The sequence below is a fragment of the Tachypleus tridentatus genome, chromosome 6, assembly GCF_004210375.1.
Source record: "Tachypleus tridentatus isolate NWPU-2018 chromosome 6, ASM421037v1, whole genome shotgun sequence".
Taxonomy (NCBI): Eukaryota; Metazoa; Arthropoda; class Merostomata; order Xiphosura; family Limulidae; genus Tachypleus; species Tachypleus tridentatus.
The window spans coordinates 67,653,727-67,942,084 of record NC_134830.1 but is presented as its reverse complement, the minus strand read 5'-3'; the positions used below and the strand labels follow the sequence as shown (position 1 = coordinate 67,942,084).

At 33.1% G+C, this 288,358-nt stretch overlaps 3 protein-coding genes and 1 long non-coding RNA gene across 9 annotated transcripts; 3 read left to right on the top strand and 1 right to left on the bottom strand.

The window, feature by feature from the left end:
* The first annotated feature begins 32,438 nt into the window (after window positions 1–32,438).
* LOC143252738 (putative polypeptide N-acetylgalactosaminyltransferase 9) lies at window positions 32,439–101,880 on the top strand. Its single transcript, XM_076505329.1, has 10 exons — window positions 32,439–33,031; window positions 50,868–51,034; window positions 73,430–73,594; window positions 76,720–76,933; window positions 82,139–82,256; window positions 83,223–83,408; window positions 84,004–84,132; window positions 92,560–92,670; window positions 98,285–98,413; window positions 101,176–101,880. Exons 1-10 carry the CDS (start codon window positions 32,571–32,573, stop codon window positions 101,332–101,334), a joined length of 1,839 nt encoding a protein of 612 aa, XP_076361444.1. The 5' UTR covers window positions 32,439–32,570; the 3' UTR covers window positions 101,335–101,880.
* A 9,381-nt stretch (window positions 101,881–111,261) lies between these two features.
* Window positions 111,262–267,513, bottom strand: LOC143252734 (integrin alpha-PS1-like). 6 transcript variants are annotated; one of them, XM_076505326.1, is made up of 27 exons: window positions 267,282–267,320; window positions 220,550–220,646; window positions 192,721–192,848; window positions 184,634–184,713; window positions 182,125–182,307; window positions 181,630–181,780; window positions 176,246–176,447; window positions 171,631–171,715; window positions 169,764–169,866; window positions 168,868–168,962; window positions 165,866–166,020; window positions 165,007–165,111; window positions 160,689–160,908; window positions 159,800–159,949; window positions 147,673–147,761; window positions 146,451–146,592; window positions 145,808–145,894; window positions 143,848–143,927; window positions 141,312–141,392; window positions 139,832–139,934; window positions 137,740–137,859; window positions 136,825–136,884; window positions 125,772–125,906; window positions 124,137–124,256; window positions 123,175–123,276; window positions 119,390–119,518; window positions 111,262–114,117 (listed from the first exon to the last, which is right to left on the bottom strand). In XM_076505326.1, exons 4-27 carry the CDS (start codon window positions 184,634–184,636, stop codon window positions 114,034–114,036), a joined length of 2,784 nt encoding a protein of 927 aa, XP_076361441.1. In that variant the 5' UTR covers window positions 184,637–184,713; window positions 192,721–192,848; window positions 220,550–220,646; window positions 267,282–267,320; the 3' UTR covers window positions 111,262–114,033. The 6 variants fall into 6 exon arrangements, with proteins under 6 accessions (XP_076361441.1, XP_076361440.1, XP_076361437.1 ...); XM_076505325.1 differs by lacking the exon at window positions 220,550–220,646 and having other exon boundaries at window positions 192,381–192,848; window positions 267,282–267,513; XM_076505322.1 differs by lacking the exon at window positions 220,550–220,646 and having other exon boundaries at window positions 267,282–267,487.
* Window positions 220,971–225,390, top strand: LOC143252737 (uncharacterized). The gene is made up of 2 exons (XR_013029120.1): window positions 220,971–221,994; window positions 225,013–225,390. It is a non-coding gene; the product is annotated as an uncharacterized LOC143252737 (long non-coding RNA).
* Window positions 267,514–267,923: 410 nt separating the features above from the next.
* Window positions 267,924–286,894, top strand: Blos1 (biogenesis of lysosome-related organelles complex 1 subunit 1). The gene is made up of 5 exons (XM_076505328.1): window positions 267,924–268,110; window positions 281,432–281,504; window positions 283,057–283,189; window positions 284,070–284,154; window positions 286,547–286,894. Exons 1-5 carry the CDS (start codon window positions 268,050–268,052, stop codon window positions 286,564–286,566), a joined length of 372 nt encoding a protein of 123 aa, XP_076361443.1. The 5' UTR covers window positions 267,924–268,049; the 3' UTR covers window positions 286,567–286,894.
* Window positions 286,895–288,358: the final 1,464 nt, after the last annotated feature.

Here is a 288,358-nt window from a genome sequence, read left to right as displayed (position 1 = left end):
TATAGAGATACATCCACGTATACAAAACATGCGTACGCGCGCGCGCACGCACATATATGATTGTATGCGTACTATAGTTCTAAAAATGAAATGTGGGTTGGCATGGCCAAGTGGTTAGGGAGCTCGACTCACAGTCTGAGGGGAGCGGGTTCAAATCCTTATTACACCAGATGTGGTCACCCTTTCAACCGTGGAGACGTTATTATGTGATGGTCAAGCCTACTTTTCATTGATAAAAGAGTAGTTCAAGCGTTGACGGTGGGTGGTGCTGACGGGCTGCCTTTACTCTATTCTTACACTCCTAAATTAGGGTAGAAAATTCACAGGTTAAAAATTATTTTGTTTTATTATAATTTGCGGTTATGTTTGTTTGTAGGGGCCTTATCGAAAACAAGTATTTTGAGATGATCAAGGGTATGATCGTTAAACTTGAAGTGTCAGGTCACTGGTTTATTTGTGTTATAATTTATTATGTCACTAATATGTTTTGAGGTTGTTCTACTAATAATCTACTGGTTTCTCCTATATAATTTTACAACACATGAGAAAACAATGGATTATATGACACATTTAATGTGCATTTATATTGATGCTTAATATAAAAACAATGATTTAGGACCCTGTATGGGTGTCTTTGAGTCAATGTAAACACACGTATTACAACGCTTTTTAGTTCAAGGATAGCTACTTATAATTAAATTTGTGTCTGTGGAGGTGTGTGTTTTAAGGCTAGTATGCATTACGCAGTTTCCAATATTGTTATTGTGACGGTAGGAAATTATGGGAGGACATAGAAAAATATGTTTAGTGGTGTTAGATACCTTTAAACTGTGAAAATTATTTAGAATAATGTCTTAAACTTATTTGTTGAAAGTACGGTACCTGAGGATAAGGGTCGGCCTGGTACAAAAGGGCTTAGAATTTGCGAGATAATTTTCGGAATGTTTTTGAGGTAGTTATAACCAAGGAAAAATGATTCGAATTCCGTTGAACGAACATTAAAATCATCAGTTTTACGACACAGGTTATGAAGCCTAATGAACTGGGAATATGAGATGTTCATTTGTTGTTTTTTCGTTAATTACAATAGACATATAATCATATATATTTGTGCGTGCGTGCGCGCGCGCATATTGTTGCATGCGTGTGTATACGTAGATGTATCTTAGTATATATATATACACACTAAGTGTTTGTAAGCATTGTCATACACGCTCATTTGTTACACTGACACACGACCTTCGATTTACAATGGTTTCGTTTACGAACTTACTGTTCAGTCAGTATAACTTGAAGAAGGCGATTGCCCGAAACGTTGTTCCGACAGTAGTATACATATTAATATCTATATCTCTGTGGTTAACTTATCGGTGGTTTGACCTATAACATTTTTCTTTTATCTCTTTCAATAACCACCACTTGTAATTTCTTATACAGTCTTTCCTTTATAGTGTATTAGTTCAAAATGTGAGACGACTGTGCACAGATAACTCTTGTTTAACTTTGCACGAAACAAACAATAGTTTTCGTTAAAAGTAAATTATTATTTTTTCTCCCAAATAATTTTTTTTAGTTTAAGCTTTTTCGTGCCGTTGTGAGCTATACAGGTTATGCCCTTCTTTTAAAAATAAAAAAAAATAAGCAGATATAGGTTATCCCCTTGTTCCTCCTATTAAAACTAAGCCAGTACAACGATTCTTACATATGTAGAGGTTTTGGTTTAGTCTCTTATTGGTTTTACAAGTTAAATTGGAAACCATTTACGTTTTTCAGATTTCTGGTTTCGGCTTGCTCTTACCATTATTTTATTGTCCATATATATATTAAATTCTTTAGTTTTATTTTCTCCTTGCTGATACTCTTACGCATATTATTTTCTTATGGCTTAGAGCCTTCTTCCTACTACAATTTGTTTGTTTGTTTTATAATTTCGTGCAAAGCTCCTCGAGAGTTATCTGTTCTAGCCGTCTCTAATTTAGCAGTGTAAGATTAGAGGAAAAGCAGATAGTTGTCACTATCCAGTTCCAACTCCTGGACTACTCCTTTATCAACATCTAGTGTGACTGACCATCACATTTTAACACCTCCCCGGGTGAAATGGGGAGCATGTTTGGTGTAAAGGGGAGGCGAATCCGTAACCATCAGATTGAGAGTCGAGTGCCCTAATCACCTGGCCATGCCGGGCCGTCTTCTGCTATAAGTCTAACCAGGACTATTTAATTAGTAGTTTTAGTTTTTGTTTTGTTTTTAATTTATAGAGATACTTTTTATGGTTGAGGTTGTTATATCTTTTTAGTTTTGTCATCCAACTAGTATCTACCTTTGAAAACGTCTTCTAGCATATGTTTTTGGAGGAGTAATTTTTTAAAATTCTTTTAGAATAACTTATTTTATGAAGATATGTAAATATTATGTTTATTATCTGAGTAAAATCTATTTTAAGCTTCTGATGAAATGATAAACGTAAACCTTATGGGTATATTACCTTCATTATAAAAAAAATCGAAAAAAACAAAACACTTTCCTTCTCGAGAAAGGTTAAAAGTAAAATACATTTAAAAAGCATCAGGCCATTAAAGCGTATTTTTGTCATCCTCTCATATTCTTCTGGGTTTGGTGTGGATTATTGGTTAAGGTGTCATTATTGTAAACCCAAGTGTCCAGGTTCACGTCCCTTTGCTGCAGAAATGTTTGGAGCCGTCAGTACACTATAAAGAATAACAATGAAATTCTACTCTTTGATCAGACACTAGTGGCCCAAGACTTGTTAGTGGTGTTGCTGAGTATTCCTTTTTCATTTTGCTAATTAGCTCTTTGTATGACTTGCACAAAAATATTTAAACAAATAAACCATTTAAAACATCTATAAAATGCTAAGATTTATTTCATTCTTAGTTTTGGTTTCTACTTTGATTTTTTTCGCTGGTATTTAACATCATCAATAATATCGACAATGGTTTGTTTGCTAATATCAGTAAGAGCATAATAAATATTTGCTATACCAACAGTTAGTGCATTATTAAATATTGATTAACTTATCTAGTAAAAAGGAGGGAGCCACTGACGACTCGAGTTAAGATAAACGCAGAATAATAAATATAGAGAGAAAAGAATTAAAATAAAACTGGAAAAGGACGCAACTCAAGTTTATCTTATTCGGGATAATACGGGGATAAGCTGAATATCGTTGCAGACTTATGAAAATGGAGAATGTTAAGATAATTTTGTCTTTATGATCAGTCTACTAAATCTATCTGTCGCTGACCCTAATTTTGAACTATTGACCAATCAGAAACCACCCTACTGTCTAACATCCACACTAATATACATGATGTTCTTCTTGTAACGCACCCACAATGAAGGAAATAGTTTATTGTATCTCACGAATTCGAAACAGGTTCACCAGCTCAGAAATCCGATAGAACCAAGTCTCGCCAGCTCAGAAATCCAATAGAACCAAGTCTCGTCAGCTCAGAAATTCGATAGAACCAAGTTTTGCCAGCTCAGAAATCCGATAAAACCAAGTCTCGCCAGCTCAGAAATCCGATATAACTAAGTCTCGCCAGCTCAGAAATCCGATAGAACTAAGTCTTGGCGAAACGAATCTCAGTTCTGAAGATTGTAGTGTTGTCTGAATAATAACAACGGCATAGATAAGATATGAAATTTGAAATCTCCTTTCAAAGGAGAGTGCAATAGCGTAACAGTACAGAGTAAATATTACGTAGTCAGTGGAAAACGTAAGAAGATGCAGAATAAACTATAAGACTCATCTTAGTGCATGCATAAAAAAACAGAAAATGTGCTGCCTGGTTTACTGTCAAGCGTAAAAAGCGTACAATAGATCACCTAATTCAATAAAGTGAAGAAACGCTTTAAATTGGATTGCATACTTCGCTGGAGGTTAAAAGAAGATATGGATCATAGGGTAAAGAACATAAAAGGCATAAAATAGATCATGGCCCAGCATGACCAAGTGGTTAGGTGTAATGAAGGGTAATTTTAAATCGTTTGCCTGTCAAGATGTATCTACTCACAAATATTGTCCAATAACGTGCGGGAGCTTCTGTAGCATTGAAACTTTTTCGTGTTTTATAAATTCTAACAGTTAATACACCTATTTAATATGTTGGTATTCGTCATAAAGAAACACGAAAACACATGAATACCTCAACGATTTTTAAGATAACTTTTATGGTTGTGTGTCATTACAATGTGAAAACATTTTTCATCACCTCTTCTGTTCATTAATATTGGTTTGTTTTTTCTAGAATTTATGTGCTTATGATGTTATTAAAAGAGTTGTTAGATATATCATTCATAAAAAAACAGAGCATTAAGGTTGCATATTACAATTTACTTTGTATTAATTTTCAGACTTCTCCTTAATTCAGGTTAATTTTTCACATCCCATTTTCAGGATCATTCAGTTTCTTTGTAAGAGTTATCAGGAACATAAAACATTTATTTTGTATTTATTTTTATAATATACAAATTAGCCACAGTGGTAATATTACACAACATGTGTTAGAATATGTTTTTGTACTACATATTTCAATATATTTTCATACAAAAACATAGAACGAAGATTTTTTTTCTGATTAAAAAGGCCGAAACATATACAACACTATGTATAGGGTATATGTTACTTTTAATAGGGCCCGGCATAGCCAAGTGTATTAAGGCGTTCGACTCGTAATCCGAGGTGCGCGGGTTCGAATCCCGCTCGCACCAAACATGCTTGCCCTGTCAGCCATGGGGGCGTTATAATGTTACGGTCAATCCCACTATTCGTTGGTAAAAGAGTAGCCCAAGAGTTGGCGGTGGGTGGTGATGACTAGCTGCCTTCCCTCTAGTATTACACTGCTAATTTAGGGAAGGCTAGCGCAGATAGTCCACGAGTAGCTTTGCGCGAAATTCAAAAAACAAACAATACTTTAAATATTCACACTTGTAATTTTTAGCCTTACACAGATGTAAAATTTTTGTTTATACCTACTGGTGGCGACGTAATCTTATGAGAAATATTTTCCTATTTAAATATGAGTTAACTAGAAAGTATTAAAAGTTAATTGTCAGTTAGTGTTTAAATTTAGATTATTAATGGAATAATTTCACTTAGACCCGTAAATTATAGGGAATAGGAAATTCTTTGCAGTATTAACAAAGGGGTATGGATATCTAGGAATTTAAGTGCTATTGTTATATTATTGTAATATACCATAAATATAGAGTAAACCTCTATCTCAAAACTGATTACTGTTCTTCTGTCTCGGGTATTTATCACTGAAATGGGACCGTGATGTCGAGATGTATAATAAATACGAATGAGTGCTCTATGAAAACCACCGGGAAATCCAAGATATTAAGAGTTAGCTCCTGTAATTACGAGAGAAAATGTGTTACATGAAACGCCAGCAGATTTAAGCGGTTTCCAGAAATATAAACCAAGCTATTAAATGCCATTTGATAGGTGTTTTTTTTTAAACTATATTTTTGCTTATGATAAAGTGTACTGGGTTGATTAACTTTGATATTTTAGAACACTGAATTACTGAAATAAAAATTAAATAAATATTTTCCTCACGTTAAAATCTTTAATAAAATTATTATTAACTTTTGATCATACTAAACTACCGACATAAATCAGAACTGAAATTTACTTAAAGCCACTAATAAAACAAATTGCGATTAATTTGAGAAAAATAATTTGATTAATTTATATTAAGAATTAACCATCATTAACTTTGGATCACATATAATACGAAAGATTTATTTTCTTACTTTTTTTTACCTAACTGATGCAAAAAAACAAGGGGGAGTACATCATGTTACAAAGATTTTGAAATTACAAATCAGTGTGTTGTTTCAACATGGGCCTGGCATGGTCTAGCGCGTTAAGGCGTGCGCTTCGTAATCTGAGGGTCGCGGGTTCGCGCCCAAGTCACGCCAAACATGCTCGCTCTCCCAGCCGTGGGGGCGTTGTAAGGTGACGGTCAATCCCACTATTGACTTCGGTGAAACTATATGCATTAGAACTACATTCACATTCATTCATTGTTTGACTTAGAGGAAACTGGGTGTTGTGGGTCACAGACGAAGTTGATATAATATCGATACCATTCAAATACCGAAATTGGTGACCGTGTTGTCATGACAATTACTTTATTTAAACAGAAGTCTCTTGTTTTAATTTCATCGAAAGCCTCTTTTTGTGTGCATGAATAAAAACTGATATTTTCACATACATAATTTTTTTTCTTACAGGAAATATTTTGTTATGTTGTTAGACATTTTGTTAAGAGAATTGAGGTCATATAGTATTTAAGAGTAGGTTATTTTGGCTATATAATAGTAAGTAACTTTGTTTGGTGACTGTGGCTGAGGCGGCACACACACAAATAATTTTCAATTAGACGGCGGTTTGGGGGCGTTGTTTTGTTTGTTTTTTATTAATTTTGCGCACAGCTACAGGAGAGCTATCTGCGCTAGCCGTCCCTAATTTTGCAGTGTAAGAATAGAGGGAAGGCAGCTAGTCGTCAACACCCACCGCCAACTCTTGGGCTAATCTTTTACCAACGAATAGTGGTATTCACATGTCACATTACAATGCCCCCACATCTGAAAGGGCAAGCAAATTCGATGTGACGGTGATTTGAGCTTGCGACCCTCAGATTACGAGTCGAGTGCCTTAACCATCTGTCCATGCCGGGCCTTTGGGGACATTGGCACATTTTACTTTGGATAGGTTGGTTTAGTTTTGTTTGAATTTGGCGTAAACCTACACGATTTTTATTTGCGTTATCAGTCTTTGTAGCAATGACAGGCTAAAGAAAAGACAGCTGATCAACATTACTCACCGCCAACTCCTACGATCCTTAGATTGAAAGTGGAGCCCACTAAACACCAGACTGTAAAGTATATTAACATGCATGCGCACTAAACATCAGACTGTAAGGTATATTAATATGCATTTCATAAAGTTCAGGTTGGTAATTTAGAATTTCCAAGAGATGGATATCCATTGCACTCAACAGCATTGGGAAAGAAAACAATATGGATAAACCTAGGATACCAGGGTCATTCAAAAAGAGACCTGAAACAAGTTTTTCTTCAATTTGCAAAATAGGCACATGCAAACTATGAAGAATTATCGAACTCTGACGTGACTGAGCAAAACATCTGGCAAGAAAATTCAGTTATGTATACTGATCACTGTAAGTAATGACAAACAGGCTTTTCGGTTGTATAATATTCCAACAGAATTTAACTCGTAATAACTAGCATGATAATGACGCACTGGCTTTCTATTTGTATAACACTGCAATAGAGTATAGTTCTGGAAAATGTATTAGTACAGCCCAAAAAGCATTTTGAACAAATTTTTCAGTGTCTGGTCATGAGAACGGAATAATGATCTGCTGTCAAAGCTTGTGATATTTTATAATTTGTATTATTTTTCTAACCTTTAAGGTTTAAGAACCAAAACTGAAGTACAGATATCTCAATATCATTGTTCTATTGGCTCCTAAAAAACCGTCAGTCACAATTATACAAAATATTATATTCGCTATTCGTGTCTTTCGAACTCATGTTATTAAAAGGACAGTGCGTGTTTTATAGAACATTGTCAATATTTTTTTTAATAAAACAATATACTAATTAAATGCTAACATGTATGTGTATCGTTATACGATTGTTTACTACCATACAACGTACTTTGCCCCTCTCCTCAGTGGTACGGCATTATGCGTGCGGACTTACAACATTAGAAACCATGGTTCGATACCCGTGGTGGGCAGAGCACAAACAGACAATTGTGTAGCTTTGTGCTTAACTTGAAACAAACAAACCTTGTACTTTATATAAAAAAAAAATTTCAAAATTTGTGGAAACCGAATGTAATTTTCGAAATGTTGCAAAAATCACTGTGATAAATATGTGATTTGAAAAAATATATATTTGTTTTTTCTTTTAAGAAAAATAGAAACTGAAAATGGTCTTAGAGAAATCATACTTTTGCGCATTGATATACTTTTTAAAAATAAAAAAACTAAGGTGACTGAGTGAGATACCAGCAAGTCTTCTGATTTACAACGCAAAAATCAAGTTTTGATTACCCTTGGTGATTTTGATATAACAAAATACACACAAAATAAAATAGTAATTTTAGCCGGAATTTTTTCATTGTCAGCGTTCTGTAAAATATAGTTTCCAGTAATACTCAGTTTACCGAATGTTATACTTTACACTGCAATTGATGCCTGGCATGACCAGGTGGTTAAGGCGCTTGACTTATAATCTGAGGGACGCGGGTTCGAATTCCCGTCGCGCCAAACATGCTCGCCCTTTCAGCCGTGGGGGCGTTATAATGTGACGGTCAATCCCACTCTTCGTTGGTGAAAGAGTAGCCCAAGAGTTGGCAGTGGGTGGTGATGACTAGCTGCCTTCCCTGTAGTCTTACACTGCTAAATTAGGGACAGTTAGCGCAAATAGTCCCTGTGTAGTTTTGCGCAAAATAAAAAAAAACTAAACATTACAACTGATAAAGTGCCCACGGTAATATTATTATTCTATAGATTGTATTGTTGTTTTCGCACATCAACACATTCGTATAAGAAGATATTTGTTATAATATTTTTGTTTTTCGTCTTCTTTTTTCTGAACTCATACATGCACTTTTTAGGCAGGTTAAATGCCCTCGTCATGAATACAAATTAACGTTGTTTGATATATTTAGAATTTTCAAGAAATGCTAACGAGTGTTATTTGTGTATAGCCGTCTCTAATTTTGAGCTGATATGGACTAGAGGAAAAGCAATTAATTAATCGCATTTATAACCAGTTCTTTGGCCGAAATGTGGTATCTAACATTTACAGTTGTAGCACTACAAGAGTATTGTTTGTAATTCAATACAAACAATACTCTTGTAGTGCACATAAGGCCTCAAAATATGAAGCTTGGGATTTTTTTGCAGCAACGAGACGCGAGCCGTAAACTCTTTGATTCACGATCGGGACTTGCTAACAACTAGACAATGCTTGATCCAACCAAACAACACAGTTTATCTAAAATCTTTCTCTTACGTCTTAAACGTGTTTATGACGAAGGTATGACGTAGACGTCTGCTTGTATTATTCCTACGTGAATGTTTTAATGTAAAGTGTTTGTTTATATCGTGATACGTAGGTGGCAGACAGTGTGTGTGAGTATTTGTGTGCTTGCTCCCACGTTTATTGATTAGTAACTGGGAGGTAATCCTTGGCCAAATAGCATCAATGAATAAACTAAAAGATCCAGAGAAAGGTACTGTAAGAAATAGAAATTTGCATAAACTGATTAATTATTCTTAATAGCAGGCATTCTCATAGGAGAAAAGTAGGTTCGAGACTTTTGTTCGAGTGTAAGATAGACCGAAATTTAATGTAAGGGAAAGAACTCCTACTTAACGGACCTGTTCTGTTCGCTTTAATAAAGCCAATAGAAATTTGTATGACAAGTCTGGCAAAACATTTAACGTTGTTATAATTTCACTTATCCCGTCTTCTTCACCTACGACCTTTTGACCACACTCTTTCTCCAAATTTAATTGTGTCAACGACAAGTTAAAGATTTCTCACGATTCTAAAGCAGTATCTTATAGAGAAATTCACTGTCCTACAGCCATTAAAAAAGTAAAAACAAACAGTTACTACAAAATGCATTAGAACAACAACTTGTGTATCATAAAAAAATCAGAAAACAGTTTATTTACCAATGTATATTTTTCGTTTCTTTGTTTGTACGTCTTTTTTATCACATCACTATGAGCTGCAGAATTAATTGTTGTGACACATTGTTTTAATAGTTTCAAGTGTCCCTTTATGTGGCTGGCCTGGCATGGCCAGGTGGTTAAGGCACTTGACTCGTAATCCGAGCGTCGCTGGTTTGAATCTCCTTCACATCAAACATGCTCGCAATTTCAGCCGTGAGAGCGTTATAATGTTACGGTCAATGCCACTATTCGTTGGTAAAAGAGTAGCCCAAGAGTTGGCGGTGGGTGGTGATGACTAGCTGCCTTCCCTCTAGTCTTACACTACTAAATTAGGGATGGCTAGCACAGATAGCCCTCGAGTAGCTTTATGCGAAATTAAAAAAACAAACAAAAACAAACAATGTGAAAGTTTTGAAAACACTGTTTAAATACTAATTTTCTACCGTTAGGCTTTTGCCACTTTTTGTTTGGTTATTTCAAACGCCAAGGTGCACAATGGGTTATCCGCTATTTGTTCGACGGGTGGATCAAATGCACAATTTGAGCGTTATAAGCTAACAAGCTTACTAGTGAACACTTGTGTTTTCTTGGGAGTCTGACGTCTTTTGTTAATTTGGATCATATATATATATGTGCTAAGACCAAGTTATATGAACTATTTTATACGTGTCGAGATTTGAATCCCACTCCTCCTTCTGTTTCTCAGCGGTAAACTTGAGGAATTATAACGTTAAAACCTGGAGTTCGATCCTTTCAACGAATATAGCTCTAATAACCCACTGGCCAGATCTACGCTAAAAAACGTTAATTTTTAATCAATAAACGCTGTAATTCATGATCAATATTATGATGATATTTCGAATACATTAAATGGTTTTACACTTATCTCCGTCATTGAGGAGAAATATAGAAGCAAAATTTTTTTTTTACAAATTTCTCCTTAAAAATAATTGCAAGTGTAAAACATGTTTTTCAAATATTTGGATTTTCAGGAAACTTCTATTTTTAAAAGAACAAGTCATTTGTTCTAAGAAAAAACGAAAATCAGCTACTACGTCAGATGCTCAATTTTGCTCAAAAGTATATAATCGTTAAGTGTTTTCTTCTTAAGCACAAAACTACTCAGTGGGCTATCATCTGCCCTTTACTAGTATCGAACCCTAACTGTTAGTTCTATACATCCTGCAGATTTACCCCTGATCATTGGTAAGGAGGGAAGTTTTAAATAATACATTTACGATTATCAGACGAAGCGATAACAGTTTCTTTTCAGAGATTGACTACTATAGACTTCTTTTAAATGGGATATTTACGTATGTCTATATCGCAGTTATATAATGAAACGTAAAAAAACAAAAAATACATGATAAGGGCATGAGATGGAGCTGCACGATCTTAGTACCACTAATTACCACAAGCTTTCAGAGGATGAACTCCAAGTTACACAATAGGAGTTAACAACAGCAGTGAAAACCAAAAGAACCAAAAAACAACTGGTAAGCTGTTCAACTTAACTAAAACCATGCATTTTTAATGTATATACGTAATAACGAATCAATAATGTTTATAAAGAAACGAGACAATTTAAATAAAGCACTTAACAAACCTTCAACACATCCTATAAGATTACGAGGTAATGATAGTTTCTCGTAGCGAGCTGTTTAACTACAATTATCTTTACTGGAACTATGCTGTTGAATTGATCATTTCAGATAGACGATTATTTATCTTGAGTCAGCTCCATTTCATAGTCATCTGTAATAAGATTACAGGATTTGTATTCTAACAACGATAGTGTACAAGACAGGCTGAGATGTAAGACGACGAATGGCTGGTGTCAGATAATATGGACGGACACAAAATAGAAAGTTTTGCTTTTGGTAAGATTTGGCAGAAAGAAGACCTACGTGTGCATTTCTTCTTCCGCTGAGATCTTGTTCGTGGAACGATTTAACATAAAGCTCTACACTTTGACATTATGTACTCTATTTCGGCTAATTTGACACTAAATTATACATTCTTATCAAAATAACAATCTTATTTCACACAGAATTATATTTTGTTTTATAAATATTATGGCAAACTTGTTCACTATATTGTTGTTACCTCATTCGTTTTTTGTTTTATTGTTATTTTGTTACCGAATTTTGATACTTAGTTTGATAAATTACCGATATGGTTTTATGACGTAATACCATATAAATGCATATATATATATTTGTGTGCATGTGTAATTTCTTAGATCATCCCTCTGTCACTACAGTTTTAATTTGTTGTTCCTATGATATAAAATCATTGCATCTTAAAATATTAGAAATACATCAAAATAAATAAATTACTGACTTCGTCACTTTATATATTACTTCAATATTCTATACATTTTAAGGGAAAATCAGCATAATAGTTTTAAAAAATTGTTTAACATTTCTCACCTAAATAAAAACGGGTGCAGTATTATCAGAAACACGATTGCCTGAAAAAAATGTAAAGTTTTCATATTCTGAGGTGGCTTGGCATAGCTTGGTGGTTAGGGCGCTGGACTCGCAACTTGTAGGACGCGAATTGAATCCTATTAGCCCAAATGCTCACCTTTTCAGTCATGGGAGCTTTGTAATGTAACGATCAAACCAATATTTCGTCAGTAAAAGATTAGTCTAATATTGGCGGTGGTTGTTGTTAACTAGCTTCCTTTCCTCTAGTCTATCATTTCTAAAGTAAAGACAAATAGCGACGATAGCCCTCGAGTAAGTTTGCGTGAAATTTTAAAACAAAAAATCAAAACTAAGTAAAAAGCATTCTGAGGTATTATGAGAGTACACGTAGGTACGAAATTGATACTTTTTGTATAAAAGAAATTGTCTAACTCTATTAATATCGTGTGGTGTTACAATTAAAGCAGAAAAAATTAATACTTTGACATAGTCGGGGTCGAATGTTTACAAATACTAGATGGAGATTCGATCGGTTTCCCTCGGTGGACACAGAAAATAGCCAGATGTGGCTTTGCTATAAGAACACACACATAAAATTTTAAAAGCATTTTAAGACTTTGGCTGCTCACCAAGTATTTTGTAGAACACATTAAAAAGGCACAAATGATTCCAAACTTCTAACGCAAGACCACAGACAAAGAAAAAGGCACACGAAATAAGATGCTAGCCATATAAAAATAAATTCTTTAAAAATCTGAAGGAAAAATAAAAAAAAACCTTCAAGTTTCAAGTTGCACAGTCTCAGAACGTTTCCAAATGTGACTTTTCGAGTAAAGCAGCAATTAAGAAGCTTTTACTGAGAACATATGGAGAAAATACAGTTATTGAACCCATGCCCTAGGCTTTGGATCAACGATACGAATTGCATTGGAAAAATGAGTCTAAATCTAATCTTCTGAGTTCCAACTGGCGTGTATATATTAGATTCAATGAGAGATGCAGAAACAGTGTCAACGGTCTATCATGAAGAAGAATCTCTGTTGGTTTGGGGCGTAAGACCTTCAAATTGGTGGACCACCTTCACAAAATTGATAAAATTCAAAACAAATCAAACTATGTATTTGTGTGTTGGTAGTTGAAAAACACAAGCTCATCACAGTTTAAATAACATCAACATATGAAAGTGATTAGAATGACACCTTCTTAGTGAATACCAAAAAACTTGTTTGAAACTACAGTTTTTTCATTTTTATGCTTTAATTGTTCTCACTTTAAAATGTTACGTCATATTAGGGTTATATGATGTCATTCTATATTTGTATATCCATACGTTAAAAGTGATTAAAAGGTGTAAAGAAAAAACTTGGGAGAATTTAACAAATGTGACAAATCTAACCCTATTTTCAGTGCTTGCACGCAAAGAATAACAGTTGTTTTCGTTTCTTAATTAGTGCATAACACATGTTGGTTCACACTAGTAAAGTCTTGAGTAAAGGTTACATGGGCACCGTCTGCTTAAAGTTATGCGCAGTCTTCCCCAGTTGTTAAGTGCACTTGATTCTCAGACAGTCGAATAATTTGTTATTTCAATGACCTCTTAATCAGATTGTCAGTGTTATTGTAACACATGTAAGTCATTTTACACATTATTTATTGTAAAGCAACGTGGCAAATAAGTGTCAGTCTTACAAAGAAGATATATTGCAGGGGTTCGATTAACAATTGCTTTAGTGATCCAAATTGAACAACTTCTTGTCTCTGTAGGAGGAACAGTATCACATGCTATTACAGGATGCTATTTATTCTATAACACCATAAGGTAAAGGTAAAATGTGTTTAGAAGACCGTCGTGGGTACACGAGACTACCATACTTTGTATGAAACTGTACCCTACCGAAACGGAACTTAATTCTTCAGAATACTCTTCAGAAACTCTTACAGCCAAAGGAGGAACCACACGTTAACAAGTTTCATCAGTTAATGATGCGTACTGTTAAGTAGCTGCCATCTTTCTAGCCTGCAACAATTTAAGATTCGATTCCCGTGGTAGCTAAAGTGCAGAAAATTTATTGTACAGCTTTGCATTAAGAGTACAATAAACCTCTAGTCTCCTACTTGAAAATTAAGTACGGTTATCCGCAGTTATCGGAAAGAATATTGATGATGCCCATATAAAGTACTTTCAATAAATATATCATACATAAATTTCAGGGTCTGTTTCGACTAGACAGATCTGTAAGGATAATCCAAATTTTTTTTTGGAGAAAGGAAAATATTGATGGATCGTGTAAATTCTGTCTGCTATGTCATACCACTGCAGTGCTAAACATATAAAATAGATTAGCTCTTTCACTGCTACATGCGCATATATTAGATAGGCTACATATCTTCTTTTATTTTATCCTTGAAAATCGTGATATTAAGCACATTGAAGTTTGGAATCTCTTTTACCACTATACGTTTACCTGTTTCAAGGTTCAGTTAGAAATAAAATATCGTAACACGTGTCTTTGTGATTGGTTTTGTGTATTTAAAAATAAAACTAACATTAAGACAGTTATTTATCTGTAGACGCGCTACTGAAGTAAGTAAACGGTTAATTTTCGAGTTTTGAAGTAAAATAAAGATATACTTGCATCAACTTTACGTGTGGCTGTGTTGTAATAAAAACACTATTTTACAGCATGGTTTTATTATATTAGAGTGAAACATGTCTTACCCGTGGCCTGTGTTAACTTATTTTAAAGAAGTGTAAGTTGCCATAAATTTTGTTATTAGAACCACATATTTTAAAGTTTATTGATATTGCATGAAATAATGTATTTATAACGATACTGTAAATAACTCCCATATATAGCTGGATATTTAACAGTTAATTATTTATTTACTCATGAAAAATCAGTCTCTTCATATGAGCTGTTTAAACTTAAGTTCTTAACATTTTAATGTGTTTTCATAGAACATTACACAATTATTTTACACCATCTTGATTGAGGTGCACGAGACAAAGAAACTGGTTATAAAAGCATAAATGCACGTCATTAGATCGCTGAACAATGCACAGCAACAGCTCTCCGCTGACCCTTCTCTTTCGTTTAAAAAGCAACTTATCCATTATTACCTCGTATCTTACGATTTCTAATACGTTCGTGCCAGTTATGGTGTTTTTGCTCTCAAAAGCGACTTGCATTTGAGAAGTGAAAATCAAATAATTTGAGTCTTACAGCAAAATGTATTAATGATCCACGTGCATGATGTTTCACTATTATTAAGTATAATCCATAAACCTCCATGAAATAAAACTAACCGGGACTGTATTAAACCATAATGATGGTAAATAAAGGAACCAGTAAAAACACGTTGTGGAATTAACTTACACGTCACGTGTAATCTCTTTCCCTTTCAAACCATGTTGAATCCGGTTTTGCGTACGCATGCAAAAAGACAGTATAAAAAAAAAACGCCTCGTTTTATAGGAAGAGGTAGCTACGGTAGTAGGGATACCCCTTCTATATTTGTATGTGGAATAAAGTTATATTCCTTCCGCTGAGGAAAAAGAAAAAATGGAATGAGGGTCATGTTCTTCAGTCCGCAACTTAACTATCATATATCCACTCTCTATTGACAGTGGCTCTTAGTAAAACAGGTTGGGTTTGTTTTGGAATTTCGCGTAAAGCTGCGAGAAGGCTATCTATGCTAACCGTCCATAATTTAACACTGTAAAACTAAAAGGAAGGTAGCTAGTCATCACCACCCACCGGTAACTCTGTGGGTACTCTTTTACCAACGACTAGTGGAATTAATCGTCATATTATAACGCTCTCATGGCTAAAAAGGCAAACATGTTGTAGTGGGAAGGGGATTCGAACCCGCGACGCTCAGATTGCGAATCGAGCATCCTCAGCACCTGGCCCGATTGTGCGGCCTACTTGAGCACTTACACACAGTCTTCGTCATTAAAACAGCTTTTTGTGATTGTATTGCTTTGATGGAGCACAGAAGTTTAGCGCTATACGCCTTGAAGCTTAATACATGCTGACACACTGGGAGCTATTATTAGTTCAGATAAGTATCGCAGTAGGAATTTATGTACTACATAAGAATTGTAAATATGATAAGTTATCGCCTTACGATCGTAGCAACATATGAAACTGTGGAACTGATATCGCTCAATAATTAAAGGATAAACACTTGTAGACATAAATGCATATGACTCGTCATCTTCATATAATTAACATGAGATAAACTTGTATTATCTCGTATTTTCATTAGTGGTTTTGAAATATGAGTGAATTTTATTTATCTCACTACCTGTATCAGTAATTGTTATTTTCAACCACGATATTATGTTGGCGCAAATTTATTGTTTCTATGTTGTCTTTAATGTCTTAAACAAATGTTGTTCCATTGCTGTATTTTACTACTTTAACATGAAACATTTACTCTAATGGTGCTACCTACTTGATGATGGCGCTGTTCATTCATTTAATATTCTATTGGTTTGTTTGTTTTGGAATTTCGCACAAAGCTACTCGAGGGCTATCTGTGCTAGCCGTCCCTAATTTAGCAGTGTAAGACTAGAGGGAAGGCAGCTAGTCATCACCACCCACCGCCAACTCTTGGGCTACTTTTTACCAACGAATAGTGGGATTGACCGTCACATTATAACGTCCCCACGGCTGAAAGGGCGAGCATGTTTGGCGCGACGGGGATGCGAACCCGCGACCCTCGAATTATGAGTCGCACGCCTTAACACGCTTGGCCATGCCAGGCCTATTCTATTGGTGCTAGTTATTTGATAGCTAGAGTTATCAATAGTTTGATAGTAATTTTCTTTAACTGTGTTTATAAAGAGATTTATCATCCAGGATGTCGTTTACTTGTTAATAAAGCTGATCAGACATACAACAATGAAGCCTTCTAACTGTGTCAATTTTGTTCTCTTCATGATGAAACTGATTAGACATGCAATAGAAAAGTCTTTTAATTGTGTCGACGTTCTTCACTTCATGATGAAACTCATTAACCATGTAACAATGAAGTCTCTGATTAGGTCGACGTGTTTTACTTCGTGATAAAACTGATTAGACATGCAACAATGAAGTCTTCTAATTATGTCAATGTTCTTTACTTCATGATGAATCTGATTTGTCATGCAACAAAGAGCTTCGTAATTGGGTCGAGATATTTTATTTATTTAAAAAATAAACTGATCTATACTGTGGCAAAAGTCTTCTAATTGTGTTAATATTTTTCATCCGATCTTGTGCTTGACTATCCACAAAAGCATATCTTATTTGAACACTTGCTGTAGAGATAATTGAATATCTTCTGTTAAACAATTTTAAACCCTCCCCCTTGCGGTCATGTTCTGTTTGATTACTGTAAATCTTAACGTTAATCCTGTTGCGCAATCTCCACTGCAAAAGGTTCTGTCGTCAGACTTTGATATCAAAAGCACACCATGCGCCCTTGTGTTTTTATATAATTCTCTGGTGTACTAAAACGATTGGTTCAACACTCTTACACAGAGAAATCAATATCTGCTGTACCCAGCGACTTGACTGGTATGTTTTCGTAAGGAGTAGTTTGAGTTCCTCTTTGAGATGTGTTACAATTGAACTGAAATGTCACGGTGGCACTTTATACACACATGATTTATGTGCTTTTCCAGATGGAGATCTTTTGCCTGTGACACATGAACAGCTTTTGCCACTGAAGTTTGTGTTCAAGAGCTCTCACCTTTTACAAGAACACGACACTTTTCCCACCATAAATGAGTGCGACTTGTTGCTAGTCTTTTTCTTAATGTTACTGGTGTCCCAAGTTAATGCATTTTCTTTTGATTTCCAATAATATTAACTATAAGAGATATATTCGTTAGAACTGTATAATGAAGAATGTAATGAAACATAAAGTTCCTACTAGATGGTTCACATTTGGGAGTATGAGTATTATTATTCTCATGTGGGCTCACACTCTGGTTCTTTTAAAGATGGAGGAAGCTCTAAACAAAAATATACCTGATCATTCACCACAAACAGCAAAAAAAAAAAAGAGTCCTGCCAGCTTGGTGTTTCTAGAAGAAAAGCGCTTAACTGTGGAAATACAAATGAAGATGGGTGGTGCTATGTTATACAGAATGTACCACACTACAGAAGTCATATTTTCATTTGCTTGGGACATACATAACACAGATGGCCCTGCATGGCCAAGTGGTTAAGGTACTCAACTCGTAATCTTATGGTGTTGTTGATATTGAACTAGTCTACATACCTGCAGGTTTCAAGGAATTGGATTGATCCATGATTTGAAAGGTTAAAACATCATCGTTAGTATACATATCTCTGTAGAGATGGTAAATATTATAATCTCATCAGCATATTTTGTAATCTTGTTAATTATTAACAAGTACAATACTACATGGCCCAGCTTGGCCAGGTGGTTAAGGCACTGGACTTGTAATCCAAGGGTCGCGGGTTCCAATCCCCGTCACACCAAACATGCTCGCCCTTTCAACTGTGGGAGCGTTATATTGGAACAATCAATCCCACTATTGGTAAAAGAGTAACCCAAGAGTTGGCGGTGGGTGGTGATGACTAGCTGCTTTTCCTATAGTCTTACACTACTAAATTATTAGCTGTTAGCGCAGATAGCCCTCGTGTACATTTGCGCAAAATTCAAAAACAAACATAACACAGAGGTTATACCAACAGGAAAGTAATTTCATAATTGGAGTATTATGTCAACATATTAAGTCCCCCGCTGGTACAGCAGTAAGTCTACGGATTTACAACATTAAAATCAGGGGTTTGATTTCCTTCGGTGGACTCAGCAGATAGCCCGATGTGGCTTTGGAAATCACAAAACAACATTAAAAAAGTTGTAGAAAGAAATAATGAAAAAATAATAGCGTAAATGAGATAGTTATTAGAGTTGTGTATATTACACTTGTGATAGTGAGCACATCACGTGTTTTCTACTTACTCCTCAGTTAACAATTATTTTGTCTTTTTAAAATTTTAGTGCACTTCAGGTTTAAACATAAAATTTTGGTCAAGAGAACCAGTAAATTTATTTTATCTTACTTATTCGTGCGACTGGGTCGTTTACCATGATCATCACTTGTACTTTCTATTAGAGAAAATTGATATTGTATTGAATGTGTTGTATAAATATATTGTGACAGTGACCTTTTGTAGTGATGAATCAGGTGATAACCTAAGAGCATAAATCTCTTGTTGACATTAAAAAGGTCCTCGGGCACGTGGATAGCACGTGCACCAGAAAAGAAATGTATGTATATATTGTCGTGTTCTCTATGCCTCGGATACATTTCATATACATGTTCACAAACTTTGAAGCAGATCTAGACTTACAGATTGATATAGATTGTTTCATATAAAAATGTCTGAATATATATATTTATATAGCTTTTAACTTCACTCCATCAACTTAGAGAAGGCTGTTGAAAGAAAAGAATCTTTATTTGCACTGCTCAATTTAAAATACAGCAAGAAAGTACACCTTATCTCGTATAGGAGTTGTCTGCAAATTTGTTTCCGGTTTCTTCATTATAAAATAGGTTCCGTCACAGGCAGAAAATTTGGAGCACTAGTTCGAAGTGCAGTATTTCTCGAACTCTTCTATTAGCCTATATATTTTCCTCGCTACTCTGCACGATATTGGTGCAATCTCAACATGCCACACATACACTAGACTGTAGTAAAGTTTGCATTAGTTTTTTTTACGTGTTTATTTTGATCCTCTAATGTCATCGTGTTATTATTTTGTAATACGACGTTAGTATAGGTTGTAAAGTGTTTGGAAATTTCCACAGTTCATTTTAATGTCACGATCCAGACTAAACAAAATCGACGCGACTTCAATGCTAAGCTCATATCATTTGTTTATCCTTTTGGTGGTTCAATAAAACTCTTTAAAAACTGCGTATGGATTGAATATGGAAATAAATATCGTGAAGTCTTCCTAAAGGTGCCTCTTGGAGTGATAAGAACGCTGAGCTTGAAATATTTGTTTTGAATTTTGCTCAAAGCTACACGAGCTGCATTAGCCGTTCCCAGTCATCACCATCCACCACCAACCCTTGGACTTCTTTTTTACCAACGAATAATGGGATTGCCCGTTACATTATAATGTCTCCACAGCTGAAAGGTGGAGCATGTTTGGTTTGACATGGATTCGAATCCGTCACCCTCGGATTACAAGTCGAGTTCTTTAACCATCTGGCCATGCCAGGCCGCTTAATATCTGAAATGGCCCAAGAACGTACATAATGTTTAGTTTGAAGTGTATTAGTATTGATGTTTATGAATTATCCATAAAAGGCTACAGAAGCAGGACTAATAAAATGGAGACCACTTGAATTACTTCAATAGTTATAAAAACCGGGTTTCAATACCCGTGGTGGGCAGAGCACAGATAGCTCATTGTGTAGCTTTAGCTTAATTCAAAACAACAACCACTTCAATAATTTTTTGATAATAAAATCGTTCATATAAATATCACAAAAAACAACAAGCACGTTAAACGGGAATAAATATGCTTTCATATTTACTCTCTTGGCTTGTAAATCTTAACAGCTTATGCAAACCCTTATAGTTAAGTAATTTGGTTTGATGAGTAGAGATAACGTAAATTCCATAGAAAGCTTGATATTAAATGTATATTTTTTTCTAATTTTAATCGCATTATTGAGTTGGCCAATAATCTGTAAATATTCATAATGTAAAATAAAACTGTTTTCAATATTCATAATGTTAAAAATAACTATATATATTAATTTCCATAGCACGTCATTTAGAACGCCAAAAACTGAAATACATGACTCATACTGGTTCTTGAAATCGTTTGATATCTTTGCTCCTGTTCATTTGAGATTATTATACAACGTACTTGTGTGCTATACGTGTGTGCATCTGCGTTTAGTTACTGTCATTTATACGTGTAAGAATTACAGAAATTTTAATTGAAATATAACTTTAACTAGAAATAAACGCGAGTCTACAAAGCACTTGCCTTTCAGTTTTATGTTGGTCTCACCGTACAGTATCATTTCTTATAGAATTAAATTTATTCGCTTTAATTTCTGCGTACAAAACGAGATATGTAGCTCACCAGCAATAAGTAATACCATTTCATATAGAAATCTATAAAAGATAAGTTATAACGATCCCTGAAATTGTCTCCTTTGAATAATCATGTCCAAAACTGTGCAGTATGAGTAAAAGTGGATGTTGGAGTATCCTTAGCTTATATAAGTAGAGGTTTTGAACAGCGTATACCTGGAGACTTTGAAAGGTATCTTCATTAACCTTTCGCCATTCATTACATTTCACACATTATTTATACCAGGTATTACAAAACACACCAGCAAGTGTAGCTTTACACCTTTAAAATGCTTCCCTTTAGGATAACATAAAATATGCTAAGCTAGAACAATTAAGTAGCTTAAATGATTTTTTCTACAACTAAATTAAATTGGTTTACTAACAATATTAATATGTTTGGTAATAATTTCAATGAAAACACGTAATCATTGTAAGTTTTCAGTATTCTTATCTGATTTATGTTACACGTTACGATTGTACTTACTGATTTACATTAAAAATTCACTTACTGTCCAACCCCCCTTCCAAATCCACCGGTGGCTCAGTAATAATATTTATAGCCTATACGGTCAAAATTTTGGTTTTATATCTATGCAAGGCACAGCATAGATTACCCATTCTGCAACTTCGCTTAATCTTTGTTTTGGAATTTCGCGCAAAGCTACACGAAAACTATCTGTGTTAGCTGTCCTTAATTTAGCAGCGTAAGACTAGAGGGAAGGCAGTTAGTCACCACCACCCACCGCCAACCCTTGAACTTCTCTTTTACCAATGAATAGTGGGATTGACCATCACATTATAACGCTCCCACGGCTTAAAGGGCGTGTATATTTTATATAATGGCGATTCAAATCTGCGACCTTCAAATTACAAGTCGAGCACCTTAACCACCTGGCCATGCAGGGCCTACAACTTCGTTTAAAGTAAATATATTTTTACTTCGACATGTAGTACAATGTTGATGGTGAAGTTTTATTTATACAATAGACGTTTATATTTTTTCGTTGCAAAATAATATTTTACTCTTCTCTAACTTTTCGAGACGAGCGTTGCCAAAATGTTAACATGTTAAAACTGTGAATCTGAAGATGTTTAGTTCTTTACCCGATACAAAACTCTTCGAATTTTAGGCTGTAGGTACAATACAAGAATAGTGATTACCTGGGACCATGGATATAATATAAGAATAGTGGTTACATCATTCTGTGGGTACAATATAAAAATGGTAGTTATATTATTATTTTTGTCTGAGCTCTAACTTTTGTTTGTTTCAGTATTCTACCCACTTGATAAAAAATGTACGTTTTCATAAAAATTATCCCAAAACACATAGCTTGGTAACGGATGGACGTTTAGAAATTGTAGTAGTGAGACATTTCCCGGTCAGATACACGTGCGGTGCACGTACGCTGGTTGGTCGCTAGGTGCAATAGACACACAATGTGCATGATTTTAGAAAGATACGAGCGCAGCCATGTCAATGTTTGAATAGAAATGACTTTTTAACAAGTGTATTAGTATATGCTGTGTTTTTATAGTTTAGGCTCATGGAAATAAAATTTCAAGGGCGTATGGGTGGAGTAACAAAAATATTCTGGTTTACGGTTCCCAATGGGCTGACATATCCCCTGAAATTAAAGTTTATTTACTGTACATCACTGCGAGCTTAGAAGTAATGTTTGTTTCAAAAAAGTTGTAAAATGACTTCCTTTCATGACCAAAGCTGTGCAATAATACCTTACTAGAGGATGTTCGATCATGCTCAGCATAAGTATTGACTATGAATAGCATATGTAGTAAGTAGCAAAAAGCCAGATGAATTTATTTTATTTCAAAATGAAAGACAATAAAAAAGGCAGCTGGTCAACATCACCAATTGCCAACTCTTGGACTACTATTATCGAATAATGGAATTTGACCGTTAACCTTCTAACGCACCTAAGAGCCCAAAAGTATTGATGTATTTTTGCTGCGAATCCACACCCTCAAATTAACAATTCAGGACGTTGTAGGTCATACCCGAATGAAAGCCAATGACGTAAGAGTACATATTAATTTAGACTATTGCGAGAGAGATGTATGGTTGTGCATTACTTTTCAGTATCAAACAGCGTTTATAAACTATCTCAAGCATTTTATCCTTTTATTTCTAAAGATTTATACTCGGCCATCAAGCCTTTTTTTTATAAATAAAGTGGAGTATATGACTTTCGATGAATTATTTGGTGTCTTTTTATTTTCTCTAAGCAACATGGTTCCCTAATGCTATAGTTATAAAACATACATCAATTAAACATATAAGGTTATTATATAAACACCATACTTTTAACACAACTAATTACTAATAATACAAAAGTTAGACAGTTTAGAAGATTTCATTGTGAAAGTGAATCCCTTTTGATGTTATCTTGTAAGCTATTTAATCCTAAAATTGCAGTAGAACTTTATATATTGTTGCATTTCACATATGAAGCTTCTCTTTGTAGTTTACAGATTTTAAAAAGAAGACCGTATACAGTTTTCATCTGCATAAATTTTTATACAAGAAAAGTCAACATTTTGCTAAATCTGAGGGACATTTGACAATACATCACAGATGTACACACATACACTGCTCTAGTATGCATACATTGCATACTAATATGTTCTGCAAAGTATATACATTATGCTAGACTGTGTTTAGCCGAGGACTTCTATACGGAAGCCTTATTTCTTGCCTGCTTTGTTCCTCACGGTTTGTTAGGTTCTCTCTGTGAGTTGCCAGCTTCACTTTCACCATTATTATATATTTGTTCCAGACTTTAGAAGCATAATTCTACCAAGCTATACAACTCATCAAAAGAAGTGAACACTAGTTGACTCCGTGTATATCGGTTTGTGCTATCGATTTGCAGCAATAAATTGCATTTCTTGAGTTTGTATAATGACATAACTCTAAAGCTGCAGTGAATAGAGCGGTACGTAAAACATAATAAAACTGAAAGAAATCTCGGTGCTTTGAAAATAAAGGCGAATAGTAGCGATAAGGAATAGCTGTTATAAAACCGTCTCTGTCTGAATGGTGCTGTAAGTAACATTAATATTTTTATATTCATAAAACTTACGAATTTTATCAAATATTGTATTGGACTTTATGAAATTCTGGACTTAACTATTTGACAAGATAAAAGAACAAGTAGTTATTGCTTAACTTGAGCATTTCTTCTTTGTAAAGGAAAGTCATCATTTATACATTTATACGTTCAGGCAATTGAAACTTGTCTTGATATTCAGTAGCGTGTAACTTACCAACACGTAGTAACATTTGTGTCGATTTTAAATCCTTTTACTTACAGAAATGTTAATAAGCTACGACGTAAACAACATTTCAACAGAAATATAACTATTACACTCATTTACATCAGAGAACCTCGTGCGACTTGAATATGGACCTTAATTTCAGATAACTGATTATTTATACAGTTTATTCTTAACACGAGGAAAGAAGTATCGATGTATGAAATCAATCGACAGAACTTTTGTGATTGTTGTTAACAACTATTTGGATAAAGTACATCAAGACAACAGAATTTGTACGAAAACTGATTTTACACTTTTAAATATTCACCCCAGGAACTGCGAAGAAACCAAAGAAAGTAATTTTTTCGTAAAATTATCACGCAATGGGAGCTTCTTGTCGTGTTTTGTGATTTCTTCTTTATCTATTATACTCTGACAAAAAAAAAGAGTGGTTGAAATCATTTATTTTATTGTAATATACATATGGAACTCTACCAGTAATTAGCGGAAGTAAATTCAAATTGTTTATGACCAATTTGTTTGAATATTTTGTGACACATACATTATTAGAAATCCTATAACCAAGCAAGCCTTAAATGTTGTACAAAACAGGCGGGGCTTTATAGTTCTTCTGATGTGAAAGTATCGTTGTTGTACTTCAGTTTGTTGGTGAAGACGTTTGAAGTTCATAACGTTACAAAATGATTGGTCTTCTGATCTGTAACCTTATTTTGTCCTTCACACTTGAGTAGAGATTATCGCAGAGCTGAATTTTGGTATTTTCCCTCTTAGAACCAAAAGATATTTTAAACATTTTAAATATTAATATGGATTCCAAGATTTTCAAGTTTTAACAACAAGTCTGATTGTTTATCGAATTAAGCATAAACCTGCACACCACGGCTATTGAAACCCAGTTTGTAGCGGTGTGAATCTGCAGACATGCAGCTGTACCACTAGGGGGCTTTAAATTTTAACACAAGCTAAATACAGATAAATAATTTAAATCAGATGTTTATTGAATTATTCCGCTATTGGTTAATGCTGTATTCTTTAGTTACACTCTTTTTTATTACCGTTAATTTAAAAACTGTTTGGTAAATAACGGAGAAAAAAAGATAGTTTCGAAAGTATATGTTTTAAGTTCAAAGTTGAAGATGTGGCTTATGTTTAGGCGTAACTTGAAATAGTTAAAATTTACTTATTATATAGGTAAATGATAATAAATTATATACGTAGAATTTGCGAGACATAGTATGTTTGAATTAAGTATTTTAATATAATGTACTTCTTCCTAATTTTAACTCTTGTAGTCCCCCGCCGACACAGCGGTAAGTCTTCGGATTTACAATGCTAAAATCAAGGGCTCGGTTCCCCTCGTTAGACACAGCAAATAGCCAGATATATCTTTGCTGTAAGAAAAACACACATACACACTATTTGTAACCCCAGCGTTATTTCTTTTCCAAGAAATATTAACATATTGATCACTTACACGTTCCTTGCTAGCTTATTGTATAGACTAGACTAAGCAGTGGTCAGTTATGTTTTATTCGTGCTGACTCAGGCTCAGCATGGCAAGGTGGTTAAGGCACTCGACTCGTAATCCGAGGGTCGCAGATTCAAATCCCTGTCACACCAAACATGCTTACCCTTTCAGCCGTGGGGGCGCTATATAATGTGACTGTCAATCCCACTATTCGTTGGTAAAAGAGAAGTCCGAGGGTTAGCGGTAGGTGGTGATGACTAGCTGCTTTCCCTCTAGTCTTACACTGCGAAATTAGGGACGGCTAGCGCAGATAGCCCTCGTGTAGCTTTGCGCCAAATTAAAAAAACCAACAAACAATCGTTCGACTCCCAGGATATATGTTGTCATATCTTGAGAAAATGACAAGTAATATGTCTGAGTGTTTGGTTAAATTCCAGTGTTTTCAGTTTGGGATTTTGCTGGTATTTTAGTGAAAATGAGTGTATAATGTTCATGTTCGTGCAGAGTTTTGTGTTGTGTTACTTAAAGCTGTAACAGCAAATAAGTATTAAAAAGACTCGGTTTTCAGTCTGTATCGTCTAACAACTGTTTTCAGTATGTACATTCACGCACAAAGGTTGTATGTAGCACTAGCTTTATTCGCCGAAACCTATGAAATGGTATTAATACTTTATGTGTGTGTAGTTCATACTGTCTCCTTTCTTCTTTTCATTTTATAATAGTTTGGTTGCCATGGTGAATATCTGCTTAGACGTTATTTTAATTTACTTTCAAGCTACTACCTTTTACTTTATAAAAACATTTATACAAAATATATGATAGGTACTTGGAGCCTTGAATAGCTTTGGAAGTTCACTAATTATCTGTACAATGTGTGTTATAATACTAATTTAAAGGCCCGGCATGAAGATTGCGGCTTTGAATGCCCCTCACACCAAACATGCTCACCCTTTCAGTCATGGAGGCGTTTATTATGTAACGGTCAATCCCACTATTCGTTAATATAAGAGTAACCCAAGCGTTGGCGGTGGGTGGTGATGACTATTTATGTATTTAATAACATAGAAGCTCTATCTTATATTAAGGTCGTCGTAGAAAGATGTTTTAATACGTTCTCTAACTTTACGGTGGATTAGCGGTAAAGATAGTCAGGTTTGGAGTTTTATCCCTGTCGTAAGCACAGTGCAAATTCTTCACCTTTGCGCTTCACAAAGCGATTATATTTTTCGAAATTAATCCTTCAATTAAAGAGAGATTGTCGAGATATATGACATGGTTCACTGGTGTACTGGCTTACTCAACTCACATAACTATAGATAGATAAACATACAGATAAATAGAAGGTTGGTAGATATGAATAGTTGAAAACTTAAAGGTGATTTCACCATCTGATAAAGTTATATTTCTACCACTACGTAACGATGCCCTTAAGGCTTGTCGGCTTTAATACTGTACTCTGAGTATGTGATTTATCTTTACATGTTCGTGTTTTAACGTATATTAATGTATCTATGTATTTGAAAGATGCGTCTTCAGAGAACAGCTAATATTTTTATACCTAGTCACTGGTTTGTACAATAGTCATTCTAAACCTTTTAACTGGCGGATTTGAACTTTTCAACATAAACAGCATCTTATATATATGTATACAGGAACTAAATAACCAGTTTAAGTGACCTCTAGAATTGAGGTTCAGCCTCCTTAATTTCGAACTACTAATCAGCCAGCTACTAGCACCAGCAGTCACAAGAGGTTTTTCTCGTTCTTTGAACGAAATAACGGAACTGATTGTTACTTTATAACCCTTTTATGATTAAAAGTGTGTAACATGTTTAACGTCTCAAACCCAGAACCCTTAATTTACAGACTTACCTTCAAACCATTAAGTCATTTCCGACCAATTTAAGAGTGGAGAAGTTAGTATGTTTCTTACATGTGGATAATCAATTTTACCCTTCGTAAAGGCCTACATACTATAAAAATGTCGTTACGTAAATCTCTTTAGAGATATAATTGGCTGGACAACGAGGATAGTTTATGTAAACTATTCTACATTGCAGCCTCGTGGAAGGTAATAAAGTTTTGAAGAAATTACTACACGGGTTTGAGTGCACCGTTTACAGTTATGTAATTTGAAATTCATAATTGGTCTGTCGTGCTTTTTAAAGTGAACAAGCGCATGATAAAGTCACCTGAGTTTCTTCTCAGTCACGTGTTTATTAGATCAAGTAACTATTTTAAGGTATTCCATTTCTGACGAGGCCCACCAACAGTTATTGAACATAATGGCAACACGATGCCTATCGTAAGTACTAATGACCAAAACCGTTGTGAAAATAAGGAACTCCGAAATGAGAAGTCGAAAACTGTTGCATGCATCGATTTTCATCTGCAAGATATAAAGAGACTTTCATCAATTTGGTATGTTAATAACAGCAACCATCACATGGACCAGAGAAACTTCTACTCGGAGTATGATTCGATCTCCGAAGGATAGTTGACGAAACAAATGGAATTATTAAGTCAACCAGCGAGTTCAAGTCAATGGGCCAAAGCTGAATATATATATATATATATATATACACACAGTAAAGAACGCCAGTAGCGTCAACGTTTGCACTCGAAGCTTGTAGCTATCATCTAATATGGCGTGAACGACAACAGTCAAATCGTCGCCATAGCGACATTATTTGAACCCTTTGTAAGTTATCACAACACAATACAAATGCTGTTATACACGTCTTAACAGTACCGGTACAATGGAAAGCTTATTTTTATTTTAAATACAAATAAATGACATAAAGTAGTTAAAAAATAGCTATTTATAATTTTATGTGTAAATTATTTTATCTCTTTTATTTTAAGTCAACATCAAGGTTTAGAAACAGTAAATACTGGTGCATAGCTTAAGTCCACAGCATTAAACTCACCCGATGCTGTATTTTTAATATTTATGAAAGTGGAAGTTTTTCAAATTTGAATGTATTTTCTGTTTTGAATAAATATAGTTCCTGAAGCGAGCTACGACGAAGCTGTCTTCGCTAGTTAAAGAACTTCGATGAATTTTAGTGAACTATTAAAGAGAGAACATTTTAACATTCGCTCTGTGTTTTGATATGAATAAATTTTGTCACAAATAACTACAGGACAAGAGTTGTCCTAGTATGCAGTTCGTCACAAATTATGCGCCACTAAAAATGTTTGTGAAATGGTAAATTTGTTTATATAAGTGAACAAATAATAATAAAACAAACATATATAAGATTTTAAAATTCTATTCCAAAGTTCATAAATAAATGAATTTACTAGTAAATATGTATCTTATTGTTATAGCCACATTATGTTATATATATATGTCGTGTTTTTATTGTTAAGAGCGGAGTTATCTTATTATATATATTGTTGCGTTCATCGGTTAACAAAAACAACAACCCTGCCTCCAGTTTCTGTCTCTATCTATCCTTCATAGTGCTTGCCATTATCCTCGAAAAGGAGATGGATTGCACATTGCCAATTGTAGCCAATTAGTTGTTGTATTTAATCATATAAAGCTGACACTTTGATAGTGTAAGATGATCGATGGATTTTACAAACAAGAAGCTACTTGTACTAACTTTCACATTAATCAGCTTTCCAAGATAACAGTAACTAGACTTTTTCTAACTCGTGAGCACAAAAGTTTGACACTTAAAGTAGAGCACTAGAGAATTTAGTTGAGGTATTCTTATAAACACACACTCATTATATATATATACACTGATAAAGTGTGAACGGCTAGTCTGAACTATAGCTCGTTTCATTTTTAATTTTACACAAAGCTACACGAGAGCTATCTGCGCTAGCTGTAGCTAATTTAGCAGTGTAAGACTAGAGGGAAGACAGTTACTTCTCACCACCCACCACCAACATTTGGGCTACTCTTTTACCAACGAATAGTTGGATTGACCGTCACATTATAACGCCCCCACGGCGGAAAGGGTAAACGTGTTTGGTGTGACGGGGATTTGAACTCGTGACCCTCAGAATACGAGTCGAGCGACCTAACTACCTGGCCATGCGGGGCCATCTGAAATATAAGATGGTATGTAAACTTCAATATGTACATAAAAGTATTAGCCATATTTTGTTGAAAGAACGTTATAAAAGAACTAAAATTACGGACATGAGAAACAATCGAAGAAAGAATATAAAGAAAATATAATGATGAGAGATCTAATAGAGAAAGTTCATGTTAAAATTACAGATTTTTAAAGCTTGAATAATCATTAAAATTCTGACTCATAATGGTTTGGGCGTGGCCTACATGATTAGCTGGTTTGTATTATGAAACCGAAGATTTAAGGTTCGCGACCATTTGCCAATATCCTCCTATTTCCTTAGAGTGACATGTGAGGATGTAATTGAGTGTCTTCGCTCCAATTTGTCCTGTTAAAAAAGCAGGAACGTTATGTGAAGATTGTCGTTAAGTGGAACTTGTTATATATAAAGTAAATAAACATTTTTTTATTATCTTTATATTGAGTTTTCCATTTTAAAGTGTTTTTGAGTTTTCAAATGGTGGAATATAAACACGTGAAAAGAATTGTATTAGGATTTGAATGATTTATATATATCTAAACTAAGATTTTTTTCCATTTCAACACATGTTATTGCTTATATATTTTTTTAGTTTCTAACTTAGGTGCTTTTCTAAACGAAAAAGAAATCCGTGATAGGGAGATGCTGTTAGGTTAGGCTTCGTTTCTTTAGATATTAATGGACAGGCGGTATTGTTTAAATTAAGTTGTGTACCACATGTACCGAAACCAATTTTTCAGCGTTGTAAATCAGCAGATATAACGCTGTGCCAGTGAGGGTGGGGTTAGAAAGAGATTAGTTACTACTTTGTATTTTTCATTTTTTTCTGTAATTCTCTGAAATTTAAACTTCTTGATCACTAGTGTGTTCTTTATAAGAACGTTTTTGTGAATAATTAATTTTTAAGCTTGCAGAACCGTTTATTTGAAAGAAATGACCAATAATTAGTTGGGACTTATAGTGTTAATGTACGATATTTCATTTTAGCCTGAAGAAACGTGTATTTTCTGTTGACTTATTAGCCTTGATACTATAGGTATGTGTAACATAAACGTAATCGTTCATGATATTCTTAGTTTGCATATTAAAGATCAAATTACTGTTATAGATAAGAAGTGCAGTGAGTAATAGACTTGGCACTTGAAAATATAAAGTTTGATGGAATTTACAGTGTAATATATTCCATAGTAATAAAGTATCAATAATTATTGACATCAAAATTGCATTATGAAGACGAAACGTTGTCGTCAAGACTCTAATGCTCGTATTAGTCACGTGGCTTTTGGTGTACAACGGTGAAAAACATTTTACAGGGATAAAATATTTCATGAGTAATCACTGTCAAATGACGTAATCGTGACTTTCTAAGTGTAATACCTTTAATCATCTCTAAGTGCTTCGGCAACCAAATAATGCCTTTCTCAGAAAGAAATAGGCATATCTTACATACCCACTTTGAAACTCACCCAGATAAGAAAACGTCTTGTACTTTCTTTGTTTGGAAAGTGGATATTTCCTGTTAACTAATTGATATTTTATAACAAAATTCGTGTACGTTTTTTTAAGGATTATTTGTTTATTTGTTTGTTTCTACTTTATGCACAAAGTTAAACAATGAGCTCTTTGTGCTTTGCCCGCAACGGCTATCAAAGCCGAGTTTCTAGCGTTGTACGGCCTGGCATGGCCGAACGCGATAAGGCATGCGCTCGTAATCTGTGAATCGCGGGTTCGCATCCGAGTCGCGCTGAACATGCTCGCCCTCCCAGCCGTGGGGGCGTTATAATGTGACGGTCAATCCCACTTTTCGTTGGTAAAAGAGTGGCCCAAGAGTTGGCGGTGGGTGGTGATGACTAGCTGCCTTCCCTCTAGCCTTACACTACTAAATTAGGGACGGCTAGCACAGATAGCCCTCGAGTAGCTTTGTGCGAATTTCAAAAACAATCAAACAAACATTCTAGCGTTGTAAGTCCGCCAACATACCGCTGTGCCACTGGGAAACTGCGTTACAGGGGGATAATAAAATAAATTTGACAGTTCAAAGCAAAAACACAAATAGTTGAGCAGAAATGTCAAAAACGTATACAAAGCCCGTTACTTAAACCGTTTCTTATTGTGAGTTTAAATATTTATATTTAATGTGAACCATTACTTTACATAATGAGGGCGTGGCATTTTTATTTATTTTATGAATTAAAATTTAGAAACAAATTATTTTTTGTCACTGACGATATTTTAAAAATTTATATATATATTTTTTATTAACCAACAGGTCGTCGACACGCCTTACTTCGTCCTTATTAGAAACCCCAAACTAATTCTTTGGGCATATATGTGATGTCCTAACCAATATTTTATCATTCCAATTACCATAACTATACTAATAACCAGTGGCAACAAACTTACCACCATGAATATACTCCCAAGAAGACGAAGTGTCGTCATCAAAATTCTGGTACTTGTATTAGTCACGTGGTTTTTGTTCACAATACTTCTAACTTCTAACGATAAGACGAATACTGATAAGGCCATCGAGATAAGAAACATTCCTAACAAGCACGTTGTTTTGGAAAATAAGAAACTTCCAGAAGTGAAAAAACTAGCTTTCAAAAATTATAAACCAAAAGTTCATCACAAGTATGATAATAAAAGTGTGGTAACCGACGTCTCTGGAAGCCAAGGTCATGGAGTACTTACCCCACCTACAGATCCTGACGGTCCAGGGGAGATGGGAAAACCAGTGAAACTGAACAATTTGACACAGTCTCAGCAAGCGATGGTACAGCAGGGATGGGATAAAAATGCTTTTAACCAATATGTTAGTGATCTTCTGTCTCTTCATAGAAGTCTTCCTGACGTCAGAGACAAAGAGTAAGTCCAACATTATATCACTTAAAACGTATAAGAACAGTCATATAAATAATGATGAAGCACATTCAGCTTAACAGTTTAGCTGTATAACATCCTTCTTCTCGAAAATTTTATCTAAGGTAATAAAGGTTCTATTGTAGTTCTTCTTACAGAATCTTTGTAAAATTTAACTTCTAACCTGCATCTGGCAACTTACACAATATATAATGTTTTCCTTCTAACAATCTTTTTAGTAATAAGCTCAACTTTTTACCTATTTTATGCAACAAATATGAAAAATAAAACTTTATGAAATTATTTTGTCTGAGTTTTTAGTTGGCGTGAGTTATATGTTTGTGTTAGCAGTTTTTCTTCATAGAAATTATATATGAATTCATACTTTTTATTATAAATAACTTTCAGAGTGTATATCTATAATATTATTTTAATTAGATATTACGTGTGGAATTTGTTTTTTAAATAATATTATGAAGCTAAATCTTTTTATTTATAGGTTTTTTAAATTATATTTTACGATTAAAAGTTTGGACTAGGCCTGGGAAAGATTAGTGTGTTAGGTGTTTTATATTTTTACAGAAAATTAAATATTTCAATTTACATTTACTAACCTTAGAATAATTAGTTTTACATAACGAATATTTCTAAAATACAAACTTGGTGTACTGTATAATTTAAATATAGGCATTTTAGGCTTATGTTCTGCTGAATGCAGTCTAAGCCTAAAACTCAGAAGAGAACTTGACCCTTTTCAATGGTAATTCATAAACCGTTGTTACTATTATAAGATTTTGGAGATTGAAAACATAGAAAATATGTTTGCTTTGTTGAATTTTGTGTGAAGCTGTCTGCACGAAATAATTATGTATTCTGATATTACTTAATCTTACTTTATATATATATATATACGTTATAACCCAAAAAATAACAGTTTTTGGATTTTCTTTGCTTATAAGTCAGATTTTTCTCTTTAACTAACCGACATTTTATTGTTTGTTTGTTTTCACTTTCGCGCAAAGCTACACAACATGGTATCTGCGCTAGCCGTCCCTAACTTAGCAGTGTAAGATTAGAGGAAAGGCAGCTAGTCATCACCACCCATCGTTAACTCTTGAGTCACTTTTTACCAACGAATAGTGTGATTGACCGTCAAGTATAACAATCCCAAGGCTGAAAGGGCGAACATGCTTGATGACGGGGATTTCAACCCGCCACTCTCATATTCCGAGTCGAGCGAACTCAGCATCTGGCTATGACAACATTTTATAACAAAATCCTTACATGTTTTTATAAAAAGAAAGTAAAGTGAAAGACAAAAACGCGGGCTTTCCTTCCTCCAATTGTGGGTTCCTGTTGTATCATATTTCTCAATGCGCAATCCATTTAGCGTCATGCCGTTTCTTCTTCCGAACCTCGGACCACATGGAAACAACCGGTCAAAATTAAAACATTTCACTTTATACTTTGGTATTATCAGTTATAACATATCTCTTTATTAGTATTATTTTATCTTGAAAATCAGATACCAGACGCAAATAAGATGTATTTTAATATATTACTTTCACTAAGTTTATACTTGAGAATTTAACACAGGTTTTTCATCCTCTAGTAATTTCCTCTACGTTCTGCTAATGACATTATTAAACGTTATAATTTAAACCTAGAAATATTAATAGTGTAACACTCATATGTATGGGTTTGTATGCTGTTAAACATTTGTTTATTTGCAAGCTTCTATCATCTAACAAGCTGAAAATGCTAAAGAACATGAAAATAGTCAAAAACCAATGATTTCTATATTGCTTTATTTTATAACTTGGACTTTATGTACTTATACCATCTGTAAAAGAACAGAGCCTTCAAATACGTTTTGACAAAAGATCCAGTACCTAAACCTGGATAGAAAGATGTTATTTTTAGGGTAAAATGTAACTGAAGGAAGTCAGTCGTACGCTTGGAAAAGTAGTCGATACTTTCTGGTTTACGGTAAAAATACAGACGACTGCATATTTTCCCTTTTATTATGAACCAAAATCAGATAAGGCTGAATATCATTTTAGCAGCCAAGAAGTCCAGTGAAATAAGGTAGAGATCATTAGCAATAAAAAATATCATAAGAAAGAATATGTTCATATACAACAATACAAGATACGACATCTTCATTACTACAAAACAAGACATGTTTGTTATACAAAAAAACAAGATTTGTTCATATACAACAAAACAAAATGTATTAGTTATACAACAAAACAAGATACATTAGTTATACAACAAAACAAGACATGTTCGTCATAAAACAAAACAAGATATTTCGTGTACAACAAAAAAAAATCTTTCAAAACATAAACTGAATTGTGACTACGTTAAAATACATTTCAGAGAATTGTAAAATAAAATTATTTTGTGTTAGATGTTATCTCAATTATATTCGCCTTGTCCCAGAAGTTACGTAAGTTTGTTTAATCAGAATAATTTGTTCCCTTGATGTTTTTTTTTAAAAGTTACATTAAAGTTTCTTAAAAAGTTGTTTTAATTGTTCAGTATTATAATATGCAAATGTAAATGTTGTGAGACTTTGTGTTTAGTTGTTGTTGCAGCTCTCAGTACGTAAAGATATTATTATTTAATGTAATGAAATAATGCACTATACCCTATATATTTTCTGTTTATGATATAGCTAACTCTTGCACGCTATATAATGTCCTAGAGTATTAGGATGTAACGCAATTTAATGATCTGCAGTGTTAGGATATAACGTAATGTTCGAACTGTATCTAAGAAAAAGCTTAAAAACGAACTTGAAATTTGTATTTAATAACACTTTGTGGGGGATAATCCCCAAAATATCATTTTGTTGATGCTACTCTGTTAGAAGTTATATTTTATATTATTTGTATGAAAAGTGCAGCTTAGATTCTGAGTTTAATTTCATGTTGATAAATTACGTGAACGGCTTTTCTTATACACCTGTGTATCGTTGTCATAAATTACATGAAAGATTTAGATTTTGATCCTAGTTATTGATAGGCATTACGAGTGTAGTCTAGATACTATAGATATTTTTAATGATGTTTCCTTCAGAAATTAAACTTCAACTGCGTGATTTATATTTTAACGACGTCCTTGTAAGAAATTACGTTAACGTGTATATATTTCAAGGTTTTGCTTCGTACAAATTACATTCGAGATTTGAAAAAATGAGATTACGAATACAGGATTTCGGTGTTTTTGCTCTAGAAATTATGTTTGGGAGCTTGAAAGCAAATTTCATGTGTAGTAATTGCATTTTAATGGTTTTCGTAATCAGGAAAATTATTTTGAGATCCCAAATTTCGTGATATTTTTCGTAACGAGAAGAGTAACGATATGAAAGATGAAATATATCATGTTATATCAGTTACCAGAATTATCCAGGTTTGTGCTATTGGTTTTTTATGAAAAACATATTCAGGATACATGTTCTTTAATGCTTACAAAACAAGCTCTAAGTATTTAAAATAAGCCAATCAAAGAAATCACTTATACGATTTAGACTTTACTTGCTACTTTTGTTAGAATTTACATGAAGATTCCAACAGTATTTTGTAGATTTATTCCATAGAAATTACATAAAGAAATTAAGTTTTAATAATTTTCTACTAGAAGATAAAGATTAATATTTTGGTGTTTTTCCTGTTTAAAATTACAATTTCACTGGCAAAAATTTTAATTAAAAAACTTCATTATTGTTTCTTAGAAACTTGTGTCGTTTATATTGTTGTTTTTTTTAAGTTAAGGCAAATATGAACTTGTAATTTTTTCTTGTAAAAATATATATGTAAAACACATGCTTTACTGCAATTGTTTTTAAACATTAAATGCAGAATGTACAAGGTTTAGTCTTCTTTGTTACAAACTTATTTTCATTGTTGATGTTCACAGTTATAAACCAAATTAAGGTTTTTGAAGTAGGTTCTAACCTTCGCTTCACTGATTTATTTCGAGGCTACAAACCAAATTAAGGTTAATAGGTTTATATGTATATATATATATAAAGATTTTAACCTCCTTTTTGTTGCTTCTGTTACAAGTTACAAACCAAATTAAGGTTGGTAGGTTTATATATATATAAAGATTTTAACCTCCTTTTCGTTGCTTCTGTTACAAGTTACAAACCAAATTAAGGTTGTTAGGTTTATATATATATATAAAGATTTTAACCTCCTTTTTGTTGCTTCTGTTCCAAGTTTCAAACCAAATTAAGATTTTCGATGTAGGTTCTAACCTCTTCTTTGTTGTCCCTGTTCGAAGTTACAAATCAGATTAAGATTTTTAACCTTTTCATCGTTGTTTCCTCAAAGTTCCAAATCAAATTAAGTTACTTGCTACAGGGTCTAGCCTTGTCATCATTGTTTTCATTCCAAGTTGCATACCAGATTAAGGTATATATCATTTTATCTTTAATTCCTTGCGATGTTGTCACAACTATGACATATGTCGTTACAATAAAGAATGTTCATATCGAATTGGGCCCGGCATGGCCAAGCGTGTTAAGGCGTGCGACTCATAATATGAGGGTCGCGGGTTCGCATCCCCGTTGCGCTAACCATGCTCGCCCTTTCAGCCGTGGGGGCGTTATAATGTGACAGTCAATCCCACTATTCGTTGGTAAAAGAGTAGCCCAAGAGTTAGTGATGGGTGGTAATGACTAGCTGCCTTCCCTCTAGTCTTACACTACTAAATTAGGAACGGCTAGCGCAGATAGCCCTCGAGTAGCTTTGTGCGAAACAAACAAACATCGTATCGAATTGAGATTTTTTATGTCCCTCTTGGAAGACTCGTGAGGTAAACAATCATGTGCATACCATAAACATAATAATTTTGCAACTTCTAAAATACTTAATGAAATAGGGACCATTTATTTCGAAAAACAACAATTAATGTACTCACCAAATTTTGATAGAGTATGGGAATAAAAGAAACAGACTAGCTGATTTTAGCTGTGTAAATCTGAATCGTAGTTTTTAAGTATATACGATATTTTACTCTGTAAAAGAAAAATAATTCGTAGGTATATTTGATAAACTTTTATTGAATTTTCCAGAACACTCGTCCTATGGTAACTGATGATTATTATTTGTCAGTAGCCTAAAGGAAATCAAACGAACGATTCGCTATTTCAATAGGTTAAATGTACTGTATATATATAAGTATAACACCACGTGTGTGGCGGGACACGAAATGCATAGTGACTGATACAGCTATATCTGGAATTATGAGTGACTCAAAGTATCTTATGAAACTGTAATATACACACTCAGTTTATTTGATTCGGCTACGTGATAAAATAAGTTCTTTTAGGATACAAGTAAAGTATATTTCACTAACAATCATGCTACTATATATTATTAAGTTGATATAAGTAATATAAATTATATGAAAAACAAAGCCGTAACTTTCTTACAGGCTCTATACCTGAATATTATTTTCAAGATACTTGTGTACGATATTAAAGTAATAACTAATCAACACACAATGTTAAAATTGACAAACAGTTAAAAACATTTCTAAAGTGTGGAGTCTACATGTTTCGACCTTTATCGCGACATCTTCAGGAATGAATTGGCAAGACATTGGTGTCATATTTATTTGTGGTAAACGTCGAAATATGTAGATCCCATATTTTAGAAAAAATTTTAACTATGTATCGACTTTAACGTTTGTTGTATGCTGTCTATTTATTGTTTTAAGCCCTAAACATTCACAATAGTAATCTAAACCATAATTTGGCAAAGGTCTGTGTGTGTGCATGCTTGCAATTATAATTGGCAAACCACTTGACCAATTGCCACGAAACTTGCATGTAACCTTATAACTCATGAGAAGGAATGTAGGTAAAAGATCGAATTTGATTCTTCTATGTCATCCTGGCTATCCCAGTGTCTGTGTTTGAAGGATATGTCAGACAGTAAATTCTATGATAACAAAAACAGTAAATTTCTGACAAGAACTCTAGATTCAGATTAAAATTATAGGTTAAAACACGTACATCGTATTTTTCAACATTCTTTGAATGAAAACTTTAACATGGCCATTGGGCACTTAATTTATCTTTCAGCGTTAATGAAGGCATATAGCATATCAACACGCGTATTTACTCCTTCATGATATGACACAGGTAGTATTTCTAGCCATCCTAATTTTGAACTGACAGATTAGGGAAAAGAAATACGGTAATTGGGATCCATAGCTAACGTTTTGGTTATTCTAATCGATTGTGGGTATTTGATTGTCACTCTTATAACCCTAAAGTGCGGGTTACATTTTGGAATCAACGGAACACGAATCATGGATTCTGATATTCACAGTCCGGCATATCTGGCCGCAATTTCAAATACATACACAACGTATTTTAAAATATGGATGTGTATAATATAATTACGAAGTCACTGTGACTTTGATGCACGGATCCGACAAAAAAGGTTACTTAGATTGAGATAAAATATCCACCTTACATAATAAAAAACTGTTAAAAACTTGAAGAACAACAGCAACTCATCAAAAAATACGTTTTGTGTTTTTACTTATCATTATTTGTATTGATTATTATCGAATCTTGAAACCTTTGCAAGCTATAGACTTCTTCTGGACATATGACGTTTTGTTAGGATTCCAAAGAAGCTACATTAACAAGATGACATGCAACAGTAAAACATTCAGGGGAAATATAACAAAGGTAACACTGGTCTTATTTTACGACAGTATACCGGGGGTTCATTATTATATAAATAACACAAGTACAAGAACATTTTGAAGTGTTTGTTACATATTATATATAGACAGAGATGCAGGCTACCTGAAAAGATGTAGTTTTTTTTTCTTGTATGTGTGTGTTTTAAAATAGAGATAAGGCACGCCATTTCGGCTATATAGAAAAATGCTGAGACAGCAGTATAATAGCTGTATTTCGTTATTCAATATTTTCTAAGTTAAAGGCACGAAGTTTAAAAGAAAAGTATGGACATACTAAGATTTTCGTACGTTATTTCATACCTTCATATTTTGTTTCAAGCATCCAGGCGTCCAGAATAATCAAATTGATTCCTTATTTTTTAAAATCTAAAGGTATGCTTCTTGAAAGGAAAAACAATGAAAAAATAGTGAATGTAAGTGCGTAACTACAAGACGAAGAAAAGAGAAAAGAAACATTTGAAATATCACTTTTGTAAATGCAATATTTCTGAATGTTGTGTTTAAAAGCAATGATGCCAGTTTAATGTATCTTTCTTATATACAAAGCAGGAGTTTTGTTTTCAAAATTATTTTATATAAGACTTTTAACAGGAAAACTAATTGCAGAAATGTACTTTTGCCTACGTATTTCTTGTATCTTAATGTAACAAACTACCTTTGGCCACTGATCTACGAAATGAATGATGTAAAAGCCGAACATACATTTTGCTAAACATAAAAAAGCTCGAGTCAGGTTTTTTACAGGATAGATTTCATGCAAATATATCTATCCTGAACGAACCTAAAAAAATACTATGCAAATGTTCAATCTATTTAGCTTGAAAATGTAGAAATATTTTATAAACTTTAATGGCTTAACTTAAACTATTCAAAAATATAAATGATAACTATGTATACGGATAGATATTTTTAACTCACTCGGGCAGAACAGAAACTGTTAGGAAGAGCATATCTCGTCCAAAGTCTCCATCAGTTCTGTGTATATATTGTATATGATATGAATAACTGTGAAAAACATATAAGTAGCTAAACAGATAGATACATCCATGACTCATATAATTAAGTAGATGTATATATCCAAGATTCATACAACTAAATAGTTTCACGTGAACGATTAATCTTTCAAAACCGACACATCATACACATTTTCATGATGTCATGTGGATTTCCTCGTCCACTTACATGAAAATTTAGAATTCGTGGCTCATCTCAAGTAACTTACCTGATGTAACAATAACGTCTCGAACCTTTTATTCACTTTCATAGGATTATGTACTTGTCGTTAGCGAGAATAATCTTAATCAAATGATCATTTGCTCAAAAGTACTATTCGTTATAGCCTTACAAAGTTTAAAAGTACTCTTCGCTATAGGGTTACAAAGTTTAAAAGTACTATTCGCTATAGCGTTACAAGGTTTGTGTTTATTAAATTTTAAACCCGTATTCAGGTGTTCACTAACTACTAAACCGGTGTTCAGATATTTTTGAAATATCAAACTTGTGTTCAGCTATTTACTAAGTGTTTAATCCGTATTCAGATGTTTAGTAAATGTGATACCCATGTTTAGGAATTTAGTAAATATCAAAACCCGTGTTCAAGGAATTTTATAAATGTCCAGGCAAATTGTACAATGACAAATAGACGACTGTGATTTAATATTTGTCAATACACTTATTTTTTTACTCAGGCAGTTAATTGTTAGCCTAAAATTACTATTGGAATAACTATTTGAAGTGACCCATTGCAAAGATTTTCATATGATCGCTCACTACGAACTATTTTTATGAGAAAGTGGTATACTTGGTGAAGCGTGCACTCCTTTTGGTATGATTTTCAACAATTAGTAATTACAGGAAACACTTTCCCTTTGTACAACGTAGTGTTTATGACTTATTTTAAGAAATGCATAGAGTTTCAGTACCTGAATATCAGCATCATGTGGTTAAAATTTCGGGCGTACACGTTGTTAAGTTTACAAGTTGCCAAGCCCGTTTCATTTTATTTTAATATTGTGAAATTCAATTTGTTTCTTTTTTTTTGGAACTTACGTGTGTTTGAATAATATTAATTTCTTTATTCACTTGTTGCTATAAGTGTACAGTTTGTATGTAACATGTACTCTTTAGATGTCTTTGTTGTTGTTTTGTTGGGGGGGGTGCTTGTGAGCGTATTATTTATCTATGCATTTCGCTTTAGTTTTACTTTCTCTGTTTTTTAAATGTTTTGTCAGGATCGTTTAGTTTGTATTTTTTATTGAAATCTAACTTTTTAAATTGACCTACGCCATAACCCAATTGGTAAGAATTTCATCGTCTCGAAAGATAGCTGGCATCCAGGCTCGAACCTAAACAACTGCACTGAGCAGCAGCAGGGAATTTCCATAGGAAGTTAATGACGTCACAGTATCACAAAAAGAAAGTGTCTGACAGTCATTTTTCAGAAGTGAATTGTCAGTAGTATTGAAGAAGGAAGAGCAAGCGACTTTTTATTGTAGCACTTAGGTCGACGTTCAGATAAATCGAAACATTTTCGTTAATTTTTGTGTATTTACGATATTTTTACATATACTTTTTTCAAACACAAACGTATAATAAGTTATTTTAGATCTCAAAAACAAGTATTTTTCTTTACTATTTGAATTACTGTGCTCGTGTAAAGACAGAGCTGACTTGGACAACATCTGACATTTGTGAGATCTGCTGAAATGTTTCTGTTTGTAAGTTATTTTAGAACTATGCTACATATTATGAAATATCTATATGCATATTACATTGTACGTCGCATAATTCTAAAATAAAATATATAAAATAAAATATATACAACAAAGAAAAATGTTTGGAAAATTCAAAGAATATTTCCTTACATTTTAGATAAAATTGTATTCTATCCACTTATTAAATCTTTCAATAGATTCACTAGTTGTACATTCAAGTCTTTTATTATATACAGTTTTGTTTACAAACAAAAAGCTACAGAGACTTACTAGTCTAAAAATACATTTGTGAGACGTGAATTTATTGGTTTTGGTTTTAGAAGTTTTAAGAGGTAACTTAGGGAAAAAAATAAGTTCTGATTATGCATAACCGATAATCATTCAAATCAAATAGAATGCTTTGCTGTGTTTGTTTATAAAAGCAGTTTGAAACTGAGAGATGAGTTCGAGATTCGTTCGTATATAAAAAACTTGTTTAGAAATGAAAACATTTCCCTATGAATATAGAGTTTGAGTTCTCTCCAGTAAAGCGACACCCTTACATTCTAAAGCGAAAGAAAGAAACGGCAGCAATTGTAATACTCAACTCCAATAACATTACGTCATTCTCAAGTACATTAACATCGAAAAATATATAACAAAGACAAAACATGCCTTATCTCTGCCACGTCTATTAATAAATAATTCTTCGATATCCTTGTTTATCTGTAGGTTTACAGTAAAAACAAGAAGATACTTGTTTTAGTATTTCAATCTTATCTAAAACTTGAAACTTGTAAAGTTTGAAAAGTGTGTAAGGAAATATCCTTTCTTAATTCCACACGTGCTTATGTAACCAGTGCATTTAGAGACTGGAACAAAGATTATATGGTGTGTCTTATACATGTGCCTGCTGCAGCTAAATATTAAACATTTACAAATTTTCAACATTTTTATTAATACTTTATTTAAAAAAAACGTTTTTTATATTTTTTATGATTAAAGATGTTTTATTTTTTACGTAAGACTATTTTTAGCAGTCCAACCTCCCCAGATGGCCCAGCGGCTTATAACTAAAAAAAAAATGGGTTTGTATACCTCAGTGGCTAAAGCACAGATATTTCAACAAACAAACAAAAATAAAGAGTGTCATTTATTGAAATATATTTACAAGCACAGATAAGAAAAAAATACGTCACTAAGGATAGAGATACGGCTACGACATACTTGTTTTATAAATGGAGGCTAAGGTTTTCATAATACTTTTCTACTTGGGGAAACCTACATTTCTACCACTGTACAAAATTGTCATTAAAATGTAATTCTCATTCTAATAAACTTTCACCCAATTTTAAAGTTTTATTCTAGAAGTGTTTAGATAAACTACGCCATATATTAAGTTTTACAATATTACCTTGATGTTAGAAATCTTCGTTGCAGTATTCGCTGATTGTGTTAAACCTATTAATAACAAAACTCATATCTGTTCATTCAGAGCATGCTCTTCTGAACAAAATGCATTTTCAAAATTTTCTCTTTAATGCGGGCCCTCCTATGGCTCAAGGGTAAGTCTGTGGACTAATACTGCTAAAACCGTGTTTGGACACCATGATGGGCACAGCACACAGAAATAACATTGTGTAGCTTTATGTTTAACACCAACCAAACAAACTCTTTATGATTGTGAGAAACTACTTTTTAGTAGTATGTATAGTAATGTAAGTAATGTTGTGTTATGGATTCTGGTGTCTGTACTTGTTGACGATAAATTCGACGAAAAACGAATAGCATGTACTCCACTTGTTTTTAACATTTTATATATATTTCAAACAAGTTAAACGTATGTATAAAACTCTTTACACTATAAAGAGCAGGCACCTTCTTGTGAAAGGTTCACTTAGGCTAATTCATTTGCTTTAGAATTCAGTTGACAAGCTGAACTATTTTTCTCTCTCCTTATTGCAATAGTATCCGTGTATAATTCATGCTGTCGTGAGAGTAACCAAAGTTGTACACTGAACTTTTAATAATCGTCACCTTTTTCGTCAAACTACACACAGTCTTGTTCTCTTACTTTAGAAAAACCTTTAACGAGACAAATTATTCTCCTGATCTCTTCCAAACTGTTAATTTATATCAACTGTTAGACCTTTCACTCCTAGAATGGTTAACTTTACGTTTTCTAATTTTCTTTAACCGAACGTCTTTCTCTCGCGATTTTAGTCTTACACTTTTTTCTGTTCGTCTTATAGTAGCTATTTATACATCTATCACTTAGGCCTTAGAAATCTCCATAGTCTCGGCATCAATATATTGCAAACACAATGTTTGATAGCCTCGACATAAATGTGTTCAAACATAAAGTAAATAAATTAATAACACTATCTATGCTAAACAGTCTTTTGTATCTGACAATGATGAACTGCTTTTCCATCTTACTCCTAATGCTGTTGCTGGTTCCTTCATCAGTTCGAATGATGTGTTTGTTAATAGTTTGTTAAACAGACATATATCTCCATTGCGATGAATTACTGTAATGTCTATATGCTGTCGTTTCCTAATTGTTTGGACTGAGCGTAGTCGAGAGCTTAACTTACCTGGACTATGAATCCGAGGATTCGTGGTTTACACTCCTTCACCGCAAAAACCTCCCTTTTTTGGGGTAGGAAGGGAGGGAACGTTGGTACGCTGTACGATTAGCAGTCAAATCCCATCATTTGGTCAGATAAGAACATAAGAGAAGAATTGATGGTTGGTGCTATAGATTAGCTGCCTTCCAGTTCAAAATTAGGGACGACTATACACAAATAGCTTATTTGTGTATCAGGATCTAACAGAACAATCCAAATTATTCTGTTAGGCCCTGTCGTTCACTTAACACCTTACATTTGTAGAAGCTAAGTTAATTGGGCAGAAAGCTTGTGTATTACAAAACTTAACAAAAAATGAAGTAATGTGGTAATAAGCCTAATAAATTACGTAATATAAATTATTTACACTATTTTGACCATTTTAATAATAGAAATAAACGGAAATAGAAAACTACACATGCGCAGAAAGGCTTAACTAATAAATATCAGCTTATAAATACATTAAATGATTTTCTAAACGTTTCTGGTAAATTCGAATTTAAAACATGTGACTTCCTATTAATAATTTTTTTCTTGCAGCTTATTATTGTTATTATTATTATTTACACCTGTACGCTTGTATTTAATTTGACATTTTTTAAATTTGTGTTAATGGTTACAAAAACATCGTGTTAAAACCAAAAAAACTCGCATAAAGTTTCAAATGAATAACTTCATTAAATGTGTTGTCCTAGTAAACTGAAACCCATTTTGTTGGATCATTTACAGACATATGTATAATAATTATATATTGACTTTCAAAGTGTGAAAATTATAAATTGAAATTTTGTGCGAGTTTTTTTTGTTTGTTTGTTTTTCAATAGTTACTGAAAGGCTCATTATGCCTAGCAGGATTGAAAGTTCTAAAAATCGGTTTCGTGGTTACTTTGCCTCCTATGAACATTACACACATATACACGCACGTATTAGATAAATAAGGAAGGAATAAAACAGTTTGGAATGGTAAATAAACCGAACTGGCATGATATTTATATGTGCGTGTATTATAAAAGGTTTAATTTATTATATTCAATTAATAGAATATTTGATAAACGCATACCTGTAAAGATACTAAAATATGCAATATAAGAAATTGGCAACTTGTGTGAATGGTAAGAAAATACAATTTTTTCCATTATTTTTATTATATTGAATATTTGCATATCATACGAATGACTCGTTTTTCTCTTCCCTTACATTTTAATATGCATACGAAAGTTTGAGCTGTTACAATAATTTCTTATAAAAATTAAGGTTAAGTCTATAGATCAGTGAGTAGGATGCTCACTTTTCATGCAAGGAATCCTAGGTTTAATTCTCACCCGAAAACTGTCACTGTAGTCTAGTAGAAAACCGTTTTTTACGTATGTTTTTGGTCGAATCTATAAACAAATACTAAGAAAATTTAAGCTTCAGGGGCCCCTTAAATGTCATAGTATATGAATCTAAAATAATTTACATTGTTATCGCAAAGTTGAAGTCATTTTTTGCGTAAACTCTAAAAAGAATTAGATGGATGAGATAGAAATGCCATTAAAAGCTTGATATACTGAAGCATTACTTACACTAGTAAAGAGTAACCATGATATACCTATAACCTATGTGAACCTCAATCTACGCTACTAGATAAAAAATATTTTACATAACTTGTAAAGAAAAACCATCACATATTTTCGTGAACCCTAACCCACGTTAGTAAATAAAAACTGCTTTAAGGACTTGAAACATCTCCACTAGCAGTTGACATTTTCTATAACAGTTATAGTTTTACTTTTGTTGTCTGACAAGATTACTTACGGTTATCAGGTTTTTCTATTGAATTTATTGCGATACAATGTTATAATAAGGTTGATTTTTTTGGTGCCTATCCTTAGTTAAATGTAACTTAAAAACGAACAATAACTCTCCAGTAACAGACTTTTTAAAGTTTTGATTTGCCATTGATACTAGATGCTCAGTGAATGAATAAACATCCCATTCTTGTTCTGTCATGCGCAGTAGCATTTTAAGCATGCGCAGAAATGGATGGTTTAGTGTAAAAAAAAAAAAAAAGTGAAGCCAATCTTGTATCATAAATGAAAACTTTACAGCAATATTCATTAATTATTTAGCTAAGCAACGTTTTTGTTCAAACTTGGGTCATAATGGTGGATAAAACAAGATACACGGCCTAGCTAATTAATGAACGAATATTCGCTGTAAAGTTTCTAACTATGCTATAATTATAGCTACCAGTTAGACCGCCAGTTGTGATTTCATTCCTTGAGATCATTTTTTTGGCCACACCTTTTTTCTCAAAAATAAGATGTTTCTAATTAGATATCATGACGTTTTATCAAAATACATCAACAAACAACAGCAAGTAAGAAAGTGACACTCGATGTTAACCCACATTAGTTTTAGAGACAGACACTTACTTCACTGAAACACCTGATTTTTTCAGATAAATGGTGGTAGTTTTCCTCTCTAAAACAGTGTCAATAGCTTCTTTTATAGTAACGGGATGGAATTTAGATTCACAGCTTCTTGTCATCATCCGCATGTATTCAGTACAGCCGTATCAATCATTATTATTTATGCTAATTTCTTAAAGTAATATCACGTGACGCTTAACGCTCTTTAATCATGATAATTTTATAAAATTTAATAAATTTGTGCGGAAAAGTTAGCAATGAATAACTGATAAAACCGTCTATTCGTATGATTATTTTGTTTGTTCGTTTGTTAAGCCAGTGCGTTATGGTAACACTACGTTCCAATAATGGTTGTTATGTCACGCTACTTAGCAACAACTGAGATCCGTGATTTCTCAGATTCGTAATCTGTGCATGCTAGTAATCTGTCAAACAGATTGGAGTATAAGGCTGATTTAGATATTACACCAAAGCTACCCGGAATCTATTGGCACTAGACACCCCTAATTATGAATTAACAGACTAGAAAGAGATAATGCAGCTAGTGGTTAGCATTCACTGTCAACGTTTGGGTTATTTTAGTCGAATGGTGGGATTTGACCATTCACGCTGAAATGCTTTGTAGCCAGGATATTTAAGATCGATTACAAGTAAAAACGTTTATTCTGCAACTGTTATTACTAATAATCAGAAATATTGCAAAACATTCTGTTGTAACTGAATGATTTGCCAATTTTTTGTCGTATTTCTTATCTGGGTGAAAGTAAACATGTAAAAACATTGCACGAAAGTTAATTTTACCGCAAGAACAGTATTTAGCAGGTATTCTTATGAGTGTTAGATTTTAAAAATGTAGGGAAGTTACTATGTCTTTCATGTTTGAATAACATACCTATGAGATAAGTGGTCATATATACGGTGGAAAGGAATAAAGAAAGCCGGTTCTTCAGAGCTGCGGTGCAGTAAGAGCGTGCAAAGAACCGTGTAGCCGCGAGGGACAATGTTTCCACTCTATTTCACAGTATCATTTATTTGCAAAAATGTTGTAAAGCTAATGTTGTTTATGTACGTATAAACGTATAGTTTCTTCAGTACCACCTACATATCGATTCATTTTTCGTGGACAAACATACATATGCTGGTCTAACATACAGTATAAAAGACGTAATGAAACTTGACAAAATTCATAACATTGAATCTAAACCATACTCTCCACTGGTTCTCAAATACTTTTGAATACTTATACCAATAAATTTCGGATTCCAATACTCGTTGTAGACACAGCATAGATAGTTATTTCTGTTAAACAATAAAGAAACGAACCTGACATAACAAAACCTAATCCTAATGAGAGTATAGTAAAGTCTAACGCAATAAGAAAATATCAAACAAGACACAAGCAAACCAAGCCAGATTAACAAATTATAGCCCAATCAAACCTAGCAGGTTAAGTTGTCATAGGTGGTGTAATGATGTGGTTAAACGTTCTTGTAACAATGGTTGTTGTTTGTTTCATTTAGAAAAGCGAATAACGTCACAGATGCACTTGTACATCGTCATTGATCTTATCCTTTCTACAATGTTATACTTCCAATCTGAATGGTATAGGTTCTTCCAAAACAATAATGCAGTAATCTATCTTACATTCATTGTCCGAAATCGGTTTGAAGAACATGAAATATAATTTATTCGTGTTTCTTGACAAATCACAAGCATCGCATCTCAATAAAACTGGGCATTTATAATCTTCTGCCTAGATCTATGAAGAAATTGCAAACAATAAATGTCATAAAATGGACTTTATTGAACAAGCCATCTGGCAGCAAAACATGCCCCAGCTATTGACCTACTGAACTGGCTAATTACTGTAGGTTGTCGCGTTTGAAATATTTGCTTTCTGAAGATATAGTCAACACTTAAATAAATATATTGCAATATCTAACTGGAATTGTATTGTGTGTTTTTTAATAGAAGCTAGGCTTATACAAACTAGAAACTAGAAAGAAGAAAAAAAACAGCTAAACCATTATAATAATTTTGTCCTGGTAATTTAGTTAAAACAATAACATATATGTTCCTGCTATTTATCATGTTAGTTTTAAAATAAAGATGTGAGCCTTTTACTTCGTTCTATAGAGAGTAGTTTCAAACATGTCTTCTTTTTTTTTCACTTGCGTTTGACAGATAACAGACGAGACGGGATATCTCCAGCGTTCTTTGGAGGCTACCGTCTCAGTTATCTTTCTGAAATCATATTTTTGTCGTGTTCTGTGAAGAGTATGCTTTCACTTATTTATTTGTGGTGCAATGCATGGATTTCAGTTTGCTGTTCTTCTGTTTTACGGTGCTGAATTTTACGCTCATTAGTGGATGATTACCATCTATGTATCTGATTGTTCTGTATTTGTATATACATACATACAGGCTTACATAACTATTGTTAACGTAGTCAGTTCTTCCCTTGTTGTAAATGCATCAAATATGTAAATACCTATCTGTACAAAAAAGTTGGTAAGTTTTAAATGTATGCCTTTTGTGCATTTTAGTCTCAACTGTTATACTCGAAATCAAGAATGTATATTTTGAGCTTTGTTTCTTTGAAATGTAAGTTGATCAAGTTCATATTATGTGGAACTAAGCGCTCGCAAAATATATGATTTGGTTCAAATCTAAACGCATTAGTTTGTGATGGATAAAACTGCATTAATTTCATAATTTTTACGTTATATATGTATTTCAGTGTTTATTGCCAGAAGTTAATCTATCTTACATTTTTCTATACTTTGACGACTTCTAGAAAATCTTTCGAATGTTGGTACATACAATTTCACGTTTCTAACCCTTTCTCTAATAAGTACAATGGGAAAAATAGTAGCATAATTTTTCACTTTATAAATATCTGTGAATATTAAAATACCATACTTTAATTTTAAGGTTTTACAAGGCTAATTTTTATGAAGACAGATCTAAATGTTTCCGGTAAGCCTGAAAGTTAATAATTCTGAAAACCGGATTTCAATACCCTCGGTGAGCACAGAAAAGTAAGTCCATTGTATAGTTTTCTGATTAACTACAAACAAACAAAATTCATTACTTCGCCATGCCCTCTGGTGGCACGAGATCATTATGTAGCAACAAATCTATTCATGTGAGTTCAAGTGTAAGAAGTGCAAGTAAATGGAAAATTTCAGTTTATTTAAACTATATATAAATGTCTTTGTTCTCTTTATACAAGAGAAACAAAGCTTCTTATGTACTACCTACTACAGACGTAATAAACCAATTTTCGTTAAGTAATAATGAAAGACAATATGATTAATTTTACAGCAACGAGACTGTAAACTATTTGACGACTCTCGTGTTTTCACAGATGTCGAGGCATCAAACATTTGGACACCTTGCCCCAGACTAGTGTTATCGTTTGCTTTCACAACGAAGCTTGGAGCGTCCTCTTACGGACAGTTCACAGTATCCTCGACAGATCACCTCACCACCTAATCAAAGAAGTTATTCTGGTAGACGATTTTTCTGACCAACGTAAGTTGCATAAAAACTTATAAGTATTATATATTTCTAAAAAATATTGACTCGAGATACAAAAAAATGGTGATTTATTTAAGTTTTAAATTAGGTAAGCCTTTTTCAGAGTTACTGTAACTTGTAGAAAAACGTTAATAAATAAACTATTATAGAATTTATAGTAGTCGTTTTATGAACTATGAGTGAAGTTTCACACTCATTTTTATCACGTTAGTCCAGAACTTGTGTTTTATTTCTTTTTCAGAATGTCAAAATAATGGTTATCAGTTGATTTACATCTCAAAATGTTATATATATATTTTTCCTGCACCTATGAAGCGTGAAAGAAGTAATTATTGCCATACAATCCACGGAAAATAACCGGAATTCAAACGTGAAAAAGGTTGGGTGGTCTACTAGTTATCTTTCTGGGCTGCGAATCAGGAAATCAAAAGTTGTCTTTGTACTCGCGATACGCCGCCGAACACGCTCTGCACTCGCTTTCGGTATCAAGTAGGCTTATGTGCGACTGTATTACTAAGTGGTTGCTCTCCTTCTAGTTACCACTTTATTATCAAGAAAGGAAATGTCTTAACTGTGTTGTTGTTTTTTTATAATCTGACCTTCAACCCATGTGTCTTACGTTCCGTTCATGTTTAAAATACCAAATACCTCAAGAACGTATTTCTGTAGAGGATGAATTTGTTTATTATTCATCTTAGGTGTACCAATAGGAGAGGGTACTTAATCAATATCAAATGTACCAAATAAGTGATATTGACCCAATGCATAATGAACTTAAGGTTTAAGTGAGTCGCATTTAACAAATAATAAAAGCGTATTTCAAAATAAGCAGTAGCTCTAATATTAATTATAAAAACATAAAATTACAAAATATTAATAATTCTAATTTGTTTGTTTGTTTAGAATTAAGCACAAAGCTACTCAGTGGGCTATCTGTGCTCTGACCACCACGGGTATCGAAACCCGGTTTTTAGTGTGTAAGTCCGTGAACATACCACTGTGCCACTGGGGAAATAATTCTGATTTTCGCCATCTTGACATATGGATCTCATGGTGTTGTTAATATTGAACTAGTCTACATACCTGCAGGTTTCAAGGAATTGGATTGATCCATGATTTGAAAGGTTAAAACATCATCGTTAGTATACATATCTCTGTAGAGATGGTAAATATTATAATCTCATCAGCATATTTTGTAATCTTGTTAATTATTAACAAGTACAATACTACATGGCCCAGCTTGGCCAGGTGGTTAAGGCACTTGGCTCGTAATCTGAGGGTCGCGGGTTTGAATCCCCGTCACACCAAACATGCTCGCCCTTTCAACTGTTGGAATGTTATATTGGGACGGTCAATTCTACTATTCGTTAGTAAAAGAGTAGCCCAAGAGTTGGCGGTGGGTGGCGATGACTAGCTCCCTTCCCTCTAGTCTTACACTGCTAAATTAGGGACGGCTAGCACAGATAGCCCTCGAGTAGCTTTGTGCGAAATTCAAAAACAAAACAAACTATTTTTTCGCTTCAAGAAATCAAAATCGTAAGTTTACACGTCTTTCTAGTTTTTGTGCTTTAAGAAATGGAAATCGTACGCAAATCATGCGCCTTTAGTCCTTGTTTTTCTGTATTTTAACACACCAGATTTGTCGTTAAATGGTATGTGTACAACTAGCAAAGTTCCCCCTGTAAGTGAGCGATAAAAATTCCGTATAGTTGTTTCAAAGAATAATACACTTAAGCAGGCCATATGAAAGAACACAACTATCTTGCTCTTTTTAAAACAAGGCATTAAGTTCAGTTCGGATATGCTCTGATCTCTATTACTGTTTTTGGAAAATTATTGTAAAACCATCATCAAAATATATAAACGTACATGTATTTGTAGTGGTTGTTTTGTATGTATATATTATAAGTATAAAATTTTTAAGCCATAAACATGCATTTTTTAAAATACGTTGCACATTAAAAAAAAAGGATTCTAGGGTACAAGCTACAATGTGGGATTATAAAATGTATCCTAGGTTCTGAGGGTGACTGCAGAAGTGGGATCTACATTGCAGTGGGGATACACCGTCTATCAGTCTTAACCTCCAATTCGTTAATCTCACATAAGAAAATTAGAAATTAGGAGAGCGATATGTGGGTGCTGAAGCCCACAACGCCCCACGTCTATATTACTATTCACTGCCTACAGACAGTTGTGGGAAGGTGACTGCTCTTCCAAGCTAGAATAAGAAAAAGATGAAAATAAAAAGTAAATAACACACGACATCAGCAAAGGGATAGTTTACTATGACTGTCTTGCGTTTATATGCGGCTTAAAGTGCACATCCGCATAAATTAGTGCCAAGTTCTTAGATGACTTTATTTATAACTACATTTTAGTAATTTTTAATAGAATTTCTCTGATTTTACTTTCTTTGTATTTATTTAATACATTTTTGTATTTATTACAGAATAATTTAATAATTGTATCTTAAAGTTCTTTATTAAATCAATTAACTATTCATTTACGTAGATCTCAAGTTAAAAACAGTTTAACGAAATTTGTAATAAATTACAATATTTTATTAATAATGTTGATATACTGATACGAATATTAATAGTTAATATTTCCTTTTTAATTTACTGAAGAAACTGACTGTGAATAATTTGTTAAATAATTAACACTGTGGTTTAATAACTAGAAATTTTTCATATGGTATGATATATCTATATAACATGAAATAACCTTAAAACTATCATTCGGACATGTAAATAGCGTGAAAATCGACATTATAAATTTATTTGAAATAGGTTTAACGCACAATCTACGAGTTAGAGAGAAATATTTGTTGGGTTGATTTAAAAATACAGCCGTCCGGTACTTTTTAAAATTCTGTATATAAATTTGAACTTGCGATGATTGGATTCTGATATGCTCACAAGCGTGGCTACATTCGCACTATTTTCTAGGCGATCAGAGAACAAAGCCTATACAACGTTCAAAATTCTATACACATCATATGGAAGTGGAAGTGTCCATACTTGTTGCTAAGCTCATACTCTAGTTCCTCAGCTCAGTAAAACCGTTTTATCCATGTATTTCGCGAGTTCTGTCAATGGAAACAGCCGAAGAAAACTCAATAAAGCTTATTAACCACAGTAAGTTGGCTAAGTACGATTCTTGTCTGAAAATTAACGCTTCCGCTATATTGAGTAAGAAGAACACAATCCGTCCAACTTTAAACTCCACATATTCGTGGCAGCTCTACTGATAGCTGAATTATTTTGTCAGTCTTCAGGTACTTAATATGTTGGTTAAAGATCAAATATTTTGTTCAAGGAGTATGTACGTAGGTAAACAATACAGTTGGCAGGTGAGCAATCTACTCGACAGAGGGTATGTGTTTTTATGGTAGCCCTAATGAATCCCTACAACACCGCAAACGTATTGAATATTAAATATAATCTAATGAAGTCATTGCGGACTAATATCGAATACTGGGAATACGTTTAACGTATCTAAATTCCGGTAATCATTTAATGATTCATATGTACACTTGTAAATTAAATTAAACTTGAAATCTGTTTGCTTTGGTGTTTTTAAAGTATGTTACAGGCAGACACTTCAAACCTCTAAAATCTCGATATAAAACATTGGAATCTCGCGAGTCGCTATCTATCAGCACTAGCTTAATCTTAGATGGTGCTAAGGTGAATCGTACAAAGAAACTAAAATGAAGTTAAGTAGTAGTATTAAACTTTATTTGTTTTTTCACTCAATAAAGAAACATAGACGGGCCCGGCATAGCCAAGCGTGTTAAGGCGTGCGACTCGTAATCCGAGGGTCGCGGGTTCGCATCCCCCTCGCGCCAAACATGCTCGCCCTTTCAGCCGTGGGGGCGTTATAATGTGACGGTCAATCCTACTATTCGTTGGTAAAAGAGTAGCCCAAGAGTTGGTGGTGGGTGGTGATGACTAGCTGCCTTCCCTCTAGTCTTACACTGCAAAATTAGGAACGGCTAGCACAGATAGACCTCGAGTAGCTTTGTGCGAAATTCAAAAACAAAACAAACAAAACAGGACTTGTGGTATAACTGATTGCAAATTATGCATTAATTTTCCAATGTATGGAATTGTCATTTGTTTCACATGCACTGTGGATCTAAGATTCTGCGTTTCGCGCACCTTGACGCCAAAATCGCATGGGACCAAAAGTGACCATAAAATTCAACTATTCAATAGAGTAACTCACAACTTAGCAGTAGGTGGTGTTAACTAGCTGTCCCCTTATAGTCTATCACTTCACAATTAGTGAGCACTAACTTAGATAGTTCTCAAGTAGCTTTGCAAGAAAGTCGTAAAACAACAAAATCACACATGCACTTCTCCATATCAACGTTTTGTTAAATAAGCGATAAGATTGTTTGTATTTAAGCATAAAGTTACACATTGGGCTATATGGGCCCTGCTCACTACAGGTATCAAAATCCGGTTGCGAACGTTGAAAGTCCGTAGACATAACGCTGCACCACTGGGAGGCTAAGTGTTAAGATTTAACATCAACTTTCGATAATTTTCTTCCCCAGTAGCTCAGTGACAAGCTTAAGCGATTATAACTCTATCGGGGTTCGAATTCAAGAGCGGCTACAGCTCTGATGTTCCATTATGTAGCTTTGCTCTTAAGCAGAAACAAATAATCAACTGAGCTATTTATTTTAAGAATATAACTTTAGCCGCAGTACCAACCACACTAGCAACTGTCAGCAAATTGATACGATCTTCCTCACGTGCAGGAGGAGATACGTTGTGTTCTTGTGACAATACAGTGAGATGCTAGTTTTTCTATACCAGCTCTCGTACATGATGTAAACTAAAACACTAAATATCTTCTCTTTTCACTTGGTCATCATCTGTTAGTTACAATAATAATAAACTATAAATCTCTGTAAGAGGTAACAAGTAAGTTAGGTAGGCGTTTTAATTTTTTTTTTCATGCTAGCGTTTTGATATATAATAGGTGGGGTCGAAGAATTCTCGCCGATTAAACGTTTATAACATTTCAAACATTTCCGGTCAACTTTTAACACCACTTCAAACATGACAAAACTATTGTAATGTACAAGTCTTACTTATATTTTCCGAATATCAGTTCCCCCGTCAGTGTACCTCAGAACGGCTGATATGAGTATTAACACTTTTATTGATAAACAGATGACAATGTTAACAAAGGTTAACAAAGAAGATGATAATCAAGACTTTTGACATTCTAAAGGTAAAACAAGTCACATAACTTGCAGCATTATCTCTTGCGACAGTTTTTGTATTATATAAACATGTTAAATGTATTCAGTTGAATTTATCCAGAAATTAAAGGTTTTATTTTTTAAGTAGTGCAGAAGCCTTGCATATTACAATTGTTAAAACCATAAAAATAGTATGGAAGTGTAGCCTCACTTAATATCCAAAGGCAATAAACAATTTCCGTCCTTGCTGTCCATTTGAATCGCATTTAACACAGAGCGTTAAAAGTGCGTGCAGATTCTGTTACGTAGCGAGAATTAATAATTCTCGTATATGTTATATCGCAACCTGATTTAATTAATCTTGTAGAGACCTGCTTCCTTAACAGGTTCATGAGAGTACAATAAAACGCAACTACCATGGTTACACCTGTTCTTTTTAGATTAAGCACTAACATAATTGCAAAACATTAAATTAATAAAGAATTTAATTATTGTTATCGTCTACGCAAATGCAACAATTATTTTAGATAAATCATATATAATACAAGTTTTCGCTTAGTTAAAGTAAGTTTAATACCTAACATTACATCAAGGGAAACGAACAGTATCACCAGTAAAACTAAGATGTTTTATATAAGATGTTTTCATAGTGTTAACCTGCTTCATACGTTAAAATGTTACGGTATTTTCATATTGTTAACTTGTTTCATACGTTAAGACGTTACGGTGTTTTCATAGTGTTAACCTATATGCAAAAACGGCTCGTTTGGGCTGAGAAAACACTTTACATAGAAGAGCGAACAACGTTTCGACCTTCTTCGGTCATCGTCAGGTTCACAAAGAAAGAGGTAACTGACCGGAAGCTGACCACATGTTTGAAAGGGGTTGTGTAACTGTGTGTCGAAATGTAGAGGGCGGTATTAGATGTTTGAATATATAATATTATTTATTATATTAATATAGGTATAAAGGCGTTCCTTTATATTGGTTTATTTTGGGTTTAAGTTGTTGTATAAGTAAGGCTTCTTTAATTTTACGTTTGTTTATGTTTGTTTCTTTATTTAGTATTTGAGTGTTTTCTATGGTTATGTTGTGTTTATTTGACTTGCAGTGTTCGAAAACGTGTGAAGGTGACTTTTATGTTCTTTGAATCTGGTTTCCATTTTCTACTTGTTTCTCAATATAGAAGTCGTGGCAGTTATCACATTGTATTTTATAAATAATGTTGGTGTGGTGTTTGTCAGTGTAGTTTTTACATAGTATAGACCTCAGTTTTGTGCCGGGTTTTTGAATAAATTTGGTATTAATTGGAATGTCATATTTTGTTACTAATTTTTGCCAAATGTTGGTTATTTGTTTGCTGATGTCGGGAATATATGGTATACAGCAGTATATGGTTTCGTGGTTTTTTGATTCTTGAGCTGTATTTACTTTAGTTGGTTGATTTTGCTTTCTGTCTAGGTGTGTGCGTATAATGTTTTCTACGGTTTGTGGAGGAAACTTATTGATGTTGGTGAAGTATTGTTTTATTTTGTCTAATTCATCGTTAATTTTATCTGGTGAGCATAGTTTTATGGCTGTGTTTATTTGGTTTCTTAGTATGTTGAGTTTTTGTTTTATTTCATGTGCTGAGTCCCAAGGAATGTATAGTCCAGTATGGGTGATTTTTCGGTGGATTTCTGTTTGGAATTGTGTATCAGTTCTTGTAATTTTGAGGTTAAGAAATGATATTTGATTGTTTTCTTCCTGTTCACATGTGAAGTTGATGTTGGGATGTATAGAGTTAATGTGATTGAAAAAATTAAGTATGTGTTCTGTAGATTTGAATCCCGCAACCGTGTCATCTACATATCTATACCAGTATAGTGGTGGATGTAATGCTGTGTTAATTGCTTGTGTTTCAACTTGTGTCATAAAAATATTGGCAGTTAGCAACCCTCATAGAATTCACCACGATAAAGACAAACTTCATGTTCAACAACCAAAACTATATACAAACAAACGGCCTAAGCATGGGCAACCCAGTATCACCAGTTCTAGCCAATATTTTTTATGACACAAGTTGAAACACAAGCAATTAACACAGCATTACATCCACCACTATACTGGTATAGATATGTAGATGACACGGTTGCGGGATTCAAATCTACAGAACACATACTTAATTTTTTCAATCACATTAACTCTATACATCCCAACATCAACTTCACATGTGAACAGGAAGAAAACAATCAAATATCATTTCTTAACCTCAAAATTACAAGAACTGATACACAATTCCAAACAGAAATCCACCGAAAAATCACCCATACTGGACTATACATTCCTTGGGACTCAGCACATGAAATAAAACAAAAACTCAACATACTAAGAAACCAAATAAACACAGCCATAAAACTATGCTCACCAGATAAAATTAACGATGAATTAGACAAAATAAAACAATACTTCACCAACATCAATAAGTTTCCTCCACAAACCGTAGAAAACATTATACGCACACACCTAGACAGAAAGCAAAATCAACCAACTAAAGTAAATACAGCTCAAGAATCAAAACCACGAAACCATATACTGCTGTATACCATATATTCCCGACATCAGCAAACAAATAACCAACATTTGGCAAAATTAGTAACAAAATATGACATTCCAATTAATACCAAATTTATTCAAAACCCGGCACAAAACTGAGGGTCTATACTATGTAAAACTACACTGACAAACACCACACCAACATTATTTATAAAATACAATGTGATAACTGCCACGACTTCTATATTGAGAAACAAGTAGAAAATGGAAACCAGATTCAAAGAACATAAAGTCACCTTCACACGTTTTCGAACACTGCAAGTCAAATAAACACAACATAACCATAGAAAACACTCAAATACTAAGTAAAGAAACAAACATAAACAAACGTAAAATTAAAGAAGCCTTACTTATACAACAACTTAAACCCAAAATAAACCAATATAAAGGAACGCCTTTATACCTATATTAATATAATAAATAATATTATATATTCAAACATCTAATACCGCCCTCTACATTTCGACACACAGTTACACAACCCCTTTCAAACATGTGGTCAGCTTCCGGTCAGTTACCTCTTTCTTTGTGAACCTGACGATGACCAAAGAAGGTCGAAACGTTGTTCGCTCTTCTATGTAAAGTGTTTTCTCAGCCCAAACGAGCCGTTTTTGCATATAAATTTCTCAACAAGTGGGTTTCTCGTCATCACTGATTAGTGTTAACCTGCTTCATACGTTAAGATGTTACGGTGTTTTCATATTGTTAACTTGTTGCATACGTTAAGACGTTACGGTGTTTTCATATTGTTAACTTGTTGCATACGTTAAGACGTTACGGTGTTTTCATATTGTTAACTTGTTGCATACGTTAAGACGTTACGGTGTTTTCATATTGTTAACTTGTTGCATACGTTAAGACGTTACGGTGTTTTCATATTCTTAACTTGTTGCATACGTTAAGACGTTACGGTGTTTTTATAGTGTTAACCTGTTTCATACGTTAAGACGTTACGGTGTTTTCATAGTGTTAACCTGTTTCATACGTTAAGACGTTACGGTGTTTTCATAGTGTTAACCTGTTTCATACGTTAAGACGTTACGGTGTTTTCATAGTGTTAACCTGTTTCATATGTTAAGACGTTACGGTGTTTTCATAGTGTAACCTGTTTCTCACGTTTGCTAAAAATCCGTGATTCACAACAACTATAGAACGTATACGTCAGGTGACAGTCTTCAATCATAACCTGTTTGCCCCTAGTACAGCTGTAAGTCTACAGGTTTATAACGCTAACATCAGCGGTTCGATTCCCCTCAGCAGATAGCCGGATGTGGCTTTGCTAAATGAAAACACACACATAATTTAACATATACAAATATTCCAACCGCAAAATTTTCTACAGAACGATATGTAATTTTTATAGACTATTCATATACAAATTTCTTCTAGGTCCATGATTTTGTTGGTTACAAAATATTTAGTAGTATATGTTTCTTTGCTGTAGAACAAAGCCATGTAGTGCTATCGACTGTGCTCACCGAAGGGAATCGCACCCATTGTCTTTAGCTCTAGAATTCCACTAGGTCGCAATAACATAAGAGTCACACAATAAAAATATAAATAGATCCTAACATAACTGTAACTAATCCCGTTAATTAACACATGACTTTCCATGAATTATACTCCCTAGTGGCACAGCGGTATGTATTCGAACTCACATGGCTAGAAACCGGGTTTCGATACCCGTGGTGGGTAAATCACAGATAGGCCATTGTGTAGCTTTGTGCTTAATTTCAAACAACAAAAAACATGACTTCGGTATAGAGAATGAGTGGGAAATTGTTTGTTTTTTCTCAGATCTTTATAGTAGTGTGGTGACAGATAAGAGCATAAAGTTACACAATATGATGTAATATGTAAGCCTTGTCAATTGTGAATGAACCATACTTAAACAAATCGTTCACTTAAGATTTAAGTTGCTCTTTGTGAAAACACAATAGTGGCAATCTGTTAAAGACAGAACAAAAATTATAAGTCAGCTATCACTTGTAAAAGAAGATATTTTTTATTTAATTTTTGTCCTTTGTTTTTCATTTTCGAATTATTCTCTGTGTAACATTTTTAAAATCTTAAACTTATCTGTTGGGTATCAACGTATCTGCTTTGTTATGAATTTCGCGCAGAACTACACGAGGTACATCTGCACTAATCGTCCCTAATTTAACAGGGAAGGCAGTTGATTACCACCACTTACTGCAAAAATGAATATTTTAATTGATCGTTACATTATAATGCCCTCACTGCTAAAAGGACACGTGTGTTTGGAGAGATGGGGATTCGAACACGCGATCCTAACCACGTGGTCATGCAAGGCCCAGTGTACCTCCCTACTAGAACAGTTAAAAGTTGTGAATATCAGTTTTGTGTTTTAATAATGATGTATTAAATGACTGATGTATTTTAAAACTTGCTAATGGTTTTTGTATTTATCAGCTGGAGTGACGATCTCTCTATAATACTTTTATTGTTGGACATTAGCATGACTCTTGCAAGCAGTATTTCTATTAAGTATATTTTTTATACAAAAACAACTATTTCTCAATTTATTCTTGCCAAAATATTTCACAATCAACACGTATAGATTAAATAAAAAATCATTTATATAAATACACCTTTTATGCTATAGCACACTCTGGTGTAGCAAAATAAAATGATCTTCCTTTGATAATTTAACCTTTTAATAGCCCTCCAGTGGCACAGTAATATGTTTGCGGACTTACAATGATAGAAACTGGATTTCGATACCCGTGGTGTGCAGAACAAGATAGTCCATTGTGTAGCTTTGTGCTTAGCTTCGAACAAACAAAGCCTTTTAATCATGTCGATGTTACAAAACTCGTGTGCGGTGATTTCTAGTTAAGAACTTTGACTTTGCTATTCGTTTACTTTTAGACACCTCTTGGTATTCAAAGCTGGTTTTACATCGCAAATCTCTTTCATTTTGTTAAAAGTACATATATTACAACGTCATGAAAGGATGCTTAGTTTCTCAAGTGTTTTTTAAGCAACTTCCTCTTGTAGTTAAGCCATTCCGGTGAAATTAGTCCGAATACACTTGGCATATCTAAATTACACAATATATATCACCTCTACTTGGTTGTTTCTTCCGTAATACATGCAAGATCACACACAAATATTTTTAAGTCTACTACTGTTACTATACTGGTTAATGACTTAGTAAATCTGTTCAACAATTCTGAGTTCACGGAAGAAGAAAAGTACGTCATTTTATTTCACCACCAGTCTTTCGAGCTGTGAATTAGCTTAAATTAGGATTAATTAACAGACACTTTTAAAGTAAGCGAGCTAACTGATGCTTGTTATGAAGGCTTCGTTAATACCCAGTTTATTGGTTTGCTATCTAATGATCATCTGGTTATGAAAGCAGTTTCTTTTGTTGCGTTGATTACATAAAATTAACGACGCTTTAACGTCTAGTGGCCGAAACTAGGTTGGAAACAAAAGAGGGTCATCCATGGCAGTTCAAAGTTCGGTTAAGTTTACTGTGATATAAGACATTAACATCACTGAAAGTTTATTATGTCTAATTTGATGTAAGGCATTTACAAAACGTACAGTTGGAGCAAGTTTGATGTTATATAAGAAATCAAAACTGCTGAAAGTTCTTATTTTAATGTAAGACATTGAAATCGTTGAAAGTTTGAGAACGTTTTTTGAGTGATGCAAGACAATAACGTCCTTCAAAGGTTGACTAAGTCTGTCATGATTATGAACTTAACCATAGGCGCCGATCACCCGGGGAAGGGGTTATCAACTCCTATCCACCCTTTGCAGAAGGAGTATACATACATGTATTTGTCCCCCTTACCTCCAATTTGAGAACTGCATTGTTTTTAAAATGTAGATTTATAGCACAAATTAAACGCGGAGGACGCTGGGATTCTAATAGGCTGTTCATGTTACAAACCCAACCCTAAGAACACACAGACAATGTCTTTTCCGAATCCCCCACCATAGCACAGAGGTACATCTGCAGACTTACACTGTTAGAAACCGAGTTTCGATATCCATGTTGGGCAGAACACAGATAGTCCTTTCTAAACCTTTGTGCTTAATAACAAACAACAGAAAATTTTCCAAATTTCTTCTTATTTTAGATAATGGACTTGTCCAAACAGGTGAATTGTTATTTTAGTTTTGTAAATTCGATTTAAAAACTCCTTTTAAAGAACTGCCAAGTTGTTGACGCACCAGAAATTATTGTTGACGTCACTGAATCATGAAAGAACGCTCCAATAAATAATTTATATAATTAATATAAATGTGGTAATCCTCGCATAAAGACCTATTATTCCATAATTTCAAGTTTTTAAGTTTTACTACTCGAGTTAAAATCTACACGTTAAACGTATTGCATTATGTGTTGCTCTTTGTTTATTTACAAATTCAGTTATAACAATCGTATCACTTTTTGTCAGAAATCAATGTGTATCATAAAAAATTCATTCTCACCCTTGAAAAAAACTGAAATGTAATTTGTCCCCTTTCATACATCACAGTACAGATCAACCTTCGTGAACTGAAGATTTGAGTAAATGTGTTATGATGTTACGATACTATTGTTGAATGTTTCGGTACTCCTGATTTAATATAAGACGTTGACATTGTTAAAGATTCGAAGTAGATTTAACACAGGAAGTTAACATTGTTGAAGATTCCGGGTATTCATGTTTTTTAAACACTAAACCATATGATGAGCCGACTGCAAGTATCGAAATCTGAATTTTAGACGTACCACTGAGACACCGGTGTCACTTACGGTGTAAGACAAGACGTTAACACTGTTTAACCTTCTTCATCGAAATAGATGTTTACAAGAAGTAACTCGACTTTCATCTACTTAGTAATTACTACAAAAGTAATGGGGAAAAAAGAAAGCAGGAAAAGGCTTATTCCCCTACTTGAATTTCTTATTTGATAATTGTTTTCCTTCCATTACCAAAGTTGAATATTAAGCCATGAATAAATCCATTAAAAATTATTGTTATTACGGCTCTTTTAGCGCAAATCTACACAATTAGCTCTTTGAGTTCTGTCCGTTGTGGGGAATCTAATCACGAATTTTAGCGTTGTAAATCGAACCGGACAATCCAATACACGAAAGACAGTCTAGGATGATTAATTTATTATGAAGGGGTAATGGTCATATTTCATTAGTAGAGCATCTGATGGACATATTTCATTAGTAGAGCATCTGATTAATTCATTTCCAGCGATAAATTATAATTTGATTCCCCTATCATATTAACCATCTTCAATTATTTAACTATTCAATATCCACACCCAAACTCCTCAAGTCAAAATTAGACTCAGTCTCATAGTAATACGAAACTATCACCGTTTTCTCTCGAATGAATTAAGAATCTTATTCAAAATGACAGAAGAAGCGAATATTTAGTAAGATTCCTATTGATCAAGTAAACTACAAGCCCGCCTTTATTTCCTGAACTGTGTTTTTCAGTTCATGTTATTCTCAAGACATCAGTGTATTGTGATCAAGACTGACAGCTATTCGCGCTTATTCGAAGGAAGAGATTCAAGGCGATTGGTTGGGTTAAAGAACTTTTCAAGGTAGACGAAACACGACAAAGTGATGGGTAAAGGTTGAATCTGCACTTCTTCGTTTTATGATAATATTTAATAATATTTTACTGCTGTATAAGTCACGCTTCATAACTGGGACCGAGATTATAAACAATTTTCTCTTTGAACTTACTTTTCGCATATTACTATCCTACAGCCCACATGATTTCTGGTATGTGCATATTTCTTTTCTACAGTAATACATCTTGGAACTTTAGAAATATCTGGGAATAAATTTAGTTTACAAAGCAGAGTATAGTCTTATTGACTAAAGCTATAACACAAAACATCTGTAATAAATGTTATGTCAATAGAGCGTTTTAAGTTTGAAATCTATTTAGTAAAATCTACTGTATGGATAAAATATATTCCAAAGCAAGAAATTCTAAAACCTCAATGCAAGTTTTAAAAATTGACAGTTTTATAAGCACAAATTAAGTGATGAAGAACAAACACAAATTTACAAAATATGGAGATAATTACCCGACTGGTTTGGACGTACTACGTGTGTCATCTTCAAGAGTAAACTGTCTGTACGTCGAAACAAGATGGGGTAATAATTCTCATATTTTGTAAATTTGTGTTTGTCCATTTTCTTTTACTGTACATATCACAAGCCTGTTTGTTTTATAGGTTTATCTGTTTGTATTATGAATATCATCAACTTCAAGTCTGTGTGTTCACGTGGTTTGTTTTTGTGCATTGCCGCCAAGATGGTCTTTTTGTGTTCTGTATTGTGAATCGTATAAAGTTGTATGTGTATGTTTTGAACATCGTCAATTCGTGTTCATGTTAGCCCACGTTGAAAACTGACTACTTGACATGTTGTAAGATGTTGATGTGGCTGGATTCTTGGAAATAGCAAAGAAACTAAAGATCTTATTTATTTTAAAGGGGAAGATTTACAACCCTCTTTTGGTTATATTGTTGTAGGATTAATCGTTGAGGAAACTCTCTTGACATCTTGGTGCAGGAGGATTAGAATGGATTCATAGACCATAAATCTAATGAAATACCAATCAGGTTTAAACCTGGGATCCATTTCAGTATCCAATCAGAAGACACATCGTTGCTCATACTGAGTCAGCCGGGTGTAAACAGTACAGAGACAAAATTAAAATTATATTTTAACTGCATGCTTTCAATCACAATCATCAGCCTATAAGCATATGGCACTAAATAACTGGAGGTTACAACGTTCTGACTCTGAGTGAAATCGATTACCTCTTCAAAAGGTGTCAATATGGTCATCAAACCTGCAAGCACAATTTGATCATGAAAAGTAAGTTTTGATGTACCAATATCTAGATTATCCAACTTCTTTTAGAAAATATTCATAAAGACTTAATCATCTTAATTTCTGAGTTCCATAATATTGGTGTTATCAACTGAACTCTGGTCTCTCCCTCAAGTATATCAGTAGTTTGTGTTAATTTTCGAATGACAATTGGTGTGACGTTAGGAAGTATAAAGTATTCATATATCACTGAAGGCAGTTTATTAGCCATAATAAAAATATTACATGGTTGGAAAGTTTTGATCTGATTTAACCTTCTCGTCACTGGCATCTTTTACTGCGCATGTTACAATGTTTTTAATGTGTTACGTTCAAAATGTTATTGAACTACGTTTTTGTTCATGTTATACCAATTAGTGTAGCAAAAAATCGTAGATAATAATCCATATTTTAATAGTATATAAGTTTTAAATTCTTTATTTTATAAGGCAATATTTTAAAAAATCCTAAATTTTTCATGACATTTTCTATAGATATTCACTCTTCTCTAATTTAGTTAACACCTCTCCGATAAGTACAAAATTTAAGTAAATTACTGATTATAATGTAATAACTAAGGCAAAGCATATTTATTGTAGCTTTCAATTTTGTTTGGTTGTCCCCAAGTGGAACATTGGTATGTCTGTGGACTCAAATGCTAGAAACCAAATCTCGATACCCGTTGTGGACAAAGCACAGATAGCCCATGATGTAGCTTTCAACTTAATTCCAATCAATTTGCTTGGTTAAATAGCCATTGAGTAGGAAATCAGACCCTCTCTTCAGACATCCATCTGCTACATCCTTTCAGGATTTCTCAAAAGTTATTTCTTATGTTTTTTATTATTTCTGTATTATTAATAACAAACAGAAAGCAAATACTTATCAAATGACGTCCCATAGTACGTTGTTTTCTGTAGAGTAATGTGTTAATTGTTTTTTGAACTTTTTTCCATGGGAAATTCGTTGTGCTCTAGATCAATCATTTACCAGCACGATAAAGAGTTTGTCGTATCTTATTTTCGATGTAATGGTTTGATGATGATTATCAGATAGTTTTATCTCTTTCAAAGGTTTATCTACATGTAAGTGAAAACCAACAAAATGCACCTCCTACAATTAAAATAAAATCCATGGTCTGTGTTCTTCTTTGGGTAGCTTTGGTTCATAAGTCTTTCTATGAGAAATAAAGATGGCATATCTGACCAGATCATCTTTGGTGATTTGTACTGTTACATGCGACAAAATTAGTTTCTTGAGTTAGTGGTAGAATTTCGTAGAGAAAGTGACCCACGTAATTTTAGCTTATCTGAGTTTTGTCTTGCATTGGTTCCTGGTGGCCACATTGAACTTTGACCTTATTGTGATTGCAGTTTCATACCTATTTGTTTCACAATGATACCACATTTGCTGCCAATTGATCATACAAAATTCGTTTGCGACTCTTTATACTTGGGATTTCATCAGTTATCGTCCATGTTGACATTTACCTGTTGCTTTTGATACATCAACAGATTTGGTCAGACAATTTGATAATTTATAGAGATAACCTTTGACGTTTTGTATTTTAAGGAAAAGATCGCTTGTTATTTCAAAAGTATATGTATTCAAGTGCTTTACTAAATTTGAATAATTTTATGTTTTGGGGTTGTGCTATAGACTTGCGCATCACTTTAATTTCAAGTTAAGTGTAGTCCTCATTAATGAGAGCTACATGAGTATGTTCAAATTCAATTGCGACGACTTTTTAAAAACTTTACGAACATGTAATGCACAAACAAGTCGAGGAACTATCTGAAAGTTCATCTTTTATTAATTTGAAGTGCTAGTTTCTATGCTGCATAACGTCAGCTTCTCTCTGGGATTTTTCAGCAGCAAATGTATAAAATAATATTGGATTTCAGTGCTTCATGTAAACGCAAAACTAAATATTGAAAATGTAGCAATCAGTAGATACTTAAGAATCCGTTGTCCACATAAGGAGCCGATTACCTGTAACTGTGGAAGATGTATTACTTCATGCAGCTATTCAAACTATCATTGTAACAAATAACGTAACTCGATCTACATAACTTTATTTTTTATATCAACTTAGAGTTGTATAGTTTCTTTATGTGTTTATTGCGGACAATTTCCGAGATAACAAAAATAAGGAAGACTTGAAAGAGGCTAATCATGGAATTGATCATTTTCACAGAACTATACAATATATATATTTTTCGAATTTTGTAAATTTCAAAATCCTATTATATCTTTAAGCTAGGTTACAAATGTTTAAGATTGAAAATTATCCTTAACAAAAAAGAGCATGTCTATACATTTTTATTTAGACGTTTTATTTATCATTGACCCTAGCTAAGGTATTAAAACAATTGAAATAAGCAATAGCGTCATATGCTATAAGGGCATGTTTATGTTCACTTAACCAAACAGAGGATCTTAGAACTTAACATGTTCTTTCGCGCGAGTTGATTTTTATTTTAGGAAAAATATATTTGAAGGCAAAGACAAGTAAAGTTACAAATAAAAATGATGAGTGTAAACTAGGAAGTCGGTCCTTAACAGCCCCCTGTGGCTCAGCGGTATTTCTGCGGACTTACAAAGCTAAAAACCGGGTTTTGATACCCCTGGTGGGCAGAGCACAGAGAGCCCATTGAGTAGCTTTGTGCTTAATTCAAAACAACAACATCGGTCCTTAATGCTCTTCAAAAAAAAGGAAAAAATAATAACAAAAAAAAAAAAAACCGAAGCAACAATTAGGTTTAAACACGCATCTCATCTATGTCTACGGATAAACCCTCGAAATAATATTTTTAAACTGATTTTATAATAATTAATGAATATTTACCCCTATATGTTAGGCTGATGATAACTGAATAATTAGAAGTGTCAAACACAGATTTCAATCTATTTAAATAATTATGATTTTTTTTTTAATTTTGCGCAAAGCTATTCGAGGGCTATCTGCGCTAGCCGTCCCTAATTTAATAGCGTAAGACTAGAGGGAAGGCAGCTAGTCATCACCACCCACCGCCAACTCTTGGGCTACTCTTTTACCAACGAATAGTAGGATTCACCATCACATTATAACGTCCCCAGGGCTGAAAGGGCGAGCATGTTTGGTGCGACGGGGATGCGACCCACGACCCTCTGATTACGAGTCGAACGCCTTAACCCACCTGGCCATGCCGGGCCAATAATTATGAAATATTCCTTCAATGACAGAAACAGGAAATTATTGTTATATAAATCTTTGATATTATTTCTTTATACACACTCATACGGTCGCGCGGTGGGATGGTCTAAGGACATATCACCGCTCAAATCCGTGGTTCAATTTCCCCATGGTAGTCAAAGATAACCACATGTGGCTAAAACAAACAAATTTATACGTAATAAACATTTTATAAGCACGATAAAGTAATATTCTTATTCAATACTCCTTGAATATGTTCGGAATAAAAGTTTCATTGCATTTACAAGGTAGAAATTGAAAGTTTTAGAAAACATTGAATATATAACAGCATTTTAATTATTTTATAGTATACAAAAACATACAACGACAAGCATGCAGAATAAGTAACAAAGTTGCAATGGCAGTTCTAAACTGTGTTTTCTTTTTTTATTTCTATCCAATTATTTAATTTAAAGGTGAATGAATTACTGGAAAACAAACAGTTCTATAATAGGATACCCCTTCCTCTTCTCTCAATTTGTTGTTTCAGTAGAGATTCAGTTTCAAGAGTTTCTGGTTTAATTGTGTTTCCTTTCACTCAGCTACCTACGTAACTGAACATTGATGCTAGTAATTTGTAACTAAATCACAGCAAAATAATGCAGTTGCGCTCCTACATATTGGTAACCTAGCGTAAGAATTTTATTGCAAGATGTTACGTAGTGCGTGGGCTTTATCCAGCGGACACCAAAATCCAAAACACGAAAATGTTCTTTTGGAACAGGAGAGTCAAGTCCACTCTGTGTTTGAATTATTATAAGATGAGAATTGTCATTTCTCATTAATTAATAGTCTCAGACTGTTATTGGTGGAAACCTGCCTTCTGAACACAGATAATATTATCTTATCAGTGTAGGTTTGTTTGTTTGAACTACAAAGATACAATGGACTATTTGCACTGATTCTACCACGAGTATCGACCACAATTTTAGGTTATACATTTTTTAATTTTGCAGTTGAGCCATAGGAGGAAGAAATAAACAAATATTGTTGTTTTTTTCTTTCAATTATATATTAAAACTAGGGTTTAGGGCTAAGTCGTTAACGAAACGCATTGAACAGTTTATCGATTTGTTAGCATTTTCTAATATTTTAAATAGTGCGCTTCAATATATAGTAAAACTATCTACGCCGGAAACCTGTACAAGCCGTAAATATCAAAATTTTGCAGCATTATTTTAAGATTTCAAGAAATTAATAAATTCTTGTTTAATTATTCATTTGTTTAAATATTAATAAATTCTAGGACATTTTGTTACAGTAAGTATAGGTTAAATATATTCTGTTCTTTTTTCTGCCGTCATTATTCAGGAGGTTGCTATTCGAAAGAACGATTGATTGTACTTTTGGTCACATTTACTGATGGAAAACTAGAGAAACAATAGGTAATAGGTAAAAGTGAAAATCCGAGCTGTTTCAAAAATTTAAGGAAGAATCAACTTTTGTGGAATGGAAAGCGAATAACAAAGCGTGGGTGACAAGTGCTATATTCGAGAAATTTTTGAACAAATTAAATAAAAGAATGGAACAAGGAAATAGGAATATTCTACTTTTCCTAGATAATGCAACTTGTCACCCAAAAGTTCAACTTTCAAGTGTTTGTTTAGTCTTTCTACCTCCATGTACAACATCAGTTCTACAGCCACTAGACAATGGAATTATACAGTGTATAAAATTGAACTACAGAAAACTGATGTTTTAGTATATTGTTGCAAACATGGACGACTGTAAGAGAGCATCTGAGATGATCATGAAAATTAACAAGCTAGATACAATTTCATTTTTAAGCCATTTAATGAAATACTTAAAAGATTAATGCGTAATAAAGTGCTTTCGATTCTGTAGATTTATTCTTGATAATGGTGGAGATTATGGAGAAGTTGTTTGTAATGACGATTCTAGTGAAATTCAAACTCTGATTGAGAAGATTTATGCAGATAATTCTGTGAATGTGGAAAGTTTTGTGAACGTTGAAAAGAATGTTTTAACATAAACAGATGAAATTGACTTAAAATCTATAATAAAATCACAAGATGGTAACAATGTGAGAGATTCAGAAGATGAACAAAATGGAACAGACAGTAAGAAAATAGAAATTCCTACTTCATCGCTTGTTTTAAGTTATATTAACGCTATAGAACTGTATGCAAAAATTAAGGGAGAAAATGAACTTCACGAAAAGGCCGTCGAATTGGCGTTCTCTTTCAACCGCATGAGAAAGCCCGTTTAAAAAAACGAAACAGTTAAAACTGGACACTTTCTTACACCCTCCGCTAGTACAGCGGTATGTCTCCGGATTTACAACGCTAAAATGAGGGGTTCGATTCCTCTCGGTGAGCTAAGCAGATTGCCCTTTGTGGCTTTGCAATACGAAAAACACAAACACACACTTTCTTAAAATAAATTTGATTAAGATTTTGTGTACTTATGTTTTGAATGTCTATTTTCTTCTTATTCTAATAAATATAGCATAAACAGTATAATAACTTTATTCACAAACGTCTTACTTCCCTTGAGCCAAGCAAGTATAATGTTCCGCTCAAAAATTATATATAATTAAGGAAATGCGTGTTCACTGGTTTAGCCGGAAATCTTACTCGGTCCAGTGCGATTCCGCCTAAAACAGGTTTTACTGTGCTTAACAGCTTTGAAATAATATATTGGAGAAGTTATAATCAGATAATGTTTTGCTTTGTATTACTTTCAACAAACAAAGAAAATAAAACTTAACAATGTCCGAATCGGTTACTTTTCACCTTTATGTGTATTTTACAATTTGGTCTTGTTTTTCTTACTGTCTTGCCTAATTCATAAAGAGGAAATAAGTCGTATTACCAAATTACCATTATAAATATGCGTACGAAAAATAAAAAACTCACAGCTATTAAGAAGTTCGTCGACCTTTCTTCATAACAACACCACATTTTAACTTTGCCACTTATTTCAGTTTGTTGAATGACTGAATTATTTTGGTTTTATCCATATAAGACTCGAGTGTGGCCGACTGGTGAGCATGCCCGACTGTGAATTCTAAAGTTCATTATTCTTATCATGTTACAACGCTAGAATTCGGGACTCGATTCCTCGCGGTGGACACAACAGGTAGCTTTACTCTAAGACAAACACCCCTTATATTTTGTTGCAGAAACAGACGTGCTCTGCACTTTGGGTCGTAGATACATTGACAGACTAAGGGTCAAATCCCGTTCTTCGACTAGAGCGGCCCCAAGAGTCATCTGTGAGTCCTCACACATATCTGGTTTATTAATTCGAAAGTATAGACAGCTTTCAAATATCACTTTGAGTTTTTATGCGAATATCCGAAACAAGCAAAGAAAATTCTACAGACTTGCATTAACCTTCTTTGTACAATTTTCTGTTCTTACACTTAAAATGTGTGTTAACATTAAAATAAATTATTAGTGCACTATTTGGTTGTCGCAACACCTTGAAGAGCTGCCTTACTAGTTGTACTTCCGCAGGTTTCCCGAAAATGTTCTGTTTCAAGAGGAAATAAAACTAAAATTAAGAGTAACAAATATTTTCTTTCTTGCTATTCAAGTTCATATGTCATGCTGTGTTGCAGCCTACAGAGTGCATAATTCTTCTCGTGATTTATGGCAAGCGCACGTTTGTCTGACGTCACAACAGCACAAATTGTAAAGTTAAGCGTTCCTTATGCGACGTCCTTTTAGTGTTTACTGATTGACTGATAGACAACACATTACTATCTAGTGGTGCGAATGGTTAAAACAAGTGACTCTTCAAGTCGACCTTCGGTCCCTGTCGGAGAGTGTATACTGAGGATACTTTTTTAACCAGTTTCTCATGTAAAACAAGTGAGCTTTGATTTATCTCTTGTCTTGGTGTAGTTCTCAAAAATGTACATCCATTAATAATGTTAATAATGCCAAAGTTTGTTTGTTTGTTTTTTGGAATTTCGCACAAAGCTACTCGAGGGCTATCTGTGCTATCCGTCCCTAATTTAGCAGTGTAAGACTAGAGGGAAGGCAGCTAGTCATCACCACCCACCGCCAACTCTTGGGCTACTCTTTTACCAACGAATAGTGGGATTGACCGTCACCTTATAACGCCCCCACGGCTGGGAGGGCGAGCATGTTTTGGCGCGACTCGGGCGCGAACCCGCGACCCTCAGATTACGAAGCGCACGCCTTAACGCGCTAGGCCAATTTTAAACCACATAGGGCTACCTGCTGAGCCCACCGAGGGGAATCGAACCCCTAATTGTAGCGTTGTAAATCCGTAGACATACCGCTGTACTTAGCGGGGGGCTAATGCCAAAGACGACATACAGTCTAACACAACATCTAAAATGAAGATATTTTCACGTACCGGTCCAGTTGCTCTGTTAACCCTTCGTATTTTCTCTCTCACTGTATGTTTGCTTAGAATTTATATGTAAAGTGAATCTTTGTCATCGGTTATGTTTCACAGCCCACCTACTCCGCCAGTTGGATGACTACGTAACTCAACTCCCTAAGGTTCGAGTGGTCCGAACACGCCGGAGGGAGGGATTGATCAGAGCTCGTCTTCTGGGAGCGTCTGTAGCTACAGCAACCGTCCTCACTTATCTGGACTCCCATTGTGAATGTACCGAAGGTAGGTTCTATGGCTATTTCTTGATTGGTTCATACACGAAATTTTATATGAGTATTTGTATTTATGGTAAATATACTAAAGCTAGTTGCAACCTCTGTTAGCTTTGAACAACTGACCATAAAGAATTCAGCCGTTCAGAAGCGCCCTATCACCCACCATCAACGCTAAAGTATTGACCGTTTATCATATAACCTGCAGCTTAGAGTACAGGGAATGTTTTGTGATATGGCAGAGCTTGAGCCAGGCTCGTTAGCTCCAAAATTAAAGAACTCCATAAAATCCATTTCATCCTCTGAAAAATAGAAGGCTAAAAAGTAATAATTGGATACCCACACAGGTCTTTCATAGGTTATGATATATTTATTTTCGTCACATTCTTACTTTCGAACTAAGAAAAGCTTTAATCGTTATTTCATTTGTGTTTAACTAATTTTGAGCTTTGGGCTAATAAAGCGTTATTTTTAGATCTAAATATATTGTAGATACGCATTGAGTGACATGTTTCGTCTCGATGCTATGCGTGAGGAAGTTAACAATATAGAGGTGAATTTCTGGATACTTTATGTCAGTGTGTACTATACCCCTAGGGCGAGTGCGCGAAAATGAACACGCCCTGTCACTCTTCTTGTTGTGGTTTTAAATTAAAACCCACTGTACAATTATGAATTATATGAATATTCTAAAAATATTACCAGAATACCATATTTAATAATTACAATATGGCAGGTTTACAAGCCCCTAGATGGTAGATTGAATTAAATTTAAGTTTCGAATGACTAAAATCATGCTGTGAATTAAACTTTAGGAAACAGTACTTCCTGTACAGAAGCTAATATTACAAAGTAAATTTGTAATATCCGACATTGGCATATGCATATATATAATTAAAACTAATCAGCACACTGCAATTCTCTGCTCTTGAACATCAGTAGTTTCAGTTACTTCAAAATGTTAACGAATTATCTGATTATCTCTGAAATCAAAAAGGATTTATATGAAACTAATTATTTGGTTCCCATGCACAGTTTCATATGTAGAAAAGAGAGTTCTATTTCCCTGTAATTTTACCTAAACCTCTGTACAACCATCACAAGATGTGCAGGTATAATTGATGCACTATTTTGGTATGTTTCTTTACTGTTGGAATTTCAGTTGTACCGAATGTAGCCAAATGGTTCGTGTATGCGACTGTCACTGAAGGTCATGATTCGTGTCATGTTGCAGCATAAAAAGGGTTTTCCTCACTTCGAAGCCATGATAAAAAATCTCTCTATTTGATTATAGTAGATCAATGGTTAATGCCGAGCCCTGTTGACTAACTGTCTTCCATCTAGTTTGTCGGTTCAAAAGCAGGGATGGCTTGCACAGTTCTAACTCTTGTATAGACTTGTTCGAACATCGGAATAAGAAAGGGTTTTTTTAGCAGGGATCATACTGTGTCGATATATTTTATTTATGAGGTCAGTAGCCCTAAAACGAGTTCCCCAGGAACATACATATGTCATACTCTCTAATGTTACACGTTTTGTTAACATGTATTGTTGACTCAAATTGCCAAGCACCGAATGCTTATATGCAAGAAGAAGTTTTAAGCGTTCACATTTCATTACTTATCTGGTTAACATTTTAAATTTAATAGATCCTTTCGCTTTGTCTCCCATTGGCTCAGCACTAAACCTGAAAGCCTATAATGGTGTAATTCGGGGTTCAATTCCCAGGATAGTAAAAGCACCTGACCTTATGTAGTTTTTACTCCTAAGCAAATAAGTTTCGGTACGAAACTGACAAAGTAATTTGAAGCGCCACTTACTTCTTAAAAGGGTTATGGTAAAGTTATCTGGTCTTTTCTATGTCCATAACTTTGATCATCACTCAGCTGCCGGCATGGCTAGGTAATTAAAGCGCTTGACTCGTAATTTGAGGGTCGCGGGCTTGAACCCCCATCACACCTTATATGTTCACCCTTTCATCCGAGGGGGTCGTTACTATGTGATGGATGATCAATCCCACTATTTGTTGGTAAAAAAGTAGCCTAAGAGATGGCGGTGAGTGATGATGACTATCTGCCTTATCTCTATTCTTACACTGCTAACTTAGGGATGGCTAGACCAAATAGCCCTCGTGTAGCTTTGGGCGAAATTTAAACACAAATGATCATGAGTGAGATATAATATCTGAATGGTTATTTCGGTTCAGAAAAGAACTCTTAACCAGAATCGCTATAACTCAATTTCCATTTCGTTGAGTCCCCAGCTGGTACAGTGGTAAATCAACGAATTTACAACGCTAAAATCATAGGCTCGATTTCCCTCGGTGGACTCAGCAGATAGCCTGATGTGGCTTTGCTATAAGGAAACACACAGACATACATTTCGTTGACTGTATTAAAAAAGGAAGAAAAGAAAAGAAACACCAATCATGTCAAGATTTATTGTGCCATAAGAAGCGACACCTGGCAGTTTATCAATGAACCTTAACATTGTTCTCGTAAAACGTTGTTAAGGCCATGATACGGACACTGATGTAAAGTTAATATTATAGCAACGTGAAAAAGGCGAAGGAAAAAAAGACCATACAGCAATAGAAATAAGGGGAAATTTACGAAAAAATTATAGATTTGAACAAGGAGAACCGAATTTGTATGTAGCTTAGAACATGTTATTTTTACACTTTAGATGGCGCTTCATTTCACATTGCACATGACTGTCAAGATGAGGAATTGAGTGATCAGTAGACATTGTCTACTCATACAACCACCTCGGTCTTCATATCTCATCCTTGTTATAAAAGCCAATTGAAGGCTTTGATTTTTCCAGTTATGCATTTTTCTATTTTAAAAGGTAATGCGTCCTTCTATACATTCAATAAGTATTACTAAGTTTATATAACCACCAACATATTTTTGGTAATTCTTAAATAAAACAAAATATTTTTGAGTAGAACGTTGTAAAAATGGGTGTTTTTAATTCTACGTCAATTCTAACAGTACCTGAAGTGTTTCTTGTAAAGCGTCCGCGTGCTTCGAAACATCTGATTTATTATCGTTCACGTGAATATTATTTTTTCTTTCTTATTTCTTTTTAAAGCTACGTTTGTGATAAAGTATGTTACCTATTTCTGTATAGGGTGGTTGGAACCTCTGTTGGACCGTATTGCACGAAATTCTACAACAGTGGTTTGTCCAGTGATTGACGTAATCAATGATGATACATTTGAGTATCACTTCAGAGATTCCAGTAGTCTGAATGTTGGTGGATTTGACTGGAATCTTCAGTTTAATTGGCATGGGATTCCAGATAGAGAGAAAAAACGCCGCAAGCACCAATGGGATCCTCTATGGTACACTTAAAAATTTCGTTTTTTAATTCGTATTTCTAAATAAACATTGTGTGACTTATATTTTTAAGTACAAATTATATTTTTGTAACTAAAATGACGTTTAATACATATAATAATACGATTTTCATTAACTAGCTTTATATTACCAAGGAGTTTTGTATTTATATCCACTTTATTGTTATATCATAAAAGAGGTGAAACAAAAAAAATCTTCCAGTTATTTCTTTCCCTCTGCAGTTAAACTCTTTATTTATACACTTAAAACCATATTAGAAGAAGTTACAACCTAATACGTGAATACTATCCTCTCATTATGAAAATAAAACTCAAATTATAATAAGGTATCAAAGTCATTTTTATTAACAGAGATACAGTTCAAAGATATAGCGACTGCCCTCACAGACCCCGTGAAACGAGGGGGGAGCACGATTAATAAAGGTCCATAATGCTATAATAAATCGGATATGAAGGGGGCTCGAAAAGAAAATTCGCAAGGAGGTGACACGCATTCTGCTATACGCCTTTGATACAAGTGTTGCCATGATGTTATTTCGGCCCGACATGGCCAGGTTGTTAGGGCCCTTGATTCGCAATATGAGTGTTACGGAGTCCAATCACCATCTTGCCACTCTCAAGCGTTAGCGGTGGGAGAGGACTAATAACCATCTTTCCTCTAGAACTACTAAATTAGGGACAGCTAAGAAGGTGTCTCTCGTGTAGCTTTACGCAAAGTTTAAACAAACCATTAATATTTTATTTAATATCTTCTGAGATGTCTTTACAACAGTTTGATAAATTGACAAGATATCTGATAAGGGAGTTTAGATTTATGTTGTACCAGTAAACCTGTGTCAAAAGGCGTTATTACAGCAAGTTTATGGTACCTCCTTATATCAACAATAATTGAACACAGGTAATTAAGACAAAATATCCCTTATGCTAAGAACTAATCAAATTTCTAAGTAATAATGTAATTTAATAAAATCCAACCAACCTTTATGATTCCATTTAATGCAGATAACTTCTAGTGGCACCGCAGTATGTGTGAGGATTTATACTACTAGAAACCGGTTTCGATACCTGTAGTGAGCAGAGCACGGATAGCCCATTGTGTAGCTTTGTGCTTAATTTAAGAATAATAACAATACAGATAGTCATCATGTAGCTTTTCGCGAAATTCAAAAAAACAAACAAACCATAGATTTGCAAAAATTCTGGCAGTTTTATTTGTTGGTTTAACAAATTTTGCAACAAAATATTTGAATAAATTTGCTGACTAGAAGTTGGTGTTATTATTGTAAGTCTTAGTATGATTGTGAAGGAAGTTATATTGATTAAACGAGTTGCTAAATATTTATCACACATTTTCCAAAATCTATTTTTAATAATACTTTAATCGATGTTTTAACAGCTTCTGTTTAATCTCTTTTTCTATGAATAATTTTTAAGGAATTGTATTTTGTTATCCCTCACTCCACACATGTCCCTCGTGACTCAAGGCCAATCTTGCAGGCTTATGACACTTAAAAACAAGACAAACTAAAGAGGCACTTAGTAGAGCGCATATCTCTGACACGCAGCACTGATCATATTCTGCCATCAAAAAATTCGAAAATGTATCCGTAAGTCAGTCATTATCAACAGATACGGACCATTTTTGGTTGGACAATGAATAATAATATTCTACATAAGCCCACAGTGTTTCATCAAAATCTGATCGCTTTTTACTGAGTTATGGAGCGAAAATAGTATGAAAAACTCGGTCCCCATGTTAATAGATAAGACATTTTTGGGTGTTTATGACATTGCTGTGACCTTGACCCTCCAGAAACTAATTACTTCTAAGTTGGATCCTAGTCCAAATGTAATACCAACTTCCGTTCAAATTCATTCAGCCTGTTTTGAGAAATTTTGCTGACAAACACATACACGAGGATAAAAGGTCACGAACTGACGGAAATGTCAAACCTCCAAACCTGTTATCCGTATGTGCAAATACTAGAAACTGCCAATGTCTTATTATAACAGAAGAAAGAGGAGAATTGTCGTTGCTTTCTTGGTACAAAGTTGCACAATGGGCTATCTGCACTGTGCCCACAGTGGGGAATCGAACCATGGATTTTAATCCGTAATCTTACAACTGACCCAGTTGGGGAACAGCAGAAATTTTGGAAGAAAAACCGAAACAAAACATTTGTAATAATGTCCCTAGTTGGTGTATTTTAATTTATGGACCTAAATGTTTTGTCTCAAGTTGTAACTTTTTTATTTAAGGATCATCAGTTGAGCTATCATCAAAATTTGGGTTTTTAACATATTTATAAATATTCTTTAAATGAAGATAAAGTTTGAATATTTTTAATTTTGATAAGAATTATTTCTTAGTTATGTTTATTAATCTAATATTCAAAGAATTGTAAGCATGACTTCAGAGATCTAATTTATTTGCTTTAAAAACGAAGTGTGTGTATTTTATATGAAGTGTTTTGGACGTATCAACCTGCTATTTAAAATTGAGACGATAAATATTATTGAAACAACATCAGGGTTTACTGATAAAACAAAATAATATATGTCTAATGAGAAATTTGGAATTTCACAGCAATACCCCACCACTAATGAAAAGAAAAACTGTAAGAAGAAAAAAGTCAAGTTATTAAAAACTTTACTTTTTATAATTAAAAATGTATTATATAATTTATGTTTAAATTAATAGCTCCTGTCAGCTTGAAAAAACAAATAAAAATAATTCGATTTTGATACTGTAAGTGTTCATTTGTTAACTGCGAAAGGACTTGTGCATATATTAATCGCACTTTATAAAAACAATGACCTAGATCTTGTACTATCTTTGAAAGTTCTTCCTTCATCGTTGATTGTGCTCATTCTAGTAGCCATTATCACCATTGTCCGATTTCGATACTACAGTTTCCATTGTAACAAGATTTCTTTGGAGAATGACAAATTCTGCCTTGGGCCACATATCTTGGCAGATTTTCCACAGATTCTCGTCTGAACATCGATTTTCAATTCTGATTCAAGACTGCTGAGAACACCAAGAACTTCACAGTCATGTGGTTCAATGAACTCCACAGTCATGCAGTTCATTGTAATGGTTGTTATTCCACCTTTCTCATGAAAGCAACTGTTAGTTTTAAGGTTTATTCAATTACATTGTACTACGTGCCTGTTGCATTCTTGATGAAACTAAACGGATTTTGGTGCCTTCGGTCCTCTTGAACGTGATATTAGAAGCCGATATCCACGTATTGTAGAATATATACGGTCTAGGTTTGAACGCTAGTTTAAAGGTGTGGTCAGAAGTTCATAAACTTCCAGTAAGCAGTTAGTTATTAACTTGAAATAATTGTGCAACATCTTATTAACGGCACCAAAAGCTATGCCAAGCTATGGTTTTTTTAAAAAGGGGTCAGATGGTTCTCTTTCTTTGTTGTATCTTTCACTTCACTAGAAGTGTATTAACGTACTCCTTATTCGAAATGCTATGTCTATCAGTGACAACACTTGCACTTCGAATGATTGGGAATTTGCTGAGTGGAACATACAGGGTGAGCCAAAAGTAGATGGACAGTAAAAAAACATTTATTTAGAGATCACGTATACGTACAACTATATGTAATAAGACAATTATATTAATGAAAATAAAATGTTATTTATTAACGCAAATGCTCAAATTGTTTTCCTTCTTGATTTACACAGCTTTGAAGTCTACCTCTTACGTTTCGACAACCATTTTTGCACAAGTCACTCTGGGGATTAATTTCTTGAAATGCATCTTTTATGTAATTTTAAATCACCGACACTTCTTGGTTTTGACTATAAACTTTTTCCTTGAGTACTCCCAAAAGAAAAAAATCCATAGGGTCAAGTCCAGTGAACGTGCCGGCCAATCGATTGGACCTCTTCGACCAATCCATTTCAATGGAAATGTTTCATCAAGATACTCACGAACTCCTTTGGAATAATGTGGAGGGGCCCCATCTTGTTGAAAATAAAAGTCATGTAAATTAGGTTGTTGCTGTAACTGGGGAACAACTTGATTCCTTAGAATTTCGAGATACTTATCTCCTGTAATTGTTCCGTCCAAAAAAAATGGTCCATAAACACCAGAACTTGAAATACCGCCCCAAACATTGACACCAGGCTGATTTAGCTGTTGTTCTAATGTTAAATGCATGTTCTCACTATACCAGTAAACACAATTATGTCTATTGACATGACCGGATAATTTAAAAGAAGCTTCATCACTCCACACAATGTTATCTAAAATTCCTGGGTTTTCTTCAGTCTTGTTCATCATAATTTCACTAAATTGCAGTCGCCTGTCTGGATCATCCTCCAATAAGCCATGAATTAGTTGTGGTCGATAGGGTTTCAACCCAATTTGCGTTATAATTCGCCTAATAGAGGTTTGTGGTATGTTCAATTCCATAGAAGCTCTTCTGGTGGATTTGTTTGGACTTTGAACAAATGCATCGGCAACACGTTGCTTATTATTCTCTGTACAGACTGTTTTGGGTCGACCAGTTTTAGCAGCATTAAGGATTGAGCCAGTGGCGTCGAATTTGTCACGGATACGGTAAATGGTTTGTCTTTTTTGGAGCTGGAGTATCAAATGTTTCAACCCACTTTCTCCTTACGGTTTCAGTATTTTGAGATTTCCAATACTCTTTTAACACCCATATTCTTTTATCTGTATTTAAAGTATTTGACATTATGGGTTCTATTAACAATCTAAAAAAAAAGAAAACAGATAAAATTAAAACAAATGTAATTATAAAATTGTAATTATATAACACAAATAATATAGTTGCAACATAGTTATAATATACAATTGCATTAATATAACCGATACATAAACCTATTCCAAATGCTCTCCACCTACTTTTGGCTCACTCTGTATATACGGATGCTAAACGTGTCGCCAGTGGCGTCACGGGTTGCATTTGCAGCGTCGCTCCACTGTATTAGTATATACAAATCTTTCAAATAAAGTGCTATTAACCCTTTGTATATATCGTTTAATATTTTACAAAGTACTTATGAAGGTGCAAAAAAACGTTAAAAATGAGTTATTCCAACACCTAAATTTCTTATGTTATTAATAATGTTCTCTAAAGTTAAAGATATTTTAACTGTCATTTGTTTTACTTATGGTTGTTTTATTTGTATATAAATCAACAGGTCTCCAACAATGGCAGGGGGATTGTTTGCTATTGACAGGACATTTTTTGAAACACTTGGGACTTATGATAGTGGATTTGATATATGGGGAGGAGAGAACTTAGAACTTTCTTTTAAGGTACTCCTATTTTATTATATATTGACTTTTTTATAGTTTGCAGTTGGGCTAATAAATGATTTAATATACAATGCATATTTAAAGTTAGTCGAAGAACAATTTGTTTTGTCTTTATGATACTATTTTTCTTTATCCTTTGAGTCAATTTATCATCTACCAAGCATCATATTGTAATGGATGCTGCTTATTAGACCCGAACTGAGCACTCCGAATTACAATGTGTGATATTGCCTTAAAACAAAAGACCCATCAAGTTTGGCCAGGTGGTTAAGGCACTCGACTCGTACGTAAATCCGAGGGTCGCGAGTTCGAATTCCCGTCACAATAAACATGCTCGCCCTTTCAGCTGTGGAGGCGTTATAATGTTACGGTGAATCCCACTATTTATTGGTAAAAGAGTAACCCTTGAGTTGACGGTGGGTATCGATGACTAGTTGTCTTTCTTCTAGTCTTACACTGCTAAATTAGGCACGGCTAATGCAGATAGCCCTCATGTAGCTTTGTGCGAAATTCGAAACAAATCAAACTCATGTCAAAACAATAACGATTCTTTTCTACGTCCATGTGTGTGCCATTATAGATGTCTTCAAATTGAAGTAACTTCTCTTCAGTGCTGTTAAATATGTAAAATAATAGCAATTATTTTCTGTCTCTATATGCGTCAGTTCATCATTTGACACGTGAGCAAAATTCATGATCGTTTAGATAGTTTCCTTCTTGTGATAATCACCCCAGGTTCTAAGTTGCGTTACAGTGATTTAAGATTGTCTTTTGTCTCTGTGTAACTCAATACATTGTATAATATTTGTGAAATATCCTTAGAGGTCGTTCCTTTTTCACGGTGGTTTGATTCATTTTTTTCTATATCATTTTAAAACTTGTCTCCTATATTCTTCCAGATTTTTTAGTCTTGACCAGATAAAACATTAGAGTTCTATTATTATTTTATAATTTCCTGTGTAACAGATATGGATGTGCCATGGAACGTTAGAAATAGTACCCTGCTCTCATGTGGGTCACATCTTTAGAAAAAGAAGTCCGTACAAATGGAGGTCAGGGGTAAACGTACTGAAGCGAAATACAGTTAGACTGGCAGAGGTGTGGCTAGATGATTATGCTAAGTACTACTACCAAAGGGTGGGATACGATCTGGTAAGAAACAGAATTATAAGTAACGTAAGAGCTCTAAACAACTGTGTCAGTTTTAGCTAATATTGTTTCTTTCGTAATGAACTCTAAACTTTCGCTATTTCTTTTCTTGATGCATTTCTCCAATAAGTAAGAGCATCCCACACTTACACAAAATAAAATAATGTTTTGACTGTAAAAGAAAGAAAAGTGGTTTTTAATCTTCTTTTAAAATTTGCAGATCACTATTTTTTGACGAATGAAATTGAAAGTTTCAGGTGAAACTTATCATTTTATCACCAAACTTAGTTGGCTGTGTAAAATATAACCAGAATTTTACTGTATATAAAGAACATCTATAACCTTTTAAATTGCTTTCTTAGTCTTAAAACATATTGTTGTCCTTTTTATTTCTCTATAATTTCGCAGCTGATGGCGCTAACGTTTTAATATTTCTTTCCAGATTGATTAGAGATTTTTATTTATTTATCGTTTAAGAAACAAAGTGAAGAAAATTACCGTTTTTAACAAAAAATTGGAAAAAATTATCATTTCTATTTGTGTATTTTGTAAATATGTCTTACATATCTGTATTGGGTGTGATCATTTCGATTTGCAGGGTGATTTCGGAGACGTAAGTTCAAGGGAAAAGTTGAGAAAAAAGTTAAAATGTAAAAGTTTTGACTGGTACATTAAAAACGTCTATCCGGAACTTTTTGTACCTGGAGATGCTGTTGCTTCTGGAGAGGTTAGTATACAACATACATATCTTTAGACCAACGTACAGTGTAGTAAAGTACAAACTTTCAACAAATAAAAATGTCACTGGCTACTCAAGTTTCTAAAGACAGTAACTAACAATAAAAGTAATTTTGACTGTTATATAAAGTATAATATTTGATTTTTGTAAAGCTATTAACAAGTGAACATTATTTTTAGAAGTATTCTTCAATGTACACCTTTAGTGGTGTGTCGTTTAAATGTAATTTTAATAAAAGTTCTATATTCACTACTAATATTTAAAGCAATAATGCAGGGATATTATATAAACAAACCCAAATTTAAAGCGTTTATATCTTAAGGAATACTAGCCCTATCGGGACTAACATGTGAACATGGTATAAGGTTTCAAAAGGTGTCCGATATGTCTTCGGTCATTCTCATATAAAATCCATCCTTATATGAATCTACAACAAACATCAGAGGTTCTGGACAGTGATCATTCATTTTGGATATATTTTATATGTGTGTATACAATTCATTCAATTACAAATTTCGTGATATTAATTTAAAGAGAGAGAAAGACGATAAATGAAATTGCTAATTTGGAAGAACGGTGCTTTCGGTGTGCATTATAGTAAAGCTACGAAACAGTCTGTACAAGACCCAAACATTCCTGTGTAAGAGTTATGACTCTTGATGTGTCTCTAGTAAAATTTTATTCCCGCAGGACAAGCAGTTTTTAACATATAATAATTCTAAATATGGGTCTTGTTTATAATCACCCTTTAGTTTAGAAACTTGCGATAAAAAAAGAGAACGTCTCTCTGACGAAAAAAAAAAGGCCACAAAACTACAAGAGATGTACGTCTTCTATATCGCTCATGTGGAGAGTATGTATGTAAGTTTGTTTTGTTTGTAGTTGATAACAGAACAAATATTTCTTAAGAAATAACACTGATGTGTTGTGATTATAAAGTTATTTCCCTTATAAATAAAAAAGAAAGATCCTGCGTGATGTTGAGCACAAAGCTGCACAATGAGCTATTTGTGCTTTTCCACCGCGGGCATAGAAACACGACCCCATGCAGCATTTGAGGGAGATTGAAAAGGAGGAAGGATTGTTTTGTTTTTGTTTTGGATTTAGCACAAAGCTTCTCGAGGGCGATATGCGCTAGCTGTCCCTAATTTAGCAGTGTAACACTGGAGGAAAGGTAGGTAGCCATCACCACCCACCGTCAAATTAAATTAAAATTAAAAAACAATCATGCACTTCTTTTGCATTTAAATAATTTATTATTTCGTTTCCCTCGGAGTATTTTTATTCTGTATATGAGATTTTCTTTGTCATCTACGTTTTAATAGTTGATTTTAGATTTTCCTGTTTTTTTTTTTTATCCAAACCAACTCAATGGTTTATCTGCGATCTGTTCACTGCGAAAATCCGAACTCTGCCTTTGTAAGATCCGTAAGCTTTTCGGTAACTCCATTTTGGGACTGTCACTATTACTTGTTCCGTTCTTTATTCTCTCTTATGTCATCATTAAAGTGAGTGAGAGTATAGAAAAAGTAGCCTTGACTCCAAAGTGTAAAAACCCTTTCGCGACGGGTCACGGGTCAAGATCATGTCATCGCGTTTGTTGACTTGCATTCAAAATTTTATTGAACTACCATTTTATGATATTGTGTCAAAACGTTTGTAATCAAATTATAGGTTATAACTGAAACTTTAATGTGAAATGTGAGATAATTCCTTAATATAAAAGTAAATATTAAAAGAACACACCTAAATACAGTTTTAGCGAGTCACGTGGTATATTAAATGCAGCACTATTTAATATTAGATGTTTGGGATATTAAACTACTAAGTCTGTTGTTTCGTACAAATTATGAACTCAAATTACTAATATTATCAAGCGAGAATATAAAATAAGAATCGCGTATCTTTTTGATTTCCTGAGATATGACTTATGTGTCGAATCAATCGATTAACTAGTTCCATTTTTTAAAACGGAAATAACCAATCGGCAGAGTTTCATATCCCCTTAGTGGTTTTTTTTTAGCCATTTTAATCTGTGAAAAGGCTATTACGCTCTTTCGAACCGAGATTTCATGAAGGTAGGTTGTGTCTTTAGTGTGCTCGAAGTATTGTATTTTTAAAAATCTAAATACATCTTAGTTACTAAGCTTTGGCTTTGGCTCGGCATATCCAGGTGGATAAGGCACTCGACTCGTAATCTGAGGGTCGCGAGTTCGAATCCCCGTCACACCAAACATGCTCTCCCTTTCAGCCGTGGGGGCGTTATAATGTGATGTTCAATCCCACTATTCGTCGGTAAAAGAGTAGCCCAAGAGTTGGCGGTGGGTGGTGAGAACTAGGTGCCTTCTCATTAGTCTTACACTGCTAAATTAGGGACGGCTAATGCAGATAGCCGTCGTGTAGCTTTGCGCGAAATTCAAAACAAGCATCCAAAAATCACATTTTCAATAAAATACTTTTATTAAAGATTTGTTTGTGAAAACAGTGTCTTTTCCATTACTAGTCTGAGTGCAAAGCGATTTCATGTTACAATTAAGAAAACTATTATGCGTCCCTAAAATCTCAATATTATTTGTGTAAACTTGTTTTGGAATTTCGCACAAAGCCACTCGAGGGCTATCTGAGCTAGCCGTCCCTAATTTAGCAGTGTAAGACTAGAGGGAAGGCAGCTAGTCATCACCACCCACCGCCAACTCTTGGGCTACTCTTTTACCAACGAATAGTGGGATTGACCGTCAATTGTAACGCCCCCACGCCTGGGAGGGCGAGCATGTTTAGCGCGACGCGGGCGCGAACCCGCGAATTACGAGTCGCACGCCTTACGCGCTAGGCCATGCCGGGCCGTTTGTGTAAACTCTAAAGCATTCTAATTACATTTCAAACGTTTGTTTTAAGTAAGGCTTTATATTTCATGTTATTTTCTACATTATTAACTGTGTGTGATCTGTCACTTAAACAACTTCATAACCTCCGTTCTTTATATCATCTTATTTCATCCTAATCGTTTTGCAAAGATAATTTTTCTACTCTCTCTCACTTTTACAACCCTTTTCAAGGGAGTCTGGCGTGTTTTAGTCGTTAATATGTATGTTATGTAGGCAAAGATTCTATTGTTCACGTTCTTGCTAAATATTGCCTTTACACTTTGAAGTCATGGGTGTATTATAAGAATGACAATCAAATCCCACTATTTACCTTGACAAGATTAGTACAGGAGTTTGCGGGGGGGATACTATTCTCTAGTTGCTTACCCCCTCGTTCAGTAGTTCAAAAGTTGGAAGGACAGATAATATTCTTGTAGTTTCAGTTCCTTTTCAACTTTGTTTTTCATACTCATGTACACTTTTTTCAGTTCTATTCTGAACTGGTTTCTGTCTATTACTATAGATCGATGACTAAGTCTATGACTACCTTTTCTCATGCAACTATTTTCTGGTGTCTCAGTGTTTAGCTTAAGAACTTATAATCCTAAAATTTGGGGCTCAATACCTCTGAAAGGCACAGTACAGATGGCCAGTTCTGTAGCTTTGGGTTTAATAAAACATTTACTGTACTGCGATGCTCTTTCTGCAGTCTGATGCTGGTACAGCGGTAAGTCTACAGATTTACAACGCTAAAAGCAGGGGTTCGATTCCCCTCGATGAACTCCGTAGATAGCCCTATGTGACTTTGCTATAAGAAAAACACTCACACACTCTTTCTACAGTCCTTTTTCAGATTATTTTCTTATAACACTCGCACGTTTTTGACAGCCTTTTTTAAGATTACCACTGTAAGAATTCCTTTTAGGTAGCTGTTAATATTTCCTAATCATTGTAGCTATTTTAAGGACTAATTTTCATTTATCTCTCCTTTATTGACAACCGACTTACCAACTGTACTTTCTGGTAACTAGGACCCTGATATCATCTCTTAACCACAACCTGAAATAAACTTTAACCTTTTAAAAACTAGTGGACTTCAGCAATTGTCTCTGTTCTTTCATTCATGAAATTAGCCTGACCTTTATCAAAAAGGTTCGGTTGAATATATTATATTTAAAAAGTGAAATATGCATATAAGCAAGGACATGGTAACCATAGCCAATATAGAGTCGCAGTAAAATGTAATGTATCAGAATTGCACTTTCACATTATTTGGTGTTTTTCAGGTGGTCTAATACTGCCAAAAGTTAGACTATTTTGGAAATGGTATCTAAAAGCTCATTCAAACTGTATGAATAAGTTGCGTCAGAATGTCCCTCCCTTAGAAATTCTATCACTTGTATTTAACTGTGTTTGAAAGTAAATGTATATAAATCAACTTGGGGCACCAGAGCCAACTAGAAAAAGACATACAATAAGTCGTAATTCAAATGTAATGAGTAACGTGCAGCGTCTCATAACAGGGAAAAATCCGTGAACACAAAATTAATTCACAAAAGCCGTGGTCTAGGAAATATAATTGAGAAAGCTCTATGTATGGATATGAAGTGATCATGACATGGGTTCACCAAGATAAGGCTTCCAGTCATACCTCCATTTCAATCATTGCATACTCGTAGTAGCTGAAGTATGAAATAGCTTTTCATGCTATTCCATACAAAAGCATTAGTTAAGTTTCTGGATTTGTTTGCGATCAGATGATTGAAACGGGTGTTAAAAACAATTGTTCTCGTACAATATATGAATTAGAAAAGCTTGCAAAATGAAGTGAAAAAATGTGAGCATGACAGCTTAAGATGGAGCCTCTCCCAAAGGAAACTATGTTGCATAATTGTTGTTAAGATATATGGTTCTCGGAGGACGACCGGATGTGTTGACAGGCGTTGTAACAACATAGTGCTCAACGTCTATATTATTGCAACTACCTGTTAGTGAATATTGTTTTACGGAGTATGCCTCTTAGAAACTTCATTTTCAAATCATTTAAACCAAAGTGGTATTTCAGTGAATGCAACATAAAAAAAACTTGGAAAGTTTCTAATCTTGTAATGGCAATTTCAATATCCATTTTCCAAGGTCAGTAATGAATACAGTTCTGATTTACCAGTGAATCCTTTCTATTTCAAGCTGAAAAGCCACTTGAAGAACCTCATTGCACCTTTATCAAATTTGTGCCATAAATACTGCCAGTCACATTGTTGCAATCTCAAAATACAATCAAAAATTTATCATCCTGAAGATTAAAAATCAGAATTACTAAACATTCCATTTTCCAAAGTGCTCTCGTTATATAACTCGTCGTGACACTACTTAAACCAATATTTTTCTACCTATGCTCTGCTATAAGTATACTAGCTTCAGTGCCCCTCTTTTGGACGGGTGAAATAAATCTCTTTGTAACAAAGGATAGAAAATTGTACTTCTATTTTTTTTAAGATAATAAACATTAAAAGTGCAGTAAGAATACATAAAGATACAAAAGCTGAAAAAAGACATACTATTTTCAAGAATTTTATCAACATGAAATGACATGAGGTTGTCCAACCCTCTCCTCCCATTACCTCTTAATGTTATCTTGTATCACTATGTCAAATTTGGTGTTGATTGACCACGACATGTTGAGATATATATAAGGAACAGATATAAAATGGTAGATATATGTCTGTGTATTTTTCTTCTGTGACACTGCTTTGCTTTATATAGTAGATTCAGAAACTAACCACTCTGTAATTACTTCTAATTACACTCAAAAGTATCTATATAGTGCCCTTTAAGGGCTCATAAGTAAACTTGAGGGCTTATAGAGCTACAAATCTGGTTTCAATTCCAGTTTTGTGCTTAACGGCAAACAAAATATATCAGACTCATTATACTCCCCAGTAGCTCAGCGTTAAAGCTGAGAGCTTATAACATTAATGTTAAATTCTGTCTCGATACTAGGGATGAGCGCAGATAGCCCATTAAATAACTACATACTTAAAAACCAGCAATAAAATAAACAAATTTACATGAAGCAACATGAGACAGCTCACGTAGCTTTAAATTTTAACTTCCTTCTTTAGGAATATGAAATAAAACAAGTTTGTGTTTCTTTAGTCACCCACAAACAAAATTTAGCACTTTTGAAGAAACAAAAATGATCAAACTTAGTTGCCACCACACGAGGATAATTTATCTGGCAAGGAGCATTGTGTTAACACTGATCAACTAGCTGAACCCACTTTCATCTACTCCTGGTTAATCTTTTTTTTTACCTAAAAAGGTGGTGCTTCCCGATGATGGACGATTGTGGATACCTCAGACTGACCTTATGCTTATTTCTTTGGACATTCACCTCCAGTACTATGTTATCACTGACGAGTTATTCGACTACTAGCCACTACATCAATATGTTCCTACCATCGTCTTCTTTCTAGCCAGCTGGACTTCCCTTTTCATGTAATTCCTTTCTGCACTTAACTTACTGAAAATGGGTCGTTTCGAGTCATTTCTTCTTGTTCAATAAACCATTTTTAGTGTTTCCTTTGCTATATCTGCCTTGCCGTCTTCCTTGCCCTTCTATTTTTTCTCCAACATTTTCAGATTTTATCATTTTTTACCTCTCCTTTCTACTTTAGGTTTAACTATCAGTCATTTTTATTTTTGCTTAATGAATTTGTGGGCTGAAAAAGATAACGATATATGGCTTGATCGTAACTATGCCTGACCCCTAAACACAGACTCTAGTATCTTTGTCTTGAAAACACCAGAAAATTACTATCATGTGACTATTCAGAGACGTATGACGTCGTAAATGAAGTTAACTTCACTATCGTGTCATTTCCAGAGTTTATTGAGCAGCTATGAACATCAGTTTTCTAAGGCAATGCAATAACAGAATAATATTTTAATCGCCCCATTCATCAGAATCCATAATATGACTCTTGCAAAGATCAGTAATCCCAAATGTACAGATGTAGTTGCAGGATAGTATTTGCATATGTTTCTCATAATGCCCTAAATGATCAGTATTTTCCTCTAATTGTACCCATGTGACAGTTTTCTGTGTTCGATATATTTGGTCTATCATGTAATCATGTTTTACATCGATGTGTCAAAAGTTGGTATCTTGAAAACATGGCTGATCTCGAAGTGGAAATTCAGTTCCGTACTTTTCCTTTGACACTTATTTATCTCATATTTTATATTATTATGCATCAAACTAAGGTCAAAGTCCTCGATCACCTATCCTGAGCCTCTGGTATGTCAAATAGAGTTCAAAAGTCCTTGGTATGACATACCGTTGTTTGACTGTGTTGTCATATTTTTGTTCTAGTCCTCCGCTCGTCTGGTGTTATTATGCATTTTAATACGTATTAGTAAACGTTATATAGTCCTGCACACTACATAGCTTCACGATGCGTTTGGTTACGCATTGGTCAAGGTTATACATCATAATCATGAGAAACTTACGAGGTACACAAAAAGTTTAAAAGTGGTAGTATGTTAGCATTTTAACTTCAGTATTTATTTTGTATTCATGGCAAATATACTACGGCTGTCTGCTGCCGTTCCTAGTATTTTTAAACTAGTGTTTGTTTTTGTTTATTTAGAATTAATTACAAAGCAACACAATGAGCTGTCAGTGTTCTGCCCACCACAGGTATCGAAACCCGGTTTTTAGCTGTGTGAGTCCCCGACATACTGCTGTGACACTGGGGGTATTTAAGTAGGACCAGAGAAGATGCAGCCAGTGAGCTTACTACACATCATCCACACTAAGGAGCTGACTGTCACTCTTATAACGCATACACAATCTAAATTGTGGGGAATATTTTATTGTACCGCATGGATTCGAACCTAACTCCCCATCTCCAAAATTCTGAGCTGTACAACATGATCAACCAGCGACTGCAACTTCTAAAAATATGATTTTATACAAAAAAATCTACTCGTTAGCTAAATTCTCGCCATTGCTTCTTTTCGCAACAGTAGTGAAAAAACTCTTTAAAAATACACGACTACAAAAACTGGTAATGAAAAAGACACGAACATTTAATGAGAACATCAACCCTATCTCTCCTAACGGTGATAATATTCGTCTGTCGGTTTTCTCTTAGCTCTTTTCTTGTACATTTATACAGATAAAATCAAATCATCGGATACAATACTTCTTAACTATCTTAGTACACTACATTATAAACTTGTGGAATCAAATAAAAAACAACAATAATGAAACGCTAGATATTTCGACAGGTCTCATGATTTATTCATCAAGTATTTGCTATTGATATAACCAGTTGAATTAAATAGTTTTCAAAATACGTTTTAGAAATAACTTTTTATTTTGAATAAAATACTAATGTCGCCTACATCTGTAGTTCAACAAAGATTCTAAAATACCAAAATTAATTACTTGATATTAAATCCAAATGTGTATCTCACAGAAATGCCCTGAAGCATTTTACTGTCTATCCAGTAATAAAATGATCTATTTTTATATGACCAACAGGTACGCAATTTGGGCGAAGGATCCACCATGTGCCTTGACAGCCCTGCCCGTAGGGACGAGCTTTACAAACCTGTGGGTCTTTATCCTTGTCATCGGCAGGGTGGCAATCAGGTGAGTATGAACCTTTTAATTCTTCAATCACCATGTGTAATGTGGGAAGGAACGTGAGCTTTATTAGTGGTAGAAAGAAGTCGTCACTGTAATTTATAGTGACAGTGATGATAAATTTATAAGTTTGTTTTTGAATTTCGTGCAAAGCTACTCGAGGACTATCTGCGCTAACCGTTTCTAATTTAGCAGAGTAAGACTAGAGGGAAGGCAGCTAGTCATCACCACCCACCGCCAACTCTTGGGCTACTCTTTTACCAACGAATAGTGGGATTGACCGTCACATGTAATGGGGGCGTTATAGCTCCCATAACTGAAAGGGCAAGTATGTTTAGTGTGACTGGGATTCGAACCCGCGACCCTGGGATTGCAAATCGAGTGCCTTAACCACCTGGCCATACTGGGACAAACTTATAGGTAAAAACATAAAACTTCCTAGTGAAAAACAATTAAACTTCACTAACTGACGACAGCCTTAATGCAACATGCATTAGGAAAAAAAATCTCTAAATAAAAAACAACAACTAAGGCTGACTAATGAACTTGAAAAAAGTATCCAAACAAGATAGGAATGTAAGTGGCCGTATCACTTCATCTAGCTAATGATCACATAGTAGACTATGCTGTCTCGACTTTAGATGGAGAACTAAATCCATACATTTTTGGCTTCCACACTTCGTCAGTCGAAAGTTTGGCGTTTGAATAAAATCTTAGCTTTTATCGTTATACTTTTGATTTAGTTAACTTTATAATACTAATTTTATTATATTTTACGATTGGGCATTCTGGTTCTATTTGTTTCCTTAGTGAGAAAGACTATAGCGTAAGAATTTTATTCTCCATGTAATGTCAAAACGGCTTAATCTGCTATATGCTAACTAGCCGTATCCAGTGATATGCCAACTATTGTTTGGTTCCTTTTTTCAAGTTCAGTAGCCAGTCCAACATAGTTTTTTATTTAGCGATAAGTTTTTCTTACTACTTGTTTATTTACTTTTTTATAAAATAGGTTACTAGGTTATAAGAGTGTGCTCTAAAGCTTTATAAATTTTGCATATGATAATAAATAACAAAATAGGTAGTTGAAGATAGTAAAAATGTTCTGCTATATCAAGAGGTGATAAAATTATAGCTACTGCTAGATCTAGGTAGGCGTGAGACCTAATGAAGAAAGGTGATGTTGAGCAAAATTGAACCGCTTTTTGATTTTAGGACGCTCGGGATAGCTGAAAAGCGACACATGCAACGGCAATAGAGCGACTATGCCAGGTAGCTCTTCATATTTAGCTTTTGACTGACAGCATAGGAGAAAATCTGGATGACTTTTGTACAGCTTCAATAGGAGTGTCCGTTCCATCCCGACATAGAGAGTGCTAGGATACTGTCCGATAGATTTGGATTTTATTCCATATACACATATGCTATACGAAAGTATTTTCCCATCATGTTTGGAAGGGGTCACTTGAAAGAAAATCAGATAGTAATTGAAGTTTCACATCTTAAATGTGAAATAGTGTTAAGCTAAATATTACTTATACTTTACTGTGGAACTTACAACTGTAATATTATCAAGGATATCTGTACAAATGTACCATAACAGGTACTACGATATAGCACAATGTATACTGAGATTTTTAGTTGGCTGGTTTGTTATTTTAGAACAAAGCTAAGTTGAGCTAGGTCCCACTATACACTGTGTGAAATCGAATCCCAGCTTTTAGTGTTTTAAATCCATACATTTACCGTTGTTCTACCAGGAGACTGAGATAATTGATTCAGTCCATAAACGTAAACAATTCTTGGTTAAATTTTCTTGAACAGTCATAAAGAAATATTATATCCATTAATAAAAATATTGGTTATTTAGACAAAGACTACTTGTTTTTAATACCACCATAAAATTTCATGATATGGATTTAGAAATTAGCCAGAAAACGATGTTTTGGTTAAAGATGTAATTTAAAAAAAGAATAGTTTACAAAATCCACAAGTTTTATTAATTTTTATTTCAGGAAGTTTATGTTTCGACCTAGTATTCTTTACGGATCGTTACAATCTAATGAATAGCTTCAGTTAAAATATATATATATATATAAAACAAGGCTTTTTTGTAACTTTTTTCCTTAATTTCTGCGTGTTTATTACCTATATGGTTAAATATATTTACTTTTTTTTTCATAGCAAAGGGTAGCTATGAAATGTTATATCTGGGAATGAGCAGCAAAGATAGAATGTTAAACAAAGTTGCATGTTTGATTTATTAATGACACATGATTTTAGAGATGATCGCTTCATTTTGTTTGCAGACTGCATGAGAGAAGTTACATAGGAATATTTTAACATTTGCTTTTAAATGTTTTCAAAATACTTTTATCAACTAAAAGCATATTGGAATATTATTTTTTAGCGAAACAATAAGATACTTAAGGAGTCATTTCCTTTAATAAAATTCTTCCCAGAAATAGAAACTTATTACACGAGAAAATCTGTTGCAAATTAGAATTAAATCATTAACCCGAAGGGATCCGAAGGCAGCCTGAAAAGGTTACCTCTTTTAACCACTCGCATTGCAGTAGTGTTTTGTCTGTCAGTCAGTAAGTAGACACTAAAATGATGCAACTTAGACATAACGTTGCAGTTAAGAAAACTTACACACCCCATGAATCACGATAAGAATTACACATTCTGTAGGCTATAACACAGTACGGCATATAAACTTGAAAAGCAAGAAATAGAAATATTTGTCATTTTTAATTGGCCCGGCATGGCCAAGAGTGTTAAGGCGTGCGACTCGTAATCTGAGGGTCGCGGGTTCGCATCCCCATCACGCCAAACATGCTCGCCCTTTCAGCCGTGGGGGCGTTATAATGTGATGACGGTCAATCCCACTATTCGTTGGTAAAAGAGTAGCCCAAGAGTTGGCGGTGGGTGGTGATGACTAGCTGCCTTCCCTCTAGTCTTACACTGCTAAATTAGGGACGGCTAGCACAGATAGCCCTCGAGTAGCTTTGTGCGAAATTCGAAAAACAAACAAACACTTTTAATTCTGGTTTTATTAACTTTTGAAACAGGATATATTCGAGGACCCTGCAGAAGTACATCTAAAATATTGATAAGGATATGCTGTTGTCTGTAACTTATAAATTGTAGATTAAACTGGACATTTGATATATTATGAAAATTATAATTAAATCGTATGTTAGCTTAATGAATTTTTTATGCATTCATCTACTATATGAGGTAAATAAAAAATTATTTAAGATGCTTTAAATATAAATGTTTAATAACAGAAGAGTAAAATGAATTACTCATAAACTAGTTGAAATAAACCTCGCCAGTTGGAATTATGCAACCATAAGTTATACTTAATGGAATTAACACCTACTCGTATCATAGTAGTGAAAGTACAAATGAATGTAAGTTGGAAGAAATCTAACTGAAGTTATATAGATTAACCCTTGATTTTGCATAATAGTGAGATATCAAATGAAAGCCAGTTCTAACAAATGTAACTGTAAGTTTTTTCAGAGTTTATTGAAGTTATTATTGGTTTCTAGTACAAAATTAAATGAATTGCAAGAAATTATGCTCTCCAAGTTTTTGCAAGACCTAATTTTGTTTGCCCACAATGTAGTGCATGAGTGAGTAGATTAGCTCTTTAGTACAGCTACCTCTGCTTATCATTTAGAGGACGCAAAAGTGAATAATGGCCATTTTCTGTACTTTTAGAATATAAGCAATTAAGAAATAACACATATGAGGTCTGTTCAAAAAATACGCGGACTGTTTGAATTGCGCGGCTCCAGTTGATTGTTCAGGGAATCCGCTTGGTGTCGCTAGGTTCGCACAGATCAGCTGATTACGACGCCATTTCCCGATTGCAGATATCTTCATTTGTGTATTAGCTACGCGGTTTTAAATAAAGTGCGATTTTTTCGTTTGGCGGATTTCAGAATGAATGACCTGAAGGAGCAACGACTTGCTGTAAAATTTTGTGTTAAACTTGGAAAATCTGCGACTGAAACTTTTGCTATGCTTAACACGGCTTACGGTGATGTTGCTATGAAGCGTACGGCATGTTTCAAGTGGCATAAACGTTTTAAGGATGGTCGACAGTCCATTGAAGATGATGAGCGTCCTGGACGTCCTTCCACGTCAACTGACGAACCACACGTCGACAAAATCAACACCCTGGTGCGAGCAAATCGACGTCTGACTGTCAGGGAGCTTGCTGAAGAGTATGGGATATCAGTTGGATCTTGTTACGAGATTTTGACCGAAAAATTGAAGATGCACCGCGTTGCTGCGAAATTTGTGCCACGCCTGATGACGGACGAACAAAAAGCCCATCGCGTCCAGGTTTGTCAGGAACTGCTTGATCGTTCAGAAGAAGATAAAAACTTCTTGTCAAGGATGATAACAGGTGATAAATCATGGGTTTATGGTTATGACATTGAAATGAAGGTCCAATCGTCCCAGTGGATGGATGAAACATCCCCCATACCCAGAAAGCTCGCCAAGTTCGATCCAAGGTCAAGGTGATGCTGACAGTTTTCTTCGATGCTAAGGGTGTTGTTCACCACGAGTATCTCCCCGAAGACTCCACAGTGAACTAGACTTAGTACATTGAAGTTCTGAAACGTCTGAGGGGCGCCATCCGTCGCAAAAGGCCAGAAATGTGGAGGAGTAGCGACTGGTTTTTCCATCACGACAACGCTTCAGCCCATTCAGCCCTCAGAACTCGTGAGTTTTGGCCAAACACTCGATCACTGTTCTTCCCCACCAACCCTACTCACCTGACCTTGCTCCTTGCGATTTTTTCTTGTTCCCCAAACTCAAAAGACCCTTGAAAGGAAGAAGATTTGAGACGATTCCCGAGATTAAGGCAAATGCGACGAAGGAGCTGGAGGACATAACAAAAGAAGCGTACCAGGACTGTTTCAACAAGTGGAAATATCGTTGGGATAAGTGTGTGCGTTGGGGAGGAGAGTACTTTGAAGGGGTCCCAGACCTGTAACTTCTAAATAAAGTACGTTTTGTTTTATGACGTCAGTCCGCGTATTTTTTGAACAGACCTCGTACTATCCAGGAACAAAATTTGTGCTACATAGTGTTATACGTGATTTGTAGAAATAAGTCATTTTCCTTTTCTAAATACGAATACATATAAACATCAGATATCAACTTAATATTTCAGTGTTTCTACTATTTAGTCAATTTATCTTCATAAAGTGCATAAGAATCTTATATAAGCATTCGGGTTACTATTTATCAAACACAACTAACTAATCAAATCATAACACATAAAGTTCCTTAGCATGAACATATTCTCCATTTGGTATATGTATTTTGTTCATAATTATATAAACGGGAAGTACACCTACAATATTATTTCATTGCAAATAGTTTGTCAATTAATAAAAATTATCATGTTTTAAAAAGATGTAGAACTCTATCAACAGTTAAGATTTTATGATGTGATGTAAGGTTGCTTGAAATTTGAATGATAAATTATATAAAAAGACAAATATTAGTGTTCCCTAAAAATTTTAAGTGGAATTAAACGATGTTATAACATGAATGATTCTAAACACATTTAACTGATTTCCCTCTTTAGTACTGGATGCTTAGTAAACACGGAGAGATTAGAAGAGATGAAGCTTGTTTAGACTTTGCTGGTCAAGATGTGATACTCTACCCTTGTCATGGATCTATGGGTAACCAGCAGTGGATTTATAATCCTAATGTAAGCAGGATCTATCAGATAAATATAAAAATTCGGTATATAAAATTCATTATCCAAACTTTTATCTTTTCTCTGTTTTAATTACTATAATATCTATACTATATTAACAAAATTCATTACAGTAAAATTTATTATTAAAATTTTATCTTATATATAAAGCTATTGTTCTGAGTTTTACTTTCCGTCTCTTATAATATCTATATCACGTTCATAAAGTTTGTTCAAAATTATAATCCTCAGAGATCTCTGGTTTGGGGTTATATGTAACACACTGAATGAAAGTTTCAAAGATAAAACGAAAAAAAGATTGTTGTTGCAAGTCATATATCTTTCCTAATGCCATACAGCGCTGCATCATGTATTATTTTTGTGTGTTCCAGGAAATCTTAAATAACTACAGCATCACAATTAACTGTTTCAATAATTGTAAAGATATACAAACTCAAAAAAATTATATTTAATACAATATTTTTGTCTTTGAAAAATACTGTAATTTTAGTTCATTAAAAATATATAGCTTAAAATTTATCTAAAATTAGAAGGAATTTGTGTATTATACGAAGAACCGAATACATTATTATGTCAAACACTTTTCAATGAACCACCATTCCTTCATCTATCGCCAGGTTGACTTAAAAGTTGGTAGGGCAATAGCTTGGCCTAATACGGCCCGAAGTTGTTTTCATTTTTTCTAATTAATACCTTTTTTAAGAATGTTGAAAGTCAAAAATCAAATAACCCGAATATGTATATATTTGGAATCCTACGTGGACGTATTTACAGCAATGAAGGTGAAAATTGACAATAATATAAAATTTTATACTCTCAACACATTGAATTAGATTTGTCCATTTTGAGTCTTTTTAATGGGGTCCGAGTTCACAAAAAATATTAATATTGTAGGTTTGAGTCAACTATTCGGCCGTATTGTGACCAATTTACATGGTATTTCGTACAAAGGTACTTCTTTATAGGTCCCACACAGTTATAAACAAAAATGGTGGGCTTGCCCATTTTAGTAACGTAGAGGATATAAATGTCACAAAAATATAGCTTTTAGGGTTATGCCCGGCATGGCCAGGTGGGTTAAGGCGTTCGACTCGTAGTCTGAGGGTCGCGGGTTCGAATCCCGGTCGCACCAAATATACTTGCCCTTTCAGCAGTGGGGGCTTTATAATGTGAGGATCATTCCCAGTATTCGTTAGTAAAGAGTAGCCCAAGAGTTGGCGGTGGGTGGTAATGACTAGCTGCCTTCCCTCTAGTCTTACACTGCTAAATTAGGGACGACTAGCGCAGATAGCTCTCTAGTAGCTTTGCGCGAAATTCTAAAAACAAACAAACAGCTTTAGGGTTATTTGGCTACATTACCTGGAGTGTGATATTAAGGTATTTTGTACATGTGGTATACATATACTTACAAAAATGGGAGATATGTCTACTGTTGGTAATTGAAAGAGATCAAGAGGTTTAAATAAACCATTAATTTTATGGGTTCTAGTCGGTTACTTAACCTTATTTCGATCAACTTGCATGGAATTTGTACAAAGACACCCTCTTGCAGGTCCCAAATTGGCATGTGATTAAATGGCGGAAACTTGTCATACTTAAGATTTGGATCCTTACCGTATCGTTACACTCTATGTCACCAAGTCTGCTCATGCTGTATTTGACGGCAATGACTCCTAACAAAAACTCTGCAGTGTAGATATATTTTCAAAGGACTCATTTTAAGGTTATCAATACCCTATGCACATCAACCATCTAGTGTGCCTAAATAACAGTTTCCCAGTGCCTGTTTCAACAGTAAGATCGCACAAAAACTCATAAGTACTACGTCCTATGAGTTGACTAGTATATAGTTGTATAGAACAACATGAATATCTTTTTTCATCTTCCAAGTGCTTGAATTATGCATCAGTTTGGAAATATGACAGGAAGTCTTATATTTGTGAAAGCATACCCTGCTGGTCTCGTTTCCATAAAAAGTCAATATTTCTGGGATGTACAAAGGGTTTAGAACGTAAACAGAGTTGATCTTGAATTTTGTTTCCATTCTTGTTATCTTTAACGTTTTTATAAAGTCCTTTGAAAAAGTTTCTTAACATTCTACGTAACACTTTTGATTTTTTATATTTTTATATTTATTAAATGGTAGGAAATGGCATGATACTACCTAGTGCGTGTTTTTCTAGCTAGATTCTGTTCATACAGTTTTCTACAGTCAGTTTTTCTTTCCTGGATACATCATCAGCTTGTGTAACTTTTCTAATCATAGATCCTTACTAATTATATTGTGTACTGTTGCCTGAAGCAAACGAACATCTCTTGCTAGTGATCTTTGCGTTTTTGGATTCTCATCTATAACAAAACATTACACTTTGCTTACCAATGTTAGGGTAAAACATGCTGTGGATCCATATTCCTTTGTTTTCCAGTGTCGTTAAGTACTAAAGTTATTTCAATCTTAAAAGTGACAAATTCTGGACCTGAACACATCTGTATGATTTAAGTGTATAAATATTTTGCTTTGCAAACGGCTATTACATATTTTTCCCAAAAATAATAAAATATTTGGTGGCCACCTTATGTGTGAATGACACTTTCAAATTGTAGTCTTGACACATACTGTTCCAGTGTGATTTTATATCAACTACAGTTGTTATGCAACTTATTGATTTGTATGCTCCAAATGATTGTAATGAAATGCATTCAATCTTCTGTACAAAAGCTTACTTTTATATTCCCTTTTCTGAATTTTACAGATTCACAGTATTCAACATGGTAGCAGTCGTAAGTGTTTGGAAATGGCATCTGATAAACAAAATGTGCTTATGAAGGAATGTGCAAACAGCCCTCTTCAACGGTGGATGTTCCAGAATTACAACCCGTCCAAATCAGTAAAGCCATATGTCTATTCCTAAAAGATACTGGAAACCATAAAGTTGCTAGAACTATATGCTATGCTCATCTGGCATTCGGATTTTTCATTTCATTTGGAACAAAACACTGAGATTATGGGGATAGTTTTGTATAGCTATTAACTTGGGATTGTACTAAGCGACATTACACGGCATATAAATTTATATTTGTTAAGGTAGTGTTATGTGTGTTATCTGAAAAGCACCCAAAGTGCCCTTCTGACATCTCAGTAATTAGGTTGCGAAAGCTGTGGAATTTAGTGTATATCCTCCAGAATGTTAATGGTCTTTTTAGATAATATATTAATAAGGGAGGAGAATTACCACATATATTGATGTGGGCTTATAATTAATTACTTACTTTTATATGTACGTAAAGATTGTTGCTATAATTGCATCCAATAGTTTTTAAAGTAAGAAATGCAAACATCACGACAAAGAAAGTAAATTGTTGACACAATGTTGCCACTTGTTGTTTTAAACATGGGAAGCATTTGAAAAAGAGGTTACTGTTTACTCTGTGAGAATATTAAAACAAACTTCAAGGAATATTGTGTGCCTTAATTAATATAATATGTACATGTGTGTATGTAAATATGCATGCATAGAATGTTACAGGATATTAGTTCGATAAAAAATTAACGGTCTACCAAATAAGAATTTCGTTAACTATTCAGATTTTTTATTTACTCATACTGTGAACACTTTATCTTATTCTTCACATATGGAAAATACAAAAATTGGCCAAAAAATCGATTCTAAATATTATCCACAGTTTTTTCCATAAAAATGTCACATTCTGCATACCACGTACTGTAAATGTTCAAAGTCCTGTTTTAGTCATTAACCAGTTTATTATAAATGTCACTGCTAACTGTCACAACATGCTGTGGAATACAAGGTTTGTGAATCAGGACCGTACCGAAATTTGATGTCTCTCTGTCTGACATATAATAGGGCCCAGCATGGCCAGGTGGGTTAAGGCATTTGACTCCTAATCTGAGGGTCGCGGGTTCAAATCCCCGTCACACCAAACATGCTCACCCTTTCAGCCGTGGGAGCGTTATAATGTAACGGCCAATCATACTATTCATTGGTAAAAGAGCAGTCCAAGAGTTAGCCGTCGGTGGTGATGATTAGCTGTCTTCCCTTTTGTCTGTTAAATTAGGGACGGCTAGCGCAGATAGCCCTTGTGTAGCTTTAAGCAAAATTCAAAAACAAACTGACATATAAATTGGACGCCCCCAAATCTTATTATTCCAAATATTTCCAGTTCATTACATAAACTATTACGATTATTACAAATTATAATTTAAAAAATATGATTTATTGTTCAATGCAGTTTGAGTTTTGAATATAACAAACCACTGAATTCTTAGTAAACATGCTGAAGCTACATGTGCGTGACTTCCAAGTAGTCGACTGTTTGCAAACACATGTTTAACAGCCAGTATTGAACCACGTGTTCTCTCTGCGAGAACTGCCTTGATGCAAGCAAGAAGCCATTAGTTCACTTTGTTAGTCAGCCAGGTATGGTTAGACGGTTAAGACACTCGACTCGTAATCTGAGGGTTGCAGGTTCAAATCTTCGTCACAGTCACACTAAACATTCTCGCCTTGGGGGTGTTATAATGTGACCACCAAATAGTCCTACTATTCGTAGGTAAGAGTAGCCTAAAAATTAGTGGTGGATGGTGAAGATTACCTGCCTTCCCTCTAGTCTCATACTGCTAAATAAGGGACGACTAGAGCAGATAGCAAAAATTGTTAGTCGGTCGGGCAATCGGCGTCCCTACGAGTTTGCTCGCTGATGAAAATGGTGCATTGACTTTTGTTCCTCGTGCTGTTTGAATTCTTTAAATTAAAATTGCTAATGTTATGTGCGTATAATATCATTTTTCTCAGTACCCACAAAACATAAGCAATTCCAAGCTAGTACAGGTAGATCATTCTGATTGTTAAGCTGAATTCAAAGAATTTACACATTTTGTGAAATATTGTGGGATTGAACCTTTGATCAAAAATGACCATTTTACTTTTATTACTTCCTAATGCAGACATCATGAATTCATCCTTGTGTTTCAGAAAGACCATTTGATCATTTCACACACACATCATATCACCTGCTTCAGGTTTTATGTATACAGCATCAGTAACCACAGATATTAGCTAACTGTGGAATTGTTTCAGGTTTTTTCTATATGATCTTTTCCCATTAAACTTCTAGCCTCTAAATTTTACAATCTATTGGAGTATGTTGGTTTGTTTTATACTTCAAGTATGGGTACGCGACAACTGAGTGATCAATTTCTACATTTTGTATGAGAATAAGTTTATAACAGTTGTAAATAGCACCGTTATCTCTCGCATAATCACCTGTAAAATTAATCCGCAAATTCGCAAACGACGACTTATAAGCATAATAAAGTGATTTATTTTTGAGAAGACACACGAAGTTCCTGAAAAAATAAATACTTCATTATGCTTATAAATCTTTGTTTGCAAACTTATTATTATATTAGTATAAAGTGCGTCTTTACTTCAGAATCTGTAGGTTGGTAAAAAACAGTAGTTTCCACTGTTTTAAGACAAATTATTGCTTTTGTTATCAAACTAATTTTGTGACAAGTCTTGAAAGTTTTATTCACCCAATAGAATAGTGGTTGCACCATTACCGCGGAAAGAATGACATCTCGATTCCCATATCTAGTTTGTAAAGGAGGTGTAATGCATCCGTAAAAGCTGGCCAAGACAGCCATGGGGCATGTTCCACTTAAAAATGGTTATTTTCAATGCTATTTAGAGATATGTGATTTTAATTACTCCAATATTTTTGTCCATCAGTAAGATACGGCCAAATGACCTACATAGGTACTCAATATGAATACAGCCATCACTGGTTCGTTTATATAAAACTTTAATGGCAAGTCCTGTACAAGAGGACAATAATAACTTATAAGTCCAATCCCAAGATATAGAGGAGAAAATGTCAAGAATGTGGATCGCTTTACTCTAATAAAAGTATTTCCTAAAATCAGAATGGAAAAAATAAGTATAGTGAATAGAACTCAATACGAGGTTTAACAATAACATTACACATATATTCTCAAAAATGAAATCTTGGAACACAGGTCACAAACTGATAAGTTCTATCGGATTAAAGTATTCATCAGTTATCTTACGAGATCTACGAGTCTATTCGACTTTGTTTTTTATTGCTGCACATGTGATCTCCCAAATATCTGTTACACCTGGCCAGCTGTTGATAGCATGGAGTTTTTTTTTCATCCATTATCTGACATAAATCATATGCATACTTCTTTTTGTCCAGATAACTTTTGCAGCCATGTGCCCCAGTATAGATGAAAAATGATATGCATAACAAATGCATGGTTTCGTGCTATAAATATCGATTAATTACGTTTTTAGCAAACAACTTGGTTGACGGTAGGTATATAGAGCGTAAAAGTGTCATTTTTTTGCGAATATGATATACAGTTCGTAGAAATTGGGTTAATATGATAATGTAAATCATTCACTTGTTATTTCTATGGCTTTATGTGAAATACTACAAATCACTATATATATGCGTGTGTGTATTTCCACAAAACAAATACCAAATCTTAAAAATTAATTGACTACATTTATTATAATAAGTCGTGTATGTATTTTGTATACTACCGCGAATCTCGTAAGTTCTTATAATATACATCTTCCTTTGAGTTCAACTACAGGTACTTCAAATAGCCTATTACCGTATATCTCATCTGTAGGTTTTTTGGCATTACTGAAGTATGTCTTGCAACGCTATTTCAGTACGTGCATTATAAACCACTCAGTAAGCAGTACGTCAAAACAGTATGGTTTCATTAGATAGTGTGATGTCTAAAACGTAATGTCATTATTAACCCTACTGTGCAAGTAGAAATTTTCGAGACGTTATAAGCTATTCTACATTTATTTCGTGGTTATCCTTTGTATGTTGTACATTTAGACCACAAAATAAATGTTTATAGCTTGGAATATGGAAAAGGTATACCTTCTCTTTTAGGATATACCAAAGTTTTTATGAGAAATTAGACTGCAAACTTTAAATAATATATATTAATATTTATGACACTTCATTACAACATACTAAAAATTGAAGTGGTTTAAAAATGATGACCACAGTAAAAAATTAATATAAGGAAGAAAAGTTACCTTAACTGTTGTTACTGTATTTTTTATCATAAAGGTACACAGTAGAGTGTATTCACTCTTTCTACCATGGGAATTTGAACCTAAGAGTTTATTGCTGTTAAGACCTTAAGCTTATCACTGACTGATGGCTCTCCCAGGGTAAAAAAAAAAACAAACCTTATTACTAAATAAAATTGCAATAGAGGGGGGCTTATAGTATTCAATACACACTGTTAAAATAATGCAAAAATACCCAATGATAGTTTCATTATGGGTGAAAGAAGTTTTCAAGTATTTACTTTTTGGAAGTTACTTGTAGGCAACATTTTAATCTTGTAGAACTTTTTCATATCAAAAGAACTTCTTATTTAATGTACAATGAATATAATACATAAACACCTTTTGAAGATATTAAGATTCATTTTTATCATTGTATACAAGTGGAGAAACACAGGCTGTAAATAATAAGTTGCTACTTGAGAAGTTTCTGTAAAATTAAGTTCTATATTTCTAACATGAAACTTTTGAGTTAAGATATAAACAGCAGCTATAGAACATTGCAAAAAAAATTGTCAAATACAATTTTCTTTACACATAGATACACTTGAATTATAACAATAATTTATTAATATCATAAAAAAATTATCTGAACATTAGTTAAAGTTTGTTTAAAAAAAATTGTTCTTAAAATTCATTTATTAGCAGCGGCGGCGTCAGGATATTTTCGTTGGGGAGCTGAGGAGGGGCTTCCCAAAATGCCAAGTATAGATGGTATGTTATAATAATGTAAATACCAAGGTACATTTCAGAAAGGTGTACTATTTTGAACTGCGTTTTCAATGCAGTTTTCATTGGAAACTCATACTCTGATTAATAATTCATTATTACAAATTAGAAACAATCTGTTTATGAAAATATACGTATATGTAAAATGGGAAGCTCACCTAAGTTCCACCAACGGCAATACATAATAATAAAGAAAATCAAGATTAGCTTAGATTGAACATTTAATATACCATTAAGAATAAAGCTATAAATCAAAAGAAATATAACATAAAGACATAGTTTATATAGCAGAAACGAATTATCCCATGTGAAGTTAATACACTCTGAGAAAAAGTAAGGTCACTATCAGGCTAGCTATCTTTCATCATGTTGTGTTTATATTCAATATTACTTCAAAACAATGCGCCTGTTCTGGTGATTGGCAGCAAATTTTGGATGGCTGATATACAATGCAAAATGATCTCACATGGTACACAACACTGGCTAAATGCTTCATAGTTTTGACTTATACACAATACACTTATACATGCATGCTATGTTTTACTTTTCAATAAAAGATAAATGAAATTAATGGGTAAATACCTGTGAAACCTTTGGTTTATCAAGTGAAATCCCTGATGATCTGTTGTAACTTGAAATCAACGTGGTTGTCTAATCTTCGTCAAAACTCAAGATAAAATAACATTACACAGGAGCGGCAATACACCGCATGAGTTTCAGTGCATTCAGTACTTTGCTATTGGACGCATGACACATACTTCCGTCTTAATGAAGACGTTGAGTTACACAGATTTATGTCTCTTTGATGTTAATTGTTAAGCAACAACAACGATTGTGTTTTCCATATTTTATGAATATATGTAGGTAACAATATTAGGGGGCTGAGGGGGGCTTGGTTCATTTTTGGGGGGTATTCAAGCCACCTCAAGCCCCCCCTGGCGCCGCCACTGTTTATTAGATTTTTATATATTTTATTGAACATCTAAAAGTTATAGTTAATTTCATTGAGTTGTTTTAATAACTCATTTTGTTTATTTAGTCTGAAAGACCATGATAACCAGTAACAGTTCAAAATGAGTTATTGAATTTTTTGATGTTTTAATAATATGACTAAAATTACATTTACCAGCTTAACATGAAACTACCAGTACAAAAACTGTAATAAATAATAAATCTTGACAAAGCCTATTTGTCCCCTGCTGTGACAGCAGTAAGTCTTTGGACTTACAATTTTAAAATCACCAAAGGTTTGATTCCCCTTAATGGACACAGCACATAGCCTGATACAGCTTTGCTATAAAACAAACACACAAACACAAAGCCTATTTATTGGAAATAATAAATTTCACTTGATCTCTCTCTGAAATGTTTTTTTAAAAAAAGGATAGAAATAGCTGGTATCAGTTTGCACTTAGGTATACAATTATTTTTGTTGTTTTAAACAAGTTTTTAACACAATAGTGGTACAATAAATTTTCTTATAAAATAGTAACCTTATATTAGAAGATATGCTGTTTACTCTATATTTATTTATTTTCCATGTATTGTCAACTAGTAAGCAAATTAGATGCTAATTTTCTCTAACAAAAAGAGAAGGCCCAAGGTCACAGTCAACTTCTCATATTTATGAATAATTACACACAATACTGATGTTTTATAGATCTTGAAAAAAAGATATATTAGTATAATGTTAATAATTTAATTTCAGGATTTGAGTTTTGATATATATCTTTAGCACGTTGACATTGTCTTTATTTAAAATCCTAAATATAGGTTTTGGTAAATAAAAAGAAAACTTACTTTATCTCCTGTTTGTGTCTATGAAATAACGTTATCCATTTGGCATTTACATGTGCTTTACTTATGCAAGACAAATATGATGTACATGGAGTGTTTGAATCAAAATTTTTAAAAATCTTATTAGCACTATCTTGCATTAAAAATGAAAGAACTCTGACATTTTTTTCTAATATTATTTTCACCCTCATCCCACAATTAATAAACAAGTACTATTGTTAAATGAAGACATCCCTTAATTAGCATTAAAATTATAATTATCAAGGTACTTCTAAAATTGAGGTAAACAACTTTGAAATAAAAATAGGTCAGCATTTTGAATTTTATTTAACTATTATGTTTAATTTACAAAATATTAAGTGTCATCACTAAAGAACTAAACATAAATTCACAGTATAGTGAAAACAAGATATTAAGTAGTCATTGTAAAGTATAGACTTAAATTACTACTATACAAAAAGCAAGCTACAAATCATTGTCATAGTAGAGAACAGACTAAAAATGAGTTGTCAGGTACTATCATTACTGTAATTTCTGTCTTTAGTTGATTATGACAAATATCTATATTAATAAAATATTTAACTGTTACTTTGTATTTACTCATGTATTGGCATTACACAGTGATATGGAGGACAGACATCATTTTCAACTTTTGGAAGATCAAATCACCATATTTATTTAATATTAAACTTAATTTTACTGGCATACCCTGATTTGTTTAGCTAGGAAAATTTCATGGCATAGTAAAGTTTAATATTGCCTGAGAAATGCACTTTCTTTGTAATTAAATTTAATGTGAAAAAGTTATGCTTATTTTGTGTGAAGTCTTCATTAGTTTAACTAAAATAGTCTTTTAACTCCAGCAAAAATTGATAATTATAATGAAACTTTGTATAGTGGACAGCAACTGCCTGTTGTGGAGACACAAGTGTAGAGGACAACGTTTCGAAAGTCTTTCACCTTTCGTCTTCATGTATACTCTGCCTAAACAATCTATCAAAGAATTGATAATTATAGTTAAGGCATTAACTATGAAAATGTTAAGCTTGTTTTTTTACCTTAGGAGAGGTTGTATTTAATACATTTTCTTGGAAGATTATCTGGGAGTATTGTGCAAGCTACTGATGTTTGTACAGTGTGCCTTACTGGTTAATATTAGTAAATTTAGCCTTCTATCAAGAGTACTGGAAAAATCTGTAAATGTAACAAATACAGCTTACAAGTTTTATAAAATATATATCTAATGTAACTCTGAAACTGGATCCATCTTTGAGACAAAATCAGAAAGTATTAAAAGATTGTCATGTACAATAGTATCTTTTAAAATTTGTCACATATTCACAACCACATTGAGCATTTAATAAACAAATACTGATTCTTTGGATCATTGAAACATTGCTTTTTGTTATAAGTTTATTTGGAAAATTTAATTAATTAGATTAACAATAAAAAAAGAGAAAATGTTTCAGTTTTTGTGAACTAAAGGTCCAACAATAAATTTAACTCTGACAAAGTATGAATACAGATTAAAGTGCAAAATACCTTAAGAGCATAACATTTATGGTATTTTTCTTTACACTAATCACTTTATTGGCAATCTTTATCCATGAAGTAAAAGTACAATTCACACAAATATAGCAGTCTAAGCAAGAGTTGAGAGTATTTTATGTTTAAAACAAAAATGTGTTTTGACATCAGACATTAATCTATATGCAATATGAATCCTTTTCAGTCACTCTGAACAAGATGTTACATAAATACTTTCAAAGAGGAAGATTAAAAACAAAGTTTTTGGTTATCAAAGTAATCATAAAATGAAAAATTTTGAAGCCAATTATTCTGTGTATCTTTTTTTTCTTTCAATTAATAGTTGTACATTATAAAAAATTACTTAAATAATTTAAAGCAGAAGTGTGACCAAGTTTTGAAAGGCCCCACAGACAAATATTTATAGAAAAAAAAATTCCACTTTACAAATAGTATTATAAAAGTTAATTTTATAGTAAAGACTCCTCAATAAATGTTATTACCATTAAGCTCCAAGACCATTCTAGGTTTTAAAAAACAAAAAGTGACAATACATAGTAAAGTAATACCCAACTTCCCTGGCAAAATTAACAAAAAAGGGAACATTTTGAAACCAATTTCTGTTGCTTGGAATGATATATTGTAGAGAGGTCAGATGTATTAAGAAAAATGTTAAAAGTTAACCATATCCTGATCAAATGTAACCATTAGGAGTCTTGCTGTAGAATATCTTCATACAATTATTATGTTGTTTAATTTATGTTACTATAACTAGATACACTTCTTTTACACTTTAAGACATGGGCAGTAAAAACAATACAATGTATGTAGAAAAAATATAAAATGCCCCTTGAAATTAAACTTATCAACTTAAACTCACTTCACAATTTGTATTCAGGAGATATTGATAAAAGATTCTGGCCAGAGAAAGTTGTTTTTTTAATGAATAAAAATGTAATGTTCATTTTGGTGAACCAAGTAGTATGATGGGAAATCCTCACTATTTGGATTCATTTAAACGAATCTGAAAATCTATCAAAATTTTCACAGTAATATCAAGAGAGATGGCGCTGGAAGCAGTACAAAATGTTAAAAAATTGCAGAGGTATGCCAAGTAATGAAATTTAAGAAGACTTCTTTGAGTAACAAAAACATTCATGCACATTCATTGGAATGACTGGCAATACAAATTAACAAACAAGAACACTAAATTGGCTCTGAGTATTAGAATAGGTGTCCAAATGTGTTGCTACAAGTACAATTTTTATTACCTATTCTATATAAGTATATGATAATTACTTTAGACTGTTCCGAGCATCATATACAACTGAATATAGTGAAACAATTCAAGTTTAAATAATTTGCAAGTTTTTTTATATATCAGGCATATAAATGCCTGTTTGATCTGGTGATTTACTAAGAAGAAATAAACTAACTGTAAATATAATAACTCAAAGTACCTTTGCGAGTCATTTCTAATACTTTATGTAATGAACTATCAACTTCACAAGTTAGGAATATAACTGGATTCTCATGTTCAATTAACAAAGTTTTACTTTCTTATGTAAAAATAATCAGTCATTCCAAGAATAAACATTAAAACTGATTCTTGCTGAATGCTCTTTGAATAAATATCACTAATAATGTTGGTAATTAATTTATTTGCAAAAGTTCTGGAATCAAAATTATGTTTGAAGCAATACATAATCTTATTTTCATTTGCTTACATTAACAGTGATCCAAGATAAACAACACAATTTAATTAATTACTGCCTATAAAAAAAACAGCAATATATAAACTTTAATTAACTTCATACAAGTAACAGTACTTTATTTTTAATTTGCCCAATAAAAACGATTATATATCCTCCCAAATATTGTAGTTTGTAAGTTAAACATATTTTGTTATCTCACAATCACCAAGATTACATGCACTTAAACTCCTGCTTATATAGCTCATGAGTGTGTATTACCAAACATTTTCTTATCTATGAAACTTTCAAAGAACTAATTACAAAATATAAAAAGAATAAAAAATGAAAAAGTGGCTGGTAGTTATTACATATATTAAAATTAAATAGTAATTTTTCAAAAATAATTTGTATACTTTACATAAAATATAGAAGAACATAACATATAAACCATACACAGTTGGTTTAACTTTGCAGACTTGCAATACATTTGTTAAAAATTCATATGAAAGAAATAATGAACAATCTGGAGAGAACATATTACATAAACACTCATAGTATTTGTGAAATGTAAATATATTATATTTACAAAATAATAATAGCAATAGAACAATGAATAGATGAATAAAAACCTTTTAGTTCAAGAACTGAGCTACATTTGTTTCTTAACTGTGAACCAAATCAAATTAAAAATGTGTATTCAATGCATGTTAATTTTTCAGACTGTGGTTTTTGTTAACAGTAGTTGACAAAAAAATACTTCAATGAGAACCATTTCATGAATTTTGGCCCAGTGGACAAGCATGACAATAGTAATATTTACACAAATTCAGAAGGATTTGAAGAACTTATCCTTGCAATTTAATGGAGAAAAACATGAGACAGATAAAAGAATTAATAAAATCATGTTAACTAACATTTTTCATTGCACTTGAGCTTTGAATATTGGAAAAAAAAAACGTTTTGCTAAACTAATGACAGCTGTTTAACTTAGCTGAAAGTTCTGATAAAAATACTAAGCAGTATTGTCCAACAACAGTTTTACTGTAATCTAGAATAAAGGTACCAAAAACTATCAACTTTTAAATTATTACCTATAAACTGAACCAAACTTTCTAAAGCTCATTTACAAAAAAAAAAAAGTCATAGTCTGAAAATTAGAGTATAAGGTTGTTTTTTTATTTATTTACTATCAATGGATTAATATATAACCAATAATATGCCTAGTTTGTCAAATAAATAATAATTCAATCAGACTATTAAAAAAATTAAAGATGCAATAAGCAGTTTCACATTGAAAAGTTCCACTTTTTTTGACAGAGATGTGTCATGTAGCATTTGTTTATATATAAACAGGGTTATGCACATACATTCATGATATCAAGATACATTCTTTCATTTTTATTTTTCATAGTCCACTTTAGGTAAAGAAATATTTTACAGCCCCCTCCCAGAAAAAGTGAAATTCAGATTTTCCGATATCTAGTATATGATGACACCTAAAAGACACTAAGATGTATATACTTTAAGACAAATTACTAAGCATAACTTTAGAATCATACCACATAAGGTCTGCTTTTCTTACCTGAAGCAAAATTGGGCTCATTACAAGTGGACAGTAGCAGGTCCACAGCAACACATATTATGGAATTTTTAATAATTAAAGTTTTAAAGATCTACCATATCTGAAATAACTTTATATAACAAATGTAGTTTTTCTTTCATAAAGCCAAACACACAACAAAGTTTTTGTCTTAAAACCTTATACACATTTCTTAATGCAAATATAATGAACTAAATTCAGTCTATATAAATTAATAAATAATTACTTGTACATCTTCCATATACAGAATGGTCACTAGAAATGAAATGGTTATATGTAAAGGAAATATTTTTCAAAAACTGTTATAGATCATGCACTTTGAAAAGACTTAGTACAAAATACCAGAAACGATTCTGCTGAAGAATGTTTTCTAATCTGTATTTCATGGCAATATTTCCAATGTAAAGCAGTACTTAATGGTGTAAAAGTTCTTGTTTTGGCACAAATTGTTTTATAATAAATATTCTTAGTTATCTCAAATCTTCAACAACTTATATAACATGAAAAGAATTTTCTTAACGCTCTATGTGTAGCTTTTACAACTGTGACATTCTAGAAACAAACAATTATGTCACACTCATACCTACCACTTTGACACTCAACCATAAAACATATCATTGTAAAGAATTCATAAGACTTTCCAAACATCTGTTAAACAAGTCATTAGGAACAAATTACATGCGTGCATATGCATTTTTATGTAAAATATTTAGTGAGACAACAGAAAAGGTGGTCCTTTTTCTTATTATTGTGACCTAATGGAAGTATGACTTTCAGAAATCCTGGTACAATTTACTTACTCAACTCTCCAACAGTCAAGCAAATCATGCTCCATCTGCGTTTTATAAAAAAAAATACAACATATCTAATGTCACATAGTTACACTGCTTATCAACTAACAGACAGAGCTCAAAGTCTGAAATTAAATACTGAGATATATTTTTATCTTTGAACACAAAAAAATTTTTTAAGAAACAACACTCAAACAGAGGTATAATATCATGTGGTGATCTGCTAACATGTACAATTCAGTTTGTCTTAAAACACACGAATGTTGATTTGATGCGACTATCATACAACTGTATCAACCATATCACACAGAATTAAATAATGTTTTTTTCATGTTTCTGGGTGATTATTCATACTTTTTTCTTCTTTTGGCACCACTGTATACTGATGTAATGGCCTTGCAAAAAATCCACACTGTAATTGAATAAAAACAAAGTTTGAAAACTGTTATAGTGTGAATAAAAATATTTTAAACTGAACAAAATATGATTATAATCAATCATATTCCTCATAAGATGTTGTACACTCTTCTTTTGAAAACCCCAAAGGACCAAATAGAGAATCACAGTTTAAAAATACAAGATGTCTAATATTATAGTCTTATTACAAATATAACTGATTATAATCAAACTTTGGAAACGTTAAAGCATATTGTATTATAAACCATACCAAATTAATGTTTGTATGATCTAGCATTATGAAATAATGATCATTTTTAAACTTTATACATATGCTTAGTAGGCCAAATGAACTAAATATATAGTTTTTTTATATGGGAAATTTGTTTTGAATTACTGAAAAATGTATACATTTCCATCAACTACCTTATACAGTTTTTCAGTTGCACTTTAACACTAAACCTTTGCTGTATCAGTAAAGAGAATAAATTCACAACAAAAGTGATAGATGGCCATGACAATTAATCAAATCAGTTTCATTAAACACACAACACATCCTGATGTTGCTTTACTAACTCAAGTTCCATTGAACAATAAAAAACATGAGCACTTATCTTTATCACTAAGAAAAATAAATTCAATTTCTTTATTATTTAAAATACATTTTAGTAAACTACCTTTGTGGTACAAGTTTTGAAAACTTACACATGACAATTTAATTATATAGGAAAATTCACCAATTACTCTCTCCACAAGGACTAAAGAAATATGAATAAACAAACCATTTTCCTACACTGAAAATATACTTCCATCAGTTACTTATGGTTGATTTTTGTTTTTCACTTAAAGCTTTCTCAACTTTGATTTACCCTCTAAGCATTGTTTTCCAAATAGCACACTAGTCTATTATACCCTTTTATTTTTGCATAATTTCAGAACATGTACATATCATGTGATTATCCTCCACCAATCATACCGTGTCACATATAATAAAGTCAGTAGCTCCATCTACTATCCTAGCACAACCCTCACTTTCAAAAATTGGTAGTTACAAACTAAAACACTAGTATATCAGTGGGTGGGAAATGAATGAGAGGAGGTGAGTAGCTATCAGAAATACATTTTCAGGGTAAGAAAATGTTCAGTACCAAATTAGTACTACCTTTGCTAATCCAAAGCTAGAATCCCATATTAAAAAGGTGAAGGGGCCAATGAAGGTGCAACAGTTTTCAAATAAATGCATAACATATACCTAAAATGAACAGGTGTACCAGAAGTTGAAAGTACAGCATTCCCTGTATGGTATAGCACTACATCTGGAAATATGCTCTTCACCTTAGTAATGAAACAGCAATATACAAAGAGCAAAATGTATGAAAGTCACCATATACTAAAAAAAATGCCCATCACTTTGCTTTGGAAAGCATAGCATAACTGGCATGAATCATTACAGAGTAAAAACACAAAATATCTAGCACATAACTGACAATGATCCTGAAAAATTAGATTGCAATGAAAGAATCCTGGGGCACAATGGAGCAAATTCACTGAAGTTTTGTAAAGGATAAAAAACCTTGTAGATAAGTAGCGAAATGAAACTATATCTGATAATTCAGAGTCAGCACATTGTTAGCATTAAATCATTATTTGTCCACATGTATGCACAACTTGGGAATAATCAATCACAATAAGGTGTCAGATAATGTGATACAAGCATAAGTGGCTAGATCTAAAGGGCCATATACCATATCAGAGGAAATGCCTTGAATACATATATTATGGCCAAGTGATATCCACCAATAAAAAAACACCATAGGATACATCAGTTATGGGCAATATCCAAAATACAAGATTAGTTCAAGAGTAGTCCATCTTGGAAGAAACATCCAGTGAAAACACCTTGCATAAATATTTACATTATGATCAAGTGCAGTCAGTCCAGGCACATCATTCTCGTGAAAAATCTTGGATCCAGAATAGTACGTTATTCAACAAGTATAATGACAACAGTTATATTCTTGCTATGTGGGTACTTAGAAGTTTTGAATTTGATTCATTTCATTGTACAACCCCACTCAGGAGGAAATCTCCATAGTTCACCATTCCAGCAACTGGAAACCAAAGTGGTAAGGACTTTTGTGCTCCACTAGAAGAAAACGTGGGGGCAGAATATGCATTGGAAAGTCCAAAGCAATGACACACTGGCTAGTGTTCAATGACTGTCTGCTACTCCCTATTTTGAAAAGCTGAAGACCCATATCATAATAATCATTGGTCAGTTGGGATGGGCAAAAATTCCTGTCAGCTTTACTCATGAAGTCCATGAATGACAGTCCTTTATATCAAATACATTAACACTAATAACTGATATAGGGAAATTAAAATATTTGATAATGATATTAATCTAAATATTTTCAATAAAATATTTCACTTTTCCATTATGTGATATTCCCTCTTGTAATAGTAACATACCATCTTCTATTATAAGCATTATAACATCACAATTACTCATATTTTGTAAAATTTGTAATAAATTACATTATACTATTAATATTGAAATACTGATACAAAAACTAATACTTAATGGCTTTAATTTTTACTTCTCTTCATTTCATACATTCTTATATTTATCACATAATATTTTAATTTTATTTAAAATTTCTTTATTAAAGAGATTTTACTGAAAGTTTCAGATAACTATTTTTGGTTGTTAATAAGGTCATTTAAACAACTTAGCCTTACCTTTTTGCATATCTTACTTTATCACATATGAAGGCTTGTCTGGAGCATGAAAATTGGAAGTTACAATGGACTTAATGTATGGTGGTTATGAGTTATACTAATTAGTTTAGATAACTAAATATATAATTTGTCTACTGGGCTACTAATTAGTGCCTTACTGCCAGAATGGGGGCTGGAATGCCAACTTCAGGAAGTAAGCTTATGTAATTTACATATTACCCCCAATTGGTAGTGCCTTTTTTTTTTTTTTTTTACTTTGGAGAGCAGTCACCCTTCCACAGCTGTCTGCAAGAGATATAGATGTGGGACATTATAGGCTTGAACACCCACACTTTGCTCTCCTAATTTCTATTCCTTTGTATATTTAATTATTCTTCATGTAAGACTGGCACACAGAGGTTAAGACTAATAAACAGTGTATCCCCTTGCAATGAGCATCCTACTTCCACATTCACCTCCAAAACCTATGATACATTTTATAACCAACCGTTATAGACTGTACTGTGAGGATCTTTTTGATTGGTGCAACATTTTTTTTTTATAACAAATTATTTATATAGACACATACATACACACATATATCAGAAAAGCGTCCAATGGTCTTAGAGAAACACTCCCTCTCTACAGTGAGCATTCAGAAATATACAGATTCAATGTAAAAATCTAATATTCAATGTGCCTGACCAAGTAACACTTGCCACTAGATGGGATCATGAAATATAATGTATATCAACTGAAAAAGATAAAATAACAGATCAACTTACCCCAGTCAAAGGAGAACAAATGTGTGGAGAATCACCACAGGAGGAAGACAACCAAATCATATAGATAGTGTGCTACAAATTTGCTGGGAGTCATCCATATACATGCTAGAATTAGCTTCTTTAAATTTCAATAGATTCACACAGTTAAGGACATTGCTGGCTGCACAATGTTTCTTCACACCAAATCCATCACTTAACAATCTTCCATGGACAAGTCAGAATACACTACCCATAAGGTGGTAACAGGAGTCATGAAAAGAGAAGGTACAAGAGACAACAATGCAGGAGATGCACAGGATAGAACAGATGATCCAAATTCCTCCTTGTTTGGTGATATAGCTGCCAACACTGGAATTGTTAGAATGAACTATCACCACCCAATTCTGGAGTAGAAGAAGGAAAGAGACATAGCCCAACAAAGAGCTAAACATTTAAAAAAGCTGCTATGGAATGTAGTTTCCTTGACTAATCACTACCCTGACATCTCACTGAATTCGATGAGAGCTTCCTATTCTACCAAGGAAGCATCTGTGAATAGATGAACATTGAGACAAGGCAAAGGAATGGAAACCCTCACCACAGTCCAAGGTCATCTCTAATCCCAAAAGGGAGGGCAATAGGACAATCTAAGGGACCATGGGAGGAGTTCCACTGAGCAATACATGTTTATTGAAGGGAAGAGATGTCCCAACCTAAAAGGAATGAAAACTTTCAAGAAAGTCCAGTTCCACAAAAGAAATAGAATTTCTTGTGCAGAAAGAAAAGGTGATGCACTGCTTTTGTCACTGCACATGTCATATACCTGAACAAAAATGAAAAAGACTGGGCCTAACTGAGATGGGAATTGAAGATAACCCCTAAATGAATAAGATGTTTTGTAGGTGTTAGAAGGATTTCTCAAACTTGATAAGAAACCACATCTGAGCAGCTTCTCAAGGAAGTAATTGGTTATAAGAGACTAAGAGGGCCTGGGAAGAGACAAGCAAAAGCCAGTCATTCATGTAACAATGAGTCTGGAGACCCAGCAAGAGAATATAATGAGCAAACCACTCGACAAAACACATAAGGAGTTAAAGCCAGACCAAACAGCAGTGCACAGAACCAAAAGACAGTCTTTATGGATAAACCTAAGAAAAACAATGTGACCCTAGATTTATGAGATTATGCAAATATGCATATGTCACATTGAACTTGATCACTTAGTTCTTGGGAAAAGAAACATACCAAAGGGAGGGGTAAAATAAACGTCTATACACAGTAATTCTAACTGAGAAAGTTAGGATTGTGCTAGAATAGTAGAAAAAGTTACCTGCACAAATATAGATGGCACAGTATGATTGGTGGAGGTTAATTACATGATATGCAGGTGTTCTGATATGGTACAAAAATAAAGAGTTATAACAGACTGTTACTCTATTAGTAAAAAGTTAACAATGCTTAGAGAATAAATCAAGGTCAAGATGGTTTGGGTGAGATGAGGTAGCACTATTTCAGAAAATGTTCAGCAATCATTAACTTTTTATTATATGTGAAATCAACACAGTAATAAATGTGTACACTGTTTGCTTGTAGTTAAGCACAAAGCTACATAATGGGTTATCAAAACAAGATTTCTAGCTTTGTAAGTCTGCAGATAAACCTGCTGTGTCAGAGAGAAATTGTGAGCACAGAAATTCTGTTTTAATTCACCTTCAGTCATGTCAGAAAGAGCTAATGAGGTAATTATTTACAATACTAAAACAAAAACTTAAATTATATATATGTTAATTACTAACTACTTACCTTCCACAAAATTATGATAACTATTATAAGTAGAAGAATGCCACAAACTACAGACACTATTATAATCCAAATTGGGACTTCTTTTTCTATTTCAGAAACAAGTTTGTCTGGATAAGCTTTAGTTTCAGCCTAAGAACAGAAAAAAATTGTTTTCTAAAAAAGCCTTTTAAAAATTAAATCTCAAGGTTCTTTAGCTAAAGCTTATAAATATCCAGTTTAGGAAACTAGATTTTTTTAACTATACTTTAGCTGTACACAAAAATCCTTATAATTTTATGTAAATAAGTAAACATTACATACAAGTATATATTTAATTCCCTAAACATTTTATAATTGTTATAGTTTCAAGCAGGAGCATAGATTTTTTACACCCAATGGGAGGGATGATTTTTGCAACCACTTATATGGACTGTTCAATTTGCAAATTGTTAATCTCTGATTACGTGAACCTGAAAGCTGTAAAAATGCAGTCACAGAGTAATCTTGTTGCTTCGATACTTGCATGTGTACTTAGGCCTACTGACTGATACTTACGAACTATTGCTTAGATCAAAAAGCTTAGAAGCATGCCTATATTAAAGATGTACATTTCAGCTACTGAAAAAGCCTACATCTAAGCTTAATTATGTAATTCGATTGGTAAGAACACGAGAATCACAACAACACACATAATTTGTAGGCCTTTGGTGCAATAAAACAATTCAACAGACCAAAAAATTGTAAGGGAGGGGGATGATTGTATGCACCATACCCCCCACCTAAAATGAAGGGGGATGTATACCCCCCATCCACCCAGGATCTACGCCCCTGGTTTCAAGTTTCCTATACTAAATACTTTCAGAATAAATTTTACAAACTGTTTTTTAATTAGCAGTTTGTTTAACAGTGTGTGAAGATTGGCATAGAACTCCACTACTGTATATTGTATTAATTTCCACTACATAAAAAACTGTTTATAAATTTGTGAAGTTTTTATTCAATTTTTGTCATATAAATTATTATTAATTATAAAGTCAAACCCTACTAGTTAATTTCTGAAATTCAAGAACATATTTATGACAAATCAACACACTAAATTTTATGTTCAAAAAGTAAAAAGTTAGAGAAAGAAAAAAAACTAACTAAAATAGAAATAAAAATAAAATTTGCCATTAAATATGTATAGTAATAAAGACGTTATTTTTATAAAAGTTAGGCCTCAATTTTTCCTACTTGTAGTTTAAATAACCAAATACACATTTTGTGAATGCTACATGTGTACATTGTTGTGCTATGTTTTCATGCAAGATAATTCAGAATTAACAAATACTTTCTACAGTTTAATGAAAAACATTTTATTTTGTTCTTGTTGTTCACATGCTTGAATAAAGCTAAGTTTAAGACATTTATATAATGCACAACTATTATTCTGACAATAAACTTTAAAAAAAGTAGCTTTAGATATTTTTAGACAGGGATATTGTTAGCCTCTTCCTGGTGAGATGACAGAGGTAGGCTTGACAACAAAATAGCTCTAAATTCTACATCTTGTGATCACACATAATAAAAGTACCTAAGAAGTTGGGTACAAATACTACAGGGGAGAATAAAACAAATATTTTAGTTGTTATAGCCCCACAGCAAGCCCCTCCTTACCAGCACCCTTGCTTTTAAATCTCAGTAACATTCATCAACCTTTACAACATAAATTTTAAACAAAAAAACCTGCCATGAAATCATGCACACAAAAAAAATGCTGAGAATATTCAAAACCTTGAAAAATCTTTAAAAAAATTCTATAAAGAAAAAAAAAACAAATGTTTTGATATAAAATATGCATTTGAAATTAAGAGTTCAAATCTGTTGAAGTAGACATACTTGTTGCTGAACCAGTGATTAGATGGCTTAGTTCAGCTTGTATACATCTCAATCAACCTAATGAAGAAACATGCAAGTATAATAAAAAGTCATCTCATCTAGTTCACCAGGCAGTTTGTATATTTGAACAATTTTCAATTGTATGATGCTATTATCTCTCCAATGTCTATATATATATACTGAAGTTAAATAACGAATAATTTTCATTTATATTGCAAAAATGTTTTCTCTTACTTTCCACCTGCTCCATATGCATCCAAACAGACAAGTATTTAACAATTTATATCAAGTATTTTGTTTATTTGTTAAGCACAAAGCTACACAATAGGCTGCTTCTACTGTACCCACCACAATTATTAAAAGACAGTTTTCAGTAGTGTTAGCCCCAAGACTTAATGGCTTATATGATGCAAATATAAGGTTAAAAACACACTGCAGCAAAATAGAAACTTTCACTTTTCATAAAAATGTACAAAAATTCTTATGTAGCTTATTTTATTAATATCAAATTTTCCAAATTAAATCATACAGTAGTTTAGTCTTGTAATATTTTTATTTTAAGAAAAGTATAAAGTAATGAAACAAAATTTCAAATACAATACATACTGAACAACGCTTAAATTGAGAATTGTTCTCATTTCAGTCTGGAAAAATAATACAAAACAGACTAAAATGTACTAGTAAAAAGGGTACACAAAATGAGCTTTGTGTATTGTATATAGTGTAAAAGTTCAGAAGTTGCACCATTCCCTTACAAAAATAAGTTGTCCCTTGTCAAAACCTCTACGAAGAAATCTAATTTCACAAGCTTTCACTAGAAGACATACCCATTTCAAGCTAATTTTACTTCGATCAGCATGAAAAAGATCAGCACTTTTCAAAATAATTGGAGGTTTAGGTTTTCTCAAAAAGGTTTATTTTATTTTAAAGTTATTATTATAGAATTTAATAACTTACATTTTTTCAAATAAAATTATTATTAGATATAATTTACTTCAAAATATCTGCTATTTCTTTTATACACAAATATTTCTTTTTTAAATTCTGTAAAATTCACAAAATGTGGAACCAAATGCTACTTTGACTTCTTGTTCAAAACAACAATTGTAAATAGCCTATTAATGAGGGAAATTATCTTTCTCATAGTTTTACCCTGAAGAAAGGTCTACCTTTTGAAAGCCTTTGGGTTATAGTTTTTATTCACATCTGTCAAGACTTCTTAAACCTACAAGTTTTTCTAATGCCATGAATTAACTAAGAATGTTTTATCCTTTTGTTTTATGATACTTTTCACTTTATTACAATGAAGTTAGCCTATACTAAAACTAACTTATTTTAATTACATATTTTAACTTGAGAGTTAAATTTTCAAAAACAATACTTTACCATTTTTGCTTGAGCTTTGCCCCACAATTAACCTCATTGAGTTGTATTTCTACTCTAAAATTCTGAATGTTACATAAGAATGTATTGTTATGAAGAGATTCCAGATAAACATAAAACAATATTAAAGTAATTTACTAGGTACTGCGACTTAAAAATAAAAATTCTAGCAACAATTTAAAAAGGTTGCACTTGTTTATTCTTATGAGTTTGCAATAAAACATTGACATATAACCAGTATTTTCATCTGATATGAATTACAGCATGGCACTCTTCTCATTTTCACTAAAAATTGAATATAAACTGTCAACTGAAAAGCATTCAATACACTTTCATAGAAAAAAGTTTCACAGAGAGGTTCAGGGAAAACTAACTTAACACATTGTGGGTTTTTTTGTCTGATTGTTAATGTTCCAAAGTATCTGGTGTGTTGTGTGATTGTAAATCGGACGCCATTTTCTGGTTTGTTCAATATTTCAAAAACATACCAAGTACACAAAAAAAAAAAAAATTCTAATTAATAAATTGAACAATGTGTAACTTACTTTTGCAACATCATTTGTTGTGTTTTGCTCAATATCTAAACCAGAGTCAAGATAGATCTTCCCTCTGGAGATGATACTAACATAATCCACCTTTGAATAATCCTAAGAAAATAAAGTTTTATAAACTTAAGATACAAGTTACAAATACATATTTTAATATTTTATGTTTACTAAGTAAGGCAGTTTCAATTTTCTAGATTAAATTATTAGTATTTTAAACTTTTTTGTTCTCCATACCTTAAAGTACACAAGTCACACTCCTGGGTCATGTATTATACTGTAGTGTTCTCAGGCACAATGATAACCTTAGAAATGAAAGTAGTAACCACTTAACTGAACTTAAGGAGATCTGACATTATATAGCAGTGATAACAATAAAGACAGACAACTCATAATATAGTAATTTAGCCAGACATGTTTAAACACAAAGGAGAGTGTTTATATTGGAAGTTCTTTACATCTTTTGGAGCTCATCTGAAGCTTTAATTTAAAGACATAAAATGGTACGTTTCTGACTTAAGCCTTGTTCAACACTAAGAAAGCATTAAGTTACATATAAGATTCTAACCATGTCGTTGTTGTTTATTCAATTAGCAAAATAAGAAATATCCCCTCAAGACATCATCTAGCACGCACGTGATAAAGATCACTGTCCTACTTTACAGTGCATTCAGCTAGATATTCTTATTGTAATCCTTCCCATGAGAAAGTATATGTAACACCAATATGTGATAAAAGCAAAATCTATTTAACCTTGTTTTGAAACTACCTCCATATTTTCTGAAGTATGTGCATTCTAAATATGTATAAGCAAGAATTTTAAAAATTCTTCATAAAAAGGAAATTTTCACCCATCTGAATTAGAATAGAAGAAAAATGTAGACTTTTTGAGTATTACTACACACATTAAATTTGCAGCTTAAAAATAAATTTTAAGCAACATTATAGGAAAAAAATCTCACCTCAACAAACGTACTATTCCAAAGACGAGCCTTTATTTTTATAACATCACTTTTTTTTGCATCAAGGTTATTGATGGTACACAAGATTTGAAAACACTTAGCACTACCATAATCACAATCCTAAATAAAAGAACACTAATTAATAAAATGTTTCCTCTTTTTATGAAAATTTGCAAAAAATTCACAAAGTTGAATGTTATTACAAACTAATTCATCATTTGGATTTTAAGCACCATAAATACTAAAGTGCTACTTTTCTTGCTCTCAAATCAAGTTAATTCACTGTTTTAGACTTGTTAGATGTTCAACAAACAAAAACATTTAAAATTAGAATTTAAAATTATTAGTAAAACATTCGAAATAAAACCTACAAATCAGATCAAAAACAAACTGGAAAAACATTTTACCTGCTATTCAAATACAGTATTAAATACTATAACATTGTAGATATAAACACTTGTGTGAAATCACCTCAATGTATAATAACTTCAGTCTTGTCATACCCTAATTTTAATATATTCAAAAATTTTTATTTCATATTTTTAATGATACTCATAATTGTAAAAGTATACAAAATAAATATTTTAAGATGATTTTGTGGTTAAACACAAAATTATACAATGGCTATTTGTGCTGTGCACACTGCAGTTATCAAAACTCGATGTAATTTACTGCTGAACCACTAAAGGGCTAACATAACTTACAAGAAAATCTTACTCAACACAAACAATAAGTTACAAGTAAATATCAGAACTAATTCATGTAAAGATATGTATAGTGTTTAACGACTTAAGGAAAAAACGAAGTACTGAGTGATTAACAATATTCATTATGTCCTAATGAAAGTCGGATGACCACAAACATTAGCATTTAATTAATCATTGCTTTATAGCAGTTTTAACCAATGTTATAGATTTTTAAGACAACTTTTAGTACACAGAAGTTGCAATTGTTTATTACAGGTAGGATGCGAGATTGGTTTGGTTTGATTTTCATACAAAGCTACACAAGGGCTACCTGAGCTATCCATCCATCATTTAAAAGTGAAAGACTAGAGAGAAGGTAGTTAACCATTACCAGCCACTGCCAACTCTTGGGCTACTCTTAACAACAAATAGTGGGATTTACCATCACATTATAATGCCCTCACAGCTGAAATGGTGAGCATGTTTGGTAGAATAGAGATTTGAGCCCAGTACCCTCAGATTGAAAATCAAGTGATCTAATCACCTGACTATACAAGACCAGGAGAATAGACACCATATTACAAGTAGAAAGGTAAGAAACAAGGTTAACTGGTGGAAGTAGATCAAGAATACAGTGTAATAAACTTAACTAAAAGCCATACCCTAATTTTAACATATTCAAATTTATTTCATTTCATTTTTTTTTTAAATACACTCATGTAATTGCAAAAGTATACAAAATCATATACATATCTTAAGTGATTTAAGATACCTTACTGTCTCTTAGCTTGTTTGTAGAATACTTGATTATATATGATAAAGAAATGATTGATGAATCTTTAACATCCAAGATAACTGCCAAAATTTATGCCTTCAAAAAATAAAATTGTAAATAATCATAAAAACAGAAAACCAAAATTTTCATCACAGCCAGTAATGAGACACTTACCAAAGTCACGTATTTGAAAGTTTTTCCATCAACTAATTTTTCCTCTGGCAATATTGTTACTTCTCTCTTCCTTCGGCCAAAAATGGTCTTTACAGTAACATTACTTCCCTCAGTTAAATTCTCATCATTTAAACCCTGTGATACAAACAAAATAAAATACAGTCACAATGTACAGATAAACAATAGTTATATTAACTAGCATGATGTAAAATAAGCTTTACACTGAAATATCATAAATAAAATAAGTTTATCATACTAATTCATGCTCAAACATGCAAACTATGTACAGTAGTATGGCAACAAAACTTTCAAAGATTAATAAGAGAGAATATTAAAACATTTAATTTCAACATAAAATTGGCTTGCTGACATTGTGACCAAACAACATTAATTGGAAATGTTTCAATTGGAAAATATAAACATAGTAAAGAAATAAGATCTTGAGTTTCATTCACATGTCATTTTTTCTTTAAACACAATTTCAAATGATACTGTCTGCTGAATTAATTCAGTGTTAAATCTGAATACCTCATGCCACTGTCACATTTGCAATGACTATACTTTCATCCTTTCATAGTAAGTTTAGAATGTATTTTTTCTTTCGATATATTTGGGTAATTTTTCTGACATTTCATGTAAGTATTCAGCACATGGTGAATGACATGGGTAAAATGGGTATTAAAAAGAATATGTTAAGAATCTTTCTATACCAAGGTGTAACATACAGTAATGGCTGTTTCATAGAATCTTGTACCGATATGCCCCTATGTCTAGTCTACTCCTGGAGGAGAACAAATCAATCTCATGAAGTGATACAGATACTTCCAAAAGTTGATAAAAGTTGAAAGTTCTTTCCAATGTTTGTTATTTGTAGTCATTTATACTATGTCGTCTTGTTCTTTCTTTTATTCTTGCCTTGAGTGGACATCATTACTAGTTCCTTGGTCTTTGTCTTGAGTGAAGATTTTTGAAAAACTGTTTATCCAACAGCTAGTTAAAGTCAGTCTAACAAAACAGAAATTGGCCTATTGATAACCAACATTGTTTGTGAAGACTTCGTTTAATTACTTACTTTTATATTTGTTTTATTTGCTGTCTGTATTTAAGTATTACTCTGCAGAAAATTTTAAAAATATGCTGTATTGTGAATACTTATTTAATTACCTGACAGTTTTTATGGTTTCTTTATTAAATTTCATGGAAAACTACGTAATGGCTGTCTGGACTGCCTCTAATTTTGATGTGACAGACTAGAGGAAATGCAGCAAATAAATGACATCATTCCCAACTCTTAGACTAGACTAACAGTGAATAGTTGGATTGGCAATTACATTATAAAGTCCTTAAGTCTAAAATGTTGAGCATATTTGGCGACAGGATAGATATCAGTGTACCTTAATACCAAAATCTCAACGTAACTTCCATAATTTTATCAGAATTCTATAAAGAACAAACAACAGAGAACACTATACTGATCAGTGAAATTTGTTCTTTGAAATTTCTGTTTGCAGTTAATCACCTCATATTTATAAGTAGGAAGTTACAAGAGCAAATGTGTAATTTGTGGAGGCTTACATTAACACAATTGAATTTTATATAATGTCTACTTAAAACTAGAGAATACAGTGTAATAATACAACTCGTATTTTGCAGTTCTGAACAATGTTTCAAAAATTTACCCAACTTTACTTTTGAAACATGCAAAATTTATCCTACTCAATACTTTGAGAAGGTGCAATAAAATATAAGACCATTTTCAAAGCTCAACCATAATTCACAAATTCAATGTGAGAGGAAGTTGTAAAGCATTAGAGGGAATTAACAGATCTACAAAAACAATATCTAGATATGGACATGATTATAATGATTTTGTACTTCAAACGATATTTTGATAATTATACCATCATGTTTAACTGTTTCTGTAGGTGTACCTATTACATATATTATGGATAAAACATGAAAGAAAAGCAGTTGGGCTTTCTGTTTCACTGATAGTTAAAATGTAAAAATGAAACATTATTCACTGCATTTTCATAGCTGCTGCCATTTTCCTTGTGTTAATTTTATTCTGGTGTGAAATCTGCATACATCTTTAAATATATGTATTATATATGCATGTGTCTTTAAGTATATACCAATTTTTAAAATGTTAATATTTTCTTATACTAAAAATGCATTTCCAATAGGTACTTATCTCCTCTCACTCCAAAGCTCTCGACTTTGATCTGTCCTCTAAGCATTGCTAAAGAAATGTTTCACACAATTGAATTTTATATAATGTCTACTTAAAACTAGATAATACAGTGTAATAATACAACTCGTATTTTGCAGTTCTGAACAATGTTTCAAAAATTTACCCAACTTTACTTTTGAAACATGCAAAATTTATCCTAATGTTAGGATATTGATGTTAATCCTCATCAATTTTTTGTTCTTTCAGAAAATGTACTAATTATGTGACTACCCTCCACCAATCTTATTGTGCCATTTATACTAGCACAGCAAGCTCTCTACTATTCCAGCACTATTCTCACTGTTGAGAAATGGCACGTACAAACAAGAAGCATCAGCAAACTAATGAGAAGAGGTAAGTACCTACAGGAAATACATTTTCAGTATTAGAAAATATTAACTTCCCAAACAGTCTTATCTACCTCTCAACTCAAAGGTAGAATCTCACATTGCAAAGGTGAAGAGCCAGTGAAAGTACAACAAAACAAAATCAAGCAGAAAGCAACTACACTTAAAGAACAGGTATGCAAGAGTATAAAAGAAGGTACACCTGTAGAGTATAATACTACATCTGGAACAGGTATGCTCATCACCCGGTAAAGAACCTAGCAACACAAAAATAGTGGAACAAAATAGGCTAACAACTATTTGCATTCAGGAAAAAGATTTATAGTACTGAATCAGTAAAAAGGTGCTGGAGAACATGAAATGAAACACGATGTATAAAAATTAAGTGTAGGAGAGATAAAAACTCATCTAAGAAAGTGCTGTGGAAAAATGAATATATACAGGTATGAATTTAATCAAGAGAACTATCACACCCAGTCAGTTGTTAACTGATATTTATACCACATGTGTAACAAACCATAGTATTAAACATAATGATACTGAAATATAATAAGGTGCCAGTTTGACTAGAGCTAAAGCACTGCAAATTCTATATGAATAGGCCAAATGTGGTTCATCCAGGCAATAAACACCTGGGGAAATGGCTTGGTTTCTGAAGATTATGTCAAATGCAATCAGTCGAGTTAAAAACATCCAGATCGAATGCTTAGGATCTGTATTATGTTATAGTATAATCATTATTTGGTATCATAATGACAATGGCCCTCTTCTCACAGAGTGGGTATGCATGATATAGGAATTCGTTTATTGTTTATTGTACACACGTATGCACAATAATTCAGGTGAAAACCTCCTTGGTTCACTACTGCAGGGACCAGGAATTGTAAGTAGTAAGGATTCCTATGCTTCACTAAGTAGAGAGAGGACAATAGGCATTGAGAAATCTACAGGAATGATAACACTGGAAACATTGCAATGATCACCTGCAATTCTCTAATTGCAAAAACAGAAAGGCTCATTCAAATCATCCACATATCATCATCCATAATGTTAATACTTTAATTCATTTTAAAAAAATAGATTTTAAGTTAAAAAAAAACTGGTGAAAGCAAACTAAAGTAAATAACTGAAAAAACATTAAATTTGAAAGTTGAAATTTGAAAACAGATAAGTCATCACAAGTAAAATCATACTAGTCATAACTGATGTGAGTTAAATAGGCATCAATGCACACTAATGCCAATTGACAAAGCAAGGATTGTGATGAAATAGTAAAGATGGCACAGTAGTATTGGTGGAGAGCAGTCACATGATCAGCATATGTTCTAAAAAGACACAAAACTGATAAGATATAAAAGACTGGTGTGTTAGGTGAAAATGTATTTAACAGTGCTTGGAGGGCAAATCAAGATGAGACAGCTTTGGGGTGAGAGGGAGGCAAAGCCATTTTGGAATTTAGCTGTATTCACTAATAAAAGGCAGCTATAATTATTATTAAATTTTTTTTTGTTTTTTTTATTGCATGGTAAAGTGGTATTTGAAGAACATAAAAGCAAAAATAAAGAAGAATGTAATACAATGTTTCAACCACATTCTATTTGATATATCTAGTACCAAATAAGAAGTTTCATCCAGTACCAGGGTTAATAATACTGGCTAGAATATGAAAAATACAGTACTATATTAAAAATTAATTACATTTGTGTGTATATATAAGTTATATATATAGCAAAAATATCCATAAGAGCATAACTACTTCAAAATATTTCAAGATAATTACAGGCATTTGCAACAAGTTTATGATATATTACTCAATCTACTTTTCTTCCATGATTCATCAATACAACATTTATGCTAGTTCAATAAGTTGTTTGTTAGATTCTATATGCAAATAAATTTGACCTCAAGCTAAAATTTCTATTATATTACTTTCTGCAAAATGGACAAAATTATAATGATTAAAACACTAATATTAATATACATCGTATGAACAAATGTTCCACTGGCATGTTTATAAAGAATAAAACAAGCTTACAAAGCTAAATCACTTAATCATTCATTTTGTTTCAATACAGATAGTTGGAAAAAGAGGGACTACAAAACTAAAGAGCATGTTTTTGATATAGTATTTTTATATGGATAATTTCAACCACTGAAACCATGTTTTTCATTTGTATACACAAACTAAATTTTATATATAAATATCACTTTTCCTTCCTAAGTTTTAATTAGCAGTTTGTTCTGAAACAGCTGTAAATCAAATATACAAACCTAAAAAAACATTTATTTACAAAGTGAACAGCAGTGACAACTGAGTAACATTCTTCAGGTTTGACTGAAAATACTACCCTAAATGTATTCAAAATGACATGAAAAGTACTCTTTCAGTGTGAAATTTAAAAAAAAAAACATGTTTATTCTACATTAAAAAAATATAAATAGCAGAAACTTTACAAGACATCTAAAAGTTATATATTAGCTATAAAAGGGCACACACCACTATAATACAGTTTTGTCAGTTAAATCTCCCACAACTACCACCAATATACTGTTATATTAAATAAGGCTTCTGGTGGTTCAACATATGATCAAAATTCCAAATTAGCTGTCATATATCCTTCACTCATAAATGAAGGTTTTGTAGAGGCAGTTTTGCATCCTTCAGTTCAAGACATTTAAAATTAAGATGAAGTATGGTAAAAAAAACAATAAAAATAGCCTAGCACAATACAGGATGATTAAAATAAAGGTGTTCATAAGTTTCCAGGGTATCATCAACCAGTCAAGCAATAAAACTGCTTTCAGAATAGCCTTAATGCTTAGAATCACTTGAAGGATTGTTACAAGTTTCCAAATAGCATCCAGAAGATGTTCAAAGGCATTGGCATCCAGTAAGTGTGCAGTATGAATCTTTTACTCAACCACTTTAGTACAGTGAATATACACATCATCATCTGTTGAAGATTGGTTGGTTGGTTTAGTGTCTTATGGCACAAAGCAGCTATGCTATCTGTGCCGAACGTCTGGTAAAAAGTTAAAATTAAAGTAAATTTAGTAAAATTCATAAAAGAAAATTAAGGTGAAAAAAAGTTTAAAAAAACAAAATAAATAGCATTAAAACCAATGTTTACATCTAGTCTACAGCAGTGAGTAAAGAACTACAGTAAAACAAGTTGTAAAGGACTTTCTGTAGCATAATTATAATTACCATAACTTGCCAGGAAGTCTAAGAGGTAAGTTCAAAACCACTGTCATTTACCTGAAGTTGGCCTTTCCAGTCCTGATTCTGAGTTATTTGACATTATGGCCATTTTCAGAAAGTAATAAAGGTTTCAAAAGACTTGCAGTAAAATTTTAATAACTTGCCAGGATGACTAATGGGTAGTTCAAACAGCAGCATTAGTCACCTGAAGTTGGCCTTTCCAGTCCTGGTTGAGTTATTTGATGTCACGGCCATTTTCTAATTTCAAATCGAATTAGAGAAATTGTGACTCTTAAAATGGAACCACAATAAAAAAGATTAAAAGAAGAAATATAAAACACTTAAATTACATTAAAAAGATTAATGATCTTTAAACGACTGAAACCATTTCCAAGGTTGACAGTGTCACCATCACCAATGACACTGTCTAATGTTATGGATAGATCTCGGGACAGAACATGTTTAAAATGGTGCCATTATTGAGAGTCTTAACAAAGGCAAGACAGCAAAATGTGGCTTATTGTGACCTGAGTGTTACACAGAAAACACATTGGTGCATCACTCACAGATAAAAGAAAACAATGAGTTAAACTGTGACCAATGTGTAGTCTAGTTAGAACAACTTCTCTCCAATCCTTACGGAAGCAAGACAGCCAAAATCCAATACAGGGTTTTATTAGGAAAATCTTGTTTTTACGTTGCTCACTCTAAGTTGACTGCCAACTGGCATGGAGCCAAGCCTTGAATACAAGACCGTAGTCCATGTATGGAACAGGCACAGCAGTGATAGTGCCAGAGCAGATGAGATTTAGCTGCAGTGTCTGCAAGTTCATTCCTGTGAATACCAACATGGCCCAGTATCCAAAAAAACTGGATAGAAATAGATGTTAAAGAGAAATGGGCCAGTAAATTTTGAATACCAGCAAGAAAAGGGTGTGAACTAACAAAGGAATTCCAGGGCCAGTAGAGAACTAAACAAGTCAGTATAAATAGTGCAATTTGAGTACTGCTTAACTTCTATGTGATCCAGGGCAAGAGAAATGGCATACAGTTCAGCAGTGAACACAAGCTGTAGAGAGGATTTCTGCACACAACCACTGAACTACAACAAACCATGGCATAGCCTACACAGTCACCTGATTTCAAACCATCTGTATAAATAGGAATGGAAGGATGGTTCAAAAGATGTTCAGTAAATAACAGATAGTATTTCCAATCAGAAGTGTCTGCTTTTCTCAGATGACTTAAAGACAGGTCAAATTTTTGGACAGTAAGAAGCCATGGTGAAATAAGGCTGACAAGTGGATGCAACAGTTTTATCCAAGGACAGACCCAATTTATTCAACTGCACCTGGATACGAAGGTCAAAAGGAGCAATGCCAGATCGTCTGTTCTGAAAAAGTATGGCCACCAAGGAAGGAAAACACAACCCCAGATGGGATGCTTTGGTCAGGAACAAAGTTTCAAAGCATATAGTAAAGACAGTTGCAAATGGCAGAGGTGCAAAAAAGGTTCAAGAGACAATGTATAAGCTCTGAACTGGGGAATTGCAGAAAGCCCGAGTGCAGAGCCGAAGTCCTTGATGATGAATGGGCTCGAGCATCTTTAAGGCTGAGGTCCTGGTAGAGCCATAAACCAGTGATCATAGTCAAGTTTCAATCGAATAAGAGAACAATATCTTTAATGCAGAACAATGATCTGCTCCCCAAGTGGTAGAAGAGAGGATACAGAGGATGTTCAATGCTCTTGTACATTTGACCTGCTTGATCCAGCTTCCACCAGGGCATGCAGGTCAGGTGGCATCAACAACTGCCATTCTCTCTCAAAATTATAGAAAAATGATCACTGGAGAATAGTGAAGGGGAGCAAACAGAGATCAATAGCAGTGAAAGACTGACTAGGTGCATGAAAATAAGTATAAGAACCAATATTGAAAAAAGATTGTGATCAGAGGGCATATGCTCTATGGAGTGATCCCTGCTCCTATCAATATCAGCACTTCCCAGAGGGGGTAGAGAGAACAAACAGTGATAGTATGACCCAAGGAAACACGGATGGCTATGGTCTCCAAGGGTATGTCGAGTGGCAAAGACAGGGTGTGCACATGCCATGAACCAGTAGTGCCACTCATCCATCACACAGCTTGTCATTTCTGTACAAAAAAAACTGCCAAACGGTAACTGTATTGGCAGGTTTCAGAAATGTTTTCTGTAAGGAAAGACAAAGAATGGTAGGAAGCAAGTTTTTTGAAGTCATACAGATTAGAACATAAACCTTGAGAGTTCCATTATATCAAGGTGACTCTTTTTATTTATGTGGAGGCAAATTGGGTGGAGAGCCCTTCTGTTTCCAACCATGACTTTTTTCTTTACCCGTCTTTATTCGAGGGAGGTCTATTGACTTCCGTGGATCCTTCCCTCGATCGATTGGGCAAGTCTTTGCTGTTGGAAGAATATTCCAGTGACTGAGGACATGAATGAATGATTTTTTTGCACCTTGAGGTGAAAGAAGGAGATGCACCCAAGGAAATGCCTGTACCCAGAACCAAAGGAAGTGGATCTTGGGATTTGCTGGAATGTATGTTAGGGTGTTGAAGTTTATTTAACTTTTTTAACCACAAAGGTCAAAAAACTTATTTGGTTTGAGAACAATTCTTTTGAATGCACAGAGAGATCCATCTGCACCCCCACTGTAGTAGTGGAACAAAGTCCAACAGCATACATCCAAGATGAAGTGGTGGACAGCAACTTTCGAGCCTCAGGGTAAGTAATGTTATGAATTGTTTTCAAATGCTGCACATCTTTTTCTTCTAACCATTTATGGAAAGAACAAAAGTACGACAGGTGAGAGCCATTGCATTTGACATGATAAGAGTCCATTTCACACTCATAGGCATCGTGGTCCTTGCCACTACAACGAGCACATGTCAAGGAACCACAACATGATATCTTTGAGTGACTGAACTACTGACAATGAAAACATCTGAGAAGCCTGTTAAAGATAATGGCCAATTATACCAGCTTTCAACAGCACAAAATGTTGTAGGATATGATTCCTATAAAAGTACCACTCTGCAGGAGGTTCATGTTGGTACCTCCACTAATGCTTATTCCTACCTATAACATACTTTTACCACTGTCACATATCATGCTCTTGTATCAAAAAAGGGGCTGAATCGTATTCCATGTTCTTCCTAAATAATCATGTGTTTATCAGTTGTAGGATGAAGAATTATTCATCTGTAAAAAAGAATATTGCTCTGCATGTTATTGTTTAACTGAATGTATTTTTGGCACTAATGTAGATAGTAATGTATAATTCAGTTGCAAAATATGTAACTACAAAATACCACAATAAATAGCAAACAGATTCAATTACTTAATTTATAAAATGTAAATAACACACTGTCTATGTATCCATCCAACTATATATCATTGCATGCGTGGATGCAGGTAAGCAAGATTCCGATACGTATCTGAGTACAAAGAAATTCATGACAAGTTATTAATCTTGTACCAGGATTGTGACACAAATTAGAACATGAAATAATGGTTTACCAAGCAGGCATTAAGCTATATTACAAATGATAGGTTTTAACATCTACAGTAAATACATACATTATTCATAGACATTACCTGATGTACCAATATGAACATTCATTCTAGCAAGCATAACAGTATGTAAGAAAAGCCTTGCTCTTGTGTTCTAAAAGACAGGACATTAAACAGTCTTTACCTTTTTAAAAAACCCTAAATTGTTGTTTCTATATATATGAGGAACTACCTTTATCTGAAGTTTTATCATTCAAATACAAGCAGAAGTCTAACATTAGGTCTAATTAGCATACACTCATAACTGTAGCATTTGCTAACCTTTCTGTATTTCTACAGTGCAAGATATTTGAAATTTCAGAAGATTATTAGACTTATTTCAATTTCTTTTATCTATTTATCCAAGTTCACAGTCACAGAAATTCAAATTTGCTTAAATATAAAAAATCTCTTTAGTCTGGCCCAACACACACACAAAATACATCAAGTATGAATCTGATTGACAATGGAGTGAAAGGAATGAATAATGTTTATTTTTACTTATTTTGTTTTAAAAGTAATTTCGTTATAAGATTATAAATTATAATTTCCTTTAATTGTTAAGGTGTTGTATTAATCAACTACAAATACAAAAAATAAATGTCAAAGCATGTAGTAAAGGCAATGAAAGAAATCTGCAAAAAACATGCAACATATCACCACAGTTAATTTCTACACACAAAAGACATTATAGAAAGGACAGATATATCCAACTTATTTTGTTTGTTTGTTTGTTTGTTACGAATTTCGTGCAAAGCTACTTGAAGGCTATCAACACCAACCATCCCTAATTTAGCAGTGAAAGGCAACTAGTCATCACTACCTACTTTCAACTCTTGCACTACTTTTTTTTTCCCAACAAATAGTGGGATTGACTGTCACCATGGGTGAAACGGTGTTAGAAGTTTGAAGAGAAAGGGATACCCAGAAATATCTTCAAACTGTATATTAATCAGTCAGAGTCCCTTAATTTTATATTTTAGAATCAAAGCTTAAGTTTAATGTGATTTATTAGCCTTTTACTAGGGGTTACTTTAAAAATATAGAACTCTTTGGTTTTCTTTTTTTTCATGTGATAGGATAAAATAGAAAGTGTTTATGGATTTAGAGAATGACAACCGAGGTCATTTCTGGTGGAGTGTGTTGATCATTGTCTGTCTAAAAAAAAAAAACTAACATTTATTTATTTTTTATTAAGAAGTTAGCACTCAGAATCAAATCGCATATAAAAGTTACAACAGTTTTCAAATGACACCTAACACATGAGTACTTTCAAATAGTTTTGAAGGATAACAACAAAATATTCAAAAGTGCTTGAGTTTTGGGTCTCATTTGAACAGTTTGCTATCATTTTTCATAACTGTTTGTAAGTGCTCATGTGTTTAGTGTCATTTGAAAACCATTATAAATTTTATATGTAATTGATTCCATGTGCCAACTAATTAATAAAAAAAAAAAAATGTTAGTTTTGCTTTTTTTTTAGACAGATAATGATTAACACTCCACCAGAAATGACCTCAGTTTATAAATTTAATTTTACAGTTAAAATACAAACAAACAAGTATTTATGTTGTTCCTACAATGTCAGCTTGAAATTCATTAAAGCATTTTAACACAACATTCTGAAAATATGATTTATTTACAAGTAAGCTATAATGATGACAAACAAATATAATATTACCTTAATATTCAAGGGATTCACTAGGCCTTTTTCCACCATACATTCCCCATTAATTTCAACCTGTTTTAAAATAATGAAATACTTTCATCTATATATACAGATACAGCCACAATTTAAAATTATAATGTAGACTTAAAAACTTATAGAACAGGAACTCTTCAAAAGGCAGTTGATGTTATATAAAGGTTTATTAGCATCAAGTTATTAAACACTTTTCTTTGTATTTACTTATATTTTATATTTATGTATACATAATTATATTCTAATACTTTCCTACATGTTCCAAAATAGAGTTGTGAAAAAAATTTATGCTTTAAAGCTTAAACTGCAAATAAAAAAAATGTTCTGATGATGTTGAGTTAAATCAATATTTCTATTATACAAGTTCTATGAAGGAAAACAACTGCATAATACAAAGTTGTGTTCATTGATGCCAAATGCTTATTTTATGACTACTTGAAAAATAACTAGTTATACATTATTTAACCCAAGCCAATAAAGCTAATTCTAGTCATCAAAAAGATAATGCTGGCTTGTGTTTGGTTATTCCTGATATTTGATGATTTATGATGAAAGAAAAAAAGCTAAAATGAATGGAATTATTTGTTTAGTGTAATCACAATTGCTTAAAAAAACGTTAGATATTGTACCAGTAAAGCTATCTTATATCATGATGGTCATTTGTCCAAACATACTTACATCTTTTCCCTTTTGTGTATCTAACTTAGCTATTTTTATGTACATTCTTAATTAAATATAAACTGGGCAATAATTTAACAACATTCAAACTTCCAAATATTTTATATGAAACCAGAGATCTTTATCATCACCTGAATGATCCCTCAGAAAAAAAAAAATGACCATAGATCAATATGTAACTGTCAGAATAAGTACAGAAGTAGCCATTGATTTTACCTTTGGTACATCCATCAAATAAAGCACCCACTTTCCATGTGTTTTGTTATTCTCTATTTCAAAAGGCCAAGATATTATAACTTCCACCTTTTTGGCCCTAAATGGTCCATCATTGATTACCTATGAAAGTTAACAGCATTTGCATATAAACACAAGAAATACATATTACTATGTACGTCACAAAAGTCACATATATGCTAATTTCCTAAAAAATATTAAAATAACTAATTATCATTAAAAAGTGTAGCTTTAACTCTTCTATCTAAAGCAATTCCAAGCATAAAAATAAAACATAACAGAAAGATTTTTGAAGGAATCTTACTCATCACAAACAACATTAATTAAAATAAATTGTAGTTTATCAATTACCTCTAATGTGTTTAAAGAAATGTAGATGAAACATTGATCATGTTTCATCACTTTAAAACATGATACACCTTTGATATTTTAAGATTTGTGCACAACAAAACTGAATTTTGTTTATTCATTGAACAGCGTATTGTTAATATGTAAAATACGTATCACACTTTTAACAGGATACACATCAACAAATATTACCATAACAAATTAAATTAGTTCTAGTAATAAGAGTCAAAAATATAACTTTATTTTCTCTCCAAGATATATATTATATTAACTAAAAATCATTTTATATTTAAGAAATCTATAATTACAATACCTAACAAATAGCCAGAACTAAGGTGGTAAAAACAAACACTAAGATATGCATTCTTGCACTGGAAAACTTAATGATCTCTCTCTAGAGTAAGATACAGTGGACATTTTAATGAAGTTCAGTTCTGGTTTAGTTTTTATATGAAACAAGTTTGTAATGCTATGAAATGAAAGAACCTGAATTTTAATGACAAAAGTAACCAAGCAACTCAAGAAATTCAGAAAGATAGGTATTAATAAAAGACCACATTTGAGTATGCAAGAAAAATATGACTAAGTTCAGTTATTACTCTCAAATCCCACAAACCGTCTATTTCAAACAAGACATCATTTCTTACTAACCCCTCATCATACCCTATCATTTTCTGAAACCACACAACCTTTTCTATCATTGGATCTAATGTCTTCCTCATCAAATGTACAGAACCTTCTTTTACAATAGTTTGATATTATTCTGTCTTCTCATAAATACAGAAACCAATTTCTCAGTACACTCTATAGCCCTAGTCACTGATCAATCCCTTGACGTACAGCTGTTGCTTGACCCACAGTTCTCTTTCATTAAACAAAACAGAATCATAGAACCCAATGTTTAACTTATGCTGTGGAAACTAACCGTTTCTAATGTAATTACTCAGGCCAGATTTTTATGAGCCACACATATGATGAGTGATCTCCCGAGTTAAAGATCAATACCACTAGCAATTGCTAGTAAGGCACTTTTAACACCTAACTCAAAGCACCATATTCTTCTATTAACACAAACAATGCTTCACACTTGGCATCATTTTATTTTGTGATAATTCATTTTATAACATCACTTAGTCCCTTTTGACCAAACAATACTATACTACCAGTCTTGTATTATATTAAGAATAAAAAATATGACTGATAAGGAAATTACGTACTGCTGGAGCTAATCACACAAACACACACTTAAAGCATTATAAAGAACATACTTTACTTCATCCAAATTAGTCTAACAATTGTAATATTTGAATACAAGTAGTATGAACTAGAAAAATTATCTTAGTTAAATAACAATGTTTGATTGTTTGTCAAACACTAGTTAATACCTTCTTGACAAAAGTTTATGAATGATGTAGATAAATCTGTCATGAATCATGGCATATGGAAACAGTGTATTCTTTAAATGTATCATTAGATAACTTATTACTGGAAAAAAAAAACGAACTGGTTACCACAAAGCAAATGTACTGATCATCACGATTATCTGGCATACATACTATGTCTATGAATAAATCCAACAGAATACACATCACTAGAAAAAATGAAACAATTGTGATATATTTTCCTAACAAGTTTCACAACTGTGTGCTCATCTCAAAAAATTGCAAGAACTGTCACAAGTTCCAACAGCTAGATTGAACAAACAAATTCATAAGATAATACATGCCTCATAGATGTGAAAGACAGGGCTACCAATATCATCTTCAGACTTCATTGCAGTCTCTCCTTTAATTTCACCACCATATAATACTTGTTCTGGTTGAGCAATTCTAAAATTTGATAACCACACAAATTGTAGCTGTATACAGCAAATACACATGTACACAGTTATACGTAAAAAACAAAACATTCTAGCTGTAATACTTAAGTTTTTTAGCATAAATATCTGAAATAAACTCACAGTGTGAAAGCGAATTTTAACTAAATCTCTATAAAATAGGTCTTTAATAAAAAGTTTAAGTAATTTAAGTAAATGTAACTACATAAATATTAGTCATAAATTTAACATTTAAGTTTCAAACTGTACCCATCTTATAACTAAAAAAAATACTGTGGTAATTTGAAGTTATGCCTATATACAGCTACTTGACTTTCAAAAAAGAAAGTTTTGTGGATCTACTTTGCAGAAGGAAATGTGCATAAATGTGTGATAAGTCAAATAAAAGATACAAAATATGACATCATAAAACAGAATACTATTTACAATGGTTACAAAAACAAGGGAAATATTTGTGTTCACTGCAGTGGTCAGAATATGAATAAAATCAGAGGTGAGCATCAAATTAAGACATTTATAATTAAGCACATGAATACAACAAAATAGGAATGAACAGCTTTCTTCAAGTTCAGTGCAAACCTCTTATTAAAACTTTCACACTATATACAACAAAACATTCTTCTTGCAGTTGGCTAATTACAAAATGGAACTAAGATGCAGCAGAAAAATCTCTATTCCATGCAATTGTCAAGAAGTATCCCCCCCCATACACAATACCAACAAGAATATAATGCAAATATTCATGAAAATATTAGATAAGTTTCTTAACTTGTCAAGCCACTAAGAGTTGAATTAATAATGTAACTTCTACCAGAGTTAAATAATTCTAGAATCAGGACAGAGAACGTTGTGAATTGTGTAAATAATAAATGTATACTAAGGGAGAGTAAGATGCATAGTATTTTTGCACTGTAATTTCTTATATATTTACAATATTGTACTCTACACATCACTTCACAAAACCAAACCATGTCAGCAACTTTATGTAAGACCCCAAAGACTCATCTGCAAGCTTGAGGATTTATAACATGAAAAATCTGATTTTCAAATATTTGGTGGAAACAGCATGGATAGTTCATGGTGCACTTTTGCATTTAAAACAGAAACAAAACTTATATATACCAAAGTAAAACAACATTATTTGAAAAGCAGCAATAAATTTATACTTCCTCTTTAAAGAGTTCATTTCAGTTGGTGTTTTTACTCACTTTAACATTTTCTAAAGCACACACTCATGCAAATGCAGTTGTTTACTTAAGAGATTTTCTCTTAAAATCTAAAATGAAATTGTCAAAGATCATACAGCATAAAAAAAGTGAAATAAACCCATTGAACAATATAAAAATGTAAATCATTATCTTAATCTTACCCCCGCAGCTTCAGTTCAGCAACCCGTACAATATCGAGCACAGTATTAAACGTTGTTTGCTTTTCCAAGTTCACACTTGTACTGTAATATATAAATATAAAATAAAATGATTACAATAACACTAATTCAAATAAATTTTTCTAGTAATAAAGCTAGCACGTTTTTATGCATTATTAAACACATTTTAATTTGCTTATCTTTTCATCACAGTATACACACAGTTTTGCTGCTTATTATTAACTAATTATTAAAATGATATATAGCTGGCATAAACATAAGACAAGTACTTTTCTGACTAGTCGTCTTGAGTGTAGGCATAACAGTTTCACAATTCAATAATCAAGGTCTCAGCTACGACAGTGTTTAGAGACAAAAAAGTTTGATAGACAAAACAAAGTTACTGAATTTATAATAATAAAACTAGCACAGATTTTTGTAGAATGGATGGCAACTGCCTGTTGTCCTCTACACTTATGTCTCCACAACAGGCAGTTGCCATCCATTCTACAAAGTTTCATCATGAATACTCTGCCTAAACAATCTATCAAAAAAAGCACAGATATGTTACACAAAGATGGTTATCGTGTTACATTTTACACAATTACAAATATTTATAAATAGATATAATACTAAAATACATTGTGTGCATTTAAATCCTGAATGCTTACTTCACTTTTCTGAAATGTCAATTAAAGATTGAGTAAGACCAATATTTACAGAAATGCCACTATTTTAACTAATTATGTACAAAATAAAATGACTAACAAAATGTCCAATCGAAACTACTATAATGTGAAAAGTAAACAGCTGTCCAACTTTAATAAATCTATTTTCATTAAAGAAAAAGGTAACTTAATAAACAAAAAATTCAGAAGAGTATTAAATTTCTTTAATGCAGTTTATTTCTTCTTTTATAACATTAGTGTTGTCCCTGATATCACAGGCCTAGCCACTGTTAGTTTTACCAAAGAATTACTTTGTAGTAAAGAGGTTTTGTTATATATATAATGATTCTTCAATTAAAAAACTGAGTGAAACAACATAAAGATTTAAAAAATTGATCATACTGACTGAAAAAATTTCATTTTGTGTCATACAGAATAGCAATCATGGATGAGATAGTTAAAACACTATTTTATAAGCTTGAACATTAACAGAAATGGATATGTTTGAAGAGTCAGATGAGATAGAACACTTGGAAACAAAGTTTGAACTGCTTATCTGTGAATAGAGAAGCATTCCAGGCTGATATTTAACTTCTGAAATAGAGGACAAATTATGTAAATGACAATGAAGTGGATTTGATAAATTTGTCAAAGTATTACCTTCTGTTACTAAGAGATCTAAATATTTTAAATACGCAGACATACTTTGTTATGATCTTATAAGGGGTTTATAAAAGTTTTCGAACGTCAATATCTTTCCTGATTTGAATTTTGTGCAAAGCTACATGAGGGCTATCTACACTAAGCATCCCCAATCTAACAGTGTAAGACTAGAGGGAAGGCATCTAGTCATCACCACCCACTGCCAACTCTTGGGCTACTCTTTTACCAATGAATAGTGGGAGTGACTATCACATTAATGTCTCCTGAACTGAAAGAGTGAATATGTTTGATATGAAGGGGATTCTGATTAGAATTACTTGAACACTAATGAAAGAAATAAGTAGTCATGCTTTAAGTCTCAGTAGCCAACAAAACATGATCTACAAGGAGATCTTTTAATGAAGGTTATGGTTAAATATGGCAAGTAACAATACTTGAATACAATGTTGTCATGATCAAGTAACCAGTTTCACCCAATGTATTCTAGATAAAAAGTAGAAAAGATAAAACAAATTACTTTAATTTTAAAGACAATTCAAACCTGACAAATATGTTATGTGAAATATGATCTGAGGTTGTTTCTTTTAATGGTATTTAATAATGAACATTTGATGGTAATGGATGAATGAGACTTAATACATAAGATTTCCAAAACAGGATACAATTGAATGCTGATCTGAAAGACCTACAAACACAGTACCATCTCCATTACTACATTTGCTTTTGAAGTTTTAGCTTATATTCAAATTCATAACAAAAGATTTTAGAAAAAAGTTGCATCTAAAAGGTTTCATGTCCCACAAACAAGAATTTATTTAAATTCATCAGTTTGAAATCAATATATGATGGACTAAAGTCTATCACTAGAAAATGAAGTTTCAATAAAGGAACTTTGTGAAGAAAGTAAAATATTCCACAACAGACAGTTACAATGCCAAAAAACTATCTAAAAACTTTAGACAGCTACAGTTTCACAATATGCATAGAATTAACAATAATTGTAACCTAAAAGGCTTGTGGTCATAACAAAATTATATATTTATCGCTACAGAACTTTTAAATCACAAGTAATATAAGCAAAGAGAAAGATCTGAACATTGCAATAGAAATAAGATCTAAAATTCAACCACATATACATTTTATTGACTAATGATAAGCAACATTAGTAACAGTTCCATTCATTAAAATCAAGTAACTGGCTGACTTACGTGTTTACTTCAAAATCAAATTCCAAGCTGCTTTCGTAATCTTCAACTCTTCGAATATCAAATTTAATTTGAACTTCAACCTGAAAAATTAACAGTTTTTTCATTATTGCAATCTTAATTACACAACATTATTCAAATTTACATTTAAAACACAGCTGTACCTTATTTTATAAAATCTAGCAAATAGTTTATTTTATATATTTTTATGTAAAAGTTAAAAAGTTTTCTGAGCAACTAAGTTCAAAATTTATATTTAAATTCTCTCATTTATAAATACACATAAAATTCATTTAATGACCAGTTGAACTTCTTCAAGCATACATTGATTTAATACATAGTTGCAATCTCAAACACATTTTACCCAACTTTTCTAGGGAATTATAGTTCTACAGCCACATTTAAGTACATGCGAGTATGAAGCTATTATGTCTACAGTACTTCATAACAAATATCAATATGATTTATATCATTTTCAAATATATTTGAATAAAATTACACCTCTGCACTCGAGTAATGATTCTTTATTGTTCCAAGAAACTTTTATGACACTGAGTATTTAGAACATGAATTTCTTTATTTTACATTTAACATGCACACTAAACTTTTTCTTTTGCAATCTTTCTTGAAAACTCAAGTGTTAACAACTTGGATTCAAGATGCACTTGTGCCCTGTGTGTGTGTGTGTGTGTGTGTGTGTGTGTGTGTGTGTGTGTGTGCGCAGAGAGAGAGAGAGACTAAAAGTTATATTACATTGTTAAACAAAATATTTTTTTTTGTTTTAAAATATTTCTTTATAATTTTAGTATTCAAAGCAAATCTTTACAAGTAAACAAGTACATCAAGGCTTCTTAAATGATAATCTCCACAAGGATACCACTCTCCCACTGCAGACAAAATTAGTCCTGACAATTTGCCCATTTACACCATTAAAAACATATTTCCCCAGGCCAGTCACTCACCTATTCCATATTAGGAGCACTGAAATCAGTCCAGAAGCCATTGTTTGTTTTCCAAATTAGGGCCACCTGCCTTTTTTTTTTTTTTTTTTTTACAATAAGCATTAAGAGGTGTGATCATTGTTGATTGTAACTGTGCCCACTGCAAAAAGTGCCTAGTCCATTCTGTGTTATGAAACATGGATAACAGCATGTTACTTACAAACTTGGTGAAAAGTGCCAGTGTGCTTGACACTAGTGCTTAGACCAATTCCACTGGGTGTGAAATCGAGACCAATACAGTATGGAATTGTTCTGTAAAATTTTTCATCAGTTCATCCTCAATCAACAACATGAAGACCACAATGTCCCTTTGGTTCAACTGCTACAGCTTGCTAAGAAAAACATCTTCCCAATGTCATAATCAACCTCAAAAAATACATTAACCATGACAATAAACAATTTTCCCACTAAAAAAAAAAGAGTTCTGTGACAACTAGTAACAAAATCTTCTCAGCAACCTGAATAGTGACTGTAACTGAAGGCAGTGACCTTGAAGATGACAGCAGTAACCACTTTACAGAACAGACACAGAAGAGTGCACAATCCAATCAATGCTACAAATACTGAAGTATATTACAGACATGAAGAAGTTTGCACTAAAAACTCATCACCCATGAAAATAATGGACAATCTAAATTAGAAGGTATTGTTAAAAAATAATATTCAAAAATCACCAACGTTTTTGTGTAACACACACACACGTTCTGTGTACTATTTGAATGATAAAAATAAAGATAATAAAATAGAAAATATTCATGAAATGAATAATTATTAATAGGTAGGATGTACAGTATGCAAAGAAATATCACACATAACATTACAATTCAATATTCAAACCTTTTACAGTTAATTGATGAACTAGTCGATCCCTATTAAGATCACTTATTTTCAGACCAAAAGTGGTCTTAAGAGGGAGTCTGTTGTATTAAATAAATATTCACTGATATATGAAAGGAACTTACTTCTGGTAAGATAAATGGGTTGCCCAAAATGCATTTCAGTAACGTCTCTGTAATTGGGTTGCATTCAATATTCAATTCATTTGCTATCTACAAAAATCAGATGTTCAGTGTGAATTAATAATGTAAAAAATATGGTGTATTCGCATATTAATAGACCACATCAATTTAAATTATCACATTTCAATCATGACAATAAAGCACTGTACAACTACTTTCAAATAAAATTTGCTAAATTCAAAATGTATTACTTCTAAACCACTTGTGCCTATAAACATGAAAAATTTACATTTTATATCTATTATAACATCTACATAAAAAATATTCACTCAGTCCTTTCCAAAAATATCACGTCAAAAAGTATAAAATAATTCTAAAATTAAAGCAATTTAACAAACCTTGTTATTTGTTTGACAGAACAATGGGTCTCATACATCAGTTTGTGAGGTTTACTTTTCCCAAACAACCAGCTTTTTTTTCAGCTTTTTAATTTCAGATTTAAGTAGTTTTTAAATAAAACACAAGCAAATACTTCAATAACACTAAAAGTTCTAATTAATTTTTATCTCCTTTTACAAAGTCACATGAGATTGAAGTTTCAAAACTACACACAACAAATATACAAACAAATTATACTACTACTGACCGTAATATGATTCACATAGCTTATGCTACTTGGATGATTAATAAAAAAAGCTGCATCATAAGCTGGTTCTCCTCTGTTCTTAGCTTTTACAGAGATGTTTAGAAGCTGTTCTCCCAAGTATAGCTTATCATGGTATCTAGCACTATGAATAAAGTATTAAAAAACAAATTATCAGTTTAGTTTAAAGTTACACCTCAAATTAGGTCATCTACTGTATGGATTGTCCTTTTAAAATTCGATAAATGACAACATACTAAGAACGGAATTTTGAAATGAAAATAATTGTTAAATTACATTATCAAATGTTTTATTTTTTGGTACACATTACATTATAATAAAAGTAATGTCAGAATCATAATTACTGTACAAAATTGTAAAAAAGTAGTCTCCTTTAATGGTAAACATGTTAATAGAAATGGAAACACAACTGAATTCAAGAAATTTCCATTATTCACATTTGAATTTAAATGAAACAAATTTAACTGGCAGGATGTTTTTATATGCTAACTAAAATTAAAGTCATCATACAAGTTAATTATAAAATAAACTATACATAGTATACACAACAGATAAAAATTTTAAAATTGAGGAGGCAATGGGTAATTGAAAAGTACAAGATGCAGGAGACATTGAGTGCTGAAAATTACAAGATGGAGAAACTATTAAGTAGCTTAAAATTATAAAATATAGGAGACACTAGACAACTTAAAATTACATGAAGGAAATTGAGCAATTGAAAATTATGAGTTTCAGAAGAAAATGGACAACAGAAGTAGAATAAAGAGGAAACTTACAAGATTAAAGAAACATAAGCAAATGAATTACAAGATGAAGACAACATTGGATAATTTAAAAACTATAAAATGAAAATGACAAATATTGCAACTGATCCGAAGATTTATTTATTTATTCAGAATTACACAACTCTAAATTTAATTATTTCTAAACATTATATTGAAGAATTTTAGTTCTTAAACTTTTACTGAAAATCAAAGTTCCAAAACAACAGTAAAAGTGCACAAATGTTTTTCTAACATGCTGTGAATAAAAGAAGTGCTTTCAAAATTACTTTCTTATTTTCACTTGCCCTTAAAAACTATTTACAGCAATTTTAATAATAATAATAATAATAATAATGGTACTATAATATATATACAAAGAAATCACTCTTTATTTATAAAGAAATGCTAATAATTATATTCTTAGTGGGAAAAATACTTACCCTGGTGGCCTTGGTAGTTCAAACTTAGTTGTAAGATTAAGTTTACTCTGACAGATTTCATCTGCTCCACAATCCTTTAAAAAGGTAGCCTAACACAAAAAATAAGTTGTTCAACAGAAACAACTTCCAGTGTCAGTAGTAATCTTGTACTTTTATTGAAACTAATAATTTTCAGATTAACATCAGTATTATGTATATTTATTCAACAAATTCTACAAATAATTTTTACTCACCCAAACATACTCTATGTAATCATTGAAATACCCAAAATTATGCTTAAAGAATTTTTATACAAATAAAACTATATTATAGAGAAAATACACTACATGGCCAAAAGTATGTAGTCACCCGACCATCACACCCATGTGCTTGTTGGACATCTCATGCCAAAACCGTGGGCATTAATATGGAGTTGGTCATCCCTTTGCTGCTATAACAGTCTCCACTCTTCTGGGAAGGCTTTTCACTAAATTTTTAAACATGGCTGCAGGGATTTGCACTACATGGCCAAAAGTATGTAGTCACCCGACCATCACACCCATGTGCTTGATGGACATCTCATTCCAAAACCGTGGGCATTAATATGGAGGTGGTCATCCCTTTGCTGCTATAACAGTCTCCACGCTTCTGAGAAGGATTTTCACTAGATTTTGGAACATGGCTGCAGGGATTTGCTCCTATTCAGCCACAAGAGCATTAGTGAGATTAGGCACTGATGTTGGGTGAGAAGGCCTGACTTGCAGTCAAAGTTCCAATTCATCCCAAATGTGTTTGAGGGGGTTGAAGTCAGGGCTCTGTGCAGGCCAGTAAAGTTCTTTCACACCAACCTCAGGAAACCATGTCTTTACACACCTCACTTTGTGCATGGGAGCATGACCATGCTGAAACAAAAGGGCCTTCCCCAAACTGTTGCCACAAAGTTGGAAGTGCACAATTCTCTAGAATGTCATTGTATGCTGTAAAATTAAAGACTTCCTTTCACTGGAAATCAAGAGCCTAGCCCAAACCATGGAAACCAGCCCCAGACTATTATTCCTCCACCACAAAACTTCATAGTTGGCTTTGTTTGTTTGTTTTGGAATTTCGCACAAAGCTACTCGAGGGCTATCTGTGCTAGCCGTCCCTAATTTAGCAGTGTAAGACTAGAGGGAAGGCAGCTAGTCATCACCACCCACCGCCAACTCTTGGGCTACTCTTTTACCAACGAATAGTGGGATTGACCGCCACATTATACACCCCCACGGCTGGGAGGGCGAGCATGTTTAGCTCGACACGGGCGCAAACCCGCGACCCTCGGATTACGAGTCGCACGCCTTACGCGCTTGGCCATGCCGGGCCTCATAGTTGGCATTATGCATTCAGGCAAGTAGCATTCTCCTGGCATCCACCAAACCCAGATTCATACATCAGATTGCCAGATAGTGAAAAGTGATTAATCATTCCAGACAACACATTTCAACTGCTCCAGAGTCCAATACCAGTGAGCTTTACACCACTTCAGCCAATGCTTGGCACTGCACATGGTGATCTTAGGCTTGTGTGCAGCTGCTCAGCCATGGACACCCATTTCGTGAAGCTTCTGATGAACACTTCTTGTGCTGATGTTGCTTCCAGAAGCAGTTTGGAACTCTGTAGCGAGTGTTGCAACTGTGGACAAACAATTTTTACGTGCCACACACTTCAGCACTCGGCAGTTCTGTTCTGTGAGCTTGTGTGGCCTACTGCTTCCTGGCTGAAATGTTGTTGCTCCTAGAAATTCCACTTCATAATAACAGCACTTACAGTTGATCGGAGCACTACTAGCATGGCAGAAATTTGTTGAACTGACTTTTTGGAAAGGTAGCATCCTATGACAGTGACATGTTGAAAGTCACCAAGCTCTTCAATATGACCCATTCTACTGCCAATGTTTGTCTATGGAAATTGCATGGTTGTATGCTTGATTTTGAGCACCTGTGAGCAATGGATGTGACTGAAATAGCTGAACCCACAAATTAGAACTGGTGTCCCCACATACTTTTGGCCATGAAGTGTATGTAAAGTTTTATATATCTCATTATAACTTTTTCCCATTTTGAATATTATCACTTTCTTAGTAGGATCAAGTAATTTTCTACAAGAATACTCAAAAGTGAAAATGCTGAAACAGCATTTCAATGAATATTTTCTAAATAATTCTCTAATGACCTAAAATACTTGCACTCCTAAGCATAGATATGTAGTATATTTAGGTGAAATAAGATATTTATATTGAAGTAATTCTACGATTTCCACTTTGTGTCTGATTTCTTTTTTCACAAATTCAAACAAACATACAAAATCACAGAAATCTTTATTTAGAGTCACAAACAGTCAAAATAATGTGTACACAAGGTGGAGGAGCATGTCCGTTTTTTTTTTTGTTTTTTTAACAGTCACTTCTCTAAGCTTGCCTGACGACTAAAATGAAGTTGATTAAAAATCAGTTAACATTATATGTTTGAAGAGGATTATTATTTATAAAAAGAAGTTGAACCTTGGTTACCAAAATGAAAGCTTGAGCTCTAAACAGAGAGAGAGATAGCTGTTACATATGAAATTGTACAATAGATGCAATGGCACAGTAAACAAATGAAAGGCCAAGTTCCTATTTTTAAATAACCTCTAATGGATAACAATGAACAAATTTACACACACTTTACAACATACTAATGTACAAATAAAATTTCTATATGAAAACCCTTATCTCATCTAATTGACTATATTTGTATCACTGGGTGTTGAAACTCTGCTAGGATAATCTTCCATGATTTAAAGTATTAAATTATTTCTCATCAGAAATCTCTGCAAGCACACTGAATCCCCTACCTCAGATTTTGATCCAACATTTGAAAAAGTAAAAATGTCAAAACTGGTTTACATACTTTGGAAAATACATTAATAAATATTCTTGAATGAGTTTGTCTAAGAATATTCTTGTTCCAATCCAACCACCATAAAGGCTATACAATTTTCCTGAAAATATGCATCACATTCAAAAAATAGTCCAAAGAAATACTTCACTGAAAAGCTAAACTGAGGATAGATTATTCCCAAAGGCTTATCAAAGTAACAATAAAATAAGATATACAAGATGATTAAACTAGAGCGTGCAATTTTAGAACATCAATACAGGAGTTGTAATAGGAGAAAACAAGAACCTATGAGGTTTCCAAATGCACTAAAATCTGAGCTGATGGAAAATCTCAGGGATTGTTACCTAGTAATCAGTTCTTACACACTGTAGTTGTGGGTCTGAAATCTTCTGAGCATTTAAACAAAAAATTTTGAGATGGTTCCATAACAATATAACTACTTATGTAAAAATAGAAATATAACCTTAGAAAATAAAGAAATAACTGAGCAGGGGTGACCACTAAAATTTAAATATATGTAATACAGCTAATCAAAACATCATAGGATCATGTCAAATTATATAATACTATATTCTCAGTAAGTCTATACCAGTTATGTCATTGTTGGTAATCCCAATGAAACATAAAGGTGATTATAAATCTCAAAATATCACCTGATCTACTACTGTAGAACAAAGTTGTCTACATTATCATAATTTTTTCATCTGATCTACTACTACTGGATGACAGATGTCTAAATTATTATACAAGCTGCATTACATCCACACATCATATCGACAAACAAAAAGACAAAAAAGAAAAGGCAAATAGAACAAAATCAGCTTAACATTCTTGACCATGAGTTATGTGAAAACCACACACACACAGAGAATATTTGACAAACTTAGAATAATACTAAATTAAAATAAGAAAGTGGAAACGTGTGGTATGTTCATATACCATACTTTTAGAAAACAACAGTTTGATGTGCTGAATAAATGTTATAAATACCATTTATTATAAAAGTACCCTTTGGAAAAAAAATTAACTTTTAACATAAGTCAGAATAAAGAATTACAGGGAGTAGATAAAAAAGTAGTCACCTTTGAAAATGTTACATCTTTTATTAAATAACAAAAAAATATGTAAACTATGTTTTTAGAACACACCCAACGAGTTCTGTTCAAACATCCCAAATCCTAATTTCAACACTGGATTGTATAAATACTTGAACTTTTTAGGATTTTAGTTACATTTTTTCATAAGTGTTGTGCAGTTGCTGTAGTTTCTTATATCATCTTATTCCAGTTAGCTTACAAAATGAGCAAAAAATGATAAAAAACCTAAAAAAAATAGTTTTGTTTCACGTCTTCCATGTGTGAAATTTGAAAAGGCTTAGCAATTTACAGCAAGCAGAAAATGAGTACACAAGTCATCATAACTAGAATATATAATTTTTTGCCATGCCTACTTAATTATTTAGTGTTCTATGTTTCAGGTAAAATAAGTTAAAGAACCTATTTCTAAATAGAAATAATATGTACGTACGCATGTATGTATAACTGAATTGTCATTGCATTTTATCAAATACTATTCCAATAAAGCACAGCCAAGACAGGTCATTTTGCAAAGAATACGAGTTGGTTGGTTGATTTAGTGTTTTATGGCACAAAGCAGCTTGGCTATCTGCACCAAATATCTGGTAAAAAGGTAAAAATAAAGTAAATGTAGTAAAATTCATAAAAGGAAACAAAGGTAAAACAAAACAGCAAGTAAAACATAAATGGCATAAAACCAATGCTGACATCCAGTCTACAATGTGAAGAGAGAAACTACAGAAAGAGAAGTTAGAAAGGACTTTCTGTAGCATAATGGTAATTATCATAACCTGCCAGGAAGGCTAACAGGTAAGTACAAGAACCACCGTCAGTCACTTAAAGTTGGCCTTTCCAGTCCTGGTTCCGAGTTATTTGACGTTATGGCCATTTTCAAAAAGGAAAGTAATAAAAGTGTTAAAAGACATGTAGCAAAATTGTAATAATAACTCACCAGGACGACTAATGGGTAGTTCAAACAGCAGCATTAGTCACCTGAAGTTGGCCTTTCCGGTCCTGGTGTCGAGTTATATAATGTTACGGCCATTTTCTAATTTCAAATCGAATTAGAGAAATTGTGACTCTTAAAATGGAACCACAATAAAAAAGATTAAAAGAAGAAATATAAAACACTTAAATTACATCAAAAAGATTAATGGCTGTTAAAAAACTAAAAACTTTATCAAGGTGGACAGTGTCACCATCACCATAACACTGTCTAATGTTATGGACAAACCTTGGGACAGAACATGTTTAAAATAGTGCCGTCGTTTGAGAGTCGTAACGATGGCAAGAAAGTAAAATGTGGCTTACACTGATTTGAGTGTTACACAAACTACACACTGGTGCAACAGTTCCAGATAAAAGAAAATGATGAGTTAAAAAACTGTGACCAACGTGTAGTCCAGTTAGAACAACTTCCGAACCTTACGGAAGCTAGATGGCCAAAGTCCAATATACGGTTTTATTTGGAAAAGCTTGTTGTCACGTTGCTCACTCCAAGTTCACTGCCAGCTGGAACAGACCCGAGTCTTGAATACAGGACCATAGTCCATGTATGGAATAGGCACAGTGGTGACATTGTCAGAGAAGATAGATTTAGCTGCCGTGTCTGCATGCTCGTTCCCACGAATACCAACATGGCCTGGTATCCAGAAAAACTGGATAGAAGTAGATGTCAATGAGAAATGGACCAATTGGTGTTGAATATCAGGTAAAACAGGATGTGAATCTGCGTGAAGCAATTCCAGGGCCAGTAGAGAACTAAGTGAGTCAGTATAAATGGTGCAGTTGGAGTACTGCTCAGCTGCAATATGATCCAGGGCAAGAGAAATGGCGTACAGTTCAGCAGTAAACACAGAAGCTGTAGAGGGAATTCTGCATGCAACCACCGAACCACAACAGAGACCAGAGTCACCTGATTTGGAACCATCCGTATAAATTGGAATGAAAAGATTGTTTGAAAGATGTTCAGTAAATAAAAGATGGTACTTCCAATCGGGAGTATCTGCTTTTCTCAGATGACTTAAAGGTCACATTTGGGACTGTAATAAGCCATGGTGGGATGGGCTGACCAGTGGATTCTGCAATGTGATCCAAGGACAGACCCAATTCATCCAATTGCATCTGGATGCAAAGGCCAAAAGGAGCATTGGCAGATCGTTTGTTCTGAAAAAGTATGGCCCACCGATGAAGGAAAACACAACCCCAGGTGGTATGCTTTAGTAAGGAACGAAGTTTCGAAGAATATAGTAAAGACAGTTGCAAATGGCAAAGGTGCAAAGAAGGTTCATGAGATTCTTCATATATGCTTTGAACTGGGGATGTTGAAAAGTCCCAGTGCAGAGTCGAAATCCTTGATGATGATGAACGGGGTCCTGCATCTTTAAGGCTAAAGGTCTGGCAGAGCTATAGACCATTGATCCATAAAGTTTCGATTAAATAAGAGCATGATATATCTTTAACGTGGAATATCAATCCACTCCCCCAACTGGTGATAGAGAGGATACGGAGGATGTTCTGTGCTCTTGTGCATTTGACCCGTAGCTGCTTTAAGTGTATTCACTTACCCTCAAAGATAAGACTCAAGAACTTGGTCTCAGGGACCACAGGCAGCGAAATTTCATAAATACGAAGTTCAGGATCAGGGTGAATACCTCGTTGATGGCAAAAAATGCATATAAACAGTTTTAGAGAGAGAAATTAAAGCCATTAGCCGTGGTCCACTTCAGTACACGATCGAGGGCAGTTTGTAGTTTCCACTCAATGTATCTCATGTTCGACGACTGACACGACACGTGAAAGTGGTCGACAGAGCCCGTTTGCAACAGTGAAAGAACGTTGTTCAGTGATGGCATTAATCTTTATACTGAAAAGTGTGACACTCAAAACACAGCCCTGAGGGACCCCAAGTTCCTGCAGAAAATAACAGGAAAGTGTCAAACCCACATGAACTTGAAATCTCCTGTCCGTTAAAATTTTTTAATAAACACGGGTAAATGGCCATGTAACCCATATATCTGGAGGTCTCGCAAAATGCCATACCTCCTTGTTGTGTCATAAGCCTTCTCAATGTCAAAGAATATTGACACAAGATGTTGTCATTTGAGAAAGGCTTCTCTGATTGACGTTAAGTCGAATTAGATGGTCCGTGGTGGAGTGCTGTCGTCAGAACCCACCCTGGGTGGGCGAAAGGAGGTTGTTTGATTCGAGGAACCAAAGAAGACGAGCATTAACCATCCTCTCTAAGGTCTTACAGAGACAGCTCGTCAAAGCAATTGGACGGTAGTTTAAAGGAATCTTGGAATCTTTACCAAGCTAAGAGAAAGGTAAGATAATAGCCTGGTGGCAGGCATTAGGAAGAATATTCTCCTGCCAGATCTGGTTAAAAACAATTAAGAGATAATATCAAGGGAAGCAGAAGATAGATGGTGCAGCATGTCATAGTGTACATCATCTGGTCCAACAGATGTACTGCCAGACCAATAAAGGGCCATTTTCAGTTCCACCAGCATAAAGGGACGATTATAGTCAAAGAGACAGTCAGTTTAAAAGGAAAGAGATGAATGCTCCATTCGAGTCTTGATGGTCAATAAGGTAAAAGAACAAGCATACGTGCTAGATACCTGGCAAAATATTTCACCTAGAGTATCGGAGATGCTCCAGACATCAGCTACCTCTTGGCCATCAGAGATTAAGATCGAGAGGGGGACAGAATTATAATGTCCACTGACCTTTCGAACCCTGTCCCACATGACCTTGGAACTGGTGGTAGAAGATATGCTAGTTGTGAACTTAATCCAAGATTCCTTCTGGCTTTGACATCTTACCCACTTAGCATGTGCACAGGCCCACTGGAAAGTGATGCGGTTTGAAAGTGAGGGATATCTACGGAAAGTATCCCAGACCCGTTTTTGAGCCTTCCGTGTCATGTAGCAGGCAGGATTCCACCACGGACGAGGATATAGTGAAAAACGTGTCGAGGTTTTAGGAATACATTAAGTAGCTGCTTGTATAATACAGTCAGTTACTGCTGCCACACAGTCTTCTATTGATGGCTGACAGACGATGGCAGGATCAAGTTCTGCGATAGCAATGGAAGTGGACCAGTCTACCTGACTCAGCTTCCACTGGAGCACGCGGGTAGGGTGGCATCGACCACGGCCAGTCTCAGAAATGTTTCTTGTAAGGAAAGACTACACGATTGTATCAAGGTGGCTATTTTTAATGACGCGTAGGCAAAATGGTTGGAGAACCATTCTGTTTACGACCACGTCTTTTTTCTTTACTGTCCTTATTCGGGGAGGTCTGTCGACCTCCATGGATCCTGCCCTGGGTCGATTGGGTAGGTCTTTGTTGTTGGAAGAGGATTTCAGTGACCGAGGACGCGAACGAATGATTGTTTTGCATCTTGGGGGGAAAAGATGTATCTGAAGAAATGCCTGTACCTGGAACCAAAGGATGTTGATCTTGGAGTTTGTTGGAATGTATTGATGGAACAGAGATGGGTGTAGAGGTTGATTCATCAACTTTTTTTAACCATGAAGGTCAAAAGGCTTTTCATTTGTTTTGAGAATGATTCTCTTGGAGGGACAGAGAGATCTGTCTGCACTCCCACTGTAGTTGTGGAACGAAGTGCAGCAGCATATGTCCGAGATGAAGTGGTAGACAGCAATTTCCGAGCCTCAGGATAAGTAATGTTATGAGTCGTTTTCAAATGCTGTACTTCTTTTTCCTCCAACCATTTAGGGCAAGAACGAAAGTAGGAAGGGTGTGAACCATTGCAGTTGACACAATGTGGGTCCGTTTCACACTCATAGGGATCGTGGTCCTTGCCTCCACAACGAGCACATGTCAGGGAACCACGACAAGATGTCTTTGAGTGGTCGAATCTCTGACATTGGAAACATCGAAGAGGGTTTGGTATGTATGGCCGAACCCTGCAATTTAGATAACCTGCCTTGATGGTGGCAGGTGCACGCGATGATGTAAATGTCAAAACAAGGACATTTCTCGGCAGTGTAACTGCATCTTTGCGAGTGGAGATGCGCCTCACTGCAGAAACTCCTTGAGTGGAGAGACCAGCGAGAATCTCTGACTCGGGGATGTTCTTCAAATCCCTCTCAACAATAACTTCTCGTGATGAATTCAAGGTAGCATGAGAGGTAACCTCAATAGGTACATCCCCAATTGCCTTTGAATTCAAAAGGAGTTCACTTTGTTGGGATGTGGATGTTTCAACCAATGTCTCCAGATCAAAGCTTCTTTACTGAATTTGAAGAGCCAGCAAGGACCTCCAGTCCCTTCTGAATATAAAAGGGGACATTTGCCCTAAAGGTTTTTCTGAAAGAGAATTTATGATGAAAAAATGAGGTACAACTGGTGGTACAGATGTTGAAGATTACTCATCAGTGTCTTCAAGACGTGGTCGTTTACCTATTGACTGTTTTTTCACTATTTTATTTAAATTTTTATCAGGAGAATCCATAGGAAAAGAGAAAATTTCAGTGCCCACTGACCCAACCTACCAGGAAGCCCTACAAGGGGATGCACTACAATGTCAAGCAAGGACACTGCAGCATTGCCAGGGTTTTTTGAGCACTATACCCAAACACTAGCATTAGACACAATGTCCACAACACCTGTTAAGAACTTCCAACACTGGTACTTGGTTGACTCTATCCGAAGTGGAACAGCCGATTGACCCAAGGGGGGCCCATCCAAAGGCCGCCTGTCTACGGGAATTCAAGGCCAAAGTGGTGTGTTAGGGTTTGACCCCTCAACCATCAGAATCCTCTCCTCCCCTTCACAGGTCGCCACGCACAGCAAACACATGGGTGGATGTTTAGATCCCAGAGGCGGTAACCTGAAAGAACAGAACCTTCCCTGGGAGGTCCCCTCACCACGTACAGGAATCAACACCAAGGGGAAAGAATAAAGGAAAAGTTTAAATTATTGAATATGGTAGCATGAGTGCATGCATGCTGCACCAGTGCAACTTCTGTAATGTTAGCCAGACATGAGTGAAAGATCAATATAATAAAAATAGTGAATATATAAAAATATATAATGTTATGCAATTTAAACTACTTAGATTACACGTGTTTTTATGTTATAATCTGTAACCATTTTAGAAAAAGGGGCACAATTAAAATTTATTTCATTTTTTTTTTTCTTTTATGGTGTTACAAAGTCAGCCAAATTGACAGGCCCCATATAGATAGGGTGGAGAAAACAAACATTGAAAAATTATTTATGATGTTTTATACATTGCACAAAAAATTTGAGATTTTTGGGATGAATATTATTTTTTTAACCATAACATGAAAGTCACTTAGCACTCAGTCTAGTAACAAAACACTATTTTCACATACAAACATTTAGTAAAAATTCTTCATTAAAAACTTTGATTTTCTGTGCACAAGTCTTAGTTTTTATGGTTTATTTTCAATTTTGATATATTGATATCTTTATAACCTACAATTAATTATCAGCTTTTATCTAAAACTAATCCACAGGTGTTTTTTTATGCATCAAGCCTGTACTTGACCCCTTCAGACGGTTTTGTTTCACTGAACTTTAACACATATAATAGTTATACAAATATTTAAACAGAATGTTTTACATATCTACATAGATTGCAATTTGACAATTATGATTCACCAGTAGTTCCATCAAACCTTAAGAAAATCAGATACAATAGCTTTCATTAAACTTGGCACCTTTTATTTTTATTCAGTGTTATTTCAAGTTTTGAAAATAGTGGTAATTCAACTACATAATGAAGTGTTCGATTCAAACTACATGAGAGATCAAACAATCATTATTTTACAGGCACTCAAGTAGTGTTTATTTGGGTTGTGTTAAGTGTGTGAAACTCACAGATTTACTAATTCTTCCTGAGAATTAGTAGAATTCTCAAACAACTTTACATTTGACATACAAATTATTAATGAAAAAAAATAAATATCTGACTCGTAGTTTGGAGCAAAAGAGTAACTGAACATACAAGGTAAGACAACACACAAAAACAAAGGTAAAAATGTGCAATATGAGAGACTTCACTCATACTAAATGCAGAATCTGAAAGACCTGAAGAAATGTATTCCAGAGTAAGAAAGCACAGCACTATATACCAAATTATAAAGCATAACCACCCTTGGTGTACACTCACCATTTATGCTATTTGTAATCATTCCAACAGTAGATTAGAGGTGATATACACAAGGTATTACCTGACCTGCCAGTTCAAAAGCTTACTTTCCACTTTCTACATAGTGTATTCTGCTAAACAAAAATTTTATCTTGGAGAAAATATATAACACCAAATGGAATTACCCAGAACATTAACTAACTACAACAAATGTTGTAGCCATATTCCTTGGTAAGAATGGTATTGTTAAAACTATACAAGGCTAACAGCCATGACTTTCACTCTTACATAATAAATATAGATTATATCTTTATCAAAGTATCTCCATGTAATATTTTCTAAGTATCCATGCAGTTTCTGCATGTAGTTACAACATTCCCCTTGACACACACCTCAAAGTCACACATGAACTAGTTCTTTTATAAAAATAAAAGTCACATACTGAAAATTTTGTCCTTAAGTCTCAAGCTGGCATGAAGGTGTTTTTGTACATATTTATTGGGCAATACACAAGCTTGTACATCTCGTTTTCTCTAGGATTGTGCGTACACTCTTGGTTGAAGCATGCAGCCTATGAACTTTTGGAATACTTGATTTTCTTTATTTCACTCTGGTATACAAGACATTTATTTTCTGATTTAGCTTTTGCTCTTAATTCTGTAACCCTTACCTGCAGCAGCTACATGAGAAGGAAGAAGACTGGCCAGCTTAGGTAACAAAATGCTGTGAACGTACATGTGCACAAGTAAAGAATTTTTGTTTTAAATTACGTTTGTGTTTGCATTTTTTTTTGCCTTTACTGTCTTGCATTTAGTTTGATCTTCAGTTAGCAGTTCAGAACCTGACATTCTTTTGGAAATTGTTGGCTTTTCTCTTAGACATCAGTGAATCTTAATATAGCATTCTCAATACACATTTTTGTACAGACATGCATATACATATTTGCGTATATATATATATATATATATATATATATATATTAGCAAGCTTATTTTTATTTTGTTTACCTCAAAAGTTTTTGATGCTTCCTGCTGATTGAGAATGGGGTAATTATTTAAATCAGGCAGCTCTTCTCCTTCCTCTATAATAGGAGGATCCTTCTGAACAAGCGAGTACACTAACTTGAACAAAATAGGAGTTTGGATATCTGATTTCTCCTGCATTAGAAAATCAAAAAATGTGAAAATATCCACAAACTACGCATAGATAAAACTTGATACCTCATTATATAATTAATTTTCCTTATTCTTTTAATAAAAAATATATACATTAAATTTTTACCAACAAATGAGTTCTCCAAAACATCACTTAAATATCCAAAATGAATACATAAGAGAATTTTTTAAAACTGAGTAAATCCAGTGTGTAAAGTGAAATAACGAGTATTTATGTTTTTTAAGATCATCACAACAAAGAAAATTTTAGAATTGTAAGAGAAATGAATTACTGATGCAGAATTAACTAAGTTAGGTAAATTATTTTACTAAGGTTATTACTGAAAGACCACTTTTTAACTGTTTACTGATCTTTAGATGTTAATAGGTTGTATAGAATAGACAAAATTTTAAAACGACTTCATCAAATAGATACTTTTATTTTTTATAGGAGCTAAAATTTACACTTACATTTTAGATTTACTTCGCTGTGTACTTTGTTACATATCTAATTTGCTTTTAGTTCAACCTATTGCTCCAAATTAAGGAATCAGTTTCTTTTTCACCAGAACAAAAAGGTGAAGTTTCATAAACAAATTATGCAATATAATATCAGTAACATTTTCAATGAATTATATGATTCAACATAGTAGAGATAAACAATTTCAGACATATACTAACAAAACAAAAATCTTTCAAAGTCACATGGTATTAAAAGGTTAACACAACCAAGAGTGCTTACCTTCAGATAGACCACTTCTTTTTTACACTTTGTCTTTCCAACTGTAACTGTTAGATCATCAACTACAATATTTGGAGTTTCTGAGTCACGAGATGAATTAAAAATTACCCGATAGTATTTAAAAATGAAGGTTTCTGCTTCTATTGTATACCTGATTCTTAAATTAGAACCAGAAGAATCAACATGTTCTGTGATTTGAAAACAGGTACTGAATGAAAAGCTGAAAACAATTAACAGTAATTTTAATCATTTTAAATGCTTAAAGATATCAATAACTAGTGTTAAAAAAACAAATAAAAAATATAACATCTTATAAATACTATTGGCCAGAAATGTTCATATAAATGAGAAAGAAGAAATTAAACTATTCTCATACATGAACTTTAATGAACAAAAGTACAAGTCTTTGTTGCAGTAAGAAGATAAACATTTGTAATGGAATTCACAAATCTAAAATAATCACTCCAAAAGATAGCATAACTATTCCATTCACATTTTGTAGCACTAAGTTATTACTCATCCACTGTACATAAAGCCAAGTCAGTCTCAACTCTATTAACTTCATATTCCATCTCATTTTATTAGGACAAAATCAATTCAAAGAGAAATGTTGAAAATGTTTTATCTCTAACGTAGTTTTGATTTGCTTTTAATTTGTTTTTCACAACATTAAATCAATAATCTCATATACTGTATCAATACATTTGCTCTTAGAAAGCTAGTAAATAATTAAAACAGCTCAAATAATTTATGGTTTTATAATTGGAAAATGGAATATAAAACATTTAATCATTATTAATTTGTTCATACATAGCATTAAAGAATAACTACAAATTACAATAAGAAACTTTAGTAGAAATATACTCAAAATACTTTGAAGAGAAAACAAATTTAAAATGTGACAAAAACTTGGAACTAATCAGACAATACATTTGAGATTTAGCACATTAGTGTACATGGATTCAATTTTTAACTTTGTTTTTATTTTTAACAGATTAATTATTTTTGCAATTAATATCAAATATTTATACTTAAAGCTTTTTAACATTTTAATTCAGCAAAAGTTTTTTGTTAAATAAATTTTAAAATTTACTACATTAATAACAATTACTAGGAAAGATTTTACATTTGTGTACACATATAAGCATTACTCTGCTTAATTAGAATTACACAATTTTGATCAGATTGCGTCTACCAGGAGAATTGGGAGGCAATAATAAAAAATAAAAAATTCAAGGATGCAATTCTAAATCATGTAAATAATGAGTTATAAATGCATTAAGTGTGGTCACATACCATCCTGTACAACCTCCTCTAGCTAGCAATGCAACCAAGTCACCAGGGACATCAAGATATGGCAAAATTGATGAAGTGCAACTTGAAGAAGTCTCTGGGCTTTCATTGGAAAATCAGAGTAAGCAATATGAACCAACTGACAAACCCAACCTGTCAAAGTGACAGGGGGTAAATTATATATGAAATTTTTTGAGTGAAGCATTACCACTTTCCCTCACAATAATGCAAGACCCAGAGACTTAGCTTCTTGAACTAGTAGTAGCTCTGAGAGATTAATATGGAGAGAAGATTTTTCTTCCTTCCAGAGGTCCTCGAATTCCATACCCCTTATACAACTGCCTCATCCTTAGAGAGAGAGAGAGAGAGAGAGAGAGAAAGAGAGAGGTATCAATAAAAAGGTGTATCTATGGATGTGTGGGTGGGAATAAAAAACCCACTGTTGTGTTGTTCCTGTTCAACCACCAACCAAGATTAAGGAGGCAGGAAGTTGACAACATCACCAAACAATTAGATGCATCCATACAAATGTTCCACTGGTTCCATAACAACCACAGAAGGGAATATAGCCCAACTTAAAGAAATGAATAACTTCAAAGAACCCCACATCACCAAGAGATAGAACTGCACATATCAATGAAGAATGAGACAAATGTATTGGAAAAATAACCCATTCCATGGTCTGGAGATGAAAAGAGAAGGTTAGGCCCAATTGAGACAGGAGTTGAAAAACATTTAAATGGATGAAATACTGTATGCAAGTAAGAATAGATGAATTATCTTGATAAGAAAACCAGGAATATAAAGAAAGACATCGGTGACAGTGAGCTTTGTCATCCATAAACCAAGTAAAAAGTGGCACTGAAAGGAAAGAAATGACTCCATTGTAAACCAAGTAGGATGGAGGAAATGATGAGGTTATAAAGGTTGATGACAGGTTGCCAATCACTGATCTTCGTTGGTACTACAAACAAACAGGAACTAAAACCCTCAAGGAGTTGATGCACTCTATGACCACTTTATACAAAACGACCTTGATGTAAGATGATTCTTGGGAAGTGGAAAGGCATCTAATGTAAGAAACAATGAAGGAGAAGATGTAAAACTAAGGACTAATCCTCTTGTAAGAACTTGAATGACCCACTAATCTGTGGCAAAGGATCCTGATACTGACACAAATCATTTGAGTCAAGCTTCTACAGAGCTCAAACCCACAGGATAGGCATTAACATTGTAGTCTATGCTTCAACAGAATGTGGATCTGGAGCAACAGATCTGAAAATTGTAATGGGAGATAAGGAAAGCATCTGGTAGCAGGCTGGAAAAGGTGAGAGGTCTAAATTCAAAATATAAGAATGGAAACAGGTCACATCCAAACTAGATTCAAAGGAATCCAGAATAACTAAAGAAATCGAATCTTTGAGAAAAGGAACTTCTCAGAGATCCCTAAGGAACAAGGAAGGAAGTCAAACTCCTTCAGCCAAGGCATATCTCTCCAAAACATCCTAGCAACAAACCAACTAAAAGACCAAAAAGAAAGAAGCAGATAACCTTACCAAAGTAGAAACAATAAATGACTAAGATCCTCTGAAAACTACGCAGAAGATTTGTGATAGGCCTCAGACAACAATTGCAAAGAATTTCTTGATAACGAGAAACCCACTTAAAATAAAAATGTAGGTCAGAATGGCTGTTATGGGTATTAACACTTATTGATAAGGAGAGAGTTTCTTAACCTGAAGATGACCTAGGAAGATCAAAACATTGTTCTCACCTTATCAATAAAAGTATTAATACTCATACCAGCCATTCTGAGATACAATTGCAAAGAATATATAAAATGCAGAACTGTTATAATAGTCAGAATAGCTTGAGAAAAGTTAATTAAGATAAACAGTAACATCATGCCTAGAACCTCAAATAGTAAGAAGATCTAGACTCAGAGAAACCAAATATGGGTTCTGCAGTCAATGGACAGCTAAGAGATGCTGAAATTATAAATAGGGAGAACAATAGGCATAGCAGCACCCTCTCTCAATTAACCAACAAATCTCCTAGCATGCATAACAATATCTGGCAAAGGCAGAAAGATAAAATCATTAACTGAATGACTTTCCACCAACAAAGAAAGAGAAAAGTCATGTGCTACAGGAGGAATGCTCAACACAGTATAATTTGATGTACTAATTTGCAAAAAATGGTACAGTAGATGAGATGTCTGTCCTTAGCTTGTAAATAGCTGTATGAGCAAAGGAAAATGTCAACATTCTGAACAGTATGCCCATGATCCCCCACAAGGTTATCTTCTGAGAAAAACAGACCTCACATAAGACTCCACCTCTCAGCATATGATGCCCAGGTAACACTAATCTCCAGAGGTGGCTAAGTAGGGGCAATAGGTGGCTCTATGCCAAATGTGAATTTACAAAATATACAAAAATATATCAGAAATAATTTACATGTACATTTAAAATAAAGAAAACAGAAGCTCAAAACCAAATAAGACAGATTTAAAAAAATTAAAAATAAATCATCCAAAGCTTAGGCATAACAAAATCTACTTAACACTGAAGAAGAACCTATAGCACGAATGTAAAACTGTCATCATAATGTTTTGCCTTAAAAAAAAGATGAATAAAAAGTAATAACAGTGAGCTAAAACACAGATCTGGGATAGAGGACAAACTGATGCAGGTGAAGAGAATCCCAAAATTCAACTTGGGCAATATAGTGGGGTATAAAGGTTGAAACAAATGAGGTAAGATGCATACTAATGCTTATATAGCCAGAGAAGAGCATATTTTGCTGGGATAAAGCTATAGTGTTTCAGAAAAATTAATTAATATACATGTGCAACTTGTACAATATGCAGAAATACTTGTGAAACAATGCAAATTTTCAAAATATAGGAACAAAAGAATGTTTAAGCTATTAAAAACCTCAAACATTTGAAACAAATTAAATGTAAAATAACAACAAAATAAATCATGTTTAATACAACGGATGGATAAGATAAAGATCTTACCATACTTGGTCTGACTTGGGATCTTCTATACATCCTGATTTCTGTGGGTCAATACGAGTAAATTTACCAGTGACAGTTGTTCTTATGTCAATAATTGGCCTCGACCTACATTTATAATACAAATAAACAATATAATTATCTATATATATAGTCTTTAAACTATATCCTTTAAGAAAATAAAACTAATTAAATTACATTGAGCATTTGTTGTATAAGAAAATCTTTAAAAACAAAAAAATAAGGCTCTTAACTGTTCTTTCCCCACAGAGATATGTAAAATCAAATGTGTGGGAAATGAATAATTATGATAGACTGAGTTATTAAAAAATGCCTTACCAGCAAATATTTGTGACTTAACACTCTAGTTCAGTTGATAGAGCCCTTTTCTAGAGAGCTAAAAGTCTCAGGTTTGAGAAATAGCCAATGAAATAACAAAAAGTGGAATTACCACAAGAAAAAAACTGGTACCAAACATGAGGCTTTATGTTTGATAATGAATAAATCGTGTTAGTTTGAGTTAATTGTTAAAAAGCGTCATATTAACAATTTCTTGTTAATTCAGTTAGTCAATTTGCCTAATGTGCAAAAGATTAAGCTCAAACCTAAGATGAGGAAATAATAAAAAATTACCATATATTTACCACACATTTTAAAATTGACACTTAGCAGAAGGAAAGAGTATTATCTTTTGATAAATTTAATTTTTAAACAGTTAAAAACTTGACCACAAAAATAACCATTTTTTTTAATAATTTCACAATATATAGAAACAAAGTTAAGTACAATATTTAAAAAAGCAATATATATTTGTTTAAAATGTTTATGTGGCTAAATCAAGTGATTCTCCATACTTTCTCACCTCAGTAAAATAACTGTATCACTTTCATATGCTCCTACAAGAAGGTCTGGATAGCCATTTGAATCCATGTCCAAACCCCCTGATAAAGAGTATCCAAATGTTGTTAACCTTAACTTTGGTAGAGCTTTTCTTGGAATATCTGATGGTTTGATAACCTAAATGTGACAATATAAGTGTAAAAAATAAAAATATCCCTGGTTTTATGCTCAGGGTCCTACAAACCAATATACATGTAGTAAGTTCTGTAAAGATCATTTTGTAAAATTATACACACACACACACATTCATTCATATATATCTGATGTTGAAATGTCTCTACAAAATATTGGTTTTTCATAAAATGTAGTTCAAAGTTGTTATTTAACAATTTTCTCAGGCTATCTTTGACAAAAATTTATTTCACATTTGATTTTCTTTCCTACCTTCCCCACCCACTGTTCACACTCATTTAACACAATAATTTAAGAATCCAAGTTCTTGTGTACTGGTAACTTCTAGAACTCATTGTCAAAAAAGAATTAAGCAGTATCTATCCAAATAAGCAAGTTATATATCAAGCTTTAAAATATCCTAAGATATCATTGAAATAGTGATAATAATTTAATTATTCTTTAAAATTAAATATATTTCTAAAGTTAAACTCGTTGGTATTTTTTAAAATGTTTGCACCTCCCATTCTGTTACACAATTATGCAAAACATTTTATAACAGCACTGAGGTTCTAATATATTTCTTCTAGTTTTATTCATGGAATACAAGACTTCATAACTGTTTTCTTTGATTTTGAGCTAAATGTTGTGGTCTGAAGTTTGTTTTGGCTCAAAAAAATTTCAAGTCTTCTACATCGTCAAATTTTAATAGAAAGTTTTATTTTTCCAACTACTTCAGAAAATGTCCTCATAATCATAGACTATTACTTAGTAAATTAATCATAGCTAAGGAAGATTCTATGATAGAACTAAAAAAGATATGTATTATGCCACTAAGTTAAATCTTTTAACCTGGAGAAAATAAACTTTTAGTTTTGTGATGCTATAATCAAACAAGAAAGACTGAGTATATACTTTTTGTTTGTTTGTTAAATGCAGACTCAGATTTCTACCTTTTTATTTTAATATTGTATTCTTCTAAATTTATCAGTTATTTCAGAATGTAGTTTTTACATAACATGTCATATGTAAAATCTAAATTACACAAAATGCAAAGGCAACAGAAAAAGTAAAACATCTGTTTCTAGAATTGAACAAAAACATTAACTAATATAAAAATTAAAAACCTCAAAATAAACTTAACAGAGGATGAACAAAATAGATTTTACAAGCAGAGAAAGAAGAAAAGTTTTATCAAATCATAACCGAAACAAGAAATAAAAGATACTATTTATAAATGGTGTTTTATACGATATTAAACTTATTCAATCACATTCTGCTAGTATTTATCTTAATAATTAATCCAGATATAACAAACGTTAAGACTCAAATAATTTGACCTTAAACAATTTTAAAAATTAAAATTGTTATTATTTATACTGATTATCTCATTACTAATGGTCTTTCAAGCATTTTGAGCTGTAATAATAAGTTGCAGGTTTTGTTGTGATTTAAATTTTACATCATATTTTTATCATTATGTATACATGTTTGAGCTAACACATCCACTTTAAAGCTGCTCTCTCTTTTTCTTGGATATTACATTTGATATTTTTCAGCAGCTACATAAATATTTTAATTTTTCTTACTATGATAAGATATAATTCCTATAGAAAAATAACTTAGTTTTCTGATTCTATAAATCAAACAAGTCTGAGAACATATTTTCCGTTTGTTGTTAAGCACAAAGCTCCAAAACAAACTATCCATACTGTGCTCACCATTACCACTGAGCCACCAGTACTTTGAAAAAAAAATCTTAAAGAAATTTCTTTTTTCCAATCATAAATCAATTATTAGTAAATTCTTCATTGATATGGAAGACTATGATACAATTAAAAAAAGCTATGTATTATGCCTCTAAGTTTCATCTCTTAACCCTTGATGCTACACTGTACATTATAACCATCTGCCACACAAAAGCAGTGTCAGACTGAATTTGGTAAATAACGTTTCCATCTTAAAATATAAGGTTACATTACTTTTCTATTTCACTTCAGTGTTTCTAATGAAAAACAAAAATTATCAGTTTGCTTAATAAAATAAACTTTTAAAAATGTCACACCACTAGATGTCATTTTACAGGTGGTATTTTACTGTGGTATATAAACAGAATAAATTTCTAACTTATTTTAATATTGTATTCTTCTAAATTTATTTCAGTGTGTAGTTTTCACATAGCATGTGATCAAGAAAGTTATTAAATGAATGTTTGTTCTAGTTGCCTTGTTCTTGTCATTCTATTAAGTCACAACTGTTCTGTCCATGATAGGCACAGTTATAATACTGTATACTGTGCAATTTTGCAAGTAGCAATGTCTTTCAATGGCAGTTCAGGTGATATCTCAAGATTACAACCTTTCTGATGGAATGAGAATGACCATTTATTTTAGTAGCACTAGTCATTCTGAATAAATCCATTACCTGTGACATGAGGAAAGTTGAATTTAAAACAGTCTAATAGATTATCTCAACCTTACAAATTTTGGCATGGTGTTACCTGATCCAATAGTACTATAAGAAAGTACACACACTGTTTGTGTTTGTGAATTAACAAAGACTGCTCATTTAGTTAACCAAGTCAATTCAGTTTTACTTCAGTATATCACACAACCTAGCAAAATTAACTTTTTAATTAAATTCAACACCACTACAGTATTACTGGTAAATAAAAAAGCAGTCAAACTTCAATTTCAACTAAGCTTTTACACTGAGCATCACAAGCTATGCAAATGTGAATATTCTCTGCTAATTTTTCTAAAATAAAGCAGTGACAATTTAAAATTAGCTTTTATTATTAGTATTTCATCATATTGAGTAATATTTCAATATTTACAAATTTGGTATATGCACCTGGGCAGCTTCAGTAATAAGGCCATGAACAGATCCAAGATGAATGTAAACTGCTCCACTACCATTTTCTTCATATGGTGCACCAATAGCTAGATCTACATAATAAAAAAAATATATTACAAGTGTCCTACTTTATTAAATGTTTTTATTCTTACATATTTTAAATAAGCAATCTGTTATCTTCTATGAAATACAGTTACATAGATTACCAATAAAATTTAATATTTGGAAGGAAAATTATGAATTTAAAGAGATTCCTAATAAAATGTGTAAAAACTATTAAGACTAGTATTAATGTTAATGCAAGTTTTGATAATTATTTCATGCTAATAAACAAAAAACTTACATAAAGATAACAAAACACAAAGAAAAATTCAGTAACAGAGTGAAATCTGAATGCACATGTATTTAAATAAAAATCTGTAAGAGAGAAAAACTGGTCAAGAACTTAGCCTTTATTAGAACTAAATTTCTCCACTCTTTTTAGCGATATCAATCAGGTTTATAACTTCAAAAAAGCCTTAAATGTGATATATTTCTGATATTTTTAAAATATTTATGCATTTTGTGTGTAATACTTCTCTACTTTTAAACTGATAATCAAGCTTGACTACTATACTTTATGTTTCGTATTCCTCTTCATAAAAATATGTTAGTATATTAATTTATGTCAAAGCAACATAATATTCCTACAAATGTATGTATTGTTTTGGTTATACAAAGAGCTATCTTACACAGTTTTTAGTGTAAACTTACAACAATAGCATAAGAAAATAAACTTATTACAAAATCATAAATCTTAAAATTCAATGATAAGACTATTCTATGTGATTAAACTAATTTGTACACAATTACTGTTTAACAAACAAAATGTACATTTTGTCTTTCTTATTTACCATTATATCCATCTTTGTTTAAATCATTTGCACCTGACAAGGCCAAACCAAAAGCAGACTGTACCATTCCTGTTAATTTAACAGGCTTTGGGTCTTTAAAATCCTAAATAAAGAAATAAATAAAAACAGACTTTCTATTCACTAACCTGTCAAAAATTTATTCAAATAACCAATAATATTGTTGTTAGATATAACAAATTTGAATGTGACTGGTCTTCAATAAGTTTCCTATTAAAATAATTTATTTGATAATAATTACATTAATGAAATTTCACTTAGCTTACAAGGATTCAAAAGCATTGAGATTATATGCACTCAAATAAAGTAGATATTGTTTCCAAGAATTAAACTGTGAAAAGATAGAATTCCAGATAAAAAAAATCTTTTTACAAAAAATGCAAGTCTTGGAGAGAAAATAGCTAACTTGAATTTCTAGTTGAAGTGAGTTAGCCTACAGTAATAAATATTTTATGAAACAACTTAAGAATAATTCAAAGTAAAGCCTATAAAGTATTTTTTTACTTACAGTAACCTAAGTGCAGAGTATAACCTTTATCATTAACCTAAAAATACTATACGTGTACACAATCTACTAACCCAAATTTTAAGTTTTAATCTAGTCATTATTTATCTTTGGTAAATTTATCAGTCAAACAATAAATGTGAAAAGTATAATTTTATCTTATATTTTTATAAAAATTCCAAAATGTTTTTTTAATTCATCATAAACTGATTTGAATACTTTGAAAGAAGGCATGACATGACCGAGTCTGTATAACTAATACTTAGTAAGCTATACATTAAGTTGTCATTTTCATTCTGTCTCTAAAATGAAATAAGCAACATATTGAAATTTTTCTTCTATACAATACAAAATAACAAAACATAAGTCAATTTCTGTGAGATGAATATTAATTACTTCAATGTTAAAAGACTTATCATTAAATGCATTGGAACATATATCACAAGAGAATCTTGCAAGTCTCACAAAAATTGGGTTAGCACTGATCATATGCTTTTAGCATGTACGTATCTTTTCAACATATTCATTTTAAGCTTATGCATAAAGTATATATATATTACTGGTTCTAAAATTTCCACATTCATGCCTACTATGGTGCTCAAGTGGACAAAATACTAATGACATTAAACATAAGTGGAACCTGTTCCTCAACAGAACATATAACTGATACCTTAATATGTAATAACATCATTGTAAACTGTGCTGTGTCCCATAAAATAACTGCACTATATTAGGGATGCAACATAAAATGCCCTAGATTATATAATTCCCATAATTAACCAATACTGCATTAGCTCAAGTTAATTGAAGTAAACATGACTTTTTGCCAGTATGTATCAATATTACTATCCTCACTTTTTGTAAGGCAACCCATAGCAAGAAAAACATGCAGTTAAATAAAGCATTGGATATTGTATGAAGGAGAATCTTGTAAATAAGAATACTTTTCAAGCAAGTTTGTCTAGAAATAAAAAACTGAATAAATAATCATAAATGCATATTAAACATAAAACTTATAATAGAAGTGGGTGCAACCATACAATTTTCAAAAACAGATAAACAAACATTATCACAGGAATAATTAATTATGCCCATTTACTACTATTGAATAAAATACAAACACTTTTCAATGCTTTCTTCGTTCATGACTATGTTTTACATACATCAAAATTTACTTATTTGTGGAACTAGCATCCTGTTCATAGTATTGTACTTTATTTATAACTGAATAAATTATAGAAAAACATTTCTATTCAAATACAGATATGTATTCTACTGGCTCAGGGGAAAATAAGAGAATAAAATCACAAATCTGATATAATAGTCAAATGAACATTAACATACATTCTCTGTATTGATGTAAATATACACAGCTCCTCCTTTTGTTTCACTGAAATAGAATGGAGCTCCAACAGCTAGGTCCAAAGCTCTGTACAAATAAGGAACTCTTGAGTTCTGATAACAAGCTATTAAGAAATTTCTTTTCCTTCACTTACATTGTTAGTCTAGAACTACTTTATTAAGCATGGAAAACAGCTGATTTGTATAATATGTTAAAAATATCACTCATTATTGCTGGTATTGCTAGTTTCAGAACAGGTTATTACATTTAATATCAGGTGCAATAGAAATCTGCACTAATTCAATATTGAAATGCTGCTAAGTAAAAGCAAAAAACGTTTTAGGATGAAAGAAAATGTAAGAAATTTTACTCATGAACCCTAGTCTGTATGTTGCAACAGACAACCTGTTGACGTCTGTTCACCATTTCATTACAAAGTATGTCAAGACATACATCTAAGGTTCAAGTTAGCCTAAATGTATAGTTAACACTAATTTTAATCTCAGGGGCTTTTGTCTTGTGATATTTTCAAAGTCAGTTTAATGATATTAATTTCTGATAATAAAGCTAAAGTATTTTATAAAGTTTATGACATAAAAAGGGGTTGTTCCATAAGTGTTTATTATTGTAAAACTTGATTGCATTTTGCATATCCTCATCAACTATTATTTTAACTGAATTCTGTTTATTAATAAGAAATAATACAAACTTATTCCACAGATAACTCTTTTATCAATCACATGTAATGAAATAAGTTGTATTAAATGATTCTTTATAAGAAATAGTATCATTATTATTTGTTACAGTGCCAAATTAAGTAACAAATTTTGTTCTTTTTCATATTTTTAAAAAGACAATGCTTTAATGCACAATAAAATTCAGATATATAAAACTACTTAAATTTTGTTTAATAATTTACCCTACCCCATGACTTCTAATTTAAAATTACCCAATATGCATTTTATTTCAGATATTGGTGAAATTTTTCAAAGTATTTCTATGTTACTCTCAAATATGGAAAAGTGTACCTTGGTTTTAGCAGAAAGTTTTATATCACAGCCAAATTGACAAAATTATACATTTTAATTTGATATTAACTAGTTTCTCAACTTGTCATATTGATTTCAGTACTTTTATTACTCTTATATCATACTTTGTATGCTGTTCATTTATATTAAGAGTTTAACCATTTATTAGTAATATCATTACAAAAATATTAAGCTACATGTAACTAGAAATAAATCAATTTGTTTAAAATTGTTTTATTTAACTTATGATATTACACACACAACTTGCATGTTTCTGCTAGTATGTATCAGAGTCTTGTTTTTGTTTGTAACTAAATCTACAAAGTTTATACAGGAAGATTTATTGTCTCCTTATAAGCCTCTCATAAAACATACTTTAAATAGTATATTAACTGTGGTGATGAATAATTAGATGACTCTAATGTATCTATATTAAAATAGTTTTTTTGTCTTCTTTGGATTTTCTGTACACAGCTCTTGTTGCTAACATGCTATGTAGCTCTTCATTGGTTGTGCACATTGACATGCAACTGTTATAAAACAAACTACACAGGAAGTATGAGGCAGACATGTATAAACTTCACTAATCTTCAAAAGATTATCACTACTTTCTTTCCCTCCTACAAATCTAATTAATCCTTTATCAAAATGCAAATATTCTAGTTTTTAGACTTAACAGTTCAATGACACCATTCAGCAACAAATGTTTTTCCATGTTGTTTCCAAAAACTTAGAAATTGGGCTTGTAGGACAGTCCAGCCAAGAAGGTTGACCTCACCTATACATTTTCAATTTGAATTTCGTAAAGGTCACATTACAACTTTGACATATTCCTTCCACGATTTCTCATGGGATGGGCAAATGGTTATTTATCAGAATAACTCAGACTGAAAATATTTCTCATTTTGTTATCTTTGCTTCAATAGGGAATCAGTGGGTGACAGATTTTCGAAATACAAATTTGTTGTGTAGTTTAATTGTTGCAAATTGGTGTCATGTTACTCAAACATTTGTAATTTTTCACTGTTTTAAGTGTGTATTGTTCCATCATAACACATCACAGTTTATAGAAAGTTCTAGACCTCAGTCGGACAATATATATGTAGGTGGCCAAGTTAAGCAAGTTAGTGAAAGTATAAGGAAAGTTAGACTAGATGTGTGTTTAGCCTTAAGAAGCAACTTCTAAAACAAGTTTCACAGCTTGTACTGACTTAACAGAAATAAAGGAGAATAAAATTGCTTGTCAAAAGGTGTTCTGAAATGGTTTTTAATGTAAAAAATTCGTTTAAAGCTCCAGATATGACTGTGGCGATTAAATGTGTTACAAACATTTGTATACATGTTTTATCTGTTTTGAACACACATTACTTTAAAACAAGTCGATTGTGCTGTCCATTCACTGTTGAAATTTACTGCCAATAAATCACAGACACCTACTGCAAAAAATTGTAACCTTACTAAACCTGACAACCACTTACCAAAATGTTGTAGAAAATTTTCTAACCATACCTATTATAAGCTGTATTTCTCTTTTAATACATGATTGTATTTCTGTGAATCATAAAATATCGTGTGTAAAAAGAAGGCAAACTACCATAAAAACCATAGACTTTGCCGACAATTTAACTTGTGTAAGAACAGTTCATGATACCAGGAAGTAACCTATCGCAGTCATTACTATCACTTTAAGAACCTCATTTTCCATCTGTTGTGGAAAAATGGTTACAGTATAGAGTTAATCCTGAAAACATGGATCTAGTACAAATTTCTAGATAGATTCTTTTGGCAGGCATTCCCATAATGTTTAAAAATGCATCTGAGAGTTTTATAAAACCACAAATTACATGTCATTATTACACAAACATAAGAATATGTAAATATATTTTATATTTAATATTTGTTCTGGTAAATTAAGACCACAATACTTTCAATAATTAAAATGTTTTCATTCAAATTAAAAGAACTTAAATTCTAAAAGAGATATATAAAGACAATTTTATATTACAAGTGTATTACAAGTAATAACTATTCAAGCATAGTTGTTTCTATTACACAGAAAACATGGATACAGTGGTTATAATTAAAACAGTTTAAACATGCTAAAAAGAAAAATTATTTAACTCAAGCTATTTCTCTGACAAAGTTAAAAAACCTTAGGCCTGACATATAAATAAATTATGTCACCCCCCAAAGAGAGAGAGAGAGAGAGAAATATTGTTACATTTTTTTCTTTTATTCTTGTGCACTACTCCATTTTTAAGCCAACTATATAAAAATTTATAGGGCACAGTTTTCATTAGGTTTCTGGTTAAGTTTCAGGAACGAAATATCAGACACTACAAATCATATATTTTGGCCTGTAGTTCCTTATTATTTCCCTTCATCCCAAAAGTATATTTGGCATAATATTTTTCAAACACCACAGACTAAACATGCAGATTTGTAATTTGTTACTTTTAAAAATTTTTTGATCAGTATAGTAAAGACTTTGTACAACAAGACCTTTCAAGACACACACACAGAGAGACAGACACACACACACACACACAGAGACAGACACACACACACACACACAGACAGACACACACACACACACAGAGACAGACACACACACACACAGAGACAGACACACACACACACACACACAGAGACAGACACACACACACAGAGACAGACACACACACACAGAGACAGACACACACACACAGACAGAGACACACACACACACACACACACACAGACAGACACACACACACACACAGACAGACACACACACACACACAGAGACAGACACACACACACACACAGAGAGAGACACACACACACACAGAGACAGACACACACACACACAGACACACACACACACACACAGACAGACACACACACACACAGAGACAGACACACACACACACAAACAAATGTAGATTTTGGATTTGTGCCTTTTTCAAAATCTCACATGGATCGGTGGTCAAAATATTTTACAGAATTAGAGTTTTTAGCCAGCCATTCCTTTATATTTTAAACAATCTAGGTAAGACTAAATACAGATACCTTGTACCTTCATTTTAAGTTTAAACTGTTCAAAGATAAAAAATACTTGAAATATATCACTAGAAAACTGAACGTAGATACATTTCATACATGTTAATATTGCATGGGATTGTTATTAAACGTGTTTTGATTCTCACAGTGCATAAATATATATTGTGTGAAAGAGTAGATCCTATTCACAGAAACTGAATGTTCAACCCACAAAACTATAATTTACTATGCTCAAAAACATCTTTATCATGACGTCTCAAGTTCACACTGTGCTAAGTTTATATCCCTCCGAAATATACACAGTGATTAATATCCCACTTTGTCTTGAATATGCCATTCTCTCTAGAAATGTATTGTATTCTATGAATGTTATTCAATAAGGTGAATGGGAGAAAGTCTATTGTAATGGCTGGAAAATGTTAGTCTTTCTAGTTAAGAGCTGTTATCACTTGAAGCTAATGTTTTTGTCAAGGTAATATATAGTTTTTCAGTTGTTGTTTTTTTTGAGATAATAGTATTGTAAAAATATCATGAAAGTGAAACTTACCCATCTCCATTGATATCTAAAGATGCCATTGCATAACCAAAAGAAGATAAAAACTGTTCACCATCTAATACACGCTCAACTAAAAAGATATTATTTGTGTTTTTCTTGAAGAACACTACTTGGCCTGTACCATTAGATCGTGGGGCTCCTCCCACAAAACTAATGTGATTTCCAAAGAACCTTCCTCCTGTAACTGACATTCCTGTAGAAAATTACAACAAAATCACTAATATGTGGTGAAACTGAAAGGAAAAAAGATTGTTCAAAATATGAAAAATAAATTAAATATTTCTAATATTTTTTATATCAACCCTCAAAATACAAAAGTGCAAATAAAATATTACAAAGTATTAAACTCACAATTTCCATAACAATGAATTAACTAACTGCATACTTATTATGTAGCTAATGACATCCATCAAAATTGTGTACATTTTATATAAAAATATAAATGCTTGTCTAAAAATTGTTTCATGCAAAAACAACCATAAACACAAATAACATTTTCTTTCATACAGTTGGAACAAACTGAGAATTTTTATTTATATTGTATAGTTTTAAGCAAACAGATGCCAACAACCTTTAGTACTATTATGACTTAACTATATAACAAAGTAAAACAAATGTATTTTATGTATACCATTTATCCAGTTAGTTGGTTACTAATGAAGCAATATGTGTTTGGGTACATGTTTAATATTTTTTGTACAAATTATGGTCAAATGATACCTCACTCGAAAGTATCCCCTACTTATATCACTATTTCAATGAGAACATAAATTTCTATTTATGTCATTTTACCTCAAGTCATTTTTAGAGACATATTCCCCAAACATAAATAAAGGACTTTCTGTAATCAAGGAACACTCAACAATCAGGATTCTAGTTAAACCAAACTCTCAGGTCATGTATGCACAATGATTTGTTGAAGTGCACAATGTAAACAAGTGGTGTACATCATAAAGTTAATAACATTGAACTTTTTTTCCCTTTCTCTTTTGTTAAATTATACCTATGAGAACTTAAAAAAAAAAAAAGTTGAGAGAGTTGAGGTCCCTTCACTATGTTGTGAAACTTATTATGAAGTCAGGGTTCTTTCTGGAGTCCCAAAGTAGGAAGTCTAAATTAGAGTTAGTGTGAGGAAGCATCTTCAATACCAACATATTAAAAAGTAACAAAAAGTGTAACAAATAATCATAATTGAGAAATATTCCAACCTACAGTGGAAGATGTCCAAGGGATACACAACATATTAATATTTACAAAATAGTTAACAACTGAGCAAGAGTTAACAACAGGGTAACAGAAGTATTTAATATAAAGCTCAAGTCTGGGTAAAATAACCTAAAGAGTACATAGTCACACTTTCAGCATGAACATTTAAACATCAACTACCTGCAACCAGTAAAGTGAGAAATCACATTAAACAAATGTTTAAGTGCAGTGCATATGTTTTCAAATATTTAACAAGACAATAAGGTAAGATCTGAAGCATAAGCATATGTAACTAAAAATTTAAAATAGAAAAAGAGATGAACATGCAATTAGTCAGACAGATGTATATTAAATTACAGAAATAATTCAAGAAAAACATTTTATAGAAGTATAGAATAAACTAAAATGTTAAAGACATTACTATAGATAATAAACAAAATGAATGGAGTCAAAACATGCACTTCAAAATATTCAATAGCCAAACTTGATCCTCCATGATTAGTATAAAATTATTTATCACCATATCAAGATTCCAGCAATCCACTTCCACCTTGATGTTTCTTGCATTAAAATGTTTGTTTGAAAAACTAAACATTTAATTATACACCTTCATTGGCTTAACAAAGTAGGAATTCCCATATTTTTCTTATATAATACAATAATACACATATTAATTTTGCTATAACTTTTATTTACCATCTATAAAGACTTTAGTGACAGACAAACAGACAGAGGAATAACTTTACATGCATAACATTCTAAAGTCAAAACATGTAACATAAAAAAATATATTACCCAGCCTCAAAAATACAAAGATGTTTGAAATTTAAATTTTTTTTTTTGAAGGAAAAGGAAATTGCAGAGCATTTACATGGATCCCCACATATACACTCACGTCTAAAGAATTTAAACAACTTTATGATGGCTAAGGCCTTAACAGAAGGATTTGTTCATAATTATGAAAATTGTAATTAAGTGCTGCACCCACTACCTAATTAGGAGAGACCTTCCTATAAAAGAAATAGAAATGACTGCTAAAGGGTTTATATTTCATCTGCTACACCAATATAGAAAATGTTTGTTGTTAAGGGAAAAACTACACAATAGATTATTTGTGCTCTGCCTATCACAGACAGACAAAAGTAAGAGTTGTCCCAGTCTAGAAATGTTTCTGTATAACCCATGAGAGGAGCTATTCACATGAGCAGAATAGAAATTTGTGTCTAGCTTAACTTGAGATTAATAACAACTATTGACCAAAACATTTAACCAAGATAATTATGGTACATCACCCTTGTAAACGTTGTACAATACTGCATTGTTACATCCGAATTCTCTTGATCTTTGTCTTGTGTAAACCTGCTCCATCTTCAGCCAGACAGAAACAAAGAAGCTAAAATTTGCTGTCTTTCATTACTCCACACACTTTGCAACTGACTCACAGGCAGTAATTCATAAAATTCAGAGTGGATAACAAAAGGCAAAGCAAGTGCATGGTAAGATCATCATCTGGATGTATCCACCAAGCTGCACAGGAGTAAAATTAAACATAAAAGCTGACAAGCTCCCAGGAGAACCCTCCTTATCAAAAACAATACTGACAGGAAATCAACCACTTCTGCACTGATAAGGTGAAAGCAGTAACCAAGGAAGGTCTTCAGTGTCCTGATGGTATAAGACTGTTGAAAAAGAATGAATTGTTATCTCTTGCAAGACAGTCGTGCATTCTTCACATGAGGGGTAAGTGCTACCAAATCCTTTGGATTGTTACCCAGTAATCAACTCTTACATACTGTAGTGATGGTGTTTGAAGTCTTCTGAGCACTTAAATGGGCATAATTTTGAGATGGTCCCATAACAGCATAATTGTTTATGCAATGATAAATATATAACCTTAGAGAATGAAAAAAATGAGACCAGAATTGTAATAATTCAGATAAAGATATAAAGCCTGAAATATTTTATTGTAAATCAGAATATGAAGACATCAAGTGTTTTTTGTTTTGTTTTTTATTTATTTTGTATCCAAAGGTCCTTCATAAAAGATCCTAACAATTGAATATTTTCCTCTTTAAAATACAAAAACTGTTAAAAGCTGATCTAGAAAAAATTAATAAAAAACTATCATAATACCATTTATACTTTTAAAAGCCACTACAAGTAAATAATAGAAAAATAAATCCAAGTTTGAAACCTCTTTTGTAGTTTGACTGTCTAAAGAAGAATAAACCTCAAGATTCGTGATATGTAACTTGAACTCATCAGCTAGTGGAAATGAAACAAAATTTATCAGTAAGACAAAATATATTAAACAACCCTCTGGAAATCTGGGTCTTTTCTTAGGAAAAGAATAATTCAAATATTTAACTCTTCACAAACTTATACAAATAACCCCCCTACCCCTTATCATGTGAATTTTGAGATGTTACAGATAAATCAACTACTTACTCCAGAACAACCACAGTCCCTCAAGAAAGAAAAATTAGTTTTATGGATAAAAGAACCACCCTAAAATACTTGAGTTATATTTGGGCACACCTACAAATGACCCTAAGTTTGAGAATGATAAAACATAGATAAAATCTGATGTAAAGATCTGAACCTTGGATTAATAAATTTCAAAAGCTGTTCAAAATTTGTTGTTTTGTAAACAAAAGAGGAGCCAACTGTAGCTCTTACACAAAAAAAAAACTTCAGGATATCAAAATACTTCTCAACAAGAATCTTACATGCAACATAACCAAGAGCAAAAATTGACTACCTAGACAAAGACATGTAATAAGCAGATAAGAAAAAGTGAAGTACATGCAACATAGAAACACTGGCAAGTGAGTGTGCAATCTTGGTTTAAAGGTAGTAAAATACTATGAAGAAAAGTGAACATCTGGTTGTAGACAAGCAAACTGAGAACATGATTACCAAGCAGGTAGCACAAAGCAAGTTGAATTCACTTCTCTATGTACAAAAAATATTAGATTGATATTTTGTTTCAATAGCAATTGAATAGTGAGTTTTAGAAACAAATGCACTACAGGTGATGAAAGAAATGTAATTATAAAGGTAGCACAAGACATGTGGCATGTCATGCAGACCTAATTACAGAGCATGGTTAGTGATTAGTCTAAAAATATTAACAAAATAATTTCATTCACCTCATATGATACATTATAATTAAGAAAATGTGGTTTCACTTTTACCAATGAAATGCAATTATTTCACATGCATACTCAAATAGAGAGGTAAAATACTTCACATTCATTTGATAAATGCTGCAAGAAAATAACTAAATGTTATAGAAAATGTAAGAAATTCTACTTGAAATTGAAATATGAAAAAGTCACTCATTAAAGCACACGTTTATTTGTTTTATGTTTCTATGGGTAAAATTGTAGAAAGAGGATAATGTAGTCTTATACACATCATAATAAAGATATTAAAAAAATTAATAAAATTATAATTCTAAGAATTTGTGAATGAAAGTGAAGAAGAATATAATATGTTACCTACACTAAAGCTACCACATATAGTTCTCACAAAGCCTTTCACCAAATATAAGTGCTTATCTGCCATTTGATATAAGGCAAACATTAATGTACAAATAAATAGTTTCAAAACAAATATGGAATGCAAAAACAATCATAACAATAAATGTAATAAACAGATTTAACTTGATTCAGCTAGAAGAAAAATTTTGAACGTACATTATGTGATCATATGTACAGACAAATATTCATATATATGTACATAAAAGTTTTCAGCAAGTTTTTAATTTCAATTAATTCTATACAAAATAAAGACATTAATTTTAATCATTTTGTGTGTTTTATTAATAAAAGTCATCACAAACTTTTGGGATTATTATTATTTTTTTTTTTTTTTATAAGGTGTTTACCAACAGTTATAACAAAAGTGTATTTTAGTTTGTACTTAACAATAAAGTTATTAAACTAATTTGTTCCGAGATGCACTTTTACCTGGTAGGTCTAGAGAAAAACCGTTTTAAAGATACTTGATAATGTTACTTTTATATAATATACAAATCTCTAAACCTAAAGCTTTCATAATTAAGATGCATTAATATGCAATAAAATCAGATACAGTTAAATCTCTACCTACATACTTTGCACCTTCATACTAAAACTTCTAACATTATTCAAATAAGTACTTACCAAGGTAGCTATATTTCTTTACTGGTGAAGCTGCATCTACTTCACCTCTATACCAGGTTATATCATCCATAATTCCAAAACGAACATTATTAACAAACAAGGTTCCCTTCCATGTATATGGTCCTGGCGTACCAATTGCTACATTATTGTCCTTCATAAAAAAAATAAGGTCAACATTAAAATGGAGGTTATCTTAAAAAATTTTAAAATGTAAATACTTTCATTTCTTGATTTATTTAGTTTTTATTATTTTATTTTGCAGTTTAAGTTTCACATAAGGAGCAGTTGCTTTGTAAATCTAACCTACAAACCAATACCATCACAAAGACACTAGATCCGTACAGTTTAAGAAACAGAAACCTTGCAAGCTATAAATAATTTAAATTTTTAACATGCAAATAAAGTAGAAATATCATTAAAAAAATAAAATCTGTGAAATAAATGTATACATGAAACACAAACTGGAATTATAATTTAAACTTCTAAAAAATGTACCTCAGTGATGTATGCACTGACTCCAGCTTGACAGTAACCAAACTCCTCATGAGCTTTATCTCTATCTAGATTACGACAAGGACCCCATTCTCGATCATAATCTAAAGATTGATTAAGAGAGTAACAAATTCCTTCTCCCCAACGAAAATCTGGGCCTTTTAGCACATATCGATGAGCACATGTCTGAGAGAAAAAGAGAGTAGAGTTCAAGTTTCACACTTAGCAATTTGCTTTAATGTACATAATATATTATGGAAGGAGACAGAAACAAGTCTGACTGTAGTACTATGCCACATTCTAAGAATTTTTCAAATAGAGCTAAATTTCAAAAAATGTAAATTTCATAAATATACTCTTTCTTCAAGAAAGAAATATCCTTTAACTAGCTTAGACATATTACAAATTCTCCACATAACTATCTTTCTAATGTTTATCAGCCACTTTCAAATACTAGTCAACGAAAGTCCATAAGCAAAAACCAAAATGAAACTTACAACATAGTTTAATCCTTAAATGCTACTATTGAAACATTGGAAGTAACAATAAATAGTAAGACATAAGATAGGTTAACACCCCATTAAAATAGATTTAACACCAAACTTTTCCTCCTATTCTCAGGGTCATAATTAGGCTAACCAAGTACTCTATGCAATAGAAATTTTAAAATGTAAAAATGTAGAGAGCAATGTGTATGACACATGATCAAGGTATCAGAACATACATATCACCAATAAACCAATACCCAAGTCAACAAAATCTACAACATAAGAAATATGAAAGTGAGAAAGTATCTTACATATTTATTGAAATTAGTAACAGCTTAAAAAAATGTTACTTTAAAATACTAACAATAAAGAGCATACTTTGTCAAGAAATGCAAATAATGCATACAAAACACTTCGGAGATCATTATTTAAAATGGTATAATACAACATTGTTAGTGTGTTATAGATTTGAATATACTTTTTGTGGACTTTTTCTACAAAGTCCATCCCAAAAAGGAATAATTTTCAACCCATTGTCTTTATTTATTCTACATCTTAGTCTACTATCTACTTTCTTTATATGAAAGGCTTCTTTTATTTTTCACTCTTTATAGAGATTAACTTGTCACATTCAAGCTGATATTTCCATGTCCTTGACTGATTAACAAGAGTTATGTTTTAAGTATTATATACATACTACAAACAGCTGCTGTTCATTTTATCCTGTATATTCCTTTTTTTACATCCACATGTAACTTTGTATGTAACACTTTTTCAGTGTGTTTAATGTATTTGTTTCCATTGCTAAACAGTTTGAAAGTTCAATATCTATAAATTATTTTCAAGTATGCTTAAACTTTTATTTTATGAAAGTTTATCATTGTGTTATTTTTATAAATTATGTTTCAATGTAAGTTCTTCTAATAACTTCAGAAGGTAATTATTTTTCTTAAAATCATCACATATCCTTCAAATTACCAACTTAGTTTTATATATTCACTACAGGTGGAATCTACAAGTTGCATCATATCAGTTATTTTTTTCCTCTTTATAATTAACTATCCGTAAAACTTTAAATCAATCCATTAATTTTATATATAAAATACAAAGGGAATTCCAAAGAAATTAATAAAAATTAACTACATGTGCACAAAGAAGGATCAGAATGTCTTTTCCATGACCTTTTATAGAGTGCCATTCAACAAAACATTTTGTATTTGATGTAAGAGTTGTCATCTATACTGTTTCAGTGTAAATTTGTAGTAGTCTAGAGTAAATAACAAAATATATGCAGAGAGTGAAAAACAAATTGAAAACATGCATTTCAGAGGTTTTAAGTTTATACAAATGCAACATGCAAACTGTGAGGTGGACAAACATATTTTTATTCTTCACATGAACAACACCTTACACTCCAACTTGTCTATATATATTTTTATGGCAGTAATTTAAGTCATATCTTAAGTACAAATACTTTTGTTTATAAAAAAAAAAAAGTACGACAGATAAAGGTTTTGCCACATTTAATGTTGATGGAAAGATGTAAATTTAGAATTATAGTCAACATTGACCTAGCTGTTTAATTCATATTATGTTAAAGTTCAACAACACAAGAAAAATTAAATTTTTAATAACTGAAGGCAATGAAAGATATTTAAATATATATATCTATAATGCTCATATACAAACGGATTATCTTAAGATGCAACTGTATCATTTTTTGTGTGATCCATTCTTTTCCTCATATTCATCATGCAAGTTCCTGTAGTTTGTATTTAAGAATGTGGCCAGAGTTAACACTCTACAGCACATCCTTCTCTGAGCATGACTGTTATTACATGTATTGCCATAAAACAATTACACACTAGACTTTTATGAGCCAACTACAAATCCATGTATCACTAAAATCACAATTGAAAAGAATGTAACACTTGGTCAGTAAGGTCGAAACTTTAAAAAAAAAAAATGTATTTATAGAAGTGAAACACTCTCCACTGCAAAAACTGTTTTATGCCAACACATACCATGACATAGCCACCAGGTTTTTGACTTGTAACTGTGACACCAAGCCACTGTCCATTTCTATCAACATCACTGAATGGAACTAGAAAACAAAACAATATCAAAATGGCACAAGTGAATATTAGTTTTCTTGAAACATTACACACTATACACAAAAACTGCAATCTTAACACTTACTCATATTCACAAAACTATTGATTGCTATTAAAATTTATATGAGGCAGTTTTACTTAATAGTATAATATAAAGGCAAAGCCCTTGTTAACAAAAGTGGGTAAAACTTAACTTGTACCACAGTTTGTTATTATTTGAAGAGCAATGTTCTCAAACCTTATCACACACAAATTATCAAAGTACCTTTTCTTTAAATATTCACTACACTGAGTCAAAATCATCTTCCAAAAACAGAAATATATTGCTGATTCAGGTTATAGATGTTTCTTTTCAAAAACATACCAGTCTACATTTTTGAACAGCATAAAAATTAGTATTTAAGTATACAAAATGCCAGTAAGTTAAAACAGTGTTTCTGGGCCCATGGTACATGTATCTCAGGAAGGTGCGTGCATTTTTCTTATAGCAAAGCCACATGGGGCTATCTGTTGAGCCCACCAAGGGGAATTGAACCCCTGATTTTAGCATTGTAAATCTGCAGACTTATCACTGAACAAGTGGGGCAGATCTCAGGAAGGTATGCAAGAAGCTTTGAAAATCTGGAGGGCAGAATTAGTTAATTACCATTGTATTTTACTAGCCAGCACTCAGTGCTTGTGTATCATTGAGTTACCTTAAAATTATTTCCTTTATGTTTTTATTATTTCTAACTCCTCTTAAGTGTTTTTAACACATTATATGCATATAGAGCACACTAGTTCAAAGGTGAGACTGGGGTTACATGATATGAAAAAAGTTGAAAACCACTAAGCTAAAGTATATCTCAAATGACTTCAGCCAACAGTAATGAGATATATTAAAATGTGAATTTGAAACATTTCTCTTTGTTTTATGGTTAGAAAAAAATAAAGTTTATACTTGACACATGAATGCTGTTTATCTATTTATTTCAGTTATATCTAAAAATTTCTGAACATTCTAGTGGTCCACAGCTATCATAAAATACATATATTTCTTATTAGTAGCATCCTCCAAAAATGTAATATTAAATTCTTTCAATTCATATTGAGGTTTTAATTTGGATCCTAAATTTTACTTATATACTTGTGGCTAGTTTACTTTTTTTTTTTCTCTGTGGATTCAGACATCTCCCCATTTGTGTCATCAAAGTTCAGAATATCTCAACAGTTACACTGGGAGTCAATCACTCTGAACTGTTGCATAGTAATAAGGCTGCATCCCTGGCAGAACTACTTCAGGCTTTTTAATCCTTACAACTTAACAAGGAAGTAATTGTCTCAGCTAATAGTGATAAATCATCAATCAAAAGACATGATGATTCTAATACCCAAACAACATTACATGAAATCTCTAGAACTTCCTTCACAAAATTATTTACTAGAATACGTGCTGAGAATGCTATGCTGAGGCACATTGTAAGGTATAAATTTTGCAAGTCATTGTTATATGCATTTAAGGTTTTGGGGGGTATTGCATAAACAAGGTATGAATTCTATGCAGTATATTGCTCTCTTTCCTACCAGTTCAAAGTGGCAATGGAACTCTACTTTAACAGCATCCCAACTAAGAGCTGATCAGGTTCCAGGTATACATACCATGGAATCCACTGCTAAAAATGTCCATGCTGTCTAATTTGACCCTGGAACCAGGAATTCCAGAAGCAAAAAAACAACAAAATAATTTAATAAAATAATCTGTATCTTTCTTCACTGAACCTCTGGATGATACAGGAAAACTTGGTTTCACCTCATCACTTCTTTCCAAATAAAACAAAGGCAACTACCTGTTGTTATGTCATCCAGTATGAATGACTAGAGGCAGTTAAAACTAATTCTGATTAATTTATAAAGGGTAGGAGCAGATGTGTATTATATAAATTTTAGATTAAAAGAAAGAAAAACTTAATCACTGTAGACCATGTGACACAGTACATTTGTTATTCAACAAAAATGTATATAGCTACCATGGGATCATACACATTTGCATACTTCGCCTTTTGGCTAATCCCCTCCAGCACACCAACTAATTAACATAAATTATCCATACACTGTAGTTTACTTCTTTCCACTGCTAAAGCGCCCAGTATGATTTCAGGAACTATAGATATTAACCTATATAGTTTAATGTATAAACCATCCTAAGTGGTTTTAGCTTGACTCTGGTTTCATTCTTTATGGCTGTACTGATCTGTTTGAAGATTATTGTAGCTAGCAATTAGAGGTAGACCAGGCTAGTGAGTGTAAAGAGCATGAAGCTCTTGGACACTAGCATCTTATGTTAAACAAAGAAATTCTTTGAATCAATCAGGGATCTGGTGATTTCATCTCTGGCATAAATTTTGCCAGATCGTAGAACATCATTTAGGCATATATATGAAGAGAGAGAGAGAAAAATACTGTAGGAGAAATAAACAAAACAAATTAACTACTACTTCCACAGTAAATAGATCCTGGTTAGTGTCATCATACCTTTATCTCCTTCAAGTTTGTCTGCAATATTTTAAAATTCAAAATGAACGAAGAACATAGTTACCTGATTATTTTAATAAGATACTCGCAGATAATGATGTGCAAGATCAGGTGTTGTGGAATGAAACAAACAAGACAGATTGCAATAAAGACAGATGAAAAAAAGAAAAGTGAAACCATAACCACTCATACTAACTGGAATGTTTATTGTCATGTGGTAAATTACAACAAAATAAACTGCATTTGAATGAAAAATAATGTTGTATTATGTATATAAAAAAAGACGAATTGTCTTTACTTGAAAATAAACTAAAAACTGTTTAGCTGACTAATCAGAATATAAATACTGGGAGGCAGCTTTACTCCATGCAACAACCACAAAGGAATTCCACATAAATGTAGTAATGCAAAACTCAATCTAACTATTCCACAAACAAGTTGATAGCCTCCTTGACTGTTAAATTAGCAATTGCACTTAACTAGAATTTCTCAGCCCCAAAGTAGAAATATTCTTACAATTCTATAAATATGGAAGATATACCATATGAGAGTAAGTATATGCAAAACAGTAATATTGAAATAGTCACAATTTGTTATAAATCACAATATTTGTTACACTGTAAAAAATTACTCCATAACTGAACTAGCACAAAATTAAATGCATAGGGAGATAAGCTTGCTAGCCTCATACAATTACCTACCTGTCTTTATGCCCCAACAGTTTTTTTTAATCTGTCAAAAAATTATCAACCACTATAAAAAAAAAACACTTGATTTCACATCTTCCTTGCTTCAAGTTATTAATGGGAAGTTGTTTCTGTATTAAAATGAAACATGCAAAGGGACTTGCAAGTCTTTATTGTAAAAATAATTTGAATAAGCTATTAAGTCTTATTACACGATAATTCATTGTTCAGATTTAAAAGTTTATAAGGCCAAATAACCTGGAATGAAATAAAATCTGTTTACTTCTTTGATTTTTACCCTAAATAACCCAGAAGCAGGTCACACATCCCATGATATTCTATAACCTTTACTCCTTCCCCAAGGGAAAAAGAAAACAACAATACTCTCTCTCTCTTATGGTTATTTAGGTATTTGTCTTCGTATGCCCAGGAGGGTCAGGTTTTGTTGACCTCTTCCTCTTTCCTTTGTATTGGTTTCAGCAACTGTCAAGTGTATTTATAAATTTTACACAAGTGCCAGAGTAACCCACACTTACTCAGAAATCTATCAGGGCAATGTCCATGTACTATCTACATATACACTTGGGGCAAATACATCATTTCTCTTAATAGTTCCATAACAATTTGCACTATTATTAGATAGATATTAACCATAAAACATTCACACAAGTCCCTTTCAAATGTTTGTTAGTTAATCCCTAAACTAATATAGAGTCTAGTTTATAGGTGGCCTTTTTGTTTTATTCAGTACCTGTCTAGTTCATTTACTAGTTTTTTTTCTCTAATTTTTGTCAAAATAATTTATTATACAATGTAGGAGTCTACCTGCTATTGTTGCTATGTGTGCATATTTATGCACGAATTCTGATGAGGTAGTTCTGGGTACTTTATGAGCTGTTGTAAGTAGTGTATTTTGTATTGTTTGTAATAGTTTTTACTTGCATAGTCAATTACAGGTCTGATGTATGTTTCATATTTTAAAATGTTGTCTGCTGTTGCTCCACTATTTTTAGACTCCTAACATAATTTGTTCTTTGCAAAATTTGTTTTAATATTATTTATGTGCTTTATCTGTGTTAATTTAGAGTCGAATGTTAGTCCAAAGAATTTTGTTTTTTCAGATGTAGCAATCTGAAGGAGTACTTCATTCATATAGATCTCCGTGCTTTTTTGTGTTTAGTTAACTTTGTGAATACTACTAGATGTATTTCAGTTGTGTTAATTTGATTATATATATATATATATATATTTTACAATATTCCCTTATTCTATTTAATTATGGTTGTATATTTGTATTGGTGCACTTTTCCAGACTGCCACATCGTCAGAGAACTGAAAAGTATCCATGATTTGAATCTTTCAGAGGCATATTGTTCACGTACATGACGAATAGGATATGGCTAACCACCTATCCTTAACGGACGCCTGTTTCTGGAGTAAAACACACTGAGAAGGTCCCTTCAACATTACGTTGGTTCTGCATATTATGTTTTCCAGAAAGTTTGACAGCCAGCGACTAATTCCCCGCGGTAGTCCCATTTTTTTCATTTGGAACCGGAGACCATTAAGCCATCGTGTCGAAAGCCTTCTCAATGTCGAGAAAGCAAGCGACAGTACATTCTCGTTTGTTAAAGCTATCTACTATTGCTTCTGTTAGTCTAATTGTTTTTTTTATTTGTTTTTGAATTTCGCGCAAAGCTACTCAAGGACTATCTGCGCTAGTCGTCCCTAATTTAGCAGTTTAAGACTAGAGGAAAGGCAGCTAGTCATCACCATCAACCGCCAACTCTTGGGATACTCTTTTACCAAAGAATAGTGGGATTGATCGTCACATTATAATGCCCCCATGGCTGAAATGGCAAGCATGTTTGGTGCGACGGGGATTCGAACCCACGACCCTTAGATTACGAGTCGAACGCCTTAATCCACCTGGACATGCCGGGCCGTTAGTTCGGCTGAATTTTCTGCAACCGTTTTGTTATTCTGGTAATCGTGATGTTATCTCCAGAAATCTGGAGAGTCTGTTACTAATCATTTGCTCAAGAATTATAATTACACAGCTCGTCAGGCTGACCGGTCGGTAGCTATATAGGTTATTAGCTGGTTTTCCTTCTTTTTGAATATTAACACATTTGCATGCTTCCAAGAAACTGGGATATAACCAGAGTATAATGATAAATTAAAAATTGCAATTAGATGTTCAAATAATGTTGGAAAGTCTTTTTTTTAAAAAAAGGAGGATGGCTTGTATGCCGTCTTTTCTTGGAGATTTGTTTTTAGTCTTTGTTATTGCTTCTATGAGTTATTGTACGGGAATTGTGTTTCTTAGCATTGTATTTGTGTTGTTGATTTAACAGTTATTTAAGTTGACTGCGAAGAGTGATTCAAACAGTTCAATTTTATCCTTAAGTCAGTTTTAAGATAAATTAAGTCTGGGTCATTGTATGTTTCGAAGATGTTTTCCTTTGTTTATATGTGTTGTGGTGTTATTGTGTTCTAGCGGTGGACATTCTCTTATTGCTGCGTCTCCATTTGAGTGTCTTTTTAAGTGTATCCAAAACTGTTTTGGATCAAAAACAATACTTGATAAGTGCCAGTTTTGTTTTAAATTTCGCGCAAAGCTACACTAAGGTCATCTGCGCTAGCGGTCCCAAATTTCGAAGCGAAAGACTCGAGGCAATGCAGCTAGCTAGTCATCATGTCCCAACGCCACCTCTTGAGTTTATCTGAATGATAAGCTATCTGTGACATTCATATATTACATCAACATATTTAAGTTTCACTATAGCAACTCAACTATGCCAAAGCAAAATATGTAAACAACAAATAAGTCAATTTTAGTAATACTTGAGAAACTACCAAAATAATTAGGCTAAATTCTATTAAGTCACATAATTGTTGTTTGACAATACAATTTACCACTTACAAATTAATTTAAATATTGATTGACAGATTATATCAAAGAATGCCAATTATTAATTGATGGATAAAATTCGTTACTGCATAATAATTGACGCTACTTTTCGTCACGCTAGCGTATGTCTCCACAAGTCATCAAATATAACCGTTCGTGTGAACGTCCTTTTACTCATTCTCTAAGAGGAAAACCTACACACTGGATAAGTGGAGGAAAAATATCATTGATTCATTCCAGCTACTGGTGGAAATAATTTATATCGACATAGCTCTGAAGAGTGGGGAACGAGGAATGGACTTCTTATAACTTTGCTTAAATTTATAGTATTGGTAACTTACAGCCACGCTTGATTTTAAACTCAACAAAAAAAAGTTTAGAAGTAGACCAGTAACATGTCACATCACATTCCCATACAACTGAAAAAGGATGCAAGTTTGTAAGTTAAAATTATTACTAAAAGAACAGATTTTACAGATCCCTTAAGTAATTTTTATACGCATTACGGTATCCAGCGTATAATTTACGCTAAAGTTGCAGTCCTTGGTAATTTGAATAACGTGATTCGTTATCTATATTCAATTTTTAAATTTATTTTTATATAATTTTTGCATCATATACCAATACTTTGCAGTTGTAAACGTAATAGTCTATTAATTTAGTGTTACTATTAAGACCTCCCTCTCGAAATTTAAGACAAATAAGAAACCTAAATACAAAAAAGATCGAAGAATAATAAGATCGATTCGTAATAAGTTTTCTAATTGCTAGCACGTAGCTTAACTTTCCTTGATTGAGAGAAAGAGAAAATTCATGACCTCAATAACTTAGGCCGTTATTATCCGGTTCTCTTTAGTGTCCGCTGTCTTAATAAAGGGTGTCCTAAAATTAATATGCCAAAAAGAAAGTTGAATAACTATTATTTGAGATAACAAAATTAAAAAACTTCTGAAGGCATGAAAGTTTTATTTAAGTTAATTATTTTTATTGCTTACCTAGTTTATTATTATTTATGAATGTGTTTCATTTCAGACTTTAGAAATAAGCCGTTTTTGAGTAAAATGACAATTCTTGAAGAGTTCTCCCGATTTAACTCCTTTTGATCTTTAAATTTTTTTAAAACAAACGTCTACTATAACAAACCAAGGAATCCTGAGGAACTAAAACTTAGTGTTAACCCCTACAACTGTGTTAAAAAAAGTGTTCTCAGAATGTGTTTGCGCAAAATTCAAAACAAAAAGCTACACGAGGTGTATATGCACTAGCTGTTCGTAATTTAACAGCGTGAGACTAGAGGGAAGGCAGCTAGTCATCACCACCCCACCGCCAACTCTTGTACCATTCTTTTACTAACAAAGAGTAGGATTGACCGTCCCATTATAACGCTCCCATGGCTGAAAATGCAACGGAGATTCGAACCTGCGACCCTCAAGTTACGCGTCAAGTACCTTAACCACCTGACCATGCCGAGCCTCTCGGAATATGAACGGAGAATTAGATTGACTAATCACACAAAAGTTTATTAATTCAATGAAGTAAAACTTACAACTCTTCAGAAGATATTTCATTTTTGGTTTGAGTGTTGTCTCAAACAGTAAATGTTTTTCCACTTTCTATTTCGTATAGGCAATTTGGAACATCCGGTATTATAAATGTACGCTTGAAATGTTAAATTCTGGGCTATACTGTTTGCATAATCCACTATAAATTCTCAGTCAATTGCAGCAACAGAAACAAAGAAAGGTTTTGGTATAGTGATCATAAACAACACGTACGTTACTAGATTTAACAATATCGTTTCCAAAAAATACAGTTCTTTTTAATAATAATGCACTTAACAAAACAGCTAAACAAATTTTGTTACTGGATTACTACATCGACGTTACCGTCATTAGGTTCAACATTAATTTGACTACAGTCTTTCCTGTACGTCGTCAAGTTGCATTTATATAGAGCTCCTGAACGGTTTGTTCCTGGTTGATTCGTCTGTGCAAGGGGTGCTCCAACAAGCAACCTAAAGATAATATGAAAACAGTTTATTCTATGCATACCACGTGAAACTACTGACTTAATTAAGGAATATTAATTTTGGGGTGTTCATCGAATAATAACCAAGTTTATAAAACATATAACTTCTAAAACTTAAAAGGAAAAAATTTAACGGTGCTCCTTTAGTAAAATATAACGGTACTGTAAAACATAAGTACACACACACACACTTGTTTTCTCAGAATTCGTAAGTGCATACTGGAGATTTTATACAAATCCTGATGAAGCTGCAATGGCGAAACTTAGGTCGAAGTATTAAAAAACAGTAAGGAATATTTAATTATATAAAAAGTACAAGTTGTCTGTAACTTTTATTGTCAAAGCTATCACTTATTTGTTTAAAGTACTGCACACGAAAAAGTGTGTATAAAACACGTGCTTCTAGGAGCTACATAATATTTTAAATATATCGGTAAACATCTAATACGTTTATACTACTTGTATAAGAGATCATTGTGCGATTTTAACACAGCAAATAGGACGCGTGTTGTCTCTGATAGACCTCTAAACTTTCGATCTGGCGAAAAGTACTCTAAATCATGAGATACCACAAATTATTCCCTGCACTTTAAACTGTGGTTGCGTTATAAAAATGATAGTCAATTCCTTAGTATAGATAGTAGGTGGTAAGATGCTCCTTACAGACTGCCTTCCTTCTAGTCAGTAGTTAATAATTAGAAACGATATAAAGTCTGTATACTCTTCTTGTTGCAAAGATTTTCACTGGTTGTTTTGAAGCCTAGATCTTGATTAACCAAATCAGTTGTGAGGCCGACTTTAAAATCTTCTTTAAACCCCGTAAAAAGGCTCGGTTTCTCTTGACCATTTCCGTCGCAAGTATAGAGAAACTACACATATAATAATAAAAGAGCCGAAAAGGAAAAATTTTTATGTGCCTCACACCAGGAGAGGGAGGGCAAGAAAACCGAGTGTTGTGCTATAAAAATGTGTATAGTTCTTAAAGAATTTAATATACAAAATAAAATATACGTATTAATATTAACATGAAATATTTTATTTGTTCAAAATCTTTGAAAAAACGTGGTTTCCTTACCTTCCCCCTGATTAACTGTCACAACCATTAATACAGACATAGTTACTCTTCCATCTGGTACAAGTTACGGCCAATAAATTCATGCCATAAGTCAGTTTTAAGATAGATTAAGAAATAAAAGCGTAGAACAAAGTAATAACAACAACAACCTTAATTGACGTAAGTTGCTCTTTTAATAAACTGCATTGTGAATTTATGTAATTATTCATTTGGAATGTATGGTATTTAGTCATTTGGAATGTATGGTATTGGCCTTACATACCTGGTGCTGCTATAATCATTCGAAACTTAAAACGTTGATAACATTAAGTTCTTTTTATCCAGATGTTTGGGGTTCTGATTAGAGACACGTATGTAACGCGTAGATTGAAAATTTTTGAAGGAAAAATCTAAGAAAATATTTCTAAAATAAACTATAAATGTATCGATGCGAAACATAAGTTTGAAAGTTATGTTTTTGTATATAAAAGAGATAGCCTTTTTCAATATCTTGAGCCAATTCATTGAATTCAAGTCTTTCTCATTGCTTCTTGTCACAGCTCCTGGCTTCACTAAATATTTCATTTGAATAAAATATAGAAAACAAATATATTAGCATTACTACATGCCCTTTGCTTTGGCAAAGACTTATGGTACTTTTAGCTTATTAAAATTTGCGCGAAGCTACTTAGGAACTATCTTAACTAGACGTCCGTAACTTTTAACTGAGAGTATAGAAGGTGTACAGCTATTTCATACCGCCAAATTTTCGGTTACTCTTTACCAATGATTAGTAAAAATATCCATTACATTATCGCGCCGCCACAGTTGAAAGGGCAAAAATATTGACGACGGATTATACATAGGATATAATTTAATTTAACACAATGATACCTGAAAATGTTTATTACAAAATATAAATAAATCCTCTATAATGTCAATCTTCTGTACATAATTAACTGCGATTACAAAATAAAGAAATCCTCTACAATGTCATTCTTCCGTACACGATTAGTAATACTAAGTATAAACAAAATGTTCCACAATTTTCATTTTCCCTACATGTTTAGCACTAATTAAATATAAAAAATGTTCCACAATTTTCATTTTTCCATATACAGTTAGCGCTGATTATTAAGTATAACCAAATGTTTAACAACTGCCCATTTTTTGTACATAGTAAGCATCAACTCATTTTGAAGAGTGCATGCAACTTTGAGTACACTTAAATTCCAACACATACTGTAACTTCTTGAATCGTTTTCCGTGGACAGGCTACAGATATGGTACCACTCAATGTGTTAGTACCCAAAATATATCTTGCATTTAGCTTTAAGTAGACATAAAACAAAAAATATTTAAACATATGGCATCCATAAAATCTACCTTTCCTGAGAACACATTTATGTTTCAATGAATTAAAGTAAAAATTAATACAAGTTTGTAATAATAATGCAAGTAGTTATATCTTGTTCCACCAAAATGTTCTAACTTCTAAATTTTCAAAGAACATAACTGGAGTTCTGAGGCAACTTGTATCTTAATAATACAAAATGCTCTGAAACATTATCTTACTAAATAATTACCCATGTAATTTACCCAACTATTAAACTTAATGTCCACGTGTTCCCAAATAACTGTTTATTTTCTTTAACCTCTAAATGATCATGGTCGTAATTTTTGTTTTTGAAGAGTTCTCAGGATTAAAATTAAGATTATTTTTTGTTTTCGTATTACAGTACTTAATGTAGTTATAGTGAAATTTTGTGGTGTCTGATTAATAAAGATGGTTAAAACTAATTAATGGATTACATGGTGGTTTTGGTTAATATTCATATTGGCCAGGGATGGCCAGGTGGTTAAGGCACTCTACTCGTAATCTGAGGATCTCGAGTTCGAATCCCCGTCACACCAAACATCCTCGCCCTTTCAGCCGTGGGGCGTTATAAAATGATGGTCAATCCCACTATTCGTTGATAACAGAGTAACCCAGAAGTTGGCGATGGGTGGTGGTGATGACAAGCTGTCTTCCCTCTAGTCTTACACTGCTAAAATAGGGACGGCTAGCGCAGACAGCTTTCGTGTAGTTTTGCGCGAAATTCAAAAGAAACGAAAACGAAAACAAAAAAATATTCAAATTATTCTAAATATTAACTAATTAATATTGTACATTTTGATCATTAATTTGTCTTTGTCTTCAGGTGTATAGTCCTGGATTTGAATAACGTTCCTAAGGTCTCGTGTTCAAATATAGATAAACAATCCTTCACAGAATGTATATGCGGTATCCGGTGCACATGCTAGGGAAAGACAAGGTCTCTCTGAGAAATTGTTAAATCACGATATATCTCAAAATCATTTGTTTATCAAACTAATATTTATACTACCAACAAAGGATTTTTGTATTGCTTGAAAATTAATCAGAAACCTTATGACACAAAAATAATTACGCTTTTAAATGTACACGGCGAAAGAAATGATTTATTATATTAAAAATCATTATGAATGAAAATGTCGAGGCCAAAACAAACGCCAAAAAGTTTAGGGACATTTTTTAACTCATTCATTGTCACCTTTATAAATAGCCTTGCCCAGTGCATAGGTTTATTTTTAGATACACAGAAAAACTGATTATGTCGTGTAATTAATTTATATCTCGTTTATTGCTTCTAATATCAGTAATTATTTTACAGATAATTGTCTGAAATATTTTGCACGCGATTATGTTATCTCATTGTAAGAAATGCTAAGAAGATTAGGACTAAAACCAAGCTGTACATCATATACTTGCCCATAATCATAAGGAATTAGTGTTTTATACACACAGATTAAACCAATAACTGAACAGATTTAGGAATTTGTAGACTAAAATACGTATTTTCTATCACAAACTGGTATTTTTTTACCATTTTTATTTATAAGAATTTTAAACGTCAATTTCATACCCACGTTATTAACCATTAAATCAGTAATATTGTAAAATAAGAACTGGTGCTAAGCGTTCCGAAATAGATTTGTCTGTTAGCTCAGGAACAATAATAGTCAATACGTAAAAGAGACATTGTACAAAAATAATTTGAATAAAGTTAATTAAACTAAACTTTAACGGTTTTTACTTGTACAATAACTTATTTGTAAAGTTTGGAAAAATAAATTTAAAAAATTTAAAAACTACATGATTCGGTAGAAATTATTCCACCATTTTCAGGTTCATATTCCAGAAGATGGTAGAATTATTTCCACCTAAACATGAAGAGTTCTTGAAGTTTTATAAATTAATTTTTGTAAATTTATGAAATATTCTTGTGAAAGTAAAAAGATGTTGATGTCTCATTTAATTAATTTCATTTGAAACAATAATATTACTAAAGTTTACTCAAAACAGAAATAAACTCCAGGAACCAGAAGAGTTTAAGGCATTACAAAAGCACTATTATTACTAGTAACAGTGGAAGGTATAGTAACTTATCCTTACAATGTCAGTCACTGTCCTTTGAAGTGTAAAAAGCTTTCAAAATGATATGGACGACGCATGGTTACGTGTCTCTTTTTTGGATTTCGCACAAAGTTACACGAGGGCTATCTGCGCTAGCTATCTTTAATTTAGCAGTGTAAGACTAGAGGGAAAGCAGCTAGTTACCATCACTAACCGCCAACTGTGGGGCTACTATTTTACTAACGAATACTGGGAATGACCCTCACATTATAACGACCTCACGACTGAAAGGGCGAGTATATTTGGTGGAACAGGGAATCGAACCCGCAACCCTGAGATTACTAGTTAAGGCCCTAACCACCTGGTCATGCTAGATCCTGGGTTATGAGTCACTCGTATTAACTTGTAAGCTTATTTACATTTCAAGATGCACAAACGCTGAAATAAGCAATGCACAAGTATTTTAATGCCAGTCTCTTGATGTATTTACTAAATGTCTAATAACCTGTTTAAGATATTTTAACGCACTGTTTTATAAGATAAACACAAATAGTTCTTCCTTTTCAGAATAAACATAAATATACCTCAATCTGACACGAGAAAAAAAAATACAATATTGTGATGGTTGTAGAATATTCACATATGAATTATAACACTGCACTACTATCGTGATATTTCTGTAAATAATGACTCTCGTGAAAGACGGCCGGAACAGAGAGTTGAAACAGTTACTTCAAAATAACTTGTTTCTGTGCTTCACATTCATCATACTAACATTCAAGTAGCTGTGCACATCCCTCCAACTGACAGTTGTTACTTTCATTGTTTTAATACATTTTAGTATATGGTGTTATAAATATTACGCACATGTACGCTGGAAGGTCACGAGTATGAAAACCTGCAACAAGCTCGTAATAAGTGAACTGAGAAACTTTGCTTTAAACTATCATAGACTTGAGCACAGAAGCGAAATCCATATGATCATTATCGTATTTATTACAATAACATTTTAAACCTTAAAGACCTTGTATTTCAGTTTGTTTCAATACATTGTAAGGTCTATTTGTCGAATAATTTATATTTCATAACAAGCAAGAATAAATTTGATCGGCAGGTGCACTTATGTATTTCATGTGATAATAATTCTGACATTTTGTTTTGTATTTATAGCTGAGCTAAAGAGACTGACTACTGCTAACCCTAATCTTGAATTACTGACAAGAAAGGCAGTTAGTTATCAGTAGCGTCCAACCCACAATTCATGCTACCATAACTCAATAGCTTAAATCGTGATAAATATTTTGCTGTATCATATGAATTCGAACCCCGATCACCAACTCCAAAATCCAAGCTCTTTTACAGAGCCAAACCGTGCCTTGTAACATTTCCTGGTCAAAGCACGATGTGTCAGGCCAAGAGGAAAGCATTTGACTCTCAGATACACAAACTACGTCTAATATTTAACTGAGAGTTTTAATTACGACCTTCGTTTGCCCACGATTCCCATGTCTGCTCGTTTTAGAAGTACTGACAATGACTTTTGATGTAGCCTTAATCTTTCCTTTGTGGTCAAGTTTATCTATCCACACTTTCACTCCCGTAGAAACGGAGCTCACTCTCAGTTTTTGTTTTCCCTTTTTTCCCCATCAAGAGACGTAAACTCTTAGCTACAACTCTACCCTCCTTTGATCTAGGAAAATCAAGCTAAAGTGTGTAATGGAAGATCTTCATTGTTCTATCAAGATCTTTTTGAAATCCCTTCTGTAAAGTCCTTTTATATCTATGTTGACTTTCGTACAAACAGACCGACAGATCAGAAACCATACCGCAACGAGCGGGATCACCTAGCAATGCTATTTCATTACAACAAGGAATGAAATGCAAACAGTTTTTTGTCGAAGACAGCAGAGATATTATAGTTGAGCGTGTAACTGGGTTCCATGTTATGTCCTACCGATAGTCATTTAAGCGCCGAACCTGCAATAACACCTCTGATTTTACACGTATACCACAGATCCAAGTTTCTCTTTCTCATATTATATCTAAATATATCGTTAACATCCACAAATACAAGAACTCAATACATGAATAAGAATATATTTATTGGATTTTAATCACAAACTACCCATGATCACGAAATTCGAATTTCGTGCAATTTAACCGAGGATTACTATTTACTGTTAGTAAATGGACAAGCTGGCTAAGAAGTACTGACATTCGTAAACAGTAAGCCACTCTTTACCAATAACAGATGTGATTCGTCAACACAGCTGAAATGTCGAACATGTTCGGCACCTGGTTTCGATCCCGCGATCCATGTTAAGCTTTCCTAGCCTGAATATAACTGGAGTCTCGCGTTATGCATCAGTAGACTGCACGAGTGATATAACGTATGATGTCTTTGAATAAAAATTTATTATTATGTATGTACAAGTTTTATTAAACACTGAATGAAATAAAGAAATACAGTTCAGTTTGAGCTTCGGCCTTGGCCATGCCAAGCCTCAAGAAACTGGAAAACAACTTAACGTCTTCATGATTTGGCTCACCCGTCTGTATATATAAAGAAATTAAAACTGCTTTTACCTAAACGTATCTATTTTTTTTTTCAGATATAAAAAAAAAACATGCAACAGTCAATGCTTTCAAGTATATCTTAATGTTTAAACGTTGACCCAGGTTTAAGACATTCAGTGACAAGTTGTATCGTCTTTTACAGGGCAGTTAAGAAATCATTCTTAAACATTTATTACCAGCGAACTTACAGCGTGAAACAAATAATGACGCAGTACTGCACAATATACCTTGCTCATACATCTCTTTAATAACAAAAGTTGCAAAGTTACGCTGTTTTGTTACTCTTCGATAATATTTTCGAAAGAGAAAAATATCACGTTTGAAGAAGGAAATGTGAATAGGTAGCAAGTATTAATGACTTATAAATAGATAGATTTCTTGTTCTATGTGTATTTTAATGTATAATATAATACTTTATTATATTTCAAATGAAAAAATTAGACATGTGAACTTCGATCATTAGTACATTTCTATCCTAAACAAGAAAAACACATTGTCCGATTTTTTTTTTTATTATGAGAATCATAATTGGTTATTTCGAAAGTTTAACAATCGGGAAAAGAAATCATAAAAAGCCGGTATCGCTATAAAACTATGAGTGATATACTAACTAACTATGATTAAATTATAGAGCTAATTTTCGTGGCAGTACATTGATGAGGCCTGACGACTATGTGTGAAATGTTTAAGTGCCCTATTTCAGTGCACACTACGCTTGTTACAGCACGAATAAAGATCATTAAACTCTGAAAAGAAAACAAAAACTTACAGACAAATTTGCTGTTTTCCTAGATTACTAGATCATATTAACAAGTTCATTTTTTCTCGTGTGTCTGTAAATTCAAACAAGTCTATTAAAAACACGTGCGTGGACGACACATCCTGGTCTCCCACGTCTTTTCTTGCCGTCTAAAAACACACTAATCATTTTTGCAGTTTCTAAGCAAGAAAAGCAGCTATAGTTGCTTATTAGTTTTAGGATTTTCACGCAAAGTTACACAAAGAGCTATCTAGGCATAGTCGTTACTACTTTTGAACTGATAGACAAGAAAAGCAGCTAGTTAGACTTGTCCGACCGAGTTGTGGAAATACAGTCATTCTTATAGCGCACCCATGATTGTATATGTCAAGTGTGTATTTTGCAATTACAGACCGCAAACAATGAATCTTTGAATACACGTTCCGAACCCACTAAACACTAGGCTACGCCTAACCGCTGTGTTACTAAGCATTATTTTGAAATAATATACATCATGTAGTAGTTCAGAAAATTCTAAAATACGTATTTTGACAAAATAATTTAAAATGCAAAGTGAAAATAAATAAGAGTTTTTGCTTTTTCAAATAAAATAAATTCGAGATCTTATAACGAAACTGATTTATATCAAAAGTGTAGCGGTATTATCTCGTGTACAAAATTAGGTGAAACTCACTAATAATGACAGCAAAAAAAACCCAAAAAACTGTACAACTTGAAGCACAAAACTTGCAGTCTTAACCAGAGGGTGAAACAAGTAGAGTGCGCATCTCTGCCATGTAGCGTTAATCATGTTCGAATCTCTAAAACAACAAAAGAAGGTGTGCGCATATCTGTCTTCACCAATGGACAGTTTCTGGCAGGACAATTAGGAAAAACGTTCTACATATGTCCAAGTTTCATTTATGACTGAGTTAAGGAGAAAACTGAAAAAATCGACCCCCATGTTAACAAAGATTTTTCTATTTTTGTGGCGTTTGACCTTTGACCCTCAAACACTAATTAGTCCTAAGTTGGGTCATATTCCTAATGTATACCAACTTCCGTCCAAATTCATTTAGCTGTTTAATGAAAAAATCTTGCCGACACACACACACAAAGGGGTGGAAACAACCTCCACCCACCTTCGCTAACGAAGGTAAAAATATGAAATAATTTGAGAGTGTTCTATTTTTTTTAATCACTCACTAGTGTGTAAAGTTCCTAGTTATAAACAAGACATTTAAATACATTTGATGCTTTGTTTTTCACAAACTTATTTTCGTTTAGTGCTAGAACTTCAAGTTCACCTCTTTGTTTTCTTCAAATGTAGAATTCCTACACATTATAATTTTTTTAATAATGCTTGTTATTGGTGTAGTTGCACGGGATCAACAGTAATCTGAGGGTGAAGGGTTCGAATTCCTGTCGTACCAAGAATGCTTGCCCTTTCAGCAGTGAGGGCGTTATAATGTGACGGTCAAAAAGTAATGGTAAAAGAGTAGCACAAGAGTTGGCGGTGGGTGGTGATGACTAGTTGCCTTCCATGTGGTCTTACACTGCTAAATTAGAGTCGGATAGCGCAGATACTCCTCATGTAACTTTGCGCGAAATTCAAAAACAAAAACAATATTACGATACAGGAGCAAATTGACTAATAGTTTAGCCGTTGTTTGATGTTGTTCGATTATTTTGTTTTATTTAAGCGTATAGATGAACAATGATTTATCTGCACAGTATCTATCGCAGGGATTAAAACCCGAATTTTAGCGTCGTAATCCTGAAGCTTACCGCTGAGCGCCAAAATAGCATGGAGTCCAAACTGGAAAAAATAATTAAATATTATAAACATTATGTTAGAAATAGTGAAAATTATTCGTTTGTCTTAATTTTTTAACCTATATAAAACATATTTTAAAAGACCGTTACTGTTTTTACTGTTCACTTTTATATATATATATGTATAATGTAAGCAAAACAATCTAAGATTATATTAAGGGGAATTTTAAATTAGAAACAAAAATACGTTTTGAATCAATAGTTATTGGTTTATTTCTATAATTTTTTGAATTTTTATATTACTTAGGTTTTTAACAAATGTTCATTTCTTATTCAGTTTTCTAAAACATTTTGTTGAGTGAGGGATTCTACCCCTCAATTTGTATAACTGTTACAAACAAATTTGGATTAATAAATAGAGTTTTAAAATTACCACGATTCAACAATACAATAGGCTTCTAAATTAGATGAGGCCCACATTGGAAGCTTCGACTGAAAGATCAAGAGGTTTATAAAATAAGTATTTTTTTATTCATGTATAAAAACAAAGCAAATTGGCTGAAAAGTTGGTTGTCTATGAGTGTGATGCAATAAAAACATCAGTTGCTTCATTTTTTAGAAAGATACACTCTACGTATGTACTAAGTATTGATCAGAAAAAGATTATTTTTTAATAATGCTTAAGAATATTTCAAGGTTTTTCTTGTTTTATAAATTAACATAAAATACTCGTTTTAGAATTTCTGTGGGCCTCTTTGTCGAAGCCCTTTGTGTTTTAATTATTAACCCTAAAATTACTGATGGAGGTCCATGCGAGCCCTTCACCTGATTTGAAACTTTATTTTCATAAGCTATTTTAGCACCAACTTGCTTAAGGTCTTTAAAAACATGCAAGTAACAAAAATAATTTCAACTAAAATACTATTCATGTTGCAATTAATCCAATTAAATACTACCGGAATTCCCTGTGTATTTTACATACAAGTAACTTCACCGAATTTTTATGTCAGTTTTTGAATGTTTTATAAATTAATAAAATTATTCAATACGATACAATAAGTGGACCAAATCAGTAACTGGAGTGTTAAAGAAAATATTGTGATGTTTGAAGTATTAACATTTCTATTTTCTTATAATACAGTTTTAATCTAATTTTAGACATGTCAATTTATCAGTTAAGCCTATCTTCTGCATAAAATAGTTTGACAAGTTCAAACTTCACTCATGCTTCTCTATATCAACGATAAACACATTATGAAAAAAAAATAATGAGCCTGACATAGTACTTAAAAATTTAATATGATAAACATACTACTCCACCAGTAAGCAATGTTTTACTAGGATATTTATTTTAATTGTGCAATGTAATTTGTCAGTTTAACGGCCGAAAATATGCGTAAAACACTTATAAATATACATATAAATACACAATGAATAACTAAGAGTCTAATTATATCTAGCAAATACAGGGAACTCATGTATTCAACAGATTCTTGCAGAAGAGAAATAAATGCAATAACAATATCTAGCAAGATTGGGATCAACGCTTCTAACCTAATCCTATTAGAAGTGGGCTCTCTAAACTTCCCAACACAGACCATGTGGCCTTTTTCGCCATCGTGCACATAAATGAGCTTGAAATAAGAGCTTGAATTTGTAAGTTCTCTTTGATCTCCAACTTTAGACGAACATGCATCCTTCTGAACACAAGTCAATGTTTTCTTTTGTTTGTTTCATTTCTTCAATCTGGTAGAATACGATATCAGTGCAGAAGCCTTTTTTTTTTTTTTTTCTGGTTGAGGGGGGGGGGGGCTAGGGACCTTTGTAGTAAGATATATAAAGCAAACGAGAAAAGTATAAGAAAAATTTTGGAGAATGTATGACTACGTTTATGGTATACATATTACAGGTAGCCGCACCGCAGATGGACATGGCATAATGATTAGCTTACTCTTACTGTGAAACGATTACTAACAGTTCGTGTTCCGCTTTTGAGATCTCGTGGGTGCAATACAAGAGTAACAGTCAAATCCCACTCTTTGTTGCCTAGCTAACTTTTATCTAGTCTAGCGGCTCAAAATTAGGAAAGGTTGTGCAAAAATAGCAGTCGTGTAGTTTTGTACAAACTTCTGGAACAAACAAATCCACATCACATATAGTTTAACATGTAAACAGAACTAAGTGCTCGTAAATAAATACCAAACATTCATTGTGATAAATTCTATATTAGTGGTATTTTATTATCTTTGTGATAATAAACTCCCAATACAGTTGGGGAATAAAAATAGATAAACAGCTAGATAGTAAACACACAGACAATACATTTTTAGCATTCAAACTTTCAGTATCATTACAAGAAATGAACAGCCCACTTTATGCTATAATTCAAAAGTCAATTTGATATTTCAACTTTTGCTATGTACATCAAACTATAGAATATGTTATCAATAAATGAACAAAAATATCGTAGGTGCAGATGTGTAAAACGTTTCTCATGTAGAATATATATAACAAAACCTGATCTCGTAATAATAGATATTTAAATCAATATATACGACGCATTTCATTTTCATGTTAAAACCATTTTGGTGTACCAACATTTAAAACTTCAATTCACAAAACCATCTTGATAGTTCTTTATAGCATTTACAGGGAGTTAAAATAATGAACACTACTTGAAGAACGTGCAAGCGATACAACAAGATGTTCTTAACACTATATACACACGTACGAACAATCACTTGGTTTTAACGGTTAGAACAAAGAACGTCTAGATACGAGGTTTTATTATAAGCAAATTATCTTTCCTAACATAAACACACCTACAAGCAGGTGAAATTAAGAAAATCCTGATTTTAAAGTTCAACGAAAAAATATTTTTATTTGGTAAAAGAAAAATTATGTAGCTTTTATTAAATTTTATAAATAATATAGATAGATGTTCAATGCATTTAATATAAACACATGCAGTGAATTTCTGTACGGCTTCACCTCTTAATGATGATCGATCATTTGGCACGACCGGTATTTGTATACACGAATTTTTTCGAAACCTCCGTTTTAAATCACTTAAGTGTCTAAAACGTATTGTTAGAGGGCACACTGCTCCATTATTTGGTAGTAATAGTGAGGAATAGAACAGTCAGGTTAGTTCAAACACATCAAATAATCGGCATGAAAATAGAAATTAACGTGTTAATTATCCTGATTGTGATATGTAAATGACTTAAATAAAACTGATATTATTCGTGCAGCTGATGATATAAATATCGCATCGATCACTACTATGTCAGTCGTATCCCAGTCGACCTGACGAGCCCAGGCTGGGATTTGGTTTGGTTTATTTTGAATTTCGTGCAAAGCTACACGAGGTCTATCTGCGCTAGCCGTCCCTAATTTAGCAGTGTAAAACTAGAGGAAGGGCAGCTAGTAACCACCACCCACCGCCAACTCTTGGGCTACTCTTTTACCAACAAATAGTTGGATTGACCACCACATTATAACGCCCCTACGGCTGAAAGGGTGAGCATATTTGGTGTGACGGGGATTCAAACCCGCGACCCGTCGAGAGCCTCAACTACCTAGCCATGCTGGGCCCCAGGACGAAAAGCTTTCTTTACACTGGGTATGGCAGATAGTGATTTTAAAACTATTACATTCTTTTTACTTTCATTTATAACTTCTCTCAATGTAAACGTTTCGTAGTAAATGTTTAGGAAACGATTTGGGAGCTTACAACACTGGCGCGGAACCCGTGAGTAGGTAAAATCAAATCGGCAGAAATCCAGTTTAAAAATTTTACGTTTGAGCCCCATTCCTAAGGTTTTTTCGAAATATAGAAAAAAATGAACCATGACGGCACATTCGCCTGCGGCTAGACAAGCAGTTAACTGTTACCTTCACATTCAATATTATTATTATTGACTTACATATACATTTCTTTTTCCTCCCCTTCTCTCTGACACCAGCAGTTCAGACAAGCTACTAGGCCTTTTTCTTTTTTTTTTTAAACTTCGTGCTGGCAGCGGAGAGGTAGATTTTGTGGATGTGTCAACCATGTTATAATCACCACACTTCACCGGTGGCAAATATAATTAAAGGGATACTTACTACACGTGCATGTATATTCCTATAACTAATAGATCGCTCATGATTAAAGTGAGTTTTGTTTAAACAGACACAGTGTCAGTTAATACAAGGGATAATTTCCTGTACGTCGTGTGTGGCCGATTTTGTGAGTGTTAAGGATACGACAAACTTGTATGTGACATTTTACAGATTCATTCGTAGTAACATTATTGACACCATTATACCGCATTTCTGAGATGGCGGTAAAAAATGTGTATAGTCCAGTAAGTTTGTTTTGTTTTGTTTTTAGCATTAGTACTATCAAGAAAATGCATTCCAGTTGACATTTCTAGAGTTATTTAACAATATTTATTTCAAATCTCTATAACCAAGTTCTGTATTACAATGCAATGTGACAGAACACTTAAGACAGGATGGCTAATATAGTATGCATTCCAATATAACTTCCCAACTGTGATCACTAACAGATATTTTTAGGCTTACACAAAATTCTGCTTTGTGGCTTTCCAACTCGCAGTCTGTGTACTGACAGCACTAATTGTCACCAGAAAAGAAAAGGCTAAAACAGCTTTCTGCCCCAAAACGACTCTTTCTTTGAGCCACAGGAGGGCATCCATTTAACTACATGATGGGAGAGGGGTAAGGAAATAGAATGCTTAGAAAATCCTGCTTACGTCAGTGCACAGTTCCGGCTAGCTGCAAGATCCAAATAAGTGTCACCATTTCGTTAAATCAAGAGATTCGAATAGTCTCGTCTTAGAACAAGAAACTCAATATCGCTTTTTATCCACGTATTATAAAGATCTAATCAAACAACAAACGTGGTGCTGAATCTCGTTTAGTTCCTTCCTTACACAATATAATCCAATTAGAAAAACTAAAATAACAAATTAAATATTTGCAAATCAATTTTTGTTTTCCTTTTCTGAAATTATACAGTACAATAAATGAAAAAAGTGGCGAAGCTTTAGTTGAAAGATCTTTCTTGGAATTTCTGACGGGAAGTTAGAGAAAATTCATGGACGGAATACAGATGTGACCGCTTACAGATCTAACAAAGATTCACAAGGGACGTGCAGTATTATCACGGTAGCAGTAAACAACCGCAGCAACTGACCCACTCGAGTTTGAAAGTCCTCTCCAAGCCGAGCTCAATGTTACTTTCTGCATAATAGACATAAAACATGACTGCCATGTAATTTGAATAAACAGTCAGGAAGAATAAACGCATAAAACAGGAATATGTTTCCAATGCGAAAATTTATCTTGTCGCCAGTACAAGGACGGACATTATCTAAGATGAGTCATAGGCCCATTAAGCAGATAGAGGAGCAAATAGACACAAATAGAAGTATAACTAGTATATGCTTCAAGTACGTTTGTTTAGGTAGCATTTTGGCAGAATGTCATCGTAAAGATATATCAAAATATCTTTGTATTATAACACTAATGTTCGCACATGGAAGTAAGTCTTTAATTTATATGAATTTCCTTTTCTAACAATTGGCACTTAATAAATGAAAAAGCAATGCCGAAAATAAGTACACATTTATACAAGAAACGCGAACTGCATTTATAACAAATTAAATATTTGTAAATCAATTTTTGTTGTTCTTTTAAATAGAACATAAAATTTAAGATTATACAGTACAATAAATGAAACAAGTGGCGAAGCATTTAGTTGAAAGATCTTTCTTGGAATTATTTTATATAGAGATAGATAGATACACATTCTTGGTATTAAACCTCTTGGAAACAACGAAAACAAGCAAAATTTAAAATCACATAAAACTATTTAGGTCTTTAATCTCTTTACAAGGAAAAGCATTTGTCCTGCTACTTATCTTGCACGTGAGTTATTTTCACAGAATGTACGTAGAATGAAATCTGAATATTAAATTTATGTAGTTTAAACAATCAAATGACGTCAACTATTATTATTACACACGAATATTAATCTATTACGATGCTATAGTATATTTTCTTTGTATTAATAAAGGAACAAAGATAATTCACTTTCTAAAATATCTCAAACAGAAGACGCAACCTGAAAGCATTCAAATATTGTATACAAGTTCTAAAAGATACGATAGAATGTAGATTGCATGTTAAACTGATCAATCGTATTATCACTTGTAGAACATTAGTAACGTAATGTAATCGAAGCCACCTCTCTCTTGTACGAATTGATACTTAATACATGAAAGAACAACGCTGACAACAAGTAAAACGTGCACATTTATTCAAGAGACGCTAACTGCTGTTATCCACTATTACAGTCAATTTGTTTTTGGGTTTGTTTGTTTTTTTTATAAGCTGCATGATTATACTTTCTTGGCGTTAGTCGCTGTATTTTGAAAGGAAGTTCATTTTTATGTTAAAAGGTTTTAGTTTTGAATAAAGTTGTATTTTTCGATTGACGAAAGCATCATCAAAACTATCAAATCAATAATTACATTAAAAGAAATTAGATCTCTTACCTTCATATTTAGTGTAGTCGCTTCTGTCAATAAAGTGAAGACGTCACAAGCCATTAACTAAATACTCACAGGAGACGTGAAAGTAAAGGGTTTAATGTGGCACAGGTTGGGTAATCATAGGCTTAGCATGCACTGTAGAGTAAGTATTTTTTCTATCTAATTCTGATTTAATGTAGTCGCTTCTCTCAATTGTGATGACATCACAAAATTTATTTTAATGTAATTATTGATTTGGAAGTTTTGATGAAAAATACGGCGTTATTCGAAACAAACTTTAACATATAAAAATAAACGCTTCCAAAATACAGCGATACTGTACTTATTACAATTTTAATCTGAAAAATAGTAAAATACCTAAATATTACTATTACTAATATAAACAGGTTTATGTCATGTTAAACACGCTTTATGCCACGCCACACACGTTGCTTAAATTATGAAAATACCACAACTTTAATTCCTCGTAAATGCTGGTTTACAATTAAAAAGGTTATTGGCAGTGTTATATCCGAACATCACGCTACACACAGACAGGTGTCGTACTGAAACAAGTCCTTGATCATATAGTAAGACTTTTTTCTGTTTGTTTATACTTAATCGTAAAGCTACACATTGGGTTTAGATAACCCTGGGGAGTAAAACACAGATCCCAATTTCTAGCGTGCTAAGCCCGCAGACATACCGTGGGGAAGGGGGCTCAGATATAGATCAACCGTTAAAATGGTTTGTTTATCAGGTATTTTTCACCTTTGTAAAGTAATGAGTCTGCGTTACTGGTTCTTACAACTTCAGCTTGACCACAAGCCTTTATACACGTTTAATAAATTGTATACAACAGGTTTCGCGTTCGAACAGGAAAGTAAAAAAGCTATTTCGACGAGAAAGTGACTCCACGATCTGCTCTAAATACACTGTGACCAACTATTATCGTCTTTATTATAATGTTCGTAAAGAACAAACGGTTTTTCATGCGTAACAAAGTCGAATTTTAATTTCTTTGTTAGTTTTATTTGATATTAGGGAAACACTTTGATAATGTTATTATTCCTCGAATTCATTTCAACCGTACCAGAATGAAAATAATCACTATATGTGTACACAATACAGTTCACACTGGAATGTGTATTAAAAATACTTTAACAAGAGCCATCGATTGCATGAAAGTAAGGTTGTAGTAGTCAGAAAAACATGAGTAGCAGTAAATCAACAGAAATATTCAATGTTCAAGCAAAACCGTGTGAAAGCAGAAATGAGAAAAATCTTATATCCCTTAATAGACTTCAAACATCCTCCGAGAAACTGGAAACTTAAAATTTGACTCTCAAGTTGTGTTTCAGTCACCTTTGTCTGCACAGTTCTTAAAATATTATTGCAGTCGTTAAAGCTATATTATTCTAATAATAAAATCAAACCGTATGATTATTTGGAAATTCAAGCATAAACTCTAGGAACATCGGCATTTTGACGTGGTGCAGGAGGTAGTTTGCCTTTAGGCGCCGCATTCGGGAGCGCCAAATTAACAAACAGTTTACCCATAATTCAGCTGTTTCCATAACATTAACGTTGATTCTCTTTCAAATGGCAAACAGACATGATAAAATAGCGAGATATAGCATCGATACAAGTCTGGTTGTCAGGTAAGGATAGAAGTTAAAAAGTAAGAGTAAAGGACGGGCGGAGCTAGAATTTTTTTTGGTGTGGGAATTTTTTTTTTTTTATCCCTGGCGTCAGACTTCCTAATTACACCACTGTCTAGGAAAAATAAAATTAATAAAATGTCGTCTCGGCTTACACCTCTGCCTCTCGCTGGCTCAGCGATAAGTCTGTTTCAGATGTTCGAAAAAGTTACACCAGGTATATGTAAGCTAACCGTCTCTAACTATGAATTGATAGAGTTAACATAACCAATGAACAGTATCCAAAGCCTCTTGAACTTCTCTAATCGAATAACGAGATTTTAATGTCACTATTATAACACATCCCTGACCCAAAAGTGCTTTATAGATAAACATGAAAAAATTGGCTCTAAAATTATGGTTTAGATATCTACAGTTAACATACCACAAAGAATCCATTGCACAGCCTTGCTTTTAACAAATAAACAAATTTACATTTCCTTGTTAGTTTTGATAGTAATGACTTAACCTCAATCTGGACTTAAAATTAGAAAGCTTGAAAGTATCACTAACTCATATTAATTGAAGTTTTATTGGGTCGTCATTGCTTCTCAGGAACAACTTTCATGTGATGCTCTAGGTATATAAAAGTACACCACGTCTGATAAAAAAAGAACAAAAAACATTAGTTTTCTTAAATATATTCAAGTGGCATTCGTCTTTCTTTATATGATACGTCTAAATCAACATTCATACTATGTGAGTTGTTACTGTTCCGAAAACTGTAGCGTGTAAATTAATTCAAATAGGACAATGATAATTTCAATTATTTTTCAATATGGTCTGCCTACCGAAGACCACTAAAGCGAAGTTCTAGTGAAACATGAGACGACCAAGTCGGATGTCTTATGTTATTTTTCACGATTATCCACTGCGATCATCTACAGGGCGTCATGTTTTCAGTTCCTAAGAAGCAGTGTTGGAACGTAAAAACCTCCAAGGCAAGTAAGTACACCACTTCAAATCCTTAGTGGATGATCAAGAATCAATTTATAATAGTATACAGGACGAAAACAACCCCCCACACACACACACACTGACAAATCGTTCAGATCACATCAAGGAAGCAGCTGTTGCGTCGTTATCGGCTTTCAACCATTATAGTGACATCACTAAAACCAAATTATCACGCGCACCAAACACGCTGAACATCTTGCTCTATAAGACAGGATGTAGGGATAGCCTTGAGTGGAAGGTTACAGAGTACAGTCCAGAAATACGGACAAGACAGAACTTCTAACTTATAGATTTCGCAACCCTAGATGCTAAGATGTCGAGAAAGTATTAAATGGAAGGTTATGTAGGATAATCGAAAAATGTGAATAGGATATCTAACCAATATATTTAGTAGCCTTTCCTTATCGTACTGTAATTATACTTCTAAAAAAGAGGAAGAACCAGAAAATCAGTTATAATCAAACCTAAGTTACATATTTTTACTAACACAAAAAGAAAATTTATAGTATCAAACAACGATTATTTTTATATTGGGTTGAGGAATAATTCGTGAGCGTTTTCTCAAGTTAAAAAAATATATTCATAAATGAAACGCTTTCGCAAAATATTTCATGTCATTTGGTAGATAATTTTTTGCTCTAATAGATGGAGTGTTTGATTTTCATATGTCTTTAATTTTTGCTTTCATTTTCAGCTCATTAAATGGAATGTCAAGTGGACAAAATCGAGCATTTTCGACACCATCTGCTTTTCGCATTTAATTTCTTGCAATTTCGTTTAAAACAATGCATACTATATACCTAGGTATTACATGAAATAAAGCATCATAATAAATGTTTTGGGTGTAATGTGTTCATGCATTGAAGTATTGTATAGTCTTGCATGTAATGCTTGAATGAAATTATTTAAAAACGCTCACGAATTATTCCTCAACCTAATAGATGAAAATAATAAAAACAGATTCACTTAAAAGATAAGTAATATTAACGTTTACACTTATCTGTTTCCTGTAGTAAAAATGTTAGACTCAATCTCTTTAAACCATATATATTTCATTCTATACAACAGCATATCCAAATGCCTGACATTAGAGCAGTCTATATCACGTCAAACTCAGTAGAGAAAACACTTACACAAGAATATTTATCAGCAATCTAGCCATACAAAATAGGGTTAGAATGAATACAAAAATAAAATACTTAAACATGTAAATATCCAAGCCTGAGGTTTATGTGATACCATATGGGTAAAAAGTTGACGTTATAAAAAAAACTAGTTGGATGATAGACGTAGATATCGGAAAGTTTATAAAAGAGTAAGAAGGCAACTGTAAAAAACAAAGAAAGTTTACGCCTACAAGAGGTGAGAACAGAAAACTTGATGAAAGGCTTAGTCTTGGGTAACAGACATCATCTCAAATGTTGTCTCTAAACTGAATCTCAAACACTGCTGTTCTGAGATGTAATCCAATTAAAACTCTTTTGTTTTGTTTTTTTTAATTTCGCGCAAAGCTACACAAGAGCTATTTGCGCTAGCCGTCCCTAATTTAACGGTGTAAGACTACAGGAAAGGCAACTAGTCATCACCATCCAACGCCAACTCTTGGGCTACTCTTACCAGCGAATAGTGGGATTGACCGTAATATAACGCCCCCGCGGCTGAAAGGGTGAGTATATTTGGTGTGATGGGAATTCGAACCCGTAACCCTCGGATTAGGAGTCGAGTGCCTCAACCACCTGGCCATGCTGGACGGTACAACTCTATTTGGAGCACAGAGTTAGTTTTACTGCATTATTTCCAATTCGTGTTAACTGTTTTTTTTGTTTTTTTTTCCGATTCATAGAATGCGTTTCTAACTAAGAAATTCCTATGTTTCCTGAATATCTGGTGAACGTTTCGCTAAAAGTAATCAGACGACGATCTGTTTCCTCTTTAGTGAAGGTTTTTAAAATGAAATTTCTTGAAGAAACGATAATTTCAAACGTTTTTTTTTTTTTGTGTAAAACAGAATGTAATTATAGAGAGAAAAACCCGCAAAGTTAAGAAATGTTAAGGGCGGCCTTCATTCAGAATCGATGCGTGATTGAGGTAAGAATAGTCAATGGGATACGTATGACTAACACAATTCAAAGTAAAACCACAGCAACTTGCATAAAATAAAAATTGTTCAGCGAATAATTCCCGAAATCGAAACCAATTTTGAGTCTCGAAAACTTTCGAAACACGCAAGTAATGTACTCCATGAAAAGACGTGTAAAAACGTAAACAAACTGATACTTGTATTCTTCTAAACTTTCATTCTTGTATTCTATAAATAAAGACCCCTTTCAGATAATATACAACACCAGTTAAAACAAAATTTTAATGGCACAAACCACTAGTTCTACGTGTTTTGTTTTATGCCAACAGCAAATTTCATTAGAAAAACAATCCAGGGAATCAAAAACGGCTTCCTCAGTCGTCTTCGAGAGACAAAAAATAAACAGATCAATAGACAGATGAGGTAATAGTCCTGCAATCAAACGATGTTTTTTATAACTAAGTTTTCAACATGCTATCCAGAAAACACGCACATAATGCGTCATGTAGACGTAGAACTTTGTGTTTTTAATCACGAATCTCTCGGCAATCTCCAGTCGGCGACATGTGATACAGGATACAGTAATGCAGCCATACGTTCTAAAATATATTGAAAGATACTAAGCCGTGAGAAGTGTTTTTGTTGGTTGTGCATATAATCTTAAGTGTTACTGCGAAAAAAAAATGAAAGAATTCATTTAGAGGTGAGTGGATTAACAATCGTGGACTAACATATTTATTTTAATTATTAAGAATGTATAGCATAATTCAAAATTCCAGAATTTTACATTAAAATGCAATATTTAATCCATTTACCTTTTTTTTGGAATGCCCCCCCTCAACGGCACAATGGTATGTGTGCGGATTTATATTGTTAGAAATCGGGTTTCGATACTTGTGAGCAGAGCACGATAGCCCGTTTGGTAACTTTGCGCTTAACAACAGCAAAAACGAAAAATTGTAACGTTTGTTTGTTTTTGAATTTCGCGCGCTACACAAGGACTAGAGGGAAGGCAGCTAGTCATCACCACCCACCGACTTGGGCTACTATTTTACCAACGAATAGTGGGATTGGCCGTAACTTTATAACTCTCTCACGACTGAAAGGGTGAGCATGTTTGGTGTGACGGGGATTCGAACCCATAACCACCTGGCCATGCCGAGCCTAATTGTACCGTGCAAACCTTAACGAAAAACGTATGACAGCCACACACACGAGGGAGTTAAATCTGTACTGATCACAGTAAATAAATGTATATATTACACATATTTTGACACTAATAACAGTGAATGTAAGAAATGCTTTGAAATTAAACAATTTGAAACTTATTCTCAAAATTTCACATTTCATTTAGTACAAGTTAGCGCAAGGAGGAAAGATTACTTAACACTTTGATGTGACTTAATAGCGAGACATAAAAACAGAACACTTCGTAATTCTCGCAACATCACCAGAGCGTCACGAAAACTGAAGAGTACGTAAAGAATGATGCGGAAAAACAAACAAAAGACACACTGTGATACATTGGAGGCTTGAATACTATTAATTGCCACATTTCCAGTCCGCATGAAGGAATTGTTAAACCAATCAGTTGACCGTTGATATTGAAATTTTGTCTTATGCTAGCAAAAGCAGCAACTGTTGCTATTCCGTCAATATTTACCATACATCAAAATTAGCCAAATTCACTCACTCTGCAAGAGTAAACATTATCATGTTTGACACGTGTCTTGCTGCTGTGAGTCCTGACTAATGTTCGGTTGTTTTGAAGATAAGCATAGTTACATAATGGGCTATCAATCCGTGCTCTGTCCACCACGTTTATCGGAACTTGGTTTCTGGCACTAAGTCCGCAGACATACCGCTGTGCCACTGGGGGAAGGGCAAGTCCTGAGTAAGTGTAGGTATCTAGTGTCTACAGACACTGGCATGGCGAGGTAGTTAGGGCGCGCGACTCGTAATCTAAGGATAGGAGGTTTCAATCCCCGTCACACCAAACATGTTCGCCCTTTCAGTCGTAGGGGCGTTATAATGTGATAGTCAATCCCATTAGTCGTTGGTAAAAGAGTAGCCCAAGAGTTGGCGGTGGGTGATTATGATGAGTTGTCTTCCTTCTAGTCTTATACAGCTAAATTATGGGCTGCTAGCACAGATAGCCCTCGTGTAGCTTTGCGCGAAATTCAAATCAATTCCCAGTTTCTAGATACCTAAACAATCCTGTGGTGGTCAAACGGTATGTTTGAAACATTTTTCCTGTGAATGTTGTCCTCCATCTAACACTCCAGTTTTCGAGACGCTCCGAATTGAATGAATACAGTATTACTCTTACACTTATTGGTTTTAACTATTTTACACCCTATAACAGTCCCTTGAACTTGCGATTTAAAAGCATTACAATTTACTAAAAACAGGCACGCCATAAAAAGTTTTAAGCTTGACTGCTGTAAATATGACTGCCTAATAGCCCAAAACATACTTTTGTAATTTGATGTTTGACTCATGATTTTCTTTAAGAAAAGGCATAAAGAAAAGGCATAAATATTGAAGAAAGGTGTCTCGGTATAATGGACCAAAGTATTATAATAAACACTACCACGTTTCAAATCAATCTGCCAAAGAATTCAATCGAATATTCCTTCAAAGTGTTTGGAAGAAAATAAAGAAAAAGAAACAATGGAAAAATAGCACGTGTGTCTGCGGAGACTTAATCCATTACTTAAGAATTTCCTAATTGGAAATACCTTTAAATAAAGACACATCGATATTCAGCCTACCCAGAAAAAAACGAAAACCAAAATTTACTGGGTATCATTATATGACCAAGTTGTTTATGGCCGTTTCTTGATTTTGGATAAACCTTCAGAATTATTTTGTAGTTATAATTACTCTTTTTGTTACATACAAAGATAAGATTTTATTTTACTACTATTTCCTCAGTTCGGACTATAAACCGAAACCTTTCGCACTCTGAGCGAGTGATCTACTGACAATGACTAGAAAAACTTTAACAACTGAAAATCCAAGAATTTTTCTATTATATGCGTTCGATATAGTCATATATATTGGTATGCGAGTGTGGTGTTTTTGACGTTAACGTTTAAGCGCGGAACAAACGTATGACCAAATACGTTCGCACTTGGCATCATGCGATTAAATATTCCGAAATTCTGTGGTGTGTAGTCATGTTCTACGAAGCTATGAATGAGTGTGCTAAATGAACCACGTAACACAAGTAGCAGCAGAAAACACAGGCTTTACTATACAGTATAACCCACTCACACAAAAAAAAAACAACAACTAAAAACGAGAACTTCTCTGAAAATAAAAGCCATGCTCGTGAATTATCTCGTTTCTGGCAATAACAAGAAAAGCCGCTTGCTTCATTAAAGGTATCCTGGTGGCCTTACAGCAGTCAAAATGATAGAAGTTATGTAATCCACTTCCTTCTCCACTTAATAGACATATTGCATTCCATGAACAAATTACTTTAACGTTATGCAAGTCACGTAAAACAACAAAATTCAAATTCACGAGATCACCTTTAACGCATGAAACACTGAATGTAATGAAAGCACAAGATACAACTAGGTAACGTTAATGTCCCTATGTAAGGCTTCCGGTTCCCCAGAGTTCCTATTTCAGAGTAAAAACAGCACGACAGTTATAACTAATGGAAATAATCTACTAACAAATACAGCCTACGTTAAATTCTCACTTTTAATCACCCCCCCATAACGGCGAGTAGTTTAATGGACCATCAGTTTGTGCGAAATTCTTTAACACTATACGTGCACTCCATTCAAAGCATCTCGTGGATAACATTTTTAGTACAAATATCGAATTTCAGGCCACATTAAACTTCATAAAACGATAGACTGGTGCCAACATGGCGTTGTGCTTGCGTCTTGAACTGTTTAGCGGGAAGCCTTTTAAAAGGTGAAGTCCATCGTCTACGGAAGTTATCCTAATAAGAAAACCCGGTTTTCTTTTTAATTACTAACGTATCACCAAACTAGCGGGCGAGAGAGAAGTTGCTTAGAACTATTTTTTTCTTTTCCCCCCCACCAGTGTTGCAACAATCTTCCTGTACTTATCTCTGTCGGGTACAATTAATTATTTTTTCCAGTTTTCCACAGAATAGGCCACTTGAATCGATCAATCGAAAAATACAGAACAGTCCAAAAGTAGTTATGCTATAAAAATAGCTAAAACGAATTCAATAACACTAATAACGACATCTATTTTTAATTTTGTGAAGAAAGGAAACAAGGCCTACTCAAAGTGACTGGATTGAACTTTACATGCAAACACATGTATAGAAAACTAGAAATAGAAAGAAGTTTGTCATGAGAGTTTTAACAACAAAATCATTTATAATCATTTATAACGTTATAATCTCCCAAGCATACCATTGATCCACCGGGGGGACAGTATCAAAGTCGCTTAACAAAAAACACTGATTATAAATAGTTTCCATAGAGAAATTTGATAATTTGTGTATTGCTACACTGAACTATCTGCTATATCCATCTCGAGGAATGGAAACTCAAATTTTAACTTTGTAAATACGCAAACTTACTGCTATCCCACCAGGAGGTTTTTTTTTTTTTTTTGTATCTTCAGATCATAGTTCGTTACATAGCTCCATTTTTATTCGTGATAATAGTTTCCCAGTCTTTTCATTGGGAAATCTATTGCAATACTTTGTTGTTTTTTTAATAAGTTTGTTTCGGAAATTTCCCAAGTGTCACTGAGTCTAAACAGGCACTCTACAGTGAATGCTGCTAATCAAGAGAACCCACCTCCAACTCTTTGTTTACCTGAAGACGACCTGAGAAAGTCAAAACGTTCTTCTGTACTTTATTTTAAAGTTTTAATACCCATACCAGTTGTCTTGAAAATACATGATTATGATTTTACTACTATTGCATTTATTTTCTTCTAAATATGTCGTTTTCATGATTTCTTACTTGTTCATCAATTACCTCTTGTTCGTAAAATTAAAATGACTAAATTACGCTTACACGGAGAACGTACTAAACACGTTTCGAATTTCATTCCCTCTTCATTTGATTATTTATTAGTGGCCAAGTTTTCAGTTTAAGTAGATTTTAAGCTACAAAACGAACATGACCTGAGAACTCCGCATTTACAGTTCAAATTATACATACGTCTTGGAACACCATCTACAAAGTTAGGGCGACATAAATAAAGTTGTTATTCTGCAATAAGCGAAAAGGTGAAAAATGCCGTGTAAAATATTACCAGTTTTTGTTTATTTGATTTATAGAATGTTACAAATGTGTGTTGTTTTTGCAAGTTATGTTTCAAACTGAATAAATAACATTGTAAACACTTGTAATTACTGCAAACTTATTTGCATATGCATATCGACACACACACCTGAAGTCATGCATCGTTCTTTAATTTATTAGATTGTTTGTTTTTGAATTTCGCACAAAGCTACTCGAGGGCTATCTGTGCTAGCCGTCTCTAATTTAGCAGTGTAAGACTAGAAGGAAGGTAGCTAGTCATCACCACCCACCGCCAACTCTTGGGCTACTCTTTTACCAACGAATAGTGGGATTGACCGTCATCACATTATAACGCCCCCACGGCTGAAAGAGGGAGCATGTTTAGCGCGATGGGGATGCGAACCCGCGACCCTCAAATTACGAGTCGCACGCCTTAACACGATTAGTCATGCCGGGCCTAATTTATTTAGAGCCTGTATCATAAACAAGACTATATAATTCTGTACATGCTTCTGGGATAAGACAAAGTAATATGTTCAACAAGTTATTTTGTAGTTTCCCTATATTGAAAAACGGTAAGATTTTCATGCTCTTTCTAGTGGAAACTAATGGTACAATTAAGAACAGTCAACAAGGTACGTTTTCTTTTGTGGAAAATATATTGTGCAAAATTATAAAAATGTTTCCATGTCTTTTCTTTAAAATATATTCTACCGTTATGCATTTGTTATGAGTAACTAGATTACACCGAAGAAATTTTAACTTTAATTAAACAAGTGTATGTGTATTAAATACATTTTGGACCCCCTCCAGAAAAAAAAAGAAGAAGCTGTCATTTATATCCTCACGATTTACAATATTGTTTAATTCTACGTTATATCAACAAATTTGTATCTTTGAGTGAATGATTCCAGGGGTGTGTGTTTTCGTGTTATAACAAAGCCACATTTAACTATCTCCTGAGGCCACCGAGGGGAATCGAACCCCTGATTTTAACGTTGTAAATCTGTGGACTTACCGCTGTACTAGCGGAGGGCACTATGAATATTATACGAAGTACTAAAAAGAAGGATATGGCATAAATTGTTCTCTTTAAAAGCACCCCCTAGGATCGACATGACCAGGTAGTTAAGTCATTCGACTCGCAATCCGAGTCCCACGGCAGAAAGGGCGTTACAATGTTACGTTCAATCCCACTATTTGTTGGTAAAAGAGTAGGGTGGGCGGTGGTGACAAGCTGCCTTCTCTCTAGTCTTACACTGCTAAATTAGGGACGCCTAGCGCAAATAGCCCTGGAGTAGCTTTGCGCAAAACTCAAACCAGACCAAACATCCACTATGCAAAAGTTTAAAATGAGTAAGCAGACTGTATTTAAAACTACATTCTACAACGATTTAAAGATCTGACTGTACATTTACACAATGATACAACTATGTAATTATGCAACAGTTTATTTAATAAGTTCAGCTTTGCCAACCAACCATATTACACAAATTTGGCTGCTAAGGCATATTTACAGTGATACATTGTTATTTGGAGAACAACTCTTAACATGCATTGTTACTTACGTTTGCGTAAAACTGGTACGATTGCACGAAGAAGGTTCATCTCTCTCGACTTAGCGTAGGTGTGCAAGTCGTGATATACAGTCTGGCATGAAGTAAACTAACATAGAAAAAACATGTTTCGATTACTAAGGTTCTCATCTTCACATACAGGAAAAAGAACCGTAACGATAAAGAATAAAACTGAACTGTTGCAGTCATCACATTTGTAATTAGATGGACATTCAGAGCGTTGATCGTATGAGCTACTCAAAAAATATGAAAGTGTCCGTATGTCTGTCGTCATCAACGGACACGGACCTTTTTGGTAGGACAACGAGGAATAATATTCGCCGTAAGTCTGTTAATATGAAACCCGATTTTTTTCACAAAATTTTGCTTCATAACTCGGTAAAAAAACAATCAGATTTACAAACTTACTAACTCTCCAAAAAATTAACCATTTATAAGTTGGATCGTATTCAAAATGTATACGAATTTTCGTCCAAATCCTTTCGGTTATTTTCGAGAAATTTCATTAACAAACAGAATTACACCACGGGAGTCAAACAACCTCCGCCATCTTTAGTGGCGGAAATAACAATAGTTACAATACGTTCTTATTTGAATATAACGTTTACACGGAAATTAGTTTAACAAGATAATTTTGTTTTTATGTGTAACAGGTATGATGTAAAGTTTTGGAAATAATTGTAGAAACAGTAAGGTTTGTTTGTTGACTTTCACGCAATACTACTCAACAGCCATCTCTATTTATGAAATGATAAACTAAAGAAAGTTGCTAATCAACACCATCCGCTGCCAATTCGGATGCTACAATTATCTAACAGTGGGCTTTGATCATCACTCTAATAACGCATCCACGGCCCCAAACTACTGAACGCTAAACACGGTCGCGCTCGCCACCAAACAATGAGGAATAGGATACAGAAATAAAAACTAAGGGGATGCCACCCTTTTATCGCGTTAGAACTCAAGAGTAGTCACGACTCTATAATTTATATTTTAAGTGCTTGTCACTAACCGATCATACAGTATCAGTCAATTATGAAGCCTACAAAACTACAGACAGTCATACTATGCTCAGCAGTAGTTGAGTTGCTTCAATCTTGTTTCCCAAGTACGTATAAATCAAATTTTCGCTGGTCACGGACATTACATGCGAAAATTTGCGGCCAAACTCCGTATATGGTAGTAGTTGCATGCAGAGAGCACGTGAATCCAAGTGTTAATAAAAATGGTCAAAACACAAAGCTGAGATTCTCCAAAAGTGATGCTCAGTATCTTAAGGCGCATTCTTTATGACGTGGACGACAGTTGAGTTCAGATCTTTTTGTCAGCGACTTTCATGTATATGCAGATGAATGTTACTCTGGGAATAGTGTGATCCAATCAGCACAAAATAGTCTCTGAACGTGTAGCTGCTCAAAAACCGTCGCTAAGAAGTAGTAACTAAAGTCAGAGTTGAAACTAACACTGGACCATAAATAGTGAAATGATTAAAGCTGAAGATGCGTGTTCTCTGCAGATGAATCTAAGTCCGAATTGTGTAATGAATCATCAATAACAATGTAATAATAATTTTTACTTTTTCTTGTTCCTGGGCAGAAAATGTTATTTCTCAATTGCTTATGCTTAAAGTAAATGGAAAAGACCTATTTTCAAATTTTGCTTTTGTGACCTGGGAGCGTATAACGAAAACATGATGAGAGACTATATTTGGGAGCTGATACAAGGAGGTGATTTATATTACAGTCGTAAATCTCGAAAAACTACTCACTTCTAAGCATTTTTGTATAACTTTAGTATAAATACATGTAAATCTTGATTCATATGTTGTTTTATTAGACCTTATGTAAATTAAAATGTGCGAACTTGCCCGTTTTTACATAGAAAATTGGTTAATTTCTAAATTTCATTATCAAGGTCACAAAAGTAAAGTTTGAAGGGAATAATGGCCATTTTCTGTACTTTTACACCATAAGCAATTAAGAAATAACATACACTCTAGAAACAGAATTTGTATTACGTAGTATAATTACCAATGTACGAACGCCGTTTACGAGCAAACCAGAAAGCTCCAGATTAAGACGAAGCACGTCGTTGGCAGTGGATGTGGAGAAGATTGTGTGATTGAAATACTATTATTACACACACTTATAATTCTTGAAAATTCCCTGGAGTTTGATAATAAAAAAAAAGTGTTAAAAACATGACAGACCTTACACTAATGTCTTAGGACAAGTATAATTAATGATAATCAACAGCAGTTTGTTTCACGGGATTGAGGACATGAATGTGATAATTAATGTACAACAGCTCCAGTGAACCTGGGTGAGAGATTAGTACACGTTTTAAAGAATCTCAGCAAACGTTGTCGACAATTTACACAAAATTGATGGCAACAGAACTGACGAAAAGTCCAGGCAGGTTCTGATCCATCATGCTCAGTAGTGAGTAGTGAATGTTTTGGGCCTTAAGGCCAACTCAGTTCTAATAAATGTTCGGTTTTTTAATCATACAGGTATGCAATGGTTTTGTCTTAATTTTTACAGTAATTCCTGTATGCCGAATCCAGAAATATCCATTTTTCTCCATCACGTACAAATTTTTCACAAAACATATGCATTTTTATACAAGTTAATCATTTTTATTGAAATCGGATCACATTTTGGCATGCTTAAAATGTTGACAACTAAAGGTTATAGATTTCTCTAGACCAATAGCAACGTAAGAGCCTTACCGATCGTTCTAGAACTCATGAGAAACACACTGCTAGTATATAAACGGTTAACAGGCCACATGACGTGTCATTTCTGGATAGTATTTGTTTGTGCGTGAACTTTTACATTATTTTTTTTCTTTTCAATATTATTTGTCGTTATAGCAACAAGAGGTAATTTAAACTATCCAAACATTTTGTTATTTGTTGTAATTTGAACTACTAGTTTTGTGTTTTTCTTACCGAGTTGCTTTTCTTACGTAATAGAAAAAAAATTACATTATTTTCGAAATATACATTGCAGAATTACGAAAGATCCGTTATTGAAATCAAAACAACTTATGAATTTTAAATTCGCTGACCTGTATTATACACGCAGATTTACGCTGCATTTTAGGCGTCTAATTTGTTAATAATTAGAAGTAACTTGTACGTTAAGTTTCTATAAGCGCTTATATTTTTAGGCTTATTCACTAACGACATTACAGGAAGTGAGAAATGTTGCAGACACATAATAAATCACCGAATCTCCAATAACACAAAACATTTAGGAAAAATAATGGTTACTTAATCCTTGATAAACGTGATGATTACGTTAGAAAAAACATTAAGAGCAGCAGTTCGTGCTGATAAAAAACACAGAAGTTGCGTTCTGGTCGATTCTAGCCTCGCAACAATAGCGATCAGATACAAGATTCGTCTTGCAAGAAGACAATCACAAGCATACAATAAATGTGGTAAAATGATGTCTTAATGCTAAAGTGTCTAATGGAACATTCACAATTATGGTATGGATTAGTCAACACAAGTCTCGATATTAAAGTTGTATGGGCTTAAGTGAAAATTGAAAAAGTTACAAAGCGACCAAACGACTTGTATAAACCCTAGGAAGGACATTTGGAATAACATTCCACGATCGTACATTGATAAACTGGAAGGCAGCATGGAAACAATGTGTAATGCTCTATGTAAATAAAGAGCTCTCATACAAAATACAACTCATTGTACAACTCGCTAGCTTTCCTTTTATGTTATATTTTGTACCACTTATATATTCATTATCTTCTCACATTATTAATGTTTTTTTCTATGACCATTTTCTATCATTTGTGTGTTTCCATAATGTTTTCTATTGCTGTGTGTGTTATTTAGAAGTGCAAGTGTTTCACTTAAAAAGAACTGTGTGTGTGTTGATCATTTCACTGTTGATATATAGTTTCCTATAAAATCGTTCTTCATAAGTAGCAGAAGTTATATATCAAAAATAATTGGTAAACAGTAAAAAATTTAAGTCACTTAGAATGATTGCATCCGACTGAACAGGAGGTAAACATAGGAGAGGCGACACGAAACGTTAAGTGTGAATGTGTTGGCAAGAGGCATATGGACATTTTTAGATGAAACTTCAAGACGCCCACTATACATAACTCACAAGTGGCAAAACAAATTATTAAAGCAAGTAGCAATCCGAGTAAAGCATTCGCGGTGCAGGATATACAGTCGCTACTTCGGCTGATTTAACACTTCCCTCGAGATTTCGGGACGTTATCGGAAGTTTTGAGCGGTTAATTGTTACCTAAAATAACACTCGTTTCATGAAGGAGCACTTCTGGATTTAAAACAAAACCTAACAAAATTTTCATCATTTACCCATTCAAACGAGAAACATTTTTCATTTCTTGAAATCCCAGTTTTGTTACGCAACTAATTTCTAACCAATTTGTTTGTTTCTTTTGAATTTCAGGCAGAGGACTACATGAGAGCTATCTGCACTAGTCGTCCCTAATTTAGTAATGTAAGACTAGAGAAAAGGCAGCTAGTCATCATCACCAGCCGCCAATTCTTGAGCTACTCTTTTACTAACGAATAATGCGATTGACAGTAAATTTTGTATAACGCCACCCACGGATGAAAGGGTGATCATGTTTGGTGTGAATGGGTTCGAACCCGCGATCTTCAGATTACGAGTCGAGCGCCTTAACCACCTGGCCATGCTGGGCCTATTTCTTAGACTTCTTAACTTATATTTATCTTGAACAAAATAACACAATGTGGTTCATCTACATTCCGTTGTTATTGAATCTTGTAAATAAATAAATATATTATTTATAAAATCAGCAAATTCAGATGTTCAGAAAAAAATATTCACACATCTTAGTAGCTTCGAATGCCCAAAATATATAGTGTATAAACTAATTTCCAAATTTTCTAGCTCTCATAAAGAAACGGCTTTTTGATGAGAAGGAATATATAAAGAAACGGCTTTTTGATGAGAAGGAATATACGAAGTAATGATAATTTTATGAAAAAAACAAAAACACAAGTTCTCTATTTTATGTTTGTTATCGTTAGCAGAGATAGATTTTAAGCTACATATGGAAACGTTATGAAACATTCATAGTTGGTTGCTAACCCAAGGTCGCACACAAGTAATCCAAGTGCTTTTTCTGTTATCCTTACAAAATACGTTTGTTTCTAATTACTGCGACATATAACTTTCTCCTTTAACCAAGTGATACTGACCAGATAATATCACTGATAAGACATAATAGTTGAAAATAAATGCACGCATTTTACCAGAATGAACATCAACTTTGTGTGTAATATATATGTATATTTATGTACATTGTAATTTAATGGTTCAAAAACTATCAACTTACATAATTTCATATCAGTTTTAGATTATCCATTCACCTTAAAGGGCCACATAAAGTATGATCTAAACAAAATCCTGTATTTAAGAAACATTAAAACTTGCTAACGAATAAATACTTACAGTATATTATATATAGAAAACGCTAACATCGTTTACCGAGAACAAAATACACGAGAAAGAGCATTTCAGGACTGTGGTATAAATCATATTAAGTCATTTTTAATCAAGAAAGAAACAACAGAAAATGTTGGATTTTTAACATCGTTTGTTTGTTTATAGATTTCGCGCAAAGCAACATGAGAGCTATCTGCGCTAGCCGTCCCTAATTTAGCAGTGTAAGACTAGATGGAAGGCAGCCAGTCATCACCACCAACCGCCAACTCTTAAGCTACCCTTTTATCAATGAAGTGGGATTGACCGTCACATAATGCTAACACGGCTGGAATGGCGAGCATGTTTGGTTCTACGGAGATTCAAATCCGCAACCATCAGACTATGAGTCGAGTGTCTTAATCATCTGACCATGTCGGATCTTTTAAAATCGTACCAAACTTCCTAATTAAAAAAAAAAAATGGTTTTGGAATTTTCACTCAACTCTACACAAGGTCTATCTACATATAGCTGTCCTTAATTTTGAATGATAGATTAGCGAAGGTGGATAGTCAAGGGTATCCACTACTAGCTACTGGGATACTCTAATCAAATAAAAATATTTTATTTTCACTCAAGAAGCGGGGTTTTTTTGTTGTTTTTTTTTAACGGCAACAGGACACGAACCTTCTGACTGACACGTTAAACATCCTTGGTCATGCTCATCATTCAATGTTTTGTTAACAGTTCCTTTTAAGCAAAGCCTGTAATATCTTCACACTTGCTTTTTTATAAAGACTTGTATCAAAATATTGTGATCCGTTATCAATGAATTTTTTTTTGAGATGTACTATGTTCTTTTATCCTTATTTCAAACAGCCTGTCGCATCCAGAATTTCTAATATTACGTAATTTAGAAATACTTTGTTTTGTTTTCTATAAGCATGTTTTGTAAAATGGATTAAACATTTTATTTAGAAAATCATATTTTGGGTTATATCTAAGCTATAATACTCCCAAACAAGTCTGTTGGTATGACAATGTTTTTCGTTACACCTATGTTACATCATTCCTTAATAAAACTATTGTTATGACAATTTCAGAGTCATTGGCACTTAAGCCAGTAAACAACTTTGGAACTTTTATCACGGACTTTCAAAGTTCATGTTTACTCAAAAGGACTGTGCAGTAAATACGTAGCTGGAGAATAAATACAAACATGACATTCTAAATTCCAGGTCAAGATGCGAGATATATTTGCCTAAATGAATTCTAAGCAAAATAGTATACATGAAAAAATACCTTAACCCTAAAAGTTTTATTCTAAGGTTTCTGCTGTATAAAAGTATACAGTTACTTGTTACCCTCCGTTGTTTTTTTTACGCATCTTTTGCTTCCCTATTATCAATTCACTTGGGATCTCATAAATGTTTCGTTTGACATCTCAAGGATGCTCCTATATATTAACGGAAAATCAGTTGTAAAGTCTTTGGTTTGGTTATTACACGAGGGCTATCTGCGCTACCTGTCCCTAATTTAGTAGAGGGAAGGCAGCTAGTCATCACCATCCATCGCCAACTCTTGGGTTACTCTTTTACCAATAAATAGTGACATTGGCCGTAACATTATAACGTCCCCACTGCTGAAAGGGCAAGCATGTTTGGTGTGATGGGGATTCGAACCCGCGACCCTCAGATTGCGAATCAAGTGCTTTAACCACGTGGGCATGCAAAGTCTTTGGGAACTTTGTATAGGCATAAATTACACATGCATAGATAAACAGATAAATCCGATCATTTCGGCTTGCACTACACTATAATTTGATAATTATACTGACGTCTATTAGTATTCGTACATTTGTGTTAAGTTGCTGTCTGGTTATTTTGAGCGCGAAGTTACACAGTGGGCTATTTGCAAATTGCTCACCGCGGGAATCGAACCTACGATTTTAACGTTGTAAGTCCGTAAAGTTATCATTTATCTACCAGGGGTCACTCACATCTCTGTTAAGAAAAGTAGAAAAACAAACCTAAATGAATAATTGAAACAGTATTTGAAAATTTCAAATACAATATAAAAAATACATTAGTGTGATAATATGGATTATCAAAGGCCAAACTAGTAAAACTGGAATTTATCCTGAACGATATTTACGCGCATGTGGACTAACAGCTAGGAGAAACACGTTAATATTCAAGTATAACACCTAATTTTATATTTCTGATCAGAGGGAAAGCAGTATGCACCATCCGCGATTACAAGGGATTCATCTGGCTCTTGGAACCGAATTACGGGATTTTCTGTTAATTTTATAACGTCCATAATTAAAAGTGCAGAGGTGTGTTCAACTGTATGACCTCTCGAACCCCAGGTCCTTTGATCCGTAACCCGATTCATTAACTTCTCAGCCACGGCTAACCAAAGTAGCCAAAACATTAAAACTGTAATCAAGTTTTAGGACAAAGATTAAAAAGAAAACTTAACTGGATTGGACAAAGCAAATTTATATCTGTTCGAAGAAACAGTTGGCTTGATACGTAGAGTAGCACTATGTTACTGCGTGTCTCTGAATCTACATATAAATATCACCTTTTTTCTTTTTCAAATTGAATACAAAGCTACACAATGGGTATTCTGTGCTCTGCCAACCATGAGTATCGAAATCCAGTTTCTAGCGTTGTAAGTTCGCAGACATACCGCTGTGCCACTGGGGGAGGGGGGGCACACGCAAGGCATTAAATTCTACGCGTTTATATTATTTTATCCTTTAACTGCTGTAAGTTTTCTACATACACTTCGACTTTATTTGAAACGAAAAACAAACACCTGATCAATTTCCGGAGAGCAAAAATTTTAATAATTTCAATCCTGAGACAAATGCTTTGCTTTAAAAACACGAGAAAATTAGTTATCCACGTGAAAAAATAAATTTTCACTTTTTTCCAGAAATAACTAATTTTCTGCTAAAAGTTAAAAGCTTACTTACCACCAAATTGTAGCACCTTATTTACTTTTTCTTATTTTATTTATTTCTTAACTTGGGAGAGCAGTCACCTTCCCACAACTATTTGCAGGCAGTGAAGGGTAATATAGATGTCGAGCGTTGGGAGCTTGAGCACCCACATTTCGCTCTCTTAATTTCTATTTATATATCTCTTGTTACTCTTATTTCTTATGAGAGACTAGCGAATTGAGGTTAAGACTGATAGACAGTGTATCCCCACAGCAATATGGGTCCTACTTTCGAAATCGCCTTCATAACCTGGGGTACATTTTATAATCCCACATTATAGCTTGTACTCTGGGATCTTTAATTGGAAGCTTTTTTTTTGTTGTTTATTCTTGTTTCGGCTTGTTTTAAGTTATAGCAAACTAACAAACATTTATACACGTATATAGATAGATAGAAAAGCCAATGCATTTTGGTAACACTGTTCCAACAATGGCTCCATCGTTAACAACAAAAGTATAACCTGATACTGTTGTTAGTCTATGCACTGAAAGTATAAAAGAAACTTTACAAATGGCAGAAGCGGAAAAATATGTTGATTTCTTTATTTAGAGTCTTCGTTATTTTTATATCACCAACGTTTTTAATGAAAAAAAAGAGGAAACAGCTTAAATAAAAACAATTTGAGTTTAAAATTGAATCAAATTTTATGCACTTGGCTCTAGGCTAAGTGACCCCACACTACGTTTTTACTTGATCCTTATCATACTAACTCTTACTACACATATAAGGCTTCATAGCACCCCTCTATGGCCCCTTTGCGCTCACCTCTCTGTTACTAAATTCGTAATGGACAGACAATAATCGAACTATTTTATCTAAATACACACATTTTGCCTTTTATGATCCATCCTACTTCTAGAAATTAAACATAAGGTGACACACACTGGTTCTTGTATAGATTAGATTCCAAATAGGCCACTACTACTAACGTTATAAAATCCGTGTTTAATACGTTTTTATTGGCGAAATGGCGTTACTTAATAAAATATTGTTTTGGGATTTTAACACGCACATTATTTATTTGGCTTTAAAACAAGAAAAAAAAATACGTTTATTATTACCAAGTATTTTTTATCCTTTGTACAGTTGAAACAGAAGATTTGTGTTGGAATATCCGCACTATGTTTATCTACTTTCAAACATAGAATACAGTGAAAAGGCTCTAGTGCTATCAAGGTCTCTTTCAGAGTGCACGAGTACTTTTGTTCACGATATCTTTCTGCGCAGTTTTTTACTAAAAATGCAGGGATTAAACAATAATTTCAAGACTGATTAAAAAACAGTGAAAAGTAGGTGTATTTTGGAGGCACAGAAAAAATCGTTTAATTAAATTCTATAATTTTTCGCTGGGACAGCAATAAGACTACGTATTTAGAACGCTAAAATCAGAGGTTCGGTTCCCCTCGGTGGACACAGCAGATAGCCCGATATGACTTAGCTACAAAAAATAAAACACGCTACTCATTCAATTCAACAGTGGTTTACCGTCATTTTTTACTGTCTTTTACGCTAATATCACTATAACTAATAATGATGTGTAGCTCAACGTTTTGACCGGTAACGATTACTGCTACTTATATTTAAGCATGTTCTTAAAACTAAGTAAGTTTAGCGATAACCATCACTTGACGTAGCGACGTTTTATTTGGGTTATTCTTGAAGAAAAATTAAGGCTGTAAATCCATGAAAAGCAAACGTAACGGTATAAAGTAAACCGGAATATCTTATACAAGGTATTTGTTTCCAAAAGCTAGATTTCGTGATTAAAGTGTAATACGGTACGTTTCAAAAGTTCTCCACTACTAGTTCTCAGAAGAGAAACTCGAGTTGGTCTTCTGTATTCTATTGAAGAAACATGGGAGCGAGTTGTTTTGGTCAACACATTTTAGAAAACTATTTGATTTCGTTCGGATTTCTCTAGTAAAGATACATTCTAATAGTGTTATTACCGAACTAAATCATCTGTATAGTAACATTATCAGTTCCATGATAAATCATACATATATAAAGTGACATGAATATGAACATTGGTATCATGGTAATTCATCTACATACTGATGATTAAATACGTCAGTACCATACTAAATCATCTACGTAATGATATCATGACTAACAGCATCAGTACCATATTAAACCATTTGTATAGTGACATCATTGAGTCACCACCAAGTACTAAAAAGGAAGAGTCGATTGCTAAACTCTATATATTTGTTCATTTAAAAAAAATTAAGAAATACAAAGAAAAGTTTACACAATAACAATCGATTATACACCCCTTCGTATCTATTAAGAAGTACATGTCTTCCTGAAGTTTAAGCCTATTATACACACTTTCGTGTGAAATCAGATATTGTAAATCAATTACAGATGACAGGCCGGAATCAAGTTACATGGCAGTGACGTCAGTTTCCTCTATTTATTTTTTATTTTTTTGTTCTTTAAATTGGCGACAAGCATATATAAAATATGACATGCGATATTTGTATTTGCGAATATCCTAAGTTCAGAATTAATTTGTCGCGTCATGTAGCCACTGATCAAAAACTTTAATTACAGTGGTCCCAGGGCTGTAAATATCATTCAGTCAAATTCACATCCTTATTACATACATATACAGTACAACAATACTTACAGTTCTGAATAATTTTGATAAGTTTTTTTTTCAACAACTCTTGAAGAACTTTTACTTTCTATAATATGCCTATTTATAGTACTATTTACACACTGTTTAAACTAAGAGTCCTGTAAAATAAACACCGTCCACTTTTGATGGTATCTTATTTCTTTCTAATGATGTTATATAAGCATTTCAGCGGCACTTATTTACCAGTTTATCTCAACTGCTGTTTTTCATGTATATGTAATGTTCTGCGTGATACACATTTTCACATAAATATAGCAGAGCTTGCGTGATGCCATTAACAAAAACAGAATTTACGTAACCAAACATCGTTAATGATTTTAAATAATTAAAACACACGATATATATAATATAAATGCATGCATAAAGTAATACATTTTTTGAAAAATATAAAAAGGAAACAATTTATTCTGTGTAATAATTTGTAACTTCTCAGTTTATCAAACTTCGTTTTTTGTGAAGTGAATTATTACATTAAAATTAAAACGTGTAGGTTTGACGGGCTCTAGTGAAGCCATAAAAATTCTTCCATAGTTCTACACGTTATTTTCTAACAAAGTTTACAAATGTATATTTAGAGCTTAGTTCAATAAAACATATGTAAAAATAATAAACTTTGCAAATATAAATTTTCGTCGCAATAATATCAACGAATTACGTTAATCCTGTATGCACAGTTTTTGACAAAACTTATATAGTTCAGTCGATTTCGTTCACATTTGGGTGGGGAAGAAGTGACTGTACAACTATTACAGAGTTAAGCTGGTATTATACGGTTGACAGTAAAGCATACAATACTAAGTTGAAACCAGTTTAATTATTGTTCGTTACGGAGCAATACGCATCATGTTCTAAAATCTAAATGAAGCAAATGTATACTCATTTTATCCTATCCCGCGTATTACAGACAGAGCGAGCGTGCGTGCGTGTACAATTGAGCTTTTAATTCCTATGTTCGAATGGTTCATTGGGTTTAAGAGTAACGAATATTAAAACATTTTATAGCTATCAACGTTTACAGGAAACAACGGTCTATAATTAAATACACACACACACACACACACACACACACACACACACATACATTGTTGTTAAATTTCCATTACAGTGACGGAAATAAGCATTTTTTATTCGATTTTGTTTATACTGTAAGACAAACTTCTCTACAGTAATAATATTGTGGAAATTTTAAATGGTTCGTCTTATTATCTATTCGAACTTCTTTCGCCTATAATTCTGAAGATTTCGTGAGGGTGAATATAATCACTATCGAATGTTTTCCCTAATCTCATTATGTTTGAACACAAAGCATGCATTTCAAGTACATTATTTATTAATGGTAAAATCTTTTTACAGGTACATTTACTCTCAAATGTCGCAAACAATTTTCCTCTCAACTACATAGAATAATTCAGCATTATAACTTCAGGTAATAGTATCATAATTAGAATGATCTGGTTGGTTAATTAAATGTTATCCCAGAATCCTCACACAAATGGCTGTAATAGCAAAAATTGATAGCTATAATAGTTCGATATTTGTAAACTTTAATTACCACGAACGTTCAACCTTATGAAAACACTTTTCTTACATAATACTTCTGTAAGAACTTCTTAAGAATGCGGTAGTTGGGGCAATTCCACCATTAGTTTGTTTCAACAATTTCTATGAACAAAACCATTATTTCATGGTTCGTTAAATACAGAACTGATTATTGATTATTTTGAAATTAAAGTCATTTAGTTGAATAGCGTGTTTATCTTCTTGGTGCCACACGGACAAATTGAGTACGTCACATCAAAACATTTTTCTCTCCATCTTGTTACTGTCCGTATTACCACGTCCAATCCTACTCTACCTGACGACTGTGCACCTTGATAATATCTCTACAGTGCAATTCTATTATGAAAGTCTGTCGTGATGATGTCATGTCCAAGGCATAACAATGCTCCCTGCAGCATTTCCATAATACATCGAGTGTACGAAGACAGTTTCCCAGCGCCGTTTAAACAGTCCGATCGCACATAGTTCCATAAACACGCATTTCACTCTCTAGCTGCTTGGAGTATATGACGGGTCAACGCCTGGAAACCTTATATTGATTAACCGTACGCTTTTATCCTCGTTTTCAGAAAGAGATCCTTCTGATCTCGCATTCTGTTATATGGAGCACGTGGACGACGACTATTACCCTTTGTGTTTGTGGCCTCTCGCCTGTCATAAAACGCTATATTTTGCTTAATATGGATGGGAAGAAGTCTACTGGAGCTCCTTCTTTAAGATGGTTCTAGTGCTTCACGTTAGTTAAAAATACGCAATATTAACGCGATAACTGTTGATGTTAGGATTACGCCTACGTTAAGTGGTTTGCTAACAAAAGCAGTAACAACACTGTTAAGTACATTTTTGCTATACCACAATATCAGCTCAATGCGGTTTTCAAATGCAACTTTTAATATTGTTAACAGTCCTTGTTTTATAGGTACTGAAAAACTGAAGGCAGCAAACTTCTATATACTTAAGTAACCTTCTGGTGACCAAACGGTGCGTCATCGAGTGTTGACATCACTCATTCTTCCTTTCTATATCACCTTACACGTATCCTCCAGTTTTCGTGATGTTCCAAGAATGTTGTACATATTATTGGTCACCTTGTATATTCTGAATGCCTTATGAAGCTATAGTTGGGTGATATTCGTTTGCTACTTCAAAAACAAAAGTTGTGAAAATATCTTACCAATTAATATCTGACAAAACATTACACAAACTCCTTGTATACTGTACATTTTACGTACTTCAAATTTGAATGAACATTTATTTTAAAGCAAATTTTTGCTCTCGAATTGGCAAACAACTAGACTAACACTGGAGGTTTTTAGACTTACAGTAGAGGTTTTTTGCCAAATCAGTCCCAGTTTTTGTCTACAGCACTCGTTAACAAATAAACTGTCAAATATACGTATTGGAATTTCAGCTACTTCAAAACATTGTATAAAAATATACAAAAATGTCTGTTTCCCATTTTATTTATTAAAACTAATAAAGAAGGTGCATAGTACCAAAGCTTCTTTATTTGACTTTAATACACACTGTGCAAATAGCTGAAAAACGTGCGACATTTTACCATTAATAAATTAACAACAAAATTTGTGATACAGAAAAAAAGTTTAATGGAAAATTGGTAAGAAACGTGGTGAATATGTTGCCAAAAAACAAAAGCGGTTTGTAAATGTCAACAATATATGGCAATATGCTCTTAGAGTGTGAACAAGTCAACATAAGAAGTCAACAATGGAAAAATATAAATAAAGTATTACCACTCGTATGACCATACAATAAATGTTTGGTTTGATTTAAAGTTCCCGTAAAGCTATACGAGAGGTATCTGCGCTAGCCGTCCCTAATTTTGTAGTCTAGAGGGAAGATAGCTAGTCGTCACCATTCATAACAAACTCTTGTGCTACTCTTTCACCAACGATCGATACATTATAACGCCATCATAGCTGCAAGGGTTAGCATGTTTGGTGAGACGGAAATTCGAACTCGCGACCCAGCCACTTGGCCATTCTAGGCCACATTAATTAATGTATCAACATGCATGCAAGTGTGATGAAGCAGTTTTTCATCATGGCTGAAATGGCGAGCATGTTTGGTTGGACGGTGCAACAAAGGATGTTGCTCTTATGTATACTTTATTTTTAAAAGCACCAAAATATATTTTTATAAAACTATTTTATAAAACATATTAAAACAGGTAACTAAATTAATAACGAGAAGGCATTGTACGCGTTAATAATATGGTCGGGTAGAGATCACAGCGCATCAACCAATACAACTTATTTAAATATTTGTAATTATTGACCAATAATACAAGTTGTACTGCCAGATGAGTCTACTAAAACAGGTTCTCAGTTTTTTTGTTTTTTTGGTATCAAAATAAGATGTTCATTAAGTTATTCGCCGAATTGAAAAATATTTCACGATTGTCTAGATTCTGTGAGACGTGACAATACGATGGAAATCACGCAGGTTGAACAATATAAAGATCAAACAAGTATCGGTACTGAGTATTGGGAGAAGGAAATAGTTTTAAATCATATATACGACAAGAAATAATGATAAACAATATTAACTCAACTCTTGGTTTGTACTTCTCGTAAATGTTTTAGAAATATTGATAATAAAAATTAGCTGACGTGAAAGATTACTAAATATTTATACAACAGTAAATACAAAACCCTTTTGAACAATATTACTGTTTGCTCAACAAGGACTATTTGTTTCGGAATTTTGCGAAACATTACACACGAAATATTATGTGAGCACAGCCTTCCTTAATCTAGAATGACAGACTAGGAGATCTGCAGATAGTCAGTAGCACCCATTGTCAACTCTCAGACTACTTTTATTTGCCCTAACAGCAGGATTTGACCACTCTTAGAGGGTGCCAACGATTCCATAAAGTATGCAACGGATTCACAGTCCTAGCACGTTAGCCACTACGCCACGCTCGACCATATAACAATAAAAACGTAACACAGGTAACCACATAACATTTCACTTGAATTTGAGACGGAAGAAAGGATTTTGTACATTTAACTTTGAGGTTTGCTAGTCTTTGGACCAATCAAGCATCTGATAGAAATACATTTAAAAAACGTCAAGTGCAATATAAGCGGGTAAAGATGTTTCATAAGACAAGAGTTAGATCTGTTGCTAACGTGTAAACTTTCTCAAGTGGTCATAATAAATAAGCGTTAAAGTTATTTGAAACTAGATTTTAGAAAAAGTAACTATAAAGTATAATTGATGACCCAAGCTCTTTCGCTCTACATCAAATTATTTTATTTAAATTACATAACTGGTACCCGAAACGCTTTGTGCACGTACAGGTGACGCAACGAAAGCGTCTATCAAAAAGAGACAGACAGAAAATATAGATAAAATTTGTAAAGTGTATATTTAACTGCTAAATAGTTTTCATTGGGATATGAACAGATAGCTACTGTGGCCAAAAAGTTGTGCAGACGTTTTACTTCTGGCAAAAAAAACAAAAAAACTTCGGTTTGTGGCCGAAATTCTTAATATTGGGACCTAACTGAAGATGAATTTTGATTTGATAAACAATTAATTCCCCGACTTTACAAAGTAGAAAATCTATGGTTCAATTCCCCACGATAGACAGAGTGCAGATAGTTTACTGTGTAGCTTTGCACAGAAATGAAACAGTAATCAGTAGAAGGTATTTTAATTTGAAAAACCTGGGATCAAACGGGGCAAAAAGTTTGGCCATCGATTAAAACAATTTTATAGATATTTAAATTTTTTAAACATTTAAACTACACCCTAATCCCTTCTTCCGTCTCAAAAATATCCAAGTTTTCGAATTGACGTTGATTTTTGTAATACAATTTTCTTTTTACAATAAAGTCTGAAGTATTTCTACTGTTTAACACTTAAACAGCGAGAATGCTGCAGGTAGCAACGTCAGTTGACGATAGCCGCCGTTTGAGGGTTACAGATAAAGAAAAACGCGAAAGGGCAACGATTCGTCCACATCTAAAATTTTAAGGGCATCTTATACCTGGATCGGCACACCTCTTGCAACACTAGTTTTAAAAAACAACAACAACCTTAAGTTCAGACATACCCACTCTCAATTTTTAGCTGTAAACCATAGGGTGGGCAACGAACTAGTAATCCCCATCGCTTACGCGGTTACTAATAACAGGATTGACTGTTAAAGTTATAACGCCCCCCCCCCTCTCTTCTCATCCTGCTCAAAGTACGAGTCAAGTTAAGTGGCATATGACGGCTTCATGATTCGAACATTGGACTTCAAGATCGGTAGTTCGGCACGCTAACCATTGAGCCACTTGGATTATTGTCTGTTAGGAAGTACAAATACCAAAATTAATCATCATCGGTATATACAAAAACCATGAAAGCTGTTAAACGAAAAATAAATGTACATACAACATTCTTGTGTGTAATAACACTAATACATTTTCACATCAGTTTAAATATCTATAGGAGGCGAACGTAATAAATATATCATTTATATCATTTTCATGCCTTCATGTCATAAAAGTTTAATGACAATGAATAAGCTCAAAACAACGTAATGAGGAATGCCGTAACTATTTTAACAAACCTAATTAAAGCGATTAAAATGTGAATCAACTGTTTTTGTTGTCGTTTTGTCAAATGTATCGTGTATTCTTAAAACGTTTCTTTTCTGGGAGGCACTCGCAAAACTATAAAGTCTTTCTTTTCTTTCTTTAAGGAAAGATAAACAAAAACCGTAACCTCAGTGTTTCTTAAACCATGGCTAATGTCCCTACATTTAAGATAACCTTAAAAATGATTATCAGCGAAAAAAAAAACAAAAATACTAGGCTTGCAGCGGTACACTTATTCACCAAAGGAGCGTATATAATACAAGTTATTGTATTGGAGTTGGATATTAAGCAACGACAGCAGGAGTTTACTGGTAGAACCACTTAAATTTATTTTTTGGCTCAACTACAAGAAATAGGAACAAAAAAATGTATTGTCTGAAGAAAAAAGTGTGAAATTAAAATATTAAGACACGCGTCATTTTAAATACGCATTAAAATAATTGAAACAATATAAACTTATACGAAACACTAATTTTTATCTTTGTTCACTGACAGTTTTACGAACATTCATCAGAAGTATAATAGTTGTGCCAATAATTTAAATCTTTCTTTCAGAACTTTTGCGGTTAACTACACAAGGGCTAGTTACGCGTGCCTAGCTTAACTTTGGAATAATAAATTAGAGAGATGGCAGCTAATCGGGAGCTCCTACCTTCAAGACTTGGGCTACTCTTGTTTAGATAAGGTTTAAAGTAGTATAAAGTTGAACTGCACAGTAATTTATTAAAAACAGACCGGCCCTAAAGACGTTTCGGTGTTTTTCAACACAATTCTAAGGCACCATAACATGCAGTTTTTAAGGTTGATCCCTTATTTTATTAAATTATTTACTGTGCAATTACTTTAACTTTGTATCTCATTTAACTGTGTGTATGTGCGTGTACACACAGAATAGGATTTGATTGTCACACCCGTAATGTACCTACAGTACCAAAGTTTCGCAGCAATGAAAAGCGAAACATCTACCCTCAGATTTCAAGTACAGGCATATTAATCAATGGACCATTGTCGGCTCTAACATAATGTAAAAGAATAATTGGATTATATTATTAGTCACTATACACAGCCGTACCAGAAGTAACTGAACACGGTCACAGAGGGTCTAGTGATCATTGTTCTAATAACTGATAATCTTTTATTAGTCGGCGACATGATTTATCAACTTAGATGCTGACAGATTTGAAATATTTTTGAAACAAAACATGCACACTAGACAACAAGACGGAGGTTGGAATTTGTTGAAACCTGGCATGGGTTTTACGTGTTTTGTAGCAGAGAGCATTATTTTATTGGCCTATCAATTTAAAACACCAGCCATGGTTCTTTTAAGGTATGTTAAGATTCACGAGCATTTAAAACATGAAGACACTTCAAAGAAAGATTGGTTTGTTTTGAATTTCGCGCAAAGCTACATGAGGGCTATCTACGCTGGCCGTTCCTAGTTTAGCAGTGTAAGACCAGATGGAAGGCAACTAGTCATCACCACCCACCGCCACCTCTTGGGCTACTCCTACCAACGAGTAGTGGGATTGACCGTCACATTATAATGCCATTACGGCGGAAAAAGCATATTTGGGATGACGGGGATTCGAACCCGCGACCCTAAGGTTACGCGTCGAGTGCCTCATCCACCTGGCCATGCCGGGCCACTTGATAAGGAATTCACGCTTAACGTACGAGATGCAACTCGCATCATGACACTTCACTATAATCTATCCAAGTTAGCACAACACAATCGTGGTCAAACTGCACACGTGACAACCTCCAGACCCATATTTGGGCATAATTTCAAAACTAAATTGAAGTTATTGTTATTCTTGTATATACTGAACATTCAGAGCAGGTTTCATAGGCATGATAACCAGTGCCTCTTTAAAATGTGGCGACATTAAATACCTTCATTACAGATCATTTACAAGACCTTTATCTCAATCATAACACATTCTTCTCATTCCAAAGCAATATCCAGATCTCGTTAGACCATGCTTTTGACATTAGTTTTGTTTTGTATGTATAACAGATGGATTTGTTACATATTCAGGAAGCAGTATATAATATTTTCTTTCTCATATTCAGGATCTTTTACTTCAACACTGCTAATCTATCAGTTTCATGTGTTGTGATATTTATTCTCATTGAATCTCCTTGCAAGGCATGCTGTAGAGGGCAAGTCACATGTTCTAGAGGAGACCACATATACTTGCCAGGACAGCCTATATAAACAGAAAGAAAATAGGTGCTTCACTTGTCCCACATATTTCGTTGCACTTGTAAATAGACGTGTGATTTAACTGTCAAGCTTTAATTAACTGGAGTCATCTAATCAGTCATCGTGTCAACCTTCTGCGGACCTACATTCATTATTCTTTAAATTAATAAAACCACGGATCAGAACTTCAACGGAAAACCATCCATTTTCATCATAACACGCAAGTTATGCGTGTGTATTTTTGAGAAATTATCTAGGAAGATTTTGCGTACAGCTACACCAAGGCTACCTGCACATACCCGTCCCTAATTTTGAAAGTTACAGGGAAGGCAGCTGATTAACAGCTCTAACCCACAAACTCTTAAGCTACTATTGTCTAAAAACATAGTTGGATGTTATCGTTACTATTACGGCGAACCCATGGCCTCAAAGTGCGGAGCGCTTTTTTACGACAACAGAATCTGTTTGGATAGCTAACCATTTGCCTACGCCCTGTCAATTTTTTTTAGTGAAAAAATAATTTTACTCTACATAAAGTTAACATTGATAAATGCAGTTATTTAATCTCTAAAATAAAACACATTAATCTATAGTAATGCAATGTGGTATTCTTAGGTATAATGATTTCTAACCAATAATAATGACCAGGTAATTTTCGCAGAATAACAGGAAACCGACAAAAAATGTATCACAGAAAAGAACTAAATGTTGACTTAAACTGAGGATGACGAAATAAACGACTAAACACTGAATAACAAGAACTAGCTTATATTTATTTAAATCGCAAAAATAATTAATTAATAAGTGTATTCATGAAAGATGGTACCTTTATTAGAGAAAGTTCTGTGTATTTCTGTGTAAAATACTTTAGACAGAGAAACTTCGTCTTGTATACACGAAACTATATTACTATTGTTCTCGGGAAACATGCGCTGCTGACGTAACCGCTAGGGAGGCTGTATCTTCAAGATGTCACTGTATACTCTCACACTGGAAGTGAAAGACTACAGAAATCTTTAAGAAGGTTTATACGGTACCTTAAGTGAATTATATCAGTGGCGTATATAAACAGGGATTAGAGAGGGCTCAGCCAAGGACCAATGATAACACTATGTAACAAATTTTGTTCCAGTATAGTACGTGTTATTTCTTAATTGCTTATGTTGTAAAAGTACAGAAAATGACCATTATTCCCCTCAAACTTTGCTTTTGTTACCTGGATAATGAAATTTAGAAATTAACCTACTTTGTGTAAAAACGGGCAAATTTGCACATTTTCAGTTACATAAGGTCTCAATAAAACAACATATGAATCAAGATCTATATATATTTATACTAAAGTTATACAAAAATGTTTAGAAGTGAGTAGTTTTTCAAGATTTGCCCCTAAATGTATAGTCTCACATCATGTTTTCGTTATACGTTCCGAGATCACAGAAGCAAAGTTTGAAAAGAAAAATAGGCTTATGCCTAAAGTAAATGGGAAATAACACTTTCTGCCCAGGAACAAGAAAAAGTAAAAATTTTGTTACATAGTGTAAATTTATTCCATATAAAATTACATGGGATATGGGGCCCACAAACATTATTAGCCCCTGGGCCCACACAACCTTAAATCTGCCACTGAATTACATAGACCAAAAGGTAACTATGGTGAAAGGAACTAAACTTCCCGAAATGGCGTTCTACATCAAACTATATACACCTCTACACATTGCAACATGAACGAAAAACGCAACAGATAAAAATCAAATTTTTCTTTATGGATATATCTTACGATTGACATTACAATTATTTATAATTCATAATACATTCTGTGAGCTTTCTACAAAAGATACAAATTATCTTCACTATATAAGGTGGTATAGCCTTGAAGTCGTTTATAAAGTAATAAAACTTGGTTCTACAGTTTACCAAAATCTAGCCAATGTTTAAGTTTTAAGAGAACATATGAACAATATGATTTAGTCTGGATTCAGGCTCGTGTTTCAGTCATTCATTCAAACTGTGTTTACGTTAACGTTTAATTTAATGGATTATTGTGAACATCGATACAATTCAAATGAAAGACTAGTCTTAAATCCAGTACTTGTGCATTGCTAATATACTCACTGCTGTCGTAACTCAATTTAAACTGCTATGTATTTAGTTCATGGATTTTTTTTTTTTGAATAGAACTTATTTGAAGTGCACATAAACTTAGTTGGGATGCGACTTATGTAACAAAAAAAAACAGCAAAATTTCGAGACCATAAAACGCGAAAACTAAAACAATTAAATATTGGTTAAAGAAGGCGGTGATAACTACAATATCTTAGGATTAGAGGCATTTATATCAGTAGATTTAAATAACCTTACCTAACAATGATTAATTTTAAGCATATTATTTTGGGCTTTAAGCAACGGTACCTTCTCTATCAAGTATAGAAACGGCAAAGAGTTTAAAGCCCGTCTTTTATTGAAAAAGTTGGCTTAGCTCCGAAAATCGAACACCAGCATTCCAGTCAGTTAAAAAGGTGCAAGTATAAAAACAACCCGTTCCTATGGCAATGTTGAAAGATTGACTCATCGAAGTTAACCCTTGGACACTGCAACTCAATGAATCGTTAGGATGGACCTATCTTACATGACTAGAGGATAAAGTGAAAAACTTCACGTGTGAAAACTACGTTGGATTGGAGATGGACTACTCAAACTAATAACATATGATTTAAGTTTCGAATTTCTAATTGTGGAGTTTACATATAAAAGGTCAAGGATCATTGGGTTACCACAAACACAGATATTCATCTATTCACTAGAAACAGTGGTTAAAATTGCCAAAAATCAATTCTTGCGGAAGTGAAAAACATATTAAAAAAATACCGAAATGTATTTTTTCCTCAAACGATCTTCGATGTTTCTTCGTATCCAAAACTATATAAATCCTGACCTCAAAGGTCTTGTTGGTATGCGTTACTTAGAAAATGGTGATCCATTCCATCAAGTCCGCAAGAAAAACAGTTGCAAGTTGTGGACTCCCTTCCGTATCAATCCTTAGGGAATGTCTGTGAGTAAACATCTTTCATCGTACATGTACACGTTTACTTCCAATTACTTTATTTTTATAAAACGAATGCGGGCATATGCCCAAGAAAGTGTTTGAACCGATCACTCCAGGTGTTTACATTCTGTGGATTAATGTCACTTGAACAGCTCGCGAACCACGTACAATGCTGCCCATTGTTTTTTCTCCAAACTAAGAGGGTAAAATGATATTCTCAAAGATTCGTACTTCAGAGAAATTTAAAACCTATTCAGAGCAAAGGTCACTTATCACGTGTACAACACGTCATGTGCTTGTCATTCACCGTGAAATATATTCATACATCCTAACATAATTTTTCCTTCACTGCTACATAACTTACAGGGATTAAAACCCATATACTTTTCAATCCATTAGCGCGCGCACACAATTTTACACTTACACACTGCGTGTAGATAAAAATATACTTGATAGAGTACGTTTTCTAAAAAAACATAAAATTCACTATCGGAAAGAACTAGTTTTTAGTATAGTAACGTCGCAGATTTTACATTTGCAGACGACTACATATGTTAAATTTGTACTTATTTTCTAATTCATAAAAATCGTCATTTAACTCACTATTTTTAAAATGAAATCTTGAGCTAGAGAGATCATTCAAACTATTTTCCACTCAAAATGTTTTCATCCGTGAGATCATATATTGTTTGTTTTCAGTTTTCTGGGCTTTTAGTAAAGAAACAAATGCACGAGGTGATAGATTACAAAGTTTGACACTTCAAGCTTCTTCCGACTTTGAATTTGGTTGTAACTACGTGAAAAATTGTGACTGTTAATTTAGTGATAATGGCCAAAGTGAAAACAAATACATTTAACTTTTAACACACACCCCCTTCTGTCCTCCCCATACGGCCGGGTGTGGCAAAGTGGATAGCATGTTAGTACTGTAGGTTCAAAAGTTCACTATTGCGTCAGAAAAATGTGCTCCGCAGTTTGTGACCGTGGATTATAAGAGTGACGATTAATACTCACTATTCGATCAAGCAAAAGCAATCCAGAAGTTGGCAATGACCACTACTGATTTGTTGCTTTCCTCCCCCCCTTTATTCTGTTAGATCAAAATTAAGAACGCCAGCCATAACAGACGTGTCATTTTTAGAAGATTATATTCCATCTGTCGTTATACTTGTAATCAATAATAATGTTGGCAAACACAAGCAAAAATAACTGGATGGACTAAACTCAAAATAAATTTATTTCTCATGAAGTATATCATAAAACAAAAACTCATTTAATCCTTGGTGGATTACAACCGTAACAATGATAAGAGCAGATGAACCGCTTGACCTGTATATTTAATCAACCATCTACATACCCGGGCATTACGTACGTTTAATACATGCCGTATACGGTGTACATGTTCCCATATTATAATAATCTAATAACAACATCGATCGCATACGATAGATTCCAAAAAACTGGCATGATACTAAATCTCCACTATTCTATATAAATACATAGCAGTATTGTATATGAAGCAACAATGATAAATTAACCAATACAACGTGTCATTAACAGCAACTGGATGCAATTATGCCTTCTTAAGGTGAGATTCTTCCTAGTTAAGTTACAAGGACAAAACCATGACGATGAACAACTTAACACTAGGTCTTGAAAAGATAAGACGTTTTAAGTTTATTATTCAGCCACCAGGTGAGATCATGAATGCATTCTAATCTTGACAGGTATGGTTAATGGCAAATGTTTGTCTGAATTTACATTATATTGAATGAAAAGACTATCGAAAATAAGTACACAAACAAGATGTTTTGAATGTATTAAAATTGTATAAGCTCAAAAAACGTATGAACTATGTCTAAATGTATAAATATAAGTACACATATTACAATATACTAGCAGAAATGCCGCCCGACAAGGGGCTGTTTGTGCTACCATCAGTGATCGTGGTATTCATACGTCATTGATAAATATTTAGAAAAATAAACATTTTCTATATATTTTTTTTTTTCTGGGAAGTGCTGCGCAGAAAATAGTTTTCTAGTTATGGTCTTGCGCAACTTGTTGCATCAAAATGATTCAATGTACAGAGCACAAAATTATCCAATTTTACCGATATAAACTATAATGTTCTTGTATATTAAAAGTGGTAATGTTTATTGAAAAAGTTAAGAACTCCAGTTTCTAGCTAAATTTAAATACTACACCAGCAAAAAATATAATCAAACCGACTGCAGGTTGAGTTCTTGTTGTGAGGAATGTAATTTTATTTAAAGTTGTGTTATATTAAAAATAATTGATTGTTGATTATACTACATTTATTTTTCTAATTCTTTGAATCTTGAATACCCAAAATGTGAAAGTTTCTTTAGATTTTTGTTTGTGCTGTCATTCAGTAGATGGCGCGGGAGTTTCGTTAACATACATACACTAGCATATACGTTACGTCCATCATAGTAAGATTTCAATTTAAAAAACACAAAAACAAGTTTCCGTCAGTTTCTTCTTAAACTTTTTTTGCACAACAGACATGGAGATTGCATATATAGAATATATTTGCCTCATAATACAACACCTGTAGAAACAGAGCATATACTTGCCGGTATTGACTTTTTATTGTTTTTCTCATAAAAAATAAGCCTACTTTGGTTGTGAAACTCAAAAATTTGTGCACATAAACGCATGACCATTAAAGTACAATATCGCTCTGGCTTAAGATGGCAGCTCTTGACCTTTATCACATTAAACTATCTGTTTTACATTCTACATATAAGGCCGTCGTACTGTAACCAAAACCAAAATTTTCTGTCCGAATGCACTAGTAGTTTTCTAAGCGAATATGCTATGCACGAAGCAACTAGACAACACGAGCTTTTCAACAGAACTGGGTCACACTATAACATCACGTATCTCTTTCTGATAGTCTAAAACTCAAAGTTTTCTTGTAAAATAAATGTAAATTAGCTGCCATTTTAAAGTGCTTGCATCTGTAATAATGCTTTTTTTTTTAAGAAAAATTATCTTCAAGTCCCTAACTATGATGAACTAGTAATAATTATATCCCTGGGGAAAGAATTAATTTTAATATATCCTCAATAAATTAGTTTATAACTTACTCCAAGGGAGAAGAGGATCTACTGTTAAAAGTTGTTACCTTGCGATTAAGTATACAAATTACCAGTTTGATTGCAAAAATCAAAAATATGGGGTGCCCGCATATTTTGTATTCTACATGAGGATAAAATGCTGACAGTTATTAGGAGTTTAATTATACAGCACTGAGACAAAACTAAATCGTAATGAACTTCCGGGTAACTATTACTTTGTGTGCGTGTTGGGTAAAATGTAGAATTTCATATCTCAAAAGTATCTTTTGAAACATAAACATCCACCTTTAAAAAACTAAAGTATTTTTTTCACAAGTATGCAATTAAAATTATTTCGTACCTTGTTATTATAACCAAAACAGATTAAATAACAATGAAAAGAAACTCGATGTGGTAAACGCTTTTGAATGCTAAGTCATCCTTCTTGGAAACAAACAAAAAACGAACAAGACGTGATAAGGCATATAAAGTGTTCTTTGAAAATGTTATTGGACAACGTTTTTTCGTAAGATCCCATCCTGATGACAAGTACGTGCAAAAGGAAGTATTCACACATTTCGTATGCCCCAGTCCTCCCCTGTTAAAGAGGGTCTACTATGTCTTAACCCTTAAACAGCGGGAAAATTGTACGTAGCAGCATCAATTAATAATGGCCGCCGTTTAAGGGTTAAATATCATTGATTTTATTTTGTTATACTACACGTTTTCTGGGTATGTGTCAGAATAGCATTCACAGACGGATATGAGACTAAACATCTAAGCTTACAAGTTTTCATTTATCATGACTGATTTCCTTCTGCTATCGCCTTTCAGTTTATACATCCAGTAGTGACAGAAATCACCAACAAACGTTCTACACACACACACACACACACACACTAGCGAAGAGTGCCGAGATTTAAAAAAAACAAATAAATTGTGATATGGACATTCTCACCTTTTTCATTAATTTGAGTCGAAGCACACGATCCGTTGAATGCGAAGGTACCTGCGTTAAGCGTGAACGCTACTTTTGTTTAGCGTTCTGGAAGAAGATCAAATACAAATAAACCTACTTTATATTATATATAGTTTGTCACTCACGTTTCTTGAAGATCGCTCTACGCTTTATAAAAAACTTATTCGTATACTGTGTGATCAAGCATGACAATAAACACCATATCTATTATCATCATCATCATGGGATTACCAATAAAGAAAGTAAATACACGATCTTAAATAAATACGCCATTTTTTTCTTATTAAACACACGTTCGTAGTGGAGAACTGCCTGTTAATCTTGCATAGTATGAGTGAGACAGCCTAACCTACCTAGCGAATCCAGCCCGGCATGGCCAGGTGTTTAAGGCACTCGACTCGTAATCTGAAGGTCACTGGTTTGGATCCCTGTCACCAACATGCTCGCCCTTTCAGTCGTGGGGGCGTTTTAATTTAACAGTTAATCCCATTTTCGTTGGCAAAATAGTAGCCCAAGAGTTGACGGTGAGTGCTGATGAATAGCTGCATTCCCTCTAGTGTTGCATTGCTAAATTAAAGACAGCTAGCACAGATAGCCCTCATGTAGCTTTGCGCGTAATTCAAAACAAAGCAAACCTAGCGAATCAACCACTTAAAACTCAAAATCGTCTTCACGTTATTAAATCCTAGTTGGAAATACCCGTTAAAGAAGCAAAAATCTATAAAGGACAATGTTAGATAGTATCCTCCCTTTATTATTAAATTCATATGGACCTTAGATACTAATTGTATATCCTGCTTTGTGGAAGGTGATAATTGACTCATTAAACTGATTAAGTATTCGTATCTTTAAATGAAAAGCTAAAAGTACATAACAAAATTAGAGCTGTGCCTTAATAAAAAGATGTTTTTATTCCCCATCTCGGACAAAAATTCCAAAACAAAACTCTTGCACACCGTCGATAGTTTCTAGTTACTGTACAAAAAAAAAATGTAGTAATGAAGCACGCGAACTCTGGGAAATGGATGCTATCACGCGCGAGCACACACTCACATAATGAATCATCTTTGTACTCAGAAGTTCTACACAATCAAATAATTTATTACTAAATTAATAACATATGAATTTTTCAATAAGTTCAGGCTGTTGGAAGACGTAAAACTTTGGTATCAAGCTTGCCTGCTGATAAGGAAAAGCTATATAGCCCTCTTTCGACAGCAGCTTAGTCATAAAAACCACCCTGTAAAATGTTAGAAACTTTCATTTCTTGTACACATGCGTGCATATTTTATGTACTAAGAATAAGTCATGCCGTGAAACAGAACATCGTAATAATTTTATGCCATGCCAATGTCTGAACTTAGTGTTTTATGATGACTACGTCAAATCAGTCACTGAGACAAGAGAGTTCCAAACTGAGGACGCAAAGGTTTCAGGGTGCACCTTACCAAATACACAAGACATACTGTTATTTTATTTTATAATTGCATTGACTTTTTTTTTTTTAAATATGGTGTTTGCAATTAAAATAAGGTACTCAGTATCTATGGTATCCGAGTTCACTCAAACTATGGAATATTCTGAGAGAACACTTGTGTTAAGAAAATTTGGGAACTCCTGCATTGAATTAATAAAACTTCCACGTTTTTAAATACCAACTTTCTTGTATAGAGCTACTTATGACATAAGCAGTGTTTTTAACTACGATTCTATAACTTGCAAAAAAAAAATGCTTATATTTTACTCTCGAAATTTAATATCTAAATAACTGTTTCGTAATTCTAAATTCGTGTCATATATTCTCATTTAAAATCAGCAGCAATACGTTTAAAAATATGTAATGTAGATATCGTATTACTCTTATAAACTATGTTCAGTCAGAATATCACGAGGTAAAAATCTTGTTTGTTTGAATTTCGCTCAAAGCTACACGAGGACTATCTGCGCTAGCCGTCCATAAGTTAGCAGTGTAAGACTAGAGGGAAGTTAGTTAGTCATCACCACCCCCGCCAACTCTTGCGCTACTCTTTTACCAACGAATAGTGGGATTGACCATCACATTAAAACGCCCCCATGGGTGAAAGGGTATGTTTGGTGTGACAGGAATTCGAACCCGCGACCCTTGGATTACGAATCGAGCGCTTTAACCACCTGGTCGTGCCGGGCCAGGGAAAAGTGTCATCTATGGCAAATGTTGTAAGTGGATTATATATTAATGTTATCTGTTAAAGCGTTTTTATGTATTTCATAGCTTATTGCCATCCATAACTCTTGATTACATATTATATTAATACATTAATATTATGCTAATTACACATTATATAATGTTATCAGTTGTATTTATTTGGGCGAAAATTGACACTTACAGACATAAGAAAAATAGACTGACTTGCAGATTTCTAATAGAACTGTGATGTTTTCTGTTTGCTTCTCCAATGCTGTGTACTGCGATGTTCTGCGACATTTTAACTGGGACATTTGAGACGAAAACCTCAAATATACAAATGCGAAGAGCAAACGAACTATTATAATATACACAATTTTAAATACTACAGAACATTTACTGACGGAAAACATTACCTAGTTATGCTACGTGGCTTATTTTTCCACGTAGCATTTACAACAGTCAAAAATGTGCAAAACCATACTTCTACAAACCGAGTCGCTCTGCTTGAAATACAACAGGTGTCACCAGCATTAGATAGGCCAGTTACAGATGAAGAAAACAGCTGGAAAGATACGGATGATAGTATTGCAAAATGTGTAGTATATTGCTATGTACAGGACTTCACCGAATTATTTATGTATTCGCAAATGACCTATAAAGACATAAATCCTGGTAGATTTTTCGATAAATACCAGAAGTCCAATTACTGTGCACTTACTAGCACAGTACTTTTTAAACCTAATAACACAGCGGCATATAATTTATTTAAAGCGAAAATACTGATTCCCCTATATAAGATTAACATGTGTATGTTCCTACGTGATGTAAGAACATTATACGTCTTTGCTTTTACATAAGAACACAAGTCTCGTATAGGAAGGAAAGGCACTTACATCTAAGTGATGTGAGCAGCCTCTGTATGGCTTTTAGAAAGCGCACACAAGTCTCTATTTGAGGTTAGATATTTACGCTTCTGTGCAAAAGTTTGAGAATGATGGTCTTACGTAAAAGAATCATGCTCTGACGTGAGGTAAAGACTTATTATGTAAAGTGCAAGCTCTTATGCTTGTAAATCAAATTTTGTTTTATGAATTATGTTATATGCAGTTATTTTCAATCGGGGTAACAAAGAAGTCCAGTCATTCATTGTTTGATGACAGATTAAGAGTAACGTTCGTTCAGTCTTCCACCAATTGTAGGTTCTCACTGAATATATACCAGTTGAAAACGTCAATCCTTTATCCTTTTATAATCATAAAACAGCACATCTTTAATCAGTTATATTCATATATTTTGTTTTCACAGATGTTCCAGAATTAGTTAACGCTCGGCGGCTACATATTAGTGACAATTTCATAAAGCTTACACTTGCTTAACCATGCTCCTGTGCCACAGCTCCCCTAAATGTAGGGGTAATGAATTTGTATCATCCGAGTTACTAATTTCTCTTTAAATAAATAAAAATTATTACCTTCGTAGGTATCTAGGACAGTGGGATACCGCATTAGGAGTTTTTTGTGACTTAAACAGTGTGGTATACACAATTATTTCTTGAATGTGGAGGGAAACAGTTGATTTCTCTTTATTCTAACAATCAGTTAATTTTGGACTCAGTGCTACAGAGTAACAACCCCACGATTTTTATAAGCAAAGTGTTATTCTTTGTTTCCTTAGTGTAAGATTCTTTTCCATTGCTTCCGGTGTTCGATTTTCCTTTACAAAAAAAACATTTCTGCTGCTTGTGACTGATCTTGATTACTTACCGCTTGGGTATCAATAAACACTACAAAACATACCGTTATGTTTCCCTTCTTTTCATTGTTTATTTTTGTCAACTGAATATGAATTATTAAAAAAGTGAAATACGGATATATTAAAATAACATTGTAATTGTGTTTACAAGTTTTATTACATTACCTGTCATTTTCATGAATAAACAAAAGTTTACATATCTAATAAAAACGATGTTACATAAAACTTTACCTTTGGTTTAATTCCCAGTATTTGAATAAGATAAAGCTTAACTAATTTTAAAAAAATTCAATTTCGTGCTGTACAGGTTTCATGCATCCGCTAAAGTACAACGAATGATACTTGCACCGATTTAGCTAGCTTACTCTTTATAAATGCTAAATTGATGTATAGCGTTTGTTTCTTTTAGTTTATTTGAGCAAAGTTTCTAAAGCGTTTTTTGTTGTTTTTTTTATAGATTGTTTAGGCAGAGTATTCATAATGAAACTTGTAGAAGGAACGGCGACTGCCTATTTTGGAGACAAGTATAGAGGCGGAAGACTTTCGAATCGTCGTCCTCTACACTTGTCTCTCCACAACAGGCAATTGCCGTCCATTCTACAAAGTTTCGTCATTACTAAAGCGTTAACTGCCTACGTTTGAACTAACAGATTACGGGGGGGGGGGGGTACAGCTAGTCAAAAGCACTCTCCACAAACTCTTCAACAAACTTCCGGCCTAAAAATGCAAATTACAATTTTGCTGTAACGAGATCTCAATCTTCAATCTATAGATCCCCAACCCACATTAAGCCACAGGCAGTCTGCTTTTTAGTGGTATGCAAAACAAATTTCTATGAGCTTAATGAGTTAAGTTTTTTTTTATATATTTATATTAAATGGAACTCACTATTTTTCAAAAGTGTCCTTTCGTCACAAACAACAGGCGTCATGCTAAGATTTAAAATTTTATACTTTAAACACGTACTTCCTAAAAAATATGCACTTTCAATCGTAATGTCTACTTTACCAACATCATGCATATGTGCAATGGTATAATGGGATAGTTGATATCTCAAAGCTATACGTTAAGCTTGCGCATTGTTTAATTGAGAAATAAAAGATTTATTCACTTTGCTAATAAGTCATCGATAGTAACAATAATGAGCGCTTTTCCAGACAATTCAGTAATGTTTCGCACGTTCATAAACATTTACGAGATGTTGGAGACTTAATTGTTTTATCTTTAACTATGCAGTCAATCAAACGCTTTGTGACCAACCAGGGCAACGAATAATCATAAATAACTTTACTTACTATATATACTTCTGCAGGGTCCCTGAAAATATTCTGTTTCAAGAGTAACAAATATTTTTTTACTTTTCTTATTATCATATTGTATTTTAATCTACAGAATGCATAATTCTTCTCGTGATTCATGCCATGCGCACGTATGACTCACGTCACTACAGTGAAAATTTCTACATTAAACTTTCCCTTACGTGATGTCATTTTAGTGTATACAGAATCAGACAACACACTGTTGTATAGTGGTGCGAGTGGTTAAAGCAGGTGCCCTTACAGGCGGTCCTCGGTCTACTTTCACAGAAATTATTCTTATGAGGATTTTTGACAATTTTTCAAAGAATCAAAAAGCTTTAATTTCGGGTATAATAACCCACTAATTAATATAACTAATATAACGAACTGAATGAATTTTAGAGAAGCCAATGGAAATAAATGCTGCATAGGGCACGAATAAATTTGTAATAATAGCTTAACTCTGTCATGATACAATTTTTAAACAATGTTATGGGACAACATAGGACCTATTGGTCCGTCTTGGCTATTCCATCCTCTAAACTAAACCAATTATAAAAGAATTTTTTTAAAAAATCTTAAAGCAAAACCTTATTCATATATCTGCCAAGCTTTTTATTAAACTAAATTAACTGTACTGCCTATACAGCATCCGATTTCAAACGACAACTATTCTACTAGAGAAATAAAACTGTCTTAGCTCTTACGCTGCCAAAAATTTATATTTCTGTATATTTTACGAAAAACTGCAAGATATATTACAATTTAGCTACAACTTATACCATCCATTTATTGCTAACCTTTTTTGAAGTATATTTCTTTTAAATTAGCATAACTTTCTTCTTAAGAACAAGAATATAACATTGAGTTTCCTGTGTATTCTATTGTTGTACTCGATAGCAGTCTCTAATTTAAGTGATAGACTAGAGGGAATGCAGTTAATAAAGGCCACTCATCACAAACTCTGGGGTTACTCTTTACTAACGAGTAGTGGGAACTATCACTTTATAACGCCCTCGGGGCTGAAAGAGTGAGCATGTTCGGTTACAGAATTCGAAACCATGACCCACAAATTAGAAGCTGAGTACCCTAACCACGAGGTCATGTCTGGTCATGTGCCTCATACTCCATTTCAGCTATTTTATCAATTAACTGTATTTTAGATGTCTTACGATAAATTAGTAATATTTACTGCTAATTATTTAGGCATTTTTGTGTTTATGTGAAAAAAAATCTTTCATAGGACTAAATCACAATATATACATTGATTTATGCTAATTTTTAATGTCATAATTTAGATGTCAGCTATAAAGAAGCTACAATTTACAATGATATTAAGATCAAAATGTTTAAGTCTAATAAACCTAGAGATTTTCTTTAAGTCAGATTTTCCAGTAAATTAAGGTGTTGATCATAAACGAGTTTCAGTAAAGGATTGAGGAAATACTACAGTTGTCCCTAGTCAACAGAAAATATTCTTTTAATAAAGCGTTTTGTTTTCAGATATGTTTGATCAGTCCTGAAATTCAACAAATAAGTTTCTTTTTTACATTAGTATGGTGTATTTAATATAATATTCATGTTGGAAAGTCACTCGTCATCATGTCTTGAGTTAAAGCAAATCAAACCAGTAAAAGCATCAAGGAATAAATTAATTTTATCATTATGTGAACTTTGAATTACCTTCACCATATAATTTAAAAGAACCCTCCAACGAAAGAACATTTTAGTAATATATACTCTTAAAAGTTGTTTTAAACACTGAAAGTTGAAGAAACTAATATGGCTAATGCTTTAAATAAAAATCACGTAAGCTGCAAATTTTTTTTCTTTCTCATATCCTTAAGTTGCCCATTTTAGATACGAAATCAAAGGTGTGTAAAAGTAACACTTCTGAGCCTCTTATCTATCACAATTCACTATCAAGTCTTACATTCAGCAGCAGAACTCGCAAGTTAAGCTGCGCAATGAAACCAAATGGTTTCGAAAAGTTTTCTTTTCATATACCTCTGATTTCGAATCCCAAAATGGAAACATTAAGAAGTTTGGTTGAAAAAAACACACAGTTTACAATTTTGATCACAAATATTGACCGTGTTAATTTCTATCTTCTGTTAGAAAAGAAAATTGTTAGCAAATATTCTAAATCTCATAGGTATTAACATTTAATTAACTTCTGAATTCAAATTTCTCGTTATTTGAAATAGTACGTTAACACACGTAACAATACATTAGTTGCTAAGTTCGTATCTCTCGTACGTAAGCCTCCCAGTGACATGTTTGTACAGCTAGAAACCGGGTTTTCATACCAGTGGTCAGTAGAGCATAGATCGTCCCCTTTGTGTGGCTTTGTGCTCAGTAACAAACAATGATGTACTTCTTAGCAAACGTAAACACAAACTTTACAGCACTTATTCTAATCATTTATTGTTTCGTCAAGTTTAGCATCACTATTCAGAAATGCATATTTTAATGTATACTATATTATAAAAGCAATAATTTTCTCATCAACAAGTGTACAAGAGCCCTCTAAGGATATTCAACACCGCTTAATATATTACTTTATTATATAACACTAGACCAGGGTTAAGCAACCCAAGAAACAAGAAGAGCAGTTTTATTTTTCAGATTCTGTAAAAACGCGAGATGAAGCCGCAATATTTCAATAACTAGACAGTGCAGGTTAAACAGGTGCAAGATGCCGACCCCTGCCCTAGACGGATGGCAATTTTAACACAGTAAAGATTCTCGGTGAAATATATAAAACCCATTCTTTCCGAGTACGTCTAAACATCAACAGTAATAAAAATAACTACTTCACAAAAATCTTAAGGGGCTACTACGGTTTTGGTTGAAATATGCCATCCGATTGGACCACTAAGCAATCACCGCCGTTCACTATCATTTTAACTAGCTAATAGTGTCAGTCTATGCGTCACACAGGATATTCATTCAGAACTAATGGACGAACTAATACAATATTACCTTTGGTCACTTCTAAAGATAAGGGGTGGAGAACGTTGAGGAAAAATATAAAAGTAACCTCAGAGGGTTAAGTAATCACAATGAACCAAATGAATCAACAGCCGTTGTACGACGTACAGGAAACAGCTCATCTACTTTGATAGGACTGATAACCAATCGATTCCATGTATTATTCATCTTGTTCACAGATTAGTCAGTTCAAACCACGTTCGTTCATCAGTCACTACTTGACCATAAATTGCAATCCATTAGCAACCGCTGTGGCCGCCTGCTACTGTTACTAAATCCAAACATAACTTGCCGCGGTTATCGATCAAAGGAACACGAATTATCCCCATCTGAAAGTTTGAGAAACCTCCAACTGTTTTCTTAGCGACTCCTGCTTCAATTTTCAGCGCGAGGCAGAGAACGTTCATGTAACACCATGGGAGCGAATTAACAACATATGTCCAGTACCCATTAAAGCGTATTGATAATATGTTGTCCCCTGGCACGTACGTAAAATGAAATCACTATGTGAGCGCCTCGCTCCCCGCTAGTACAGCGGTAAGTCTTCGGATTTACAACGCTAAAATCAGGGGTTCGATTCCCCTCGGTAGGTTCAGCAGAGCCCGATGTGGCTTTGCTATAAGAAAACACACATGTAAGCGCCAAGTAGCAAAGTTAGATCGCTTTACAACTGTTATTAAATACAAATTTCGGTCTAAAATTCTCTTATGATTATTAGAAGAAATTTTAGGTTTATATGTCACAATAGCTGTACGTACGTTTTCATTCCCTTAAGAAAAATTATTTTGCATTGCACGTTATAAAAAGTTAAGGTACTGTGAATAACTTGTAGAAATCTTAATTTATTACGGTCATATAGTAAGTGTGTTTAAGTATACTAGTTTATCTTAACGATTTTTCTTACGAAACTTCTAAAGTGATCATCTCTGATGAGTAGAGAGTAACAATTTCGAGAAAGTATTTTGATTATGAGCTATTTTTTGTAGGTTCTAATATGACAGACGTGAAGCTAGCTAGGAAGATATTGGAAAATACACAGTCGTTACTTAATTTCAGGGTAAAATGGCAGACGAAACATCTGAACTTATTTTAATTGAAATAAAATTAAATAAAGTTCATCCGACATTAATGCATGGTTATTGTGAACATTCTAACTAGGTTATGGATTCAAAAATATACAGTAGAGAAACCTTTAACTGTACACCTATTCATGCGTGAAATTCCTTTTTCTCCTATACTTCAACTATCATTTCGCCAAACTGGTTCTGTACGTCAAAACTCACCCGGCATAACCAGGTGTTTAAGGCGCTCGACTCGTAATTTTCGAGAGCTCTGATCTCCGTCACACCAAACATGCTCGCCCTTTCAGCCGTGGGGAGAGTTATTAAGCAACGATCAATCCCACTTTTTCTTAGTAAAAGTAGCCCAAGAGCTGGCGATGGGTGATGACTTAGCTGCCTTCCCTCTAGCCTTACACTAGTAAATTAGGGAAGGCTAGCGAAGATAGCCCTCGTATCGCTTTGCACGAAATTCAAAACAAACGTCAAAATTCGAGAATTCAAATTTAACGGATCTATTTTAATTAAACTGTAATGGTTCTATTTAATTTGTAAACTCTGAATTACGATTATTCAGTTCAGGGTTGAGAAACAATGGATTTATTTATACGAATAAAGACATTACACCAACCTTTTAGTCTCCGTGTTTTAATTATATTGTCTTGTGGGCTCAAAAGTAGTAACGCTAATAACTTGCGAGTTAGATTCTAATTTTTTTTTTATTACATACACGAGCTTTATTTGAGGGTATACTTTATAATATGGGCTGAAAATCCGATAATATCGCATTATGGTACGTCTTACATAAAACAGTAAACTGTCGCTTATGCCAACTTTTCAAACTACAGTGTTATAAACTATGTTTTTATTATTTTTTTAAAACTTAAATGTTTGTACTATTGTTGGTACAAGGAAGTTTCGAGGTGTATGATGGGTATAGCTGAAAAACTAGAACTTTCTTGAAAGTAAAGGAAACTATTTCAACAATATAAAAGCGAGATAGGCTAGAACACAGATTGAATGAGTTATCCAGTTAGTTTGTCTATAATTGTCAGCTAATTAGTTCAGTTTGTGAATACCGAATTTGCTTTTCGACGAAGAATAGCGAGAAGTACCATATATGCAATAAAATTAGTAAGACGGCGGAATTATTCTACTTGCGTCCACTACGAATTTAGGCCTATCATTAAACGATGGTAAAGCCAAGTTGTACAACTGAATTTCAACAAATAAGTTTTTCATTATCATTAGTTGGACTGGACTTTGCATTCTTCTTATTAAATAATTCAAAAAAATCCGTCCAGCAATAGAAAGTCATCACAGGACAGTAAGCAACTCAAAAACAACTTCGAGAATAAAAAAATTAACGAAAAAATAGCCATGGGATTACAAGGTTGTACCTTCCCCAAATTCTGACTACATGTACATATGCATACCTGTAATTCTACACGTAAGCACGATAATGATATTGAAAAATGTCATTTACACGAGCAAACATTTTCTTTTGGTGGTTGTCTTGCACTTTACACTAAAACACTGTTGCTCAAGCATGCAATTATAAGTTTCAATTATATAAAAACGAAAGTGGCTGAAGCCGTATAACTAACTCCCTACATGTATAGTCGACAAGGCCATCTAATATCTTTCAAAACAATTCAAACGTATAAAAAGTCTACGGTTCTCTCTTCATTGTATTATATTTTCGAACACATGTTTGTTCTCGCAAACATTATATGAAAAGAGAATTATTTCTCAAATAAAGTTACCGAACTTAATGCACGTAAGAAATTCTACTCAATTACACATTCATTTACTTACCCTAATTCTGATGCGTTGCAACAAATAAAAATTTTGGAAAACTTACCCTTCACAAAACTTCATTTCACACTGTAATAGTTGTACTCGAGAAGTTTACTAATATTAAATGTACTTCTGCAGTCCCCAAAATGTTCTGCTTCAAGGGTAAATAAAAACAAAATTTAAGAGTGAATTTTTTTTTCTTGCTTTAAGTTTACGTTATGCTATGTAGTAACCTACGGAGTGCATAATTCTTGTGATTCTTGGGATGCTCATTTATAACATAATAACAAGCAGACATTTGTGAATCCTTTTTACTCCTCGGTGACTCAGCTATTTTAACTTAAAGACTTGGAAAACTGTGCTTCATAGATTGATACCTGTAGTGGCAGCGCATATAACCCGTTGTTAACCTTCGATCTTAACAGCAAACTGAAAACGATGTTATTTCGAATACGGCACAACAAAATCTTGACATTTCAAATGCAGTTTAGATTTTACCATGTTGAAAGGTTTACACTACATAGCTTAAGCGTACTACATTTCTGTTTATCTATAGGACAGAAAATAGTGACTTGTTGTGTCTTCAGTTGCGAGGAACTTTGCTATTACCATGGTGTTTCACATTAGCTCTGACAAGCTATCACACGTCACTGAAAAGTATCGCTGATATTGCTTACAACAATAAACTTCAAACAATAAACTGTCCATCAACTTCACATACGTCTACATAAATTACGTTACTAATACTTGCAATTGAATCTGCTATAGTGCAATGTTTTTATACGAATTCACTAAATGATCACGAACGTTAAACAAGTTTCTAACCCTCATATAACCCGTTCTCCACTTCATACAGCGAACCAGCAGTAACAAGGGATATTTTGCTAATTAATAACATGATTCCGGAGAAGTCAAATTACTTTAAGCGAGTATTGTGTGTTTCAATGCCCGTGCATCAAAGCATATCAACTATTTATATGAAGTTAACATTTAGAATTTCCATGTTAGTCTTAGAAAAATTTTGAACAATTTCACAGGAATTGATATCCGTTCATAATGCGAAAAATATTATTGGTACACATTGATAACAAGATGTTTAAATGCACATTGCACTAAATACGTTGTCTTTATTAAGTGGAAATAAATAAAAATGTAACAAGGAAATGTTAAAATGTTTATAATGCCTATAGCGTTATGATAATAAAAACCAAAAGTTTATAGTGAAATCCGCGAATCGAATAAAACATGTGCAAACAAAACTAGCTCGGATTACTTCGGATTTGAATGAATTGTAAAGAAATGAAGCAATAAACGAGTTTTTGCTGTTTTCCTGGCGCGATACACTTTATTAATTGCTGAAAGCCGGGATCAGCAGTCACGATAGAAACGAAAAAAAAAAAAAAAAAGGAAAAGAGAGACGTGATTCGTAGATAATTTCACACAACGTGAAGAACCACTTGGAGAAAAACGGAGAACTTAGTGTGCACGTGTGTTACGTTCGAAGAGAATGATCAAATATCAGTACAGTGTTAGGCAAAATTAAGAGAGAACTCGAAGTACATGAGGCCTCTGTTTCAGGTGAGATTTTAGCGTACATGTATGACATTAACACATATGTATGAAACTGTAAGTTACCATAAACGCACGTTTTAAACACGTGAAATCAGTTATTTTTGGCAGGTTAAGAGTAATGCTAAAATATAAAGTCATGCGGTGCTTTAAACATAAACAAACAGACCAGAAACTACAGTGGGCGTGGCGCTCGTAACTGCAATTTGTAAACGGAATATCAAAGCAAACAGTAAAACGCACATGTGTAATTACTATAAGCTATATATATACACACACACACGTGTGTAATTCGATGCCCTGACTTAACACAGCAGCGAAGTACATTTGTATATATACACACGAATATTGGAGTTTATATCTTTAATAAACTCCTATCTCAGTTTCGTCCGAAGATGTCTTGTGCGCGCACCATGATCTGTCGAAAATTTACCCACCAATAGAATATTTAGTTTTTCTCACCCAACAGCTCTTGCATTTCACATGTGTACAACAAGGAGGGTTTTGTATATGTTTCGAGCGATAAACTGTCTGTATGTTTGGTCTATAATACACGGTTTACACCACTACATGTTGACGCTCAACTTTCAGTCACAAACTATAGTTTGTATAGCACACGTTTCAAAACAAAGTAACGGTAAATTCTGATTAAGGTCCGCATTGTTATTCACTAATTCTCTCTTCACACACAGAAGTTCTGGAATGTACAATTACACTAAGTGTATTCCTACACCCTCCTCACATCAAGATGTTTACCTTATGCATGGGTGCTGGAAATCCATCTGTCTGATGTCACAATTGTTTTTGGGGGACGGACTAAACTAACCTTGACAACATTAGTACAAATAAGACAACCCCTCTTCACTATGTCCCCCTTCTTCGAAGGTAGATTTTAAATAGATAACCGATAAGACAGTTCGAGTTTGATAGTCGTTTCAATTTTCACCGCTTAATGCTGGGAATAAGGATATAAATTAGCAATGAGGTTTGTGCAAAGTACGTGAAGGCGGCACAAAACGAAAGTGGCGATCCCACGTAGCACGGATGCCTTTGCATCAAATAAATATATCGCACGATACGGCACAAAATGGTTGAATAGGGCGGCCCACGCCCCCTTTTTATAGCATTACTTTCTAAGCCAAATAGAATTCAATATTTTCGTAATACACTAGACAAACGTATGAATAAATATTTCGGGAATTGGTACTACATTGATAAAGTATTGTGTGAACAAGATAAACAAAACAGCGTTCTCTTTACCAATAGGTTTAGATGTGTGAAATCTTATTTAAAGAGTTTTATTTTTACGGTTTTTACGTGGATATGCATAAGAAAAATCTTAAGTAATTAGTTTTAATCTTATATAAAACCAAAATGAAGTACTACTGTTTTTGAATAACATTAAGTCATTCAGAGATAATTACATATTTATGCATAAAACCTTTGAGTATTCCTTTTTATTTCTTGCATTCAAATAAGTTTAAAATACTCCAAAATACAGTCATATCTAATTTATTGCTATAGCTAAGTTAAGACTGATCATCTGGCTCTATACAATTTAATCTGTGATGTTCGTTTAGTTACACCGTATTTCAATTTCATTCCATAACTGATGTTGCCTATAAAATACGAATCTAAGAACCATTTTCAAGAGTATCCATTGCAAGTACTATCTTCGTCACACTCAGTAGTAGGGATACACTGACCAGTGCCATGGCCTTACACCACTTTCTCCCATCACTGATGCTGTTCTGCGCAATATTCTTTTCAAAGATTATCGGTGTGTAATTTCCAATGCAGGTCAATGTTGTCCACCTCCTCTTCACGTACTTTCTAAAACATATTGACTGTACGCGGATGAATACATCGAGGGCCCCGCTCCAGCAATACAAAGGTACAGAAATCAATGGGAGGTCTTTGTGAATACTACATTAAGAATTCTCGTTTGTACTCTTACCTTACAGTGTAGCTGACATGAACTTAGACGTGTGACACCCAGGCCACACAGATGTATTTATTTAGGCATGGTGGTGCAAACTTATCACCCTCATAGCGTGCAGATATCACTGACATTTATCTTCACTATAAGTGTTTAATTGATCATTATAGCTATAACCTATAACAACCATAATAACTATGACCCGTATCAACCACAAATCCTTTGACGAAGTTTTCATTGGATTTTTGAAATTTGTTTATCGTCTGCAGGACTATAATAAACTGTTGCAGTCACACAAGTAGACACATGGTTTGTCCAATGTAACGACATGCTTCATTATGCCAAATTTCAGGTACTAAAAATCATTATTATATAACTTTTGTAAAATTCACATGAATTATATACTCCAACATTACAAGGAAGATTTCTAGTTGAGGTACAATGAACCATGTGTTATTTGGTTACATCCCGCGACACATTTATCATTCTTCATTATCTACGATGTTCATTCTGTAGCCTATTTTTTCATCTGCTGCCTAATTCTTCCCCTTTACTATGTCTTTAAAAGTCAACAGTACAGACATCTCTTTTTTGCAACTTTTGTGCCTTACATGCTTTTATAATCGCACTACAATAGAAATTCGCGTCGGAAAGTCTTGTTTGGATCCACGATGGCAATTTCGGATGTCATGACAACTGTAACGTCTAGAGTTCAGAAATTTTATCCTCAGTTATCACAGACCAGCGGAATAACGAAGTACAAAATGGCTAGATAAGCAGTTTATCGTATATTTTAAACAACGTTAAAGTGCACATATTTATAGGTATGAAAGTTTATGGGAGAAATAGTCTTCTCTCTCTCTCCTTGTTACCAGATATAGGAATTTTAAACATGGTGTGTAATTTTTCTAATATTTTCTAGGAATGTGCAGTGACACAGACAATCCACACACTAACTCTTTAAAATACCAAACCAACGAATGCATCACAAGTTCGCATGCTCTTCGCGAGCACATGATTGTCATTTTTGATACTCAAGACCGACTCGTGTTGATTTCGACTGATGACGCCTTTCGCAGTACAACTTTCATTTTTATGTTGATTTGGTAATTCGCGAAAAAGTGTTTCCTATGCGACATAAAGACTTTGCACTGTTCTATTCAGAATACAAACTTTCTGCAACGCGCTTTATATTTCTTTGTGAAACCGACTTTTAACAATAAAATTACATTATAATTGTATTTGATTTTTTCGGAATAAAACGAACAAAAAACTTATCCACCCTATTTAACTTTTTACAAAATATAATGGTTTTCTATCTAAAAATTTAACGAATCCACTGATTACATACATACAAGTGATTTTTTAAATTAGTTTTTTGGCAACAGAACAGGTTTGTGGGTATAATCACTATACTTTTACCCTCCGAGCTTTTCTACATTGCTTACGGTTATTTTGTTTTAAAACACGTACTTAATGAAACACTGTCCACAGTAAAATAAAATTCTATCTGGTAATCTAAATGGTAAACGTACAAGAGACTTCCACTACATTTTGTTTATCCATCAACTAACCAGAATTGGTACAGCATCATCTTATTCAGCTTGAGTACGGTATAAGTGTTGTAATTAGTCCATAAATGACTAAACGAAAAATATAAATATAGGATCTAAAGCGTAAAATAATTCACACCAAAAATTACTAATCTTAAAAAAATTATACACTTTTCCTTGAGTTCACAGTAATTGTGTCTCCAAGAATAGAAATAAAATTACTCTCGGCAGGGTGTATTGCAAAACAAGTAACCCAACAGATAAAGGTTTTTTTTGTTAACTGAACCAACCTACGAGTTAGCAAAGATAATCGACTGTCACTCAGACTGTGGCACAGAGAACTCCTACGGAAAGAATTTCGTTCGCACCCAGCTATTTTGCGTGCGAAACAAGTTGTTAAGGGTTGGTGAAACCCAGAAATAACGAACCAGTAGGTCGACTTGTAGGTTTGCTCTAAATAGGTACTTATTTTGACTGGAAATTAATATAGTTTATTAATATTTTAATATTAAAACATGATTAATATATTATTTGAGACAATTATAATAAAAATTGTATTACAAACTTACCACGTTAATTTCATTTAATAGCATGTTAACTCTTTCTAGGAGTTGTAATTTCCATATCTACACACAGAAAGAACAAAGTAAAATAACCTTTGTGGAAATATATTTATGAATGTGACCAAAAGTTATTCTGGTAATGTGAAATCATGGGTTTTTAAAAATTACTCGGAGAAGCATGCATCTAGATTTTTCAAAAACAAAACAAAATACAATGGTACCGTGTATAATTAAGAATGTTATTTTAAATAATTTCTGTTAAATTACCCAAGTGAAGGGTTGGTTGGCAGTGCTTAAATGACTGGTTTGGTTTGTTTTGAATTTCGCGCAAAGCTACTCGAGGGCTATCTGCACTAGCCGTCCCTAATTTAGTAGTGCAAGACTAGAGGGAAAGCAGCTAGTCGTAATCACTCACCGCCAACTCTTAAGCTACTCTTTTACCCATGAATAGTGGGATTGGCCGTAACCGTATAACACCCCCACGGCTGAAAGGGCGAGCATGTTTGGTATGACAACGCGCTTAAATGAGGTGGTTAAATTTTAAAGTCCTGTAATTCAGGTAAAACAATATCAAACATAATACATATCACTGTTCCAATGCGTTTATATTCTACGAAAACATAACTCCCGAATATAAAACACGTTATTTATCAAACTTTGACTACAGAAAAATAACTAACATTTTTCACAAGAATAACTAATCCGGTAGATCACGACAAACAAATTTGCGATACTTGGATTTCAATTAAGTGTACAACTGACCTGTTTGTTTTTCACTGCACTTACGAGTTTGAATTGTCTAATTAATTCATGGAAACTTCTTTCCAACAACAGTTTGTTAACTGGAAAAACAAATTTGACAAGCCCCTTTCCCCTCTTCCTTTGTAATCATGCACTCACACTGCGACTTCTCTTTAACAAAAATGAATGAAGTGGAGCCTTTATAGAGTTTGCTGCTTACTGAAATGAAACATTAAACTAGTTCAATGAAAGCTTTCAGCAGTTACAGGAACATCCTTACCTTCGGCGTGACAAGCCTCCTTTTTGAACTGAGATCCCCTCTCGTCGTGATAAGAGTGACAAAGAGAAGGACTAAACAATCTTAAAACTATGTGCGGTTTAAGGTAAAGGTATAACAGATTTTTCTGCACCTTACAGACCAAAACAAATAGCTCTCATGAACGTGTACATAACAAAAAATGCAAGCACTCAACGACAGCTTCATATTAACTTATTAAAACTCAAGTCAGTCAAGTTAGCTTGCTACCTATCGATGTGTTTTTCTGAAAGAAAATCTATTCTAAGATATCAAGCTAAATAAGAATAAATACTTTGAGAGTTGTTGATTTTGAAATACTTTTCAAACAGAAAAATCTAAATTTGTAAAATCGATTGTTTTAATTGTACTTAACTTTCTATCAATTCACACCATGCATAAGAAATAACACCCTGCTATTAATTGTGACACCACTAGAAATAAAAATATTAAAATTACTGTATTAGTTTTATTTTCGAGTTAATTTAGTGCATAAAAATTTAAATGGGTAAACTGTTAATTCAGTTTCTCTAAGTAAATTAAAACAATCTTATAATGTACTCTATATTTGTATTATTTCTTACCGATTATGCCATGATAAAAGCAAGTTTCAGGCACAGATAGAGCTATTACACAATCTAAATTGATCTACACAAATTAGTGGCGTTAAAAGTGTACGACGAAAATATTTCTCTAGAGCATCCTTTAAAAACTTTCCTCAACACACAATTAATAATCAAGTATATATATACAAAAAATCTTTATGTAATATACAATTAAAAAGTACATATGATGAATTAATGTTTTAAAAAAAACACACAAGTTGAGGGTTTGATAAAATTTATGAATATTACTACTTTTATCAAAATTGTGGAAAACAAAAAAGGCTACAATAAACAGAACCATAAGCATAGCTGTTATATAGAGTTAAAAACCCTAAACAAATATATTGGCTCATAGAAATCAAATAAATTCTTCAACCCCTTTTTTCCCGATACAGATCATTCATCAGCTTGACAAACCAAGACAAGTAAAGTCTGCCTTCATTTAATTCAATATGGGTTACGTTATCGCTAGTAAAAACTTCTACTGGCATTTTCAAGGTAACTTCTAACTCTCGAAGGTCATTTTTAACGAAGCTCGTTTGACACAATCGGACTGTGCACGCCCAGAATGTGCAAACATTGTTCAATTACGAATTTAAAGCAATTTCATACTTTTGGTGTTTGGAATAGGAAGCTGTTAACTCGATGAAGGAAATTATTTGGAAGGACACGGGCCACATACAAAATAGAAAGAGTTACACGTACGAACACAAACCAATCCTGACGTTCTCAAATATCCGCACTATCTGAAAAGAATAATTTGGAATCTTAGAAATAATACATTACAAAAGTAAATTTTTGTTTATCATTGCTTTTTCTTATTGTTCACAAGTAACAATTTAGAAAAACGTAGTTTCTATTTGTGATACACTTAACAGTTACAAACCAAATTTTGCAATTAAACCCAAAGAAAACTTCCGAATTTTGTTATATTCCTAAGAAAGTCCTTGTTTGTGGCGTTTTTTTTTTCTCTTACAGCAAAGCCACATCGGGCTATCTGCTGTGTCCATCGAGGGAAATCGAACCCCTGATTTTAGCGTTGTAAATCCGTAGACTTACCGCTGTACCAACGAGGGACCCTTTGTTTTTGATTCTCTGTATGTCAGTTTTAAAATGATGGATTAGGTACACAGTTTTGAGTTTTACCATCGCATTAATGTCTTATATCCAATTTCACTAGTAGTCAAATACGCATATACCACTAACATAAACATTACAGAATTCAGACGGTCTTATCTACATTACTTTAATCTTCTTACTGTGTAGTATTAGATTCTCTTACACGTTATTATGTCCCATGTGATTATTATACCATGATACTAGAGGCATTTACGTTAAATTCCTTTGGAGACTACAAAGCTTTGCTTTTAATTTAACTTTGCCAGTTTACCAAATAATATATACGTGCATACATCAAAAACGATGCGAGTTAACTTAATATTGTCAACAGTGACTGAAACATATGCAAATATTATTTTTGGTTTGGTTTGATCGATATTTACTTAAAATGCCGGTGCGTGTGTGTGTGTGTGTGTGTATATAGTGTACAAGACATTTTTACATAACCACCCCACTAACACGCAAAAATGTGTTTAGAATAAATGGTAGTAACTATATTTTGCACATCAGTTCTTTGCTTCTGACGTGTTGAGTTACACTGATGAGTATAAACATGCAAGAAAACTTATTTCCTTTTTATATGATGCCATCTGATTATCTTTACTAACAGTGGGAAAAATAATGTAATGAAATATTTTAAAATAACATAAATTCACTTACACGGGATAAAAATCGGTGTCTTTATCACCACCAGGACCAAGGTGTTCAGCTACTGAAAACCCAAAATATGAGCCCTTGGCACCTTGTTTAATCAAAGGCAATCGTATTTCCAAGTTAAACCCATGCACTGTTAAATGTACCAATATTAAGAAGTATAAGATCGAAGTACAAGCCGCTATCTTTCCCATGTCTGTTAACACACCAACGCTGTCTCTACCCGCAGACCACACGAGTATCAATGCAATGAAATATTTATCCACTCCAGAAAACTCGTCACGTGCTACTCTCGCTACCACATAGACCTAGATACTGATGCAAGCGCCCTCAGTGCTCCATCAAGTATATAGATTTCTGAGAAAAGTAAATTTTTATAGTTAAAACATCAACAACTAAAACTTATATTTTAAAGATCAGTCGTTATGTTATGAGAATAGTATAAGAACCATTTAACAGACAGAGTTGGATTAAGCTATGTTCTTAAATTAATATGATTCTATAAATGTGATAAGCATAGAACGTAAATTGTGTAAAGATTTTCACTTCCAAGTTAAAACGACAACAAAAGTTAAGCCTAATTTGTTTTCTATTATACTTATCTTACCTTATAAAAAAGTTGGCGATTAAATCCAAGGAACGTTTGTCATATTATTTAAACTCACTAGTTACAACTGTAATTAAGATTGGGCTTTGCCAAGGCTATTACGTTCACGTTAGTTAGTATTTGACTGAAATTTGTAATAGTTAGTGACATTGATACAGTTAATTACGATGCTCTCCAGTTTAGTCAAAGACCATCAGCAACGTCAACAAGTTCGCAGAGAAGAGCAAGGTAAGCTTAGTATTACGTTTTTAGTTTGAATGAAAAGTTCTATTCGATTAATTTCACTTTAACATTTTAGTCCTATACTTATTAATTTTGCATATGTAATTTTACTTGTCGTAGACCTAGTCTCACTTTTAATTTAAGACTAACGTATAAATCAACATTATTTTACTTTATGTTTTTCCTTCTTATTGATTATCATTATAGGTATAATTACAAGTCTGATGATAAGAAAGTAAAGTATTTTTTTATGCATTCCATAGTTCTTTTAACTGAAAGCTGGTGTACAGGCGTTTTTTAAATATTGGTCATCTCTTCTTGTACCAAAAATTGCAGGATTTTAAAATTAAACTTTAGATTTGAAAGATGGATAAAAGTAATTTTATTGTATATATTTGCTTTTAGTTTGGCAAAATGACAATAAATAAACAATATCTCTTATCTGCCTCAAGAGAAAAGGCTGTACAACTTATTTAAATAATCCACCTACTGATAATGTAATTTCCCATCTTATCAGTGTAGAAATATATGATTATAATTTTATTTCTCAAATGAATTAAGAATACACATGGAGCACATCTTTCCCAAGATCCTTTAATGTGATCTTTAGGTTTACTCATGTTTATTTCTTCCAAAAAAAATGTGTAAATTGAACAGACATTCAAGAAATACTATGTTGCACTTACAAAAACACACACTTAGGGACAGAAAAGTCTCAATGTCCTGCTGTAGTCCAGAACAAAATATGGACAATGTCTCGCCAGGTTTTGGAAAAAAAGGAGAGTGTCTCACCCAAATATTTTTTATATTGTCTACTTTTTTGTTTATTTTTATTACTTTTTTTTAAAACATCCAGAAAATTTGTTTGTTTGCAGTTTTAGATTTGTTTGTTTTAAAGTGAAAACTTATTTATGTCAGGAAAATTACTTTGAAAGAGTGTTTGTTTCAAAGGGAGAATTTAATTTAGTAGGTAATTTGGTAATTATAGCCTTATATTTCAAAATGAGCAATTACACATTGTGGCAAAAAATTAAGCATGTTTTTGCATAAAATTGGTGTCTCATTAGCAGATGCTTCAGATGTGGACTGTGAACAAAGAATGATTTATACTTTTGTGTCTCATTAGAAATAAATAGTTCTATATCAATAACACAATTGTTGAACACATTTTTCAGTCAAATACAAGAGACTAAAATTTTCAAAAAATGATTGGAATATATAAAAGGCATATTTATACAAAAAAACATTATCTGAACACAAAACAAAAAAAAACTTGATTCAATGCATGTAAAGAAAAACTTAGAGGAATTGCCCACATTTGAAACATCTCTCAAAAAACATTTTGAGTATTTATAAATTTTGGTGGTCAACTTGTATTGATTACTATTCAAGGTTTATATTTTTTCACAATGTATGCATCTTATGCTTTATAAAAGTAATGCCAAATCATTCCAAAACTTTGTATTTATGAATAGGAGCACAACATCAAAAGTCAGTTTGTTTTAAAGTGAAAGCTGGTGATTATGGAGGCGAGACATCATCCTGGATCTGTCCAAAACATATTCAAGAGCTTTATTTTTTAAATTAAAATTAAATATATTTAGTATCTATTTTACATTCTTTTTAAAACAGGGTGTAGGTAAATCATTTTTTAAACAATCCATAGTGTTCTCGCAGCTTGCTGGTAGATAATGGCCTTGCTGATTATGTGATATGTCAGATGCTTGCTTTAGCAATTTAAATGAAAATATGTCATTTTCTGGTTAGCCATTAAGATGAGTAAAAGCATAAATTTCTGTTTTTTAAAAGTGGCAGTGGGTGCATTATTGCTATAGACTGTTTTTTTATGAGGTGTTAAGAAACATCTTTTACTGGTTTGAATGTAGCAATTGTAAGATAATATGGCTCTTGTTAGGAAAACTATGGCTGCTAACAACTGTAGGCTGACTGAAGATAAAAAGTAAAGACAAATGAACATGTTTATCGAGTGCAACAAATCCAAAATGATTTCCATTTGATTGGTTTATGCAACACTGGTTAGGATTTGATTATCTCCAAATGCATTTCATAAAAACATTTGAAAAAGTTATGCTGCAGCTGATAGGAACTTGACACCTACTCATTTCAGATATTGTAGGAGAGCAAAGCCTTAATGATGCTTGAAACGTGAACTGTGAACAAAGAATGATTTATACTTTTGAGATGTTTTCTTAATAAGTCACAGTTCATATTCTTATTTACTAGTGGAAGGATAAAAGTATGGAGGTAACCATGTGAGGAACTTAACCTTGTTTGTGATGTTTTATTATTCCTAAAATTTTGAAGGCTAGGTAATGGTGTGTGAAATGCTTTTTTGGGAGTGGTTTGGTCCCCACATAGTGTTTTTCTTAGAGGAGTGAACAGTATCCCAAATAGTGTACTTAGCTATTGTCTTCATTTATCCCAGTCCTCAGAATTAGGACATTTAGGTGTACAGCAGTAAGCAGTAACATGCTACCTTAAGTGCATTAGTCAAGGCAAATTTCATCATTCTTCTTTGAAAGATTCTTTTACTCAAAGATGAAATCAATACATGAGCAAAGTACAAAACAAGCGTACTCACAAAGTGAAAAATCGTACTGGGTTTTATTCCAATTAAATATTTTTGGGTGAAATAGTAAAATTATAAGAAGTTTTTCTAGTTAAAACTGAAGCTTAAAGTTTATTTTCCACCCATATGATGTTGTTTTTACAGAAAGCTGAGAACAAAAGTGAATAGGAAAAAACAAGTAATTTTTTAATGCTATAAAAATTCATTAAAAGACTCCTGACAACACTGTGTCTAACCATTGATATTCCTTATTCATCAATTAATTTAAAACTGAACCTGTCTTTTCTGTTCTCATTTTTACTTTTTATACCAAAACTTACAATAACCAAAAACAAACCTGCACGTGGTTTGACAGTGTGTGTTAGTTCTGGCTTCCAATCAAATTTGAATTCAAACAAAGGTTTTATTAATCAAACTAATACAATGTGAAAATTAATGAGCAGGGAAGTGTCAGTATTTTAAGCAGTCCATGCAAAACATTAAAATACCCCTCCCTTAGAACTTACAAATGGAAGCTGGATTTCAATGTTATTTACCTCCTCCTTCTTTTCTTTTCTTTTTTTTTTTCTTGGCCTTTCCACAGTATACAGTGTAAATCTTTATGGTGAAATCATGTGAGTAGATTGTCATGATTGTGAGAAATAAATGTCAAACGGACAATTTATATGTTGTGTGTTAAACTAAAGGGGAAAATTTCAGTATTTTTATTTTTAATCTTTTTATGAAAAATTTTACACTGCTGTCATACTTGACATTTATCAAAAAATGCCACAACTGTTCTAGTAACTTATCACTAATTTCAAAGTCTGTGCCCATCTTAGAATTCTGCATTTTAATCTTGGTGAACAGATACTCTTCCAAGATAATGACACAGCAATCCTCTTAACTTATGAAAACTCTTTGAGGTGGATTCCTGTATGTGGTGAGAGGACCTCCCAGAGGAGGTAAACTGAAAGTACAGAACCTTCATTGTCCCAGTACAGACAAGTGGGATCTACCCACTTGTTTACTCTGCATGGCAACCTGTGAAGGAGAGGAGAGGATCCTGGGGGTTCAGAAGCCCAACTCTAACACACCACTTTGTCCTTGAATTCCTGTAGACAAGTGGCCTTGGGGTGGTCCCTCCAGGGTCAGTCGACTGGCCCATTTGGTCTAAGGTTAACTGAATACCAGTGTTGGACATTTTCAATGGATGTTGTATATGATACTGGTGTTCTGGTATAGTGCTCATGAAGCCCTGGCATTGTAGTGCATCCCCTCTTAGGGTTCCATGTTGGGTGTGGTTAGTGGACACTGAATCGTAGCATCTTTCTTATGGATACCCCAATTTATGAAAAAAATTAAAAAAAAATGTTATTGGAAAATGACCACACATGGATGACTCTGTTGTACAGTCAACATTGCAGTCAAATTCTACATTTTGATTTTTGACTATCCATTCCTTATCCTTAGAAATCCCCTTTTTTATTCAAAAGAGATTAGAGGGGCTTGCTGGCTCTCCTAAGTCAGTAAAGAAGTACTCTGGAGACATTTTGATGGAAATATCTTCACCATAACATACCAAACACCTCTTGAAATTGAAGACCATTAGGAATATACCCATAGAGGTTACTCCCCATGCAACTTTGAATACATCCAGAGGAGTAATAGTTGAGAGGGATTTAAAGAACATTCCTGATTTGGAAATATTCTCTGGTTTCTCCAGCCAAGGCATTTTTTGGTACTTCAAATCTCCACTCAAATACAGAATTAGGTGCCTACTAATGTTCTGATATTGATGTTTACATTACCATGTCACCCTGCTACAGTCAAGGCTGGTTATCTTAACTGTAAGGTACAACCATACATTCCCAACCCTCTCAGATGTTTCCAGTGTCAACAGTTGAGTCACTCAAAAACCTTATGTCATGATTCTTTAACATGTTTGTTGTGGTAACAAAGACCACAATGCTTATGAGTGCAAACTGAAACCACACTGTGTTAACTTTAGTGGTCCACACCTCTCTTACTCTATTTCTTGCTTTAAATAGGTGGAGGAGAAAGAGATGCAACACTTGAAGACTATAAATAATATCTCCAACCCAGAGGATCTGAAAGGATTGTCTTAAACTCCATCTCTGACATATGCTGTTGCACTCCATTCAGCTGCTACAGTGGGAGTGCAAACAGATTTCTTCATGCCTCCAGCAGAATTGCTTGCAAAACATCTGTAGAATCTTATGCCCTCCATGATTAAAAGAGTTGATGAATCTACATCTACTTACACCTCTGTCCTTGCCACTGCTTCCAGTGACTGCCCGGTTCCACTTCCTTTCATTTCGGGTGCAGGTATTTCCTCAGGTCCCTTCTCTTCTGCAACTCCAAAAAGTAAAATGACTATTCAATCATGTCTTCAGTTGCTGGAACCTTTGTTCACAGACGGAGATCTGCCTAGTCATCCCAGGGCAGAATTCATGGAGGTTGATAGACCTTTGTTTAATAAAGAAAAAAAAAAACATAGCCAAAACCAGAAGGGCTCCCTGTCACATCCTCCTCTGTGTAAATAAAAATGGCCACTTTGATCCAGTGGAACTATCATGGTTTTCGTTCAAATATAGATGGCATTAAGGATTTGATTCTTACCATCCCATGTGTCTCTCCTTACAGGAAACATTTCTGAAACCTGCCAATACAGACATCCTTTGGCAGTCTTCTTTTTACAGAAATGATAGGTTGTCTGATGGATGAGTTCATGGTGGGGTAGCACTGTTGGTTGATCAGCATGTGCCACCCTGTCTTTGCCACTTGATACACCCTTGGAGTTTGTAGCCATCCATGCTTTCTTGGGTTGTACCATCACTATTTGTTTTCTCTTGGTGACTCCTTAAGAGACCCATGATCAGTCAAACCTTGATGCCATCAATAAGCAGTTACCATCTCTCTTTTAAATCCTGGGGTATTTTAAGGGATTTTAATGGACATAGTCCCCTCTAGGGTGGTGATGATGTTGATGGGAGGGGTCTTTCTATAGGGCATATGCTCTTGGATCACAACCTATCTCTCTTCAATATTGGTTCTTATACTTATTTTCATGCATCTAGTCAGTCTTTTACTGCTCTTGATCTTTCTATCTGCTTCCATTCACTTTTCTTGGAGGATTGACAATAACCCATGGGACAATGATCATTTTCCAATCATTTTGAGAAAGACTGGCCATGGTGGATGCCACTCAACCCACATGCTTTGATGGAAATTGGACCAGGCCAACTGGCCCTCTTTCACTTCTCTCTGAGAAATTGATCCTGTCACTGTTTGTAAACCATTGATAGTCAACTGACTGTATTATCCAGGTAACTGCTCAGTGTATTCTTAAAACCTTGATATGTTTCTCAGTTTTCTCATCCTTGGTGGAATCCTGCCTGTCACATGGTGAGGAAGGCCCAAAAATGGGTCTGGGATACCTTTCGTAGGTATCCCACACTTTCAAATCGCATTGCATTTTAGTAGTATCATGTATGTGCTCAGCAAGTCAGATGTCAAATCCAGAAGTAATCTTGGATTAAATACACCCCTTAATATCTCTTCTACCACCAGTTCCAAAGTTATATGGGACAAGATTTGAAAGATTAATGGGTGGTATACTTTTTCCTCCCTTTCAATCTTGCTTTCTGATGGCCAGGAAGTTGTTGATGCCTAGAGCATTGCCAGTATTCTCAGCGTAAGCTTTTGTCGTTTATCTAGCACTTCTGCTTTGTTCCCCAACTTTTCAGCTACCAAGACACAGGTAGAACTTGGAGTCCCTCAGGTCTGTGTCTTGAATGTTACATTTTCATTATAAAGATTAATGCCATCAGTGCACAACTCTCCCTACAGTTGCAAACAATCTCTACTTTAATGACTTCCACATTTTATGTTATTGAGCATGAGGTTTATTGAATGGCAGCTACAGATTGCCCTCGTTGCTTTCTGAAGTGGACTACAGCAAACAGTTTTACCTTTTCTCGCTCCAAAACCATTTGCATGCACTTCTGCCATGAATGGGATATTCACCCAGATCCTGAAATCTGTCTCAGAGAAGTTGTGCTTCCTGTGTTCCCCAAGGCAAAGTTTGCATGGCTTATTTTTATCATAAGCTGACCTGTGTTCCACACATCAAGCAGCTACGTATAAAGTGTACAAGGGCACTGAACATCCCCCATGTCCTCTCTTCCACCTCTTGGGGAGTAGATCAATATTCTGTCTTAAAGATCTATTGTGTCCTTGTTTGATTAAAACTGGAATATAAGTCTCTGGCTTCTGGCTGTATCAGGATCTCAGCCTAGAAGATGTTGGACCCTGTTCATCATCAGGGTCTTCAGCTCTGCACAGAGGCCTTCCACACTTCTCCAATCCAGAGTTTGTACACTGAGTTTTATGAACCTTCTCTATACCTTTGCTGTTTGTCTTTACTGTATTCTTCAAAATTTCAACCTTTACCACAGCATCCCACCTGGGTTTGTGCTTTCCTTCCTCAGTGGGCCATCCTTTTGGCCTTTGTATCCAGACACTGTTGGATGAACTGGGTCTGTCCTTGGATAACATAGCTGTATCTACTGATCAGGCCATCCCACCATGGCTAATTATCATTCCCAAATGTGGCCTTTCTTTGAGTCATCTGAGAAAAGCAGATACTCCTAATTGGAAGTATCATCTTCTATTTGCCAAACATATATTAAACCATCCTTCCATTTCCATTTATACAGGTGGTTTGAAATCAGGTAACTCTGTAGGCTCTTCCATGGTTTCTTGTGATTCAGTTTTGCCCACAGTATCCTCTCTACAGCTTCTGTGTTTACTGCTGAATTGTCTGTCATTTCTCTTGCCCTGGATCACATAGAAGCTATGCAGTACAAGAACTGTACTGTTTATACTGACTCGCTTAGCTCTCTATTGGCCCTGGAGTTGCTTCATGTTAGTTTTCAGCCTGTTCTCATTCATATTCAAAACCATTTGGCCTATTTTTCTCTATCATCTACTTATCTCCAGTTTTTCTAGATACCAGGAATGAGCTCGCTGATATCGCAACTAAGTCTGTCTGCTTTAGTATTATCACCAAAGTGCCTGTTCCATACATGGACTATGGTCCAGTATTCAAGGCTCAGCTCCATGCAAGTTGACAGTCAACTTGGAGTGGACAGCATGATACCAAGCTTTTCAAGATCAAACCTTCTCTTGCTCTTTGGCTGTCTTGCTTCCTAAAGGATCGGAAAGAGGAAGCTGTTCTGGCTAGGCTACGCACTGGTCACAGTTTTTTAACTCATCGCTTTCTTTTATCTGGTACTGATGCATCGGTGTGTTGTCTGTGTAACATTCAGGTCACAATAGCCCACATTTTACTGTCATGCCATCGTTACAATCGAGAGTGACAGCACCATTTTAAGCATACTTTTACCACAGGTTCACCCTTGACATTGGTGACACAGTCCACCTCAGTTGAATTTTTAAATTTTTAAGGGCCATTGGTCTTTTTAACTCTATTTGAATTGACTTGATTTTGATTTGAAAATTGGACTATGTTTTGTTTTATCATGATTCCTTTTTACATATTTTAATGATTTTACTTTTTTATCTTTTTACCAGGTGTTTGGTACAGATAGCCCAGTTGCTTTGCTCTAATAAATGCTAAACAACCAACCACTAGTGAGAAATTGATTATTTAGACTGAAAAGTAACATTGCTGATCATTCTTTTCCCGAACAATAACTGGACCTCAATACTGTTGAGCATTAGTTGAATGTACTAGAAAATCACATTTACCACTTAAATTTCTTTATCAACTTTCAGGAACCTGTTTAGTTAATATATTTCAGTATATGGGCTATTGTCAACTAAGACCTTTTCATATTATTGTGGAATTTGACGTGCCATTCAACCATTTATTAAGTGGGGAGTTGTAATAAAGTGGTCTGACACTTAAATGGAAAGTATCACATATGGTAAATGTTTTTAGTTTTGGTTTTTGACATAATGAATTGTTGAATGTTCATTTTTAATTGTTCTCTGAAAAAAAAATATATTTTGATCTTTAGTATGGACTTGTATTTAGCTAAACCATTTAGCCTTTCTATTGTTGTTTTCTCTGAAAACATACCTGGAGCTATTATTAGACACCAGGAAAGTCACTTAACTACTTCAGTTAATTATAGCTTATTTTCACAGGTAGTTTGTTTTTTTTGCACTTTCTACACTAATTTTGTTTATTAATCCTGGAATACTCAGTCATCAGGATAACTTTAAATACAGTGTTTTTAGATTCTCTCTCTGTTCTGAAGTGCTGTTTTGAAATCATTTTGAAAGCCATTTTTAATGCTTTCTTGTGAGAAAGGATAGTATAACATGTATTTGTATAATCCTGAGGGTGCAGTTCCTATAAAATGCTGGATTTTACTTTCACTAAATGACAGCTTACTTTAGTTACACTTTTTCAGAATAGCACATGAGTAATTTAACTGAAATTGAAAGTTATCACTGGTTCTAGGCATATTACTTTAACAGAAACTGTCTTCATAAGTTTCTCTGCAGAAAATAAACATGAGCATTTCTGATATCAAAATCACAACATGCCAAATGTTCTTTTCTGTTTCCATTACACTGGTACCTCATTAAATTATTTCTGAAACTTGACAATATTCGATGTCACCTAGGATACCATCATCTTAAAAAAAAAAAAAAAGCCATGCATGTATCTACATATGTATATACACATAATATATATTGGTTGTGCAAGAAAATTTTTTTTCTAAAACCATAATGAAAATCTTAGAATAAATAATTAATTACCAGCAATCCAAATGATTTAAATTATTTTTAATTCATTAACAGCAGTTAAATTAATTGGGTTGGAGATTACTAGATTCTCTATAGATTTTTTCATTTATAAAGATTGGTTCTAATCATTAAGAATTTCTTAGGTTTCAAGACTTTTCTGAAAAATAACTCTTTACTGAGTTTCTTCTAAGGTTTGGAGTAAATCTCATGTGGACTAAGAGCTTATTACTGTTACTCATTTGTTATTAATAGGATTTAAGAAAATATTCTTCAGAAATTTCTTTGTTTGGGATTTTTTTTTAGTGCCTTTGCCACGTTTCCTTCATCGGTAATGGTTTCTTTTAAAATCTTTCAAAGGCCTATTATTATTATATTCATTCTCTTATTGAACATCCTATAAATATAAAATCTTTAATATTAATTATTGTTATGGTAGACCTTTAAGTCAAGAAAGTATTTTAATACTTCTGGCCCTTAATGATAGCCTTTTTATGTCTCTTTTGTTTATTTCTGTAAATCTCAACATCATCTACTTTGTAAGTGAATTTCATGTTTTTTTTATAAACTAAGTATGTTTCTTAAGTTAGAAGCTTAATTCAGCTATTTTGATTAAAGTTTTTGGTTAGAATGTAAACACTTGAAAGCTATGTATTTCTTTACAGCTAGCTTGATCAAACAAATAAAACCAAAGAATTTTTAACATCTAGATTATTCAATCAAACTTTTTTTTTGTCAAAATGCCTTAAAGTTTTGTAAGGTTTTTAAGGAGTAAAACAAATTGTTTTCTGGTAGAACTGGTTTAAGTTTTGGAAAAAAACCAAAAGTTAATATTATTACTAGTTTTCAAGTACAGCTGAATATCTAACCACATCCTTCTCAGTGCTAATATAAAAGCCTAAAATAGCACCTTCTTTATCAAGGTCTTTCATGTTCTGTGTGAGAAAACAGTTTCTCAACACCTCAAGAGTATAGACTAATTCTGTTAATATTGCTAAAATTAGTCTCTTGTAATAAGTATTAGACTAAAAAATACTGCCAAGTGACAGTGAATAAATTCTTAAATTTACTTGACTCCTGTCAAAACTTAGAATATCCAGTCTAATATTTCTAGTAGTTTTTATCCTCTCACTTGGTTAATCTGTTCAATAAATAAAGTCATTTCAACTTATGTTTTAAGTTACATAAGCCCAGTATTATTTCATTACTTTTATTTTTTCTTACTTCACATCCATAAACCTTCTTTGTAATTAAAAAAATTCTTTGACTTTGATAATAAAATTTGTACATATATAATTAGCCTCACTTTACTTCCTAAAATCTGCATAAAAAGTGTATCACAAGTGACATTAAAACTTGTTTTTCCATGTACATTTTTATCAACTTTGATTTGTTATGATTAAAACGTACATGTGTTCCAGGTAAAGAAATATCAAAACTTGATATTTGCAGTGCACTCCACAAGCAAACATGTTACTTCGTTACCATAAAAAGTCATGTGGGTTGTAACTGTTTAACATGTCTCGCATTTCCAGATTTTTGAACTTAATGTTCCAAGAAATTAGATTATCTTAGTGTAGAAATATGGCAGTGTATCTACACTGTGTATGTTGGTACATCATGTCTGACTCATACTTCTGTATGAATAATTATTAAATAGAAGAGAGCAAGAAGTGGAGGAGAATAAATGAAAAATACATTTTTCTGTGCTCATGATACATGTGTATTATATAATTTTTCACTAATTTAATGTAAATAGAAATGGATAACTTAAGTGATTACTAATGTTTCATAGTTATCTGTTACCAACATGTAAAATATTCAGACTTGAGTGAAGTAAAATGTACTGTGAATAAACTGCATTGATGAAAAGTACAGATAAAACAAGTAGATGTGTAAAGAACACACCAGACAATAAAACACATTTTAAAATGTAAATGATAAACAATGGAACCACCACACAAACATTTGACACATGCATGCATAGTAACAAACATTAAATCTTGAATGTTTCAGAATATACATATTCCATCTTCAGTAAGCTATATTTAACAAGGTAAGATATTAGGTTTAAAAAAAAAAAAAACTCTAATGTTCCACCATTTTGAAAGAAGCAATTTAAATACAGACTAAAAGGGTTTAGAAATAACCAAGAAAGAAAAGGAAGGTACAACAACTATAACAATATTATACAAGTTATTCAAAATGGACTTAATTGTAGTGATGTTTGGAGTTTGTAATAGATAAGCTTTCTTTAATTACAAGTTCAATATTGAATGATCCAGATGAGATGACTTGGAAATTTTTAATCAAGACAGGATGGTTGATTTTTACTGTCTTTCCACTTGGCAGAACCTAAAGGATTTTATAATTGTTTATCACTTTATACTCCCATATGTTTGCAGGTGTAGTTTGGCATATAGTTTTGCCAGTGTAGGTGGCATCAAAGCCACCACATGTATCTTTACATAAAATTGAAATGTTCAGAAGTAGTTAATAAATATTTAGACCTGAATATATTTTGAATATTGAAAACTAGTGAAAATATCATTTGTAGTTTAATTTCAGGATAAACTTATAATTATTCTTAAAAAGGATGATAAGCCTTAATGGGTATTTGTATATAGTATATGGTTTCTTTTGGGGTTGAATTTTGTTAGAAAGGAACTTTCATATTAGGGGTTGAATAAAATGCAAGGGATAGCCATTCATAATTAGAATATTTGGTAAGTCGGTTATTTCAGTAAGGAGGAGGAGGTAATGAGAAGAGATGTTATATACTCTATTGAGAAGACTGTGTATGAGGTTACATTTAAAGGAGTCTGGAATAAAACTGTCAAAAAGACTATGTACACATGTGTATGTCTTCTTAAAATAAAGATATTGTAAAATGGTTATCTAACCTGCTGATTTGGATACCAAGGAAAAGCAACTTATATATATTTTTTTTCAATTTTAGAAGTAAATTTAATGTTAGGGTGTTTCAGATTCAAATAAACTAAGACCTGTTTAATGGTATTTGAGCTTAGAAAGAGTAAAAAGGTATTATCACCATATCTATTGTGTAAAGCCAGTCTGTACTCAGCAGGACAGGTATATAACCAAGAACTCTTAATAGTGACAAAGGAATATGTTTTGGAGAGTTAGCCCTAAAGGTGACCCCATCACCATGTAATGTGTTTGGTCATGTAGCTGACTGTTGAATGCGAAGTGATTATTCAAAAGAGCAAGTTTTAGTAATTCTTCAATCCTCGAATGCCTAAAGCTTTTATATGTTTACTTTTTGTTGGGGGGAGTTAAGATTATTGGTACTGTTTCCTTGAGTGAAATGTTAGCTAGTAAAGTGTCAGTGTTAAAACTAGAAAATATGTATTGATCAGCATTAGTAACCTTAGAAGTTTTCGTGGAAAGAAAAAGGAATCAAATTATAAGCTTTTGAAAGTAAGTGAACTTAGAATAAGAACAAAGGATTTAGCCAATTTTTTAAGTATGGGGACTGATGCTAGATGAAGTACATCTTAAGGGGATATTATTTTGATGGTCTTTTGATAAACTACCCATAAGACTTTGGTGGGAGACTGAGGGATAAATGTCAATTAGAAGTGGTGCTGACTGATAAATCTACCAGTAATGCAAGGGTTTTAAATGTTCTTATATTCACGATGATAATTATTAGTGATAGGACTATTCAATAAGCATTGAGGACTCATTTTGAAAACAGACCCTCCTGTTAGTCTGTAGATATTGTTACACTTGATTAGCCATACTGTACATAATGTTTGGTCTGGTGGTGTTTATTCTAAAGTGATTAAATCTTGTGCCAAGTACAAATGTCTTTGTTTCTTATTGGAAAGCGATACAGGTAAATAAAATGTCATATTTTAAGTTTTCTGTAATGAAAATGTTTAAACAGTGAATATTAATGTGTTTCAAATGTTAAATGTTTTTCTGTAGAAAAAAAAAGAAAAGAAGCAATAATTGCAGCAAATAATTTGACATCAGCTTTGGTGGATCATCTTAATGTTGGGTAAGTAATATATATACATGTACATTTTTCATATCACTGTTTATCAGTTTAACTGCAGTAATTCATCTATTAGCCATCCAGGTTAGATAACTTTAGAACGTGTTTTTGCACATAAAACATTAAGAAATAAGTAAAGCTATCAGTTTCATATAAGTCTTTGCAATCATTTGAAGAATTTGAATGTAAATGCTGTTAAACTTGGTATAAACAGTTAAACTTTCTGTAAATAAATTTGTAAGATTATTATGTACTTTTGTTGGGGAAAAAAAGTTTTGATATATATTATTTTTATTGCAAGTAAATATTTGTGGTTTGTTTTTCACCTACGGTCAGATGTACATGCACTGAATGAATGTTACTATAGTGTCATCTGTTTAAAAACAATTTTGCTGTTTTGTCAAAGAGCAGTATAATAAGAGTTGTATGCTGTATCAGTTGTAATCCATTTAAAGTTTACATTGATTCCAGTAGTCATGTAAAATGGTGTTTTGTATTTTTATCATCACAACTGTAAGAAGCCCAGATAAGCAAATATTGCAATTATTGAAATAAAACCTTGGATATTGAATAGGGTATTCAAAACTCAAACAATAATAATCTTGTGTACTTTTTAAATGAGTGAAACCTTAAATGATGAAACATTAATGCCTACCTGTAGTTCACACAGAAAAAGCTAAAGTACATCCCCATAATTAAAGTCTAATAGCATAAGATATATATCAGATGTGCAAATAACGTATATCACAAAAAAGTTTTTGATATTTGCTTATAATCATTTGAGTACGATAAGTAGATAATTAATTGCACGTAAGTTTCATGTTCATTTTGTTGTAATGCTAGAAAGACTGGCTGATCAGTAATATGTTCTTGGTTGAGTTGTCTAACACATCTTTAAGGTTGAGACTCTTGATAAACATAAACAAATCCAAATGTGTAGAATATAAATATAAGAATATAGTTCAGAGAATCATGTAAGTATGTGTGCTGAAAATGGATAAACTGTTATAGTACAGACAAAAATGTTTAGTCATTTCTTCATAATAAAAAAAAAGTGTAAAAAATAGTTATATATGAACAAAATGTTTTAAATATTTGTATATTTATGAGTTAGTAATTGTTATTGATGGGAATTTTAAATTAATATGTAATACATGAAACAGTTGTTTTTTGTTGTTTTCTTAGTGCATCACATAGAAGGTTAATGGTGTTCATAGTTTAAAGCTAGTATAAATTACTGGTGTAATTGCTTTCTTTTTAAAAGCTTCCTTCTCATATGCTAATTTGTGATTGAAGAGGGAGTAAAAAAATATTCACATCAATAAACACAGTAAGTATAAAATAAATATGGAAAAGGCTTAGATAAATATGTATATGAAGATTATAAGTACTGGGAAAGTTGTTTAACAATAATAAAAATGTATTGATTAATATTTTCATGTAGAACAGTTTTGAGACATAAAAAATCCTTAGTATTTAAACACTAACTGGGTTTGGACTGTTTTTATTTTATTTTTTTTTGCTGTTAATAGTATATTGTTATTTTTACTAAAAGAGTTGCTCAAGCCTATTTAAACCAGAAACGATTGGATGCCGAAGCAAAACAACTTCACATGAATGCTACCCAGTTTGCTAAACAGACAACACAGTGGCTTCAGCTTGTAGATAATTTTAATCAGTCATTAAAGGTAACATCACAGTAAATCTCTGTTGTGATTTTTTAGGAGTATTATTTTTATGTGAATATTAAATTGATATTTGTAATAATTAAATCATTATTGTAATGATTAATTTAAGAAATTGTAGCTAAACTTGGATAATAGTGTAACATTTTCCTTTGGAAAAAAGTTTAAACATTGATATTTGTAGTATAAAACTAGAGTATTAGACACATTTTGTGGCTGCAGTAGTTCTAATAGAACTAAATAAAATGTATTGGTAATGACAAGAGATGGTTAATAATGTGAAAAGTATTGTAGAAACAAGTTTTTCAAATTTTTCATATTTTTGTTGTTTTTCTTTGGTTTGCCTATTGTATAATTTTAAACTTCACAGAAACTTCATTTGACTTAGAACAACCTATATGTTTTATCAGTGTCACAGTATTTCTTGGCAGTCCCAGGCCCACATTACATACACATCATATCGTGCTAACCATTGACCCAAAAATGTAAACAGATCATTTGATTTGCCATTTACTTAGCTAAGGTAACCTTTAGAGGTGGCATGACCAACAGATAATAAACAATATGATATGGTGGTTAGTTGAAAATTTTGTGCTTGTAGTAAGATCAGGGTTTGTTAGGGTTGTTTTGTTTGTATTCTTTAGGGTTTGAATTCCATTATTTTAGCATTATATGCTTTAAAGCTTGCCTGTGAGGGACAGTTGGAGGTAGAGTAGGTGGTTGAAGTTGTATAAATCAAATATAATTTTATCATTGCTTCGAAGAAATTCGTGGTAAACTAATATTTTATTTATAATTGTTATTACTAGACAAAAACAAAGAATGAAGAAGGGGAAAGTAGCAAAAGTGTTATTATAAATATGCTGTGTCTTGTTTACTGTAGGAACTAGGTGATGTGGAGAACTGGGCCAAAAGCATGGAGGCTGATATGAGGACAATTTCTAGTGCTCTAGAATATGCTTATAAAGGTATTTTTTTGTTGTTTTTTTTTAAATAGGTACTGACTGAAACTTCTTCAAGTACTCTACAAAATTTGTGGTAGAGTAAAAAAATATTTTTGAGCTTTAAGAGATAAACAGTTATCTCCTGAAAATACACATGATAGGAAACAAAAGAAAATGCTAATAACAGTGATTTGAATCACTTGCATAAGTAAAAATTTTGAATTATTTAGTATAACCTACTAGCATTAGGGACACCTGGTGTTTCTTTTTCTGTTGAATAACCAGAAACAGTGCAACAAATTTATGTGATAAGGTCCTCAAGCATCACAATGTAAGACAATGACATTCATTGAAGTCTACTCTTTCATGTGTAAGTTTAGTTTGTTTTTCAGTATTAATTCCATGGAATAGGCAAATATAGTTTTTAATAAAGGTGAGAATGACAACTATGCCTGTGCTACTCTGGAAAGTTGTAAACCATTTAACTTTTTTTTTTATTGTTTCAATTTTGTGAATATCTGTAATTTTTTTAAGGAATAGAGGGAAATACCTAACTTTGTTGCTTATTGTACTGTTGGAATGTATTTATATAGGTTGTATATAATAATTATGAAAACTGATTAGCTTTGCACTCAAATTAAAGCTCATACAACACTGACTTTATTAGGACCATCTAATATTTTATTGGACTACCTTTCATCTTGGTAATAAATTGGACTCAATTTGCTTGAAGGCATTATAATGGCAAATCTAGCAGCCGAGTTCTTCCCTAAGTTGTTCATTTAGATTGAAATGACTGAAGTCTTGATCATAATATTTAAATGATATTTGAGTAATACAAAGACAATAAATTTTTACCTCATTAAATTGAAAGGTTCTTGGTTCATCAGGGTGAAAATTCAGCACTGTTCAAATGTACTCTGTATCCTGAATGTTATGCATTCGTTTAAATGAATTAAAGGACACAAGCTTATACTCGGAAAGAACCATTTTGCTGCTTTCACTGTTGAGCAATACAGCAGAAGTCAAACACTTTATGTTGTTTCTTCATAGTTTTACTGTACCATGAGAAAAGAAAGGATAGAAGGGAATCTGTTTGACTATATCATGTATTTGGTGACTACTTTTGTAATATTTTTTATGTATTTCTGTTGTTAGGTAAAAATAAAGATAGTTAAATTTTTGTTAAGGAACTGGACAGTTATGGTGCAGTCTTGCATTTTCATTCTATTTTATAAGCTTGTTCAATCTCTTTTCGCCTTGGCCAGTTACCATTAGCAGTAGCTCTCTAGTTTCAGTAATATTTGTTATTGTCTGAACAACTAGTCCAAGAAATCCAACAAGCAGATGATATATATGCATACTTGGAAGTATTAATGAATTTTGCAACAAATGAAAATATATCAAGTTATTTTTATTTTAAATCCATTCAGAAAAGAAAAATCAATAAGTGTGATCTTTTTTCTTATAATTACATTAAAGCTGTTTAAGGGAGGATAAATATTACATTATATACAAATTAATCTTCAGTCATGAATCAGAAATTTGTTGATTATAGTTTTGTATGAAGAAAACATGAGATAAGGATATAAATATATTTTATTATTGGATTACTTGATAAAAGCCTAATTTGTTGTAAAAAAAGGTTGACATCAAATGCATGGAACTGTATAGGAGTGTAGTTAATATGATACTAGAACAGTCCTAACTTTTAAATCTTCACTTATGTTCTAGCTTTAAGATAAGTCCCTTTCCAGGAGACCAGAATACTTTAATTTTTTGATATTAAGATATTTAAAAAGTATTATACATCATTATATGTGGAAGATTCATGTAATCCAGTAGTCTGCAATTCCTTTAAGAAAATGTACTAAAAATAAATATTGACTATATGAGAATGTATAGCTTTAAAGGCACCAGCTTAATAGGCTGATTTTCAACTTTGAAGGCAATTGACGTTAAAGGCTATTGTTAATAATTACTATGGTGTGAGACTCAAAATATGAAATAAAAAAATTTACCAATATTTTATAATTCAATTTCATGGGTCACTGAGAGAGTGTTATATTATTTCAATTTTTTATTTGGTGGTTAAAATAATTGTGAGCTACTAAAAATTTTAAATTATTTGGGACATGATAACAGTAATTTGTTTTTCAATATGAGTGCATTTTTTCATTGTCGTGTTCCCTTTGGCTTAACAGCAATATAGTGCTAAAACGCAGGATTTATACTTGCGTTAGGCATAGCGCAGGTAGTCCATTGTGTAGCTTTGCACTTAGCAACAATTTTGATGTTTACATACAGGTTGTAAATGCCTACATTAACTTTATAATATGTTTCATTATTCACATTGTATTGTGTTTACACTTTTTTTCCCCTTTTAATTATCAGCATATTCTATTTATTTTTATAGTTGGCCAGGAAGGATCATAAGAAGTATTCATGGGAACTTGCTTATTAGATACCCAGAGGCTTATAAACATTAATGTCTAAACTGTATGTAAAATAACCAATGTTTAAACTCCACATGAAGTGATGCAATATCTTACAAATATATTTTATTTCTGTGAAAAGTCATAAAAATATTTTTATTTTTCAGAGAAATTAATGTATGTATAACTTGTAATGATATCTGTCATGCATCCAAATATGTTCAAAAGACAGTAAATATTATCTGGAGATTGATTTGAGATTAATTGTGAAATTATGATTTTTGTGTCTGTAAAATAATTTTAAGTGTAATAAAAAAGTAAATACAAAATCCAATCTGTTATTCTATTCACCACTTTCACTGACTTATGCTGGTTTCAGGGAATTCCACATCTCATTATTAACCCTGGACAGTCAAAGGAACAAGATTAGCTTTCTTTTATTGTTGCACATAATATGCTCAGTGTTTTTATGAGTTTTGTTTTTTTCCTTTTTAGTGAACATATTTATTTGTATATGGTTTGATAAATACTTAGTGGTAATGTTACTATCTCATCTTATTCAACAAATAAAACCTTTATTTCTGTTATTTTATTTTTACTTAAAATAAGCCCATAAAAAGCCTTTAAAAATGCATATATTTGAAGATAAAACTATATTTTTAACCAAAAATATTGCTGCAGAAATTTTATTACTGTAGTCATTATATAATTATGATCATCTAATAGAATGTAATGGAAATATAATGATTTTATAAAACTTTTGATTTGGAGGAATAATCCAGACTTCATTGTTGTAACTTCTATGGTAAAATCTCTGTCATAACACACAAGATAGAAATTCATAGTTCTTCTTAGTCCAAATATCAAGTGTGTTAAACCATATTTTTAGAAAAAGGACCCAGAACTTAAAAAAATTGTAGTAATCCACTAAAGTGCTGTTGAAGTAAATATAAAGGGCTATCTGTCATTCAGTTCACCATTTCTTACTGACCTAAAAACACCATGCATGTAATGTTCAAAGTATTCTAAAAATTATCTTTTACTATAAACTAAAAAAGTTACAAGCAAAGATGAGAAATTCCATTTAAGATTTCTAATTAAGTTTTTGGCAGCTGATTTGTGCATTATTTAAACCAGGTTTGTAATTAGGTTGACATGTAAAACATTAATTTACTTGTAATTGATGAAATATTATACTTCACCAACTTTACTCCATTTCATACCATAGCAGCTATTGTCATATAGTTGGCTAACACAAGTAGTATCTCAATCACTGCTGTCACCTATCACAGCCAGCCTGAAGAGCTCTAGTACTTGGCAAAAGGCCTCGTCAGCACTGGAAGAGCAGATATAATGTTGTTGACATCTTGTTATACATTACTTTCACTAAGAAGCTCTTATTAGTAATTGCAGATTTGAGTCATAGTATCCCAATAGTGATTAAGTCACCATTATCCCCAAAAAAAGTTCTGTGGATATCATCCATTATCATTTTAACATTTCATCACTTGGCAATCTAGTATTTAACAGAATAGCTAATTTTAGAAGTAAAGTTAAAATGAATGGTAGACAACATTTAAGACTAGTTAAAGTTAAGTTTGCTACTACACATCCTCTGAAGATTTCAGTTAAGTGGCACCAGTGTAACAGTGTTTCACAAATGTTCATCTGGCATTAGCTAAACATTTTTTTCAGTATCAATAAGTTTAGAACAGATTTCTATTTATACTACATTATGGGTGAAACAAACAGGTTTTATTTTAATGGCAAACTTTAGAATATTCTTATCAATT

Coding starts and splice junctions, on each gene's coding strand:
- LOC143252738 (XM_076505329.1), top strand. CDS start 32,571: ATGAATATACTCCCAAGAAGACGAAGTGTCGTCATCAAAATTCTGGTA. Junction 73,595..76,719: donor CCATTGTGAATGTACCGAAG/GTAGGTTCTATG, acceptor ATTTCTGTATAG/GGTGGTTGGAACCTCTGTTG. Junction 84,133..92,559: donor ATGCTGTTGCTTCTGGAGAG/GTTAGTATACAA, acceptor TATGACCAACAG/GTACGCAATTTGGGCGAAGG.
- LOC143252734 (XM_076505322.1), bottom strand. CDS start 267,469: ATGGGAAAGATAGCGGCTTGTACTTCGATCTTATACTTCTTAATATTG. Junction 169,867..171,630: donor TTTACATCAATACAGAGAAT/GTATGTTAATGT, acceptor TTCTTTATTTAG/GATTTTAAAGACCCAAAGCC. Junction 139,935..141,311: donor GCTGAACTGAAGCTGCGGGG/GTAAGATTAAGA, acceptor ATCAAATTTTAG/AATTGCTCAACCAGAACAAG.
- Blos1 (XM_076505328.1), top strand. CDS start 268,050: ATGCTCTCCAGTTTAGTCAAAGACCATCAGCAACGTCAACAAGTTCGC. Junction 268,111..281,431: donor AGTTCGCAGAGAAGAGCAAG/GTAAGCTTAGTA, acceptor GTTTTTCTGTAG/AAAAAAAAAGAAAAGAAGCA. Junction 284,155..286,546: donor TCTAGAATATGCTTATAAAG/GTATTTTTTTGT, acceptor TTATTTTTATAG/TTGGCCAGGAAGGATCATAA.